The sequence below is a fragment of the Homo sapiens genome, chromosome 19 (genome assembly GCF_000001405.40).
Source record: "Homo sapiens chromosome 19, GRCh38.p14 Primary Assembly".
Lineage (NCBI taxonomy): Eukaryota > Metazoa > Chordata > Mammalia > Primates > Hominidae > Homo > Homo sapiens.
In genome coordinates, this window is record NC_000019.10 from 5,202,465 (window position 1) to 5,482,587 (window position 280,123).

The following is a 280,123-nucleotide window of genomic DNA, read 5'->3' on the forward strand; positions in this document are numbered from 1 at the left end:
GTTTTTTTTTCTATTTGAGTTTATTTTCTAGTGATTTGATTGAAAACTTGGTTCATGAACTTTTTAAAGTTGACTTATTTTCAAAATTTCTTTTCTTATAAGTGTGTTAAAGAGGCCAGGCACAGTGGCTGGTGCCGGTAATCCCAGCACTTTGGGAGGCTGAGGTAGTAAGATTGTTTAAAGCCAGGAGTTCAAGACCAGCCTAAGCAACAAAGTGAGACCCTCCTACCTCAAAATAAAAAAAGGGTAAATGTGTTCAAGGCTATGAATTTTTCTCTGAGCACACCATTGGCTGCATCCCGCAGGTTATGCATTTCATGATGTACTATTTGAATTGTTCAATTTGAAACACTTTGTAACTTTCACATTGATTTTTTTTTTTTCAGAGGCAGTGTTTCCCTATGTTCACCCCAAAGTGCTGGGATGATAGGCATGAGTCACTGCGCCCGGATTACATTGATTTAACACATACCTTATTTAGAAATGTGTTTTAAGGCTGGGCACGGTGGCTAACACCTGTAATTCCAACACTTCGGTGGGAGGCCGAGGTGGGCGAATTACTTGAGGTCAGGAGTCTGAGACCAGCCTGGCCAACATGGTGAAACCCTGTAACCCTGTCTCTACTAAAAATACAAAAAAAAAAAAAAATTAGCTGGGTGTGGTGGTGGGCGCCTGTAGTGCTACATACTCAGGAGGCTGAGGCAGGAGAATCGCTTGAACCTGGGAGATGGAGGTTGCAGTGAGCTGAGATTCAGCCACTCCAGCCTGGGCAACAGAGCGAGACTCTGTCCCCCACCCACCTCCCCGCCAAAAAAAGTATTTTAAAATTTCCCTCCCCCTTCCAGGGGAGGCTAATTACTCTTCAGAGCCAAGATCAGGATACCTCATCTAATATTTGTTTCTTGGAATTTGTGAAGATCTCTGTTAATATTTTTTGTTTGTTTTTTTGAGATGAAGTCTTGCTCTGTCACCTGGGCTGGGGTGTAGAGGCGCGATCTCAGCTCACCGCAACCTCCTTCCTCCTGGGTTCAAGCGATTCTCCTGCCTCAGCCCACTGAGTAGCTGGGATTACAAGCGTGTGCCACCATACCCAGCTAATGTTTTTTATTTTTAGTAGAGACGGGGGGTTTCACCATGTTGGCCAAGCTGGTCTTGAACTCCTGACTTCAGGTAATCCTCCTGCCTCGGCCTCCCAAAGTGCTAAGATTACAGGCGTGAGCCACTGCACCCAGCCGATCTCTGTTAATTTTCACAAATGTTCCATGTGCGTTTGAGAATGTTAGAGTAGGAGGGGATAATAGGGTTTGTTAAATATTTTTGGCCAAGCTTATTAATGATGTTAGTCACATCTGTATTTTTTTGACTACCTGATCTGTTGCTTCTTTTTTTTTTTTTTTTTTTTTTTTTTTGAGACGGAGTCTTGCTCTGTCACCCAGGCTGGAGTACAGTGGTATGGTCTTGGCTCACTGCAACCTCTGCCTCCCAGGTTCAAGGGATTCTCCTGCCTCAGCCTCCCAAGTAGCTGAGAATACAGGCTCCTGCCACCATGCCCGGCTAGTTTTTTGTACTTTTAGTAGAGACGGTGTTTCACCATGTTGGCCAGGATGGTCTCCATCTCCTGACCTCGTGATCTGCCCGCCTCAGCCTCCCAAAGTGCTGGGATTATAGGCGTGAGCCACTGCGCCCGGCCTTGATCTGTTGGTTTCTAAGAGACATAGTCCTATTCTTCCCTGAGCTGGGTCCCTGGTGTCACTAAGATCACCCCTTCTCATTCCTGGAACTTCCCTGAGGTCATAGGGGGCTCTTTCATCCTATCTCTGGCTCCTGTGGGTGGCTTCTATGCCCAAGCAAGAAGTGACTCAGGCAAGGGTATAGATACAAAATGGCTCACTCTCCATCCCCAGGGATGTGATTCTGGCTCAGTGCATGGATCTGCTCATTGAGTGGCCTAGGGGTGGAGCAGAGTGTCCCCAACCTGTTGCTTCCCTCCACGGACTCAGTTCTTCCCCAGGGCACTTCGAGAAGGCAGCACCGTGTGATGCTCAGGGCTGCGGGTGAGATGGGCTGGGGTACGAATCCCAGCTCCACCTCAAACTCATTGTGTGCCCCTCCCTGAGCCTCAGTTTCCTAATATGTAAATGGGGATTTTTTTTTTTTTTTTTTTTTTTTTGGAGATGGGAGTCTCATTCTGTCGCCCAGGCTGGAGTGCAATGGCATGATCTCAGCTCACTGCAACCTCCGCCTCCTGGGTTCAAGTGATTCTCCTGCTCCAGCCTCCTGAGTAGCTGAGATTACAGGCAGGTGCCACCATGCTTGGCTAATTTTTGTGTTTTTAGCAGAGACAGGGTTTTGCCATGTCGGCTAGGCTGGTCTCGAACTCCCGATCTCAGGTGATCCATCTGCCTCGGCCTCCCAACGTGTTGGGATTACAGGCGTGAGCCACCGCGCCTGGCCAAGGGGCTGGTAACTTCTATCTCAGAGTGTCTGGCCCATGGTGAATTCTCAGTCATGGTCACTTATTAGAATGAGAACACGAGGCAGCCCCTACAGGACCAGGGCTTGGGTTCAAATCTTGGCCTGGCCACTTCATCGGTGTTTTGAGTTTTTTTTTTTTTTTTTTTTTTGAGACAGTCTTACTCTGTCACCCAGGTTGGAGTGCAATGGCATGATCTCAGCTCACTGCAACCTCTAACTCCTGGGTTCAAGCGATTCTCCTGCCTCAGCCTCCTGAGTAACTGGGATTACAGGCGCCCGCCACTGCGCCTGGCTAATTTTTGTATTTTTAGTAGAGTTGAGTTTCACCATGTTGGCCAGGCTGGGTTTCACCATGTTGGCCAGGCTGGTCTCAAACTCCTGACCTTGTGATCCACCCGCCTCAGCGGTGTGTGGTCTTGGACAAGCACCACCACCTCTCTGGGCCAACTCCTCCTCTGACTGTTCACACAAGGAAACGAGATCAGCTCTCCAGGACCCCACCGACCTCCACCCCAGGGATGAAACTGGACAGGCAGGGGCGCAACAAAGACTCCACAATGGGCCGGGGTCAGACGATCTTCCTTTAATACAAAGTCGATATATCTACATACACGGGGGTGGGAAAACCACCCGGCTGCTTCCGCTGGAATAAACAGTGTTGAAAGTAACCGCAGACCTGCCCTTGTACAAAGAGGAACAACTCGCTTGCTCAGGGTAGGCGGGTAGAGGGGGGCCTGTCCTTCTGGTTTTGCTCCCAAACTGCCCCACAGTCCCAGGGGGAAAGGGTCCCTGATGTGGGGCAGCACAGCCATACAGCCACTGTCCCCGAAGAAGTAGGATCCTCTCTGTCTCCTTGGGGGCGGGAGACGGGGAGACAGCTCAGGCTCTCAGAGGAGGACCACTGTCATCTCTCTCCTCTTACAGCAGCGTCCCCCTCAACCGCACCCAACGCCACTGGGTCCGAGCTCCCCCATGACCTTACCCTCAGAACTGTATTTGATATGTCTGAAAATTTAATTTATAAAAATGAAACAAAAAGGGGGAAAAAAAAAGCCAAGAAAGAAAAAAGGACATCCCATTCTTCTGTGAGCAAAGCACACTTTCTGATGGTAGGAAAAATTAAAAAAAAAAAAAAAAAAAAAAAAGCCAAGGTACAGCCATGGGCCTGGCGTGCGCGTTTGCGAACGTAACTATCACACAAGGACGCTTTCTACAGTGAAAAAATAGACTGTCTTTGAACAGAATATGAATAAGCCAAAGTTAGTTCTCTTTGAAAGTCATTGACTGGCGAGTCTTTTGTTTGTTTCTCTTAAAAAAAAAAATGGAAAAAAAAATACACTATTTAAAAAAAATGAAATGTCACGGGATACAGTTACACTGAGAGTTTTAAAAGAAAGCTGGATTCTGGTCCCAGCCCAGTGTCCCCAGGCTGCAGAGCGGGGAGGAGCCCCCCGGGTCCCCCTACCACCGCTGGGGGAGGACGAGGGGTCCGTCTATGGTCTGTGCCCCACCCTCCTCTGGTTCTGGGGAGCACTCCTATTTGCTCACCATCCCCCCACCCCCCACCCCGGAATCTGGTTTTGGAATTGGAAGGAAAGGAGGAATGTGCCAAGTATTTGAAGGCGGCGGCCGGTGCCAGGGAGGTCGCTGGGGCGGCCGGGGCCGGTGGGGGGGCTCGAGGGGCTGCGTCGTCCTCGGAAATGGTGCAGAAACACAGCTGCTGCCGCTGCCACCTCCTGCCCTGCCCACTGGGGGTCCAGGCCTCAGGAGGTCCGCCCGGGAGGGGCAGAGGCATCCGGGGCCAGTGGTGTCGGGCCTGGGGGGAACCATGGCTTTAGGTTGCATAGTGGTCAAAGCTTCCGAGGTACTCCAGTGCCGCCTGGTAACAGAACTGGTACTCATCCTGGGGGAGCAGAGGTGACCTGTTAGTACCTCCGCTGCTCTAACGCCTCCCAGGGCTCCCTATCGCCCTCAGGAGCAGGCCAAGCTCCTCAGCCTTGTGCGTGTCTCTTGCAGAAGGTCTCTTTGGCCCCCACGGCCCTCCCACAATGAAGTGAGCTATGCCACACCTCTCTGCCTAACACAGCCAGGCTCTTCACCCGGAACGCCCTCTCCTCCCGTCTGCCTGGAGGCCCTATTCATCTTTTCTTTTTTATTTATTTTGAGACGGAGTCTCGCTGTGTTGCCCAGGCTGGAGTGCAGTGGCGCCATCTTGGCTCCCTGCAACCTCTGTCTCCTGGGTTCAAGTGATTCTCCTGCCTGAGCCTCCCAAGTAGCTGGGATGACAGGCGTGTACCACCATGCCCAGCTGATTTTTGTATTTTTAGTAGAGACAGGGTTTCGCCATGTTGGCCAGGCTGGTCTCAAACTCCTGACCTCGGGTGATCTGCCTGCCTTGGCCTCCCAAAGTGCTGGGATTACAGGCATAAGCCACCACACCCAGCCTCATTTCTATTTTTTTTGTAGAGATGGGGTCTTTCTGTGTTGCCCAGGATGGGCTCAAGCGATCCTCCCACCTCAGCCTCCCAAAGTGCTGGGATTACAGGTGTGAGCTGCCACGCCGGGTCCCCTCTACTCATCTTTTAAGACATGGCTGCTGTTCAGAACCCCCTCCACTGGAACATTCCCCTTGAAGCTAGGAGTCTGGGCCTCAGTTTCCCCATCTGTACATTGGTTGGACTTGGGGGTCAGTGGTTCTTGGCAGGGTCCAGGCTGAGCCACAGACTTGCTGTGACTTGGGGACTGCAATGAGCCCATCTCTGTCCACTCCAAGGGCCACTTCTCGCCTTTGACCTTCAGCTGACTGTTGTGTTAAAAGGGTTACTGGTCCCCTTCCAGTGCGGGAGGGGTCTGTGGACCGTCTACCCACAGTGACCCAGAGAGTCCCAGGTGGCTGTACCCATCTCACAGAGGAGGAAACTGGAGCTTAGGGGCAGTCGGGGCGTGAGGCCAGGCTGCCTCCCCTCCCTGTCCCATCTTTACCTCTGTCTGCACCATGGCCGGCCGCTGGGTTCGTAGCATCTTCACCGTCTGAAAGATGTCCACCACGCCTTCATACCGCATCCGCTCCAGCACGATGCTAAGCGTGATGAAGACGCCCGTCCTGCCCACGCCGGCACTGGTGGCAGTAAAGTGAGCACAGCCATTCAGGGGCAGGTGCTGGGGAGCCCTGATCTGACCACCCGATTCCCCGAGGACTCTAACAGCCCAGATGGGACAGCCTAAGCTTGGGGCTGTCCCCACCAGGCCTCAGTTTCCCCAGCAGGGCCAAAAGCTGGGACACTCGAGGGAGCTCACCTGCAGTGGACAGAGATGGGGCCGTCCTGGCCAAACTGCTCCTTAGTCTTATGCACTTGGCCAATGAAGTCGATGAAGCCCTCCCCCGACTTTGGCACACCCTGTTCCGGCCAGTCTGTGAACTGGAACTGCCGGACAGTCCGGGACTGGCCATCCTAGAGTGCAGAGAGCCCAATCTTGTTATCAGGTCAGCAGCGGCCATGGGGGTTTTTCTCCATCCTCCCTATCTTCACCCCCATTTTTTGTTTGTTTGTTTGTTTTTGAGATGGAGTTTCACTCTTGTCGCCCAGGTTGGAGTGCAATGGCGTGATCTCGGCTCACTGCAACCTCCACCTCCAGTGATTCAAGTAATTCTCCTGCCTCAGCCTCCCGATTAGCTGGGATTACAGGCATGAGCCACCAGGCCCGGCCCTCACCCCCATTTTGTACACTCTCTGCCATTCATTTACCCTGACAACTTACCGTCCTTCACAATCCAATGGTACTGCTTTCCATAAGAGATGCTCCAACCTCATCCTCACCACTTCTTGCCACCCAGCTGTTCCTCTCCCCACATTTCCTGTATGACATCCAGCACCTCCATCCTCCATCCTTTGCCATCCCATAGTGCAACCAGCTCTGCCCTTCCCAGCTCCTATTCACCATGATCCTCTGTCATCTTCCACTCTGTGCCATTTCGGGGCCCTACAGCACAACTCAACTCCATCACTGTCCATAGCTCATCAATGATGACTCATCTTCTACAACCCAATGGTGCCATCATCTTTCATCGTCCACCATCCAACACCATCATCTTCCACCATCCAATAACAGTGCCACTGCTACCACCCACTGCTGGTAACTCACTACCTTCTGCCGTCCCGAGTTCCACCCAACACCATCATCTTCCATCATCCACCACCATCCCCTCTTGGTAACTCATCCTTAACCATTCAGTGATGGCATCTTCCACTGACTGTCTTCATTCCCCACTACTCAACCATTCCTCTTTGCAGTCTCCTTTCCTACCACCCAGTGGTGCCATCCAACCACATCATTCTCTGCCATCTTCCATCCTTCACAACTCAATGGTGCCATTTTCCACCATCCATCACTAACAATTCATCACTCTCCACCATCCAAGGGTACCATCTTCCACTGACATTCTCCATTCCCCATCATCTGCCTTGTTCTAATCCCATCCTCCACCATCAAAATGGTGCCATCCAAAATTGTTATCCTCTGCCACCATTTGCCATCCAATGTACCATCTTTCCCTGATGTTTTACATTTTCTAAAATCTCCTTTCCCAACCCCATCTTCCTCAATCTTGTACCACCCATTGGTTTATACCATTGACTATTGTTTACTGTCCTTTCTTAGTCCTAGTATTTCCCATTGATTTTCTCCACCCCCTGCTGGCCAAACATTTGCCCTTCTCCAATTCTGTCTTCCTCCATCCATCACTGATAAAGCATCACCCTTCACTGACCCAAACTACCACATTCCACTGACATTCTCCATCCTGTTATGCGAATGTTCTTCTCTCCAATTCCAGATTCCACCCCTCCAAGGGCACCATCTTGCACTGCTCACAGCACAATGCCCGGTGATTGCTGTTCATTCAGCAGCCTTCACCATCCTTTGGCATCATCTTGGCCAACATTCCCCATCCTCTATCATCCCCTCACTGCGTTCTCTACCATCGTCGATCTTCCACCACTAACTTTGATCCTTTGTCACCCAACAGGGCCACCTTCCACTATGAGTCTTCATCTGTTGCCACCTAATACCTGGCCTTTCTCCCTCCACCTGACACTGCAGTCCTTCATTGAGCCAACACCATCCATACTCATCTCTCCTCACCCAACGGTGCCAGTCCCCACCATCTGACTCTCCTTGTCCACCGTCTACCACCCCTCACCCTCAATCCCTCAAGTCCCTTTCAGCCCTTTAACATCATCCTCCACAGGTGGCTGCTTCCAGAGGAAAGCCCCATTCACTTCCTTGAATATCATCCCCTGGGGCCATGTTCCCTAGTGAGTGGAGACACTGCAGGGTCAGCACAGAGATAAGACCCTCTCTTCCACCTATGTGGCAGTAGAAGCAAGTGGCCAACTGGTCAGCTGACACTTCTCCTGATTCCCAATGCTTATGCCTAACCCTTGGCCTTTGTATCCATCACCAACCAGGGCAGCCCTTTCCAGATCACTAAGGCTCCAGCCCCTCCCGCCAGTCTGTCTCTTCACTCACCCGGGCATCTGTGACCTTGAACTCTCGCAGGATATACTGAGGCATGTTGTATTCTGCCATCGGATCTACCACAAAGTACTGGTAGCGGGCAGAGCGCTCGGCCGGCCAGTACTGGTGACACTTCTCCTGTGGAGGAGATGGCGGCCGTGGTCAGCGCTGTCTGAGCCACAGTCTGGCCCTCGCCCTTCCCTGCTGTGGCCCCTAGCTCACCCGGCCCATCTCCCGCAGCTTGGTCAGCATCACCACGATCGTCGAATTGTTCTCCCACAGCATGCGCCAGAAGTCTTCCGTGGTCTCCGCCAGCGGCCCCTGTGTCGCGATGTAGGCCTTCTGCTGCCTGCAGGCGTTGGGGGTATGAGCCCAGGGCCGGCAGGGAGACCCGGCGTGGTACTCACCTGATGCTGCCCGGGAGGGTCAGGACCAAGCCAGTGACAGCTACACCTACCACCCCACTGCCTGCCAGGAATGGCTGCTGGGTGCACCACTTCCCCTCCTGGTGATCCCATTTTGCATGTGGGGAAACCACCAGTCTCATGACAAATTCAAATCCCTTGACAAAGCTGCGGGACTATCCACTAACCTCTCCTGATTTCTTCCCTCCATCTCCTTCAAGGGCCACTGCCCTACTTTCAGTTGCTTGCGTGGGCCAAGCTCTCAGCCCCGGGCCTTTGCACATGTGGCACCCTCTGCCAGGAACACCCTCCCCTCCTTTGCCAGGATTTCTCAATCTCAGTGCTATTGACATTTGGCGCTGGATTGTTCTCTGAGACAAGCTGTTCTGTGTACTGTAGGATGCTGAGCAGCATGCCTGGTCCCCACCCAGGCAGTACCAGTAGTACTCATGAAAATAAGAAATATCCTCAGGGTGTCAGAATTACCCCAATTGAGAACCACTGATAGAACAGATGGAATCACATTATGGACAGCAGCCATCAGTTAAACACACACCCAAAGATTCACGGACAGCAGCCATCAGTTAAATATACATCTAAAGATGTGTATTTAAACAGCTCAGGGCTACCAGTATCTCCCCAGCTCTGTCTCCCACAAGACTGGAGGCCTCTTGAGAGTAGAGATGGGCTCCTTCTGGGGCCCTGAGGTGGGAAAGGCATGGCACCTACCTGTAGCCATCAATGAAGCTGGCGTTGATGTAGTCAGAGCCCTCCACACCCCGGATGGGTTGCAGACAGACCCGTGTGCTCTCATAGGGCATGATGTTCACCAGGCGGTTCTTGAACTTGTTACAAGGCAGATTGGCACTGATGAAGCGTGACGTGTGGGCCTTGGAGTTAGCCAGCCGCTGTGGGGAGGAGGAAGCCAGAGGCCACCATCAGGATGAGGAAGGCTATGCTTTCAGCTGGAGCACCAATGGTGGATAGGTAGGTAGGGGCACCCTGCCACCACCTTCTAGTCCCCATTGCTCGAGGCGGGCCTGATTTTCGGCTCTTTGGGCCTCCTCCCCACCCCGCCCACAGCAGCCTCCACCCCGCTGGCACCTTGAACTCGAGTTCCATGCCAGTGACGTGTTCGCCAGGCTCCACCTGGGCCAGCTTCTGGATGTAGGCATAGAGGCTGCGTGCGGGCACTTCTGTGTTGCCACAGCCCACGGCCTCCAGCAGGGCCTCGTGGATGAAGCTGTACTGGTCCTCCGTCTGCACCATGTAGTTGCGCTGGGACCTCATGAGCGTCACGTGGCCATAGACATCGACTGTCTTCTCTGGCTTGATCCGCTCAAGCATGGCGTCGATGACGATAAAGCAGCCTGTGCGGCCCACACCGGCACTGCAGGGACAGCCACGTGGCGTTCAGGGGCTGCTGGGCTGCGGGGACCGGGGGGAAGCGGATGGGGCAGAGTGGGGTGGACGTACCTGCAGTGAACCACGATGGGGCCGGCATCTGGCGGGTTGCAGGTCTTGACTCTCCGCAGGAAAGCCAGGAAGGGCGTTGGGTATTCGGGCACGCCATGGTCCGGCCACGCCGTAAACTGGAACTGGCGGACCTCGCGTTTCTCACTGGAGCCATTCTGGGGACCACAAGGATGTCACCTGTCACTCCGGCTCAACCTGCCACCCATGTGCTGAAGATGCCCAAGTGGCCGGGTGTGGTGGCTCATGCCTGTTATCCCAGCACTTTGGGAGGCCGAGGTGGGCGGATCACCTGAGGTCAGGAGTTCGAGACCAGCCTGACCAACATGGAGAAACCTCGTCTCAACTAAAAATACAAAATTAGCTAGGCATGGTGGTGCATGCCTGTAATCTCAGCTACTTGGGAGGCTGAGGCAGGAGAATTGCTTGAACCTGGGAGGTGGAGATTGCAGTGAGCTGAGATGGCGCCACTGTACTCCAGCCTGGGTGACAGAGTGAAACTCCATCTCAAAAAAAAAAACACCCATGTCTGCGCCTCCCAGTCACCATGTCCCCAAGTGCCTGACTTGGGCTCTAGCTGGCCCTGGACGGTTTCCAAGTAGAGTCTTGCGGACGCCTCACACACAACGTGGCCAACTGTATCTGGCCTTCTCCCCAAACCTGCTCCCCCGTCTTAGCTGAAGGTGGCTCCAACCTTCTGGGCACTCTGGCCACAGCTTGGGAGTCACCCTTAACTCTTCCCCTCTCACATCCAACACCTCACCCGGGACTGTCGGCTCTGCCTTCAAAGTCTATCCCAATCCACCTGCTCCATGTTCTCCATGCAGGCCAATCTGGTCTAGACCTATCACCACCCTCTTTGCCGCAGACCTTGGCTCCCACCCAAGCCCCCCAGTCTGTCCTCCCTGCAGCAGCCAGAGGGCACCTGAGTCAGATCTGGTACCTCCTCTGCCCACAGCCCTCCATGGCTCCTGCCTCCCACAGGGTCAAAGCCAAAGTCTTCCCCAAGGCCCACAGGATCCTGCATGACCAGGCACGGTCCTGCCCCAGGGCCTCTGCCCAGGCTGCACCCTCTTACCTGAAATGCTGTCCCCCCAAATCTCCCCATCATACCCTCTTCCAGGTCCCTAACACTGTTTTTCTCCTCCACTTTATTTTTCTCCTTTGACATGTAAGCTTTCTTGACATTTCATAGTTGTGGTCTGTGTCTTGTCTACTAGACTGTTAAATCCCCCAAGGGCAGAACGTTTTGTCTGTTTAGGTCCCTGTTGTGTGCTTGTGTCCAGGTTAGGGAGTGAGATATAACATATGCTTAATGTATAACATATGCTTAATGTGTGTGATTGAACCAAGAATTCTCACTCTTGTCCATGTACTCAGTTTTCTGGCACTTAGGTCAAGCAGGTGCCTGACGGTGAGATGACCTGGCTGGGTGTTGGGGATACATCACGGTGCCAGTAGCACCTCCCCTCCCCATCATGACAATAACAAATGTCTCCTGGATGGCAGAATTGTCCTAATTCAGAACCACAGATGGAGAAAAACAGATGGAACCGCACTATGGACAGCAGCCATCAGTTAAATACATATCTAAAAGATCTTCTCCATCCCAGTCCTGACTTTGCAGGGCTGCCAATATCTGTCCATCTCTGTCTGGAGACTCCTTGAAGGCAGGGCTGGGGCCCTGCTGAGGCCCCCATCATAGGCTCAAGCTGGGTGAGGCCAGAGGACAAGTGGGCAAAGAGGACCTGGGGCATGAGTAAAGGCAAGAAGAAATCAGGCTCATTGCTGAGTTGGGCTCTGCCGGCTTTGTTCTCCTGCCGTGGGTGGAAACAAGCAGTGTCCTCTCTGAGCCTCAGTTTCCCCCTCCACGGAAGTGGGTTCCATGAGAATGTAGTCAGCCTGGGTAGACACGCTCCGCTTTCTCTCTGTCCCATGGGGAGCTCCCTGGGTAGAAGCTGGGGCCCTCTGCCTCCCTTCCAACACATTCCTCCACCCTCAGCCCCCAGCCCCAGCCTGGGCCCCACCTTGTGCAGAGAGAATGTCCTGACGCAGAATGTGGCCAGCTCGATGGTATCTAGCAACGTGACCTGGATGAAGCCGTAGGTCTCCGTGCCTCTGTTGGGCCAATACTGATCACACTTGATCTGTATCGGGCAAGAGAACAGGTGTCAGCAGGGACAGGCTGACTGGCAGGGGCTTGAGGGCCGTGGGGTCCAAGGCTCACCCGTGACTTCTCCTCCAGCCGCGTCATCATGACGATGGTCGCCGACCGCTGCTCCCACACCATACGCCAGAAGTCCCCAAAGGTCTCAGGCAGCGGCCCCTGCGTGGCAATGTACGCGTTCTGACACCGGTAGCCGTCCACGTAGTTGGCATTGATGTAATCACTGCCCATGATGCCTGCAGCCAGGGCGAGAGGCCAGGGATCTGTGGGGGCTGTCTTGCTAGTTTGGCTCTGTGTGGCCAACCACTTCCTGGAAGTTCACTCTGACCGCTCCCAGATTGTCCCCAAGGTGACCATGGGACGTGTACTTCACAGTTTCTCCCCCTCAGCGCCATCACCATTTGGGGCCAGATCGCCCTCTGTGGCGGGGCCATTCTGGGCACTGCAGGGTGCTGAGCAGCATCCCTGGCCTCCGCCCACTCCACGCCAGCAACATTTCTTCCCTTCAAGTTGTGACAACCAAAGATGTCCCTGGACATTGCCAGATGTCCCCTGGGCAGCAAAACTGCTCTGATTGGTCACAACTGATGCAGAAGGACAGATGAAGCCATGTTAGAGAGAGCAGCCATCAGTTAAATACATATCTAAAGATGCCCAGTGGCCTCCAGTTGGAGCTGGACCAGGTCTATGACCAGAATCAGGCCTCAGTGGCCCAAGGGGAGACATGGGATCTAGCACTTTCCATGCAGTGGGGAAGGGCAGGTTAAGACCCGGGATCTCCGAACTACCTTCAATGGGCTGGAGGATGACACGGGAGTGGTCATAGGCGATGACGTTGGCATAGCGGTTCTTCGGCTTGTTCACTTCCAGGTTGGAATGTTCCCATGTGAACTGCTGTCCAGGGTCGATGGACTACAGAGGAAGGGGAGAGCGCGGGTGTCAGGGTAGGTGCCTGTGAGGCCGAGGTGATGAGGGTGGGAGGCGGGGGTGGGCTCACCTCATACTCCTGGGAGAGCTTGAGGCTGTCGTTGGCCTTGAGCCGCTCCGTGTGCTCCGCCATGTCTGCGATGGGAATTGGCGGGTGGCTAAGCATGCCTACAGGGTGGAGCAGACCCCGCCGGGGTTGGTCACTTGGGGGGCCAGCCGGGGACTCGGGGGAGGGGGGTGATCTACGTGTGAGTCTGCGATGGGTGAGCTGTGGTTAGAAGGGCATGGCCGGGGTGGGGCTTGGCAGGAGGGGAAGACTCAGGGTGGCTCATGAAGGGGCTGGGACCCCAGGCCTAGGGGACTCTAAAGGCAGCAGGTTTGAGGCCCTCTGCTCCGTGCAGAGGCTGACACCCCTGGAGGGGCCTGGATCACAGCATTGGCCCATCCTGTTTCCTTCCAACCAAGCTGGGGGTGCAGGGGCTGGCAGAAGGGTCACCCCAGAGGATGTCAAGCTCCCAGTGCCTCGAGCCAAGAAGCAAGTGTGTGGCACAGAAATTAAATTGCAGACGCAGCCGGCTGTGCTTTGGAAATACTGTCCTTGGGTGGGCGACTGACACCCCTTTCTGTCCCTCTGGGATCAGAGGCACGAAATCCGCTTCCAGGTAGAGGCGACAGACTAGGGAGGGGAAACAGTATGTGTGTGTGTACGTGAGAGGAGTGAGGGGTCCCCATCTGTCCCTGCGCTTGCTTGGGGCAGGAGCAGGTGCAAGAAGGCCCTGGCCTGAGAGCTCTTATCCTTTCAAGCCCCCTAGGATGGCTGCCGAAGGTGCTGGGTGTGGGCTCGGTTCTCCCTTCCCGATATCTGGGTCTGCAGAACCCTGACCTCTCCTGGGACCTGTGTACCGGATGTTCAGCTCTCAGGTGGTTTCCAGACCAGCTGGTAACATTTAATGTTCTGAGACTTCCATGTGTCCCTAGCTGTCCTGGGTGCCCCCCAAGAGCTCACATCTAAGGGGCCTGCCTGTCCTGTGGGCACGTCCTGGGTACATACGTGCCTCACCCACATCCCTGACACACACATACACACCACACACACAGCAGTCACACACAGCCACCTGAGGGCCCAATGGACCAACCCCCTGCCCTCTTCCAGGAGCCAGCACAAGACAGGTGGGCAAAGGCCGGTGATGGGTGGGCGTGTGGACAGAGACAGGAGACACGATGGAGAAACCAAAGAGGAAATGAACGGGGGCGGGGGCGAAAGGAAGCCAAAAACAGACACAAGAACTAACTTTCAAAGTGAAACCCCGGCTCCCTGAGGGGGCTCCTGAGGCCTGAATCTGCAAACAGCAAACAATAAATAAATGAAAACATGCAGGGGGTAGGGGGGGGTCCCACCTCTGCCTCCCCCACCCCTCACTGGCTGGCGGATGCAAAGGGCAGAGCAACGCGGACAACGGGGGGTATGTACAGCCACCTGGGCCCCCACCTGAGGACTCACGATAGCTGCTAACTGTGTACCCCTCTGGCTGGACACCAGTCAATCCTGGTCTTGACCCGTCACTCTGGAAGGACTCCAAAGTGCTAGGTTCTTCTGTCTACAGATCCCCTCCCCCAGACCAGCCTGGCCTTGGGTCCCCTCTGTTGAGGTCAGCAGAGGGCATTCTGAGGAAGGAGGATGCAGGATGGTGAAGGAGAAGCTGGGGGAGCAGGGAAAGGACATATGGGCCCATGCCATGAGCTTCAAGGAGGACAGCAACCATCAGTTAAATGCACATGTTGAAAATCCTTATTTGGATGGAAACACAACAGACATCAGCTAGTCCAGAGACAGAAATGAGATGGGAGCACATTAGCGGTGAATTGTGAGACTCTGCATGATCCCTTCAGGAGACTGCAGCCGTCAGTTACATGCACATTTAAAATTCTCATTTGGCTGAAAAACCAAAGCAACACGAATCAGTACAGAGGAAAGAAAGGGAAGAGAATACACGAGGGGTGATACATGAGGCCCTGCATGATCCCTTTATGAGGACAGCAGCCATCAGTTAAATACTAATGGTCAAACTCCTCATTTGGATGAAAACAGAAGTGACACAAGCCAGTCCAGAGACAAAAAAAAAGAAAGTACATCAGGAATGGCATGTGAGGCTATGCATGAGGCTTTAAGGAGGACTAAAGACATCAGTGAAATACAAATGTTTAAAATCTTCATTTGGTTGGAAAATAGAGTTGATATGAACCAGTTCAGAGATACGAAGTGGAGACCGGGTACAGTTGGAAGGACAGATGTAACTTGGCTGTGAACCCATAAGGAGAATAGCAGCCATCAGTAAAATGAAAAATTCCTTATTTGGTTAGAAGCAGCTGGCATGAGCCCATGAAGAGGGAGGAGATGGTAGAGTTTGTGAATCATACATGAAAATGATCAAGGATAAGGCCTTGATTCAGTTCTCCTGGACTGTCAGGTGACTTTAATCTACAGGGAACTATAAAGAGGCATGAACCCTGGCAGCCATGGTGGGAAGAGGTACAGGGCATTGGGCAGGTATAATTTCTGTACCTTGCTAGGGATATATCCCAAGGGAGTGTGGAAAATGGCTGAGGGCAAACCTCAACTCCCACCACCGAGGAACATTAAAACCAGAGACATAAACAGAAGAATAGCTCTTTCTGCCCAAAGAAATGAGGGGTTTATTTGTGTTTTCTCCATTTTTTAAACATCGTCTTTAGGCTCCTGAAGAGGACAGCAGCCATTGGTTAAATGTTAACTTTAAAAAAAAAAAAGCCTCACTTGGTTGTAAGCAGAACCAACCTATGAGTTCCAAGCCCAGATCCATGTAGGGTTGGAGGTATTTGGGAATCCAGAATGTGGCTGCACCAAGCATAGTTCAGAGGGGGCCAATGAGGGGCCCCCAGGGTGGCAGCTACTGCTTCTCCCCAGCTATCTCCCCTGTTGGTGGCATCCCTGGTACCAGGGATAAGTACATACCTGGAGTCTGGAAGTTAATGCGTCTCATTTCCACAGGGTCCTTGGGGTGGTGAGGGGCGAGGTCGGCATTGTTCAGGAGGCATTTGGTGCGGGGTTCTGAGTCCTTGCGTTTACTTTAGGAGAAGCAAGCGGAACAGTCCAGTTAGTAGTGGCACATGTTCATGTGTGAACACAATTCAGGCCCCAGGAATGCATGGTAAGAAAAGGACCATGGACCCGTATGACTAGGGTTTCCAGGACCAAGTACAGCTACGTGTACAAGCTGTGGGGGCAGCCGGGCATCCCCTCTCCTGTGGGCACACTATCAGCCCATTCCCTGTCCTCTTCCTCTTGCCTGAAGCCTCCACGGGGGAGGGCTGGTTCTTACCTGTCGGGTTTGCTGTTCCCGAAAGCAGACACAGGTGAGAAGGGGGAAAAAAAGAAGAAAGGTGAGGGTGTGCCGGCCATCAAGGGCTTGTTCTGTGACTCTCAGTGCCTTCCTTAACCTCTGTGAGCTTTGGTCTCCTCTGGAAAATGGTGCTCATATTTCCTGTTTGTCCCCCTGCCTATCGACACCACAAGGAGGCTTATCTCAGCCCTGGGATGTGCCCCATGGGGCCACTACAATTGCTATCCTCATTGAACTGGACACAGGCAGCCTCTACCCCAAATCTTGCTGAGTTGAAGATAGGGGTTAAGAGGAGAAGCCAAGCCACTGGCCTGCTTTGAGCCCTAGCTCTGCCATTCCCATGCTGTGTGACCTTGATCAAGTGGCTTAACCTCTCTGAACTTCGGTTTCCCCATGTGTACAACAGAGACCTTTAGTGATGATTCTCTGAGACAACTCCTCCCTCCTTTTCCAGGAAGCCCTCCCTGCTGTCAAGTCAAGTCGGGGAGGACATGGGGCTTACTTCTTGTAGAGCAGGATAGCAATGACAATGCAGATTATGAAGACCACGGCCAGCACAGGCCCGATCACCCAGATAAGCCCCTCCTCGCCATCCACGATGGGCTGGGGGTCCGGGTTATCCAGCTGGAAGGGGTCTGAGAAGGGACTGGCTGCAAAGGTCTGCAGGGAAAGGAGGGGGGTCTCCATCAGTGTCCACCCTCCTTGTAGTGGCCAGATGGGTCTTTCTCAAACATGAACCTACGTTTCTCCCCCGCTCTAGATCCTCCTATATTCCTAGAACCTTGACCCTGGTGGCCTATGTGACCTGGTCCCTGCCAATCTTTGCTCTCCCCATTCCCTTCTCTGCTCCAGCCACTCTCCTTTCTGTACCTCCAGACCTTTGCACATGCAAATCCTGGGATGCTTTTTCTTTGTTGAACTCCTACTCACCCCTCAACGCCCCAGCTCCAAGGTCTCTTCCTCTAAGAAACCTTCGTTTCAGGATCCCTCCGCTCCCAAGTCTTCCCCTCTGCCCAGCTCTGACCACAGGGAGCTGCCTGTGACTGACCACAGAGGTCAGGGCCCTGGGGAATGGGGTCTGCCTCATTCAGAGGTGTGTCTGGATGTGGGCGGACACCATTCAGGACTTACAGGCTCGCTCTTCTGAAGCACGGCAAGCACGAAGAGGACATAGCGGTGGCCGGGCTCCAGGCCCCGGTTATCGAAGCCGCCATACTGCTTCTGGTCGCCGGGATGGAACGTGGGTGGCAGCACAGAGAAGCGAGCTGCAATATAGGGCCGGGGCACCTCCAGCTGACGCGAGTGCCGCAGGCTGCGCCTCTGTAGCCGTGAGATGTCCTGGATGAGCTGCGGGAACAGAGTCATGGGTGGCTCAGAGCTCAGCTGGGAGCAACAGAGCACGTGAAAACTGGAATGCATCTGGGCCCTGCGGGTTGGGCCCCAGGCCCTCACCTCTTCCAGATCCATGTCCTCTGGGCTACCCAGCGGGGTCAGGAATTGGCCTCCACGAGACTTGCGCAGTGGCACCATCACAATGAAATAGCTCCTGTAGGGAGATGGGAAAGAGTCAGAGGGGCTGTCGATAGGGATGACCAAGGGATGCTTCATGGGGGCAAACGGGGGAAGCCGTTTCTCTGAGTCTTCCCTTCTGTTCATACAATGAGCCTATTCCCCTATGCCCCATCCACAAACGCCACAGTTGCTGACTCAGGCCTCCAGGCCTTGGATGATGCTGTACTTTCTGCGTAGAAGGCTTACTTCATGTAATGCTCATTGTTAAACTCCTATACATCCTTCAAAGCTCCAGCTTCAATGCCCACATAACCTTGTAGCCCTTAAATCTTCTCTGCCTCTGAGGCAGAGTGCTCCTCTCCCCACTGGGGACTCTCAGCTTTGCCTCCCCACTAGTTGGGAAGCCCAGAACCAAATCCTTTCAGGGGCCCTAGTAATACCCAGTGGAGGGTCAGGCATATGGGGTATCAGGAAATGCTAGAAGAGCAGACACAGGACACATTTAGTGACAATGACCCATGAGAAGCATTGAATCTTGGATGACCCCATGAACTAGGGCTGATAGGGTCTGTGTTTCATAGGCAAGGAAATTGAGGCACAGAGAGGGCACGTGGCTTGCCCCAGCCATATAGTAGGCTGATGGGGGTGACAAGGAACCCGGAGCATGGGGGTGAGCATACTGGACAGGCACGGGGCTCTGGCCGTCAGGAAGATACACCATGATGAAGCCGTCAGCATCAGGCTTGGGGGCGACGCTGGGCTTGCCGTTGAGCAGGTTGAAGGCAGTCCAGGCGGTGACCGTCTGCTGGAGGCCGCCCAGGCTGCTGCCGCGATTGGTCAGCACAAAGTTGTAGAAGGTGTGGGGCTTGAGGTGCGTGATGAGCTTCTTGGTGGTACGGCCATCCACATCCAGTGTGAGCCCATTGTACTGGATCTGCGGACCAGGGCTAGCTCAGCAGGGCCTGGTGGGCTCATGCCCATGGACTGAGCCCCAGCTCCAGGATGAGTCCCCCACCCTGACTGAGCCCTGATCCCACTGAATCCTGCCCTAGGCAGAAATCTAACACTGACTGATCCCTGATCCCAGGCTGAGTCCCCAACTCTGACTGAGCCCCAACCTCACTGAACCCTGACCCCAGACTGTGCCTAAATTCCAGCTGAGTCCTGATCCTAGGTAGAAGCCCACTTTGACTGAGCCCTGATCCCATGCTGAATTCCCAGTCCCGACTGAGCCCCAATCCCACTGAACCCTGAACCCAGACTGATCCTGAATTCCAGCTGAGCGCTGACCCTAGGTGGAAACCCACCTCTGAGACCTGATCCTAGACTGATTCCTGATCTCAGACTGAACCTCAATCCCAGGCTGACCCCCGATCCCAGACTTGGCACCAACTCCAGACTAAACTCTGACCTCAGGCTAAGTACCAACTCTGAGTCCCAATCCTGATTATGCCTCAGTCCCAGCTAAGCCATGATCTAAGGCTGAGCCCCAACTCTGATTTCCAATATGGACTAAATCTTAATCCCAGACTGAACCTCAATCCCAGCTAAGCCACAATCCAAGGCTGAGCCCAACATTGATCCCCAATATTGACTGAACCTCAGTTCCAGCTGATCTCCAATCCTAGGCTGGGCCCCAAGTCTGATTCCCAGTATTGACTAAGCCTCAATCCTAGCTGAGACCCATCTCTGACTGAGCCCTGATCCCTCACTTCACACCAACTCCAAACTGAGCCTTAAGCCCTGCTGAACTACAACCCCTGACCCTGCCTGCCTGCCTGCCTGCTGGCTGGGCAGTCGCACCTTGTAGGGTGTGGGTGAGTTGTAGTTGTCAGGGAACTCCCAGCTGAGCAGAACTGATGTCTTCATGATCATTTTCACCTTGAAGTTCTTGGGCGAGACTGCCGGGGAGGCGGCCGAGCAGGGAGAGAGCAGAAGAGAGGCCCCATGAGTGCCTGGCACTGGGTGGCGTGAAGCGGGGTGGGGTGGGGCGGCCCAGGCGCTCCCTGTCGTCCGCTGTGCCCATGCCCACGGCCTTCCTGCCTGGCCCTGGCCCGGCCCTGCCCTGTCCTGTCCCAAGTCCCTGCTTCGGGAGACGGCACGGGTGCAGAGGCTGCAGAAAGAAGGTGGAGGAGGAGGAAGAGGGGGGAGGGGAGCAAGGGGAGGGGGCAGTGGTGGGGGGCGGTGGTGCCACCGAGGCACGTCCCACCTTTGCCAACGCCGGAGCCTCGGGGTCCGGACTTGCCTTGAGTGACCACGAGGAAGCAGAAAAGTGAGCACTTACCTGGGCAGGGGAGAGGGAGGGGGCTGGGGTGGGGGTGGGCGCAAGGCCCGGTCCGGCTCTGGTGCAGGGGTCGCCGCGCGCCTACCTTGGTCCCGCAGGAACGTCCGGTAGCGGACGGGGGGGCTGAAGGGGCCAGGGCCCCGGCGCGTGTGGGCTCGCACTTGGAGGTCATAGGCCGTGTCGGGCTTCAGGCCCTGCAGCGTGAGCGCGTTCTCCGCGCCCGGCTCAGCCGCTGCCGGCAGCTCAGTCTCTCGGGCAGGGCCCAGGGCACCGGCCTCCCGCACGGCCACCGTGTATTTGACGATGGCCCCGTTGCGCTCGGCGGGCACGGGTGGCAGCCAGCGGAGAAGGACGGTCCCGGCCGAGGCGTTGCCGGCCGCCTCCAGAATCTGCGGGTGGCCACGGGGCGTGTCCTCCGGGATGCTCAGGACCTCGGCTGCCTCCTCGCCCAGGCCGCCGCGGCTCCGGGCCGCAAGCCGGAACACATACGTGGCCCCCTTGTGCACGCCTGATGCCGTGTAGCGGTCCTCGGAGGGCGGGAACTCCAGGGTGGCCAGGGGCGTCGAGTCCTCACGGCCAAACTGCAGGCGGTAGCCCAGCACCTGGTCCTCCGCGGTGCCAGCCGGGGGCTCCCAGCGTGCCAGCAGGCTGCCCTCGGGGGTCTGCTGCACCGACAGGGTTGGGCGGCCCAGCACTGCGGGGATACGGGGCAGGTGTCAGGGTCCCAGCGCCATCCGCCAGCCCAGAGGCACAAGGTGGGGTTGTATTTTTAATTCTTTTCCTTCAATATAACATTTTTTTGAGTTGGGGGGGGTCTTACTCTGTTGCCCAGCCTGGAGTGCAATGGTGAGATCACGGCTCACTGCAGCCTCGAACTCCTGGGCTCAAGTGAGCTTCCTGCCTCGGCCTCCCAAAGTGCTAGGATTATAAGGCCACTGCACCCAGCTGCGGTTGTGATTTTTTTTTTTTTTTTTTTTGAGACAGAATCTTGCTCTGTTGCCCAGGCTGAAGTGCAGTAGCCCCATCTCGGCTCACTACAAGCTCTGCCTCCCGGGTTCAAGGGATTCTCCTGCCTCAGCCTCCCGAGCAGCTGGGATTACAGGTACACACCACCACGCCTGGGTAATTTTGTATTTTTAGTAGAGATGGGGTTTCGCCATATTGGCCAGGCTGGTCTTGAACTCCTGACCTCAGGTGATCCACCCGCCTCAGCCTCCCAAAGTGCTGGGATTACAGGTGTGAGCCACCGTGCCCAGCCTGGGGTTGTGATTTTTAAAAGTGGATCTCAAGGCTGGGTGTGGTGGCTCACATCTGTAAGTAATCCCAGCACTTTGGGAGGCTGAGATGGGCAGATCATTTCAGGTCAGGAGTTCGAGACCAGCCTGGCCAACATGGTGAAACCCTGTCTCTACTAAAAATACAAAAATGAGCCGGGGGTGGTGGTGCACGCCTGTAATCCCAGCTACTCAGGAGGCTGTGGCAGGAAAATCACTTGAACCCAGGAGGCAGAGGTTGCAGGGAGCCAAGATCGTGCCACTGCACTCCAGCCCGGGCAACAGAGCAAGACTCCGTCTTAAAAATAAAAGTAGGTCTCAAGAAAGCCTCACTTAAGAAGCAAAGACTTGAAAGAAGAAAGAGAGGGAACCACGAGAAGATCTGGGGGAATCGTGCTCCAGGAAGAGGGAACGGCCCATGCAAAGGTGTAGAGCCGGCACTGGGCTAGGGGCGCATAAAGCACAGCAAGGAAGTGAGGACTCAGAGAACCCCTCCTCCTTCCATTAATAAGGCAACCATCTCCTGCCTTGTTGATTTGGCCCTTGCTCAATGCAGGCACCTGACCAATACCCATGGGACATAAAGAAATCCAAAATCCGCCCCTGCTCTTTGTTTCGCACAGCCTGGGTAGTAATCAATGTGCCGAGAGAGGTTCTGGGATCAGGCAAAGAAGGGGGAAAGCTGGGCTGTATACATGAAAATGGACTTCTCTACTGCAGGACTTATCAGGGCCTTGAATGGACTGCTATGAATACCCAGGGTGGTGGGGAGAGCAGCGTATGCAGTGGTTTCTGCTTAGCAAACACAGCTCTAATACAATGTCCCTGAGAGAGGAGGGAAGTGCCCTGCTGGCTAGAAGAAGGGAGGGAGAGATCACAGGAGGCTGCTTGGAGGAGGTGGCGTTAGAGCTGGATGCTGGAGGACGCAGACAAGGTGCGTGAAGGGAATAGTGTGGACAAGGGCAGGGGCTGTGTCCAGCTGGGAGGCCTGAAAGGTGGGGTACACAGTGGTGTGGCTACAAGGGTCCCCGAGGAGAGGGTGGGTGTGGGGACTGGGATGAAGGCCACAGAAGTCAGTCGATTGTTCCTGAAACACCCGAGCTTGTTCCGCCCACCACCACCACCACCACGCCCCACCCCCCAAGTCTTTTTCTGGGCTGTGCCCTCCGCCCGGTGTACCCTCCCCTTACATCTTCACGGCAGCCTCTTTTTCTTAATTCAGCTCCATTTTGGCTGGAAAAAAAAGCCAGCCCCTTGGGGACGATGGAAGGGACAATGGAGGGGCTAGAAGGGGAAACTGAGGCAGGGCCACCAAGAGAAAGGTGGCTTCCTGGTGCAGTAGGGGAAGACAGGTGCACCACCCTGAAATAACAACCTAGCCGGGGCGACCAGAGCCTGGATGGGGGAAGCACAGGAGACTAGGGGGCCCAGAAGGATCAAGATTATGGGATGAGGCAATCAGGGAAGGCTTTCCAGGGCCAGGTGTACCTTGAGCTGAGACCTAAAGGCAGAAGAGGAGCCAGCCAGCAGGGGAAGGGGTATCCTGGCAGAGGGAACAGCCCAAGTAAAGGTTGAGAGGGCAAAGGGGTCAGAGGTGGCTGTTAACTGTTTCTGTCTGGTGGGAGCCGGGGGGACAGGAAGTGAGTGACAAAGGAGGAGGCAGGGGCGGGGGGGGCCAAGCTGGGCCCTGGACACCCACCTGAGCAGCCCTCACACCTTTGTCTCACTGTTCCAGCTGCCTGGTGCACCCTCTGCCTGCCCTTGTGAGCTCAAGGACTCTGGAGTCACGCTCTGGTGCCAGTGGGGGCAAAGGGGCTGTTGGTGGGTGGGAGGAGGGCGGGTTGCATACCTGCTCCCTTGGTCACAACCACCTTGGGTTTGCTGCGAGCGCCATCGCCCTTCATGGTGTAGGCGGCTACCGTGATGGAGTACGCGGTCTCAGGCTGCAAGTTTGTGATGACCATCTCCTGCAGGCACGGCTGGGGGTCAGCACGACGGCTGGGGCTGGGAGCAGCCCCACCCACCCCCACTCCCCGTGCTGAGAACAAGCAAGGAGGATGCAGGGCCCGGATCAGGGGTGGAGACGTGCACATGAGCTCATGCAGAGACCACGACACGTGGCATGGCCATGCTCAGAGGGTACATGCAACAACCCAGCCGGACGAGCCCATTGTCGCTTGCCAGGACCAACTCGGTCCTCTCTGCTCCGCTCCCCTCACTCCTTGCCATCACCCCCGACAGTCTGTCCTCCCCACAGCAGCCAGAGGGCGCCTGTGAGCACTGGAGTCAGGGTCCGTCCCCGCTCTCCCCACAGCCCTCCATGGCTCCCACCTCTCTTGGGGTCAAAGCCCAAGTCTTCCCTGTGGCTCACAAAGGGCTCTCCTTGCTGTTCCTCCAATGCACCAGGCACAGCCTGCCTCAGGCCCTTTGGCACTGGCCTTCCCCCCTGTCTACACCCACTGGTGTGCTGGAGGTGCCCGGTACCAACTCATGAGAGCCGCTGGTTAAATTTTCAGGAATTTTGTGAGCCACTTATGAAACAGAGCTGTTATTAAAAATTAAACTGTACGAGGCTGGGCGCAGTGGCTGACGCCTGTAATCCCAGCACTTTGGGAGGCCAAGGCAGGAGGATCACTTAAGGTCAGGAGTTCCAGACCAGCCTGGCCAACATGGTGAAACTTCGTCTCTACTAAAAATACCAAAAAAAAAAAAAAAAAGCAAAAAAGCCAGGCGTGGTGGCACATGCCTGTAGTCCCAGCTACTGGGGTGGCTGAGGCAGGAGGATCACTTGAACCCAGGAGGCGGAGGTTGCAGTGAGCCAACATCGTGGCACTGTACTCCAGCCTGGGTGACAGAGCAAGACTGTCTCAAAAATAAATAAATAAACTGTATAAACTTACAATCAACTAAGTTATATTGAAAGCAAAGGCAATAAATACAGCAAATCTAGTTATTTCACTAGGGTTACTGTTCTCTGTGGGTATCTGTATGGTTACTGCTTTGAGATCATCTTGTCTATTGCATCTGTAGAGTAGGAATACATGATTATGGGCTACTGGGCACCTCCCCGGTAGCTTGAAATTGACATGGTGGGAAGTATTTACACCATGGAAACGGTCCAATGCTACAAAACAGGACTGCCCCCTCCTGCCCACCCAGAGAGCTGATTTTTACTCTTTTATCTTATTGAGACAGGGTCTCACCCTGTCGCCCAGGCTGGAGTGCAGGGTGTAATCATAGCTCACTGCAGCCTTGACCTCCTGAGCTCAAGTGATCCTCCCGCCTTAGCCTCCCAAGTAGCTGGGAATACAGACGTGCACCACCACATGCCTGGCTAATGATGTTTATATTTTTTGTAGAGATGGGATCTTGCCATGTTGCCCAGGCTGGTCTTAAACTTTGGGCTCAAGTGATCCGCCTGCCTCTGCCTCCCAAAGTGCTGGGATTACAGGCGTGAGCCACTGTGCCTGGCTGAGAGCTGATTTTTAAATGTTTATTTCACTGTCTAAACCCCATCCCCACCACAGCTGTAACAATTTTTTTTTTTTTTTTTGGACATAGAGTTTCGCTCTTGTTGCCCAGGCTGGAGTGCAATGGCATGGTCTCAGCTCACTGCAACCTCTGCCTCCCTAGTTCAAGCAATTCTCCTGCCTCAGCCTCCCGAGTAGCTAGGATTACAGGCATGCGCCACCACGCCTGGTTTTGTATTTTTAGTAGAGACAGGGTTTCACCATGTTGGTCAGGTTGGTCTCGAACTCCTGACTTCAGCTGATCCACCCGTCTTGGCCTCCCAAAGTGCTGGGATTACAGGCGTGAGCCACCATGCCCTGCCGATGTGTGTTTTGTTCCGATTAACATCCCTCTCACTGAGTATGACTGTTAGGGAGGAGGGGCTCTTGTCACCACCACATCCTCAGCATCTAGCACATAGTAGGTGCTCAATAAGTGAGTGCTCGTCCAATGAATGACAGCACAGAACACTCCCGGGCACGCGGACTTGCACAACACCTGTGCACACGATCACAGCATCATGTGTGCCCATGTCTGCAAGCACACACGCACCCCCCCAAGCACAGGCCGGCATGCCTGGGAACTGTGGGGTAGACCCAGGCCAAGGGGATAAGGAGGGGTGACGGGGATGCACAAACAGGGTCTCCTACCCCTGAGCCTCACAGTCCATCCCTCCCAGGGTCTCTGCGAGAAGAGCAGAGTTGAAGCCCAGGTGGGAACATTCCCTCTAGATCCAGTGTGGGTGAGAGATGGGAGGCATCAGAGCATGTGGGACCAGTGCCTGTTTGTTTGTTTATTAGAGACAGGATCAGCCAGGACCAGTGGCTCATGCCTGTAATCCCAGCCACTCGGGAGGCTGAGACAGGAGAATTGTTTGAACCCAGGAGGTGGAGGTTGCAGTGAGCCGAGATGGCGCCACTGTACTCCAGCCCGGGCGATAGTGTGAGACTCCGTCTGGAGAAAAAAAAAAAAAAAAGAGACAGGGTCTCCCTCTGCTGACCAGGCTGGACCGCAGTGGTGCCATTTTGGCTCACTGCAACCTCTGCCTCCCAGGTTCAAACGATTCTCCTGCCTCAGCCTCCCGAGTAGCTGGAATTACAGGTGCCTGCCACCACACCAGGCTGTTTCGTATTATTAGTAGAGAAGGGGTTTTGCCCTGTTGGCCAGGCTGGTCTTGAACTCCTGACCTCAGGTGAGCCACCTGCCTCAACCTCCCAAAGTGCTGGGACTACAGGCATGAGCCACCACGCCCAGCCAAGGGACCAGTGCCAATTTAATGTCAGACCTGGGGTTCTCAGCAGAGACTGGTACTCCCGTTTTAGGGGCAGAGAGGTAGTCCAGAGAGAGGTAGCAACTTGCCCCAAGTCACACAGCAATTCCTCTCTGGTTTAAAGCATTGTGGGGTTGTAACCAGGCTATCACAGACATCCTTCCCCACTCTGGCCCCGCTGACACCTCTCATCACCCGGGGGCCAGAATGAAGACGACAGCATATCCAGAGAGAGGCATTTCTAGGCCAGACAGGGCTGAATTGAGTGACAGTAAAGGGTGGGGCTGGGTCAACAGGAGAGGAGACATACTCACAGGAGAAATGACTACGGGCAGGAGAAGGACCCAGGAGGCTTAAGCCCCACCAATGGCAGGAGCCATCAGGGTGAGAGGATTCAGGGACGACCCTCAGGTCCTGTTGCTCAAGCCACCCTCGGGTCTGCCCCCTGGGGCGCACAGTGGTCCGAGTATCCCATTTCCCTGGTGCAAACATCGAGGCTGGGCGCTCCAAGAGGTAATGGGAGAGCGAGGGGCGCATGGGAGGGCCCAGAGGAGGAGACCGTTTTACTACTGATGATAAGGGGCGTGCAGGAGTCACAGCACAGCACGGCCCGCGGGAAGCGCACAGCAGTAGGTGGGTGGCCAGGGGCGCTACTTACATATTCGGCCGTGTCATCCGTCTCCCACTGAGCGCGGGAGGAGGCGGCAGGGGAGAGAGGAGGAAGGTGAGCGGGGGAGGCCAGAGATGGAGAAAGAGAAGCAGAGGTGGGGGGAGCGCAAGGGCCCGTCCCCGCCCGGAGCCCGTCCCCGGCCCCGCCCCGGCCCCCCGCCCACCTGGGCATCGGCCAGCATGACGTCCTTGATGCGCGGCGGCCCGCGGGCCTCGGCGCCCTCCATGCGCACGTAGTGGACCTGGTAGCCGCGGATCTGGCCGTGCTGCCGGCCGGGCGCGGGCGAGCGCCACAGCACGCGGATGGCCGTGGCGTTGAGCGCCTCCGCCTCCACCTTCCGCGGCGGCGCGCTGGGCACTGGCGGGCGGGAGGGGAGGGGAGGGGCGGGCGGAGCCGTTACCAGGGCGCCCGGCCCTGCCCCGGGCAGTGCCACTGTCCGATTCCAGGATGCCGAGTGGCTGCCGGTGAATAACTGGGCGCTCTTAGCGCTCACCACCGGGCGGGAGGACATGGCCTCCTGCACACCCCCCACAGCCCTGGGAGGGGCCCCTGAAGGTGCGCCCCATGGATCCAGGCTGCCCCCCCCCGAGTCTAAACCACCTTCCCAGGGCCTCCAGACACCCTCTTCTTCACCCTACACTGCTTCCATCCTCATCATAACCCTGCAAGATAGGGTCTCCTGTCATTCTCATTTTACATTTGGGGAAATTGAATCCTAGAGAGTTGATTCTGTGATCACAGCCTTAGCAAGAGGCAAAGCCAGGATTTGCACCAGGCAGTCCAGCTGTATGTTCCTAAATACCCAAGCAGGCAGGTGGCCCACTTGGCACTCAGGATCTTTTTCACCCACCCCAGGGTTTGGCATAAAGAAGAGCTGCTTCATTTCTTCTCTGGGCTTAGGACATAATGGGGCTGTCCAACGAAACAAAGGCAAATGGCTCAGAAAACGAATCAGGTTCCCAGGACCAAGAGGCTGAAATATTTTTGAGACAGGTTCTCTTACTCTGTCACCTAGGCTGGCATGCAGTGGCAGGATCACGGCTCACTGCAGCTTTGAACTCCTGGGCTTAAGCGATCCTCCCACCTCAGCCTCCCAAGTAGCTGCAACTACAGGCCTGTGCCACCATGCTCAGCTAATACGTTTTTGTAGAGATGGGGTCTCACTCTGTCACCCAGGCTGGAGTGCAGGGGTATGATCACAGCTCATTGCAGCCTCAAACTGCTATGCCCAGCAATCCCCGCACCTCAGCGTCTTGAGTAGCTGAGACTACATGTGCATGCCACCATGCTTGGCTATGTTTTAAAAATGTTTTTGGAGGAATGGGGTCTCACTATGTTGCCTAGGCTGGTCTCAAACTCCGAGACTCATATGATCCTCCTGCCTTGGCCTCTCAGAGTGCTGGGATTACAGGCATGAGCCACTGTGCTTGGCCAAGAAGTTGCAATTTTATTGGGAAAGGTGTCTGTCATTTCTCTCCATGATCTAGGCTTCGACCACGTGACTCCAAGCTAGGACCACTGCCTTGCTTTCCAGCTTCAAACTTGCTGCTAACTTGAAATGGGTGAGGACGGGAACATTTACACCATGGAAATTGGCCAATGCTACACAAACTGGTCTCCATCCACCCGGGGAGCTGGTTAACCATGATCAGCACATTGTTGTTGCAGGTGCTATTTGCCACTTCCTCCACCCCATTTCCAAAGGTTTCCACTGTTCCACCAAAATAGAGGGCAGCCAGCGAAACTGTCCAGGCACGAGGCTCTGGGAGCAGATGCTGCAGAGCTAAGCCTGCCCATGTCTAGAATCGCCAATTCCAAAGTCAAGGAGCCCCGGATTTCTCGGGGAGGCTGCTTGCTTCCCGACTTCCTCCGAGTGAGGCTTCCGCCCTTTGACCACCAGCCCAGGTTTCCAGATGGAAGGCTTCGAGGCGGGGGCCGGGCTGGGGCCTGCGGGGGGTCCCGGGCCTGGGGCAGGTACTTACCATCCTCGTCGGTGCGGACGACCACGGGCGAGCTCTCGGGCCCTGGTCCCACCTCTGTGTGAGCGACAGTCGTGATGCGGTACTGGGTCCACTTCTCCAAGGCCTCCAGCAGGATCTGAGTGGTGGTCGGGGGGATGCCGTTCACCTCCTTGGGTTCCGGGTCCTCTGAGCCCAGCGGTCGGTAGCGGACGCTGTAGCCCACCAGGGCCCCGTTGTGCGTTTCCGGCGGCGGCGGGCGCCAACTTACCAAAATGGCCGTGGAGCGCACGCTGACACATTTAACGTCTTGAGGGGGGGCTGACGGTTCTATTGGAGGGGGGGAGAACGTGGGGGGGTGGGGAAGGGAGGTGGGATGGGTGGGGAGGGGGGCGGGGAAACAAAAGATGGGAAAGAGAAAATAAAAAAGAAGATGATAACAAACAAAACAGAACCAAACCAAAGAGAAGTCGAACCCAAAAGAAGTGGGTGTCAACCAAAGGTGGGATGGGCGGGTGGATGGGCGGGCAGGTGGGATGGGGCTGGGAGGGCTGGCCAAGAACCCTGTGCTCACCAGGCTGCACCTACGTGGTGCACAGTAGGTCTTAGGCATTGGACAGCTATGGTCCCCATGCCAGAAACTGGGTGGGGGAATAGCAAGGGAAGCCCTTCTTACTAGGCACCTACTATGTGCTTGGCATCGTGCCAAGGGGAATAGCAACAGGAGCTCCATTTATTAGGCACCTACTATGTGCCAGCACCAAGGGCTTCACAAAATAGTAAAAGCATCTATTTGTTGAACATCTACTATGTGCCAGGCACCATGCCAAAGGGAACGGCAACAGAAGCTCCACTTATTAGGTACCTACTATGTGCCAGCACCAAGGGCTTCACAAAATAATAGTAAAATATCTATTTACTGAACACCTACTATGTGCCAGGCACCATGCCAAGGGGAACAGCAATAGAAGCTCCATTTATTAAAGGCTTATTATGTGCCAGGTACTGTGCCAAGGGAAACAGCAACAGAAGCTCCATTTATTAGGCACCTATTATGTGCCAGGCACCATACCAAGGGGAATGGCAGCAGAAGCTCTGTTTATTAGGCACCTCCTATGTGCCAGCAACAAGGGCTTCACAAATAGTAAAGCATCTATTTACTCAACACCTACTATGTACCAGGCACCATGCCAAGGGGAACAGCAATAGAAGCTCCATTTATTAAGCACTTATTATGCGCCAGGTACCGTGCCAAGGGGAACAGCAACAGAAGCTCCATTTATTAGGCACCTACTATGTGCCACCATACCAAGGGGAATGGCAACAGAAGCTCCATTCATTAAGCACCTACTATGTGCCAGGCATCATGCCAAGGGGAATGGCAACAGAAGCCCCATTAGGCACCTACTGTGTGCCAGGCACCATGCCAAGGGGAATAGCCATAGAAGCTCCAATTATTAGGCACCTACTAATAATTGTGGTAAGGCATTGTGCTGAGGACTCCATAGAATGATAGCAAAATAATCTATATGTCAAACACTTACTATGTGCCAGGCACCGTGGCAAGGGGAACAGCAACAGAGCTCTATTAAGCACCTACGATGTGCCAGCGCCAAGGGCTTCACAAAATAACAGTAAAAGCATCCATTTATTGAACACCTAGTATGTGCCTGGCGCCATGCCAAGGGGAGCGGCAACAGAAGCTCCATTTATTAAGCACCTACTATATGCCAGGCACCACGCCAAGGGAAGCAGCAACAAAAGCTCCAATTATTGGGTACCTAGTATGTGCCAGGAACCATGCCAAGGGGAATGGCAACAGAAGCTCCAATTATCAGGCACCTACTACGTGTCAAGCATTGTGCTAAGGCTTCATAGAATGGTAACAAAATAATCTATGTCGAACACCTATGTGCCAGGCACCGTGGCAAGGGGAACAGCAACAGAGCTCTATTAGACACCTACTATGTGCCAGCGCCAAGCACTTCACGAAATAATAGTAAAAGCATCTATTTATTGAACACCTACTATGTGCCAGGTACCATGCCAAGGGGAATGGCAATAGAAGCTCCATTAAGCACCTACTACGTGCCAGGTACCATGCCAAAGGGAACAGCAACAGAAGCTCCATTTATTAACTACCTACTATGTGCCAGGCACTGTGCCAAGGGGAATGGCAACAGAAGCTCCATTAGGCACCTACTATGTGCCAGCACCAAGGGCTTCACAAAATAATAGAGCATCTATTTACTGAATATCTAGTATGTGCCACGCATCATGCTAAGGGGAACAGCAATAGAAGCTCCACTTATCAGGTACCTACTGTGTGTCAAGCATTGTGCCAAGGGCTTCATAGAATAATAGCATAAGAATCTCGGCCGGGCGCAGTGGCTCACTCCTGTAATCCCAGCACTTTGGGAGGCCGAGGTGGGTGGATCACGAGGTCAGGAGTTAGAGAGACCAGCCTAGCCAACATGGTGAAACTCCGTCTCTACTACAAGATACAAAAAACTAGCCGGGCATGGTGGCGGGAGCCTGTAATCCCAGCTACTCGGGAGGCTGAGGCAGGAGAATCACTTGAACCTGGGAGGCGGAAGTTGCAGTGAGCCAAGATCGTGCCACTGTACTCCAGCCTGGGCAACAGGGCAAGACTCCATCTCCAAAAAAAAAAAAAAAAAAAAAAAAAAAAAAATCTATATGTCACACACTATGTGCCAGGCAACAGCAATAGAAGCCCCAATTATTAGCTACCTACCATGTGCCAGGTGTCATGCCAAGGGCTTCATACAATAACAGCAAATGCACTTATTTACTGGCCACCTACTGTAGGTCAGGCATGGTGCCAAGGGCTTCATAATAATTTACGGAAAATATGGTAAAATTTTTCTTGTAGTAAAAGCATTTATTTACTGAACACTTGTGCTACCAGGGACCCAAAGCCCATCCCAAAAGCTTACTTCAACTAGGACCATCCAATTGGCCTCACTTGAAAATAATGCCCATGTCTTGAGCACCTACTGTGTGCCAGATAGAATGTCAAGGGCTTTATCAAGTAATAATAAAAGTGCCTGTTTATTGGACACCTACTGGTGTCAGGTACCAGGCTCAGGACTTCATAGCTCATATTGAGCACCTACTGTGTGCCAAAATCTTTAAAGATCACAGCACTTCTGTGTTCAGTCCCAACTATGCACCTGGCACCACACTACATCTACTACTAACCTATCAACAGCAAGTCTCATTTATTGAACATCTACTATGGACTGGGTACGGTAACAGGTCTCTGAAGAGAAAAACAGCAGTTGTCATTTAAGCAGCACCTACTATGTGCCAGGCACTGTGCCAAAGGCTCTCTCAGAAAACAGTAGTAGTCCCTGCATATTAAACCCCTACTGCGTGCCAGGCACTGTGCTAAGGGCTGTATCAGAAAAGTTAATAGTCCCCATGTATTAGGCCCCTACTGTGTGCCAGGCACTGTGTTAAAGGCTTCATCAGAAAACGATAGTAGTCACCACATATTAAGCACCTATTGTGTGCCAGGTGCTGTGCTGGGGCTTACTGAAAAACAGTAAGTTTCCACATATGAAGCACCTACTATGTGTCAGGCAACTCTACTAAGGGCCTTACGGAATGTTAATAGTTTTCATTTCTTTCTTTCTTTTTTTTTTTTTTTTTGAGACAGTCTTGCTCTGTCGCCCAGGCTGGAGTGCAGTGGCGCGATCTCGGCTCACTGCAAGCTCTGCTGCTCGGGTTCACGCCATTCTCCTGTCTCAGCCTCCCGAGTAGCTGGGACTACAGGCGCCCGCCACCACGCTCGGCTAATTTTTTGTATTTTTAGGGGAGACGGATTTTCACCATGTTGGCCAGGATGGTCTCGATCTCCTGACCTCGTGATCCGCCCACCTCGGCCTCCCAAAGTGCTGGGATTACAGGCATGAGCCGCCGCGCCCGGCCAATAGTTTTCATTTCTTAAGCACCTACTGTGTGCCAAGCATCGTGCTAAGGGCTTTATTGGATAACTGTAACAGCACCTGGCACCGTGTGCCAGGCATTGCACTCAATACCTTATATAAAAATAGTAATAGTTCTTATTGAGCACCTACTATTTGCACACACTGTGCCAAGGGCTTTGCAGATAATAAGTGAATGTTTTCAGTAAAAACTGTGTAACCAGCCCTATCCCACACCCTTTCAAACTGATAATGGTGCCCATCTGAGCATCTACTACGTGCCTCACACTTAGGCCACCTCTTTATAGCAAGTGCCACTTATTGAGCACTTACTGTATGTCAGCCATTGTGCCAAGAGGTTTGCAGAACAATAATTGTTGCCACCCATGTTTTGAGTACCTACTGTGCGCCTGGCACTAGGCTAAGCTTGTTATAAACTGCTAATAGCTTCCATTTACTGAGTGCCAACTAGGTGCCCAGCACTGTGCCAATCCATATGTAGATTTAAAACAGTGGCTGTATTAATGGGGCACCTACTGTGTGCCAGGCAGTATGTTAAGGTCTTTGCTGAATAACACTGAGAGTTCCCGCATATTAAAGGGAACTGTCTGTGTGTTAAAGGCTTATGAATCAGTAAGTCTCTATGTGTTGCGTGCCTACTATGGCCAGACGCTGTGCTGAGGGCATTAGTGATAATAAACTTCATTTTCTGCACGCCTACTGCAGGTGCAGCACCCTCAGCCCATGTTTCATGTATTATCTCATTTAACGCATGTATCATCTCATTTAATGCATGCATTATCTCATTTAATTCTCACAACCCCTCAGGTGGTCAGAACTGTCACTCCCCACCCGCCACCCCGCGTCAACGGTGGGGAAACCAGATTCCAAAGTCTGCCTGCTGGGCTTTCTACAGTCACTGGTTGTGTACCGACTGTGGCCAGACCCCACCCTGGAAGCTTTTCATTATTTTGTATAACACCTCTCAATCTTGCCGAAAAACCAGAAGTGCAGCCCATTTTACAGGTGAGCCCATTTTACAGGTGAGGAAACTGAGGCTCAGAAACAGCAAGCTACCTGTCCAGGGGCATGCAGTGATGAGGTGGCAGAGCCAGGATTGGAACCCAGACTTGGCCGTGATTCACAGGCTGGCTTGGTTTGAGGTTGGCAGCTCAGATCTCAGCCTTGTGCTGGTTGGGTATGGCGGAAGCCACTCTCCCAAGTGCCCACGATTTTAGAATCTACGTCCCCTGGAGGGAGGCCCAGAGAGATTACTGGCCTTGCTCGTGGCAAGAGCATTAGAAACCCTCACCATCAGAGCAGCTTGCTTGGTGGCTGAGCACATGTTTACTGAGTACTTACTATGGACACTATCCTGCTAGCATCTGAAACCCAGAGACGAATCCTGTCCTCAGAGACACTGGGCTACCAGAGACTGCAGAGGCCACCCCAACAGCTTACTTCAACTAGAGAGACCCTCCGGCCTCACTTAAAGCAAAACATTAGAGGCCCCTCCTCCAAAACTAGACAAAGGGAACCCTTCCCCATTTCTTGACCAGCCACACCAACCAAAGGTGCCCGGGGGGTGCGGGGAATCAGGCAGGGAGCAGGGGGAAAAAAAAAAAAAAAACAACAATCAAGGAATGTGTCGGAAGGAATGGATTTGCTGAGAAAGGGGGAGAAAAAATAAAACCGAAACCATAATAAAATAAGAAACAACAGTGATGGTGATGATGATGAGAAAAACTTAATAAAAGAAAGAAAGACTCCTTCCAGAAAACGCCCAGTCTGGTTACCTACCTTCCACTCTTCAACTGCTAACTTAAAAGACTTTCTTACGAGAGAGGGAACGGCCGAGCGCTGAGCTACAAGGCCAGACCGAACTCTTGGTGGGTCTCAGGATGCCAGTGGCCCCGCAGCCCTGCTCCAGCCCCCAGCGTGCGCACGCTGAGGTTCCAGGCTGGAGGCAGGAAGGTGGCACGGTGTCTGGGGAGACCCACGGCTGAGTGGTCTGACCTGCACCTACCCTGTGTTCAGCCTAAGGAGCCCGCAGTCCCCGGGGGGATGGATACGCCTGGCCCTGAGTCTTTGCTGTCGGTTCTCCTGGGCCCCACCCGTCTCGGGGCAAGAAGCGGGGAGTCCCTTCTCCCCAACTCCCTGTCCTGGGCCGCCCCGGAGGTTCGCGTGGCTGGGCCGAAGCCGCTTTCTAGGTGACCGTGTAGGTCACGTCCTTCACAATCCGGCCCAACCTGCATGACATCTCGGGAAGGGATGTGTGCAAAGACGTGGATGTGCGTGCGTGGGCAGCGTGGCATGGTGGTGGCACGTGGTTTGGGAGAGTTTCTGGGGCCGAATTCGGGCCGTGGACTGTCCGTTCAGCCCAGAGTGGCTGGGGCAGGCGGGGGGGCACGCGGGGTGGGCCGTTTTTGTGAACCTGCTTGAGACCAGCGTGTACTCACCTTCAGGACACCTCAGCCAGTCTCTCAGGTGGCTGCCCAAGCCACAGGCCACCCTCACTGACTCCACCTCACACAGACGCGCCCAGACGCCTTGGAGCCGCCAGGTGCTCAGCTCGGCTTGGTTTGTGGGGAGCAGGAAGGAGGGAAGGGGGCCGGCGGGGGCAGGGGGGTTGTGTCTCCGAGGCGCCCCACCCCCCCGATCCCAGCGGCTCAGATGCCCCGGCTGGAGTTGATGTTAACCCTTCGACTGATCCGAGATGCCCCTGTGTACACACACCCAGGGCGGGCCTTGAAGGTTTGACCATCATGACTGATTCTGGAAGAAAGCCTGGGGTGGCTACGCCGTGACTGACTGGGTGAAGGGAGGGAAGAGGGGGAAGCAGGGGGAGGCCACGACAGAGAGACCACGCCGGTGGAGGCCACACCAGGGAAGGCCACGCTGGGCTGAGCGGAGCCAGGGAGGCAGGTGAGGTGGGGAGACGGCAGAAGGGGCCTGTCCAGCTCCGAGTTTAGAGAAGTCAGGGAGAGAGGGTGGCGGTGACCCACAGCCAACTGCCAGGTGAAGGGTGACTCGCTCCAAACAGGGAGGCCGGGCCGGCACAGCAGAGAACTCCAGAGATTTGAGCCCCGAGTGGGGACCTGCATGCCCCCACGAAACCTGGCCTCGGCTCCGATTCCACCCCCTCCCCACCCTCGGGAACTGGGACCTCGTCCTGGGGTCTTGAGAGCCAAGGCTCCCTGCCCGGGGGAGGAAGACCGACGGGGAAGGTGGGTTCGTCTCTGTGTCCTTTGCTCTGAGAATGATGGGGTGCGAGCCGTGACCACAGCCTCACGGTACCCTCAAAATGCCTGGGAAATGGGCACAACGTGGCCCTTCAATCAGCCCCCACTCCAGGATGGAAAGAGGAGAAAGAAGGCGTGGTCCCAGAACCTCTCCTACACCAGGGCCAAGATCAGCCACTTCTCCTTGACCCCAAGTCTCAACCCGGGTCACCAGGCCCAGGGGCACAGACAACCCCATGCTGAGACCCTCGCTGTGCTGATGGGGATACTGAGGCACAGCGCGGGTAGATGGATCCGAGGTCGGGGAACAAAGCGGAGACAGGCCGGGAGGCGCCCCCCACCCACTGCAGCAGGCCCCGCCTGGGTCCGTCTGCCGAGGGGCTGTCTGCGGTCAGGCCGTGGTCCCTCCCGCAGAGAAGGGCGGCCCCGCGAGACACCTACTGGACTGCAGCGTGCGCTGCCGCACCACGGGGGTGAAGGCGCCCAGGCCCTGCGGCGAGCGGGCCGCCAGGCGGAAGGCGTACTCCGTGTTGGGCTTCAGGTCCTCCACCACGTAGGAAGTCGTCGGGTCGAAGGTCCTTCCCACCTGGGGGCAGGGCAGAGAAGGACAGAGAGGGATGGGGGAGAGAGAGAGAGAGACAGAAACAAAGGGGAGAGAGAGAGAGACAGAAACAGAGGGGGGAGGGGGAGAGAGAGAGAGAGAGAGAGAGACAGAGAAATAGAGACAGGGGTGCGGCAGAGAGGGACAGAGAGGGATGAGGGAGAGAGGTAGAGGGGAGAGAGAGGTAGAGACAGAGATACAGACAGAAAAAGAGGGTACGGAGAGAGACAGAGACGGAGAGAGACAGAGACAGAGAGAAACAGGGGAGAGAGTCAGAGACAGAGGGACACAGAGACAGAGATAGAGACAGAGGGACACAGTGACAGAGATAGAGACAGAGAAACAAAGGAGAGAGACAGACACAGAGACAGAGATAAATGGGAGAGACAGAGACAGAGAGAGATACAGAGACAGACAGAAACAGGAGAGAGATACAGAGACAGAGGAATAGAGAAATTGAGAAGGAGACAGATACAGAGATAGACACACAGAGACAGAGAAATAGAGACAGAGACAGAAACACAGAGAAACAGGGGAGAGAGACAGACAGAAACGGAGGAGAGAGAGATTGAGACAGGGACAGAGAAAGAGAGGAGAGAGAGACAGAAATAGAGATAGAGACAGAAATAGAGAGAGAGGAGAAAGAAACAGATACAGAGACAGAGACAGAGAGACAGAAAGAGAGGCAGAGGGATAGAAACACAGAGACAGATGGAGACAGAAAAAAAACACACAGAAAACAGAGACAGAAAGAGAAACAGAGACAGAGACATAAACAGACAGAAACAGACCCGGAGGGATGGAGAGTGAGCGTCAGAGGCACCGGTGAAGACAAGACACAGAGAGAAGCACAGATCAAGAGAGATGGGGACGCCGATACATACGGAACCAGAGAGAGGCCGCCAGCAGCAGAGGAGAAAGACAAAGGAGATGAGACAGAGGAGAAAAAAGTGGAGGAAAGGCACAAAGGGACAGAGACGCAGGAGAAGCAGAAGGGGTGAGGAAGAGCAGAATCCGCAGCACACATAGGGACAAAGAGGGGGAAGAGACAAGGCGGGCAGCGTCAGAGAGCGCCGGGGAGGAGCCCAGGGCAGGCCAGCCCGTCCCCGCGCTGCCTCACCTCCCGGCCATGGTCGCCTTCCCGGAAGAGGAGCTCGTACTTGATGATACTCTCCTGCCGCGGGGGGCTCCAGGACAGCGTGATGCTGGTCTCCGACCTGGCCTCGGCCCGCAGGTTCATGGGCTGGCCCGGCACTGTGGGGGTGCAGGGAGACAACTAGGAGTCGGGGAGCGTCCACCCCACAAAGGGGGCCCCACCTGCTGAGTGTCCCCACTAAAAGATGCCAGCTCTGGGTGCTTCTAGAATGTTCTTTTATTTTCCTGGGGACCTCGCCCCCATCCCATTGTCACCTGTCCACCTCTGTTCCTCCATCCTCTCTTCTTCCAAAGGAAAAGAACCCATTTAAAAATCCCCCTTTCGGCCGGGCACGGTGGCTCACGCCTGTAATCCCAGCACTTTAGGAGGCCGAGGCGGGCAGATCACGAGATCAGGAGATCGAGACCATCCTGGCTAACATGGTGAAACCTCGTCTCTACTAAAAATACAAAAAATTAGCCGGGCGCGGTGGCGGGCACCTGTAGTCCCAGCTACTCGGGAGGCTGAGGCAGGAGAATGGTGCGAACCCGGGAGGCGGAGCTTGCAGTCAGCGGAGATCGCGCCACTGCACTCCAGCCTGGGCAACAGAGTGAGACTCTGTCTCAAAAATAAATAAATAAATAAATAAAAATAAAAAAAATAAAAATCCCCTTCATTTTTTTTTTTTTTTTTTGAGATGGAGTCTCACTCTGTCACCCAGGCTGGAGTGCAATGGCACGATCTCGGCTCACTGCAACCTCCGCCTCCAGGGTTCAAGTGATTCACCTGCCTTAGCCTCCCAAGTAGCTGGGATTACAGGCACCCGCCACCACGCCCGGCTAACTTTTGTATTTTTAGTAGAGACGGGATTTCACCAATTGGCCAGGCTGGTCTCAAACTCCTGACCTCAACTGATCCTCCTGCCTCGGCCTCCCAAAGTGCTGGAATTACAGGCGCGAACCACCACACCTGGCCTAAAAATCTCCCTTTCAAATCACCCCAGTGCCCTCGCTGGCTGCGAATTAGATGACAGAGAAATTAGCAGGGAGATATGTGTGCCTATTTTATTTCATTTTATTTTAGTTTTTGAAACGGGGTCTCACTGTGTCACCTAGGCTGGAGTGTAGTGGCACGATCATAGCTCACTACAGCCTCCAACTTCTGGGCTCAGGTGATCCTCTCGCCTCACCCTCCTAAGTAGCTGGGACCACAGGCACACACCACCACACTCAGCTAATTTTAAAATTTTTTGTACACATGAGGTCTTGCTATGTTGCCCAGGCTGGTCTTGAACTCCTGGCTTCAGGCAAACCTCCTGCCTCAGCCTCCCAAAGTGTCAGGATTACAGGTGTGAGCCACAGTGCCTGGCAAAGGGTGCCTATTTTAACATTTGGATCTCCATTCTGTATCCGCTCACAGACATGGACAGAGTGCCAACCGTCCCGGCCCTTTGCTTCAGTGGGTGCCTGAGTCTGCCCAGACTTTAGGTTTTGAAAGCCTGAGCCCCAAAGGAAAGGGTCAAACACTCCCAGAGAGCTGGGGTCCCCCATGCCTAAATGCCTCTTCCAAGTCCTGCCACCTGAGCAGGGAGGGAGACTGGCCCACTGCCTTAGGGGTGAGGCAGTTTTCTTTTATTTTTGAGACAGAGTTTCGCTCTTGTTGCCCAGACTGGAGTGCAGTGGCACGATCTCAGCTCACCACAACCTCCGCTTCCTGGGTCCAAGTGATTCACCTGCCTCAGCCTCTTGAGTAGCTGGGATTACAGACACACGCTATCATGCCCGGCTAATTTTGTATTTTTGGTAGAGATGGGGTTTCACCATTATTGGCCAGGCTGGTCTTGAACTCCTGACCTCGTGATCCACCTGCCTCAGCCTCCCAACGTGCTGGGATTACAGGCGTGGGCCACCACGCTGAGCCAGCAGTTTTCATTATTTCAGAAGCAGTGGCGCTGGTCCCTCTAATGAGAACAGATGAGGGAGGTTCTTAAAACTCAAATGCCAACAGGGGTGAGGAGTTAACAGAGAAGAGGGAAGGAAGCACACACAGCCCCCCTTGTCTCCCACACAGCCACTGGGATCTACCCGGGTGTTTGATCTTAGCCCTATGGGCTTGTCAAATCAGATTTTTTAAAGGGAAGCCAAAAATTTGGCTAGGATAACTGTCCAATTTTATTTTTTTTGAGCAGGGTCTCGCTCTGTTGCCCAGGCTGGAGGGCAGTGGTGACATTTTGGCTCACCGCCTCCCGAGTTCAAGTGATTCTCCTGCCTCAGCCTCCTGAGTAGCTGGAACTACAGGCGTGTGCCACCACGACTGGCTAATTTTTGTATTTTTTTTTTTTTTTTAGTAGAGATGAGGTTTTGTCATGTTGGCCAGGCTGTTCTCAAACTCCTGACCTCAGGTGATCCACCCGCCTCAGCCTCCTGAAGTGCTGGGATCACAGGCATAAGCCACCACACCCAGCCCTCTCCGATTTTATTTTAATGTTTGTTTTTGTTTTAGAGACAAGGTCTTGCTTTGTTGCCCAGGCTGGAGTGTAGTGGTGCTATCATAGCTCACTGCAGCTTTGAACTCCTGGGCTCCAGTGATCCTCTCATCTCAGCCTTGAGTAGCTGGGACTACAGGTGTGCACCATCACGCCTAGCTAATTTTTAATTTTTTGTGTGTGTAGAGATGGGGTCTAGCTACATTGTCCAGGCTGGCCTCAATAAATCCTCCTATCTTGGCCTCCCAAAGTGCTGAGATTACAGACATGAGCCACTACACTGGGTCCTATATATGTTTCTTAAGAAATGGGGTATTGCTATATTGTCCAGGCTGGACTGAAACTCCTGGGCTTAAGCCATCCTCCTGCGTCTGCCTCTTGAGTAGCTGGGACTACAGGCACATGCCACCAAGCCTGGCTAGCTCTCTTTTTTTTTTTTTTTAATTTAATTTTTTTGAGATGGCGTTTCACTTGTCGCCCAGGCTGGATGCAATGGTGCGATCTTGGCTCATTGCAAACTCTGCCCAGGTTCAAGTGATTCTCCTGCCTCAGCCTCCAGAGTAGCTGGGATTACAGGCACCCGCCACCACGGCCGGCTATTTTTCTTTTGTATTATTAACAGAAATGGGGTTTCACGGTGTTGGCCAGGCTGGTCTCAAACTCCTGACCTCAGGTAATCCACTCGCCTCCGACTCCCAAAATGCTGGGGTTACAGGTGTGAGCCACCGCCTCCGGCCTAGCTCCCCGATTTTAAATGCTAGCATGAAAATATATACATATATTTTTTAATTGTTTTTTTGAGGTGGAGTCTCACTCTCTCGCCCAGGCTGGAGTGCAGTGGCATGATCTCAGCTCACTGCAACCTCCACCTCCTGGGTTCAAGTGATTCTCCTGCCTCAGCCTCCCGAGTAGCTAGGATTACAAGCACAGGCCACCACGCCCGGCTAATTTTTAGTAGAGATGGGGTTTCACCATGTTGGCCATGCTGGTCTCGAACTCCTGACCTCCGGTGACCCGCCCGCCTTGGCCTCCCAAAGTACTGAGATTACAGGCGTAAACCACCACACCCGGCCTAAATGCTAGCATGAAAATATCTTAAAGCACCGTGCATAACCCACAAACCGCTCTGCGGCTTCCAGGGAGCATGCAAAGAACCAAGCCGCACGGCCGGGGCCCCGAGTCCTGCCGACCCCACGCCTCACCTCCCTGCTGCGTCTTGACCTGGATGGGGTCCGAGAGGGGCCCGTCGCCGACGGAGGTGAAGGCGAGCACCCGCACGGTGTAGGTCTCGTCCTCCAGCAGGCTGCCCACGGTGGTCAGCAGGCTGTCGTCCACGTTGTGCTTCTGCCAGTTGCCCACGGGGTGCTCCGGTTCCATGGTGTAGTAGACGCGGTAGCCGCGGATCAGGCCGTTGGGCTCCACCGGCTCCTCCCACTGCACAATCATGGTGGTCGCGCTGAGCATCCGGGCTTGCACGTTCCGCGGCGCGCTGGCCGGGGCCTGCTCGCCTGTGCGGGTGACCACGGACTCGCTGGGGGGCCCCTGGCCGATGGAGTTGACGGCCGACACCCAGATCTCGTACTCCGAGTTGGGGCTCAGGCCGCCGATGCTGTAACGTGTGGTGGTGATGTCCTCTTTAATCTGATACGGCCCGTCTTGGCTCTTGGATTTATATTCGATGACGTAATAGGACACAGGATCTGGGTTGCCCGAGTCCCACGTGATGGTGATGCTGGTGGCTGTGTTCTCAGTCACCATGGGAGTCCCGGGAGCTTTGGGGAGAGCTGTGGGCAGGAGGCAGCTGTGTCACGCATTGGGCACATTGGTTGAGGACCCTGAAGGCTGTGTGACTTTTCACCATTCAGTCGCCTTCTCTGAGCCTTGATTTGCCCAGCAGTAATCATGGGCCTCATGACTCCTGTCATCGTCTACAGCAAGGGGTAACAAACTATGGCCCAGGGTCCACCCAGTACCCATTTTCTTTTTTTAATTTTTCTTTGAGATGGAGTCTCACTCTGTCACCCACAGTGGCACGATCTCGGCTCACTGCAAGCTCCGTCTCCCGGGTTCACACAATTCTCCTGCCTCAGCCTCCCGAGTAGCTGGGACGACAGGCGCCTGCCACCACACTCAGCTAATTTTTTGTATTTTCAGTTGAGACGGGTTTCACTGTGTTAGCCAGGATGGTCTCGATCTCCTGACCTCGTGATCCGCCCGCCTCGGCCTCCCGAAGTGCTGGGATTACAGGTGTGAGCCACCGCACCCGGCCTTTTTTTTCTTTTTTCTTTTTTTTTTTTTTTAGACGGAGCCTTGCTCTGTCACCCAGGCTGGAGTGCAATGGCTCGATCTTGGCTCACTGCAACCTCCACCTCCCGGGTTCAAGTGATTCTCCTGCCTCAGCCTCCCGAGTAGCTGGGATTACAGATGTGCGCCACCACGCCCAGCTAATTTTTTTTTTTTTTTGTATTTTCAGTAGAGACAGGGTTTCACCATGTTGGCCAGGCTGGTCTCAAACTCCTGACCTCAGGTGATCTGCCCGCCTAGGCCTCCCAAAGTGCTGGGATTACAGGCGTGAGCCACCGCGCCTGGCCCATTTTATTTATTTTTAAAGACAGGGTCCGGCTCTGTTGCCCAGGCTGGACTGCAGTAGTGCGATCATAGCTCACTGCAGCCTTGAACTCCTGGGCTCAAGCAGTCCTCCTGCCTCAGCCTCCTGAGTAGCTGGGACTAAAGGCATGCACCACTGCACTTGGCTAAATGTTTCATTTTTTTGTGGTAGAGAAGGGGCCTGGCTATGTTGCCCAGGCTGGTCTCAAAGTCCTGGGCTCAAGCAAACCTCCTGCCTTGGCCTCCCAAAGTGCTGGGATTACAGGCGTGAATCACTGCGCCCAGCCAGGATCATTTATAACCAATAAATAATACCTGTTCAAAGAACAACCGTCCCCTTCCTAGCCATGAATGACTGAAGCCAAGAGGGTAACTCGGAGGTGCTCCCACGCTGCCTCCCACCTGTGCCTGAAGTCGGGGATCGACTCCAGCCTGCCCCTCCACCTACGAGCCCCATGGGCCCTGCTCACATTTCACCGTGATCTGAGCAACCGCCTCAATGACGCCCAGGCTGGACATGGCCACGCAGGTGTAGTTGGCCGAGTCCTTGACATCTGTGAGTTCCAGCACGTTCCGACCCACGGGCATGTCATCCTCGGGGGTCAGGTCCTCGGCCCCCTGCATCCACTTCACGTATGGCATGGGCGAGCCCACGGCCACGCAGGTGATGTTCACGTTGCCCCCTGGCATGATCTCGTGGCTCATGGGCAGGATGGAGAAGCGCGGGGCCACGCGGCGGACTGGGGAGGGGGCGGCAGTGGCGGCGGGAGGGAGATGCGAGGGGTGAGGTGGGGTGAGGTTGGGAGGGGAAGACAGGATGCGGAGGAGAAAAAGAAAAGCAGGAAGGAAGAAAGAAAGAAGGAAAGAAAGAAAAAAAGAAAAAAAAAGGAAAACCATTTAAATATAAACAGGGCTGGTTCTTTTCCCTCTGTTGATTTTTTTCCCCCAAATGAAAAGAAAACAAAAGAACCAAATTAAAAAACCAAATTCCAACACAAAGAAACCAAAACTTCAAAGGAAGGTACTTCACAAACAATATATAGAGAGATATATCAATATATAATAGACATGAAGCATTATCTCATAGCAACAGGGTTTCATAGACCAGGGTGGCTGGTCACAGCACAGATACGAACACAAAAATTTATCAGCGGTTTCTCATCTTTGCAGACAGCAGTGGCTTCAGGGAGCAGGTGGCCTCCGATCACTCCCGAATGGGGGCATCCCCTTCGGGGAGCGCTGGAAGATTCTGGCTGCCAAGTTTCGGGATGTGAGTGGGTTAGGAGAGGGGGCAACTTCCAACCCTCCCTGGTTCTCTGGGGATGTGGCGGTCATAGGACACTTGTTGAGGCCAGGAGACAGAGGGAGCCTGAGATGTCAGTCCCCCACTCCCCAGTGACCTGGGGCCCTGCCCACTTACCCGCCCCCTCCGACCGGGCCCTCCAGGAAAAGATGAGAAACTCTAATGAAATTTTTGTGGTTTTTGGGTATAGAAACCCTTCTAAAAGCTTCTGTCAGATCTGACAAGTTTCCATCAATAGATGCAGCTCTGAGTCACAAACATCATGCAAAATAGATTGAGAGAGAGAGAGAGAGAGAAAGAGAGAGCGAGCGAGAGACAGAGAGAGAAAGGAGGGAGGAACTGCAGGGGGAAGATCTGGATTTTGGGGATCTCTAGTGCACACTTACGTGACACCAGAGAGAGGAGACGAATGAATGGGGAGAAAGAGAGAAGAATAGAAAATAGGGACAGAGAGCGGGAGGGGCAGAGAAAGAAAGAAAGAAGGGGGGGCCCACTTCAATGCTGCATATTAATTCTAGCAGATGTGATCCAATGTGACATGCCACATTGTCACATCACAGCCCTGGCAGAATAATAAATAGTATATTAATAATAATAATAATAATAATAATTAATAATAATAAACAAGGGAATGAACTTGAACGTTGAGAGAACAGGGACATGTTCTGTGCGTTTCTTAGCGGGGAAGTGGATGCAACCTTCTCTCAAAGACCATGAAGGCAGCAGGATGCATTTCGGGGGCTCCGTTTTCGGAAGTCAGATGGGTTCCAGGACAGGGGGAAGGGGAGGAGGCCAGTGGGCACCTGAACTTGCAAAGAGCACTGCTGGCCCACGGGGGCTGTTTAACTGCTGTGGGAAGGACTCGGGTGAACCTAATAAATCCTTCTAGCAGGAAAAGGGGTTGTCCCTGGGTGACAGTCTCAGGTCCTAAAGAAGACACATGGGTGCGTCCCCAGCTTTGGATGGGTGAAGGAGTCTTGTTTCAACTGCACAGATGACGGACTGGAGGCTCAGTTAGGATCCCCATCAACACCTGCCTCTGATTTTCATACGGGATTGGGAGGTGCAGCCTCAGGGGGTGGTCTCAGGGGGTCTGGTCTACGATGCTGAGGAGGAGGTTCAAGGGGATAAAGGGAGGTGGCCCCAACTCCCTCCCTTCCAGCCTCGGTTCCTAGCTGGAAATCCCAACCCCTGCCTTCCTGAATCCGGGCGGGAGGCAAAGAGAAGGGGGGACGTCGGCAGGCGTGGGAGTGGGGTCCGGAAGCTGGCAGCCCTTCGGAAAAAGAAGCCCCACGAAAAGTCCAGAAGTCGCACTGGAGACAGGATGGAGGGAGTGGAGGGTACTGCTCCAGGGGAGGAGTCGGGGCATGGGGAGACAGAAGGGCCATGCACACAGAGTGGAGGTGAGGGGCGAGGTGCCGTGAGATGGGGGGGGCGGGTGGCTTTCTGGTAGGGCTGGGTGGAGGGTGGGGGTGTGGGGGGAGAATGGGGTCCGGCCAGCCAGCGGACGCGGTCCAGGCCAGCCGCCGGCACCCACAGCGAGGCACAGGTAAGATGCCAAGGCTGAGTTGTCATGGAAACAGAACACAATGGGGAAATGAGCGTGGGGGGAGCTAATTATTCAAGGACAGAAAAACGGTATCGACGTCCAAAACAAAACCAGGAAGAACAAATGAAATAACAAAGCAAAAGCAATTTAAAAAAAGAAAGAGAGAATCTAAAAAACAAACAAACGAAAAAACTCCCTCCAAAACAAAACACAACACCCAAAAGCAAGAAGAAAAAAAAAAAAATCATGGAATGGGTGTGGGGCTGAAAATCGGGGTCTGAAAGGAGGAGGACTGTGGCTTCCCCAGGGAGACGCCCTCCCCCTGGCAGAACACAGGATCCGGCCTCCCCATCCAGCACCCAAGAGTCTTGGCCACGGGTTTGGGGCGGCCACAGGGGTGGGAGCCTCGTGGACAAAAATCCTTCGGAACAAACCAACCCAGCCCGACTCAAGTCTCTCTCTCTAAAGCCCCTCTCAGTCCACTTCTCGACACCCTGCCTCTCTTAGGGCTGAGCAAGTTGGAGGTCCCAAAGCTGAAATCACAAAGCAAGGTGAACTCCTCAAGGTCTCTGAATCCCATAGTAAACCTCTCCAGGCAGACGTGGAGGAGCTGATGTGGCTGAATGAGCCCAGTGGCCTTGGGAAGGTCCCCCATCCTCCTGGAGCCTCAGTTTCCTCATCTGTAAAATGGAGGGAATTGGGTATCCTGCCGAGAAAGGCATTAACCTGACTCGGGCAGTGCCTGGCACAGCAGGTGCTAAACTCAGGCATGGAGCTGGTGAAGTTACCTTTCAGCCTCCCAGGGGCTGGGACGATCAAACAGCTTCTCTACCTTAAGGGAGTTCAGGGATGAATTATAAAAAGGAAATGGAGGCAGGCGCAGTGGCTCATGCCTGTGATCCCAGCACTTTGGGAGGCTGTGGCAGGTGGATCACCTGAGATCAAGAGTTGGAGACCAGCCTGGCCAACATGGCAAAATCCCATCTCTACTAAAAATACAAAAATTAGCCAGGCGTGGCGGCGGGCGCCTGTAATCCCAGTTACTCTGGAGGCTGAGGCAGGAGAACTGCCGGAACCCGGGAGGCAGAGGTTGCAGTGAACTGAGATCGTGCCACCGCACTCCAGCCTGGGTGACAGAGCGAGACTCCATCTCCAAATAAATAAATAAATAAACAAACAAACAAACAAACGAAATGGAAACAGTAAGAATTTCTACTGAATTCCCATCTTATTTCTTCCTTCTAACAATTTTGAGAGGCAAACGTCCTTATGCTCATTTTGCAGATGAGGGAACAGAGACTCAGAGAGGTGACAAGACTAGATGGAACTCACAGAAAGGAAGTAGTGTAGCCAGAGCTCAAAGCCAGGCCAGCCTGGTTGCTGCCTCTCAGAGAAAACAAGGCTTTTCTCACCATAGTGAGTAACGAGGATTACGGCCAAGTATCAATCCTTGGCATCTAGCTCTTTCAAACTTGTGTGTCCTGACCCACTGGGGACACCAAAGAGGAAAAAAGTACCCATCACCTATACCAAACTCCATGTAATGGCCAGTTGCCACTGGTTGAATAATATCCAGTAGCCATCATAATAAATGTCCAGAAGCCATCAGTAAAAGGCTTATACTCAAAGGAATTGTTGGAACGTCAAAGGGAGTAAGATCTAGCTTTAGGATCTAAAGGTTAAGTGCCAGGCCAATTTATCTATTCTGTAAGGGTCAACATCTTATCCAAAAGACCCTGTTCCTGTTTGATCTTATCTTAAAATATCTCTCCATAGGGATGTCATAATTTGCAAGGTACCTTTAACTTTTTTTAGAAGTAGAGACAAGGGGATACCTGTTGAATATGTAAAAGACTTGCAGTACAGGGTTAACTATAAATCAGTTTAATGTGGGAGGGCATTTATCAACAGCAGTAATTTTAGGGTTCACAATCCCCAACATGGCCGGCAACCATCAGTTAAATGGACCTGCCAATAAATTATAATGGCTCCTCTGACACCTAAGAAACTTGCCCACTTGCTTTCTCACCCGCCTCATTTGTTTCAAAGGGTGTGCTCTAGGAAGAGGGCTGGTTTGCCACGAGTTTAAGGGAGGATCATGCCCATTGGCACTAGGTGGTTCAGATCTCCCCCTCCCTGGCGGCCTTGTAAGGCCTCTGGGCATCCTCCCAGCTGGCAAGGGCGGGTGACTGACGCTGTGTTCTGCCCGGTTTGGTGCTGGCACCCACCCATGTCATCTTTCCACCCCCGGCTGCAAGCTTGAGGTGCAGGTTAGAAAGTAAGGTGGGCACGGTGCCCACGGGACGGAGAGGCCCCGCGGGACCCCCGCCCCCAATTACCGACCTGAATGGAGGGTCCAGGCAGGTTATAAGGGGACCACACCAGCCTTGGTCCTCAGCACGCTCCAGCTGGCTCTGGTTTCCAGCTCTTCTCGTCACCGAGTAGCCGGGGGGTCCCAGCGGGGGGACCCGCTTGGGCGAGGGGGTCGGGAGGGTGGGCGGTGGGGTGGGGGGGTGGCAGGTTGTGGGGGGTGGTCGCTTCAAACCCCGATTCACATGGAAAAACAACTCAAAAACCGTCAAAGCAACCAGGAGACGACCCCTCCCCCAGGCAGGAAGAGGCAGAAACACAAAAACCAAAAAAGGGGGTTGGGAGTGGGGGCGAGGGTAAAGGGGAGGAAGGAAACTCAAAAGTGAGGTGATCTGGTTGAAGCACTAGGTAGGGAACCCCGACAGTGTCAGACATCTCAACGATTCAGCAAGCCGCAGCTCCAAGGGGTGCGGGGGCGGCGGGGGGGGGGGGGGGGGCTCTGCTGGGCATTTTGGGGTGGGAGAAGATTCTAGATACTTCTCCAAACTCCAAAATGAATATGCGGATGGAGAGGGCAGGGGAGAGATGCCAAGAAATTGTGCAGCCTCCGGGGGGTTTATTTAAGCTTAGATTACACCTGTCGGGGGGGAAGGGAGGGGTTGGAAACATTCCTAATTCCATAGCCCACTTCTTGTCCTCTCCTTTGAACTCCAGCCTGTAGCCCAAGGAGGGTGGGCACCGCCCCTCAGCCCACCTGCGTATTTTCTGCTACCCTTCTCCATCATTTTGCTGTGCCTCCTTCCCTCCCTCCCGCCTCTCCCCCCCACCGCCAGCTCCCTCCGCCACTGAGGTAGCGTGCAAGGCCCGGAGGGACCTGGCTGGCTCCCTGGCCCACGGGCTGACCAGCGGCCTTGGCAAGTCATTGGTATTTTGAGCTGGACCTTTGGATGCGCTCTAGATACTTTTTTTTTTTTTTTTGGTACCCGCTCTCTCTTTCTCTCATTTCTTTTTGTTTTTCCCCCAGTTCTGGCCAATCCATGGACTTCCCTCACCACCCCCCCAACCTCGCTGTGGCCGCCGGAGACACGGGGCTTTCCAAATGACAAGGTGTAATCTAATATTCCCCTCACAAACCCCCTCCCCCAACAGAGGAAACAGCGAATGCAGAGGGTGTGAGGCAGGCAGCAGGCGAGAGGTGTTCAGAGCTCAGTGTTCCTGCAGAGTGACCCCCTCCTCGCCGCCCACCCTGGCCAAATGGAGGGACGCCTGCCTTCCCGCCCCTGGAGTCCCCTCTCCCCGATGTGATGAGGGTGGGATGAGAAGGTCTGGGTCTGATCTAACACTGCCTGCCCCTAGGGTTAAGCCAGCGGCCTTAGGTAGGGAGGCGTGGCCAGGTATAGTAAGCACAAACTAGGGAGCTGGCCAACACACCTCAACGCGAGGCTTTCTGGGAATACAGGAGGTGAGGGGTGTTCCAGCCCACCATCTATGTCTGTCCCTGTTTTGGGGGGCCAAGAGGTAAGGGGAACACCTGGGGTCACATCCATCAATTTTAGGGCTTGGGTATTGGAAATTTAATTTAAAAAACAATTTTTCCCCATAAATTTGCATAGATGGATTGATCTGAAAAGGCCTGGGGACAGGTCACAAATACTGAAAAAGAAGACCTGGGAATCGGGCAATCTAGGCCTTGCTGGTGTCACGCAGCAGGTACTGGTTTCTTAGCTTAGCACTCAAGACTCTGCGTTAAATTATGCCAGTCCCATCGGCCTCTTCCAAAACCTTGAAGATATCCTCAGACCCTTCAAGGTAGAACATTGCTCAACCGGCAGGGCACGGTGGCTCACTCCTGCAATCCCAGCACTTTGGGAGGCTGAGGTGGGTGAATCACCTGAGGTCAGGAGTTTGAGACCAGCCTGGCCAACATGGTGAAACCCTGTCTCTACCAGAAATACAAAAATTATCTGAGCGTGGTGCCAGGTGCCTGTAATCCCAGCTACTCAGGGGACTGAGGCAGGAGAATCACTTGAACCCAGGAGGCGGAGGTTGCAGTGAGCCGAGATTGCGCCACTGTACTTCAGCCTGGGCAACACAGTGAGATTCTGTCAAAAAAAAAAAAAAAAAAAAAAAGGCCGAGTGTGGTGGCTCACACCTGTAATCCCAGCACTTTTGGAGGCCGAGGCAGGTAGATTACCTGAGGTCAGGAGACCAGCCTGGCCAACATGGCAAAACCCTGTCTCTAATAAAAATACAAAAATTAGCCAGGCGTGGTGGAGGGCAACTGTAATCCCAGCTACTTGGGAGGCTGAGACAGGAGAATCATTGAACCCAGGAGGAGGAGGTTGCAGTGAGCCGAGATCACGTCAATGCACTCCAGCCTGAGTGACAAGAGTGAAACTCCATCTCAAAAAAAAAAAAAAAAAAAAAAAGTAAAAGAAAAAGAAAATTCCTCCTGATGTCTCCAGCTTTTTCCAAGTTCCCCTGGCATCAGAGGGTGGCAAACCATTTACATGGGTCCTGTGCACTACGTTTCAATAATGCTATGTTGCAAGACCAGGCAGTAAAGACACTACCTTTAGCCACTAACTCATACTCTAAAGGCTTAGAGTTTTAAAGAACCAGAAAAGAACATTCATAGTCAGGGAGAATATAATCTGATCATCTTCCCACCTTGTCAAAAGTCGGAGGAGGGAGAATTCAACTACAGCTGGGAGTGGAGCTGCCAGCTGTATTTTTAAAAATGGACACATTTTGACTTAAGCCCTTTGGATCCCAGAGATAAATTTCAGGAGGAGAAGGGCAAGCCTGAATATTTTACCCCCTGTACCACCCAGAGTCAGCCAAAGCTGGAGATCTGTCAGTTTAGAAAATAAATAAGAGTGAGATTAGGGGTTGCATTTTTTCCCCTTTTTGCAATTAATTCCTGTGACTGGCTGCTCTGGCAACAATGTAAATACTTGTAGCTTTCAGAACATGCCAGGTAGCCCATCTCTTCTGGTGGGCTGGTACTTATCTGCAAGGGTAGCCTTGTACTTAATATGGGCCTTTGTTGTCCCTTTCTGTGGCCACAGAACTTCCTAGGAAATGACAGTGGGGAAAATGAGAGCTATGGCTCTGGGTAGTCCGCTGATCTCATGGGGATGGGGCTGGAGCCAGGAGAAAATGAGATCATGAGATGAGCTCAGGAAAGCACTAGCGAAAAATGAGGTCTGAGCAAATGAATTAGCTTCTGCCCTACAATTATTTTTAAAAGTTTCCCATATGCCATCTTATTCAAACAGTGGACATGTGAAGTACATAACAGGGAAACTAAGACCCACAAAGAAGGGAAGTGACTTGCCCAGATCATTTGCTTGAATCCTTTATTTACAACAATCCTACTGGGAATGCTTGTTACACAGAGCACTTAGTTCAATGAAATCCTTTCACCTACCCTGTGATCAAGGTTCATTTATGATCTCTACTGTTCAGATGAGGAAGTGGGGACTCCAAGTGGTCAAATGACTAGTTCAAGGTCACGTAGCCAGGGAGGGGCACAGACAAAACTGGAATCCAGGTCTGCCAGAGTCCAGAGCCTATGCTCTCATCACTTTCTGGGCTGTACTGCCCAGAAAGTCCAAGTGGTCTTCAGAGACCCTCTGTTCACTCAGTTCCAATGCACCAGCACCTAGCTTTGGTGGAGGGGCTGGGAGACCCCTTTCTGCCATCTTTTGGCACTGCTCTGAGGGTCAGCCTGGCAGCTCGCATGCTGGGTTAATAAGCAAATCTTACTGCATCTAAAGTCCTCTTGCCAACTTGGTCCAGGATTTAATAATTGGTAAGTTTGGAGAAGGTGAGTGAGGGACAAGAGGGGGAAAAGGTGATTCCAAAGTCTGGCTTCTGTCCTCAACATCGTCTAAACGGGGTAGTCAGCTGGGGTTGGTGGTTAAAAATCTACACGGATATTTTATTGGGGGGTGTTTTTTATTGGGGGTTGGAGTAAGACTCTCAAGGGCGTGCCTTTTCTTGGGGAGGGGAGCAGAAGATGGGGGTGTGCATCTCTGAAGATTTGCAAGAGTGAGAGACACACAGAGAGAAAGAGAGTTGAAAAAGAGAAAGAGAAGCAGAGGGAGAGTTGGGGAGGCAGAGAGAGCAGGGGAGAGGCTGTGTCCAAGGTTCCCCTGGGCTTTTTCCAGAATTCCACAGCTCTGATGCTCAGGTACTCAGAAAGTGACCATGCTGTGTTGCTGGACAAAAGACGCCTGTGACCGGGCTCAGAGTCTGAGAGGGGATGGGGGAAGCAGCCAGTGCTGCCTGGGAGGCAGAGGCATAGTGTTCCAGGTCAGATAATTGGCCAAGTCTTTCTTCCAAAGTCTGTCAGGCTACATTTCCTAATGGGCACTTCTGGATTGGTACCCAGCCAGAATGCATACAGTCATCACAGCAGCTGCCATTTTGAGTGCCAATTACACACCGAGTATGCATGGTCCTGTGAAAATGGTGCTGTTATTGTCCTCTCCCCTCATTTAAAACTGACCATAATCCATGTTTGGATATGTCACTAAAATGAATAAGAACTCAAAATGCTAGTGCACATTCAGCAGTACTTCAAATGCCTGGGTTTGGGCTTATTTGGGAGCGCAGGAGGCAGTCTCATTCTGAGGTAGAAGGATGGGAACATGCCTGCTTAAGCTTCCTTCCAACATGGCTGCCTGGAGGCAGGGAGCTGAGTTACTACCTCTGGGGAAAGAGGAGCTGGCCAGTGAGGTCAGGAAAATTGGGCTGCTCTCTCCACACACCCCACCCATGTTCTGACCTCCTGCCATCTGTCTGTGCCACCTCCCTTGTGCCCTTGTGCCTAAGTGGTCACTTTCTGCCCTGGCATCCCAGCTGTGGGACCCCTTCTGCCCTCCTGGATGATAGCTGGGACAGGAACACTGGCTTTTAAATCACAATGCGTTTGGAGAACAACCACAGAACAGCTCAACCCAAGAAACCAAAACCAAATAGCACAGACACAAGACAGAACCAAAGACGAGTCGCTTTGGGGGAGAAGAGGACCAGGTGAAGGGAATGGGAGGGGAAAAAAGAACCATTTGATTTTTTCCCCCCAAAACGAAACAAAACCAAAGAAAAAAAGAAAAAAGAAAAAAAAAAGAAAAAGGAAAAAAGAAAACCAAAAGAGAAAAACAGAACAGAAGACGAGAAACACTCCAACAGAAGGCGTTGGGAATTCACCAAACCAAACCGACAAGAGAGGCATGCAGAGAAATTTTTACATTCTCCCAGCATGCATCAGGCCCAAGTTACCATGACGACGAGGAGTGCAAAAAACTTAGCAACAACATTACCAACGGATGCAGAGGCGACCATAATGCAAGCATCGCATGTGTGCGGCCGGCCCTAGGCCGGGCTGGGCGCGGCTGAGATTTTCGTGTCTTTCTGGGTTTTGCGCTCGCTTGGCGGTTTTTTGTTTAGTTTGCTTTGTGCTTATGATTCATATTCCATCTTTTAAAATTGTTGTTCATTTTTCTATTTTTTTTCCGTGTGTGTGTCAGCGTGTGTCCGTGTGGTGTCTACATGTGTTTTGTGTGTGTGCGTGTCATTTTCAGAATGTAAAAATGTGGGTAAAGAAAGTAAAAAAGAAAAAAACACACCAACCTTCTCGAAGCTCTGAGGGATGTAAAGGGGGTTTGATGCAGAACACAATGACATGGGAAGAAGAGAAAAAATAGGGGAGATACAGAGAGTAAAAAGAGGACTTCCCAAGGCTAAAAGCTGCAATAGTTTGTTGTTTTTTTTTTCTTTAAACCAAAAAAAAAAATTAAAATTAAAAAATAAAAAGAACAGCAATGACCTTTTTGTCTTCTCTCCACTCTGCCCTCAACATACAAGATCTACTACATTTGCCTTTCTCCATTCTTTTCTAAGCTTGATTCTGGAGCATCTAAGACCCAGGCAAAGATGGGGAAACAGAACCTCACCCCCTCAACTGTCCCCAAGAGGATGGAGGCTCATGCTGGGGACCCCACCTCTGGGGGATGAGGACACAGAAGCCCCCCTCCCTTCTTGCACCCTCACTAAAGGCCCCACCCGGCTCCCTGCCCCACACCCGCTGTCCACACTCTTTTGAGCCCTGCTGGATTTACAAACCCCCATCCCAGGTGTTGGCAGAGAAATAAGCAGGTTAGGTGAAGACCAGTCAGTTGGAGTCACGAACGCATTACAACTCACCAGAGGTGCCGTGACAGTGGATCAGACGTGCCCCTACCCACCACCCGTCCATACACCCACATCCCCATCCCCTCCCCCTCCATGCGACCTCCTCCTCAGAGACAAAATGCAAAACCCCAGGTCCAGGACCAAGGAATCACTTCAGGGCCAGCGGGTGCTGTGGATGGTAGGGACGAAGGTGGTGAGTGAGGGTCTGTGGGTAAGGGATGAGCCACACGGCCTCCTGGATGGAGAACAACTAGGGCTTGGTACTTCGCATGGGGGAAACTGAGGCCCAGAGAAGGATGTGATTGAGTCAATTACACAGCGCTAACTGGGGCAGCCCTAGGGATTGAAGGGCGCCCTGGCATCCTGGCAGAAGCTGTTTCTACCACAAATCTGATCAGAAACAGCGACTAGGAGGTGAAAGGGAGGAGGAGGAGGAAGACTACAACTTCTGAAAAGACCCAAGAGCCAACACACGAGATAAGAGGAGGCCAACGGAGGCATCTGGGGGCAAGGGAGCCCCCTGGCACCTTTGAGGCAGCACCAAGGGACCCACAAGGAAGTAAGCTTCCTTGGGGCAGGGGAGCGGGGAGGTGCTGGGGCGAGGCCCCCACGCTGCTGGGCATGACTGAGTGGGAATTGGAAACTGAGAGTAACAAGCTTCGCTGGGTGCCGTGCCTGCCCCAGCTCGGTGCAACTACCGAGCCCCCCGGGTGCCTGTGCCCGCTGTGGCTCCAGCCTCCCATCGGCCTGGACTGCCCTTCTCGGAGAGTCATTAGGAAGAGGCAGAAGGCGCCGGGCTCCGGACCAGCTGGTGGGGGGTGGGAGGGGCAGCCTCGAAGACCCCTCCTCAACTTCTAGATTGAGGGCCCTGGATTAGGGGGGGCAGTGAAGCGGGGAGCTACGAGGCCACAAAGTTGGGAGAAGCAAAGCCAGCACACAGCACGGGAAGGCACGACACACCACAGAAGCCAACTCGGGTGGGCAGGCAGGTGGGGTGGGGCGGGGCAGAGGCCTGCAGGCTCCCCTGGCCCTGTAGGCCCAAGACTGACCCCCTCACCCTGCCCCACGCCTTCCTACCCCACCATCACTGCCTCCCCAGAGCCTGCTGCCCACGGGGCATCTCTCGCAAGGCACGAGGAAGGGAATTTAAGCTGCCCCCATTCTACAGGCAAGGAAACTAAGGCCCAGAGAGGGACGCCGCCTCGGCCAAGGTCCCACCGCGACCGGGGAGGGGCCTTCCTGCTTGGGTGTGCAGGGGACGGGGGAGCCCGGAGGCGGTGAGCCCGAGGAGGGAGGGGGATGGGACGGGGCGGGTCCCTGCCTTTGACCTGGACGCGGCGTTCCCTACCTCGCACGTAGAGGTTGGCAGGTGAGGAGTAGCGCACGCCGGCGCTGTTGGTGGCCACACACTCATATTTGCCCTGGTCGGTTTCCTCACTGCTTTCAATCTGCAGGGCTCCTGTGGGAAGATGGGAAAAAGCTTGGTCTGTTAGAGGGGGGCCCAGGAGTGAACAGGGAAAGCTCCCCCACCAGAGTGCTCTCTGGCCTGTCTCCTGTGCTGGCTGGGCCAGAGAGGCAGATAAGAGGTGAGAAAACCTGGAAGCCCTAGCTTGGCCAGGCCTTGTATAACCTCCACCCCCACATCTAGCCCCACCAGGGCCTGGACACACCAGATTCCCCAGCAAATTCTCCACTCACAGTGGAAAAGCAGCTGGTCATGAGACTGCTGCCTCATGACTGCCAAGTTGAATTACAAAGATGGAGAAAAGTGTGTTTGAGAAAGCACTAAGTGATGCTCTCCTGGCCAGAAGGAAAGAGTGGGTTGGCATTCACAACTCATAACCATCATTTGATAGATCCAGGGACCTGAGGGGGCCCACCACAAATCATGTGAAAATTCAGGGAGCTGGTGGTTGCTTTGTTTCATTAGGTGCCCGTGAGTAAATGAACATGGGTCTGGGTTCCTCAGTTGTGTTTGGAATCCTAGTCCTCAAAGTCCTCAACGCCCCTAAGTAAATGGAGACGGGGTTGTACTTCTTCAGGTGTGTTTGAAATTTCAGGATTAGGTTATACCCTGAGGCAGCTAAAGTAAAAAAACGTTGATGCTGGTGTGTATCAAGTATGTTTGAGATCAAAGCCATGGATCCAAGCCTTCTGGCCTGAAACTGATTGAAGAGAAGTCAGAATTTCCCCAAGTATTTTAAGTCATCTAAATAAAAGTCTGAATTTACCTGCTTGTATTTAAAACCACAAGCCTGAAGTCAACATCCTGGTGCTCACGAGTAACTGAATGGACTTCTTCAAGTGTGTTTGAAATTATGGTCCTAGACCCAATTCTATGATGCTCATAGGTACCCAGGATTAGATTAAATTTTCAAAAGTGTTTGAAATCAGGGGTCTGATTGAAAGCCTCTCATACTCACAAGTAAAGTTGAGGCTAAAATGCCCCAAGCCTGGATCAAAGAATTTGTTGGTCATGAGTAAATAAAGATACAAAGAAGAGGGCAATTTTTCAAGCATATTTAAAACCACAGGCCCAAATCCAAGGTCTTGGTGCTCATGAGTAGATGAAAATAGGACTGATTTCCCCTCAATACATTTGAAATCACAGACCCAAATCAAAGACTTCACTTTCCATGAACCTATAAAAATGAATGAACCTTCTCAAGAATATCTGAAATCACAGGCCTTGATCAAACACTACTGTGCCCATGAGAAAATGAAAACGAGGCCAAGATTTCCCCAAAGATATCTGAAACCACATGCCTGAAACAAGTCCCTCATTTTCACCAGTAAATGAAGCTGAGTATATCTGAAATTATAGGCCTTGATAAAAACTTGAGTGCCCACAAATAAAAAATAAGGCAAAAGTTTCCACACGTATGTTTGTAATCACAGGCCTGGATCAAAGTCCTTATTTTCATAAGTAAATAAAACTTAGTGTAACATATCTAAGTATGTTTGAATCACAGGCCTGGACCCAAGTGCCTGTCGACCATGAGTAAATGAAGATGAGTGAATATCCCCAAATGTGTTTGAATCACAGGCTTCAATCACAGCCTATGGCACCAGGGGTCCAAAAATCCAGACTGAGCTTTCCAGCCTTGTTTGTGACTATCCCACAGAAATGACATGGACCCACAGATTGGGGGATTCTCTCTGGAGGTCATGGATAAAGACTCCGTCCCCATAGAGCACTGCCTATTCTCCCTGGACCTCGAGGTTCTGGGAAGCAGGCAGTATCTCCATCACTAAGGAGGCCCAGAGAGGGTCAGGAGACTGCTCTAGGTCACACAGCATTTGTAGCAAAGGTAGGGCTGGACACTGATTCTTCCCCAGGTTCCCACTCAGGCCTTCTCTTGGCTCTTCTCTGAGGCAAAAGTTGGGTAGGGGGAAAGGGATGGAGCCGACCGACCTGAGAGTGCATGTCTCTATGTGTCCTTGGGTTAGAACCTCCAGATCAGAAAGAACTGTGGAGCTGGAAGGCCCACTTTGCATGTTCGTTTTGTTTCTTTTTTTTTTTTTTTTTGAGGAGTCTCATTCTGTCACCCAGGCTGGAGTGCAGTGGCATGATCTTAGTGGCTCACTGCAACCTCTGCCTCCCAGGTTCAAGTGATTCTCCTGCCTCAGCCTCCTGAGTAGCTGGGATTACAGGCGCCCACCACCATGCCCGGCTAATTTTTGTGTTTTTAGTAGAGATGGGGTTTGACCATGCTGCCCAGGCTGGTCTTGAACTCCTGACCTCAGGTGATTCACCTGCCTCGGCCTCCCACAGTGCTGGGATTACAGGCGTGAACCACCGCGCCCGGCCTGCATGCTCATTTTAGAGGTGGCTAAACCACATGGGGCTCCCAGCACTCTGGGGGTCTTGCCAGGTAGGGTCCTTCCCAGAGGGGGAGAGAGCGCCCCCGCCTTCCACAGCCAGGTGACCTGAGGAGTCACCTCGGCCACATTCAGCCCCCTGGCCACAGACACAGACACAGACGCAGAGACCGGACTAACACTGGGTGGAACAAAGGTGGTGGCAGGGTGGACACGCATGGAAGGGGGCCTGGGGGCAGGCCCTGTGGAGCCTGAGGGGCTGAGTGGGCAGCAAGAGCGAGCGTGAGTGGGTGGGTGAGTGAGGAGCCTCTTACCTCGAATCGGAGTGCTTTCTGTAAGGGAAGCAGAGAGAACCAGGTGAATGTCACAAGGCGGTTGTTGGGGGGCCGGGGGGCCCCAGGGAAGCTGGGCTGGGCCGTAAGCCAGGCCTCAGCACTCTGCCCCAGGGAGGGGATCGAGCCAGCCCTGGGCATACGGACCCTGCGGGCTTTGCTGAGGAAGCTAGGAGAGGCCTCCTAGGAGCAGGGTGAGGTCTGAGGGCTTGTCAAAGCAGGAGGGTTTCCTGTAGAAGGCGGGAATCTCTGGGGGTGGAGGGATGGAGTCTAGAAGCCTCTCTGGATGGGTGAGGGGCGTCTCTATGCCCAGGGAAGGTCTGTCAGCCTGGCCCTTTGGTGGCCTTCCCTCTGGGCTGAGGGAGGGAGGTTCATCACCCCCCCTTCCTTCTTTCCGTCTTAGGGAGCCCAGCAAGAGACTGCTTTCAAGTCCAGACTAGGAGGGGACAAGGAGCAACAGGAATTATCTTGTTAGAGACAGGGGAGGTGGGTGGGGTTAGTGCCCCAGTGCCGGGCATTAATACAGCCAAGGAAGGGTGTCACAGACAGGCCGAGTAGGAGGGACAGGGAGAGCCTGGCAGCCTTCTTACCAAGAGGAAAAGAGGAAAGACCTGTTTATCTGGGCCTTGGAGGCAGGGATGGTTAACTGCAAAGCAGGAAAAGGCGGCTCGGGGCTGGAACGTTACTCCCTCTGCTCATGATCCAGGGAGAAGTTTTGGGCCCCCTTCTCTCTGCTGCTGATGGCCGATAACTTGATAACTCGGCTGGCTGGGGCCAAGAAGATCCCAAGACCTCGATCTGCCAGGAGTGGCCAGACACGTGAAAAAGCAGCTCCTTCTGCGTGGCCCAAACCCATTTTGCAGACGGGCCAACTGAGGCTCAGAGGGGAATCTCTGAGGTCCCATCATGAGGCAGGGGTGGGCACTGAGCCTAGCTCTCCAGCCTCCTGGGATGAGGAGCTTCTGGCCTGAACTTTTCGGAGTCCCTGAATTATCTTTCGAGGTGTTCTCGTGAGGCCACTCTGCACCCTTTAGAGGGGAGCAAACAGAAGTTTGCCTAAAGTTACACCCTGGAGAACTGGAATCCGAGTCAGCGGAAATCCAGGCTGGCCTTTGCTAGGACACTGGGATGACGATGGTGGAAGTCAGGGTTAAAGAAAGTCTTTTCAGGCCGGGCGTGGTGGCTCACGCCTGTAATCCTAGCACTTTGGGAAGCCGAGGCAGGTGGATCACCTGAGGTCAGGAGTTTGGGGTACCAGCCTGGCCAACATGGTGAAACCCCGTCTCTACTAAAAATACAAAAATTAGCCGGGTGTGGTGGTGGGTGCCTGTAATCCCTGCTACTCAGGAGACTGAGGCAGGAGAATTGCTTGAATCGGGGACGTGGAGGCTTTAGTGAGCCGAGATGGTGCCACTGCACTCCAGCCTGGGTGACAGATTAAGACTGTCTCAAAAAAAAAGAAGTCTTTTCAAGTTGGCCAAATCACTCAGGGCTATTCTATCAAGTGGAAACAATGTATCCCTTAGCCATTAAAAGGTGTTCCGCCTCCCACCCTGAGAGAGATGAAGGGACTGATAGCATAGGCTGATATCAGTCACTCTCACTTTAGTATGAATTAGTCCCACAACTGATTTCAGGAGATTCAGGCTGAATGCTGAGAAAAGTGGATGAGAAGTGCCCAGTAGCAGCTAGGCTGGAAAAATCTCCACTCCACGCCCAGCCCCAGCCCCCAAACTTCTGTAATTAAATCCTTTTCCAGCAGGGCTAAGGCCAAGAAAAAAGTGCGGGAGGAAATGTTGTTAGGTGCGAAGTTCCATGAGCCCGAGGATGCCTCTGAACCCCCCTCAGCCTGCATTTTGAGGTCTGCCTGGCCTTGTCTCTTTTCCTCTTTTCCTTTGGGTGGACTTGTCTCTTTTCCTCTTTTCCTTTGGGTTTCTTTCTCTGCCGCACACTAGTGCCAGCTGGGGAGGGCTGAGGGGCCGGTCGCGGGGAGGAGGGAGAGGGCGTTAGTAAACATACCAGGCAGAGTGGGTCACAGTTACCATCACGGTGGCTGTTAGTTTGGTGAGGAGAAGGGGAGCAGAAGGGGCACAAAGGGGATGGGGCGTTAGTTGTTGACGTGGTGATGAAATCAGACTTACCAAAGGTTTCTGAACGTTTACAACAGGAGGATAAGAAAAGAGAACAGGAACGTTAACGGGTGGTTACAAAGAATCCTATGTCCTCAGCGAGGAGGGGAGGGCGGGGGAGGGGAGGGGGACGCTCAGAATAATAATAACAACATTTCTTATGATTCCTAAAGTGGCTTATGTTCACTGAGCACCTAGCAGGCGCTAGACATTCCATCCTGGAGAGGTCACCAGAACACAAGGAAAATAGGCATGTTTTATGGGGAAACTGAGGCCACCGCTCCCCCTGCTTGCAGAGGCCTATGAGCTGCAAACATCCTCAGCCAGGCTGGGAGATAGGAGGCGATTTGTCCCCCCAGTGTGAGGTCTGAGTCTCTCCAAGGAAGACATTCTGGGCTCCACGTCTGATCTTTTTGGGGCTTGGTTTTCACTAAGGAGGAGGAGCAGAAAGCGGAGAACAGGTAGGTAGGCTCTTTGGTGGGGGGCAACGATGGGCAGTGAGTGAGGGGCGCTGGGGATGATTCGGGGAGGTACTGCTGCAAAGGGGGCTCCGTGGCGGGATCCTCGGAGGAAGGGGAGAGAGAAAGCAAAAAGAGGGGTGTGTGGAGGTGCAGGGTGATCTCAACAGTGACCTGAACGAAGGCAGGGCGTCAAGCCCGGCACAACTGAAAACAGTAAATCCGTGACACAGACAAACACGCATGTGCAGCCACACGTGTGCTCCCAATGTATGGAGACACATCCCCACCACGTGTGTCCCCACGCACGAGCACTAGGGAGGTGCAGGCTGAGAGGCGCGTGCGCGGATCACTGCCCTGTGTGCACAGGCACGGGAGTGACTGCAATGTGGGTGCACGTGTGGCCGAGATGCAGGCGGACACTTTGCTCCGGGCGGGGGAAGGGAGGCCCGTGTGTGACAGCAGCCAGGCCTGCACACCTGTGCCCACAGGCGGGAGGCAGGCCAGGCCGGCACAGGGAGCCCAGACATGCACACGTGGACATGTCGTGAAGCGGGGGGACAACACACACGCAGACACAGCCCCCCAGACAGATGGACCCACAGATGGGCCATGTGGGTGCTTTGTGGAGACACAATGGTGGAACCACCCGTCTCCAAGGCTCTGTCCCAAGGTCTCCCTAGCCCAGCCAGGGCCTGAACAGACAGGCTGGACTGCCCGTCTGTGCCCCCTTACAGACCTGAAGCCCCGCCATCACCTCTTACTGCTCAGCCTTGGAGAGACTCTCTCCCTGTAGTTTTCTATGGCTCCCCATCACCTTACTTGTCACCTCTGGACACCTGCCATTGCCTTACACAGCTTCCACTACTCCTGCCTGTCTGGGCCCCACTGTATTCTCACTGGACGTGCCTAATGCTTCTGTAGAGGATGCTCTCTGCCACCTTCCATAGCTCCCTATTACATACCCATTGAAGCTGGTCTCCCCTTGTCACCCTCCATGGCTCACTGACACTTCTGCCTGTCTGTCTCCCATTGCTTGGGCACTGCCGATACCCACCATCCTTGGCGGCTTTCTTTCTTTTCAGAGATGAGCGTCTTGCTACATTGCCCATGCTGGTCTCAAACTCCTGGCCTCAAGCAAGCCTTCTGCCTTGGCCTCCCAAAGAGCTCGGATTACAGGCATAAGCCACTGCGCCCAGCCCCCTCAGTGGCTTCCTATCACCCACAACTGTCTGTGGGTGACAGCTGTGATCTCACTGCCTGAGCATGGGAGACACTCTCCCCGCCCATGGCCCTATATAACTCCCCATCCTTGTGCATGTCTGCATCCATTATATCTTCATTGGCCAGGTGTTGAAGCACTATTCTTCTACCACCCTCTATAGCTCTCCAGTACTCATGCCCATCTGTGCCCCCTAATATCCTCAGTGTGCGGCTTTGAAGACATTTGCCCCCACTCCCCCAGAGCCAACGCCTGCCACGGCCACACACTGTCTCTGTCTGTCCTCCAGTAGTCCCCAGAACTTGGGCCCTGGAGATGCTCCCCACCCCCTGCTGCCCTCCAAGGCTCCCACGTCCTGTCAGCCACCCTCACTCACCTGATCGCAGCTGTTTGATGCGTCCATTGCTGGCACTAGGATCCACAGGCAGGAAGTCCTTGAACCAGGTGATCTCAGGGTCAGGGTTGCCGCTGGCTGCACAGAGCATGGTGGCTGTCCGTGTCCGCTCCACCACCTTCAACTGTGGGCCCATGTCGATGTTGGGGAAGCCAGAGGGCAGCTGGTCCTCTGAGGGCAGAGACGTGAGAGAAATGGGCATGGTTCTGAGCACTGCACAGCCACTCCTGAGCCTGGGGCTCAGGGACTGCCTGGCCACGGGTCCAGCTCCTCCCTGGCTGCGTGACCTCAGCCATGGGTGCCATCCTTTACAGCCAGTTCTCTCTCTTTTTTTGAGACAGGGTCTTGCTCTGTTGCCCAGGCTGGAGTACAGTGGCTCGATCATAGCTCACCGCAGTCTCAACAACCTGGGCTCAAGTGATCCTCCTGCCTCAGCCTCCTGAGTAGCCGGGACTACAAGCATGCGCCACCACGCCTGGCTAATTTTTAAAATTTTTGTAGAGAGGGGGTCTCGCTGTGTTGTCCAGGCGGGTCTCAAACTCCTGGCCCCAAGCAATCCTCCCACTTCTGCCTCCCAAAGCACTGGGATTGCAGGCATGAGCCACTGCACCTGGTTGGGTCCCTCTTCTGTACAAGGGGGAGGCTGGTGTCAGGGAGCTGAGCCAGGTAGAATGATATTTCTCACTGGGGGGTGACTCTGCTGCCCTGGGAGACACTGGGCGATGTCTGGGGATATCTGAGGTTGTCACAACTTGGGGGTCAGGACTTGGGGGTGGGTGCTCCTGGAATGGACTGGGTGGGGCTGAGAGATGCTCTACACCCTACTACATATAAGCACAAACCTGGCCCCAAGGTCCACAGTGCTGAGTGGGTTCATTTACAGCAGCCTGAGGACGCCTTTCTTTTTATCTTTTAAAAAATTTTTAAACAGAGAGATATATACATATAAATCAGCTGGACGCGGTGGCTCATGCCTGTAATCCCAGCACTTTGGGAGGCCGAGACAGGTGGATCACTTAAGGCTAGGAGTTTAAGACCCAGCCTGGCCCACATGGTGAAACACTGTCTCCATTAAAAACAAAAACTAGCCGGGCATGATGGTGCATGCTTGTAATCCCAGCTACCCGGGAGACTGAGGCAGAAAAATCACTTGAACCCGGGAGACGGAGGTTGTGGTGAGCCAAGATCACGCCACTGCACTCTAGCCTGGGCGACAGAGTGAGACTCGGTCTCAAAAAAAATCAAACTAAAAATAAAAATAAAATAAATAAAATATAGAGATAGGGTCTCACCATGTTGCCCAGATTGGTCTCGACCTCCTGGGCTCAAGGAATCCTCCCACCTTGACCTCCCAAAGCATTGGGATTACAGGTATTTTACAGGTATGAGCCACTGTGCCTGGCCCAGAGGACACCGTTTTTATTTTTTATTTATTTATTTTTTTTGAGATGGAGTCTCACTCGTCGGCCAGGCTGGAAGGCAGTGGCATGCACTCCACGCCCGGCTAATTTTTGTACTTTTAGTAGAGAAGGGGTTTTGCCATGTTGGCCAGGCTGGTCTCGAACTCCTGACCTCATCATCCACCTGCCGTGGCCTCCCAAAGTGCCTGGATTACAGGTGTGAGCCACAGCCCCACCTGCCTTTCTAAACATAAACCACACTGCTCCCCCGCTGTACACCCTTCTGTGGTCCGGCCACCCTCAGAAGGAACCCTGCCTGCTTGCCCGCTGCTGGCCCCTGCCACCTTCCCTCCTCTTTTTCTCTCTGGCCCAGTCACCCTGGCCTCCACGGCTCTCAAAGTCATCAAGCCCCCTCCCTCGGGTCACCTGTTCTGTTCCCTCAGCCTGGAATCCCCGTTCCCACATCTGTCTACTGATCGGAACACCACCTGGGACTAGCTCCAACTCCCTTGCTCTAAATGCCCCCACACTCCTCACTCTCCTCTGCAGCAGGGAATTCTATCTGTAACGGTGCATCTGTGTCACCACAGCATCCGTAGCACCCAGCGCAGAACCGGGCATACAGTAGGAGCTCAATCAATGAACAAACAACTCAATCCTGGTTGAGCACTCAATCCTCCAGCACCAGGTGAGTGAGTGGCACCAGGTCTCCAGCGCTCGGTATCCCTCTTGGGTGGTGAGGTTCTGGCTCCCCTCCATGGTAAATGGAGACCGGTGGTGATGTGGGGGCGGGGGGGAGCGGGGACAAGGAGGAGAAACTCAGGTCCCTGGAATCTCCTGGTCCCAGAGCTCCCTGAGCGGTGGGAACATGCTTCTGGGCTGAGGTGATGAGGTGAGCCAGCTAAGTGACGGGCTGCCTTGCATCCAGGGTGCTCTACAAACCAAGATGGGCCGGCCGTGGGGGCTCACACCTGTAATCCCAGCACTTTGGGAGGACGAAGCAGGTGGATCACCTGAGGTCAGGAGTTCGAGACCAGCCTGGCCAACATGGTGAAACCCCGTCTCTACTAAAAATACAGAAATTAGCCAGGCATGGTGGCGGACGCCTGTAATCCCAGTTCCTTGGGAGGCTGAGGCAGAAGAATCGCTTAAACCCAGGAGGTGGAGGTTGCAGTGAGCTGAGATCATGCTACTGCACTCCAGCCTGGGCGACAGAGCAAGACTGTCTCAAAAAAAAAAAAAAAAGAGATTAGGAAACAGCCACGTAGGGCAGACTAATAACCGTGCCCCCCCGCCCCCCCAACTCCACTCCAACGGACAAGTGACAAAAAAGTGACAAATCGCAGTGCTGTTAAGACCAAGAAATAGGCAGCTCCTCTGCATCTGGTAGGAATGCTGGAGTGGAGGGGGTAAAGGGCCGCAAAAACAGCCCTGTAGCTGTATTTATTAATAAAGTTTTATCAGCCGGGCACAGTGGGTCACGCCTATAATCCCAGCACTTTGAGAGGCCGAGGCAGGTGGATCACGAGGTCAGGAGATCGAGACCATCCTGGTGAACATGGTGAAACCCCGTCTCTACTAAACTACAAAGAAGATTAGCCGGGCTTGGTGACGGGCACCTGTAGTCCCAGCTACTCGGGAGGCTGAGGCAGGAGAATGGCGTGAAGCCGGGAGGCGGACTTTGCAGTGAGCAGAGATCGCGCCACTGCACTCCAGCCTGGGCGACAGAGCAAGACTCCATCTCAAAATAAATAAATAAATAAATTAATTAATTAATTAAATAAAGTTTTATTGGCACACAGCCACGCCCATTCGTTTCTCAGCTTTTCCAACACAATGGCAGAGTTTTGGGTTGTTGCTGCGACAGAGACCGTCCAGCCTGTAGAGCCAAAAATATTTACTTCCTGGTGGTCTGGAGAAAAAGTGTGCTGCTTCCTGGCGTAGACAATGTTTCTGTTTGTTTAAAGAATACACATGTATTTGCTTACAAAGGCCCAGATGGGACATGGGGCTCAGGGGTGGGTGGCCGTGGACAGAGGTGGGCAGGAGGCCACCATCTTGGGAGGAAACTGAGCCCCAGGCAAGCAGCAGGAGGGCAGGAGGCCAAGATGGGGCAAGGGAGAGGTGGGCAGGATCCAGGGAGGGGAAGCCAGAATCAATCCCTGCCTCCCCAGGATTACGAGAGAGCGGCAGTTCCAGCTCGGGGGTCACTGCTTGGATGGGAAAAGCCCCAGTGGAAAGCCCTGAGCACTAACAGCATCCCAGGCGCAGCGCAGGCAACGGAACCTGTGATCTCCTCCAAGCCTTTTCCATAGAGGGGGAAACGGAGGCACAGGCAGTCACACACTTGTCCCAGGTCATACAGCCAGCATGTAGCAAGGATTTGAACCCAGGCCTGGCTGAGCTCAGAAGAAGCTGAGCAGGACCGGCTGCAAAAGCCCTCCACTCAACCAGGTCTGAACCCATCGGGGCCCTGAAGGGGGCATGGCTGGATGCCGTCTGAGGCAGTTCAGGCCTCTTGTCCATCCTTCCTGGGCCAGGGACCTGGACGACCTTGAAAGTGGCTCTGATTGGCTACTGATGACATCATCGGAGATGAGGGCCAAAATGACTGGGCCTCACTCAATTGGTCTTGGTGCCCACAGCTGGGTCTGTCGGCATCCCCCTGTGTGTCTATGCATGCTCGTGTGCCTACGAGGGAACCCTGTATTTCATTCATGCGTGGGTACATGTGTGCCGCATGTATGTGCTCACGCTTGCCCGTGCCCACGTGTCCACACGTGAGCAATTCCCGTGTGTATGTGGCCCCGCAGGGGTCCCCATAAGCGTGTGTGGACAGCAGCCAGCCAGGGTGCAGGGGGAGGTCTCGGCCGCCTGACGCTACCGAGAACACCTAATTAAACAAAAACGTACATCGCGAACCACACTCTGCCCAGTTCCTCGGAGTTTAATTAAAACAACAGTGCAGGAGGCGTGTGTGGGGTCCACAATCAGATGGCAGAGGAGGAGGAAGGCAGGGAGTGGCCCTGGCAGTCCAGATGGTCCCCCACCAACTGCCAGGGACTGGCCGGAGGTGCCCGGAGCTCAGGGCTGGTGGCAAGGTGGGTGGGATCGGGTCAGGGTATCCAAGGCCCCGGGCCCCAGCAGGAAGAATGAGCTCCCAGCCCAAGCAGGCCCTTCCAGGCAGCCGGAGAGGAGAGAGAAAAAGGGTGTGGGCTCGGCACGGTGGCTGACGCCTATAATCCCAGCACTTTGGGAGGCTGAGGAGGTGGATCACCTGAGGTCAGGAGTTCAAGACCAGTCTGACCAACATGGCGAAACACTGTGTCTACTAAAAATACAAAAATTAGCTGGGCGTGCTAGTGGGCGCCTATAGTCCCAGCTACTCAGGAGGCTGAGCCAGGAGAATTGCCTGAACCCAGGAGGCGGAGGTTGCAGTGAGCCAAGATCACGCCATTGCACTCCAGCCTGGGTAACAAGAGCAAAACTCCATCTCAAAAAAAAAAAAAAAAAAAAAGAGTGTGGATGGGCGCAGGGGGCATTTTTTTCCCAGACTCCGGGGGACCGGGCAGTTGATGGCTTCACAGCTTGTCCTTTTAATACCCTGAGTGCTCAGAGTGCAGGCTGGCTTGGGGCAAGAGAAGGCAGGTTGTTCTGTCCCAGCCTGGGAAAGGTCAGGGCAAAATTATCTGCTAGGAAGAGCAGGGCGGGCCACGGTGGGCCTGACTCCGCCCCCGCTCCTTCCTCCATCCCCCAGCAGGATGGGATCCAGGACCCACGCAAATGAAATTGTGGGGTCTCTTGTTAGAAAAGTATTAAGACTTTCCAGACCACAATAGCGAGCTTTTATCTTTTCTTCCCCCTCCCCCCCACCCCCCTTTTAGAGACAGGGTCTTGCTCTGTCACCCAGACTGGGGTGCAGTAGCATGATCATAGCCCACTGTAGCCTTGAACTCCGAGGCTCAGGCGATCCTCCTGCCTCAGCCTCCTAAGTACTTGGGACTATAGGCAGGCCCCATTACACCAGGCTAAGTTTTACATTTTTCTTTTTGTAGAGACTTGGACAGTGAGGCATGGGGTCTCTATGTTGCCCAGACTAGTCTCAAACTCCTGGGCTCAAGTGATCCTCTTGACTTGGCCTCCCGAAGTGTTGGCATTACAGGTGTGAGCCACGGCATGTGGCCAGCAGCAGAGCTTTAAAAAGCACGGGGCCTTTCTTTTTTTTCTTTTGAGATGGAGTCTCCCTGTGTCACCCAGGCTGGAGTACAGTGGCGCAATCTCAGCTCACTGCAGCCTCCGCCTCCCGGGTTCAAGCAATCCTCCTACCTCAGCCTCCCAAGAATCCGGGAGCTAGGATGACAGGTGCACACCACCATGCCTGGCTAATTTTTGTATTTTTAGTAGATTTGGGGTTTCACCATGTTGGCCAGGCTGGTCTCAAACTCCTGACCTCAAGTTGTCCACTTGCCTCGGCCTCCCAAACTGCTGGGATTACAGGCCAAAGCACAGGGCCTGAGGGAGGGATCCTGGATGACTGTACAGGTCACTCGCCTGTGATGCCAGTCCCAGTTTCATGGGACCAGAGTCTGAAATCGAGTACTACTAGGGCCGCTGTGATAACCCCTCCCAGGGCTCCAAGCTGGTCACAGCTGGGCTGCCGTGGAGGACATTGGAATAGCCTCATCTTGGGAAGCCACATGCAGGGGTCACCTCCCAGCTAATGGCTGGCAGTGGCTCATATACATGACTGGGATGTCTCTGCAGGTGACAGGTGGAACCCACTCACCTGAGGGCTGCAGAAGGATTGGTAACAAGCATCTTACTAAACCAGAATCCTAACAGTGATGAACACAGTAACGGGGAAGTAGAATTGACCAAATATGGCATTGTGCTAATCTTGCTCCCTGTATCACTCACTCATCTGGTTCACGGAATTACCCCTTGTGGTGAGAACCATTATTACCCGATTTTTTTTTTTTTTTTTTCCCTGAGACGGAGTCTTGCCCTGGTCGCCCAGACTGGAGTGCGATGGCGTGATCTCGGCTCACTGCAACCTCCACCTCCCAGGTTCAAACGATCCTCTCCTGCCTCAGCCTCCCGAATAGCTGGGATTACAGGTGCCCACCATCACGTTCAGCTAATTTTTGTATTTTTAGTACAGACAGGGTTTCACCATGTTGGCCAGGCTGGTCTCTAAGTCCTGACCTCGCGATCTGCCCGCCTTGGCCTCCCAAAGTGCTGGGATTACCGGCGTGAGCTACCGCGCCCAGCCATTTCATTTTTATTCATTCATTCATTCATTCATTCATTTATTTTGAGACAGAGTTTCGCTCTTGTCGCCCAGGCTGGAGTGCAATGGTGTGATCTCAGCTCACTGCAACCTCCGCCTCTTGGGTTCAAGCAACTCTCCTGCCTCAGCCTCCTGAGCAGCTGGGATTACAGGTGCACGTCACCTCACCCACCTAATTTTTGTATTTTTAGTAGAGACGGGCTTTTACCATGTTGGCCAGGCTGGTCTTGAACTCCTTGACCTCAGGTGATTCACCCGCCTCGGCCTCCCAAAGTGCTGGGATTACAGATGTTTGAGTCCCTGTACTCAGCCCGACTTTAGAGATGAGAAAATTGCAGCTCAGACAAGTTCATTAACCTGCCCTAGGTCACACAGCAACCAAGTGGCAGCCAGGACTTGAGCTCCACAGGCTGGGCCCAGTGCTAAGACCAAACTGCAGTGGAGAAGGCAGCACAGAGTGGTTGGGCAAGGGTTTGTAGGCGGCTGTTTGAAATGATGCTGAACAAAAATTTGTTCACAAAATTGCTTCCTCATTATAAAACAGCATCACTCAGACAGCCCCCTATAAACCCCTTGCGACTTGTTCAAGAAATGCATTTAGGCTGCATGCAGTGGCTTATGCCTGTAATCCCAGCACTTTGGGAGGCTGAGGCAGGCGGATCACTTGAGGTCAGGAGTTTGAGACCACCCTGGCCAACATGGTGAAACCCTGTCTCTACTAAAAATACAAAAATTAGCTGGGCGTGGTGGCATGTGCCTGTAATCCCAGCTACTTGGGAGGCTGAGGCAGGAGAATCGCTTGAACCTGGGAGGTGGAGGTTGCAGTGAGCTGAGATAATGCCACTGTACTCTGGCCAGCGCAACAAAGCAAGACTGTCTCAAAAAAAAAAAAAAAAAAAAAAAAAAAAAAAAAAAAAAAAAAGAATTGCACCTAAACAAGACCAGCAAGCAGCACTGCAGGCCCGTGTGAATGTCTGGGGAAGTGGGGCAGCAGTTTCTGCCTACCTAGCATCCGTTCATCCTTTATTTTTTGTAGAGATGGGGTCTCGCTATGTTGCCCAGTCTAGTCTCACGTGTGATCCTCCCACCTCAGCCTCCCAAAGTGCTGGGATTGCAGGTGTGAGCCACCATGCCCAACCCTGTTTATCTTTATTCCTTTGGGGGAACCACACTCACTCTTGGCTCCAGGTAGGAGTCTAGCCAATCAGAGTGTTTGTTCCTCCTGAGCCACAGTGATTAGTTCAGGGAAGGGAATGGGATCCAAGTTCATTGGCAGTGGGGGAAGTCTCACTAAGGATATCATCAATACAGAAGGAAACAAAGCCAAGAGACAGAGAGTGAGCTCTGAGAAAATTCAATGAGCCCCTGGATCCAGCTGAACCTGAAGCCAGCCACTCCATGGAATTTTAATTCTGCACATCAATTACCTTTCTCGCTTGAACCCATCTGAGTTGGATCAGCCTTTTGTCATCAGAAGCACATGATGAAGATTATAAATTAGGATGATTCTAGTCTCTCAATTCCTTTCTTTCTTGCAAAGGCACAATAAATCCCCACCAGTAGGCGCTGGGCCCTGAGACTGTTACTGGTTGGATAAGGGAGATCAAGGTCCTCCCAAAAAACACAAAGCAGGAGGGTTTGGGGTAACTTTCATGTATTCCTTTTGTGCTTGTCCCCAAAGCCCAGGGCCCAGTTTATCCTCCGCCCGCCCTGAGGAGCCCAATACCTCGGAGGACAGTAAGCTTGGCATGGACTGTGATCTCCCCAACCGAGTTCTGGGCCACACACTCGTACACGTTTTCATCCCGCGGTGTCCTCAGCGGCTGGATCCTCAGCACTGCCCCTGCACTCTCATCAAACTCAATCGTCTGCCATGGGCAGGGGAAAAAAGAACAGAGTGAGGCTGGGGTCCCAGGAAGGTTCCTGTCTAGGCTGGGCTAGGCTGGGCTGTAGGGGAATGGCAGTCAGCCCCATGATCCTGGGGGTGACTGGGAGAATTGCTGCAGGCTGAATGTGCACGTGTGTCGGTGTCCAGTATAAATGCGCCGCAGACAGGGACCAGATTTGGGTACATATAAGAACAGGGTGTTGTGTGCATGTGTGAGGGTGACAAATGTCTGCAAGCCCATGTGACAGGCATGCAAAGGCATGTGAAGACATGCGGAATGTGTCAATGTGCACGTGTGATCATGGGCGTGTATTGAGAGTTGTAAAGTTCCTTCTGTGTGCAGTGGTGCTGTGTACACTGCACTGTGAAGAAGACTCAGAGAGGGCAGGGCTTTGCTTGAGGCCACACAGCATGGAGCTGGTAGAGCAAGTAAGGCGGGCAGGGCCCTGGCTGGAGGCTGCGCAGCCATGCTTGCTTGGCCACAGATGATGCTCCACCTGGGGAACGTGTCCACGAAGTCCACTGTGGCTGAGGTGCTGTGGCCCTGCCTTGGGGGAGCATTGACCCCAGGCTGCCTCCCCCTACCCCAACTCACCTCAAAGCGCTGAGAGTTGACCTTCTTGCCCTTCTTGTTCCAGGTCACTCGTGGCTTGGGGTCACCCGTGGCCTGACACACGAAAGAGGCCACACCCCCCGACACGCCGATCTGGTCCTTGGGTTCTTTGATAAACCTGGGGGGCTCTGGGGATACAGTGGAAAGAAGGGGGGGCGCTGATGGGTCCAGGCATCTGGCTAGGATACCAAGGAGCCACGAAAACCTGCATTCCATGCCCTGCCCACGGAAGTGCCATGTGGCCAATGAAGAGAGGAGGAGGAAAGCAAGGATGACAACAAACACCCTCCCACCTCGCCCCCCACCACGGCACCCATGGGCACCCAGGTGCCCACATATCCCCACTTCCACCTGCAACAGCCACACCTGCTCACACACAGTGGATACAACCTCACCTGGGCACACCTGCTCAGACACAGTGGATACAACCTCACCTGGGCACACCTGCTCAGACACAGTGCCACTGGGAAAGATGGAAGGGGAAACCTGTGAGATGCTGGGGTCCCTAAATTCAGCACCTGAACCCCCCCTCCATGGTGACCAGCCAAACCCTGGAGGGCCCTGAAAGCACTTGCCAGAATAACTTGGTCTAATTTCCTGGTGAGACATGTGGGGAAACTGAGGCACCCAGCATGGGGGCGGGGGGTGACCATGGGACATGAGGTCAGAGCCAGTATTTGAACCCAGAGCTCCAGCTTCTTGGGAGGCATCCAGGAGGTGGCTGGACACGAGGGGTCAGTGCCCAGGAGAGTGCTCTGAGCTGGAGGCAGGAGCTCAGAAAGGGGAAGTAATATTTAATATTTAACCTCTCCAACAGCATGGAGAGGCAGTGCCATCCTGATCGTCATTTTCTTTTCTTTTTTTTTTTTTTCCAGACAGTGTCTCACTCTGTCGCCCAAGCTGGAGTACAGTGGTGTGATCTCGGCTCACTGCAACTTCTGCCTCTCAGGTTCAAGCGATTCTCCTGCCTCAGCCTCCCGAGTAGCTGGGACTACAGGTGCCCACCACCATGCCCGGCTAACTTTTTGTATTTTTAGTAGAGATGGGGCTTTACCATGTTAACCAGGATGGTCTCGGTCTCCTGACCTCATGATCTGCCTGCCTTCGCCTCCCAAAGTGCTGGGATTACAGGCATGAGCCGCTGCACCCAGCCTTCTTTTCTTTTTCTTTTCTTTTTTTTTTTCCTGAGAGATAGGGATTCACTCTGTCACCCAGGCTGGAGTGCAGTGGCACGGTCTTGGCTCACTGCAGCCTAGACCTCCCAGGCTCAAGCAATCCTCCCACCTTGGCCTCCCAAGTAGCTGGGACTACAGGTGAAGGCCATCACATCTGTAACCCCAGCACTTTGGGAGGCTGAGGCCGGAGGATCACCTGAGGTCAGCAGTTCGAGACCAGCCTGACCAACATGGTGAAACCCCGTCTCTACTAAGGAAACAAACATTAGCCAGACATAGTGGTGGGCACCTGTAATCCCAACTACTTGGCAGGCTGAGGCAGAAGAATTGCTTGAACCTGGGAGATGGAGGCTGCAGTGAGCCAAGATCATGGCACCACACTTCAACCTGGGCGACAGAGTGAGACTCCGTCTCAAAAAACAAAAACAAAAACAAAAACCAGCCTGGGGTCTCACTATGTTGCCCAGGCTGGTCTGGAACTCCTGGCCTCAAGTGATCCTCCCACCTTGGCCTCCCAAGTAGCTATGTTGTCCAGCCTGGTCTCAAACTCCTAGCCTCGAGCAATCCTCCCACTTCAGCCTCCCAAGCTGCTGGATTTATAGGCGTCAACCACCATACCCAGCTCTGCCATCCCCATTTTACATGTGAGGAAACTGAGACACAAACCAGGCAAGGGACTTGCTTTGGCTGGACATGCACAGCCAGGCGGTGGCTGAGCTGAACGTGCTCCTTTGAACCAGCCTGGCTTTCACATCCACATTCTTCACCCTCCATGACGATCTGATGTATTCATTCAGTCTCTGCAATAAAGCCTGGAGTAGGAGTGTTTTTGTTTTTGTTTTTGTTTTTTGAGATGAAGTGTTGCTCTGTCACCAGGCCAGAGTGCAGTGGTGCCATCTCGGCTCAATGCAACCTCCGCCTCCCAGGTTCAAGTGATTCTCCTACCTCTAACTCCTAAGTAGCTGGGATTACAGGCACGCACCACCACGCCTGGCTAATTTTTGTATTTTTAGTAGAGATGGGGTTTCACCATGTTGGCCAGGGTGGTCTTGAACTCCTGACCTCAAGTGATCCACCTACCTTGGCCTCCCAAAGTGCTGGGATTACAGGTGTGAGCCACTGCGCCTGGCCTGGAGTACGTGTTTTTTTTTTGTTTTTGTTTTTTTTGAGACAGAATCTCACTCTGTTGCCCAGGCTGGAGTGCAGTGGTGCGATCTCGGCTCACTTCAAGCTCCGCCTCCCAGGTTCACACCATTCTCCTTCCTCAGCCTCCCAAGGAGCTGGGACTACAGATGCCCGCCACCATGCCCAGCTAATTTTTTTGTATTTTTAGTAGAGATGGGGGTTTCACCGTGTTAGCCAGGATGGTCTCGATCTCCTGACCTCGTGATCCGCCCGCCTCAGTCTCCCAAAGTGCTGGGATTACAGGCGTGAGCCACCAGGCAGGTGAGTATGCCTATTTTAACATCCTAGAGCAACCTCATCAAGCTGCACCTGGGACAGGCTACAGTATCTGTGGAGAATTCATTAACATTGTTTCCTTTTTATCGACTATTTTTACAGTAACCTTTGCATCTCCCAGAGGGACACTAGATTTCCGGTCACAGTACACAGTAATGTTACAATGTATCCCCTAAGATGAATGGAGCTACTGCTGAGTTTTGTGTTTTTTTTTTTTTTTTTTAAGAGACTGAGTCTCGCTCTGTCGCCCAGGCTGGAGTGCAGTGGCGCGATCTTGGCTCACGGCAAGCTCTGCCTCCTGGGTTCATGCCATTCTCCTGCCTCAGCCTCCCAAGTAGCTGGGACTACAGGTACCCACAGCCACGCCTGGCTAATTTTTTTATTTTTTTTCCCCGAGGGCTGCAACATACTTACAAGAGCCCTTAGGAAGCAGCCTATATATCCAATAAAAAGGAACTGATCAAGTGAATGCCAGGCTATCTATGCAGCAGAATACTACATAAGTATAAAAAGGGGGAAAAAGCCGGGTGCGGTGGCTCATGCCTGTAATCCCAGCACTCTGGGAGACTGAGGTGGGTGGATCACGAGGTCAGGAGATCGAGACCATCCTGGCTAACATGGTGAAAACCCCATCTCTACTAAAAATACAAAAAATTAGCTGGGCGAGGTGGCAGGCACCTGTAGTCCCAGCTACTCGGGAGGCTGAGGCAGGAGAATGGAGTGAACCCAGGAGGCGAAGCTTGCAGTGAGCCGAGATCGCGCCACCGCACTCCAGCCTGGGCGACAGAGTGAGACTCCATCTCAAAAAAAAAAAAAAGGAGGAAAAGCCTCCCTTCCTCGGCGCTGCCTAAGGAGGTGGCAGCCGTCTCCTCCTCAGCATCATGGCCGCCCTCAGACTCCTCATGAAGCCCAAGATCGTCAAAAAGAGGATCAAGGCGTTCATCCGGCACCAGTCAGACCAATATGTCAAAATTAAGCGTTAACTGGGGGAAACCCAGAGGTATTGACAACAGGGTTCGCAGAACGTTCAAGGGCCAGATCTTGATGCCCAACAGTGGTTACGGGAGCAACAAAAAACAAAGCACATGCTGCCCAGTGGCTTCCGGAAGTTCCTGGTCCCCAGCGTCAAGGAGCTGGAAGTGCTGATGTGCAACAAATCTCCCTGTGCTGAGATCGCTCACAGTGTTTCCTCCAAGAAACGCAAAACCAACGTGGAAAGGGCCGCCCAGCTGCCGTCAGAGTCACCAACCCCAATGCCAGGCTGCGCAGTGAAGAAAATGAGTAGACGGCTCGTGTGCATGTTTTGTGTTTAAATAAATGTAGAAACTGCCAAAAAAAAAAAAAAAAGGGAGTGGGGGGTGGGGGAAAGGATGCTTTTTTGTTTCAGACAGGGACTCGCTCTTCTGCCCAGGCTGGAGTGCAATGGCACGAACATACCTCACTGCAGCCTCAATCTCCCAGGCTCAAGCGATCCTCCCAACTCAGCCTCCTGAGTAACTGGGACTACAGTCACATGCCATCACGCCCAGCTAATTTTTGTACTGAGTTTTGCCATGTTGCCCAGGCTGGTCTCAAACTCCTGTCCTCAAGCGATCCTCTCACCTCGAGATGCTTTTTGATTACTTATTTATTTATTTATTTCTGCGGCAGGGTCTCACTCCGTCACCCAGGCTCAAGTGCAGGGCGCGATCTTGGCTCACTGCAACCTCCGCCTCCTGGGTTCAAGTGGACTCTTCTGCCTCAGCCGCCCAAGTAGCTGGGATTACAGGCACACATCACGCCCGGCTAATTTTTGTATTTTTAGTAGAGACAGGGTTTCCCCATGTTGGCCAGGCTGGTCTCAAACTCTTGGCCTCAGGTGATCCAACCACCTCAGCCTCCCAAAGTGCTGGGATTACAGGCGTGAGCCACCCTGCCCAGCCAGGATGCTTTTTAAAATAAACTACTAGGGTAGGAACAATAAGATATATTATTAAATGGAGGAGGTGTGTATAAGCAAGAGGTAATAAAGTGTCGCAAATGGTACCGTTGTACGATTTTTTAAAATGAAAAAAGGGGTTGGGCATGGTGGCTCATACCTGTAATCCCAGCACTTTGAGAGGCTGGGGCAGGCTCACTAGATCAGGAGTTTGAGGCCCGCCTGACCAACATGGTGAAACCCCGTCTCTTCTAAAAATACAAAAATCAGCCAGGCGTGGTGGTGCATGCCTGTAATCCCCGCTACTCAGGAGGCTGAGGCAGGAGAATCGCTTGAACCCGGGAGGTGGAGGCTGCAGTGAGCTCAGACCGCACCACTGCACTCCAGCCGGGGCAACAGACCAAAACTCTGTCTCAAAAAAAAAAGAAAAAAGGAAAAAGGGAAAGATTGTATGTATGTGTAGAAACAGTGCTGCCTCCAGGGAGCTAAGTGGCTGGACACAGGGACAGAGATTTCCACTTTGGTACCTTTTTACATGTAGAACTAAAGACAAATTGAAGAAGTTATTTTTATTTTTATTTTTATTTTATTTTTTCTTCTTCTTCTTATTTTTTTTTACAGAGACAGGGTCTCACTCTCACCCAAGGCTGGAGTGCGGTGGTGCAATCATAGCTCACTGCAGCCTCAAACTCCTGGGCTCCAGGGATCCTCTGGCCTCAGTCTCCTGAGTAATTGGAACCACAGGCGCTTGCTACCACATGCGGCTAATTTTTAATCTTTTGCAGAGACAGGGTCTCGCTATGTTTCCCAGGCTGGTCTGGAACTCCTGGGCTCAAGTGAACCTCCCATCTCGGTCTCCCAAAGCTCTGGGATTAGCAGTGTGAGCCACCGTGCCCAGCTGAAGTTATCTATTTTTATTTTTATTTTTTTGAGACAGAGTCTCACTGTGTCACCCAGGCGGGAGTGCTGTGGCGTGATCTCGGCTCACTGCAAGCTTCACCTCCCGGATTCACGCCATTCTCCTGCCTCAGCCTCCCGAGTAGCTGGGACTATAGGCGCCCGCCACCATGCCTGGCTAATTTTTTTGCATTTTTAGTAGAGACGGGGTTTCACCGTGTTAGCCAGGATGGTCTCGATCTCCTGACCTCGTGATCCACCCACCTTGGCCTCCCAAAGTGCTGGGATTACAGGCGTGAGCCACCACGCCCAGCCTGAAGTTATTTTAAAACATAAAATTGCTTAAATAAAAAAGTGAGCTGATTAAAGAAAAAATGGAGCAAAACTTTGTTTTAAGTAAAAGTTTGGGGTCTGAGGAGAGGCTGAGGTCTAACAACTCAAACTTGAGCAACGCTAGGACTTTGAGCCTCTACGACCAGCTAGAAAAGGGTAGAGTGAGTCCAGGGGCCACACAGGTTGACCAGAAAAGTTCTGGAAAGTTCCAGCTATTCAGAAGCCCAGAGAGGCCTTAAGAAGGCCCGAGGTTCCAAGGGTAGGTCCCTGTGGGCCCCAACGCCTACCCATCCATGGCTCAGGCTGGGCTTTAAACAAAACAGAGTTCCTGCCCCAGTGGCCTGACCAGCCTAACCTCCCTCACTCAAGGCTCTGCTCCTGTTGATATGACCGTATGTGTGTGCTTTGAGCATCTGTCCCAAAAGTCACTAGACCTGGCCGGGCGTGGTGGCTCATGCCTGTAATCCCAGCACTTTGGGAGGCTGAGGCGGATGGATTACCTGAGGTCAGGAGTTCAGGACCAGCCTGGCCAACATGATGAAACCCCGTCTCTACTAAAAAAATACAAAAATCAGCCAGGCGTGGTGGCGGGTGCCTGTAATCCCAGCTACTTGGGAGGCTGAGGCAGGAGAATCGTTTGAACCCAGGAGGCAGAGGGTGCAGTGGGCTGACATCCTGCCATTGCATTCCAGCCTGGGTGACAAAAGCAAAACTCTGTCTCCAAAACAAAACAAAACAAAAAAATCACTAGACCCACCATGTACAGGAATGCACAGCCTCCCTTAACTTTTTTTTTTTGTTTGTTTTTTGAGATGGAGTCTCGCTCTGTTGCCCAGGCTGGAATGCAGTGGCGTAATCTTGGCTCATTGCAACCTCCGCCTCCCAGGTTCAAGTGGTTCTCCTAACTCAGCCTCCCAAGTAGCTGGGATTACAGGAACCCACCACAACACCCAGCTGATTTTAGTATTTTTAGTAGAGAGGGGGTTTCAGCATGTTGGCCAGGCTGGTCGCGAACTCCTGACCTCAAATGATCCACCCACCTCAGCCTCCCAAAGTGCTGGGATTACAGGTATGAGGCGCCGCGCCTGGCCCCTCAACTCTTATTTATCCCTCTGTTGCAGCAACAGCCAATCCCACTGTACTGATTCAGGAATGTTAATGGGTTCACAGAGCTCAGAAGCTGGGCATGGTAGCTCACGCCTGTAATCCCAGCACTTTGGGAGGCCAAAGCGGGAGGATCAACTGAGGTCAGGAGTTCGAGACCAGCTTGAACAACATGGTGAAACCCCATCTCTACTAAAAATACAAAAATTAGCCCGGCATGGTGGCGCATGCCTGTAATCCCAGCTACTCGGGAGGCTGAGGCAGGAGAATTGCTTGAATCCAGGAGGCAGAGGTTGCAGTGAGCTGAGATCACGCCATTGCACTCCAGCCTGGGGGACAGGGCAAGACTCTGTCTCAAAAAACAAACCACCACAAAAAAGATCACAGAGTTCAGAAATAACAGCACTGGAATTTGAACCCGGGTTTCTGCCTCCAAAGCCGACATCTTACTGTCCCTTCCACATCCAGAACTTGAGCCTGATTAGGGCAGATGTTTTGCTCCACATTGAGGCTGGGGCTGCCCCCTCCTTCTGGCCTCAGGAATGGTGACCCGGGGCCATGCGTCCTCAGCCAAGGACATGAGGAAAAGTCACTGTGGCCGGGTCAAGAATGTTACTTCTGGTAAAAATCCCTCCCTCTGGAGCTGCTGGAAGGAAGGGCAGAAGCTGGCTGAGGGTAGAGACGCATCCAGCTGCCTGTCTGACCTAGAGCCAGAACACACCCCTTGCCCCCTCCAATCCAGCAAGCAAGACCGGGCGGGTGGGTGCTACAATCAGCCACTGTCTGTGCTGTTCCTTCCTCCCAGGGTCCCGTCCTCCTCCTCTCATCTGGCAGCTTCAACCTCAGCTCGGCCAGCACCTCCCCTGGGGAGCCTTCTTGGATTACTGCAGGCCCGGTCAGGAGTCCCTTATGCCCCCACCGCAGCCTGGGCGTCCCCAGAACACTGGGCTGAGATACCTGCTTATGTGGCTCTCAGCACAGAGGTCAAGGGACAGCCTTGGTTCCCTGGGACCTCAGACTTCTTCTCGGTGTGTGGTGACCCTTGAGAAAACGGAGCTCCCAACATCACTGCCTGCTCTCGGATTTGGAGGGGTTCTACCTCTCGGAAGCACCCCCATCACTGCAGAGCAGATACCCTCTCGGTCTTCTCCAGGCAGCTTTGGGATCTGAGCCAGCCTGGAAGAGCTGTCCCTGCCCACTGAGTCCCCCGTTAGAAAATGTCTTGCAAATGCTTGCAATCTCTCCTTTGGACGAAGCTTCCCCACCTTTTTCTCAGCAAAGGGGCAGAGACACAGGAAGGACACCTCTGGGGCTTGAGGGCGCCGCGCCTGCAGCTCGAGAGGCACAAAGACACGCCATGTGCTAAGCTTTATGCCTGTGGCCAGGAGGAGCAAAACAGGCTCAGAAAGGTGAAGAGGCCTGGCGCAGAGGCTCACACCTATAATCCCAGCACTTTGGGAAGCTGAGGCAGGCAGATCACCTGAGGTCAAGAGTTCAAGACCAGCCTGGCCAACATGGCAAAACCCCATCTCTACCAAAAATACAAAAATTAGCCAGGCCTGGTGGTACACGCCTGTAATCCCAGCTACTTGGAGGCTGAGGCAGGAGAACTGCTTGAACCTGGGAGGCAGAGGCTGCAGTGGGAGCCGAGATCGAGCCTGGGCAACAGGACAACAGAACAAGACTTCATCTCAAAAAAAAAAAAAAAAGAAGGGACCTGCCTTTGGTCACACGGCGTGTGATGGGCAGAGACAGGATTCCAACCCAGGCCTACCTGGCTCCAGTGCCTTGAAAATCACGCAGGCTGGATAAATGGGGTTGGGGGTCTTTATTGACCACAAGTACCGTGGATGTCCCTGTCTCTTAGATGAAGAGACAGAAGTTCATGTGGTATTGCCAATATCAAAAAAGCTGGAAAGGGAACCCAGCCCTCTCTGGAGGCAACGCGCCTGAGCCTCCCGCTCCGTGGCCTGGCTTGGCCCCATCTCTGTTTTTCCATTTCAGATTCTGCAGACAAGAATCCAGTGCCAGAGCTGGTGACCCACCCACCCTGTCCCCTCCAACCCTGCCCGGGGCCAGCCCCACGGCATCCTGGGAAGGCCCCACTGGACCTGAAGTGGTTTCTAGAGCAGAAATTGTTCCCCTATGCCTGTAACCCCAGCACTTTCTCCTGTCACCCCAGCACTTTCGCCTGTCACACCAGCACTTTCGCCTGTAATCCCAGCACTCTGGGAGACCGAGGTGGGCAGACCACCTGAGGTCAGGAGTTCGAGACCAGCCTGGCCAATGTGGTGAAACCCCATCTCTACTAAAAATACAAAAATTAGCAGGGCATGGTGGCGGGTGCCAGTAATCCCAGCTACTCGGGAGGCTGAGGCACGAGAATCACTTGGACCTGGGAGGTGGAGGTTGCAGTGAGCCGAGATCGCACCACTGTACTCCAGCCCAGGAGACAGAAGGAGACTCCGTCTCAAAAAAAAAACAAAAGAAAAGAAGAACTGAAAGGGGTCAGTACTGAAGGCCAGACATCCCCAATGCAGGTGAGACAGGCCAGGAAGACTCAGGCCCTGGAGGCAGCCAGACAGATCACAGTGCAGCTATACCTGGCTTCTGGTCCCTGAGGGAGTGTGGTCATTGGGAACTTGGCCTGTGGGACCAGGCAGCTCAGGTTCAAATGGCCACTTCTGGTTGGGCACAGTGGCTCACTCTTGTAATCCCAGCACTTTGGGAGGCTGAGTTGGGAGGATCGCTTAAATCTAGGAGTTTGAGACCAGCCTGGGCAACATAGTAAAAACTCCATCTCTGTAAGAAATTTAAAAACTTAGCCAGGCCAGGCACTGGGACTCACGCCTGTAATCCCAGTACTTTGGGAGGCTGAGGTGGGAGGATTGCTTAAGCTCACGAGTTTGAGACCAGTCCGGGCAACACAGTAAGAACTCCATCTCTACAAGAAATTTAAAAAATTAGCCAGGCCAGCCGGGCTCAGTGGCTCATGCCTGTAATCCCAGCACTTTGGGAGGCCGAGGCAGGAGGATCATGAGGTCAGGAGATTGAGACCACCCTGGCTAACATGGTGAAACCCCGTCTCTACTAAAAATACAAAAAATTAGCCGGGTGTGGTGGCTGGCACCTGTAATCCCAGCTACTCGGGAGGCTGAGGCAGGAGGATCGCTTGAATCTGGGAGGCGGAGGTTGCAGTGAGCCGAGACTGCGCCACCGCACTCCAGCCTGGGCGACAGAGTGAGACTCTGTCACAAAAAATTAATTAATTAAAATAAATAAATAAATAAATAAATAAATAAATAAATAAATAAAAATTAGCCAGGTCAGGCACAGTGGCTCATGCCTGCAATCCCAGCACTTTGGGAGGCCAAGGCGCTTCAGCCCATCTTTCTTTTTTTTCTGAGACAAGGTCTGGCTCTGTTGCCCAGGCTGAGTGCAGCGGTGCAATCAGTTTCCATAGTTGTACGACGGGGATGCTGATAATCGCATTCACCTCATCAGGGTGCGGTGGCTGATCTGAATGTATAGGGGCATTTACTAAAAAACAGCATGAGGCTGGATGCCGTGGCTGGCTCACACCTGTAATTCTAGCACTTTGGGAGGCAGAGGCAGGTGGATTGCTTGAGCTCAGGAGTTCGAGACCAGCCTGGGCAACACAGTGAAACCCCATCTCTACAAAAAATTAAAAAAATTAGCCAGGCATGGTGGCCCACGCCTGTAGTCCCAGCTACCTGGGAGGCTGAGGTGGGAGGATTGCTTGAGCCTGAGAAGTAGAGGTTGCAGTGAGCTGAGATGCTGCCACTGCACTCCAGCCTGGGTGACAGAGTGAGACCCCATCTCAAAAGGAAAAAACGACAATAAAAAAAGCAGCATGAAAATAAGAAAAAGCGCAAATGAATGAGGCAGGGGTGTATGTCTCCAGTTTGTTAACCAGCAGTAATACCTACGTTTGTGGTAACACAGGATTGCCGGCCTGCTATGTCCCTAGCAGCAGGCAGGGGCTTATGAAATGTCCACATCACAAGAATGCTGGATGTGGATAATGATATGAGCTCTGTGACAGTGGGTAAGGGAGGCTGAGCCACTAGCCCGGGGTTGTGCAGCAGGTTGGCAGCAGAGCCAGGATTCAAACCCAGCCTGACTGCAGAACCCAGTCTCTTGCCCTACTGCCCTCATCCCCTATGTCCTCATGGGCCTGAGTGATGCCTTCTCCAGGTCCTTCATGGTGGGGTGAGTCTTGGCATTGGGCCCCAGATGGACCCTCATCCTCTTCACATTACAGCCAGAAATGCTTCCTTGCCCATCTCTAAACTATACCAACCTCTTTCATCTGCAGGCCTTCCCGGGTGCTGTCATCCTGACGAGGAATGGCTTTTCTATCGGCGAACTCCTATACACCCACAAAACCCCAGTCCCAATGCCCTTTTTCCCAAGAAGCCTCCCCTGGCTCCACCTGAGACAGTTTGTCTGCCTGTGTGTCTGCCACCAGGTGTAGGTACTGCCCACAGCAAGGGAAGGTGAACTCTGTGGCTCACTAAGCAGTGATCTCAAATAAGTCCTTGCCTCGTTTTCCCTCATTGGGAAACGTGGAAGGTAACAGAACTGGCACACTGGGTTTTGTCAGGCTCAAGGGAGAGGAAGCAGGTAAAATTAGTGCTTAGCATGGAGCCTGGGGCTGAGTTGATGCTGGGGAAACAGACGCCGTCATCATCATTACGGTTATTACTTTATGAATACCAGCATTATTATTTATCTCTGAATCTCTTAGGGCTCAGCACACAGTCCTCAGCATTCAGCCTCATTTGTGGAGCATAAAAGTTCCATTTGGCAAAATGGAGGGCCCCAGGGAGGAGGTGGGGAGTGTGCCCACACACACACAGCCATAAATGCACACAGGTAAACAAACACGCAGACCCCTGCACATCCCGTGCCGGCTTCTTACCTTCTGCTGCACAGCCTCCAACGAGCAGGACCACAAGGAGGCCCATGGGACCAACCACAGACACCATGCCAGGGCCCCAGGTGGGCGCCATGCTTGGCAGCGACCTCCGATCTCCGCCCTGGAGGGGGATGGCCCCCCGGTCCCTCACAGAGAGGCCTCGAGCCGAGCGTCAGATGGGGCAACGTCTGCAGAGACAATGGAGGGCTGTGAGAGGCGAGTGGGGAAATCCAGGAGACCTTCATGGAGGAGGCAGAGGGAGGGTCACATGGAGCAGGGGAGGGTCCTGCGGGGGCTGGTCATGGGACAATGGGGAAGGATCATGGGGTGATGGGATGGAATGAAAGTGCTGGGCCCTTGCTATAGAATTAAGGTGTCTCCCCCACAAAAAATCATATGTTGAAACCTAGTCCCCACTATGATGGTAACAGGAGATGGAGTGTTTGGGAAGTGACTAGGTCATGAGAGCAGAGACCTCATGAACGGGATTAGTGTCATAAAGGATCTCCCAGAAAGCTCCCTTGCCCTTTCTGCCACGTGAGGACACAGGGAGAAGATGCCTTCCACGAACCAGAAGATAGCCCTCACCAGACACCAAATCTGTGTTGCCTTGATCTTGGACTTCCCAGCCTCTAGAACTGTGAGGTACCAATTTCTGTCATTTATAAGCCACTTGGTCTGTGGTATTTGGCTACAGCAGCCCAAATGGACTAAGACAGCCTCCAACCACCAGCTAAACCCCAACCCCAGCATGAGTCCCCAACCCAGGCTGGGCCCCTGACTCAGACCAAGCCCCACACCAGGACTGAGGACCTGAGCCCCTGACTCAGACCAAGCCCCACACCAGGACTGAGGGGTGCTGAGCCCCAGTTTTCTCCAACTCACAGGCTGCTTCTCAGGAAGGAGGGGACTCCAGACTATGCTGCTGTCTGGCTCTAAAACCTGATCCCCCAGGTTATAAGACAAATCTCTTCCACACACCTGCCTGTCCCTGCCCTGCTCTAAGACCTCCCATGGCTCCCAGAGCCCCCAGGGGAAGCCACTCTTGCTGACTTCACTGTTTCCTCTCGCTTGGAGGTACAGCCAGGCCAGCCAAGCTCAGTCCCACCTCCAAGCCTTTGCTTCTGCTGTGCCCTCTGCCTGGAATGCTGTCCCCACCACATGACAGGTCTCAGCTTAGCTGTCACTTCCTCAGGAAACCCTTCTCTGCCCCTCAAAGGTCAATTCCCCCTACATTCTACATCCCGGAGCATCAGATATGACTAAGGTTATCCTCCGTGGTATTCACCCTGGTTCCCAAACTAAATGAAAAGATGTTAATCATTCAGCACGTTTCTCCCACAAGAACCTCAACTCCTCCAGGGCAGAAGGGTCCCTCGTCACATACCTTGAACCCTGGAATGGCCCCCTCCCCATCTCCCCAATCTCCACTCTGTCCAGAGCCAGGTCAGAGGGCCAGGGAGGGGAAGGGAGAGGCCCAAGGATAAGATCTTTGTTGCCTAGTCAGGCTGGCACCCATGCCAGCCCATGCCCTGGGCGGGTCCAGGCCGTGACCACAGGAACTGGTGGCGCATAATAACGGGGCAGCCCCTGTGATTCTGACTCCCAAAATACCCAGCTGCGGTCACCTCGCCCAGCCCTGGGGCGGTCCCAGGGGAAGGATGGGCGGGTAGTGGCCGGGTCACAGCCTAGGGTGACGAACGGGATTCGGGGGGCCTCAGTGTACATAGTTAGGCCACAGGCATACAGTCAGACCAGCCACAGAGAACGATGCCTGCTAAATCACGCCACAGACATACACAGATGCACACAGTCAAACCACCGATACACACCGACACACAGTCAGACTGCAAGCGGTTGCATATCTGCAAGAGACACAGAAACAAATGCATTCACACAGTCAGGCAGCAGAGACGGGCACACACACACACACACACACACACACACACACACACACACACACAATCAGGCAAATAAAACTTGCACATAGTCAGACCACAAACACAGACAGGCCCAAAATCAGACCACAGACATACACCAAGCCAGAAAAGATACACATAAGGGGTCATGGTGGGGCAGGCAGTACACATACACAGTTGGGTTACAGGGAACTGCAAACATGCAATTAGATCAGAGATACCTACAGGTGCACAAGCCGGTCAAAGTCACACGCAGACACAGGTGCCGGCACACTGTCAGACTATAGATAGGCCAGTCAGTCAGCAGACCACAGGTGCATGTGCCAGCCAGCCAAATAGAGATATGCAAAGTCAGATTCCCTTCCTACACACATATGTGCACACAGGCAGGCTACACAGACATGCACACACACAGTCAGACTCTAGGTACACCTTGCACACAACCAGTTGGGGACTGGGAAGATGAAGGAAATAAAGCCTAGAGCACAGTCCCTTACTCTGAGTCCCTGCCCTAGCCCTTTAAGAGCAAAAGTTGCCAACGAGGAAGGCGGTGGCCCCAGATGGAGAAAACAGCCTGTGGCCAGCTGGGGCTAGGGTGACCACAGCGGCTGGCCCTGCCCAGAAATGCACATCTGCTTGGCCACACTGAGGGGGCGAGGTCAGTCCCAGACCACTTTGAGCAGCTGGGCAGGCCTGCAGAGAGCCTCTGGGGAAACTGAGGCAGCATAGCAAACCTGAAGCTCAGAGGGCATGGGTAGGAGTCACTTGCACAGAGAGCCCAGGTGGGGCACATATATGGAGGGCCCCAGCCACAGCTGGCTCTCCCACATCCCACGAGGACCTCAGGGCAGCATCAGCCACCTTCTAAACCAGGCAGCCCTAATTACACCCTGGCTCCCACGGCAGAAGCCATGTTGGGCCCACACCTCCCTGATGTCTGCGCAGGATGGGGCTGAGTCAGGCACAGACAGGCAGGGCCTGGCCATGGACTCCCCCCAGATCCGCCACTCCAGCCTGTCAGGGGCAGGGACGAGGGGCTACAGTAACAGGAGCATTTGGGGCATTGGATGATGTATCAGGAATAGGGTGGTGGGAGGGGCCCAGGGAGTGGGGTTCAGACACTACCAAAGACAAAACATCCCGGGGTCCCTTAGGTGCCAATCCTCCCTAGGAGAACCTCCCATGATGGGGATAGGACCCTGCACACCCACAATCCTCCCACCGACTCCTGCTTCCACGAAAACCCCAGGCGTGAGGTCCTCTGCGAGGATTTGGGAGAGAAGATCCCTAGGTCCCATCAGCTCTGCCTTCAGAATCTGTCCCCAACCTGCCCACTTCTTACTCATTCTTCTGCCTCCACTTCTTCCAGCCCCATTGTCACCGACCTGGACAGATGTCGTCACCTCCATCGTGGTCTCCCAGCTCCCGCCCTTGTCCCTTGATCTGTTCCACTCACAGAAACCAGAAAGCATCTGCAAGCACCCGAGTCAGGGCTCGTCCTTCCTCTGCCCACAGCCCTCCATGGCTCCCACCTGCCTCGGGGTCAAAGCCCAAGTCCTTCCTGAGGCCCACCAGGTCCTGCACGACCTGCCCTGTCCCCTCCGTGCCCTCCCCTCCTCCCTTTCTCCCCCTCCTCCCTCTGCTCCAGCCGCATGGGCCTCCTTGCTATTTCTCCAACACCCCAAGTGCAGTCCAGTCCTGCCCCCGGGCCTTTGCGTGGGCCATTCCTGGATTTAATATTGGCTGAGGACCAAAAGGTGAATGGGAATTGGGGGCAAGGGTGTCTCTGCACTACAAACAGCATGAGGAAGAGCAAGGGGGCAGCACTGAGAGGTCCTAGGAGGGAGAGGGGGAGAGATGAGGACAGAGAGGTGCACATAGACTAGACCCACAGAGCAGCCAGGAGCCCTACGTGGCCCTGGGCAGGGAGGGAAATGGCCAGGTTGGTGCCAGGCCAACCCTCCACCATGTCCTCTTGCAAAAGGCAGCCTGGGCCACCAGCCTTGCCACTGCCAAGAAAGGGAAATTAAGTCAGGTGCAGTAATCTGCAAGCTCCCAGTAAATGACACGGCTGTTAGGAAAAGCATGGCAGCCCATGGTGGCCAGCGAGGCTGAGCCAGGGCTAGGGAGAAGGAGAGGGAGTGACCGCTGGACGCTGAACCCATGTGGGGCTCAGGGAGGGTCTCTGCCCGCCCCACCTGGCTCTCAGGGGCTGCACTGCCCACCACTAGCTCACGGCAGCTGGTCAGAGGCAGGCGCTTGACTTTTACAGATGAGGAAACTGAGGCTCACAGAAAAACAGGGACTCAGCCAAGGCCCCCAGCTGGGGTGGGACTTGGGTCTAGAGCCCACGTTTAATCTTGTGACTGTGTCTTTCTCTGGCCACTGCGAGATCTCTGGACAACTCTCTCTGGGACTGGTAGAGCCCGCTGGCCGCCTCTGGGGGCTCCCCCGCGGTGCTAATGGGGGGCGAGTGGGCACTCATTCCAACCAGGCGCCGGGGCATGGGTCACGCGATCTGGGAGCCGGCTTTGTGTGCCCACGCGGTCCAGGAAGCATAAAGGGGTGATTATGACCCAGGCCGGGCAGCAAACAGGCTGTGTCACCCGCACGAGGCGGGGGCTCCTCGGGCCAGAGGAGGCTCCCGGTGCCTCTCCCAGCCCAGGCTCCAGCTGTAGAGTCCATGCTGCCCTGTCCTGGGGCGGGAGTCTGGGGGCCTAGTCCTAACCCTCAGGGGCCATCCCATGGCCCCAGGGCAGGAGAAGCTGAGGCTGATTATGCCAGCAGTGGGACTCAGGGGAAAGACCCCTGACCCTGCACAATCTCTCCACCTTCACATCCACCCCCCACCCACAGCTCTCCCGTGCCACCGCCTGGAACGTCATTTCCAGGACTGGACCCTGGCCTCCAGCCTCCCTGGACACCTGGGTCACTCCCACATCCACTCAAGCAGGGACAGGCAGCGAGGGCCCCCCTGGGCAGCAAGCACAGGCTCTGTGGCCACTGGTGGGCTCAAGTCAGCTCTGGCCAAGCCACTGTCCCTCCCAGGGCGCCATTATCTCCCTATCAGGAAATGGGCTCAGGGAGGGGCTGGGTGGGGCTGGCCCTTCCCGGAACTGAAGTCCGGGGACCTGGCTTTAATTGACTATTGATTTGTATTGGGACGACGTGAAGGCTCAGGGCACTGTCCCCAGGGGTCCTGGTGGCCAGGAGTGGATGGGTGGGGCAGACAGGGAACCAGGCCCAGCCCTGGAGAGGGAAATCATTAAAGTCCACTGGGTGCCTCTGGGGTGCTGAGCCCCATTAAATGTTCTCTGTGTTTTCTGCTGTTTAACGGATTAGGAAACCGAGGCTCACCAAGGGTCCTGCATGGAGGAGGGGGCTGGGCTGGGTTAGGATTTGAGGCCAGAGCCCGGCTCTCAGTCGAGCCCAGAGTCCACATCCTCTGGGCGCCCAGGCTGCCAAAATTGCCCGTCAGTGTGTCCCCCATGCTGGCTTCATGGAACAACTTGAGACGCCAAGATCTGGGGGTACCCCTGCTTCTGCTCACACACCCACGGGGGCTCCCAGCTCCTGTGCTCGCTGCTCTGGGCCCTTCTTGATGTGACTGCATCCATCGTCTTCCCTACCCCCTCTTCCCGAAAGGTCCTGCAGTTCTCAGAATACACTGCCTCAGGTCTCTGAGCCTCTTCGCATGCAGGTCCCCCACCTGGCACACCCTTCCCCAGCTGGCCCATGGTCAGTTCATCCTGTAAGCTGCAGCCACGAGATGCCTCCACTCCAAGCTGAGCCCCGTTCCTCCTCTGCTCTAAAACCCTCCATGGCTCCCATCAACACGTATTAAAACTCAGACTGCTACCTCAGCCTCCAGAGCTGCCAGCCCGGCCTCTGCTGACCTCATCACGCCACAACCCCCCATGCCAGGCTTCCCTTGACACCTTGATCCCCCCCACTTGTGGCCCCTGGCTCCCACAGGGGTATTTACACACACTGTTCCTTCCACCCAGCATACCCTTTCACATCCTCATCAAATCTCAGCCCTCATACTTGTCCTCAGGGCTCAGCTGAGCTGTCACCTCTTCCAAGAAGCCCTCCTGGATGCCCCAGGGTGGATCAAGACCCATTCTGAGCTACCCCATCACAGCTGTGCTCCCACTGTGGGTCTGTCAACCCCCTGGATGGAAGCCCTTTTCCCACCCCAGGAACGTGGCAAAGCCCCTGCATGCACTGGATGCCTGCTGCATAACCAGCTCCACCTGGCACTTTATCCACAGCATCCCTGGCGTCACCTGGGTTTCAGAGGTAGAAACTGAGACCATAGACAGAGACCACCCCAGGCAATGGAGACCGAGACGGGGACAGCCTCGCATCCACCCTAGGGGGTCTGGCAGAGACTTAAAGGGTGGGGGTGAGGCTCTGGAAGGAACAGACAGCTGAGGCCAGCCTGGGTTCTGCAGGAAGCCCCTTGGGGAGGGTCACCAAACTCTGTCAGCTCAGTACTTGGGTCCTGGAACGGCTTAGAGCCCAGGGACGGGAATGGGTAAAAGAAAGGTACGAGCTGCCCTGACCGTCTCAGAAGACAACACCACAGGCCCCTCCCTGAGGCCAAGCCCCCCAGTTTCTTAAAGCCCCCCAACAAAGCACAGAGGCAACGTGGGGTCCACAGGCCCGAGAGGAGCGGAAACAAATGGATGGAGGTAAACTTCCTGCGATTTTCGGGGGTGGCTAAGAGCAGGGATTCCTGCCATGCACCCCCCACCGCTACCTGCCCCCTCTGCGGTCCTGTTGCCTCCTCCGCCTTCTGCGAAGTCCCCAGTCACAGCTCCCCCGGGCTGGCAGCGAAGGCTGCCCCGCGCCTGGCTCCGCCCCCGGGAGGTGGGGGAGGAGAGGGGGTGGGGGGAGGAGGTCGGGCTGGGGGCCAGGCGGGGGAGGGGACCCTGCGGAGCATAACGGTCTGGAGTTTTCCAAAGTGCAAGCGACGGGCCTGAATGGGGGGGCGCCAGGCAGCAGCAGGCCCAAGCTGGCCCTGGAGGGCGGCCGGCACGGTCAGGCCCGCGCTGGGCTGTGGGGACCCCCGTGGTCCCCAGCCTCGGAGCCTGGAGGGGGCGCGACAAGAGAGACAAAGCCCGGGGCGGCCCGGGCCTCGGGGTGGAAGGGGGTCCCGGGCGCACTCACCCCGCGGCTCGGAGATCGGGCCCAGGCCCCGCGAGGCCTCCACAGGGCCCGCCGCAGCCGCTCCCCGCGTCCCTCGGTCCGCCCGGAGCGCGGCGCGCAGCGAAGACTCGGGAGAGGCCTCGGCCTGGGGAGCTCGGCCTGGGGGCGGGGCAAGGGGCGGGGCTGTAGGGGGCGGGGTTGCAGTGGGCGGGGCTGCAGGGGACGGGCCCCGAGGAGGGGGATTGGGGGGCAGGGCGGGGCCCCGGCCGGAAGTGGGGCGGGGGGACCAGAGGGGAGCCCCATCTGGAGGCGCGGAGAGCCTCCGCAGGAGTCCATGAAACACTGAGCGAAGGGGCGCCCCAGGGAGGGCACGACCCAAGACCCCTCCCTCCCGAAGACGTCTCACGGGGAGCCTCTACACTGCTCCTCGCTTCCCCAGCTCTGATCGTAGCCATGGCAACGCATGAGGAGGCTGGATGCCGGACAGGGCGGCGGAGGGCTCCCCAAACACACCCAACTACAGGAGGTCGGAGAAGGGGCAGAGTTCCCCTCCCAGTCTGGGTGGGACCGGAGGCACGGTGATGGGGGCGGGGGGCGTCCCCTCTTCCCCCTCTTAGACCAGAGGGTAGGGGAGAGGTGCGGGCGCAGAGGCTTCCCTCCCGCTGGGGGTCCAGGGGAATGAATGGGGGGACACCGTGGCAGAGGCCCCCACCCTCGCCACAAGCCTGAGGAGGGGGCGGAGAGCACAGGGCCAGATTGGAAACAGATGGGGCCGCCGTGCCAGGCCCGCGACACCGGAGCAGAGGGAGAGGAGGAGGGAGAGGGAGGGGCAGACCTGTCCGGGCGGCCAATCCGAGCCAGCGTTGCGCCCGGGGTGCGGGTTTGAAAACTCCACCGGAGGGGCCCGGAATGTAGAAGCCCAGCGGGACCTGGGGGTCTGGGGACGGGACAGGGGCAGAGGCCGGGATGGAGACCCAAGGGCTCCCGCGTCTGCTCCCATCCCTGGAAAAAACGCCTCTCTTCCCAGCATTCGCGCTGAGGACGAAGCCCGAACGCCAACGCCAACGGGATGTCCTGGGCGCTCAGCTGCCATCAGCTGTGCTTCCTCAGGCCACCGGCCACGGCTCTAGGAGGCAGACCCCACCATCACCCCCATTCTGCAAAGAACGGAGCCGAGAAAGAGAGAGAAACGGCTGCCCACGGCCGGGAAGAGCAGGAATTGGAACCAGGGTTTGGGTCCAGAGGAGGAGCTCTCACCACAGCGCTGCTGGAGGCCTGGGGCCCCCGGAACTGAGGATATATCATGAATAATTTCAAGCCCCTTGGGTTTATCTAGGTACAGGGCCATCCTGAAGACAGACGCCCCACTCTCTAGAAGCCATTACTCAGTGGGGCAAAGGACGTGGGCTTTGATGGGAGACACACAGGCGGCTGTGAGAGCCCAGCAGAAACAATTCCGCTCCCACGGCTCCCGTCCATGCCCTCCCACTGCTACCTCAGTGGCTGGCTCCCATCTCCTTCAAACATCGAATAAATGCCTCCCTCACTGGGGGATACCACACTGCCCCCTTCCCTTACCATGCCTCAGTTTCCCTCCTCTGCAAAATGGAGCATGGAATCGCCCCGCCCCATCTCCAACAATAGGTGGCCTAGTCCACAAAGCACCATGCACAGTAGGTGGTCTGTGAGTGTCTGCACACAGGCTCCCTGCCTGCCCCTTTGACACAGAGCACACAGGAGGTGCTAAACACAGGATGCCGTGACGTCCCCCGTCCCACGCAGCCCCATCCTCGACGAGGTACACAGTAGGTGCTTCATGGAGGAGGCTGCCTGGTGCCCCAGCATCACCAAAGGCACACAGGAGGTTCCCTGTGTCAATGTAGGCGTAGGAGCAACCAGCGTGACCTCCCCAACTTGGCTGGGCACACAGTGGGCCCTCAGGAGCAGAGTAGGCACCTTGCTTGTATCTGTGGCAAGGCACGGGGCTCATACAGACTCGAGTTTGAATCCAGGGATGCCCCGTGTGTCAAGAAAGCACCCGTACCTCTCGGGCCGACAGTTTCCCCATCTGCCACATAAGCCAAGCACTGAACAGGTGCTCAATGAATCCACACTGTCAGGAGGCTTGGGGCTGCATGACCTGCAGCATACAGGCCTGGCTCTGGGCTGCCCAGGACTCGGGACGGCAGACAAGGGCTTGCCAGCCGCTTCCCAGCCAGTCCTGCCCTCTCTGGGCCTCTTGTCCATGTCTCTGTGGAGGCAGACTCTTGCCCCTATTCCACAGTGGTGACTGCAGTTGGCAGGGGACACAGCCACCCCCGAGGGGCTGGGGGAGGTGGGCCAGGTGCCCTCCCCCTTGGCTGGGTGGCCCCATCAGCACAGAGCCCTACATGCGCCTAGTCCCCGGGTCTGCCTCTCCCACCAGACTGTGACCTCAGGAGGCAGAGCAGGATTTGTCTCGGTCACCCAGTGTCCCCAGCACCTAGCACAGGTCCACAGTACAAAGGAGGTTCTCAGCAAACATTTGCACAATCAGGCCCAGCCTCACCCAGGAGAGCCCCTCCGACCTTATTCTCCTCCAAAGGCCACACTGTGTGTGCCCTTGTCATAAAGCAGGCATCTTCACCTACCCTTTTTTCAAGACAGGGTCTCGCTCTGTTGCTCAGGCTGGAGTGCAGTGGCACCATCATGGCTCACTCTAGCCTCAACCTCCTGGGCTCAACCTCCTGGGCTCAAGTGATCCTCCCACCTCAGCCTCCTGAGTAGCTTGGACTACAGGCACATGCCACCACGTCTGGCTAATTTTTGGATTTTTTTGTAGACATGGGATCTCCCCATGTTGCCCCGACTGGTCTCGAACTCCTAGACTCAAGTGAACCTCCTGCCTCAGCCTCCCAAAGTGCTGGGATCACAGACATGAGCCCGTAATAAGGTTAAGCCCAGCCTACCCTTTTCTAAACAAACATTTCCAAGCCCCGATGCCAGGCACAATCCTAGACACACAGTGACCAAGACTGACAAAGATCCCTGCCCTCAGGGTGTGGATGCTCTAAAGAGGGTGACACATGAGAAACAAAAGAAATCAAATCCACTGTGGGTCAGATGGTGGTAAGGGCCCTGAGGATGATTGGGTTCAGGGTTGTAGGATGAGGAGGGAGGATCGCCTGAGGCCAGGAGTTTGAGACCAGCCTGGGCAATATAGCCCATCATCTCTACAAAAACTTTTAAAAATTAGCTGGGCCTGGTGGCGCATGACTGTGGTTCCAGCTACTTGGGAGGCTGAGGGCGGAAGCATCGCTTGAGGCCAGGAAGTTGAGGCTGCAGTGAGCTAGGATGGTGCCACTGCAGTCCAGCCTGGGCGACAGAGCGAGACTCTATCTCTAAAAAAATGTAAAATAAAATAAACACAGGATAGGAGAGAGGGGAGGTGACATGCGAACAAAGACCAGGAGAAGGTGAGAGAAAGTGAAAGAGGATTCCAGGCAGAGAGCTCAGTCCATGCAAAGGCCCCGGGGCAGCACTGCACCTGGCGTGTTGGAGGAATGGCGAGGAGGCCAGTGTTGCTGGAGCAGAGTGAGGAAGGGGAGACAAAGAGGAGGGGAGGGGAGGGAGGGGAGGGAAGGAATGGGGACAAGATGCGCACGGCCTCAGAGGCCTCCAGGAGGAATTGGGCTTTGACCCTGAGGAAGGTGGGAGCCATGGAGGGCTGTGGGTAGAGGAAGGCCCTGACTCAGGTACTCACAGACATGCTCAGCTGCTGTGGGGAGGGCAGACTGTGGGGGATGACTAGGCTGGGGCTGGACTGGGTAGAGGATGAGGGAGAAAGGCACATTCTAGGCAGACCCAATAGAATTTTCTAAACGGCTCATTTGGGGATGTACAGAAAAGAGGGGACTCAAGGATGACTTCTGGGTTTTTGGCCTGAGCACCCTAAAGGTTAAGGGTGGCCACCTCCAGGAAGCCCTCCCTGATTGCCCCGCCTACTCCGTGCCCTTGGGGGCTGACCCCTGGACCCCTCCAAAAACGTTCCATTGATATGTCCTCTGTATACACCCAGGAGGCGGCTGCCCTTGGGGAGGAACACGGGGCTGGATCACGTCAGCTCCCACAGCTGGGACGTTGGGGGGTAATTTTTTTCAAAATAACTTTTCTTCTAATTATAAAATAGGCGCGTGCAGCAGAAAATTAGGTAAAATCAGCATAAAGAAGAAAATAAAAGTTACCCACAATCCATCCCTCGCCTAGAGAGAAACTGTTTCATGCGGCCGTTCTCATTCATTCTTTCCCTGTACATGTGCTGAGCACCTACTGTGTGCTGTGCTGAGGACACAGTGGTAAGCATGATGGAACCAGCACTCCTGCCCCTGTTGGGGGGCACAGACTAGTTGCAGGGGGGATGGACACCCACAGAAAAACAAACACTGTCAATAACATAAGGCCGGGCAGTGCTAAGAGATGCCAAAAATAATTAAATAAACCACACTGCAAGGCTGCAAAAACTGGGGGGTCCCTGGGGGAGCCTCTTAGAAGTGGTGATAATTGCATTTACACCTGGAGGAAGAGAGCAAATCAGACATACAAACACCTATGACAACAGAGTTGCAGGCAGGAGGAACAGCAAATACGATGGCCCTGAGGCTAACCATTTCCTTCCAGTCTTTCTTTTCTTTTCTTTTTTTTTTTTTTTTTTTGAGACAGAGTCTCGTTCCATCGCCCAGGCTGGAGTGCAGTGGCACGATCTCGGCTCACTGCAACCTCTGCCTCCCGGGTTCACACAATTCTCCTGCCTCAGCCTCCTGAGTAGCTGGGATTACAGGCGCACACCACCACGCCCGGCTAATTTTTTGGGTATTTTTAGTAGAGACAGGGTTTCACTATGTTGGCCAGACTGGTCTCAAACTCCTGACCTCATGATCCGCCCGCCTCGGCCTCCCAAAGTGTTGGGATTACAGGCGTGAGCCACAGCGCCCGGCCTCCTTCCAGTCTTTCTTCTATGCATACGAATGGGTGCTTTTCTTTCGTTCGATGGGGATCACCATTAGCAGACCATGTTCCAGTGTCCGGGTCACAGAATTTAATCAATTCCCACTTGTTTATCCCATTATGTCCCTTATAAACAACACTGTGAGGGACATTCTTAGACACAGCTGTGTCCCTTCGTCTCCTGAAGAAACTTCCAAAGCAGGGGTGACTGCATTGGGATGTTCTCAAGCCTTTAAACCTTCCCTGATGGGGAACCCTCAGATAAAACCATACCCTTGACCGGGGCAGGACCCCCTCCCCCAGCCTGTCTGTCCCACCTCCTTCATATTTGGCACCAAAACCCCCAGACATTTCATTTAGGTACAAACTCTGTACTCTTGGCTGTGAGAGCCAGAGAGAAACTGGTTGGGCAGCTTCCTCTCAGCTTCCCTGCCCTGGTCTTGCCCATGCCCAAGGCTCCCGCCTCCTACCTAGCACAGCATTCATGACCCGGGGCATGGGCGGGTGCCAACCAGCCAGGAGCCCGCCTCACCCATGTTCACATCACAGCCCTGGCGCCGGGTCTACCCGCCAGCCGCACCGCAGCGGGCATGATGCCCACCACAGGCACGCCCCAGCTCCATGTCTGCCTTTTTCACCTGTCCGCCCCCGCAGGCCAGGCTACCTTCCCCTTCCTGGAAAATGTGTGACACCTTCAGGCATGGCTGGATCCAGCAAAGCCATTCCTCCCATGTCTTCCCCAACTCTGCTGATAGCAGCTCTGTCCTTCCAGGGGCTCAGGCTAGAACCTGGAAGCTGGCCCTCACTGCTTTTCCTCCCTCACCCCATATGGTGTTGGTCTGGAAATACTCTCACGTTTGTCTCCTAAATTTCTACTCACTTTGTCCATCTTTCTCCATATTCCCTTCCCAACCCATCCAGCCTGATCATTGCCTGCTCGGACCAGCACAGTCACCTCTGCCCTGGTCCCCAGCCTCCCACCCTCGCCCTCCAGTCTGTCCTCCCCACAGCACCCACTACATGGTGCCGGTGTGCACCTGAGTCAGGTCCCGTCCCTCCTCTGCCCACAGCCCTCCATGGCTCCCACCTCCCTCAGGGTCAAAGCCCAAGTCCTCCTGGTGGCCCACAAGGCCCTGCATGACCTGCTCCATCTCCTCCCTGCCCTCCATTCCTCCCTCTCTCCCCCTCACTCTGCTCCAGCTACATGGGCCTCCTCGCTGTTCCTCCAGCACCCCAAGTGCAGTCCTGCCTCAGGGCCTTTGCACAGGCTATGCCTCTGCCTGGAACACTGTTCCTCTACATTTTCTTGTCACTTTTCTTCTCACCCTTCCATTCTCCCTCAAGGATCACCTCCTCAGAAATGCCCTGGCTGACCACCTGGCTCAAGCAGCACCCATCACCCATTACCCATTATTTTACTGTCACCTGAAATTCTCTGTCTTTACTCACTGTCTGGGTCTGAGTTATCAAATACAAGAACCACTAGTGGCTGGGTGTGGTGGCTCACGCCTGTAATCCTAGCACTTTGGGAGGCCAAGATGGGTGGATCTTCTGAGGTCAGGAGTTTGAGACCAACCTGGCCAACACGGTGAAACCCCATCTCTACTAAAAATACAAAAATTAGCCGGGCATGGTGGTGCGCACCTGTAATCCCAGCTACTCGGGGCTGAGGCAGGAGAATCGCTTGAACCTGGGAGGCGGAGGTTGCAGTGAGCTGAGATCGCGCCATTGCACTCCAGCCTGGGCAACAAGAGTGAAACTCTGCTTCGAAATAAAATAAAATAAAGGAAAAGAAAAAGAAAAAGGACCACTAGCCACATGTGACTCATTAAACTTAAATGAAGAAAAATTAAATAGGCCGGGTGCCATGGCTCCCACCTGTAATCCCAGCATTTTGGGAGGCCAAAGTGGGTGGATTGCTTGATGCCAGGAGTTTGAGACCAGCCTGGACAACATGGCAAAACCCCATCTCTACTAAAAACACAAAAATTAGCTGAGTGTGGTGGTGCACACCTGTAGCCTTAGCTACATGGGAGGCTGAGGCATGAGAATTGCTAGAACCCAGGAGGTGGACACTGCAGTGACGTGAGATCATGCCACAGCACTACAGCCTGGGCAACGGGGCGAGACTCCATCTCAAAAAAAAAAAAAAGAAAAGAAAAAGAAAAATTAAATAAAATTTAAAATTCTGCTCCTCAAGTCACACCGGCCACATTTCCAGTGTGGCTCATGGTCAGAGTACTGAAACCCACATAGCACACTTCCATCACTGCAGAAAGTTCTGTGGCCAGCTCTCCCAGCAACAAAGGGGCCAGGTCAGTCTTGGTCACTGCCAGGGTCGAGTACACAGTATATGCTCAATAAATGCTTTCTAAATGAAGAAGTGGGGCGGGTGTGGTGGCTTACACCTGTAATCCCAACACTTTGGGAGGCCGAGGTGGACAGATGACTTGAGCCTGGGTTTTTGAGACCAGCCTGGGCAATATAGTGAGACCCCATCTCACCAAAAAATACCAAAATTAGCCGGGCATGGTGGTGCATGCCTGTAATCCCAGCTACTTGGGAGGCTGAGGCAGGATTGCTTGAGCCCAAGAGGCAGAGGTTGCAGTAAGCTGAAATTGTGCCACTGCACTCCAGCCTGGGTGATAGAACAAGACTCCGTCTCAAAAAAAAAAAAAAAAAAGAAAAGAAAAGAAAGAAAAAGCGGTAAAATATATATAACAAAAAAATTTCCATAAAAAATATAGACATGAAAGAGTGAAGACATCAATGGCTCAGAGGCCTTGCAGAGACTAGAGGTGCTGGCCAATAGCACAGAGGTCAGCAGGTGCCATCTGCAGCCACAGTACCCTGGCCACTCTCACTCCCTGGGCAGCCACGTTAGGGTATCCAAACTCTACATTTCCAACATAGTGACATGGAAAGCCAGAAAGCAAAAGCCACATTGCTGGGCTTTGAACCTGGATCTCCCTGGCTGGCCAGCAAAGCATCCTCTGGGAGCTCTTGCTCCAGCCCCAAGGGCAGAAACTTGGAAAAGGCTTCCAGGCCACAGCCGGAGTCAGCTCTGCAGCGCCAACATGCTGACTCAGCCAAAAGTGGAGGACGGGGGAGGGACAGAATGGCCGGTCCCCCCGCCAGGCCCCATTGCCAGCCTGGGCCCCTGCCAGGCCGTCTCCCACCTTGAGCCAGCGTCAAGTGTATTAAAGTTGTTGCTGTTTTTTTTTTTTTTTTGAGACAGAGTCTCGCTCTGTCACCCAGGCTGGAGTACAGTGGCACCATCTCGGCTCCCTGCACCCTCTGCCTCCCAGGTTCAATCGATTCTCCTGCCTCAGCCTCCCGATTAGCTGGGATTACAGGTGCCCACCACCATGCTTGGCTATTTTTTGTATTTTTAGTAGAGACAGGGTTTCACCATATTGGTCAGGCTGGTCTTGAACTCCTGACCTCAGGTGATCCACTCGCCTCAGCCTCCCAAAGTGCCAGGATTACATGCATGAGCCTCCACACCTGGCTGTAAATGCATTTAATGGATCTGGCCACATCCTCTCTGCAAGATGCCTGCTGGTCTCTCCTTCAAGCGCATCCTCCCCCTCTACACCCACCAGTCCCCAGGAAGGGTGATCACAGTCTCCCCCCAATCCTCCCCTCCTTGCTCATGACTCTGCCATGTCCCAATACCCCCCATTGATTGGATGATGGATGGAGTCTCACTCTGTCGCTCAGGCTGGAGTGTAGCGCGGCAATCTCAGCTCACTGCAACCTCCGCTTCCTGGGTTCAAGTGATTCTCCCACTTCAGCCTCCTGAGTAGCTGGGGTTACAGGTACATGCCACCACACCCAGCTAATTTCTGTATTTTTAGTAGAGACGGGGTTTCACCATGTTGGCAAGGCTGGTCTTGAACTCCTGACCTCAAATGATCCGCCTTGCCTTGGCCCTCCGAAGTGCTAGGATTACAGGTGTGAGCCACCACACTTGGCCCCCCGATTTAATCATTCATGTAGGCTGGGCACGGCCAGCCTTGGGAGGCCAAGGCAGGAGGATCGTTTGAGCCAGAACTTAAGATCAACCTGGGCAACAAAGAGAGACCCCCGTCTCTAAAAAAAATTAAAAATTAGCTGGGCATGGCAGTACATGTCTGTACTCCCAACTACTTGGGAGGCTGAGGCAGGAGGATTGCTTGTGACCAGGAGTTTGAGGTTGCAGGTGAGCTAAGATCCCGCCACTAAACACCAGCTTGGGTGACAGAGGGAGGCCCTGTCTAGAAACAACAACTTTCATGCCACTGTCTCCCGTCTTTTCCTTAAACCAATTTACTTAAGAAACTAATTCAACAGTATCGCATATCTCTAAGGAAGACCCAAAAGATTCTGCCCTGCCTTGAAAGTCACCAGAAACATTGTTACAATGAAAATAGTACCCAGTTATCCCATGGTCGCTGGATACTGTTGCGAACACCAGCAGCCGGATGGGATTTTGTTACAAAGAGATTGGCAGGTGTTAGTGTCTGAGATCACCCTGAATCTCCCTGGGCTTTCTTCCCTGACGTGTTAGGAGCTGAAAGGGAGTCATTGCTGGTGTGTGCAGCTCTGGGCTGCCGGATGCCTCCTCCAGAGGCCACCCCCAAACAGCCCCATGCCTAGGGGTACGTTCCTGACTTCAAAAACCATGGCTCGGCCAGGCGTGGTGGCTCACGCCTGTAATCCCAGCACTTTGGGAGGTTGAGGCGGGCGGATCACGAGGTCAGGAGATCGAGACGATCCTGGCTAACACAGTGAAACCCCATCTCTACTAAAAATACAAAAAAAAAAAAAAAAAAATTAGCCAGGTGTGGTGGCGGGCGCCTGTAGTCCCAGCTACTCGGGAGGCTGAGGCAGGAGAATGGTGTGAACCCAGGAGGCAGAGCTTGCAGTGAGCCGAGATGGCACCACTGCACTCCAGCCTGGGCGACAGAGAGAGACCCCGTCTCAAAAACAAAAACAAAAACAAAAAAAGACAACAACAACAAAAAACCGTGGCTCACAGGAGGCAGGAAGCCCAAGTTCTCTTCCCAAGGGAGCTGTGTGGGCCTGAACCAGTCCTCACCACTCTCTGGGACTCAGTTTCCCCATCTAAGCACCAGGGAAAATGGGCTCTTGGTGCCCGGGGCTGATTTTTGTGGGTCTGAAGTCTGTAAAGATCAAGGAAACCGAGGCACAAACCAGGGAGGTCTCCAAGGCAGGGCTTGGTGTAGCTCCTAATTCCTCCTGGTCCCCGTGCACAAGGGTGGGATCTGGTTTTGGTCACAGCTGAAACTCCAGCACCTACTGTGTGCTAGAGCTGTCTTGAGTGCTGGGGACACAGTACAGATCAAGGCAGATAACCTCTCAGGGCTTCTGTTCTGGGGAGACAGCGACAGATGGGGATAGAGGACAGGGGCAGAGGACACAGCACGTGTAAAGGCCCCGAGGTGGGAACGAACACACTAAGTTCTGGAAAAAGAGAGGGGGACTGGTGCAGAGAGGGGGGCTGGTCCAGAGAGCGGGCAGAGTGAGTGAGCAGGGGCAGGATTTGAGGGGTAATAGGAGTGAGGACCACGGTGGCTCACACCTGGAATCCCAGCACTTTGGGAGACCAAGGCAGGTGGATCACTTGAGGTCAGTAGTTCAAGACCAGCCTGGCCAACATGGTGAAACCCTGTCTCTACTAAAAATACAAAAAATTAGCTGGGTGTGGTGGTATGCGCCTGTAATCCCAGCTACTCAGGAGGCTGAGACAGGAGAATCGCTTGAACCCGGGATACGGAGGTTACTGTGAGCCAAGATCACACCACTGCACTCCAGCCTGGGTGACACAGCGAGACTCTGTCTCAAAAAATAATAATAACAATAAAATAAACAGAAGCGCGGAGGGCTATGGCCCTCCATGCCATGTCAGCATTTGAGGAATGAAAAACTGTCACACCCCAGTAATGATTCGTCTCTCAGCATCCCTCTAGCATTTATAAGGCACCTACTGTATACCAGGCTCTGGGCTGAGCACTAAGGACACAAGATGACTGTGGGAGGCAGACAGGGGGCCCTGGAAGTTAAAGGCCAGGTCTTGGCCAGGCGTGGTAGCTCACACTTGTAATCCTAACACATTGGGAGGCCGAGGCAGGCAGATCACAAGGTCAGGAGTTTGAGACCAGCCTGGCCAACATGGTGAAACCTCCATCTCTACTAAAAAAAATAAGAAATAAAAAAATAAAAATAGCCAGGCGTGGTGGCATATGCCTGTAATCCCAGCTACTTGGGAAGCTGAGGCAGGAGGATCGCTTGAATCCAGGAGGTAGAGGTTGCGAGCTGAGATCACACCATTGCACTCCAGCCTGGGCGAAAAGAAACTCTGTCTCAAAAAAATAAAATAAAAATACAAAAATTAGCCAGGCATGGTGGTGCACGCCTGTAGTCCCAGCTACTCAGGAAGCTAAGGTGAGAGAATCACTTGAACCCGGGAGGTGGAGGTTGCAGTGAGCTGCGATCATGCCACTGCTCTCCTGTCTGGGTGATAGGGGGAGACTCCGTTTCTAAAAACAAAAAGCAAACAAAAAGAGATCAGGGCTGTAATGGGGGATGTCGCAAGGCTTCCAGGAAGAGGTGATGTCTAAGATGAGAAGGATGGGAGAAATTGCGCTGGGCTGGGGCAGGGAGGTTGGGGAGTGGGAAGGGTGTCCCAGGTAGAAGGAACAGCATATGCCAAGGTCTGGAGGCAAGAGAGGTGTGGAAGAGGAAACCTAACTAGCCCTGAACAAAACAGAAAAGGAGAGGGTGGGGACCCTGGGCCAGGTCCCATCCCATGGGAGAGGCAACTGAGGGACATGGGGGGCTGGTGAGGGGGGGTGGGGTGGCAGAACTTCCCACTACCCCCCCAGAGCTCAGGTGGGGGCATGACCTCTCTAGGTGGCTCCCCAAGCTCTCAGGTCCTGGGTAGGAGAAGGTGGTCTCTCTGAACAGGTGTTAGGATCTACACCCAACCCCATCTCCCCAAGACATAAAAACCCCTATCAAGCACTTAGCAGGAGCAAAACACTCAGAACTGAGCTGGGCATACAGCAGGTGCTCAGTGAGCACATCAGCTATTATTCCAGGCTTTTCCCACCATCCAGGCACACTTACTAAATTCTCCTCAGAACAGCTATTATTTGCCGAGCATGGTGGCTCATGCCTGTGATCCCTGCACTTTGGGAGGCTGAGAAAGGAGGACCACTTGAGGCCAGGAGTTGAAGACCAACTTGGGCAACACAGCGAGACCCTGTCTCTACAAAAAAATACAAAAATTAGCCAGGCAGGGTGAGGCATGCCTGTGGTTGTAGCTACTCAGGAGGCTGAAGCAGGAGGATCACTTGAGCCTTGGAGGTCGAGGCTGCAGTGAGCTATAATAGTGCCACTGCACTCCAGCCTGGGTGACAGAGAATGAGACCCTATCTCAGACAAACAAACAAAAAAATCCTTGTGCCTAGAAGCTGGACACGGTGGCTCATGCCTCTAATCCCGGCACTTTGGGAGGCTGAAGTGGTAGGACAGCTTGAGCCCAGGAGTTTGAGGCTGCAGTGAGTGATGATCCTGCCACTGCACTCCAGCCTGGGTGACAGAGGGAGACCCCGTCTCTGAAAAATAAATAAATAAATATATATATATATATATATTTTTTTTTTAAAGGCAAATTCCAATTAGCCGGGCGTGGTGGCAGGCACCTGTGGTCCCAGCTACTTGGGAGGCTGAGGCAGGAGAATGGCGTGAACCCGGAAGGCGGAGGTTGCAGTAAGCCGAGATCGCGCCACTGCACTCCAGCCTGGGCGACAGAGCAAGACTCCGTCTCAAAAAAAAAAAAAAAAAAAAAAAAAAAAAAAGGGCGAATTCCTCATGCCTGGAACAGAGAGAACCAGCAGCACAATAGGTACAAATACTTGAGGAAGGGAGGGAGTCCCTCTAATGCTCCCCTGGAAGCAACCTCTGCCATTACCATCTATCTTTGTGTCTTTTTCTCATGAAGTTATTGATCAAAGGTAACTCTAGAATACAGGGTGATTTTTTTTTTTTTTGAGACGGAGTCTCACTCTGTCACCCAGGCTGGAGTACAGCGGCACAATCTCAGCTCACTGCAACCTCCGCTTCCTGGGTTCCAGTCATTCTCCTGCCTCAGCCTCCCGAGTAGCTGGGATCACAGGCGTGCGCCACCACGCCTGGCTAATTTTTGTATTTTTAGTAGAGACGGGGTTTCACCATGTTGGCCAGGCTGGTCTCATGCTCCTGACCTCAAGTGATACGCTGGCCTCGGCCTCCCAAAGTGCTGGGATTACAGGCATGAACTACCACACCTGGCCCAGGGTGATTTTTTTTTTGTATGTGAAAATGATATTCTGTTCGAATCATGGCTGTTCCTCACATGACTTGTAACTACTGAGCACACGCAGCCCAGGCCTCTTCTCGCCTGTGGTAGGATCTTCCGTGGCAAGGCTGTGCCTTGGGCGTTTATCACCCAATTCCCTGTGGACACTTCGGTTGCCTCCATTTTTTCCCAACCTCACCCAATGCCATGGTGAATCTCCATGCTGACATCTCCCAGGTCCCCTTGGGGAAGCATTTTTGTCTCTCACTGGTGTCCAGTGAAGGGCAGCTGGGGTGGAAGGTCGGGTTACAGCTTGTTCTAAACAAGCAGGTTCCCCTCCTACACAGTCGGAAATGAGTAGGTCCTAATAGTCCCCGAGGAGACAATTGGCTATTATCTTCCGAAGTTAAGTTTATACATTCCCTTTAGGCCTGATAACACCACCTCTAGAAATCTACCCGGCAGACACTTTCCCGTGAAATGACACGTGGAGAAAGTACTCACGGCAAAAGGCTTGAAGCAACCTGAATGTCTATCGATAGGAGATTGGTTAAGTAAAGAACAGTACAAGGGGGCCAGGCACAGTGGCTCACGCCTGCAATCCCAGCACTTTGGGAGGCTGAGGCAGGAAGATCACCTGAGGTCAAGAATTCGAGACCAGCCTGGCCAACATGGCAAAACTCTGTCTCTACTAAAAATACAAAAAAAATTAGCCAGGTGTGGTGGCCGGCACCTGTAATCCCAGCAACTCGGGATGCTGAGGCAGGAGAATTGCTTGAACTCAGGAGGCAGAGGCTATAGTGAGCTGAGATCATGCCATTGCACTCTAGCCTGGCCAATAAAAGCGAAACTCCATTTCAAAAATATAAATACATAAATGAATGAATGAATAAATAAATAAAAATAACAGTACAAGAGGTCAAATAATGATCGAAGAGATTAGTATCTTAGTGTTATGAGATCAGTATCTCTTAGTGTTATGAGATCAGTATCACAGCTGTGAAAAGGAATGAGAATACCAGATGTACAATTATAAAATTACTTTTAAGATACTATATTTTTAAGTGGGGGGGAAGAAAACAAGGTACAGAACAGCATGTAGAAGATGCTGCCATTTGGTTAAACAAGGGAATATAAATCCAGCCGCCTACTAAATGTTCACAGAAGATTTCTAGATAAACTGCGCTCTTCAAAACCGTAGCCACGAGCCGTATGTGGCTGTTTAAATTTAAACGGAATAAAATGGAATAAAATTTAAAATTCAGTTCCTCGGTTGCACTGGACACATTTCAAACGCTCAATAGCCACATTCGGCTCAGGGCGACTGTACCACGGTGCGTAGACGGAGACCATTTTTATCATCGCCATATCGGGGGCCAAATCCGGCCCACCGTTTGTTTTTATAAATAAAGCTTTATTGGCACATAGCCACGCCCACCAGTTTACGTGTTTGTCTATGGCTGCTTTCACGCTCCAATGGCGGGGTTGAGTAGTAGACAGAGATCATCCGGCCGGCAAAGCTGGAAAGATTTACAAGGTGGTCCTTTATGGAAAAACTCTACTGACCCTGTTCTGGGAAGAGACTGCTACTGGGGAAAGAGAGAGGGGAGAGGATCTGGAGATTCTCCACCATGCATTTTTCTCTGCATCCTCAATTGTATCCCATGTGTACGCATTCTCTGGCCAGAACAACATATTAAAAATAAAAGACGTGGTGTCACAGAGATGCCGATTTCTTCTCCTGCCAGCCACGCCCGGAGGGCCTGGTTCCCCTCGACGCTGCCACCCTGGATAATACCACACTTCAAACAGTTTTGCTAAATGGATGGGTGAGAAATGATATCTTGTTTTAATTTGCATCTCCTGGGCAGGAGATGGGAACTCTTTAACTATAGATAAATGCCCGTCTAATCATCCATCGTCCCCCCAGACTCCTTAAGGGCAAGGATTGTCTGCATCAGTCACTATAGTGTCCCCAGTCCCAGCATGGGGCCAAGCAAACAGCTGAAGCCCAGTACATCCACACGGAAGAGAGGGAATCAGGCCCAGGGCAGCAGCCACAGTGCAAGGCCTGGGCTAGTTGTGGCTGGTGGTGAGCATCGAGTGCCAAGCCAAGCTTCACCGACGCAGTCACAGGGGCAGACTCCATGCGGCAGAGGTGGCTGCCAGCCCCTCGGGGAACCTGCAGACTCACGTTCAGCAGTGGGGGAAGAGAGCAGGGTGGGCAGGGACCTGGCAGCCTTGGGGGTAGGGGAACTGTGGGCTCCAGGCGGGGAGAGAGATTATATATTCATCAGAATCTTAAACAAAAGCCCCGCAGCCGCCTGTCAGCCAGGCTATGGCTTTTATGGTAATCAGCAATGAATTACCCACAATGCCTGGCCAAGCGCAAGTGGTTCTTGGCCCGGATCCTAAACTAATTTTTGTATGTTCGTGTGTATATAATTTTGCTCGCTCCCTCCCGTTCCTCTCCCTTCATTACCAGGAGCACGGGTGGGGTACGGGGCAGGGAGGCAAAAGGAACCCTGGGTGTAGAAGTGGAGGATGCTCACCAAGACCCCCTGGCCCTACAGCCTGCCTGGCACTAGGCCCTGGGCTCAGAGTGTGTGGAGGTGGGAGGTGAGTGCCAAGTGGGAACTGAGGGGAGCCTGGAAACCACCAAAAACTGGAGCTGGCAGCTCCGGGGGTGGAGAGAGAAGGGAGGAAGGGGGGGTTGGCTGGCTCTGGTGGTGAGCAGAGTGTGCAGGCCCCTTAGTGGGGTTGAGCCTGTGCCACGTGCTGTGTGGCCTTGGGCAAGTGCCTTAACCTCTCTGGGCTTCAGCCCCCTGGTCTGCAAATTAGACCTCCCTTCCTGTCCTAACCTCTAGCCCCATCCAGCCCCAAGTGTGTAGCCCACAGCCCCTCCCAGGGCCCTGTCTATGCAGGCCACTCTCTAAGTGCTTGACGCATATTAACTCGTTTTGTTGTGCCAGTTATTTATCTCAGATGGGGAAACTGAGGCTGAGGATAGGATGTGCCTTGTCCAGAGCCAATGGCTTGCTTGTAGCACCTGAAAACCCGCTATGGGCTAAGTCAGGAGCTGCCAACTCCATGTCTCCAGGGAGAACCAGCCCACCACTTCCTGGGAACCTCCGCAGGCGTCCTGCTAATGGGGGCGTTTCCATGCCTGCCTCTCTCACCATCTTCGCCACCTCAGCTCATCTTCTCCGTCTTTACCGATGTTCAGGACAGAGGCCTGGGAGTCGTTCTTGACTCATCTCAACCCTACCCTGCAGCCAACCACTTGGAGAAGCCAGCCAACCCTTCTGCAAAATCCTTCTAGAATACAACCCCTCCTCTGCCCCTGCCTGGTCCACCCCCATCATCCCTGGCCTGGATCTGTGCCGTCCCCTCTGCTCTGGTCCCCCAGCGTCTGCACTCATCCCCCACAGTCTGTCCTTTCTGCAACAGCCAGGGGTCGCCTGTGAACACGTCGGTCAGGGCTGGTTCCTCCTTTGCCCATAGCCCTCCCTGGCTCCCACCTCCCTCAGAGTAAACGCCCAAGTCCTCCTGGTGCCCCACAAGGGCCTGCACAACCTGCTCTGTCCTCTCCCTGCTCTCCCCTCCCCTCCTCCCCCTCCTCACTCTGCTCCAGCCACACAGGCCTCCTCGCTGTTCCTCCAACATGCCAGGTGCGGTCCTGCCTCAGGGCCTTTGCACGGGCTGTGCCCTCTGCCTGGAACACCCTCCCCTCAGATGTCAGCAAACATCATTCTCTTATTCCTGTTGGTCTTACTGAAATGTCACCTCTTCTGTGAGGCCTGTCTTGATTCTGTAGCTAAAACAGCCCCTCCCTGCCACCAACCAATTCCTCTAGCTTTTTTCTTTTCTTTTTTTTTTTTTTTTTGAGATGGAGTCTTACTCTATCACCCAGGCTGGACTGCAGTGGCGCAATCTCGGCTCACTACAACCTCCGCTTCCCCCGTTCAAGCAATTCTCCTGCCTCAGCCTACCGAGTAGCTGGGATTACAGGCGCCCACCACCATACCCAGCTAATTTTTGTATTTTTAGTAGAGACAGGGTTTCACCATGTTGGCCAGGCTGGTTTCAAACTCCTGACCTCAAGTGATCTGCCCACCTCGGCCTCCCAAAGTGCTAAAATTGCAGGCATGAGCCACTGCGCCTGGCCAACTTTATTTTTCTTAAAGGCATGGCATACAGTCAATCCTTAACACATATTTAATCTATTGGCTTTATGGCTTTTGTTTTTTGGGTGTTTCTTGTTTTTGTTTTTTGAGGCAGGGTCTCACTCTGTCACCCAGGCTGGAGTGCAGTGACGCAATCTCAGCTCACTGCAGCCTTGAACTCCTCAGCTCAAGTGATCCTCCCACCTCAGCCTCCTGAGTAGCTGGGACTATAGGCTTGTACCACCACACCCGGCTAATTTTTGTATTTTTATTTATTATTATTATTATGAAACCAAGTCTCACTTTGTCTCCAGACTGGCGTGCAGTGGCGTGATCTCACTGCAACCTCTGCCTCCCTGGTTCAAGCGATTCCCCTGCCTCAGCCTCCCGAGTAGCTGGGACTATAGGTGCATGCCACCACGCCCAGCTAATTTTTTTTATTTAAGTAGAGACGGGGTTTTACCCTGTTGGCCAGGATGGTCTCGATCTCCTGACCTCGTGATCCACCTGACTCGGCCTCCCGAAGTGCTGGGATTACAGGCATGAGCCACTGTGCCCAGCCTTTTGTATTTTTAGTAGAGATGAGATTTCACCATGTTGGCCAGGCTGGTCTCGAACTCCTGACCTCAGGCGATCTGCCCGTCTTGGCCTCCTAAAGTGCTGGGATTATAGGCTGAGCCACTGCGCCCGGCCCCTATTTGTTCATTGTCCTTCTGATGCATTCCACGAGGGAAGGGTTTTTCCCTCTGTCTTCTCCGTCACTCTGTTCCCAACACCTGACCCTGTGAGGATCAGGGCCTGGTATATAGGAGGTGCTCAATAAGTATCCAGTGATGGAGCTCTAGGCCCCCAGCAGGGTCCTGGGCCCAGAAAGGACACGACGGTTGTTTTCTGAACACACAGAAGCTTTCCTTGGGGTCTGAAGGAAAATTTTAGACCTGAAACCATCCCCTGGGTGGAGGCTGGGGGTGGGGATATAAGTATCTTGGGAGCAGCCAAGGAAAGAAAAAGAACATTCCTGTCTCATCAAAGCTGTTCAGGGGAGACCCGAGCTCCCTGGCTGGCGGCTGGGGTGGAGATGGCAGATGCTCTCTGCAGGGTAACTGGGCGAGAGGGAGTGAATATTGAAATGTGCATCCCTTGGGCCGGGTGCGGTGGCTCACGCCTGTAATCCCAGCACTTTGGGAGGCTGAGGTGGGTGGATCACGAGGTCAGGAGATCGAGACCATCCTGGCTAACATGGTGAAACCCCGTCTCTACTAAAAATACAAAAAATTAGCCGGGCGGGGTGGCAGGCACCTGTAGTCCCAGCTACTGGGGAGGCTGAGGCAGGAGAATGGCGTGAACCCGGGAGGCGGAGCTTGCAGTGAGCCGAGATCGTGCGCCACTGCATTCCAGCCTGGGAGACACAGCGAGACTCCGTCTCAAAAAAAAAAAAAAGAAAGAAATACGCATCCCACATGACATCTCCTGGTTGTGCGTGAGGCCTGTGTGTGAACGAGCCCTGCAACACATCTCATAGGAAAGCAAAAGAGAGAGACAAATGGGCATGTCCGTCAGGAGGGGCTGGGCATGTAGATGGCATACTACACAGCCCTGAAAAAGAATGCATAGTACGCAGCCCTGAAAAAGACATCCCTGGCTGTGTGCGTCCTGGTACTGTCAGTGAAAGAGCATGGCAGGGACAGCGGGCATAGGATGTGTGGGACGAGAAGGTGAGCACAATATGCCAATATTTGCAAATGCTATAATAATAGCAGCAGGGCCAGGCATGGTGGCTCACACCTGTACCCTAGTGCTTTGGGAGGTTGAGGCAGGAGGATTGCTTGAGCCCAGGAGTTCGAGACCAGCCTGGCCAACATAATGAGACCTTACCTCTACAAAAAAATACAAAAATTAGCCAGGCGTGGTGGCGCATGCCTGTAGTCCCAGCCACTTGAGAGGCCAAGGCAGGAGGACTGCTTGAGCCTAGGAGATGGAGGCGGCAGTGAGCTATGATCACACCACTGCACTTCAGTCTGGGCGACAGAGCAAGACCCTGTCTCTAAAAAAATTAAAAATAAAAATAAAATAATAGCAATAGTAACAATAACTGCTAATATTTATAGGTCACATACTGCGTGCCAGGCATGGTTCAAAGTCTTTTACACATAATATCTCATTGAATTCGAATTGTCTCCATTTTACAGATGAGGCAACTGAGCATCGGAGAGGTCAAGACACTTGTCCAAGGTCACACAGCATGGCGGCAGCAGAGGGGGGACATGAGTCCAGGCTGCTGAGCCCCAAAACCTGGCCTAGGATTTATTTATTTATTTAGACAGAGTCTCACTCTGTCGCCCAGGCTGGAGTGCAGAGGCACGATCTCGGCTGACTGCAACCTCCACCTCCTGGGTTCAAGCGATTCTCCTGCCTCAGCCTCCCAAGTAGCTGGAATAACAGGCGCACGCCACCAACTCCAGCTAATTTTTTTGTATTTTTAGCAGAGACAGGGTTTCACCATGTTGGCCAGGCTGGTCTCAAACTCCTGGCCTCAGGTGATCCGCCCGACTCAGCCTCCCAAAGTGCTGGGATGACAGGCATGAGCCACCGTGCCCGGTCCTGGCCTGGGATTTGGTGACAACGCTCGCTGACAGCCTACGCCTGATCCCTGGTAAAAACAGCAGACGCCTAATAAGTGCCCTGGAGATGCTCAAGGGCAAAGTGAGCAGAGACAGGGGTGTACCCAGGAGGAGATGGTGAGACTTAAGAGAGTGGTCCATTGCACAGGGATGGGTTGGACAATGCTCTCTGGGGAATCCACGCAGTCAGCACACACGCATAGGAAACCGGGTGCTGGGGAGCGAGGCGGCTGGCTCGTCGGAAAACAAATCGCTGCCAGTCTCATTTCCTCCTGTGACAGAGATGGGCAGGCCTGGCCGGGGCCGACGGCTGGCACTGAGCCAGAGTCAACGGGGACCTCCCTACCTGTCTCCGTGTGATGTGTTTATCAAGAGGACGGGAAATGTCACGACCATCAAGGGCAGGCGGCAGGAGGGGCTGGTGTGGGCGCTTCTTAGATGGAGTGGGGAGGGCCTGGCCCAAGGTCAAGGTGGCCCCTGGAGAGCCTTTTCTCCTTCCTGCCTCAGCGGAACCAACCCACCGTTCAATCCATGCTTAAGAAGAAACCCTGCAACGTGGTTCTAAGACCACAGGTTTGCTGGGCACGCAGTGGCTCACACCTGTAATCCCAGCATTTTGGGAGCCTGAGGCAGGCGGACTGCTTGAGCCCAGCAGTTCAAGACCAGCCTGGGCAACACAGCAAGACTCTCTCTCTCTCTCCACAAATAATAATAATAATAATAATAATAATAATAAATAAAAGTAAAAAAATTAGCCAGGCATGGTGGCGTGTGTCTGTAGTCCCAGCTACTCAGTGGGCTAAGGTGGAAGGATCGCTTGAGCCCAGGAGGTCGAGGCTGCAGTGAGCTACAATCACAGCCACTGCATTCCAGCCTGGGCAACAGAGCAAGATCCTGTCTCTATCAATCAATCGAGACCACAGCTTCAGCTGAGTTCAGTGCCAGTCTCTGCTCCTTGAACACTGTGTGACCTTAAGCATGTCATTTCCCTTCCATGAACCTCAGTAAGATAGAGTCGTGACCTCCCTGACTTGGATCAACCTTCTGAGTCATGCTGAGCAGCACGAACTTTGGATTCAAAGCAACCCAGAGTCTGCATCATGATTTGGCCTCCTCTTAGCTGTGCAGCCTCAGGTATAAATGGCTCAATCTCTCTGGATCTGCTTATCTTGTTTGAGCCCCTGGATCCAACTATGCCTGAAGGTGGTCCATTCTAACATCAGCCTTTTTGGTTCAAGAGCCAATCAACTCCCCAGCTTTTCACTAATGTCAGTTTGATGTGGGTTTCTCCACCTTTCTTATTTATTTATTTATTTAAAAAAAAATTTTTTTTTTTTGAAACAGCATTTCACTATGTTGCCCAGGCTGGTCTTGAACTCCTAGGCTCATGTGATCCTCCTGCCTTGGCCTCCCAAAGTGCCTGGGATTACAGGCATGAATCACCACACCCAGCTGTTTCTCCACATTTCAAGTTGTTTCTCCACCTTTCAAGTCCACTTTGTGCCTGAGGACAGAGCCTTGTTAGTAGCCAGGGCAGAGAGCTGAAGATTCGAGACATCACAGGTTATCCCTGCTCAACAGGGGCTTCAGATCAGGGGCTTAGATCAGGGGCTTCAGATGAACCTCAAACCTCTGACCCTTGGATCATTCAGAACGTGGTTGCTGGAAAGCAACACCCACATGGCGTCATTCAGATTTGGGACTGAGGACAGTTCCCACCAACTGAATATCTACCATGATGCATTTAGCGAGCACCTACTATGCACTAGGCCCAGTGCAGGCCACAAAGTGAAACAACTGATGCTTCACAAAGACCTTGTGTGGGAAGCTTTTGCCCATGCTGTTCCATCTGCCTAGAACACACTTCCCTCCCCTCACTGCCCAGTTAACTCCTTCTCTACCTTCACTTCTTAGATCAGCCACCGCCACCTCCTCCAGGAAGCCTTCCCTGACTTTTCCTCCCATCACTCACGCCCAGAGCCTCCCATTCTCTATTCCCCTCCCTTATCAATCTCCAGCAATTTCCATATTTTATTGCAAAAGTAGAAATAAAAAACCCTGCCACTTAAATTGGTCTGAATTTTCTTTTCATGGAGAATTTTTATTTGAAAAGGGTTTTTTTTTTTTTTTTTTTTTTTTTTTTTTGAGACAGAGTCTCACTCCATCACCCAGGCTGGAATGCAGTGACACAATCATGGCTCACCACAGCCTTGACCTCCTGGCCTCAAGCAATTCTCTTGCCTCAGCCTCCCGAGTAGCTGTGGCCACAGGTGTACACCATCATACTTGGCTAATTTTTAAAATTTTTTTCAGAGATGGGGTCTTGCTATGTTGCCCTGCCTGATCTGGAACTCCAGGCCCCAAGCGATCCTCCCACCTCAGCCTCCTGAGTAGCTGGGACAATAGGCAAATGCCATCACACCTGGCTAGTTTTTTGCAGAGATGGCGTCTTGCTATGTTGCCCCACCTGATCTGGAACTCCTGGACCCAAGCAATCCTCCCATTTCAGCCTTCTGAGGAGCTCGGAACACAGGCACACGCCATCACACCTAGCTAATTTTTTTTTTAACTTTTTGCAGAGATGGGGTCTTGCTATGCTGCCCTGCCTGATCTGGAACTCCTGGCCCCAAGCGATCCTCCCACCTCAGCCTCCTGCGTAGCTGGGACCACAGCTGTACGCCATTACACCTAGTTAATTTTTTAAAAAATTTGCACAGATCTGGGGCCGGGGTGGGGGGTGGTCCTATCTTATCCTGCCTAGTCTAGAGCTCCTGGCCTCAAGCGATCCCTCCCACCTCAGCCTCCTCAGTAGCTGGGGCCACAGGCACACACCATCACACCTGGCTAATTTTTAAAATTTTCTGTAGAGACAGGGTCTTGCTATACTACCCCACCTGATGTGGAACTCCTGGCCCCAAGCAATCCTCCAGCCTCGGCCTCCCAAAGTGCTGGGATTACAGATTAGCCACTGTGAGAAAGGGCTTTTTAATACTCTTTTGGACACAGGTTTTGAACACTTTTCTTTCCTGAACTACATACGTAAATGGAAAATGTAAGTCAAATAAATGGTTCATGTTTCCTGAAAAGTCCTGTGTCCCGAGTCCAGCTCTCCTGAATGCCTCTTGCCCCAGATTTGCTGATTGGGTTTTTTTTTCTTTCTTTCTTTTTTCTTTTGAGACGGAGTCTCGCTCTGTCACCGAGGCTGGAGTGTGGTGCTGTGATCTTGGCTCACCGCAACCTCGGCCTCCCGGGTTCAAGCAATTCTCCTGCCTGAGCCTTCCAAGTAGTTGGGACCACAGACTCACGCCACCACGCCCGGCTAATTTTTTTATTTTTAGTAGAGAAGAGTTTTCACCATGTTGGCCAGGCCGGTCTCCAACTCCTGACCTCAACTGATCCACCCGCCTTGGCCTCCCAAAGTGCTGGGATTACAGGCATGAGCCACCGCGCCTGGCCTAATTTTCGTATTTTTAATGGAGGCGGGGTTTCACCAGGTTGGCCAGGCTGGTCTCGAACTCCTGAGCTCAGGTGATCCACCTGCCTCAGTCTCCCAAAGTGCTGGGATTACAGGCATGAGCCACCACACCCGGCTGTGATTTGGGGTTCTGGCACCCGGCTGTGATTTGGGGTTCTGCACACATAGCACTGTTGCTTGCACTCCCAGGCACCGGGGACCTGGCTTCTCCCACGGGCGGCTGCCCCACTGCCCCGGGATTTTCCTCCTAGCCACGCTGAGACGTCTGTTCTGAGGGATCCACGAAGGATACCAACTATAGCTGGGGCTCCTGCTCACCCTCCCATGGCCCAAACATCAGGGTTTGTCAACTCACACTTTGAGGGCTGGAGTGGCCATGGCGGGACATTAGGAAGAACCACTCTACCCAAAACAATGCCTCATGCATAGCAGGCACTGAGAAAATATTACTTGGGTAAACAAATAAATAGCTGAGCCTGGCCAGGCGCAGTGGCTCATGCCTATAATCTCGGCACTTTGGGAGGGAGAGGTGGGTGGATTACTTGAGGTCAAGAGTTCGAGACCAGCCCGGCCAACATGGGGAAACCCCATCTCTAGTAAAAATACAAAAATTAGCCAGGCGTGGTGGCACGCGCCTGTAATCCCAACTACTCGGGAGGCTGAGGCAGGAGAATCACTTGAACCTGGGAGGTGGAGGTTGCAGTGAGTCGAGATTGTGCCACTGCACCCCAGACTGGGAGACAGAGCAAGACTGTCTCAAAAACAAAAAACACAAAACATTGCACAGGAAATGAGCAATCAGAGAGGTTGGGCAATGGCCGCAAAATCACACAGCTAGGAAAGAGGTGACGGCAGGATTTGAATCCAGGACTAACAGAATCCTAGATTTTCCACTGGTCCAGGTGGCTACTGACAGCACAAATTTTCCTAAAATAGGACAGGGCAGGGCAGGGCCCAAGCAAACATCTCAAATAAGAGAACCCAAACTCACATAGATCTTTAAAGTAAGAGGGTGGGGTGTGTGGCCCACCTAGAAATTAGTAAGGGGCCAGGTGCAGTGGTTCATGCCTGTAATCCCAGCACTGAGGCTGAGACAGGTGGATCACCTGCACTCAGGAGTTCGGGACCACCCTGGCCAACATGGTGAAACCCCGTCTCCATTAAAAATATGAAAATTAGGCCAGGCGCAGTGGCTCACGCCTGCAATCCCAGCACGTTGGGATGCCGAGGCGGGCGGACCATGAGGTCAGGAGATCGAGACCATCCTGCTTCACACGGTGAAACCCCGTCTCTACTAAAAATACAAAAAATTAGCTGGGCATGGTGGCAGGTGCCTGTAGTCCCAGCTACTCAGGAGGCTGAGGCAGGAGAGTGACGTGAACCTAGGAGGTGGAGGTTGCAGTGAGCCGAGATCACGCCACTGCACTCCAGCCTAGGCAACAGAGCGAGACTCCGTCTCCAAAAAAAAAAAAAATGAAAATTAGCCAAGTGTGGTGGCGCTTGCCTGTAGTCCCAGCTACTCTAGAGGCTGAGGCAGGAAAATCGCTTGAACCCAGGAGGCGGAGGTTGCAGTGAGCAAGATTGTGCCACTGCATTCCAGCCTGGGCAACAAGGTGAGACTGTCTCAAAAAAAAAAAAAAGAAGAAGAAGAAATGATGGAATGATGACCGTGAAATGCTGCGAGACGGAATGAGGACAGGACAGAACAGGCTGCACCCCAGCTAGGTCCAACAGCAAGGCAGTCTGGCCATGCTGTGTGACCCTGGGCAGGTGACTCGACTCTCTAGGCCTCAGTTTCCTCATCTGTAAAATGGGTATAAAAGTCTCTTCCTCCCCTCACATGGCTGCTGTGAAGACTGAATCGAAAGGCACACAGAGCTGTTCACACCACCTGAGAAGCAGCTGATAGACTGCAGATATTATCTTGGTGGTGGTTGTTATTATTTGTTTTTATTTTGAAAGACAGGGTCTCGCTCTGTCACCCAGACTGGAGTACAATGGTGAGATCACAGCTCACTGCAGCCTCAAACTCCTGGGCTCAAGTGATCCTCCCGTCTCAACCTCCCAAAGTGCTGGGATTACAGGCATGAGCCATTGGGCCCAGCTGATGTTATTTTTAAAAAAGTTTTTCCTGGCCTAGGCTGTCAGGGTGTCTAGCACCCTATTCCCCTTGAATTGCTAAGTGAGAGGCCCACACTGCAATCTCTTGATCTGTTTGTATTCTCCATTTAACAGACAGTGAGTCCCTGGAGGGCAAGGGCCTGGCCTGCCCTCCCCTCCATATTTGTCCCTGAAATTCTGAGTTCTGGAAACTTCTAATGGAAGGATCGAAGAGAAAGCATCAGCTCAGCCTGGCCACTAACCCCAGACATGGAAAGAAAAAAAGGAGGGATACTCTACCTTCAAAAGCCATCCCAAGGCCGGGCGCAGTGGCTCACATCTGGGATCCCAGCACTTTGGGAAGCCAAGGTGGGCAGATCACCCGAGGTCAGGAGCTCGAGACCAGCCTGACCAACATGGCAAAACCCATCACTACTAAAAATTAAAAAATTAGCCATGCGTGGTGGTGTGCGCCTGTAGTTCCAGCTACTTGGGAGGCTGAGGTAGAAGGATCACTTGAGCCCAGGAGGTGGAGGTTGCAGTGAGCTAAGATTGCACTGCACCACTGCAGTCCAGCCTGGACGACAGAGCCAGACCTTGTCTTTTTTTTTTTTTTTTTTTTAAAAAGCTATCCCAAATCCACTTGCTTCTTCTCCCCACCACCCACCTTTGCCTTCACCTGGTCCATCCCTGGCATCAACCATGAGTATCTGAGTCAGGTCCTGTCCCTCCTCTGCCCACAGCCCTCCATAGCTCCCACCTCTCTAGGGCTCAAAGCCCAGGGTTCTCCCTGCAGCCCACAAGACCCTACATGACCTATTGCCTCCTCTCCCCTCCCCATCACTCACTGGGCTCCAGCCACACAGGCCTCCTCGCTGTTCCTCCAACACGCCAGGCGTGGTCCTGCCCCGGGGCCTTGGCACACGCTGTGCCGTCTGCCTGGAATGCTCTTCCCCCACGTTATCTGCTTGGTTCCTCCTCACCTCCATCAGGGCTTTGCTCAAACATCACCTCCTCAATGAAGCCGTCCCTACAGCCCCATTAAAAATGACAACCCTCATGCCTCCCTCCCGAGTCCCCTTTGTTCCTTTACTGCTTTCTCTGATCACCCCTGACGTGCTATATATCGTATTTTGCCTATCATCTCTCTCCCTGATCCACAAAGCCATCCCCTTTATTGCTTCAGGGTCCCGGCACAGAGCCTGGTGGACAGGAGGCATCTGAGAAATCCCCCCAGATGATGGAAAGCGCAAAATCGGAGGCAGTGGCTGCGGCCAAAGCAGCCGCTGAGACCCCGGAGGCTGACGGCGGAAGCCTCCACGCCTACTCCAGCCGGGGCCTTCCTGTCCCTGTTGGCAAGCCAGGCCCCTGCCCTCTGCCATCCGGCGGCTCAACACCTGTTGTGACACAGCAGGAAGCAGGGGCGGCAGCCAGTGCCCGTGGCCTTGGCTGGACAGGTCCCTCCGGCAGGTTTAATCCCTGCCCCAGTGGGAGAGGGGGTACACGGACCTTGAAGCCAAACACACAGGCTGACACAAGCACCATCCACTTGGCTTATCCGGCTCCCGGGAAGTGGCCAGTGTAGGGACAAGCCTGATAAACATCTAGCAAATAAATGGATTTTTTCTTTTTTAATTGAGACGGAGTTCGCTCTGTCCCCCAGGCTGGAGTGCAGTGGTGTGATCTTGGCTCACTGCAAACTCTGCCTCAAACGATTCTCCTGCCTCAGCCTCCCAAGTAGCTGGGATTACAGGTGCACGCCACCATGCTGGGCTCTCATTTTTGTATCTTTTTAGTAAAGATGGGGTTTCGCCATGTTGATCAGGCTGGTCTTGAACTCCTGACCTCAGGCGATCTGCTCACCTCAGCCTCCCAAAGTGCTGGGATTACAGGCGTGAGCCACCACGTCCGGCCTGGATTTCTTTACAATCGTCACACTGTCCTCATGCTGAGCCCAGCCCTGATTTGAGGGCTTCACCCTATGAACTCACTAGATCCTCCCAAGGGAGCCTGGATGGTTGAGGTTATCATTATCCTCATTTTCCAGATGAGGAAACTGAGGCCCAGAGAGGTGGAGTCATTGCTACTAAGGGACAGAGCCATCTGGCCCTAGAATCTGGTTTTGGCCACTAATCAACACAGTCTCAACGAATGAGAAGAATAAAACAAGGGCCCGGTGCTGGCTCATGCCTGTAATCCCAGCACTGTGGGAGGCTGAGGCAGGAGGACCACTTCAGCCCAGGAGTTCGAGACCAGCCTGGACAACATAACAAGACCTTGTCTCTACAAAAAATTAAACAACAACAAAAAAATTAGCCAGGCATGGTGGTGTGCACCTATAGTCCCAGCTGCTCAGGGGGCTGAGGCAGGAGGGTCAACTGAGCCTGGGAGGTTGAGGCTGCAGTGAGCTATGATCATGCCACTGTACTCCAGCCTGGGCAACAGAGCAAGACCCTGTCTCAACAAAGAAAAATAAAAAGAATAAATCAAGGTAACAGGGAAATGTGAGTCACGTCTACGGAGCATTCCGACCTGGGGAAAAGGGCAGCTATGCTTCATCTCCCTGATGTCTCCCGACCCAGTGACATGGGCCCATTTTAGGGATGAGGAAAACTGAGTCCCTCAAGGGGGAAGCGATTTCCTGAAGGATCTACCGCCTAGAAGTGGCAGGCTCAGAGCTAATGCTAAATTCACTAAACCCTGACCCAGATCGACTACAGGGTCATTTTGTAGAGGCCTCAGTGCTGTAAGGAGTTTGGCTCGTGCCTCGTGAGTACCCACTGTGTGCCAGGCCCAGAGTGGAGAAGCCTCAGATGTCTCATTTCCAGACAGGTAAACTGAGACTGAGAAGTTCAGCTATTTGCCCAAGCCCTGAGATGTCCCCATTTTACAAACAGGTAAACTGAGGCTCAGAGAAAGAACCATTTATCCAAGCGCCAAAATTGTCTCCATTTCCAGATGGGTAAACTGAGGCTGGGAAGTTCAGCTATTTGCCCAAGCCCTGAGATGTCCTCATTTTACAAACAGGTAAACCGAGGCTTGGAGAAATAGAACCATTTATCCAAGCCCCAAAACTGTCTTCATTTCCACATAGGTAAGCTGAGGCTGAGTTCAGCTATTTGCCCAAACCCTGAGATGTCCCCATTTCACAAATAAACTGAGGCTCAGAGAAATTTAACCATTTATCCAAACCCTGAAATTGTCCCCATTTCCATTTGGGTAAACTGAGGCTCAGAGAGGTTTCAACAGTTGCCAGAGGTCACACAGCCGGCAAGAGGCAGCACTGAGCCTCAAATCTGAGGTTTCCTGACCTGACAGGGAACTGCAGGCCCCACGGTCCCCGCCTGAGCTGGCGTGAGCCTTTAGCGGAAGCCCTCCCCAGCTCTGCACAGCAGACACCCTCGCGGCCGTGCCTTGCTGGAGTATCCACAGTGACACACAGCCCTGTTGGTGGCTGGGCTTTTTCAGGCTTAAAAGGGAGGTAATATCACCTAACACCAGCTATATTTTTAAAAACCCCACAGCACTCAGGAGGCTGGCCCGTCAGCGCAGCACCACGTCCGTGGGCAGGCAGAGGCCCCGGAACTCGAGGACGTGGCTATTTTAAAGGGGCTATTTCTGGAGGCTGAGGTGAGAATGCGGGGGTGGGAGGAAGAAGCAGCCGCGGGGACCGACTCGAGCCCGCCCCGACTGGCCGACTCCCGGGTTGGGGGTGGTTAAAAGCAAGAACGTGGAAGCCACCTGCTCCCCGCAAGCACTGCCTCCAGCCCGCAGAAAGACCTCAGGCGGCCGGGCGCGGTGCTCATGCCTGTCATCCCAGCACTTTAGGAGGCTGAGGCGGGCGGATCACCTGAGGCAGGGAGTTCGAGACCAGCCTGACCAACATGGTGAAACCCTGCCTCTACTAAAAATACAAAATTAGCCGGGCATGGTGGCGCACGCCTATAATCCCAGCTATTCGAGAGGCTGAGGCAGGAGAATCGCTTGAACCCGGGAGGTGGAGGTTGCAGTGAGCCAAGATCGTACCATTGCACTCAAGCCTGGGCAACAAGAGCAAAACTCCGTCTCAAAAAAAAAAAAAAAAAAAAAGAAGAAGAAGAAGAAGAAAAAGAAAAAACAGACCTCATGCATTTCAGAGCCTCATTTCTTCCCCTGGGAAGAGCTGCTTAGGCAAAATGTATGCCTGGAGCCCTACTGTGTGCAGATGCTGCCATGGACATGGTAGAGGAGGAGAGAAGCAGATAATGAGTATGAAGCATTCGAGGCTGGGAGAGGTGGCTCACGCCTCTAATCCTGGCACTTTGGGAGGCCGAGGAGGGCAGATCATTTGAGGTCAGGAGTTTGAGACCAGCCTGACCAACATGGCAAAACCCCATTTCTACTAAAAATACAGAAAAATTAGCTGGGCATGGTGGCACATGCCTGTAATCCCAGCTACTCAGGAGGCTGAGGCAGGAGAATTGCTTCAATCCGGGAGGCAGAGGTTGCATGAACCAAGATCACACCACTGCACTCCCGCCTGGGTGACAGAGTGAAACTCCGTCTCAAAAAAACAAACAAAAAAGCATTCAACAGAGAAATGGTGGCAAGGGCTTTGAGTCAAAGAGAGCAGAAGGGGGAAGACAGGAAACTAGGTGGTGGGGCAGGCTGCAAGTTTAAATAGGGTGATCGGGGAGGCCTCATTTAAAAGTGACCTGAGACGTGAAGGAAGTCAGGGAGGTTGCTGTTTGGGGAAAAGCATTCCAGGCAGAGGGCACAGACTGTGCAAAGGCCCTGGGGCGGGACCATGCCTGGTGTATTGGAGGAACAGCGAGGAGGCCCGTGTGGCTGGAACAGAGTGAGGACGGGGAGAGAGGAAGGAGGGGACGGCAGGGAAGGGATGGAGCAGGTTGTGCAAGGCCTGGTGGGCTACAGGGAGGACTTGGGGTTTTCCCCCAAGAGGTGAGAGCCATAGAGGGCTATAGGCAGAGGAGGGATGGGACCTGACTCAAGAACTGAAAGATGTCATTGTGGGAAGACAGACTGTGGGAATGAGGGCTGGGGTCACACCAGAGCAGAGGTGACCGTGTTGGTCCAGGTGATGATGGGAGCTGGACCAGGTGGAGGCAGAGGATAGAACAAAAATGAAAAAATGAAGGCCACGTGCAGTGGCTCATGCCTGTAATACCAGCACTTTGGGAGGCCAAGGTGGGTGGAATGCTTAAGCTCAGAAGTTCAAAACCAGCCTGGCCAACATGGTGAAACCCCATCTCTACAAAAAATACAAAAATCAGCCAGCATGGTGGCACGTGCCTGTCATTCCAGCTACTCGGGAGGCTGAGGCAGGAGAATCGCTTGAACCTGAGACAGAGGCTGTGGTGAGCCAAGATTATGCCACTGCACTCCAGCCTGGGAGACAGAGCGAAACCCTGCCTCAAAAAAAAAAAAAAAAAAAAAAAAAGAAAGAAAAAAAGGGAAAGCAAGCTGGCCTGTGTACAGTACTCAGCGCACAGTCCGGCACACAGCAAGTGCTCAGCATACATTGGCTTGTATTATTTTTAGGGTCTTAGGCTCTGTACTCTGAACCTGAAACCCGCTTCCCCTGGCAGGACCCAGGAGAAGACAGTGACCCCTGTGCCTGGGAGCATTTTGTGTATGGAAGGGGACACAGTTTTCACTCTCATGTCCCTATTGGCCTGTCCCAGGCTGGCGGCAGCTGATCAGACCAGGGCCAGATCTGATGGTTGCAATGGAGGAGGAGAGGAGAAGGAGGTAGTGACCCATGGGTTAAAGGGGGGAGGCCCCCAGGTGTGTCAGGATGCAGCCCTGCCACAAAGCGTGGGGTCAGCCCAATCCTAACTCAACTCTACTTGCTGTGTGACCCTGCACAAGTCACATCCCCTCTCTGAGCCTCGGTTTCCTTATCTGCGAAAGTGGGGCAGTGGTTGCAGGCTTCTCACAGGGCTGTGCAGATTCAACAGGACCACGAGGCACTCAGCTAGAGGTGGGATCCGTGTCAGCACCCATCATGCTTGGTCGTTCACCATCATCCCCATCCTCACACTGTTTGCAAAACTTCGAGTCTGGGGTCTCTGGAGCACAGGGGCAAGAAGAGCCACATCCCCAGGAGAGCCACATCCCCAGAAGGTGTCCCAAGGTTCATGTTCTGCCACCGTTTGGATCCAGTTGAATTGCAAATGCCAGAAAAAGCACAAATAAGGAATGATTTCTCTTTTCACCTAAGGGAAGCTGCCAGGTTGGCCATTCAGGGTTATTTTCCCCTCCCCGACAATCACTGGGGCCCAGGCCCCTTCCACCTCTTTGATCCCCCATTCTTATCTATGACACCTGCCTCATGGTCCAAAATGGCTGCCTGAGCACCTGCCATCATCTCCATATTCCAGCTGACAGGTAGAGAGGAGCATGTGCCACTTCTCTTGAAAGGCATTTCCAGAAAATCCTGCTTATTTACGCCATGGGTCAGCATTGAATCATATGGCACAGACAGCTGCAAGGTGCACTGAGAAATGTTTTCTTTCCCCCAGGTGGCCATGTGCCCAGATAAAAATTGTAAAGTTCAACTGCTACGGAGTCGGGGGATATGATGGGATATTGGGAGATCCCGCCACAATATCTCATGTGGGCCATGGGGCCAGGTCTTGGGTCTCAAACCAGCGCATCTGAGACATTTTAACCTGGAAAGAGAAGAGAGACGTCATCGGGGCCGGCCCCCTGCCTCCACACCACGACGGTTTCACTCATTCCAACATCCACCTCCCAAAAGACTCCAAGGTCAGAAGCAGTGGCCACGACCCAAGCACAGGCTCTGCCCAAGGCGTCCCCAAGGACAGGCCCCCACCGGCAATCTGTGCTCCCCAAGCACTGGGGCTGAGCCACCAAGCACCCCCATTCAGCCTCCTTCCTGCCTGCCGAGGACACCGGCCAATTCATCTCCTTCTCCTCAGTAAACAACTGTCAGGGAAAATAAATAGTTTTTAATAGGCTCATTAATTGAATTCAGGAAGAAATCACCTTCTCCCCAGGCCATGGGGAAGCAACGCTCAGTTCAAGAAATTCAGGCCGAAGGCAGAAGGGGCTCAGCCTCCCAGAAAGTCCAGGAGATGCCCCAAACAGTTGTAGTCACATTCAATAACACTGGGACAGGCATGGTGGCTCATGCCTGTAATCCCAGCACCTGGGGAGGCTGGGGCAGGCAGATCACTTGAGGTCAGGAGTTCGAAACCAGCCTGGCCAACATGGTGAAACGCTGTCACTACCAAAAATACAAAAATTAGCCGTATGTGGTGACACACGCCTGTAATCCCAGCATCTCGGGAGGCTGAGGCAGGAGAATCGCTTGAACCCGGGAGGTGGGGGTTGCAGTGAGCCGAGATCGGGCCATTGCACTCCAGCCTGGGCGACAGAGTGAGACTCCATCTCAAGAAAACAAAACAAAATACTGACTCAACCAGCAAGGGGGTCATTCTGTGCTGGGCTTAAGGCTAAAAGCCTCAGGTGGGTGCTAGGATGTCTTAAACACCTCAGGGGTGCTCAGGCTTCAGCTTTCAGCCTGGAACAGACAGAGGCAAAAGCAGCAAGAATTTAATGCCCTTGTTTTGCTCTCACCACATTTATTTTTAAGGTTGTACCTTCAAGGACATACCAGGTTTCCGTTCACAAGAGCAAGACAAAGTTTTCTCTTTTACGTTTTAAAAGAGAATGGGTTTAAACAAAACGTGTCAAGTACTGGCTGGGCACGGTGGCTCGTGCCTGTAATCCCAGCGCTTTGCGAGGCTGAGGCGGGAGGATCGCCTGAGCCCAGGAGCTTGGGGCTGCAGTGAGCTATGATCGTGCCACTGCACTCCAGCCTGGGTGACAGAGTGAGATGCTGTCAAAAGAAAAAGAAAGAAAAAAAAAAGAAACGAAGAAAAGAAAGGAAGAGAAGAGAAAGAGAAAATGAGGGAGAAGGAAGGAGAAAGAAGGGAAGAGAAGGAAGGAAGGAGGGAGGGAGGGAGGGAGGATAGAAGTAAAGAAAGAACAAGAGAGAAAGAAAGAAAAAGGAAGGAAGGAAGGAAAGAAGGAATGAAGCAAGCAAGCTAGCTAGTCCTTAGGCGATGGGGCAGCAAAACACCAGATATAGAGTCCAAAGACCCTGCAGAGTGACCTCGGCACAGACCTAGAGAGTCACAACTGACCCTCCACACCTGCTGAGGGTTCTGTCCACATTGACGTGACTCAGTTTCCCCACTGAGGCTGAGGTGGTCCAAGGGTAGCCCCGCTCGCACTCCCAGCCCAGCTCCTGCCAGCGTGGCAGCCTGCCCTGCGACTCGGTCTGCGCAGGGCTTGCCGTAGGTGCCCGCCAATCTGCTCTCCGCACTGCAGTGGGCACACTCCAAGCGCAACTCAATACCCCGGACACAGCGACTCCCCAGCGCCCCCAAGCCCCATATGCAGGTCCTGCGACCTTGCTTCCAGAGGGCACTGATCATCAAGCTGTATTTTATGATATCTTAGCCAGTTTGGGGCTTACTCCAAGCGTGTTTAGCATAGATCCTTCCAATACCAAGACCCTTCTACCCAAGAGACAGCCTCACCCCCATTTTGCAGACGAGAAAACTGAGGCCCTGGAGGGTGAAACCACTGCCCCAGGGTCACACTGAACAAGCAGCTCAGACATGATTCAAACTTGCACCATTCAAATGCTAAACCCGATCCCCCAAAGATCCCCTGGCCCATTCCTGGTGAGCTCCTCAGTAACTTCTCCACCTGTCTGGCCAGACACACAGGGTGCCCAACATCCATCAGGCCTGGCTCAGTTCTTTTTGTTTTTAGAGACAGGGTCTCGCTCTGTTACCCAGAGTGCAATGGGGCATGATCATAGCTCACTGCAGCCTCAAACTCCTGGGCTCAAGCAATCCTCCCACCTCAGCCTCCTGAGTAGCTGGGATTACAGGTGCACACCACCACACCCGGCTAATTTTTTTACTTTTTATAGAGATGGGGTCTTCCTATGTTGCCCAGGTTGGACTCGATCTCCTAGCCTCAAGCAATCCTCCCATCTCAGCCTCCCAAAGTATTGGGATTACAGCCATGAGTCACCATGCCCGGGTACTGGTTGACTCTTAAAATCATCTGGCCCAACCACTGTACACTTTCTGGGGGTCCCCAGACCCTTTGGGCCTCTCACCTTCTCCTCAGGAGACAAGAAATCTCACAGACTGTTTTAGAGTTCCCTGACCTCCTGACACTGGTCCTCAGACCCCTGGCTTGAAGCCAATTACTCAGAGACATCACCCTCAAAGCCATTCCTTACCACTTCTTTTGTTTTTTTTTGTTTTTGTTTTGAGACAGAGTCTCACTCTATTGCCCAGGCTGGAGTGCAATGGCACAATCTTGGCTCACTGCAACCTCTGCCTCCCGGGTTCAAGCGATTCTCCTGACTTAACCTCCTGAGTAGCTGGGATTACTGGCACACACCACCACGGCCAGCTGTATTTTTAGTAGAGACTGGGTTTCACCATGTTGGCCAGGTTGGTCTCAAACTCCTGACCTCAGGTGATCCACCAGTCTCGGCCTCCCAAAGCGCTGGGATTACAGGCGTGCACCACCACAGCTGGCTGTATTTTTAGTAGAAAAGGGGTTTCACCATGTTGCTCAGGCTGGTCTCGAACTCCTGACCTCAGGTGATCCACCTGCCTCAGCCTCCCAAAGTGTTGGGATTATAGGCGTGAACCACCGCGCCCGGCCCTTACCACTTCTTGCCAGACACTACGGATATTCATCAGCTCAGAGAGGGTGAGCAAGTAGCTGAGAGCACACAGCATTTCCGCTGGGAACCCAGTCTCCTGGCCTCCCTGCCCAAGGGCAGAGTGAGCTGAGCTTTAATCCCAGCACTTTGGGAGGCTGAGACAGGTGGATCACCTGAGGACAGGAGTTCAAGACCAGCCTGGCCAACATGGTGAAACCCAGTCTCTACTAAAAATACAGCCAGCCATGGTGGTGCGTGCCAGTAATCCCAGCTACTCAGGAGGTTGAGGTCACTGTGGCTGCCTCTCCCTGCAACATCACCCACTCCGAGTACTCTCAGAGCAGGACCAGGGGGCTCTTGCTGTGAGCTGCCGAGGCAGGGCTTTCCCCATCATTACCTGCCTGATCAAGGTCATTAGACGTGGCAATGCTGGTACACGCAGGCCAGGCGGTAGCTCCCAGGAGCCAGACGGGCTGATCTGGAGGGGCGGGTGAGGTGTGGCGGAGCTTAGGTCCTAAAGGGGTTGCAGACAGAGCGATATCGTGAGGGAAAACAAAACGGGGTGCGGGAGGCAATGGCGGGGTAGGGGTGGCCTGGCCAGAAACAGAGCTCCCGGCAGAGCAAGGACAAAGGCCTGGAGGTGGAAACAGGAGAAGGATAGGTCTACATGGAGTGGAACGGACAAAGGGGAGGGGAAGAGGAGGAGAGATGAGGCCAGCGGCCCACAGAGAGGAGTCTGAGGGTGCCATCCAGAGAGGGAAAGTGACTTCCCCGAAGTCACACAGCTCGTAAGGGGCAAAAACACATCCTGGCCGATAACATCTTTGCTCCCAGCCACTGTGGGAAGTGGCCTCTGGCTACATCGTAGCTAACAATCCAGCTACAGAATTGCAGCCCCCAGTGCAAAATGAAACCGTGGGGTTTTCCTTGTTTAAAAATTATTAAGGCCGGGCACAGTGGCTCACGCCTGGAATCCTAGCACTTTGGGAGGCTGAGGCGGGCAGATCACGAGGTCAGGAGATCAAGACCATCCTGGCTAACACAGTGAAACTCTGTCTCTACTAAAAATACAAAAAATTAGCCGGGTGTAATAGTGGGCGCCTGTAGTCCCAGCTATTGGGGAAGCTGAGGCAGGAGAATGGCGTGAACCCGGGAGGTGGAGCTGGCAGTGAGCTGAGATCATGCCACTGCACTCCAGCCTGGGCAACAGAGCAACACTCCATCTCCTAAAAAAAAAAAAAAATTAAGAATTTCCAGGTCGGGCATGGTGGCTCACGCCTGGGATCCCAGCACTTTGAGAGGCCGAGGTGTGTGGATCACCTGATCTCAGGAGTTCAACACCAGTCTGGCCAACATGCTGAAACTCTGTCTCTACCAAAAATACAAAAACTAGCCGCCGAGCATGGTGGCACATGCCTATAATCCCAGCTACCTGGAAGGCTGAGGCAGAATCTCTTGACCCCAGGAGGTGGAAGTTGCCGTGAGCCGAGATCACGCCATTGCACTCCAGCCTGGGTGACAGAGCAAGACTCTGTCTCAAAAAAAAAAAAAAAAAAAATTATTAAGAATTTCCAGACGGCATCAACAGAGCATCCATCTAAATGCAGCCCCTTCTGATCGTGGGCCCCCGAGTGACTGCAGGGCCCCCGTGAAGCTGGGCCTGGGTGCAGCCTCCAGGAGTGTAGAAACGACATCCTGTCCAGAAACAACGCCTCTGTAAACCTGAGAAAGGGCTTGTCATTCCCAGTTCTCACCCTTCCTTTGTGCCTCAGTTTCCCCATCCGCAAGACAAGGGGACACCTGCCACCTCTCAGGGCAGTTCTGAGGAGGAAATGAGAAAACACAGGGCCAGGCACACTGGTACTGGTGGCGGAGCATTAGCGGCCCCCACCACGGGGGACTTTCCGCCCGCTTGGGTTAGTTCTCCTCTGTTGCAGCTGTTTGGAGAATGTGGGTTTGAGGTTCCAACCTCATCACCCCTAACGGTTCACGAAGCTGTGGGGAGAGAGGGTAGACTCATCCAGCTCCTCCTGTGCACCTTGGGCTCCTGGCCCCGTTATCAATGTGACACCACTGAATTCCCAGTGATGCAGCAGGCAAGACTCGTCCCCATTTCACAGATGAGAAAACTGAGGCTCAGGGGAAGGAAATAATGAGGTCATCTCACACAGCCAGGGAGGGTCTTTGTCAGGATCCGAACCTGGGGCGTTCAGACCCCTAATGCCCTTCCCCAGCAGGGCCGGAGTCTGGGCTCCCAGGGCCAGATGGGGCCAAGAGAAAAAGTCCTGGGACCTGGCAGCCTCTCTGCACCCTGCTGATATCTGGGAGTTGAAGCCAGCACTGTTGCCGGAAACCCCGGCAGTTCACACTCTCTAGAATTCATCCGACAGGGGCAATTACCCACTTCCAATAATCAATGGGGCAGTGGAACCAGGACAGATGTGCAGAGGGAACCCATTAGCAATCTAAGCGTTCTGGCCCCGCGAGACGTCAGGGAGCGTGTTGGGTGGACGCTCAGGGACAAAGGCACCATCTGCCTGATTTCTCTCGCTGTCTTGGGTCTTCAGCATAAGTCAGGGCTTCTTTTTTTAAAAAAAAAAAAAAAAAAAAAAGAGAAGGCCTTGCTCTGTTGCCCAGGCTGGAGTGGAGTGATGCAATCATAGCTCACTGCAGCCTCAAACTCTTAGGCTCAAGCAATCCTCCCACCTCAGCCTCCCCAGTAGCTGGGACCGTACGTGTGCACCCCAACCCTCGGCTGATTTTTTTTTGTTTTTTGTAGAGATGAGGTCTCACTGTGTTGCCCAGTCTGATCTTGAACTCCTAGGCTCAAGCAATCCTCCCGCTTTAACCTCCCAAAGTGTTGGGATTATGGACGTGAGCCACCATGCCTGGCAAAATCAGGGTTTCTAAACCTCAGCACAGTGTACATGAGGGTGGGGTCATTATCTGGGATGGGGTCATCCTGGCCATTACACAGAGTTGAGCAGCATCTCTGGCTTCCACCTACTCCATACCAGCAGCACCCCCCTGGACATGACACCCAAAAATGTCCCCAGACGTTGCCAAGTGTGCCCAGGGGAGCAAAAGTGACCCCGGCTGAGAACCACAGCAGTACACTCAACGAGTAATACTGGTAACCCGGGTGCTCCAGCCCCAAGAGCAAACGACTGCGCTACAGAAAGAACGAGGGATGGAGAAGCAGGTCCTGCCGCCAGTAGATAATTCGCAGCCCTGCCCCGCGGGACAGCCGGCTTCCTTCTACGCAGTATTTAATTTAAGTCAAGTTTATCATTATGACCAATATTAATATAATCAGAGCCAACGTTTATCGAGCGCGGACGCTGGCCCAGGCCCTGTTCTCAGCACTCTCTGTAAGCTATCACACTGGTGCCTCTAAAGAACCGCAGAGGTGGCTGGGAGTCTTAAACCCATTTCACAGGCCTGGAAACTGAGGCCCGCGGACGGCAATGGAGGTGTCAGAAGTCACGCAACTTTTAATTGTTGGGGAAGGGGTCAAAGTCCACGGTGGCCCTGGATTTCTGTACTGTGCCATGTTAAGATGTTTCAACCCAAGGATGTTAAAATAGGGCAATTTTTTTTTTTTTTTAGACAGAGTCTCACTCTATCGCCCAGGCTGGAGTGCAAGTGGCATGATCTCAGCTCACTGCAACCTCCGCCTCCCAGGTTCAAGCGATTCTCCTGTCTCAGCCTCCCAAGTAGCTGCGATTACAGGTATGCACCACCATGCCCAGATTATTTTTGTATTTTTAGTAGAGGCGGGGTTTCACCATGTTGGCCAGGCTGGTCTCAAACTTCTGACCTTAGGTGATCTGCCTGCCTTGGTCTCCCAAAGTGCTGGGATTACAGGCGTGAGCCATCATGCCCAGCCAAAATTGGGCAATTTTACTTAAAATCTAGATTTCTGCTTTTCCTTGGAAAAACCAACAGATCTGGCCCTGGAGCCATTCAGGGCTTCCTTGGAGGTTGAAGAAGCCTTTTTGGCCCATACGACCCGCTGGAGTGGAGACTCCAGCCCTGACAGGCGTTATGGCTTGAGAATCACACACCCGCCATGGCTTCCTGCCTCGGTTTCTCCCTTTGGACTGGTGAAAGGGGTCCCTGTCCATCCTCCTGCGCAAGGCCCAGCAGCAGGCAGGCAGGCATGGCTGTGTGGTCTTGGGCAAGTTGCTCTCCCTCTCTGGGCCTTGGCCTGACAGATGTTCCAAGAAGCATTCCCAACATTCCAGGTTTTCTGTTGATCCTGATGTTGGCAGCCCAGCTCTGGGGGCTTTCAGAGAACTCTGACCGCACATCTAAAAAATGCAATTTGTTAGACGCGGTGGCTCACGCCTGTAATCCCGGCACTTTGGGAGGCCAAGGCAGGCGGATCACTTGATGTCAGGAGTTTGAGACCAGCCTGGCCAATGGGGTAAAACCCCATCTCTACCAAAAATACAGAAATTAGCCAGATGTGGTGGCGGGTGCCTGTAATCCCAGCTACTCGGGAGGCTGAGGCAGGAGAACCACTTGAACCCGGGAGGCGGAGATTGCAGTGAGCTGAGATCACGCCGTTGCACTCCAGCCTGGCGACAGAGCAAGACTGTCTCAAATAAATAAAATAAAATAAAAAATAAATAAAAAATGCCAATTCGCCAGGTGTGGTGGCTCACACCTGGAATCCCAGCATTTTCCGAGGCCAAGGCAGGCAGATAGCTTGAACCCAGGAGTTTGAGACCAGCCTGAGCAATATGGTGAAACCCATCTCTACAAAAAAAAAATAAATAAATAATAATAATAATAATAATAATAATACAAAAGTCAGCTGGGCGTGCTGGTGGATGCCTATAGTCCCCAGCTACTTGGGAGGCTGAGGTGGGAGGATTGCTTGAGCCCAGGAGTTAAGACACTGCAGTGAGCCATTATGGCATCACTGCACTCCAGCCTGAGCAACAGTGTGAGTCCTGTCACACACACACACACACACACACAATGCGATTCGAACTCCTTGGGGTGGGGGGTCCTGTGTGGTCTTCCCCAGCTAAAGTCAACTCTTCTCTTCTTGTTTCCGCCCCCCTCACCTCCAGCCACAAAGCAGCAGGTGCCACTCTCAGTCTCTGTCCTTGGTGCCCCCCACACCAGTTCATCTGTCTCCACTTATGATAGAGGCAATGTCAAAGCACCCATTTTACAGATCAGGAAACTGAGGCACAGAACAGCTTTATTACTAGCCCAAGCCCCACAGCTGCTTAGATTCTGGCTTCCAAGTTCCTTAGCAGCAGGTTTCCAGCAATCCTGATGGAATGAATGAATTAATGAACTGGTGAATATTCGAATGAATGCATGCATGCTCGCTCGCACACCATGCTTGTCAACCGATCACTTTCCTGAGTGCCCATCAAATGACTGCTGTTAAACCCCCAAATCCCCCCCAAACTCCCCCCTTTGGTGATCACTCGGGCCCACCAGGGGCTCTGGAAGTTGGGAGCCACATGTGGAGTCCCTGGAGTGCCTGGAGCTCCCAAGGCAGCCACGTGTCCTCCCTGTCCACCATCCAGGCCCCCTGTGGTTCAGCTCCCGCCAGTCGCCCAGTCCTGCCGCAGAAGTGGGGCGGCCTTGATTAAGCAGCCAGTGAAGGGGAACGCCCCAGTTTGCAGTGGCTGAGTCATCCTGACATCTCCCTGGTGCTGGACCCCATCGGGGGGCTGAGGGCGGGGTAGCGGGGCGCGGGTGGACACTGGAGAGCCCCTCTTGGGCAGGTCCTTCAACATATCAGTGTAGCTCCCATGTTGTCAAAAATAATAACAAAAACAGAATAGAGGTGGCAGCTACATTCTAGGTGCCGTTCTGAATCTGTGCTTACACACGTTAACTCATTTCTTCCTCCTAACAATCCCTCAAGGTGGGCACTGTTACTCTTCTCCATAGACAGATGAGGAAGACGGAAGCACAGAGAGGTTGAGCAACTTGCCCCAGGTCACACAGCCAACAAGTCGGCAGAGCCGGGATTTGAACCCCATGCAGCCTCAGTCCAGCATCCTTGCTCTTAACCTCTGAGAAAAGGCAGTCAAGAGCCCTGGGGTGTGTGTGTGCGGGGGGTGTCTCTGTAGCGATTCAGGTGGCCCCCGCAGCAGATGGACTGCTGTCCAAACAAACATCCCTGACAATCGGGCAGAGCTCCTTCCAGGCGTTAGGAATCCAGGTTGTGGCAGCCAACAGCTTGTGGGCTGTGTGAAGTGACCTCAGGCCAGTGAAGGCCCCTCCCTGTGCCTCAGTTTCCCTCTCTGCAAAATAGGGCTCAGATCACAGCAACTCCGCTGACAGGGGACGGCAGGTTGGAGGAGACAAGGATGCTACTGACTTGCTTACTTAGCAGAGGGCCTGGCACGGGGCGCCAACTCTAAATAGTCGGAGCAGCTGTTATTATCCCCCCGACATCCCCTCATTTGCTGATCACGGGGGTTAATTATAAGCGGCATTAAATTATACACACACAGACGCGCCAACCTCGCTTCCCCAGAACCCCTGAATTTCCGCAAACTCTCAATTACCCACGTGACAGCGCGACGATGGGCCATCCTCCCAGCCTCTCTCCCCACAGCCTGCCTCATCCGAGGGTCCCAGGCTTCCAGAGCCATGGCTTCTCCGCCCGCCGGATACCCCTCTGGGTGTCCAGGAGCGGAAGGAAGGATGCATGCGACTGACTGCGGACGCGTTGAGAGCCAGGGGAGGCATGTTTACCCACAGCATCTCATGTCAAGGCTCGCCGCGACGCAGACTGCGACTGTACTGATCTTAGAGATGAGAGAACACAGAGAGGTCAGGCAACCCGCCCTAGTTTGCACAGCTCAAGTGAGGAGGGTGGCTCAAGTCAGGGCTCTGACCTGGAACCCAGAGGGGTAACCTCATTCTGTAAGTGAGGAAGCTCCTGCACGGAGAACTGAAAGGGAAGAGGGGAAGTCATCCAGGAAGGAAGGAAGGCAGGCAGGCAGGTGAGATCTGGGAGAAAAAGGGGAATTTTCAGTTCTCCAGGTAGGGGGAACAGGAGACAGCTGGCCCTTCCTATAAGGGGCTTATGGCAAAGATCAAAAACAACTTAAAAGGAGCAAGGCCACCCAGATAACATAAAGAGTACGAGATGAAATCTGTCCCCATGAAACGGGACATTTGTGATCCAGCCCCAGTTACGGCGATGGGGACCGGAGGAGGGAGTCCCCATGATCCAAAAATCCAGGCTCTGAACCCCCAACCAGGGTGGGATCCGCGGGAATCAGAAGGAAACAGGAAGCCGCACAGAAACCTGGGTTTATTTTCAGATGTGGAATATCCCCTCGGCCTCTGCGGGGCGCAGAGGGTGCCTTGATTCCGGGGAACAGAAGAGGGGATTCCACGGCTAGCCCAGAATAGCACCAGCCCCAAGGTCCAGTCTGGCCAGGCCACGATGTTGGGGGACCGGCAGCTCCATGGAGGAGGAGGAGGAGGAAAAAAAAAAAAGAGAGAGACAAAAATAAAGCGATGTGAAAGTGGAGGGCCTGTCCGTGAATCACTCCTACCCGTTAATTTTCGCCTTTGGAGAAGTGTAAGCCAATTGATTTTTCAAATTCCCCACACACAACCCCCTCCCCAGCGCTTCTCAAATATCAGCCAGAGACAAGACAGAAATGGTACGTCGGGTTTTTTTTTTTCTTCCCTTTTTGGTTGAGAGTCTTTTCTTTCCTTAAAGGAAAAGGGGGGGGGGCGGGGGGGAAACCACACACTCCACACTCTTGAACCTCAGGGTTAGAGAGACCCAGGTGTCACCTGTTTCCTAGACATTTTGGGGCTGCCACTCTCTGCGTGAGACAACAGCCACCCTTTCCCTCGATCACATCCCCTACACTTCACTTCCTCTCTCCGTGTCCCCCTTCCTCAATTCAGAATGTCACCTGGTGATAAGATGACATGCATTTGAGCCTCAATCCCCTTCCAGCATCCCCTCTCCTCTGCCCCGCAAGCCACAAGCTGGCAGCTTTCCGATTCCAGAGCAAGGTAAGGTGTGAAAATGACAAAATTCACAGTTTAAAAAGCCCTTGAAACCTTCAAGCCCCGGATACGTGCCTTGGTCCGTGAATCCATGGTGAATTTTTGGTTTTTTTGTTTTGTTTTGTATCAGCTTGCCACACGAATCCTGCGAGGAACAGCAGTTATGTCTTAATCTCCTCTCCTCCTGTCCCCACCGGAGGCTGAGCCACTCTGCCTGGTGAGCGGTTGGAGGGTGGGGCGGCGGCGGGTGGTGGGGGGGAGGGTCTCTCTTCAAATTCCCCTCCCTGGGCATCTTTTGCCGCAGGGAAGGACGGAGGAAGGGCAACCTGCACAGGCTTTGCCCGAGAAGGGTTCTCATCCTCCTTGCAAATTCTAAGAGGACACCCACCCATTGGAAGGTGAGCCAGGAGCCTACCCTGGATGCAGAGGAGAGCTGGGGAGTGCCCCTTTCTGGGACCCCTGTCTCCTTCCAGAAAGTACGAGACCCTCCCAGAAGGGGGCTACAGCGGTCAGCACTGCGCCCGCCAAACCTAAAGCTCATCTCAAGATCTTCCCGTGGCTCCGACCGACTCTGCAAATGGAGCTTAATGGGTAGCAGGGGGAAGGAATTGCTCTCAGCCGAAAAACATTAAGCTTTGTCAATTATCCCCCAAACCCGCTGGGTTTATAAATATCCCTTTTTATTTTTAGGGTTTTCCCTCCCGCTCGCCCCCATCCCGAACTCTCTCCACGCCCCGCTTCTTCCCCCACGCACACGGCGGCTGCACCGTCACAGAAAGCAGGTGAACGCGGGGCCACGGGGCGCTCGGGTAGAAATGCCACGTCGCACCACCAAGTCACACCGTCCCTGCCCGTCCCTCTCCGGCCATCCCACTAACTATTGTATTGGGGCCATGCAGCCGCTGGAATAATCAGCGAAGCCACAGGTCTCCCCATCTTGGCAAGTGGAGGTGTGCGCTGCCCTCAGACATCTGTGAACCGCTGTTCAACGCCAACCCCGAAGGCAGAAGGGGAAACCAAGTCACCTCCCAGAAAGACGTTTGATGAGCAGAGATAGATTTGCCTCCAGACTGGTACCAGGTCTGGGGAAACCCAGGCAGAGCCCCAGGCTCTATGCGACCCAAAGAAGAAAAAAATGGGTGCACAGTGATGGCTCCAGGTCTCCCCACCCAGATGCTACCACGAAATCCCTGGCATCCACGAAGCTTCCCCCTGTTCCATGGTGGAAATTGGGGGAAAATGGACTTGTGTCTCCAAGCAGGGTCCATGGACACTGGACGATGCCTGAAATCCCCTGGGAGGCAGGGAAAAAAGGCGCACTGAACGCTCAACCGGGGTATAAGGAGTGATTTTTTTTTCTCTGCTGGCAGCAGGCAGGAACCTGGGGTTTGAATGTCCCCTTCTCTGTCGCCACCTCACGCAGACTTCAGAGGCTCTCAAGGTTTCCTGGAGAGGGGGAAATCGTCCCCGGAGCTGACCTGCCAACCAGTAGCACCCTCCAGCGCCTCAGCCGGGCCACGCCAAAATGACCTGTCACCCATCTCCCGCGGGGAGTGGGGAGCGGGCCAGTCCACCGCCTCTTGGGACGGCATCTCTGGACGGCCACTGACAGTACCAGTCTCTGTCACCCCCTGGGGGGTTAGGGGCAATGTCATCGGCCAGGGTGGCAGAAATAGAAAAGTGCGTGAGCTCACCAGGCAGCCTGGGTCTCCTGCGACGTTTTGTTTGCCTGAGCCCAATTAGAACAACTCTCAGGATGATGGAGTATGGCGGGCGGTGGCCCCCAGGGGGCTGGGAGGCCTAGCCCCCATGCAGAAGTGCACCGTCATGATGAGGGTGTCCCCCGGGCCTGGGGAACAGGGCAGGACCCTGCTTCCCGGAGGGAAATAATGAAGACTCCGCCAGCCTGCCAGCCAGAAAGAGATGCCCCACGGAAGGCTTTGTGGAGGGCAGCGGGGGGGTAGGGGAGGGATGCCCAGGTGGGGACTCAGTCAGGCCCAAGCTGGGGGGCTGTGGGATTTGAGGGCGGGAAGCAGCCGCCCCCAGCCCCAGCTGCCTGCCTTCCACCGCCAAAATATCAGCTGGCAAAGAAAGAAGAGCAGAGGGACAGAAGGCAGGCGCGATTGGCAGGGGGAGGGGGGCACAAAGGAAGGGACCCTGGGAGGGGGAGGGGACTTATGCAAATGGCAGATTCGACCAAGTCCCTGGGCCATTAATAAACGCTCCAGCAGCTGCCGCTGGTATCGCAGGAGCAGAGGAGCGGGATGGCTTCCTTCTCCCGGGCGAAAGGCGGCAGAAAGAGGGAAGAAGGGCGCCCCAGACAAAGAGGCGCCGTCACCCTCTGCACCCCAAGGACAGCAGCGATAGGGGGCCACCCAGAGGAGGCCAGAATCCCAGCAGCCAAAGTCCGGGTGGTGGCGGACGGGAGCCCGGAGCGTGTGGGTCCCTGTCCTTGGGACCCTAGGGGTCTCTTCCTGCCTCCTCCGGCTTCTAGGTATCATCCCTGCTGCTCAGCCGGGACTCCGACACCTCGGACACCCGCTTCACTAGCCGCGGCTGCCGGGATGTGTTTTTAGGGTCTCGGCCAGAGGCAGGAGGACCCCATGCTCAGAAGGGGGCTCCCCTAGATTGTGACGGGGGGGGACAGGGGAATCCCAGCTGAGCCCAGAAGGGGGAGGCAAGGCACCCCCAATGAGGCTCTGGGAGGTTTGTTAATTTGGGGGAATGAGGTCCCAGGAGGTGGCTGGATTTGAGGAAGGGTTGCAGAGGAAGGGGCGTTCTTGGAAGCTGCATATTTAGGGAGACGAGAAGACGATTTGAGACTGGGGAAAGAGGGTCAACCGAAGAAGGAGGTCCCAGATTTGGGGCGGGGGGTGTGGCTGAAAAAAAGATTCCCAGTTTGTGGGAAAGGTTCCCTGATTTGAGGATTCTGGAGAGAAAGCGGCCGAAGGGGAGTTCCCCAATTTGGGAAGGGGGGGAATTGGTGGGAAATGTCCAGGATTTGTAGGGGGAGGTCCGAAGGGGAGGATCTTAATTTTAGGAGAGATTCCCATAAAGAGAGGTGAACTTGGCCGCAACCTGGCCGAACCCTCGCACCCACGGCGCGGGCACTCTAACCTGGGGGGCTCCCCTCAGGGCACGCCCCGCGCCCCCTTTAACCCAGTGCCGACGGCCCCGCCCCCGGTATGACGTCACCTCCCCTCCCCCCGCAGCCCCCGGGGGCTCCCGGGGCGTGCGGAACCCGCGGGGCTGGCGGTTCCAGGGGCGGCTTCCCCACTCTCGGGATCCCCACGGGGCCCCCAGCGCGGAGGGGAGACTGGGGTGCTGGGCGTGCGCGTCTGCCTGCCAGAGCCCCTGGGGCTGGGGGCTGAGGCTCGCCCCTGGGTGGGGAGGCTGGAAGGGGGCGCCGAGGCCGCAGAAGGGTGGGGCAATGCCCGAGTGCCGGAGGGGCGACCTCCCATAAGGCAACGACAGGGCCCGGAGTGTTCCAGGGGAGACGGCGTAGACTAGGGGGTCTCCAGGGGAGGGAGACCCGGAGAGGGAAGGCGGCGGGCGCAGCAGCCCTGGAGCCACCCCGCCTGGAGCCACCCGTCCCGGCTCCTCTCCGCTCCGGGGCGCCCGCATGCCCCCCATCCCCCGGCACAGCGCCCCCTGCCTCCAGGACCCGCCCGGGGACCCGGGCCGGGCGCCGCCGGGGCCGGCACCGGCTCCGCACACACGCGCGCCCCCCTCCGCGCCTCTGCCCCGCCCGCAGCCCGGGGTGGTGCAGCCGGCGGCGCTGGGCAGCTTCCAATGCCGCGCTCTGGGCGCTTCCAGCCCAGCCCCCTCCCACGCCGCGGACGAAGCCCCCCCAGCACCCCCTGCCGAGCGCCCCCAGCGCGGCCCCGGCCCTGTCCCTCGGGGCATTGTCCGGGCGCAGCTACCGGGGCGCAGCGGCTGGGCGTGCAACTGGCTGCAGCCGAGCATCCTCCGAGCACAATGGCCGTGCAGGCTTCCCCGGCACAAAGCCGGCGCGCTGCCCACTCGGCTGCCTCCGAGACCCCCCTTGGAGCGCCTGCATTTTTTTTTCCTCTAATCCATGATTTTATTTTTTTTTTTGGCTTTACCTGGAGGCTGGCTGGGCTGGGCTCCCCCGGCTCTGCCCCGCTTCACATCGTGGCTGTTGCATGGGATCCGAGCGGAGCCCGAGCGCCAGCGGCTCGCGGCGTGCGCGCGCCGGCCGGGCTGCCGGGCGGGCGGCGCGAGGACACTCACTGCGGCTCGCGCTCCCCTAGCTCCCGCTCGCGCGCCCCCCCAGCCGGTGACGTCATCCCTTCCGCCAGCGCCGCCGCCGCCGCCGCCGGGTCGGGGGCAGGGCCGGCCCGTGCGCGTCACTGCGCAGCCGCGCGGCCGCCACGCCCCCCGGCCAATGGGACGGCGCAGCGCGGTCACGTGGCTCCGGGGTGTTTAAAGGGCCGCGGGAGCACGTGGGGCGCGGGGCTTCGCGGGACACGTGGGCGGCTGGGGTGGTGGTGGTGGTGGCGGCTGCGGCGGCGGCGGGAAGGGCCCCTGGGGCTACTGTCCGTGCGGGAGCCCCAGCGTCCTGGGTGCAAAGGGCATGGCACTTTCTGTGCGCTGCCCTAAACTGTGCCACGGCTCCCCAGTACCCTTGGAATAAAATCCCGCCTCCTCTCTGCAGCTCGCCGTTTCACATTAGCGCCCACTACCCTGTCCCCTCCCCCCCACCATGTCAATGATCCAGAAAAACCAGCTGCTCCTTCTTTGCTTTTTCAGAGATGGGGTCTGCCACCTGGGCCTCAGTACAGTGGTATGATCATAGCTCACTGCAGCTTCAAACTCCTGGGCTCAGGTGATCCTCCCGCCTCAGCCTCCTGAGTAGTTGGGCTCGGGTGATCCTCCCGCCTCAGCCAGCTTCTTACAGTTCCTCTAACTTGAGCATCCAAGAACTTCCCCTTCTCATCTTTCCAATTTCTGCTCAAATAAGCAGCGCCTGGGAGAAGCCCTCCCTGACAACAGCTACCAGCCACGCCCCACTCCACTCTATCCCATTATCCCGGTTTGTTGTTGTTGTTGTTGTTTGTTTGGTTTTGAGTCGGAGTCTCACTCTGTCGCCCAGGCTGGAATGCAGTGGCGTGATCGCGGCTCACTGTAACCTCCGCCTCCTGGATTCAAGCTATTCTCCTGTCTCAGCCTCCGGAGTAGCTGGAATTACAGGCGTGCTGTCACCACGCCTGGCTAATTTTTGTATTTTTGTTAGAGACAGTGTTTCACCATGTTGGCCAGGCTGGTCTTGAACTCCTGACCTCAGTGATCCGTCCACCTCGGCCTCCCAAAGTGCTGGGATTACAGGCGTGAGCCACCGCGCCTGGTCCCATTATCCCGTTTTTATTCTAGTTACACTACAGTGTGGCTCCAGAGATCCCTATTGTAGGTTGAACACATGAATGAATGGATGATGGAGCACTTCTTATAGAGTAAGCACTTTACACAGGTCTCACCTAATTACCATCCCCTGCTTCCCTGGAGTCAGGACGAGCCACAGTTGGAACCCAGCTAAAACACTGATTTGCTGTGTGAGGCCCGGAGCCTCACTTTCCCCATCTGTAGAATGGATTTGCCTCTGGATCTCAGCTCTCATCTGTAAAATGGGGCAAGGTAGCCCCTGCTCCTAAGGAGGGTGTGATGATGAATTGCTATAATGTGGCAGCCTGGCTGCCATTGGTGCCTGAAGATGGAATAATAAGAGAAAAGAGGCCGGGCCCGGTGACTCATGCCTGTAATCCCAGCACTTTGGGAAGCCAAGGTGGGCAGATCACTTGTCAGGAGTTCGAGACCAGGCTGGCCGACATGGCGAAACCCCATCTCTACTAAAAATACAAAAATTAGCCGAGCGTGGTGGCAGGTGCCTGTAGTCTCAGCTAGTTGGGAGGCTGAGGCAGGAGAAACTCTTGAACCCGGGAGGCGGAGGTTGCAGTGAACCAATATCACACCACTGCACACTCTAGCCTGGGCGACAGAGTGAGACTCTCAAAAATAAGGAAAAAAAACAGAGCGGAAGTAAATAAAAGGGGGATATTGACAAAGGTAAGGGGGTTGGAGGGCTCACAGCCACCAAGCAAGATTGCACATCAGTCCTTGTGTTTTGATCATGTCGAAAGCATTTATTTCCTCAAGGCACATATTTGGAGAAGGCCTGGTGCCCAACAGAGGAACTCAACTTTAGAATTGGTTTTTTTTTTCCTCCAAAATTGTTGATTCATTCATTCCAGGCCACAGATGCAGATAAACAAAAAGCATTAACCCGGGGAACAAAACGATAAGGCGGAAGTCATAAACAGGAGAAAAGAGAGGAGATAATGAATAATTTAACAAGGAACCTAATTTAAGCTTGGAGTTTCCCAGCGGCCAGTGCAGCAGCCACGTTTGCAGAGCCTACTTTGTTTTTCTTCCTGGTGGGGTGACCCTGATCTGACCGTTTACAATCTGGCCTCAGTTTTCTCATCCAAGCAATGGGAACACGATCCCATCTTGAAGGATCAAATGGGGTGGTCTGTGCACAAATGCTTAGCGTGGTTTCTCACGCACAGTGGGTGCTGAAGCCTTGGAGAATTGGTGGAGACACAGTAAAATGAGATGGCTGATCGTGGAGGGGCTGATCATGGCACGAACCCCAGCCCAGTGACCTGTTTGGGAGGTGACCTCAAACAAGTGGCCGCAACACTGTAAGCCTAGCTGTCCCCATCTAGAAAAGGGGGACAACCACTAGTACCTCTGAGGGATTTTGTGAGCAGTCAAAGAAAACAGATTAAATACATCAAAAACAGAATTAAAATACATTGTAGCAGCTGGGCGCGGTGGCTCATGCCAGTAATCCCAGCACTTTGAGAGGCCAGGGCGGGTGGATCACCTGAGGTCAGGAGTTCGAGACCAGCCTGGCCAACATGGCAAAACCCTGTCTCTGCTAAAAATACAAAAATTAGCCAGGTGTGATGGTGCATGCCTGTAGTCCCAGCTACTCATGAGGCTGAGGCAGGAGAATTGCTTGAACCTGGGAGGCAGAGGTTGCAGTGAGCTGAGATCACACCACTGCACTCCAGCTGGGCAACAGAGTGAGACTCCCTCTCAAACAAAAAATACGTTGGCCAGGTGCGGTGGCTCACGCCTGTAATCCCAGCACTTTGGGAAGCCAAGGCAGGTGGATTGCCTGAGCTCAGGAGTTTGAGACCAGCCTGGCTAACATGGTGAAACCCCATCTCTACTAAAAATACAGAAATTAGCTGGGCGTGGTGGCGCGTGCCTGTAGTCCCAGTTACTCAGAAGGCAGGAGAATCGCTTCTACCCGGGAGGCAGATGTTGTAAGTGAGCTGAGCGCCACTGCACTCCAGCCTGGCAACAGAGTGAGACTTTGTCTCAAAAAAAAAAAAAAATACATTCCAGCATGTGCTTGGGAAACCCATCTGTTCAGGCCATGCATCCGGCCCCGCTCCCAGGTTGTTTGAAGTGCTGTGGACAACAGAAGTAAACAAAACAGTCTTTAAAATCCCTGGAGTTGGCCAGGCACTTTGGCCCAGCACTTTAGGAGGCTGAGGCGGGAGGATGGCTTGAGCCCAGGTATTTGGGACTAGCCTGGGCAACATAGGGAGACCCCGTCTTTACAAAAAGTTTTAGAAGTTAGCTGGGCATGGTGGTACACATCTGTGATCCCAGCTACCTGGGAGGTTGAGGTAGGAGGATCGCTTGGATGTGAGAGTTTGAGGCTGCAGTGAACTCTAAGCACGCCACTGCACTCCAGCCTGGGCAACAGAGCAAAAATTCCTGGAGTCAACAGTGCTGGGAGGAGATAGGAAATATCTTATTTAGAGTAAAAGCTTAAGCTCTTCCCACAGCTCACCAAGCTCTGCATAACCTACCCCCTTCCCCGCCCTCTGTCACCCTCGCTCACTCTGCTCCCGCCACTCGGGCCTCCTTGCTGTGCCTCCAACACACCAGGTAAGGTCCTGCCACAGAGCCTTTGCACTGTCTGTTCCCTCTGACCAGGATGCTGTTCCTCCTGCTTTTCTCAAGGCCAATTGTTCCTCCTTGCTCTTCGAGTCTCTGGGAGACCCTCCCAGACCATCTCACTGAGGTGACCACATGATCATCTTTACTTCAGTATCAGATTATTTATCATGATTTGGAATGATTTTATATTTTGGCCGGTTTGTGTGTTTCCTGCGTGTCTCCCTACTCTAGCTGTGCCTCAGTTTGCCTGTCTGTAAATGGGGATAATAATAATCGTGGTCCCTGCCGGGCGTGGTGGCTCACGCCTATAATCCCAGCACTTTGGGAGGCCGAGGCGGGCGGATCAGGAGGTCAGGAGATCGAGACCATCCTAGCTAACATGGTGAAACCCCATCTCTACTAAAAATACAAAAAATTAGCGGGCGAGGTGGCAGGTGCCTGTAGTCCCAGCTACTCGGGAGGCTGAGGCAGGAGAATGGCGTGAACCCGGGAGGTGGAGCTTGCAGTGAACTGAGATCACACCACTGCACTCCTGCCTGGGCGACAGAGCAAGAGTCCGTCTCAAAAAAATAAAAAATAAAAAATAAATAATATTGGTCCCTTAGGGCTGTCTGGAGGGTGAAATGAATCACACTATGTCAACCACCTGCCACCAGGTGCAGACTCACAAAAGGATTTCTGGTAAGTGTGGTCACTGTAGGCTGGGCGCGGTGGCCCACGTCTGTCATCCTAGCACTTTGGGAGGCCGAGGTGGGCAGATCACCTGAGGCCAGGACTTCGAGACCAGCCTGGCCAACATGGCGAAACCCTGTGTCTACTAAAAATACAAAAAAATTAGCCAGGCGTGGTGGCGGGTGCCTATAATCCCAGCTACTTGGGAGGCTGGGGCAGAAGAATCGCTTGAAACTGGTGGGCAGAGGTTGCAGTAAGCCGAGATCGCGCCATTGCACTCCAGCCTGGGCAATAAGAAACAAAGTCCGTCTAAAGAAAAAAAAAAAAATGCGGTCACTGTAAATGAGAAAACTATGGTTGCCTAGCCAGAAACAAAAGATGATCCTACAAGTCGATACAACAAGAACAGAAAATTATAAAATTCTTTTTTTTTTTTTTCCAAGACAGGGCCTCACTCTGTTACCCAGGCTGGAGTGCAATGGCACAATCACAGCTCACTGCAGTCTCAACCTCTTGGGGCTCAAGTGATCCTCCCAGCTCAGCTACCCAGGTAGCTGGGACGAAAGGCACAGACCACTACACCTGGCTAATTTTTAAATTTTTTGTAGAGACAGGCTCTCCCTGTGTTACCCAGCCTGGTCTCGAACTCCTGGGCTTAAATGACCCTCCCACCTCCCCCTCCCAAAGTGCTGGGATTATAGGTGTGAGCCACTGTGTGCAGCCAAGCCAAGAACAGAACATTCTAGTCTGATGCTGTTGCAGCCTCTGGACAGCTCCAGGAAATTGACACGTGTTACAAAGGTGTTAAAGACGCAATAGCACCAAGCTAAGCCTTCCTGCAGGCCAAGGCTTGAAGAGAACAAAGGAGAGAATGTTGTCCCCAGGGGCATGCCTCAACCCTCCAAGTTCCACACTGTGAAAAACACTCAGACTGGGAGGTAGGACATGGTGGGTTCTGGGTCTCTTTCCTGTCTGCTGATCGTGGTGAGCTGGCACGCACACTGAGGGTGTGAGTCATTGTTGGGTGAAAAGTTCAGTCAATGAACATTCGCTGCTTCTTCAGGAGCGTTGTGGGGGAGGGGGCTCTTCCCACTCTCCCACCCTCCTCTTCCTTTTCTGCCAGACCAACCTCTGCCTAGGAGCCTCCCAGAACCTGGTAATTAGCTCCATTGTGGTTTTGTTGAGATAACTCCAGGGGAACCATCAGCCGCCCATCACTGTGTACAAACAGGACCCTTCATACCAAGTTCAGGATTGTCTGCAAAGAACTCAGCCTTAAATTCCTGCCAGACAGGTCCAAAACATCTCCCCTAAACTTTCCCTGTGCCAGAGATTCCACTATCGTTGCACGTTACTTCAAATTAAATGTTGTTCTCTCTGCTCCTCTCTCTGTCTCTTTCTCCTCACAAATTCGCTTCAAACGCCAAAGGGAAGAGGAGCAGATAGGAACATCCTATTTGCTGCACACCTGCTCTGTGCTGGGCTCCATGTGGGGTTCACTTGGGGGTCCCCTGATTTAGCTGATTTGGTAAGCGTTGGAGGATTTGGGGAGGCATGGGTTAGGAAAACACTCAACAACTAGGCACAGAATGAAGCTTTCTCAACCTAGTAAAAGGCATCTACAGTCAGTATCATACTTTATGGTGAAAGACTGGATGTTTTCCCCGTAAGATTAGGAACAAGATGAGAATGCTCCCTCCCACCACTTCTATTCAACATTGTACTGAAGCCTATAACCAGGCAACTAGGTGAGAAAATAACATAAAAGGCATTCATATTGGAAAGGAAGAAATTAAACTATCTCTATTTGCACATGACATCATTTTGCATGTAGAAAATCCTAAGGGATCCACTAAAGACCTATAAAACTAGTAAATGAATTCATCAAGGCGGCAAGATATGAAATCAATACACAAAAATCCATTGTATTTCCTATGCAGTGGCAATGAACAAACGAAATGAAATTAAGAAACCAATTCCATTTACAATTGATGAAAAAGAATAAAATACTTAGGAATATATTTCCAAAAGAAGTGCAAAGCTTATACTATAAAAAATAACAAAAGGTTGAAAGATTAAATTAAAGAAGACTTAACTAAATGGAAAGACATCCCATGCTCATGGATTGGAAGAATAATATTGTTAAGATGTCTATACTCCCCAAATTGATCTAAAGATTAAACCCAATCCCTATCAAAATTTCAGTTAGCTTCTTTGCAGAAATTGGCAAGCTGATCCTAAAATTCATGTGAAAATGTTCGAGGAACTTAGAACAGCCAAAACAATCTTGAAAAAGAACAAAGTTGGAGGACTCAGACTTCCCAATTTCAAAACTTATTACAACCTACTGTAACCAGGACAATGATGTACTGGCATAAGAATAGACATTCAGATCAATGGGGTAGAATTGAAAGTGCAGAAAAAACCCTCATATCTATGGTCAATTGATTTCCATCAAGTTGTCAATTCAGTGGGGAAAGAATAGTCTTTTCAACAAGTGGGGCCAGGACAATTCCATATTCACATGCTAAAGAATGAAGTTGAATCCCCACCTCACACCATATACAAAAATCAACTCAACATGGATGATAGACCTAAATGGAAGAGCTTAAACTATAAAACTCTTAGGAAAAAATGCAGAGGAATAAATCTTAATGATCTTGAATTAGGCAATGGATTCTTTTGAGGTTCCTTTCCAGGTGATTAAAATATTCTAAAATTAAAATGTTAAAAATGTTCTAAAATAAAATAAAAATGTTTAAAAATGTTCTAAAATGTGGATGATTGGTGATGATGATGTCCCTTATACAAAGGGGAAATTTGGACACAGAGACAGACCCATATAGAGGGGAGATGATGTGAAGAAGAGACACAGGGAGAAGGCGGCCGTCTGCAAGCCAAGGAGCGAGACCTCGGAAGTAACACATCCTGGCTGGGTGTGGTGGCTCATGCCTGTAATCCCAGCCCTTTGGGAGACCGAGGCGGGTGGATCACCTGAGGTAAGGAGTTTGAAACCAGCTTGGCCAACATGGAGAAACCCCATCTCTACTAAAAAAAAATACAAAAAATTAGCCAGGTGTGGGTAGTGGCAGGCACCTGTAATCCCAGCTACTCAGGAGGCTGAGGCAGGAGAATCGCTTGATCCTGGGAGGCGGAGGTCGCAGTGAGCGGAGATCATGTTATTGCACTCCAGCCTGGGCAGCAACAGTGAAACTCCATCTCCAAAAAAAAATTGTTTTTGCCATGTTGGCCAGGCTGGTCTTGAACTTCTGACCTCAGGTGATCCACCCACCTGGGCCTCTCAAAGTGCTGGGATTATAGGCATGAGCCACCACGCCTGCCCAGGATTGGTTACTTCTGAGACCTCACTCCTTGGCTTGCAGATGGGCCGCCTTCTCCTTGTATCTCTTCTTCACATCATTTCCCCTATATGTGGGTCTGTCTCTGTGTCCAGATTTCCCCTTTTTATAAGGACACCCATCATAAGGTGGATCATAGGGTGGATCGGGACCCACCCTAATGCCCTCATTTTAACTTTACTTCTGTGAAGACCCTATTTCCAAATAAGGTCACATTCTGAGGTCCTAGGGGTTAGGACTTCAACATCTCTTTTGGGGGAACGCAGTTCAACCCCATAAAAGACCCTTTCCCTGACAGTGGCTTCACTGATACCCCTCAAGGACTTTACCTACTCCTGGACAAGGAGCTTGACATCCCCATGACATATGACAAGAGATGCTAGACCCTAGCCCATAAATCATGAGCACCCTTTGTTGATTGCAATAAGATCCAGGTTTTGGGAGAGGCAAGGGGATGCCATGCAGCCAGCCTCCCAGCTCTAGGGCCTGGCTGGCACATGTAAAGATCAAGGGCTTTATTCTCCCACTCTCCCTGGGGGACGCAATGACAAATTCAGATCAGGCCTCCGTTGTCTCCTGCCAGCTGGCGGTGCAGACAGGGCCTCTTGGTTCATCCCTTCTCAAGGAGAAAGGCTTGGATTCTCCACCAGGTGGGGTCTGTGCTGGGTATTGTGTGTAGAGTCAGAGGGACATGCCTGGCAGTGTCATCTGGACCCCTGCCACAAGCCTCACCAAGCCAAGGGCCTTCCAGTGCCATCAGTGTGGGCCCTGAGTGTGGTACTTGAAACTTTGAGAGGCTACAACTTATTTATTATTGTTTTTTAAGACAGTCTCACTCTGTCACTCAGGCTGGAGTGTAGTTGCATGATCATAGCTCACTGCAGCCTCAAACTCCTATACTCAAACAATCCTCCCACCTCAGTCTCCAAGTAGCTGGGATTACAGGTGTGCACCAGCCCACCCGTCTCATTTCTGCTTTTTTTTTTTTTTTTTTTTTTGAGATGGAGTCTCGTTCTGTCAACAGGCTGGAGTGCAGTGGCACGATCTCGGCTCACTGCAACCTCTGCCTCCCGAGTTCAAGTGATTCTCCTGCCTTGGCCTCCCAAGTAGCTGGGACTACAGGTGCATGCCACCACGCCCAGCTAATTTTTGTATTTTTAGTAGAGACGAGGTTTCACCCTGTTGGCCAGAACGGTGTCAATCTCTTGACCTAATGATCCGCTCACTTCGGGCTCCCAAAATGCATTTTTGTATTTTTTTGTAGCAATGGGGGTTTCACCATGTTGCCCAGATTGGTCTGGAACTCCTGGGCTCAAGCGATCCTGACACCTCAGCCTCCTGAGTCGCTGGGACTATAGACATGTGCCACTATGCCCAGATAATTTAAAAAAAAATTTTTTTTTTTTGTAAACATGGGGTCTCATTGTGTTGCCCAGGCTGGTCTTGAACTCCTGGTCTCAAGTGGTCCTCCCTCCTCAGCCTCCTGGAGCCCTGGGATTATGGATGTGAGCCACCACACTGGCCTCACAAAGTGATTTTAAGTTCTACGCACTGAGCATGAAACACTATGGTATGGTCGCCTGCCAAAATTACTCACGTCTAAGAACAGATGATTCCCCTTGAGCTTGTTAATGTCCCTAGGATTTGTTAATATCATGGTTGGGTCTTTATTGTTTTTCTTTGTAACTTTTTTGTCTTCCTTATTCATTTGACTTGTTACATTGTTACTTGCGCTCGTGTTTTAATTCCACTGATACTTGCATCCAGCGCTGGACACATGACCTGAAGTTTCTTTAAACTGGGCGCGGTGGCTCACGCCTGTAATCCCAGCAATTTGGGAGGCCAAGGTGGGTGGATTGCCTGAACTCAGGAGTTCAAGACCAGCCTGGCTAACATGGTGAAATCCCATCTCTACTAAAAATACAAAAATTAGCCGGGTGTGGTGGCACATGCCTGTAATCCCAGCTAATTGGGAGGCTGAGGCAGGAGAATCACATGAACCTGGGAGGTGGAGGTTGCAGTGAGCTGAGATCATGCCACTGCACTCCAGCCTTCGACACTTCGACAGAGGAGACTCCATCTTAAAAAAAAAAAAAAGAGAGAGAGAGAGAGAAAAGAAGAAGAAAAAGAGACATTTAGGCCAGGTGTGGTGGCTCATACCTATAATCCCAGCACTTTGGGAGGCCGAGGCAGGCAGATCACCTGAGGTCAGGAGTTTGAGACCAGCCTGGCCAACACAGTGAAACCTCATCTCTACTAAAAATACAAAAATTAGCCGGGCGTGGCAATGCCCACCTTTAATCCCAGCTACTCCGGAAGCTGAGGCAGGAGAATCGCTTGAGCCCAGGAGGCGGAGATTGCAGTGAGCTGAGATTGCACCACTGCACTCCAGCCTGGGCGAAAGAGTGAGACCCTGTCTCAATAAATAAATAAAAAATAAAATGAGACATTTAGTTACTGTGTTAGTCCATTCTCACATTGCTATAAGGAAATACCGAAGGCTGGGTAATTTATAAATAAAAGAGCTTTAATTGACTCACAGTTCCACACGGCTGGGAAGGCCTCAGGAAACTTACAATCACGGTGGAAGGCACCTCTTCATAGGGTGGCAGAAGAGAGACTGAGAGAGGGAGAAACTTGCCAAACATTTATAAAACCATCAGATCTCGTGAGAACTCACTCACTATCAGGAGAACAGCGTGGGGAAACCATCCCCGTGATCCAATCACTTCCCACCAGGTGCCTCCCAGACAAATTGGGATTGTGGGGATTACAATTCAAGATGAGGTCAGGTAATGGCTCACACCTGTCATCCCAGCACTTTGGGAGGCTAAGGCAGATGGATCACCTGAGGTCAGGAGTTCAAGACCAGCCTGGCCAATATGGTGAAACCCTGTCTCTACCAAAACAAACAAACAAAAATTAGCTGGGCATGCTGGCGTGCACCTGTGGTCCCAGCTACTGGAGAGGCTGAGGTGGGAGAATTGCTTGAATCCAGGAGGTAGAGGTTGCAGTGAGCCGTGATCATGCCACTGAACTCCAGCCTGAGCGATGAAGTGAGACCCTGTATCAACACACACACACACACACACACACACATACACACACATATACACAATTCAAGATGAGATTTGAGTGGGGATATGGCCAAACCATATTAGTTACCTAAAAGCAAACAAGTGGATGTAAATAAAATATTAAGTAACTGATGGTATGCACAGCACAGGAGGAAGTTTTTTGAGGAGGACTAAAGTGAGGACAGGTTGAATCACCTCCTTGAAATGTGCTGACACCCAGGCAGCATGGGCTTTCATAGACCCATTTTACAGTGGAAGAAACTGAGGCTTGGGGTGGTGGAGTCACTGGCCCAGGGACATGTTTGGAACACAGGTCAGCCCTACTACAGAAGCTGTGCTCTTTCCTTCCCTGGCGGTCCTGCCTCTGGATGTTTTCTCGAACTGTTCCAACCAGCTGGCTTTTCCTCTGCCCATCTCTGCCACTTTTTGCCCCTGCCACCTCCAGGAAGCCCTCCTGACTCTTCCAGCCCATTGCCCCTGGGTCTTTCATCACTATGACAGCTGGGCTGGGGTCTGGCACAGGAAGGGGCTTATCTACCTGTCCCACAGAAGAGAGCACACCATGGAGCTGGCCGGATACCTGTTGAGTTTGTGAGACCTTGCATTGGTGTGAAAAGGGTTAACTCACTTCATTTGCATACTGTGCCCAGATTCGTCTTGGGAATACACTGCAGCATAATTGAAGAGAGGAAGGGGAGTTGCAGATACCCTGGAGGGGTGGATGAAGGGGAAAGGGCTTATTCTGAGCAAAACGAGAGGATCCTGAGCTGGGGGAGGGGAAAGGATGTAGGGCACAGATCACCCTAACTGTTGTGGGGCCACTGAGAATGATATTCTTCTTCCCAGGGCACACCAACTTCTTTTTTCCTGCATGTTTTCCATATTTTTCCCTCAGACTATAATAAGGTTAATCTTGGTTTACATAGTTCGGACACATAGCACATCCTTCTGAAAGTTGAGCAAACAGCAATCTTAATGGGCAATTCAACCCACTCCGTGTTAACCACTATGCAGACCAGCGTGTAAGTCAATCAATAAATATCCATGAGCGGCTTCTAGTTGAGTTTAATCACATGCAGTTCTTAGAGTAGCACACGGCACATAGCAGGCACTTAATAGATGTCACCATTTTTTTGGTTTGTTTTTAAGACGGAGTCTCGCTATTTCACCCAGGCTGGAGTGCAGTGGCGCGATCTTGGCTCCCTGCAACCTCCGCCTCCCGGGTTCAAGCGACTGTCCTGCCTCAGCCTCCCAAGTAGTTGGGACTACAGGGCCGCACCACCATGCCTGGCTAATTTTTGTATTTTTAGTAGAGATGAGGTTTTGCCATGTTGGCCAGGCTGGTCTCGAAGTCCTGACCTCAGGTGATCTGCCGGCCTTGGCCTCCTAAAGTGTTGGGATTACAAGCGTGAGCCACCGTGCCCGGCCGATATTGTTATTTCACACCTTCAGAGGAGACAGCAGGCGTGGATGTGAACTTAACCCTCCCGCTGCCACCCTTGCTGGCTCCCACCCACCCTGGCCCACAGGGAATGGCTTGGACCAGGAGGCTGAGACCATGAGACGGCGAGTGGGATCGTCCTGGCAGCGGAGATGTTGCTCAGGATAAAACGGGAAGGGCTAAATAAATCTGCTTGAGATGTGTCCCAATTACCCGCTCAAACTCCTCTGCCTGTGCCTGGCACTCTGGGGCCCTGGAGAGGGGAGTTTTTCTGATGCCCTAGAGGCTCGGGGCTGCTGCAGCATTTCAGATGCAGCACACCAGTCCCCCAGCCTGTGGTCCCTGTCCTTGTCCCCCAATATTGTCATAACTTTTTTTGGGGAGCGGAGGAACAGAAAGAAACCCAAATATTGGGATGTTTCTGAGCTGGGAAGGCCCCGACATAGAACAACAGAACCTTCCATTGGATGACCACTTGTTATGTGCTGTGGGCCAAGACCTTCCCAGGCAGCTGGGCAGCAAAAATCCACGCTATGAGATCAGACTGATTATTTTTGTTCCCTTTTTGCAGCTGAGCAAACTGAGGCTCAGAGAGGAAAGGGTGGTACTGACCCTCCAATAGCTTGGGAGAGGCAGGGCTGGGCTTCCGGCCTTAGGTCTGACTCCGGCTCATTCCTTAATTCATGAATGCAGCCAACGGATATTTATTGAGCAACTCCCAAGTGCCAGGTACTGTTCTAGGCACCAGGAAAAAGCAGGGAACAAAACAGGCCAATATCTCCAGCCCTCACGTGCTGACTTTTTTAATGGGGGAGATGAACCAGATTTAAAAAAAAAAAAATGTACCACGGGTCAGATGGGACATACCAGGGAGGAACATGGAACAGGAAACAGGAAGGGTTGGGGGTGTCATTATACATAGGTGGTCACAGAAGGCCTCACTGTGATGGGTTTTTTGTTTATTATTATTATTATTTCGAGACAGCATCTCACTCTGTCACCCAGGCTGGAGTGCAGTGGCACAATCTCAGCTCACTACAACCTTCACCTCCCGGGTTCAAGCAATTCTCCTGCCTCAGCCTCCTGAGTAGCTGGGATTCCAGGCATGCACCACCACACTGGCTAATTTTTGTATTTTTAGTAGAGACGGGGTTTCACCATGTTGGCCAGGCTGATCTTGAACTCATCGCCTCAAGCGATCTGCCCGCCTTGCCTCCCAAAGTGCTGGGATTACAGGCATGAGCCACTGCACCCGGCCCATCACTGTGATGTTTGAACAGAGGCCAGGATGAAGTGGGAGAAGAGCTTTCCAGGCAGATGGCACAGCCCATGCAAAGGCCCTGGGGCAGGACCGTGCCTGGCGTGTTGGAGGATCAGCAAGGAGGCCCATGTAGCTGGAGCAGAGTGAGGAGTGGGAAAGAGGGAGTAGAAAAGGCAGGAACAGGGCAGGGTGTGCAGGGCCTTCTTGGCCACAGGAAGACTTGGGCTTTTCCCCTGAGGGAGGCGGGAGCCATGGAGGGTCATAGGCAGAGGAGGGGCAGGACCTGATTCAGATGCTCACAGGTGCCCTCTGGCTGCTGTTGCGGGGAGGACAGACTGTGAGGAGGCAGGGTGGGACTCAAGGGACCAGGGTGGAGATGACTACACTGGCCCAGGTGGGCAATGCTGGGGCTGGATCCAGGGAGAGGCTGAGGGAGTGGGAGAAGTAGCCAGTCTGGGGACAGACAGAGACAGAGTGACCCTCAGCCAAGCTTCTGACCCGCTTGCAGGCTTTCTGGGGCCTGGACAACCTGCAGGCACCAATGAGGGCCACATGCTCATCATTAACCCAGATGATGGGGGTTCAGGGGGCTGCTGCCTGATCAGGATTTGACCCACGGGTGTGCACCAATCAGAGTTAGTACACAGAACTCCCAAGTCTCCTGGCCTCTCCAGCTGCTACCCCCAGGCCCTGTGCAGCAAGGTCGAGGAGGACACACCCCCACCCCCAGACCGGGCCGCCTGTGCCCCCAGTGACTCTGTGTATTGGCTCCTGTTCTACCCTTTTGCATAGCTGTGCATTCCCCTGAGCACTTTAGCAGGAGCCCCCAGAGGGCGGAGCAGGAGGCACCGGTGACATCATTCTCAGGGCCAGCCACTCCCAGTGTGCACCAGACCTGATCAAGATCCAAAGACGACCAGAGTTCCCAGATGACACTGGGGCTGCAGGCGGTGCCTGAAATAGCATTTCACAAGTGCAGCCTCTGTTCCAGGCACTGTTCCTGGGGCTTTGCAATGACCCCTGCCCTCGCAGTCCTAGGTCTGTGCTGTTACTGCCATATTTTATGGGCGAGACGCAGAAAGCCTGAGCACCAGCCCATGCCTGCACAACACAGCCAGGACTGGAAACTGTCTCTGGGCAAAGGCTGTCCCTAGGTCTCTGGTGGGAGCCCGCTCTGCCCTCAAATCAAGGGAAAGGTGAGGGGCCTGAGAGGTCAGTAATCAGTGGATTTCTCAGAGCAGAGATCCCTTCCCAATACGAACTAGACTTGCATACTTCCAGGGATGGGACCCTCACTCCCTGTACAGGAGAGGTGCCTTGGTTTTGGACAATGCTGAGAGTTAGACAATGTTTCCTTTCAGCCACTTGGGCTCCCTCTCCTTCTTTTAATCTCCCTCCTTTGACTCTGCTCCTCCTCTTCGGAAACTGCGCAGAAAAAAAATCGCCCTCTCCCCTCCTTTCCTCTCTTCTCCATCCTTCCTCTTTCTTTCCTCTCCCTCCACATCTTTCTCTACTTCCTCCCCCCCATCTCCCTTTCTCCTTCCTGTCCCTTTTTCCTCTCTCTTCTCCTCTCCATTCTCCCACCCCTTCCTCCCCTCCTCTCCTCTCCTCTTCCTCCATGAAATATTTTCAGCTGTTCCTCTGAGTATCAGAACTTGATAGAAAAGATGATTCCCCGAATTTGGAGTCAGACACTTCACTGCCTCAAAACTGTGTCGCCCTGGGCAAGTCATATCATCTCTTTGAGCCTCCATTTCCTCATCTGTTAAAAAAAAAAAAAAAAGTGATATTCCCTGTTTTGGTTTCCCCTGTAGCCTCAGTGACTAGCTCAGGGCCTGGGACACAGTAGTTGCTCAATAAGTGTTTGCCAAATGAATGAATGTTGGCACCCTTTCTTTTTCCTTTCACTTCTGGGCCCATTGATTATTCCTTGTGTGCCCCAAATCCAACCCTGCTCAAGAGAGGGCTTGGCTGGACCTTGTGACCAGTGTGGAACTGAAAAATTAGACAAAGTCTGCCTCCTGGCTTTCTTCCTCGTTGAACAATTTGCATTTAAATCATGAACTGTAATAGTTAGTTATGTCATTAGCTGCTTAACATGTCTTCCCACGCATTCTGTGTGCCAAGAGGGCAGGGCGGGGAGTTTTATTCACATTGTTCATGCTTGTAGTTCCAGCACCTCGGACAGCACCTGTCACACATTAGGTGCTCAATAAATGCCTGTGTGGTGGCTGAGGGGTGGGGTGGGAGGATGAACATAGCATGCTATAACCTTTTCTGCTTCCTTTTTCCTTATGCTCCAATCTATGAAGTTTTCTGAATCAAACACACTCCTCTTAGTGAGGTTCCAGGCAGAGAACGTGGCATGATCACCTCCCTTTTTTTGCGCTCCATACTCCTGTTAATGCAATCAGCACTTTTCTCCCTTTTTCTGCTTTTCTTCTTCAGGAGAGGAAAATGTTAAAAATGTGATGATGCAGTCGGAAGTGTTTTAAGCCTTCAGACAATTCAGACTTGAGAATCAAGTGATGGAGGAAGAGCTAAAAAAAAAATACATTCTCGTTTATTAGGAGGAGAAAGAAAGTGCCATCTCAAAAAGATCGAGGCTCGTTAATGCTGGAATATAAAGATAGACACTTCCTGTCCTCGACAGGCAAACTTCACCCACAGCTGTGGGCGCCAGGCCCTCAAGAGTGGCTGGGGCAGGACGGCTACAAAGAGAATTTGATTGCTCCGGAGTTGAAGCCCAACGTGTTCGAGGAGTCATGCCAAGATTCAGTGAAGGTCACACAGGATGCGAGCTGCTGTGGGGAGGGGTTGTCCTTGGGACTCTCCTAGGACACGGGAAGGCTCCACCTCCATGAGAAGAGGATTCATCTTCCTAGTCTGTTACATGCAAAGGTCTCGTCTGAGCCAAGTCTTGCACAGATGTCCCTTTTCCCGGGGAAGGAAGTTTCTAGCAAACACCCAGGTACTGACTGCATGACCTTGGGCACATGTCACCCTCTCGCTGGGCCTCAGTTTCCCCATCTGCCAAATGTAGAGAATATTTTAATACTTAACACGCTAATAGTAGCTATGATGGGTTGCTGTTATTATTAGCTGTTCTTACTCTTCTTATTGTTGCTTCCATAATACCCCTGCCAGGGTGTTTGTCCAGCCAGCGAGGATTTTCTTGACCCTCTGTCCCTTTGACACATCACTAGCTACCTCACTCACTGTGTGACCCCACCCTCTGGTCTCAACAGATTGGACCTGGGTGGCTATCACCACCCAGGTTATACAAACAGGCTGAGCCAATATGATTCTTTCTTTCTTTTCCTTCCTTTTTTTTTTTTCTTTCTTTCTTTCTTTCCTTCTTTCTTCTTCTTTCTTTCTCTCTCTTCTCTTTCTCTCCTTCCTTCCTTTCTTCCTTCCTCCCTCCCTCCCTTCCTTCCTTCTGTCTTTGTTTTTTGCTTTTTGTTGTTGTTGTTGTTTGTTTGTTTTTGAGACGGAATTTCGCTCTTCTCATCCAGGCTGGAGTGCAATGGCACAATCTCGGCTCATTGCAATCTCTGCCTCCTGGGTTCAAGCGATTCTCCTGCCTCAGCCTCCCCAGTAGCTGGGATTTCAGGCATCTGCCACCACGCCAGGTAAATTTTTTGTATTTTTAGTAGAGATGGGGTTTCACCATGTTGGCCAGGCTGGTCTGAACTCCTGACCTCGGGTGATGCACCTGCCTCAGCCTCCCAAAGTGCTGGGATTACAGGCATGAGCAACCACACCCGGCCCCAGAGGAATTTTTTAACAGGGAAGGGATTCCATGTCTGGCTTTAAAAGGTCGATCTAGCACATGAAGGAGCAACGTTTCCTGAAAAGTGAAAAGTCAGCCTATATTTATCCAATGACCCCGATGGCACAACCAGCTCATTGATGAGAAATATTTAATAGCTGTTTGGGGCTGCGTTGAGAAGGATTCTGAGCCTGTGGCTCAGTTCTGCAGGGAAAGGAGTGCTGCAATTTATTAGTGATGCCTGGGCCTTGACTCCCTGGGAAAGAGTTCTGTTATTGATTAGTGATGCCTGCCATGGACCATTGCATGGACCCTGGTGTTCTGTTTGTTATACATTTGCCTTCCCCGGGTTAAGTAGCTGCTGCTTCTCAGAGAAAATCCTCCACACCCTCCTACAGAGGACAGTAGGATGGCTCCAGACTCAGACAGTCAGGGGTTCCAGTCTTGGCTGGACTGCTTTCTCGCTGTGTGACTTTAGACATGTGGCTTCTCATCTCTGTGCTTCATGTTTTCTCCTCTGCAAAGCGGGAACAGAAATCTCACCCACACAGAGTTCTTTTGCAAATAGTTTTAAGTATCCGGCATGCCGTAGGGTTCTGCTGAGGTTGATATTGGCCTCTCCAGGGCCCCCTCACTGCAGCCCAAGGTCTGAAGGTAAATCAGTTTTATTTCCAGCTCCAGCTCCAAGGTGGGTTCCAACTCTGCCCTTGAGACCTGGCAGACACCCTCAGCTGCATCTTGCACCTGGGGTTTGTTCCCAGTGCTGCCACAGACATGCTCCCACTTGGTGGTGGCGTGCATGAAACAAGATGGACGCAGGGACCGTTTGGCTTGGAACTCTCCTGGGGAGGAGGTCCCCACACCTGGCGTCCACTCACCTCCCGGCAAGGGTGATTCTTGCCAGCCTGAGTGGGGACTGTTCCGTGCCTGGCTGCTTCCAGCACTTGGCCTGATGTCCCGCCATCAACATTTATGTCTGCAGGTGGCTGGGACCACTCTGCCTTCTCTGTGAATTGGCATGGACTGGAGGGACTTTGGGGAGCTGAGGGAGAAGTGGACGGCTCAGCAGCATCTTGCTGGTGCCTGACCGAGAGATGACTTTGGAGACTTTTCTCCAGAGACTTTTCTCTTTGGAGAACAATAAAAATACAGAGTGGCCTGGACGCGGTGGCTCACGCCTGTAATCCCAGCACTTTGGGGTATCGAGGTGGGTGGATCACAAGGTCAGGAGTTTAAGACCAACCTGGCCAATGTGGTGAAACCCCGTCTCTACTAAAAATACAAAAATTAGCCGGGCATGGTGGTGCACACCTGTAATCGTAGCTACTCAGGAGGCTGAGGCAGGAGAATTACTTGAACCCAGGAGGTGGAGGTTGCAGTGAGTCAAGATCGCGCCACTGCACTCCAGCCTCGGCGGCAGAGCAAGACTGTCTCAGAAAAAAAAAAAAAAGTACAGAGTGAGGCAGGGTTCACTCAGCCTCAGGACCAGGGGGGAGATGTACTCCTCCCAGACACCCCGGCCCCTTCCTGGCCCCCTGACTTTACTCCCACACCCCACTCGGACTTTGTACCCTCCACTCAGCAGCCAGAAGAAGATTTAAAAACACGAACGTGGCTGGACGCGGTGGCTCACGCCTGTAATCCCAGCACTCTGGGAGGCCGAGGTGGGCAGATCACCTGAGGTCAGGAGTTCAAGACCAGCCTGGCCAACATGGTGAAACCCCGTCTCTACTAAAAATACAAAAAATTAGCTGGGCGTGGTGGTGGGTGTCTGTAATTCCAGCTACTCGGGAGGCTGGAGCAGGAGAATCGCTTGAACCCAGGAGGTGGAGGTTGCGGTAAGCCGAGATTGCGCGACTGCAACCCAGCCTGGGTGACAGAGTGAGATTCTGTCTCAAAAACAAACAAACAAACAAACAACAACAACAACAACAAAACTGGAATCAGGTCAGGCCACCCCTTCTCCAGACCCTTCCACGGGCCTCCTCCAGTGCTCTCCCCATAAAGTTCATATTCCTCCCCAGACCCCCTGCCCATCTCTGAGCCTCAGTTTGTTCACCTGTCAAATGGGTCTATGAGCCATCAGACTGTGAGCCCACAATTGGCCATCTTGTTCCTTGCTGTATCCCCAGCACCTAGAACAGCACCAGACACACAGCAGGTGCCTAATAAATGAATGGAGGAATAAGCAAGCAAACCAATCAGCAAATTCATTCACACTTACAGGCTCAGCTCTGTCCTTCTGTGGCCTCAGTGACTCCTGCCTGGTCCACCTCTGGCTGCCTCTCTGAGCTCCGTCTTTCTGGGATTGATGAGTTGGGTCTAAGCAGAGGCCCAGGGTACAGATGTCACTGTGGCCTCTGTGTCCCCCACCTGTGTCCCCGCAGCTCCCGGGCTGCAGCCTGTGAGGGAAGACAGATGGGCTCATAATGTCCAATGAATCATAGCCACTGCATCCCAGCCTGGACACATGCCCAGCCCACTCATCCGCGGGTCTGTGACATGTAAGAGTTGGCGCTACTCTTCCCCTGTGTGTGCCAGACCCTGTGTGGCCACCTGGGTTGGTGTCATCCAGGGGAAATAACAGGCTTTGTTCTCCCCGCCCCATCTGACCGGTTTTCTCCTCTCTGCCACAAAAGTCAACATTCTGGACAAGGGTGGGAGGAAGTAGTGCTTCCACATTTCGCAGGAGGACTAACATTAATTAAGCACTTAATATGTAATGGGCACCATTTGGAGCCCTTTATTACAATTTCCACATTTAATCCTCCAACAATCCTATTACCAGCCCCATTTTACAGATGGGGAAACTGAGGCACAAGTGACTTGCCCAAGGCGCAGAGCCACCAAGAGTGCTTATGGCAGTATTGTCTCCAATAGCAAAAATGGAAGCAACCTAGATGTCCACCCATGGGGAATGATTAAAATACTCTGTTTTTTTGTTTTGTTTTGTTTTGTTTTGTTTTTTGAGATGGAGTCTAGCTCTGTCCCCCAGGCTGGAGCGCAGTGGTGCGATCTCGGCTCACTGCAAGCTCCACCTCCCGGGTTCTCGCCATTCTCCTGCCTCAGCCTCCCAAGTAGCTGGAACTACAGGCCCCCACCACCACGCCCGGCTAATTTTTGTGTTTTTGTAGAGACGGGGTTTCACCGTGTTAGCCAGGATGGTCTCCATCTCCTGACCTCATGATTCGCCTGTCTCAGCCTCCCAAAGTGCTGGGATTACAGGCGTGAGCCACCATGCCCAGCCAATACGCTGATTTTAATTAAAACATTAACCAGGTGTAGTGGCACACACCTGTAGTCCTGGTGACTCGAGAGGCTGAGGCATGAGGATCACTTGAGCCCAGGAGTTGGAGGGTACAGTGAGCTATGGTCACACCACTGCACTCCAGCCTGGGCAACAGAGCCAGATCCTGTCTCTAAACAAGAAAACAACAACAACAAAAAAATTAGACCAGGTGTGGTGGCTCACACCTGTTATCCTACCACTTTGGGAAGCTGAGGTGGGGGGGTTGTTTGAGGCCAGGAATTTGAGACCAGCCTGGGCAACATAGCAAGACCCCATCTTTAAAACAAATTAAAAGAAAATTAGCCAAGCACTGTGGCACACACCTGTGGTCCCAGCTACTCGGGAGGCTGAGGCGGGGGGATCACTTGAGCCTGGCGAGTGGAGGTTGTAGTGAGCAGAGAGTGACAAAGAAAGACCCTGTCTCAAAGCAAAAAGACAGAGAGAGGAAGAAAAAATTTAAAACCCAGTCTGGTTCCATAGAATACCAAAAAGAATTGCAAACAAGTGTTCAAACAAAAACTAGTACACACATATTCATAACAGCTTGATTCGCAATTTTCAGAAGCTGGAAACAACCTAACAGTCCGTCAACGGATGGATGAATAAGCAAAAGCGGTCCATGCATGCCGTGGAATATATTCAGCCATAAAAAGGAATGAAGTTCTGGCCGGGTGTGGTGGCTCACGCCTATAATCCCAGCACTTTGGGAGGCCGAGGCAGGCAGATGACTTGAGGTCAGGAGTTTGAGACCAGCCTGGCCAACATGGCGAAACCCTGTCTCTACTAAAAATACTAAAATTAGCCAGGCACGGTGGTGCATGCCTGTAATCCCAGCTACTTGGGAGGCTGAGGCAGGAGAATCGCTTGAACCCGGGAGGCAGAGGTTGCAATGAACCGAAATGGTGCCACTGCACTCCAGCCTGGGTGGAAGAGTGAGACTCTGTCTCAAAAAAAAAAAAAAAAAAAAGAAGAAGTTCTGATCCACACTGCAGTGTGGGTGAACCTTGGGAAGGTTATGCTCAGTGAGAGGAGCCAGACACAAAAGAACAGAGACTATATGATTCCAGTTATTGAAAATGTCTAGAATAGGCAAATTAATCAAGACAGACAGCAGTGTAGAGGCTCAGGAGAGGAAAGCGGGAAGGTATTGCTTCATGGGTACAGAGTTTGGATTGATAAAAATGTTTTGGAAGTAGATGGTGGTGATATTGAACAATATTGTGAATGCACTTTAATGCCATTGAACATTTTTATTTTTATTTTATTTTATTTTATTTTATTTTATTTTATTTATTTATTTATTACTTTTTGGGATAGAGTCTCACTCTGCTGCCCAGGCTGGAGGGCAGTGGCGTGATCTCAGCTCACTGCAACCTCTGTCTCCCGGATTCAAGCGATTCTCCTGCTTCAGCCTCCTGAGTAGCTGGGATTACAGGTGCTCACCACCACGCCTGGCTAATTTTTTTGTATTTTTGGTGGAGGCGGGGCTTCACCATGTTGGCCACCATACCCGGCCCCACTGAATATTTTTAAATGAATAAAGTAATAAAGTTTCTATTATGTGTGTAATTTACCACCATAAAAAATTAATAGTCTGGGCCAGACGCGGTGGCTCAAGCCTGTAATCCCAGCACTTTGGGAAGCCGAGGCGGGCGGATCACCTGAGGTCAGGAGTTCGAGAGCAGCCCAGCCAACATGGTGAAATCCTGTCTCTACTAATAATACAAAAGTTAGCCAGACATGGTGGTGGGCGCCTGTAATCCCAGCTACTCGGGAGGCTGAGGCAGGAGAATCACTTGAATCCGGGAGGCAGAGGTTGCAGTGAGCAGAGATCGCACAATTGGACTCCAGCCTGGGCAACAAGAGCTAAACTGTCTCAAAAAATAAGAAATAAATAAATAATAGTCTGCTTTATTCCCTCAGTGGAATACTATGCAGCTGTATAAGAATTGGGAGTCATTTTGTTGTGTTTTGAGAGAGGATCTCACTCTGTCGCCCAGGCTGGAATGCAGTGGCACAATCGTGGCTCCCTGCAGCCTTGACTTCCTGGGCTCAAGCGCTCCTCTCACCTCCACCTCCTGAGTAGCTGGGACTACAGGTGCACCACCATGCCTGGCTAATTTTTTATTTTTATTTTTAGTAGAGATGGGGGGGTCTCGCTATGTTGTCCAGAGTGGCCTCGAACCCCTGGCCTCAAGTGATCCTCCAGCCTCGGCCTCCCAACGTTCTGGGATGACAGGTGTGAGCCAGTGTGCTCAGCAGAAGTGAGAATCTTCGTGTACTGAAAAGAAATGATCTCGAAGGTGTCTTGTTAAGTCAGGAAGGTGCAGAACAGCTTGTGGGTACACATGCGTGTGTGTGAAAAAAGCAAGTAGGCAAGAAAAATATACACACAAGTGCTTGTGTGTACATACCCTGTCCCTGGAAGGGAGACAGGGGACATGGGATAACAACGGCTACCTCTGGGGATGGTTACTGGGTGATCAGGGCCAGGACAGGGAGGGGAATTTTGCCCCCCATACCTTGAAAGGCAAAAAAAAATGATAGTAAAATCCAGCTCTGGGCCAGTCGTGGTGGCCCACGCCTGTAATCCCAGTACTTTGGGAGGCCAAGGTGGGAGGATCCCCTGAGGTCAGGAGTTCACTACCAGCCTGGCCAACATGATAAAACCCTATCTCGACCAAAAATATAAACAAATTAGCTGGGTGTGGTGGCGCATGCCTGTGATCCCAGCTACTTGGGAGGCTGAGGCAGGAGAATCGCTTGAACCTGGGAGGCAGAGGTTGCAGTGAGCCGAGATCGCACCAATGCACTCCAGCCTGGGTGACAGAGTGAGACTCTGTCTCAAAATAAATAAATAAATAAATAAAATTAAAAAGCCAGCTCTGCCTTGAACAAGCTGTGTGACCTCAGGCAGGTCACTTCACCTCTCTGTGCCTTAGTGTCCTTATCTACAAAGCAAGCATGATGAATACCAGCTCAGAAGGATGAGGATGAGGCTGTACTGCATTAATACTAATAGGGTGCTGGAAGTAGGGTTTGGCATAACACAGGTGCCATCTAAGCATTTCTCTTGAGTTGGGTACTCTTTTCTGCCTTTATCTATCCAAACAAAGAAATGTCTAAAACTCAAGTTTTTGAATGCGGAACGAAGGGTGTATGGAGAGTGTTTAGCTCCTGGTGCCCAGCCCATGTTTGGCATCTGCAGCCTCTGGGCTGGTGAGCTCACCCCTTCTCTTCTCCACTCCTTCCCCGGACCATCCCCAGTAACCCAGCCTCAGAGCAAGTGATGCAACCTGGGGAAACCGAGTCCCTCTGGCCACGGGTGCTCCCACCACACCTTGCCTGCATGGAAGATGGAGGGCCTCCTAGCATTTTGTTCTCAGGGGATGTGGAACGAGGATGGGAAGTGCCTCCCAGTCACCTTAATTAGCATCTCAGAGGAGCTGGTTGCCATGACATCGGGAGGAAGTTGCTGGCCGGGGCGGAGCCTGGCCCAGGTTGCCCCAGGAGGGACCCCATTTCTCTCCACCCACCAGTGGCTGGCCTGGCCAAGTCCCTCAGCTCTGGACTCAGGCTAAGTTGGGTTTCCATCCAAGCTTTACTTCTCACCATCTGAGACTTTTCCTCTTCTGGGAAGTAGAAACTAATTTTAAAAAGTCTTCCTAGGAATATTGGGAGAATTTAATGGGATATAAAATGCCCAGTGCTGGGTTCGGAGACTTAACTATTGTTATTATTTCCTTTGGAGAAAGTGGTTTTAAATATGACCCCCAAACTTTTCTTCTTTCTCTTTCTCTCTCTTTCTTTCTTTCTTTTTTTTTTTTTTGAGACGGAGTCTCGCTCTTTCGCCCAGGCCGGAGTGCAGTGGCGCTATCTCGGCTCACTGCAAGCTCCGCCTCCCGGGTTCACTCCATTCTCCTGCCTCAGCCTCCCAAGTAGCTGGAACTACAGGCGCCCGCCACCACGCCCAGCTAATTTTTTGTATTTTTAGTGGAGACTGAGTTTCACCGTGTTAGCCAGGATGGTCTCGATCTCCTGACCTCGTGATCCGCCCGCCTCCGCCTCCCCAAGTGCTGGGATTACAGGCGTGAGCCACCGCGCCCGGCCTCTTTCTTTCTTTCTTTCCTTCTTTCTTCCTTCCTTTTTTCTTTCTCTTTCTTTCTTTCTTTCTCTCTCTTTCTTTCTTTTCTTTCTTTCTCGCTCTCTCTTTCTTCTTTCTTTATTTCTTCTTTTTTTTCTTGCTCCATCATGCAAGCTGGTGTGCAGTGGTGCGATCTCTGCTCACTGCAACCTCCGCCTCCTGGGTTCAAGTGATTCTCCTGCCTCAGCCTCCTGAGTAACTGGGATTACAGGAGGGCACTACCACGCCCGGCTAATTTTTTTTGTATTTTTTTTAGTAGAGTCGGGGTTTCACCATGTTGGCCAGGCTGGTCTTGAGCTCCTGACCTCAGGTGATCCACCCACCTCGGCCTCCCAAAGTGCTGGGATTACAGGTGTGAGCCACTGCGCCTGGCCCCCAAACCTTTTCTATGCGTAGAAAGATATCCCAAGAACACACTTCACAACGTTAGTAGTGGTTACGTCTAGGGGCTGGCGATATTAATAATAACTGACACATTTCATCCCCCCAATGACTCTGAGATGGGAGTGGTTGTGCCCATTGTATAGATAGGGAAACTGAGGCTCAGAGAGGGGATGCAGCCTGTCGACAGTAACTGGGATTTGAAGCCAGGTGGCCAACTCCCTGACACTCCAGACCACCACAGGACTGTGAATTACTCCTTTCTTTTCTTTTCTTTTTCTTTTTTGTTAATAGAGATGGGGTTTCACTATACTGCCCAGGCTGGGGTGTAGTGGTGCAATCATAGCTCACTGCAGACGCAAACTCCTGGGTTCAAGCGATCTTCTCTCCTCAGCCTCCTGAGTAGCTGAGACTATAGGTGCACAGAACCATGCCTGGAGAATTTTTAAAGTTTTTGTAGATATGAGGTCTCACTACATTGCTCAGGCTGGTCTCAAACTCCTGGCTGCAAGGGATCCTCTCGCCTCGGCATCTCAACAAACTGATATTACAGGCATGAGCCACTATGACTGGTCTGAATGACTCATTTCTAAGTTCATTGGTTGGTGGGGGGGTGGGTCTGGTCCACAAACACTTCCCAACCTGAGGATAAGGAGGCCACCCTCTAAGCAGTATCTGGGGGCCAGCCTATGAAGCAAGCACGTCTATATAACCTCCCCTCTCCACCCCTCCTCTCAAGGGAGGAAGCTGGGGGTGCTGAGGCCCAGAGAGAGGCTCTGCCTTAGGTTATGCAGCAAACCTCTGCAGTGGTCTCTACCTCTCCATCTATCTATCTCTGTCCAGGTCTCCAGGGAGGGTATGAGAAGTAGAAATAAGATGTAGTGATTTAAAAAAAATAAAAGCAAGATTGATGCTGCTGCTAAAGGATCTTCTGATTCAGGAGACATCAGAGAGCAGCATTTTGGGTGCAAGTGGAGGTTGGGTCCTCCAACCTTGCTCCAGGGCCAGATAAGCCCCCCCCGGAGGGACTTTTTTCAGCTGGTGTGAATGTTGTGGGCCCTGAGACTTGGACCCCATAAGAGTCCCTCAGAGAAAGGCTGTGTGGGCAGGAGCTCTGCCCCATTCAAGTACAACCACAGCCTGGGAGAGCAAGGGACAGCCTGACAGGCTCTGGTCCGTTCAACCAACTCAAGTTAGTGATGATGCTGGCGAGGCCATGTGTTGGCAGTAGGGGGAAGGAGGCTCAGGAAGAAACCAAGGAGGCAAACTGGGTAGTACCTTGAGGATCTCAAGGGAATGGCCAGAGGGGCAGGTGGATGTGGCAGCACAAACCTGGAGATAGAACAGAGCATAGGGTGTAGAATGTGTAGACACTGAAGGGATGGGGGGGAGAATGGATGTGTTAGAATTATTGGATGGGTGGATGGATGGAGACATAAATGGTTGGGTGGATGGGTTACAGATGGGTGATGAGTGCTGCCTCCTGGCTTCAGCTGCTATGGGTGGATGATAGATGATAGACGGGAGAACGGATGATGGATGGATGGATGAATGATTGATCAATGAATGGGTAAGTAGGTAGATACATGGATCAGCCAGTGGGTGGATGGGTTATAGATGGATGATAGATCATGGGTGAGCAATGGATGGATGAATGAGTAAGTGGATGAGTGACTGGTGGATGGATTATGGATGGATAATAGATCATGGATGGGTGATGGATGGATGACGGATGGATGGATAGGTAGGTGGATGAGTGGTTGGGTGGGTGGGTTATGGATGGATGATAGATGATAGATGGATGAATGGATGGATGAATGAGGGATAGATGGTTGGATAGATGGGTAGGTGGGTGAATGGTTGGATGGATGGGTTATGGAAGGATGATTGGCGATGTATGGATGAATGAGTAGATAAATGAATGAATGGATGGATGGGTTACGGATGAGTATAGATCATGGATGAGTGATAGATGAATATATGGATGAATGGATGGATTGATTCGTGGTTGGGTGGATGGGTTATGGTTGGATGATAGATGGTGGATAGACGGATGGATGAATGAATGATGGATCAATGAATGGGTAGGTAGGTATACAGATGGATGAAAGCATGGGTGAATGGATGAATGGATTGTTGGATAGATAAATGGGTAGCACTACTAACTGTAATGGCAACAGCCCAGTGATACCAGTTCTGCCTTACCAAGAAGAATATGTACTGAGCACATGACTTCACTAAATCCTCAGACTGACTGAGTGTGGGGTTGGCTGTGGCCCTGATGCTTTCACTCTACACTCGGGGTATCCGAGCTCTGATAACTGAATCCCTTCCTTAAAATCTTGGCGTTGTGGCCAGACACGGTGGCTCACGCCTGTAATCCCAGCACTTTGGGAGGCCGAGGCGGGCGGATCACGAGGTCAGGAGATCGAGACCATCCTGGCTAACACGGTGAAACCCCATCTCTACTAAAAATATGAAAACATTAGCTGGGCGTGGTGGCGGGCGCCTGTAGTCCCAGCTACCTGGGAGGCTGAGGCAGGAGAATGGCGTGAACCTGGGAGGCAGAGCTTGCAGTGAGCCGAGATCGTGCCACTGCACTCCAGCCTGGACAACAGAGCTAGACTCCGTCTCAAAAAAAAAAAAAAATCTCAGTGGTGGGCTCTTCCCAGTACTATTCTAAGATTTCCCTTGTCCAGGTGGCTTCCCAGTGTCCAAATCCAGTGATCACTTCTCAGCACCCATCCTCCTCATGCTCCTAGCAACATCTACCCTGGGTGGTCCCTCCTCCTGGGAGCATCATCTTCACGTGGCCCCCAGCGTCCCCACATTTGCCTGCATTCACCCTCCTCTCTGTTGGACTCTTCTCAGTCTCTCTGCAAGCTTCTCTCTGCAAGCTTCTCTCTTCTGCTCAGCTGCTAAACACAGGGTAGTCCTTGAGCATAGTCTCTGTCTCCTCTTCTCATTCATCCCCATGGACATGAATACATTCTAACACCATGGACTAACACCATGGACACGAATACATTCTAACACCATGGCTAGTAAAAGCTAGCTCTGGGCCAGGCGCGGTGGCCCACGCCTGTAATCCCAGTACCACGGACTGTCAGATTTATGCCTTCAGAAGGCATCTCTTCTGGGAACATCAGAATCTTATATCCAAATGGCCCGTCTGCATCTACATGTAGGTGCCCAAAAGGCAGCTCAAACTTAACAGGCCAAAGCCAAACCTTGGTCATCACCCCTCCCCATCCTGTGGCTCCTACCCCATCCTCTATCATCCATCCATAATATATCTACCCAACCATTCATTCACCCACTCATTCAACCATCCATTCATCCACTCATCCATCCCTCCATACACCCATCCATCCCTCCATACACCCATCCATCATCCATCTATTCATCCACCCATCCCCATCCATCCATTTATCCATCCATTATCTATTATCCATCCATGACCCATTAACCCAACCACTCACCCACCCACCTACCTATATATTCATCCATCCATCCATCCATCCATCCGTCACCCATTTATTCATCTATCCATCCATTCACTCATCCATCCATCACTTATTATCCATAACCGATCCACCCAACCACTCACTCATCCATCCATCCACCCATCCATCCATAATTTATTCATTCATTCATCATCTATATCCATCTATAACACATCAACCCGCTCACTTATCCATCCATCCATAATTCATTCATTCATCATCTATTATCCATCCGTAACACGTCCACCCACCCACTCTTCCATCCATCCATCCATCCATCCATCCATCCATCCTTATTCATCCATTTTCATCCTCCCCAAACTCATACTAATAGGTTGCACCTCTAACATCCAAGGGGCTCAAGTCAGAAACCCTGGAATCAATCTCAAGTCAACTCTTTTCCTCACATTTCACCATCAGTCCTTTAGAAAATCTTGTTGGCTCTGCCTTCAAATCTATTCACAACCTGCCTACTTCTCGCCCCTCTTTTACATCCCCAGGTCCAGCCCCATCATTGCCTGCCTGGACCAGTACAGTTGCTTCTGCCCTGGTCCTCACCTCCCCTGCTCACTAACCCATCAGACCGTTCCCCCCTCAGCAGCCAGAGGGCGCCTGTGAGCACCTGAGTCAGGTCCTGTCCCTCTTCTGCCCACAGCCCTCCATGGCTGTCACCTCCCTCAGAGTCAAAAAGCAAGTCCTCTCTGCGGCCCACAAGGCTCTGTGTGACCTGCCTTGACACCTCCTCCTCCGTCTCTTTCCCTTGCTCACTGTGCTCCAGCCACAGGGTTTTCCTCAATGTTTCTCCAACGCACCAGGTGGGGTCCTGCCTCAGGGCTTCCGCGTGGGCTGTGCCTTCTATCTCCCTCCCCCACCTCCACCTCCTTTGGTCTCTATTGAAATGGCGCTTCTCACAGAGACCTCCCCTGGCCACTTCCCCACATTTATCTCCGTCAGAGTCTGTTCTCCTTTACTGCTTGTTTCCAGCCCACCCCACCCCCCGCCCCTCACCCTTAGCTCTTACCACCATCTGACCCCCTGTATATTTTACTTGTGTGTGTGGTTTTCTTGTTTTTGTTTTTGTTTTTGAGACGGAGTCTCGCTCTGTCGCCCAGGCTGGAGTGCAGTGGCGCCATCTCGGCTCACTGCAAGCTCCGCCTCCCGGGTTCACGCCATTCTCCTGCCTCAGCCTCCCCAGTAGCTGGGACTACAGGCGCCCACCACCACGCCCGGCTAATTGTTCGCATTTTTAGTAGAGACGGGGTTTCACCGCGTTGGCCAGGTTGGTTTCAGTCTCCAGACCCCGTGATCCACCCGCCTCAGCCTCCCCAAGTGCTGGGATTACAAGTGTGAGCCACAGTGCCCGGCCACTTGTGTATTTTTGTCTTTTAGACAGAGTCTCCTCCTGTTGCCCAGGCTGAAGTGCAGTGGTGTCATCATAGCTCACTGCAGCCTCATACTCCTGGGCTCCAGCGATCCTCCCTCCTCAGCCTCCTAAGTACCTGGAACTATAGGCACACCACCATGCCCTGCTAATTTTTTTTTCAGAGATGGGATCTTGCTATGTTGCCCAGGCTGGTCTCAAACTCCTGGGCTCAAGTGATGCTCCTGCATCAGCCTCCCAAAGCATTGAGATCACATGAGTGAGCAGCTGTGCCCCACCTACTTGTGTGGGGGGGTTTTCTTTGTTAACATGTAACATCAGCTCTTCAAAACAGAGATCTTCATTCTGTCAAATTTGCTATTTCCTCTCAGTACCTAGAACAGTGTCTGACTCAGTTAATAGGTGTTGAATAATTAAATATCTAAAGTAAGCCCCAACCCATTCGTTGAGCACCCACTATTGCCAGATGCTGAAAAGCTTGTCCAGAAAAAGAGAAAGTGGCTAAACCCATGCAGAGACCACACCCCAAACCAGTTCAGAAAGGCGGATCACCTCCAAAATGTGGCAACAAGAAAGGAAGTCTGCCGGTTGCAGTGGCTCATGCCTGTAATCCCTGCGCTTTGGGAGGATGACACAGGAGGATCACTTGAGTCCAGGAGTTTGAGACCAGCCTGACCAACATAGCAAGACCCCATCTCTAAAAAAATTTTTAAAAATTAGCTGGGCATGGTGGTGCATACCTGTAATCCCAGCTGCTCGGGAGGCTGAGGTTGGAGGATCACTTGGGCCCAGGAGGTTGAGGCTGGAATGAGCTATGATCATACCACTACACTCCAGCCTAGGTGACAGAGTTAGACTCTGTTTCCAAAAAAAAAATCCCAAAAAACAAAAAAAGGAAGTCCTTTCCGTCTGGGCTTTCCTTGCCTCCTACTCTGAGCCACTAGTTTCTTCAGGCATCCTGAAGCGTGGACTTGCCTCCCGTTTGCTGCACACGGGCCCCCATCCCTGGCTCTGCTCCTTCTCTCACACCCTCAGTTCCCTAGTTTGAGGAAGTTTTTCTTCCGAGAACGTTCACGCAAGCCTTTCGCACCCTGGGCCAGCGACACGTGAGCCTAGAAAAAAGCTTAAAGGTCAATGTCTATAACTGAATTTTCCTCTATATAAAAATAGCATCTTTGTAATCGTTTAAATGGCTCTGAGGGAGGGAGAGAGGGAGCGAGAGAGAGAATGAGGGAGAGGACGAGAGGCACCGAGGGATGCTGTGTCTCCCAGCCAGCAGGTGCATGTGCGAGGGCATTTGTATGGATACGCGTGTGTGTACATGTGTCTATGTTTGTGTGTGCATGCACCTGTGCACATGAGCTCACGTTTGTGTGAATTGTGAGTATGCATATGTGCATTTCATGTGCATGTGCATGCATGTTCAAGTTTTGTGTGTGCATGTGTGCCTGTGTGCATGTGTGCCTGTCATTGTTCACGTGCATCTATGTGCACACATGTCTCTCTGTGTGTATGTCTGCCTACAGGCATGAGTATGTGAGCGTGCATCTGTGTGTGCAGGCATGTTCAATGCATGTGTGCACACATGTCTCTGTGTACACATGTGCCTAAGTGCGAGTGTGTGTATGTATACACATATGAGTCCATGTGTCCATGTTTGGGTGTGCATGTATATTTATGTTTGTGTGAATTGTGTGTGTGCATGCGTTCGTGAATATGCATGTGCGCACATGTGCTTATGTGCATCTGTGTGCATGTGTGGGTTTGCATGTATGTACATGTTTATGTGCTTGTGTGTCTCTTGTGTGTGCAGGTCTGCCTACATGCATGAGTGTGTGAGTGTGTATCTGTGTGTGCAGGCATGTTCAATGCATTGTGCACACATGTCTGTGAGCACATGTGCCTAAGTGCAAGCATATGCATGTATACACATGTGTGTCCATGTGTCCGTGCTTGTGTGTGCATGTATGTTCATGTTTGTGTGAATTGTGTGTGCATGCATTTGTGAATATGCATATGTGTGCATGTGTGCACATGTGCTTGTGTGCATGTGTGTGCCAGTTTGCATGTATGTGCATGTTCCTGTGCACATGCGTTCACATGTAATGATGTGCACATATGTCTCATGCGTGCATGTGTGTGCATGTATGTTCATATGAATGTGTGCACTCATGAGCATGTGCCACATGTCTCTGTGTGCATGTGTGCATGTATGCCTACCTGCATGTAGGCACCCGTGTTTGTGCATGAGTGTGTGCACAGGTTTGTTTTGTACACACTGTCTGGGACCTGCCTTAAGCTTCAGGTGTCCATTCCCCATTCCACCAGAGTGGCTGCCTACACTTGGAAAATGAACAGGATCTGGTCTCAAGCCTTCCTGAGCTCCAACCAGCCCTGCCTGAGCGACCTTGGGTGTATCATCTGTCCTGCTGAGCCTCACATTTTCCCCACGTAAACTGGCGTGTGGGGTGAGCACAGCCACAGAGAGCTCCTCTGGCTGAGTGCCGAGTCTGTGAGGAACCGGAGCTGGGGGTTCAGCTGCAGTTGGAGCTCGACCTGGATGAATGGATGGCACATGGAGGATGCTGGTGAGTGACCCAAGGAGGGGTGAGTGAGGTGGGTGTGGGCTTCTTCTCTGGGCCTCGGTTTCCCCTCCTTACCCTGGAGAGTTGGACTCAAGCCTCTCTTGATCCTTCTAGTGAAAAGATCCCACACTTGGCTGTATCGGGGTTCCTCCTTCTGTCCCGCATTCTCAAATCCCCCCACCTCATTCTTGAGTGTGGCCTGGGAGTGAATTGGAAAGGCTCTCTCTGGGCCTCAGTTTCCCCAGCCATAATAGAGAAAAGTCACTTAGATGGGTCCAGAGGACCATACCCCTCTAACATTCAGGAATGTCCTCATGGAAATACATTTCCTCCCTACTAACTTTCAACAGAGGAAAGTTTATCGTCATCTGACCTTGCCTTTTTGTTTCTGTTTTTGTTTTTTTGAGACAGGGTGTCACTCTGTTGCCCAGGCTGGAGTGCAGTGATGAGATCTGAGCCCATTGCAACCTCTGCCTCCTGGGTTAAGCGATCCTCCCACCTTTGCCTCCCAAGCAGCTGGATTACAGGCATGCACCACTACACTCATCTAATATTTGTATTTTTAGTACAGATGGGATTTCAGCATGTTGGTCAGGCAGGTCTTGAACTCCTGACCTCAAAGTGATCCACCCCCCTTTGCCTCCCAAAGTGCTGGGATTACAGGTGTGAGCCACTGTGCCTGACTGGAGTGCTTTTCTCCCAAGAGATCCACTTGAGTCCTCCCTTCTCCTCTTCAAATCTTTGCTCAAATGTCACCTCCTCAGAGAAGCCCTCCCTGACTACCCCAGCTAAAGAAACCATGTCTCCACCACTGTCTACACCCTCACCCTACATTATTTTTCTTCATAGCCCTTTCAAAACCATTCATTATCTTGTACCTCGATGAGTGACCATGCCTCATCAACTCGAAGGCAGCCATTTTTGCCTGTCTTTCTGTTGCAAATTCCAAAGCCTAGAACAGAACTTGGCACACAGTAGGTGCTCAAGAATACTTGTTGAATGAATGAATGAATGAACGAATAATGGAAGGTAGGAGGCTATGACTGCCCATTCACAGATATGGACACAGTGGTTCAGGAAACGAACGTCACTCAGTCCAAGTCCCACAATGGTCAGTGGCAAAAGTAGGGTTCAAGCCCAGCTGGCTCGTCCCTCCTGTTCTTCCTCCCACTCATGCCCCAGGTCTGAGGGGCTGCCCAGCTGCTGCTAGCAACCTGGCTTCGACCTCCAACCATTGATCCACCAGAGGCTGCTCTGTGGGATGCACTTCCTGATTTAGCTAAAACACCCTGCGCTGGCTACAGCGGGGTGATCGATGGCCCTACAGTCAGCTCAGGCACCCCCAACGCAGACACATACATTTGAGGCCTCTCTCTAGCCCTTGCCCCTGCAATCCCAGGCTGAGGTGGTCCTGCTGGCGGGAAGTGGATGGAGCACATGTCGTGTGGTTCTAGATGGCGGTGGCCACATCTCCTGGGCACCTGTATTCTACCAAGAGGAAGGGGAAAAGTTACTGCGGTCAAGGAAATGGAAAATCAAAACCAGAACAAGATCTTGCTTCACATTGATCAGATTGGGTAAATGAGGGGGAAAATGGATGAGATTAACTATTGATGAGGGTGAGGGAGATGGGACTCATGGACAGCTAGTGAGCCAAGGAATGGTGGGCAGCTTCGCAGCATCAAATAAAACTGCGTTGCAGCAACTCTACCCAGATCTCTAACCCAGAGAAGATCTACATGCGTGTGCAAAGACGCCTGTTTGCTAATGTGCTCTACGGAGTCATGGTGGATAAACTATAGAAGGTGCATCTTATGGAAACATATGCAGCTGTTAAAAAGAAAGAGGGCCCTTGCGTGGAGGCTCATGCCTTGTAATCCCAGTGCTTCAGGAGGCTGAGGTGAGAGGAAGGGTTAAGGCCAGGAGTTTGAGACCAGCCTAGGCAACATAGTGAGACTCCATCTCTGCTGGAAAAAAAAACAAAAAACAAAACTTTAAAAATTAGCCAGGCATGGTGGTGTGCACCTGTAGTCCCAGCTACTTGGGAGGCTGATGCATGAGGATTGCTTGAGCCTAGGAGTTGAAAGTTACAGTGAGCTATGATTGCACCACTGTACTCCAGCCTGAGTGACAGAGTGGGACCCTGTCTGAAAACAGAAGAACAAGAGGAAGAGGAAGAAAAAGAAGAAAGAGAAGGAGAAGGAGAGGGAGAGGGAGAGGGAGAAGGAGAGGAAGAGGAAGAAGAAGGAGAAGGAGAGGGAGAGGGAAAAGGAGAAGGAGAGGAAGAGGAAGGAGAAGGAGAAGAAGAAGGAGAGGGAGGAGGAGGAGCAGAGAAGAAGGAGAGGAAGAAGAAGAAGAAGAAGGAGGAGGAGGAGGAGGAGGAAGAAGAAGAAGGCTGATCCATGTATCCTGTCCTGGCAAGGGCTTTTTAGAGACAAGTACCAGAGGTCACCTAGGCTGGAATGCATTGGCGTGATCTTGGCTCACGACAGCCTCAAACTCCTGGACTCAAGTGATCCTCCCACCTCAGCCTCATAAGTAGCTGGAACTACCAGTGAACACCACCAGGCCTGGCTAATTTTTTTTTTTTTTTTTTTTTGACAGAGTCTTGCTCTGTCGCCCAGGTTGGAGTGCAGTGGTAGTAGCTGGGACTACAGGTGCGTGCCACCATGCCCGGCTAATTTTTTGCATTTTTAGTAGAAATAGGGTTTCACCATGTTAGCCAGGATGGTCTCAATCTCCTGACCTCGTGATATGCCTGCCTCGGCCTCCCAAAGTGCTGGGATTACAGGCGTGAGCCACCACGCCCAGCTCGGGCCTGGCTAATTTTTTATAGGGACAAGGTCTTACTATGTTGCCCAGGCTGATCTCGAACTCCTGGGCCCAAGCAATCCTCCCACCTCGGCCTCCCAAAATGTTGGGATGTCAGGCAAGAGTCACTGCACCTGGGCAGAATCACCAGTTCTTTGATGCCCATGTCTGCACTCCTACTCTCTCTGTCCTCATTTGTTCATTTATTCACTCAACAACCGTTGTGTGCATGGCCCCGTTCTAGACACTGAAGACTCAGCAGAGATCAAGAGAGACAATATTTCCTGTACTTCTGGAACTCATGGAAGCTGGAGAGAGACAGAATTTGCAAGTAAGCAAAATAAATCGATCATTTCATTGTTGTTGTTGTTGTTGAGATGGAATCTCACTCTGTCGCCCAGGCTAGAGGGCAGTGGCGCAGTCTTGGTTCACTGCAACCTCCACCTTCCAGGTTCAAGCGATTCTCCTGCCTCAGCCTCCTGAGTAGCTGGGACTACAGGCGTGCACAACTACGCCCAGCTAATTTTTGTGTTTTTAGTAGAGATGGGGTTTCACCACATTGGCCAGGCTGGTCTTGAACTCCTGATCTCAAGTGATTCGCCCACCTTGGCCTCCCAAAGTACTGGGATTACAGGCATGAGCCACTGCACCCCGCCAAAAATGATCATTTCAGACAGTGATAACTGATGAACAGAAGTGAAACTGGGTGAGGTGGAAAAAAGTGATAGGTTGGAGGGATGCAGTTTTAGCTGGGGTGGTCCGGGAGGGCCTGTCTGAGGAGGTGACATTTGAGATGAGACCTGAATGATCAGAAGGAGCCAGCTGTGAGAACATGTGGAGGAAGGGTGTTCCAAGTAGAGGGAACAGTCTGTGCAAAGGCCCTGAGGCAGGACAGTGCCTGGGGCATTGGAGGAACAGTGAAGAGGCCTGTGTGGCTGGAGCAGAGTGAGGAAGGGGAGAGAGGGAGAAGGGGAGGGCAGGGAAGGGGCAGGAGGACAGGTCATGCAGGGCCTTGTGGGTTGCAAAAAGGACTTGGGGCCGGGCACGGTGGTTCACGCCTGTAATTCTAGTACCTTGGGAGGCCAAGGTGGGTGGATCTCTTGAGATCAGGAGTTCAAGATCAGCCTGACCAACATGGTGAAACTCTGTCTCTACTAAAAATACAAAAATGAGCCAGGTGTGGTGGCAGGCACCTATAGTCCCAGCTACTCCTGAGGCTGAGGCAGGAGAATCGCTTGAACCCAGGAGGCGGAGGTTGCAGTGAGCCGAGACTGTACCACTGCACTCCAGCCTGGGTGACAGAGCGAGACTCCATGTCAAAAAAAAAAAAAAAGGGACTTGGGCTTTGACCCTGAGGAAGGTGGGAACCATGGGGGGCTGCGGGCAGAGGAGGGACAGGCCCTGACTCAGGTGCTCACAGGCACCCTCTGGTGGCTGCAATGGGGAGGACAGACTGCGGCAGGTAAGGGTAGGAGCCGGGGAATCAGGACTGAGGCAACTGCACGAGTCCAGGTGGGCAGTGATGGGGGCTGGACCTGGTGGAGACCACAGAAGGAGGAAGAGGATGAGGTTATACACATTCCACCTCACCTCCCTCCACCATGAGTGGCTCACCTGCAGGGCAGTGGCATGTCCCCAGCACCACCAGCACCACAAGCTCATGAATCCCCAGAGTCACTGCAGCTGCAAAACTCTTAGCTAGGAGTGCCCTCAGAGGCCCAGAGATGTCCAGTGTCACCCGCAGGTCGCCCGATGAACTGGATGCAGAGCCAGAACTTGTGCCCTTGGTGCCACCTCCCCTCTGGCTCAGCTGTGCTCTGCCATCTCTTCCAGGGACAAAGATTAGGAGTTTGTTTACTGATACTATTTTTATTGATCTTTTTTTAAAACAAGTGCTCAGCAAAAAAGATGCACTTAGCCAAACTGCTCCTATGATATCTGTGGGAATTCCTCTAAGCTGTCCCAGGCGTGGGGACTATTGGGTGGCAAAAGCACAGAACTTGATCTCTTCAGATTTCTTTTTAATTTATTATTATTATTATTATTATTATTATTTTTGAGACGGAGTTTTGCTCTTGTTGCCCAGGCTGGAGTGCGGTGGTGCCATCTCAGCTCACTGCAACCTCCAGCTCCTGGGTTCAAGCGATTCTCCTGCCTCAGCCTCCCGAGTAGCTGGGGTTACAGGAGCCCATCACCACTCCCAGGTAATTTTTTGTATTTTTAGTAGTGATGGGGTTTCATCATGTTGGCCAGACTGGTCTCTAACTCCTGACCTCAGGTGATCCACCCGCCTCGGCCTCCCAAAGTGCTGGGATTATAGGCGTGAACCACTGTGCGTGGCCCAGGTATTTTTTAAATTTTATTTTAAGTTCCAGGATATATGTGCAGGTTTGTTACATAGGTAAATGTGTGCCATGGTGGTTTGCTGCACCTATCAACCCATCATCTAGGTATTAAGCCCTGCATGCATTAACTATTTATCCTGATGCTCTCCCTCCCCCGATTCCCCCAACAGGCCTCAGGGTGTGTTGCTCCCCTCCCTGTGTCCATGTGTTCTCATTTTTCAGCTTCCACTTATAAGTGAGAACATGCAGTGTTTGGTTTTCTGTTCCGGTGTTAGTTTGCTGAGGATGATGGCTTCCAGCTCCATCTATGTCCCTGCAAAGGACATGATCTCGTTCCTTTTTATGGCTGCATAGTATTCCATGGTGTATGTGTACCACATTTTCTTTATCCAGTCTATCATTGATGGGCATTTGGGTTGATTCCATGTCTTTGCTATTGTGAATAGTGCTGCAAAGAATGTACACATGCATGTATCCTTATAATAGAATGATTTATATTCCTTTGGGTATATACCCAGTAATAGGATTGCTTGGTCAAATAGTATTTCCGATTCCAGATCCTTGAGGAATTGCCACACTGTCTTCCTCAATGGTTGAACGAATTTACATTCCTGCCAACAATGTGAAAGCGTTCCTATTTCTCCACAGCATCACCAGCATCTGTTGTTTCTTGACTTTTTAATAATCACTATTCTGACTGGCGTGAGATGGTATCTCATTGTGTGTGTGTTTTTTTGTTTGTTTGTTTTAGACGGAGTCTCACTCTGTCACCAGGCCAGAGTGCAGTGGTACGATCTCGGCTCACTGCAACCTCCAACTGGTTTTGATCTCCTGACCTCGTGATCCACCCGCCTCGGCCTCCCAAAGTGCTGGGATTACAGGCGTGAGCCACCGCACCTGGCCTCGCATTGTGGTTTTGATTAGATCTCTCCAGATTTTGTTTCCAGCTGTCATATAGGGTGATCAGCTCATCCAGGTTTGCCCAGGACTTTCCTGTTTTTAGCACCAAAATTCCCTCATCCTAGAGAACTCAGCTGCAAACCGATGGTTGGTTATGTTACGATCACAAGGAAACCATGTGAGATACTGAGTAGGTGGGATGGGGGTTCCTCAGATAGAGTTGGTAACAGTTTGTCCCTCATCCGGTTATGCAAAGAGTCATCGTGATAATGCATGTCCTGGTATATAGTAAGCAATTAATAAATGCTGGCTTTTGGAGGTTGAGGCTGCAGTGAGCTATGATTTTGTCACTGTGCTCCAGCCTGGGTGACACAGGGAGACCCCATCTCTTAAAAAGATTTTTTTTATTTAAAAAAATGGTGGCTCTTGCAAGGCAGGTGAGATGTTGAGGGCTTGTCATAAGGGCACCTATTTGTCGGAGGGAGTGTTTCAAGCCCCTTCTAAAAAGCAAAAAGTAGGCTGGGTGCAGTGGCTCATGCCTGTAATCCCAGTACTTTGGGAGGCCAAGGGGCAGAACATTTGAGCCCAGGAGTTCGACTCCAGCCTAAGCAACATGGTGAAACCCTGTCTCTACCAAAAATACAAAAATTAGTCAGGCATGGTGGCGCATGCCTGTAATCCCAGCTACTTGGGAGGCTGAGGCAGGAGGATTGCTTGGACCCAGAAGGCGGAGGTTGCAGCGAGCCGAGATCGCACCAGTGGGCTGCAGCCTGGGTGACAGAGCGAGACCCGGTCTAAAAAATAAAAATAAAAAATAAAAGCAAAAAGTGACCTTGGACAGTCCAGCTCAGGATAGAGGAATGACACTCACGCTAAGACCCAGTGTGTTTTCCTAATGTAATATGCAAGTCCTCTCTCGCTCTATAACATTCCATAGCTCCCACTGCCCTCTAGAGTAAATCCACCCCTCTCCCTTACAGACCCCAATAACCTGTGTGACTTTGTCCTACAACTCCTGAATTACCCTTAGCACCCACCCATATTCCCACCTCCAGACCTTTGAATGCAGTTTTCTCTACTGAGATACCCTTCCCTGCTTACCTGGAGGACTCATACAGAGCCCAAAAGCAGCCCTTTCCCTCCAGAAGTTGCTCCCACCAATAAACAACTATTCCTGGAGCACCTACTTCAGGGATCAGCAAACAACGGCCCTGTGGGCCAAATCTGTCCCCCTACTTGTTTTTGTAAATAAAGTTTTATTGGCACACAGCCATGTCCATTCATTAACCTGTTGTCTATGGCTGCTTTCTTGCTAATATGGCAGAGTTGAATAGTTGGGATGGAAACCATATGGCCTGCAAAATAAAAAATATTTACAGCCAGGTGCAGTAGCTCACACCTGTAATCCCAACAGTTTGGGAGGTTCGGGTGGGGGGATTGCTTGAGCCCGAGTTCAAGACCAACCTGGGCAACATAAAAAGACCCCATCTCTACAAATAATAGTAATAATAATAATAATAAATTAGCCCAGCATGTTGGCATGCATCTGTAGTCCAGCTACCCTGGAGGCTGACGTGGGGGGATAGCTTCAGCCTGAGAGGTTGAGATGACAGTGAGTCATGATCACTCCACTCCACCCCAGCCTGGGCGACAGTGAGATCCTGTCTCAAAAAAAAATTTTTTTTAAACAATCTGGCCCTTTTCAGAAAAAATTTACTGACCTCTGACCTACTAGGTACCTGGCCCTGTGCTCAGGACATCCAGGACACAATGGTGAAGGAGACAGACACAGCTCTGTATTCACAGGACTCATGGTTTAGTGGGGAAGACAGATGAAAAATAAAATTCATAGCTAGCCCACGAAATCAGATGAACGTGAAGTATGGCTACTTTATTTTATTTATTTATTTATTTATTTATTTATTTATTTATTTTTTGAGACAGACTATTGCTCTTGTTGCCTAGGCTGGAGTACAATGGCACGATCTCAGCTCACTGCAACCTCTGCCTCCTGGGTTCAAGCAATTCTTCTGCCTCAGCCTCCAAGTAGCTGGGATTACAGGCACCCGCCACCACTCCCGGCCAATTTTTTTTTGTATTTTAATAGAGACGGGGTTTCACCATGCTGGCCAGGCTGGTCTCGAACTCCTGACCTCAGGTGATCCACCTGCCTCAGCCTCCCAAAGTGATGGGATTACAGGCATGAGCCACCGCACCCAGCCAGCCACTTTATTTTCTATAATTTAACTTAATTTCAGATTCCGAGACCTTCATCCTTCCAGTATCTGTTTCTCTCAGGAGTTCACTAACTGAGACAGAGAGTAGAACATTGGTGACTGGAGACTGGGGGAGGGGGCGGAGAGTGTTTCATGGGGACAGAGTTTCAGTTTGGGAATATGAGAAAGTTTAGGAGATGGGTGGTGGTGATGGTTACACGACAATCTGAATGTGCTTAACACCACTGGGTGGCATGCTGAAAGATGGGTAAAGTGGCAAATCTCATTTTATGTATATTTTACCACAATAAAAGAAAAAAGACCTGGGGGGAAGAAACAAGTGACCAACTGAGAGATTATTGCCAAAACCATAACAAAGGATGTGAATATATAAAGAGCTCTTACAAATCAACAAGAAAAAATTAAAAATGGGCAAAGCACATGAACAGGCAATTCTTTTTTTTTTTTTTTTTTTTTGAGACGGAGTCTCGCTCTGTCACCCAGGCTGGAGTGCAGTGGTGTGATCTTGGCTTACTGCAACCTCTGCCTCCCAGGTTCACGCCATTCTCCTGCCTCAGCCTCCCGAGTAGCTGGGACTACAGGCGCCCGCCACCACACTCAGCTATTTTTTTGTATTTTTAGCACAGACGAGGTTTCACTGTGTTAGCCAGAATGGTCTTGATCTCCTGACCTCGTGATCCACCCACCTCGGCCTCCCAAAGTGCTGGGATGACAGGCGTGAGCCACCACACCCGGCCACAGTGAGATACTTTTAAAATGCATTAGACTGGGAAAAAAATCAGTTTGCCCATAGGCAGTGTTGAGAAGTCATGAGATGTGGATTCAATGTGGATGCTGAACAAACATCTTGCCTGTATTGATTCCCAAACTGAACATCTTCCCTAGGCTTCTCTGTTTGAGTAAATGGCACCCATTGTCTAAGCTCAAAACCTGGAGTTGTCTGTGCATCCTTCCTCTGCCTCCACTGCCAAAATATATTCTAGCCCCCTTCCTCTCTCTTTCCTCACTGCTACTGCACAGGTCCAAGCCTTCATCATTTGTCATCCATCCTAGTCTCCTATTCCACTTCTGCCCACTATGATCTATTTTCCCCATGGCCATCCTCAGTTCAAACCCTGCAATAGCTCCTGCTGTTAGCACAAAAGTATCCATTTCTTGCCACAGGCAAGATCCTTCAGGATCTACTTCATTCCCTCCATGTTAGCCTCCCGCTTCCCACTTTCCCCACCTGTCCTCTCCTCTCCAGCACTCAGATTTCCTCACTGCACTCTTATTATAATTATTATTAAGGTTTGTTTATTTAGTTATTATACTGGTAAAATGTACATAACATAAAATTTACCATTTTCACCACTTTTAACTATATCATTCAATGGAGTTAAGTACACTCACAATGTTGTGTAGCCATCACCACTATTTCCAGAACTTATCATCATTCCAAGCAGAAACTCTGTACCTGTTTAGCAATAACTCTCCATTCTCTTTTCCCCTCAACCTCGAGTAACTTCTCTTCTATTTTCTGTTTCTATGACTTTCTGTTGCTATGACTTTTTTTTTTTGAAGCAGAGTCTTGCTCTGTCACCCAGGCTGGAGTGCAGTGGCACGATCTCAGCTCACTGCAAGCTCTGCCTCCTGGGTTAACGCCATTTTTCTGCCTCAGCCTCCTGAGTAGCTGGGACTACAGGCGCCGCCACCACACCCGGCTATTTTTTTGTATTTTTAGTAGAGACGGGATTTCACCATGTTAGCCAGGATGGTCTCGATCTCCTGACCTTGTGATCTGCCCACCTCAGGCTCCCAAAGTGCTGGGATTACAGGCGTGAGCCACCGCTAATTACTCCAGGTACATCTTATAAATAGAATCATACAATATTTGTCCTTTTGTGTCTAGTTTCTCTCCCTTCCTTTCCTTCCTTCCTTCCTTCTTTCCCTCCCTCCTCCTCCTCCTTCTTCTTTTTCCTCCTCCTCCTTCTTCTTCCCCTCCTCCTCTTCTTCTTCTTCCTCTGTTTCTGTCTCTTTCTCTCTTTCTTCGTTTCCTTTCCTTTGTTTCTCTCTCTCTCTCTTTTCCTTCTTTTTTACTTGAGATGGGGTCTCACTCTGTCACCCAGGCTAGAGTGCAGTGGCATGATCATAGCTCACTGCAGCCAGCCTCCCAAGTAGCTGGGACTACAGGTGTGCACCACCACACCCAGCTAATGTTTTAATTTTTTGTAGAGATGGGGTTTTGCCATGTTGCCCAGGCTGGTGTTGAACTCCTGCGCTTAAATGATCCTCCCACCTTGGCTTCCCAAAGTGCTGGGATTACAGGCAGTAGCCACTGTGCCAGGCTAGCTTATTTTACTTAGCATGATATCCTCGAGGTTTGCCCATGTGTGGCATGTGTCAGAATCCCCTTCTATTTTAAGGCTGAATAATATCCCATTGTATGGATGGACCACATTGTGTTTATTCATTCACCCATCCATGAACATGGGCTGCTTCCACCTTTTGGCTGTTGGGAATCATGTTCGTATGAACATGGGTGTGCGAGTGTCTGTTAGAGTCTCTCTTTTTAGCCGGGTGCGGTGGCTCATGCCTGTAATCCCAGCACTCTGGGAGGCCAAGGCAGGCAGATCACGAGGTCAAGAGATCGAGACCATCCTGGCCAACATGGTGAAACCCCTTCTCTACTAAAAATACAAAAAATTAGTTGGGAGTGGTGGCAGGTGCCTGTAGTCCCAGCTACTCGGGAGGCTGAGGCAGGAGGATCGATTGAACCCAGGAGGCAGAGATTGCAGTGAGCCAAGATCAAGATCATGCCACTGCACGCCAGCCTGGCGACAAAGCAAGGCTCTGTCTCAAAAAAAAAAAAAAAAAACAGTCTCTCTTTTCATTGCTTTAGGGCACAAATCCTCAGGGTTTTTTTGTTGTTTGTTTGTTTTTTGAGATGAAGTTCCACTCTGTTGGCCAGGCTGGAGTGCAATGGCGTGATCTCTACCCACTGCAACCTCCACCTCTTCGGTTCAAGCAACTCTCCTTTCTCAGCCTCCTGTGTAGCTGGGACTACAGGCGCACACCACCACACCTGGCTAGTTTTTTTTTTTTTGTAATTTCAGTAGAGATGAGGTTTCACCATATTGGCCAGGCTGGTCTCGAACTCCTGACCTCAGATGATCTACCCACCTCGGCCTCCCAAAGTGCTGGAATTACAGACGTGAGTCTCCACACCTGGCCCCTCACTGTCCTTTGAACATACCAGGCATGGCCCCTGCCGCAGGGCCTTTGCTCTGGCTGTGCCCTCTGTCTGGAATGCTCTCTTCCAGATCTTTCCATAGATGGCTCCTTCTTATCTAACCGTGGTACCATCATGCTGACCCAGCCATCGCTCTCCACCAAGATACTGGACTCCTGCCACCGTGGACAGGACACATCATCACCTCCCTACCCAGAGAAATTTCACACTAGCCTGGCTGGGACAACCTCTATCATTCCAAGCCCCTCTGCATGCCCTTGAATCCTGCCTTTGGACCTGCTTCAGATGCCAGACACAGCCAAGGGGAAATCATAAGGAACACATCAATCAGGGTGGATGACAATTGACAATAACAAAAACAATAATTACACTAATGTCAACAGCAGTTATAAAACAAGGCGGTGGGACGGGCGTGGTGGCTCACGCCTGTAATCCCAGCATTATGAGAGGCTGAGGCGGGCGGATCACAAGGTCAGGAGTTTGACCTTGTGTCAGGCCTGGCCAACATGGTGAGATCCCGTCTCTACTAAAAATACAAAAAATTACCTGGGCATGGTGGCGGGCACCTGTAATCCCAGCTACTTGGGAGGCTGAGGCAAGAGAATCACTTGAACCCAGGAGAAGGAGGTTGCAGAGAGCTGAGATTGTGCCACCGCACTCCAGCGTGATAGACAGAGCCAGACTCCGTTTCAAAAAAAAAAAAAAAAAACACAAAACACAAGGCCGTGCACAGTGGCTCATGCTATAATCCCAGCACTTTGGGAGGCCAAGGTGGAGAGATCCCTTGAGCTCAAGAGTTCAAGACCAGCCTGGGCAACATGGTGAAACCCTATCTCCACAAAAAACAGAAAAAGTAGCTGAGTATGGCGGTGCACTCCTGTAATCCCAGATACTCAGGACGCTGAGGCGGGAGGATTGCTTGAGTCTGGAGGCAGAGGTTGCAGTGAGCGAAGATCATGCCATTGCACTCTAACCTGGGTGTCAGACCAAGACTCCATCAAAAAAAAGAAGAAAGAAAGAGAGAGAAAGAAAGGCAGGCAGGAAGGAAGGAAGGAAGGAAGGAAACAGACCAGGCGCGGTGGCTCATGCCTGTAATCCCAGCACTCTGGGAGGCCAAGGTGGGTTGATCACCTGAGGCCAGGAGTTCGAGACCAGCCTGACCAATGTGGAGAAACCCCATCTCTACTAAAAATACAAAACTAGCCGGGCGTGGTGGCACATGCCTGTAATCCCAGCTACTAGGGAGGCTGAGGCAGGAGAATCGCTTGAACCTGGGAGGCGGAGGTTGTGGTGAGCCAAGATCGCACCATTGCACTCCAACCTAGGCAGCAAGAGTGAAACTCCATCTCAAAAAAAAAGAAAGAAAAAAAAAAACAATTATAAAATAGCCACCGTGCATCACCTTTCTACCTTGTGCTGAGCATGGTGCTAGGTGCCTTATGTGTGACATCTTATTGAATCTGGAGAGATGAGGATTATCGGTGCACCATTTACAAATGAGGAAACTGAGGCTCAGCCAGAGGAAAGCACCTGCCTAAACTGGCAATACCAGGACTCGAACCCAGGTCAGTCTGCTGCATACCTACCAGGCAAGTGCTCCTAGCTCAAGTCCCCAGGGAATACAATTAAGCACAAATCCACATAGGGTGGGTTGTAAAGGCTGGAATGGGGCAGGTGCGTCCCACTGGCTTCCTGTGATTTGTCCACAGCAGCAAGTAATTAGTTTTTTTTGTTTTTCTTTTTACTTTTTTTTGAGACTGGGTCACCCAGGCTGGAGTGCAATGGTGTGATCTTGGCTCACTGCAACCTCCGCCTCCCAGGTTCAAGCGATTCTCCTGCCTCAGCCTCCCAAGTAGCTGAGACTACAGGCGCCCACCACCACGCCCAGCTAATTTTTGTATTTTTTAGTAGAGATGAGGTTTCACCGTGTTGGCCAGGCTGGTCTTGAACTCCTGACCTCAGGTGATCAGCCCGCTCAGCCTCCCAAATGCTGGGATTACAGGCGTGAGCCACTGAGCCCGGCCTAATTAGCTTCTTATTCCATCTCCTCCTTGGTTTCCATATCCGCCATGCAGGCGCCACACACATCCCCATTTTACAGATGAGAAGAATGAGGTTCAGCACGGAGAAATCTCTCGTTTGAGGTCTCCTAGGAGGATTCATGTCCGGACAGCCAAACTCTAGTCCCCAAGGCGGCACCACCTGGCCCTGTGCCTGGCTGCTCGGTGGCATTTTGCTTTATTATTTCCCAGGCGCCCTGTTAATCGTCCGCACCAAGCGATTAGCACGTCATTTATATATGGCCTGGTGTCTAATTGTCCAGACCGTGGAGCTGGTGGCTCAAAACCTCCCTTCCTAATTGTCTTCCCTGCACAATTAGTACCTTGTTATATACAGCTCTGTGGTCGTCTGCACTTCTGCAGTCTACCGGCCTCGCTTCTAATTGTCCAGGCTCTGTAATTAATGCCTCAGGATAGGGCTTCCTTTCTTCTCTATGCAGTTACAGCCATACTTATTCCTGCAGTAGGGCTGGGGAAGTGTCCAAGGGAGGAAAATGCAGCCCCTGACTCCAGGGAGGTCATTGTCAAGTGCGGAAGATGACAGGCCAAAAACACATGATGCCTGGGAGCTACAAATCCTGGTTGTAGAGTGGGGCACTGACCAAAGGTGCCCTCTGCTGGGAGAGAGGTAATGGAAGCTGGGCTTTGCAGGATGTATAGGAGTTTGTGAGGTGGAAAAGCATTCCAAGAAAAGGGAACAGCATATGCAAAGGTTCAGATGTTGGAAAGAGCTAAGTGTTTGAGTGGGTAAAACACAGTAATAAAGTCTGGCTGGAGTGTAGAACTGTAACAGGGGTAAATTTAGGGAGAAAGAAGGCATAGAAAGGGCTTTGAACACTACATTGAGGGGCTCTGATCTTATCTTCTGGGAATCTATGATGGGATTTAAGCAGGAAGAGAGACTTGATCATGGAAAATTTTTTTAAAAAGAAACAATCAGGCCGGGCACAGGGGCTCAAGCCTGTAATCCCAGTACTTTGGGAGGCTGAGATGGGCAGATTGCTTGAGCCCAGGAGTTTTGACACCAGCCTGAACAACATGGTGAAATCTTGTCTCTACAAAAAATAGAAAAATTAGCCAGGTGTGGTGGTGTACGTACACCTGTGGTCCCACCTACTCAGGAGGCTGAGGTGGGAGGATCGCTTGAGCCTGGGAGGCGGAGGTTACAGTGACCTGTGATCTTGCCACTTTTTGAAACCCTGTCTCAAAAAAGAAAGAAAAAGAAAGAAAGAAGGAAAGGAAAGGAAAGGAAGAAGGAAGGAAGGAAGGAAGGAAAGAAGGAAAGAAGGAAAAGAAAAGAAAGAAGAAAGAAAGAAAGAAGGAAGGAAGAAAGAAAGAAGAAAGAAAGAAAGAAGGAAGGAAGAAAAAAAGAAGAAAGAAAGAAAGAGAAAAGAAAAGAAAGAAAGAAAAATTAGCTAGGCGTGGTGGCACACACCTGTAGCCCCAGCTACTCTGGAGGCTGAGGTGGGTGGATCACCTGAGCCTGGGGTGGTTGAGACTGAAGTGAGCCGTGATTGCACCACTGCACTACAGCCTAGGTGACAGAGTGAGACCCTGTCTTGGAAAAGGAAGGGAAGGGGAGGGGAGGCGAGGGGAGGGGAGGGGAAGCGAGGGGAGGGGAGGGGAGGCGAGGGGAGGGGAGGGGAGGGGAGATGGGGAGGGGAGGGGAGTCGGGGAGGGGAGGGGAATCGGGCAGGGGAGGGGAGGCAAGGGGAGGGGAGGGGAAGGGAGGGGAAGGGAGGGAAGGGAAGGGAAAAGAGAAAGGACAAGGGCTCACCCTGGTTGCTGTAGGAAGGGTAAATTGGAAGAGGAGAGAACAGAGGCCATGAGACCAGGGAGGAGGTGATCCCTGTTGTCTAGAGCTGAATGTAAAGTGGACTGAAGGGATCAGAGGCCATGAAAATGGAAAGGAGCGGATGGATGATAGGAATGGGCAGAATGTGGGTACTGACCATTGATGGGTGACAATGAGGGAGGAGAGGCAGCTCACGCCCAGGTCTTTGAGCAAATGAGCCTCATTCTAGCAAATGTTGTCTTCTGATTTGGAGCACAGAAACCAGCTCAGGTTTAGGGTCACAGGTGTGAGAGCCATCCCTAAAACTGCAGGAATAAATGCGTCTGCCTAGAGAAAGATACAACAGGGACCTGTGAGCAAGAAACCAACATTTGGGCCAGCATGATGGCTCACACCTATAATCCCAGCACTTTGGGGGAGGCCGAGGTGGGTGGATCACCTGAGGTCAGGAGTTCGAGACCAGCCTGGCCAACAGGGCAGAACCCCATCTCTGCTAAAAATATTAAAAATTAGCCGGATGTGGTGGCACGCACCTGTAATCCCAGCTACTCAGGAGGCTGAGAATCACTTGAACCCAGGAAGTGGAGGTTGCGGTGAGCTGAAATTGCGCCACTGCACTCCAGCCTGGGTGACAGAGTCAGACTCTGTCTCAAAATAAAAAAAAAGAAAAAAAAAAAGAAACCAACATTTGTTGTGACAAGCCAATAAGATTCAGAATGATTTGTTATGTGGCATTAACACAGCGCTCGCTGACTGCTACAAGTCTCCATCAACTGATGGAGAGTTCCCCAAGGCCAGGCTCCTTTTGACAGATGAGAAAATGGAGGCCAGGGACATACTCAACACTTTTCATCCCGTCTGGACCAGACCCATCTACACATCTCTGAAATCTCCAGCTAGGCAGGAATCCGGACTCCCATAGCTGCTCTGTGAATTAAGAAACTCAAGGGGTTCCAATAGGTTCTGTGGTAAATTGCCCATGAAAGTACCAGAGAAAACCTTGCTCGGAGGGGAGAAGATCTGTGATGATATATCTACAGGAAGGAAAAAAAAAAAAAAAGATTTGGGAGCTCAGCAGCGGAATGTTCTATAAGAACCTTTTAAAAGCAAACACAGGAGACACGAGCAGTTTTTAAAATGACAGACAATACGAAGGAAGATAATATATTTAAAACCTATATCAGTTGTTAACAGACCATAAAAATACAGCTACATTAATCTGAGCTGTCTGTCATGGGCTCTCAGAGCAGCTGTGTGATTTTATAGTTTCGCTCCTACCAGTTTTCTTGACAGTTTCACAAATACATCTCAATTTATTTGGATAAGGACAATAGAAAAATATTGCTCCTGTTTTTTCATTCATTCTTTCTTTCTTCTCCCTCTTCTTCCTCTGCCACGCTCCAAACAGCTGGGAGATCTTACGGGGCTGGCCGTAAGGGCTGGTGGGGAGGGGGTCTCTTTTATTTTTATTTTCATTGTTTTATCCCATTGGGAGAAAAGTTTCTGTGGGGGTTTACCTTCCCCACTGAGTCTCAGGCTTGTGGGGAAATAGCCGGATTGGCAGCAATTGCTGCTGTGTGTCTGTGGCCCAGTGTCTCACCTTCTCTGAGGTTTGTTAGCAAAGAGTCTACACACACCTGCTCCTGATTTCAGTTTCTTTTTTTTTTTTTTTTTTCTTTGAGATGGAGTTTTGCTCTTGTTGCCCAGGCTGGAGTGCAATGGTGTGATCTCGGCTCACTGCAACCTCCACCTCCTGGGTTCAAGCGATTCCCCTGCCTCAGCCTCCCGAGTAGCCAGGATTACAGGCACCCACCACCATGCCTGGCTAATTTTTTTGTATTTTTAGTAGAGACGGGGTTTCACATGTTGGCCAGGCTGGGCTTGAACTCCTGACCTCAGGTGATCTGCCCGCCTCGGCCTCCCAAAGTGCTGGGATTACAGGTGTGAGCCACTGTGCCCAGCCCTGATCTGAGTTTCTATCTTCACAGAGAGGCCTCATCGCCAAGTTCTGCCCTCCTTAGTCATGGCAAAATCCATACCCTTTAGAATCCTCCATGTCCCCCCTACCCCACCCTGTCTTCCCTGCCCTCCCCCCTCTCCATCTCCCCATTACTCACTCTGCTGCAGCCACACAGACCTCCCTGCTGTTCCTCCAGCACTCCAGGTACGGTCCTGCCCAAGGGCTTTGGCACGTGTGGTGCCCTCCATCTGAAAGTCCTCCAGCCATCTCCAGGGCTGCTTTCTTTTCTGTTTCTTTCTTCCTTTTTTTTTTTTTTTTTGAGATGGAGTCTCCCTCTGTTGCTCAGGCTGGAGTGCAGTGGTACGATCTCTGCTCACAGCAACCTCCGCCTCCTGGGTTCAAGCGATTCTCCTGCCTCAGCCTCCTGAGTCGCTGGGATTACAGGTGCCCATCACCACGCCTGACTAATTTTGTGTTTGTATTTTTAGTAGAGATGGGGTTTCACCATGTTGGTCAGGCTGCTCTCAAACTCCTGACCTCATGATCCGCCCACCGCGGCCTCCCAAAGTGCTGGGATTACAGGCATGAGCCACCGCACCTGGCCCTCCTTTCTGTTTCATCTGTCAGCTCAAAAGACCACCACCTCCTCAAAGAGCCACCCTGCTGCAACCACCCTGGGCTAACGAAGCCTCCTGGGTCCCTCCATTCATATCACATCATCTTCTGTTGTCTGTCCCAGCACTTCACTAGTTAAAAATAGCTTAGGCCAGGCGTGGGGGCTCACGCTTATAATCTCAGCGCTTTGGAAGGCTGGGGTAGGAGGATTGCTTGAGCCCAGGAGTTCAAGACCAGCCTGGGCAACATATTGAGACTTCATCTCCACAAAAAATTAAAAAATTAGCCAGGTGTAGTGGTACACACCTGTAGTCCCAGCTACTGAGGAGGCTGAGGTGGGAGGATCCCTTGAGCCCAGGAGGCTGAGGCTGCAGTGAGCCGTGATTGCACCACTGCACTACAGCCTGGGCGACAGAGCATGACTCTGTCTCAAAAACAGAAAAGAAAAGAGGCCAGGTGTGGTGGCTCACGCCTGTAATCTCAGCACTTTGGGAGGCCAAGGTGGGTGGATCACTTGAGATGAGGAGTTTGAGACGAGCCTGGCCAACAGGTGAAACCTCATCTCTACTAAAAATACAAAAATTAGCCGGGTGTGGTGGCGGGCGCCTGTAATCCCAATTACTCAGGACGCTGAGGCAGGAGACTAGCTTGAATCTGGGAGGCGGAAGTTGCAGTGAGCTGAGATCACACCACTACACTTCAGCTCTGGGCAATAGAGCAAGACTCTGTTCCAAAAAAAGGAAAAAGAAAATAAATTAGCTTATTCATTTGTCTGACCCTCACACCAGACTGAGCCCTATAAACTCAGAGGTTTTTTTTTTTTTTCTTGGCTTCTTGTGTTTACTGGTACACAGCAGGTGCTCAATACATGCTTGTGAAGGGAAGAATTCAAGGGGAAGTGAAAGTGAACAGGACTCTCCTAGCGAGGGGCATGGCTGGGGTAAGGGCTTGGAGGTGGGGACTTGTGATGGGAACTTGTGAACTCCAAGCGTCTGAAGTGGGAGCCCAGCCTTCTCCCGTTCCATGGTAAGTTTTGAGTTTCCACGTCTCACCACTCAAGCATCACAGATCCCATCTCCAGCACCGTGTTGGCCACTCTGGGAACTGCTGCCTGTCCCCATGTGGCCCCCTCCCCGTGACAGCCTTCTGGCCAGAGACCACGGGTGCCTCCTTTGCTCCAGCCCTGCCTTCCTGCCTCTCCAGCGGAGGCATCCCAGACGATGCTGCTGCCACAGATGAAACTCACTTGATGCTGGGGAAGGCCCGGCACAGATGTCCCCAGAATGGAACATCTGGGCTGCATGTTGCTGGCAGCTGGTGGGAACCAGGACGCTGTGAAGTGCACCCACATCTCTGGGAGGCTGGGTGGCCCTGAGCCGCCTCCTGGTCCTGCCATCTGTCTGCGGCCAAAGATTCCCTGATGGTTTCTCTGGGTTAAGGACCCAGAGAAAGGACCCAGAACTGACTGTCATTTCTAATTTCTCCATCTCCCTCCCTCCCCACTTCCTTCCATCATCGAGACCTGGGGCTGTCACTCTTAATTATACCCTGGATCCAAGCATATTGCTCCAGCTCACTCCCACTGCCCTGCCCGAGCCAGACCAGCACCATCATTTGCCTGAACTAGTGCAATAGCACCTATTGGTTAGGTCTCAGCTACTTCCCTGACCTGGCCTCCTCTTGCTCTTCCTGCCTCACTAACTCTGTTCCAGCCACGCTGGTCTCTCTGCTGTTGTTTGAACATGCCAGGTATGCGGAAGCCTCAGAGGCTTCGCACTGGCTGTTCCCTCTGCCTAGAATGATCTGCTCCCCAGATCTCCCCATGGCTTGCTCCTCCTCATCCTCCAAATCTCTGTTCAAATATCACCTCCTCCAAGAAGCCCGCCTGATTTCCCTTGCACATTCAATCTCCATGGCCTCTCTGACCCCAACTTCTCCCTCTCTGCTCCAGCTGCACGGGCCTCCTTGCTGTTCCTTCGACACACCAGACACAGTCCTGTCCCAGGGCCTTTGCCTGGGCTGTGCCCTCTGCCCAGAACCCTCCTCTCTTTTGCCTGGGAAATTTCTGCTTATCTTCTTAGCCCCAGCTGCAATGTCCATCCCCCAGCTCCTCTCCCCAGACTCCCCCAGATCCCAAGGACCTGGGTGTGTCTGTGTCTGGCTGTGTCTCCACAGCAGCCTGGAACCCCCTAGGGGCCCCTTTGTACACAGCTGGTCACACAATGGCCATCTTAAACCATTTCCTGACCTGAATTCACTTTTCCTTTTCAGATGTCTCTCAGCCTGAGTTTCCTTCCAGAATTTCCATGAACCAGGGGGTTGGCTGCAGTGTCTGTTTGAAAGATGTGGCTGGGGGTATGAAGGGACTGCCTTGAAGCTGAGTTGACATGGCAGGCTCACCTTTTCAACTTGGATGGTCAGTTTCCTTGGTGTGGCTTTGGGGTTCCTGATGAAGGTTTTAAAGGGGTCAAAAGCCCCCCAAACCATCCCCTTGGCAGTGCCCATCTCCCCCTCTGGCTACCCAGGGTCTCATCCCTCTCTGGGTATCTCCTTCGTGGTCCCTGTTTCCTGCTCCCATCCCCCAGTGCAGACGTCACTTAAGGGGGTATTGAACTACATGGTCAGAGGCAAAGACAAGCCTGGTGGCTAACACTGATCCTGGAACCACGTGGCCTGGGTTCAGGTCCCAGGCTGCTGCTTTTGTTCATAGTTCACGATCTTGATCTCTCTGGGTCTCAGTTTCCCTATCTCTAAAATTGAGATAATGGAGGCCAGACACGCTGGCTCACACCCATGATCCCAGCACTTCGGGAGGCTGAGGCAGGAGGGTCACTTGAGCCCAGGAGTTCAAGACTAGCCTGGGCAATATAGTGAGATCCCTATCTCTATGAAAAAAAACATTTTTTTTTAAATTAGCTGGGTGCGGTGATACATGCCTGTGGTCCCAGCTACTCGGGAGGCTGAGGTGAGAGGATCGCTGAGTCTAGGGGGAAGAGGTTGAGGCAGCAGTGAGCTATGATTGAAGGACTGCACTCCAGCCTGGGCAACAGAGTGATACCTTGTCTCTAAAATAAATAAATACATAAATAAAATGGGCATAATGGTACCTTCCTGTTCACTTTATGTTAAAGGATTAAATGAGTTCATACGTGTGTGTACCTAAAACAGGGGGTTGCAAACCACTGAATTATCAGCTGCTGCTATTCTTACTATTTTTAATTTTTCCAATCTCCCAGGGCTCAACCCCAGCCACGCTGTCCTCTGCTCCTGAGTACAGGGTCTCGGCCCCTCAGCTCCTACTCTGAAGCAGCCACGGCTGCTGGAAGAAGGTTCTGGAAGAAAGGGGAGGGGCTGCCTGGCGGCTGCTCTCCGTGCCACATTTGCAGAGTGAGCCGAATGTATTTACTTAGAACAGAGGTTTTTGTTGTGGACTTTGGGGAGTTTGGCGGGGCGGGGGTGGGGGTGGGGAGAGGCTGAAGGTCCTCCCACCAAGAGAGCCCCTCTGACGGACTAGAGCCGCTCCAGCATCGCCAGGGACGAAGGAATTAAAAATCAAGACCCCATTCCAGACATGCCACTTCGCGTTGGGTGGCGGGGACCTTGAAGAAACCCCTAGAAGTGACCCCGGGGGTGACCTTTGCCTGTAGCCTCGCTCAGCCAATGAGGAAGCCCACTGTGGGTGCTTGGAAACCGTTTCCATGACACCCAGGAGCCGCCGGTCCCTGGAAGGGCCTGGTCTGAGGGTGAGGGGCTCGGATCGGGGGCGGGGGGCGAGATGCTTGCTCAGTAACCATGGCAACGCCAGCAGCTGCGGGAGGCAGGCCCAGCTGGCACGGAGGCGCCTGCCCCTCTTCCCTCCCCACCGTCCCGGCTCTCCTTCTGGCACAAACAGGAAGGCTGAGACCCAGGGACACCTGTCATCCGCTCCAGGTTGCCCTCCCGGAATGAGAACTGCACCCTATAGAGTGTTAACACTGGGGGCTCCGGTGGAGCCCGGTGGGGGCCGGGTCTTAGGAAGCAAAGCAATGGGGCCGGGCGCGTGGCGGCTCACACCTGTAATCCCAGCGCTTTTGGAGACCAAGGCGGGAGGATCGCTTGAGGCCCGGAGTTCAAGACCAGCCTGGGTAACATAGTGAGATCCCATCTCTACTAAAAATACAAAAAAAAAAAAAAAAAAAAAAAAAAAATTTAGCCAGTCGTGGTATCAGGCGCCTGTAATCCCAGCTTCTTGAGAGGCTGAGGCATAAGAATCACTTGAACCCGGGAGGCGGAGGTTGCGGTGAGCTGAGATTGTGCCACTGCATTCCAGCCTGGGACACAGAGCGAGACTCTGTCTCAAAAGAAAAAAAGAAAGCAATGGGGCCAGGCCTGGTGCGTCACGCCTGTCATCAGAGAGGAGGGCGGGGGGAGGAAGGGAGGAAGGAGAAAATAAAAAAGACAAGACGAGACAAGAAGAGGTCTGGAAGTCTTGACAGGGAAAATCTGGAGGGCTTCCTGATGGAGGTGAGCGTGTCCCAAGCTTCCTCAGCCAGCACCAGGGTGAGGGTGGCCACCACATCAGTGCCCCACCTGTTCCAAGATTTATTTAACATTTTCTTCCCAACTGAATCATGTCCTCGCTAGTGAGTGTATTTAAAAACAGCAGCTCTGCTTCCCTGAAAATGGAGAGCCGGTTGCACCTGCCACAAACAGAAGGTGGGTGGTAAAACTCACATGACAGAAACAAAACGCAGTTATTTCATTCTAGTGAGGTGTCGCTGCCTGCCCGAGGCTGGGAGCCTGCAGCCTGTGATTGCTTTGCCTAAAAAGAGGATTCGCGAGGGCTAGGAAAGGGTTAAACTCCCCTGATTACCCAGCAGAGACCCTGTCCTTTAAATCATCAGAAGGAAGGAAAGAGGACTGGAAAGGGGCTGGCTGTCTCACCCTGCCAGCTAATGCTATTTAGAAACTTGTTGGGGGACGATGTGAAATCACTCTGGGCCCTACTAGTGAGGGGAATCCTGACCTACAGAATAAGGATTTGGTTAGGAGGAGAGGAAAGGGGTTCCAGGAGTACAGTATAAGCAAAGGCTAGGAGGAAGGACTGAAGAGAAGACGTGCTGCTGGGAGAGATTTTCTCTGATGTTTTCCAACAAGGGAGGTGTTAGGGGGAAAGCCGATGAACAATGAGGTCTGAGTGAGCGGGGACCTGAGGCACCATCTGGGGCTGTCTGGGAGGAGGAAGTATTATCTGGGAGGTAGAGGAAGAAGGGGAGGGAAAGAGCAGCAAGAGAAGGAGCCAGTATGGGGGACATTGGTGAGCAGGTGACTGGCATGGGCACCCGGAACTTGATCCTGCTGGGTACTACTGTATGAGGCGTGATTCAGAGGTGTCCCAGCAGAGGGGCGAGGGAGCTGGGGTATTTATCCTCCAACACCAGCCAATCCTTGTCTGAGGGCTGCTCCTAGGGGCCAGTCCCTGGCACACATGGGTCCAGTGCAGTCCTGAGGACAGAGAATGCCAGTGGGTAGAGGGAAGCAGGTGCTGGCAGCTGGGACCCATCTGGGGACATGGGCAGGGTACCTGTGGCATCTGCCTCATCCCCTTTTACAGACGCATCCCCAAGGTCACTCAGCAATGTGAGGATTTGAACCCAGGCCTGTGACATCAAGTTCCCTGCTGTTTCCACATCACCACAGTGGCTGAATCTACTCCCTTGAGAAGTGTCTGAAAACGAAGGATTCCAGGCTCAGATAAGTTTAGGAAGGTACCTCCTTCCTCCCCAACCTTGGAGACTCAGATTTGTATAGTAAAGGCTCTGACAAGTCCTGCAGATAAAGGACACCTGTTGAACAGTTTCCCAGGTGAGCAGAAACATAGGCTCTTTTTTTTTCCTTCTTTTTTGAGACAGGGTCTGGCTCTGTCATCCAGGCTGGAGTACAGTGGTGTGATCATGGCTCGCTGCAGCCTCCACCTTCTGGGCTCAAGTGATCCTCCCATCTCAGCCTCCCAAGTAACTGGGATTACAGGGACGCACCACCATGACCGGCTAATTTTTGTATTTTTTAGTAGAGATGGGGTTTCACTCTGTTGGCCTGGCTGGTCTCAAACTCCTGACCTCAAGTGATCGGCCTGCCTCGGCCTCCCTCCCAAAGTGCTGGGATTACAGGCATGAGCCACCATGCCCAGCCTGGGCCCAGTGTCTTTTCTACCCTCTTCACAGCTAGAATATAGTGCCTGGCATGTGACAGATGTCCTGTGAGCTCAATTTCCTCAATGGATAAATGAATGAATGAGTGAGTGCAGATCCTCATACCCACCTTCTGGATAAGGAAGCTGAGGCACGGAGAGGTTAAGTTGCCTGGATGAAGAGCTGGGCTTTAGCCACCTGACACCCCAGAACGAAGGTTTTTAATCCTGATACTGAGCTCCCCAAGAGAGCCAGAGCGTAGGGAGTGAGAAGGGGAGTAGCAGTGAAGGAGTTAACTGCTCCCCCACTGGATTCATCAGGCCTTGGGTCACTTTGTGCCCGAATTCAAGAATTCACGTAGAGTTTCCCTCTCCCCTGGCTCACCCCGCCTCCAGGGGGAAGCATATTCGTTTCCATGGCAACCATGTTGTCGGCTGTCCGACTAGGTCTGAGTGACAGCTACTGGGGCCAGATGAAGTCACTCGCCACCCACACTGGAGACAGAGGAGCCGGCCCAGAAGTGCCAACACCAGAGACAGGCTTGAGGGGTTTACCTCGTTTGCCAGCAAGGCGGGGAGCTGGTCAGGGCGGGGGAAAATCTCCCTGCTGGCCGACATCCCACCATGATAACTCCGTGCCTTGGTGTCTTAAAGACTCTGCTGGCTCCAGGGCTTCCGAGAGAGCTTAGATCTTAGCTGTGTCTGCCTGAGTACCCTGAAGGAGAGATTGCATCTGATCTATTTTATAACACCCACTCCCAGCACTGAACCTGGTACACAGTAGGTGCCTAATAAATGCTTAGGACGCAAGGGAGGGAGGAATGGAGGGAGGGAGGAAGAGATGATCAGCCAAAGCACTTTAATTCTTACCTAACACTCAAGTTATCTTCCAACATTCCACTTATCAGGCAGGCTTCTCTTATCAGTTAACCTTTTAGTTATCAGCCTACACTTTAGTTGTCAGCTAACACCTAAGTTATCAGCTAACACTTTACTTATCAGCTAACACCTCAGCTAGCATCTTTGTCAGAAAATTTCAGGACAAGCTGAAAAATGGAGAACTGAGCCTCAGAAAGCAGGATTCTTGCTTTCAAATCCCTCCTCTTCTTCCCGCCTCCACCCCACTGACCCCCACGAGGCAGAAGGAACTGATTATGGCCAACACGGAAGGATTGGAGGCAGGGAAGGGCAGGTTCTGGGATCAGAGAGAATTCCAAAGTGAAAAATGCATGCTCAATTCTTAAGGAAGGATTTTTCAACACCTGTGGAACTGTCCAAAGCCTGAATGGATTGCCCTAAGTGGTAGTGAGGTCCCCATCACAGGAGGTAACCAAGACAATCTGTAAAACCATGCCAGGAAAATGATGCAGGAATTGGAGTAGGGGGATCCTGAGACTCCTTTCTTTCTGACTCTATGATTGGGTGGCAGTTCTAAGACTCTACACCTGGGATTCAGCAGCCATTCACAAGCTTCCACGATGCCACAGGTCTACGCCCTCATTCTAAGATCTCTCGATTAGTCCTAGGACTGACCAGTTTTGAAAACATTTATTGCCCACATGCTGTGAGCCAGGCCCTCTTCTAGGAGCTGGGCACCAAAACATAAAATGGGCCAGGCACAGTGGCTCATACCTGTAATTCCAGCACTTTGGGAGGCCAAGGTGGGTGGATCACTTGAGGTCAGGAGTTCGAGACCAGCCTGACCAACATGGTGAAACCCCGTCCCTACTAAAAAATAAAAATTAAAAAATGCAAAAATTAGCCAGGCGTGGTGGCATGCATCTGTTATCCCAGCTACTCGGGAGGCTGAGGCAGGAAAATCGCTTGAACCTGGGAGGCAGAGGCTACAGTGAGCCAAGATGGCACCATTGCACTCCAGCCTGGGTGACAGACCAAGACTCCATCTCAAAATAAAAGAAACAGTTACAATGATGGGTTATTCCATCCAGTGCCATGGGCAGAGAGCAAGCAGAGGAGGAGGGGCTCTGGGAGTGACTACAGGAGAAGGATTCTTTTTGTTTTTTTTTTTTTTTTTGAGATGGAGTCTCGCTCTGTCACCCAGGCTAGAGTGCAGCGGCGCAATCTCAGCTCACTGCCAGCTCTGCCTCCCCAGTTCATGCCATTCTCCTGCCTCAGCCTCCCGAGTAGCTGGGACTACAGGCACCCGCCACCACGCCCGGCTAATTTTTTGTATTTTTAGTAGAGACGGGGTTTCACCGTGTTAGCCAGGATGATCTCGATCCTCTGACCTCATGATCTACCTGCCTCGGCCTCCCAAAGTGCAGGGATTACAGGCATGAGCCACCGCTCCTGGCCAGGAGACTCTATAGGTGATCCAGACACTTGTGCTGAGACCTGAAGATGATGGAGCCATGTAACCAAAGGGTGTTCCTGGCTGAGGGGAAATCGCCAGGGCAAAAACCCCCGAGGCAGGAACATGCTGGGCATGCTTACAAAACAGCAAAGAGGCCAGGCCTGGTGGTTTATGCCTGTAATCCCAGCACTTTGGGAGGCCAAGGCAGGAGGATCACTTGAGGCCAGGAGTTTGAGACCAGCATGGTCAACATAGTGAGACTCTGTCTCAACAACAACAACAAAAAAATTTAGGCCAGGCGTGATGGCTCATGCCTATAATCCCAGCACTTTGAGAGGCTGAGGTGCATGGATCCCCTGAGGTCAGGAGTTCAGGACCAGCCTGGCCAACATGGTGAAACCCAATCTCTACTAAAAATACAAAAAAAAAAAAAAAAAATTGGCAGGGCGTGGTGGCGGGTACCTGTAATGCCAGCTACTTGGGAGGTGGAGGCATGAAAATCGTTTGAACCCGGGAGGCGGAGGTTGCAGTGAGCCAAAATCACACCACTGCACTCCAGCCTGGGGAACAGAGTGAGACTCTATCTCAAATAAATAAATAAATAGATAGATACTTTTTTTTTTTAAATTAGCCAGACCTGGTAGTGCACTCCAAGGCTGATGTGGGAGGATCACTTGAGCCCAGGAAGTCGAGGCTGCAGTGAGCTATGATCACGCCACTGTACTCCAGCCTGGGTGACAGAGCGAGACCCTGTCTCAAAAAACAAGACAAAAACAAAAACAGCAAGGAGACAGTAGAGGGGGATTGGAGGGTGTGACTGAGGAGGGGCCATCTGAGTTGAGAAGGAGCCAGAAGTGCAAAGCGCCAGGAGTTTCCAAGCAGAGAGGACAGCACGTACCAAGGACCAGTGGTGGGAATGAGCTTGGAGACACGGACACACAGAATCAGAGACAGACCGAAACAAAGAGACAGAGACAGGCGCTCAGGGACACCCTAACAGAGACAGACAGACAAAGAGACAAGGGTCTCTCATTGGCCGGCATTATGGGTTACATCGTCTCTCCCCCAAAAAACCTATATGCTGAAGTCCTCACCCCTCAGAACCTCCGAATGTACTGGAGGTGGTACAGATGTAACTGGAGTAGGGTGGGCTCTAATCTAATACGACTGATGACCTTATAAAAGGGGACAATGTGGTTCATGCCTGTAATCCCAGCACTTTGGGAGGCTGAGGCGGGGGGGATCACTTGAGGTCAGGAGTTCGAGACCAGCCTGGCCAACATGGCAAAACCCTGTCTCTACTAAAAATAGAAAAATTAGCTGGGTGTGGTCGTGGGCGCCTGTAATCCAAGCTACTCCAGAGGCTGAGGCAGGAGAATCCCTTGAACCTGGGAGGCGGAGGTTGCAGTGAGCTGAAATCGTGCCATTGCTCTCCAGCCTGGGCAACAGAGTGAGAAGATTCCTTCTCAAAACAAACAAAAAAACGAAGGGGCAGGGGGACAATGTGGGCACAGGTATGCGTGCAGGGAGAATGCTGTGTGAATATGAAGTTGCCATCTACAAACCAAGGAGAAAGGCCTGGGACAGACCCCTCCCTTACATCCCTCAAGAAGCAGCAGCCGGCCAGGCATGGTGGCTCCTGCCTGTGATCCCAGTGCTTTTCAGAGGCTGAGATGGGAGGATGCTTGAGGCCACGAGCTCAAGACCAGCCTGGGCAACAGAATGAGACCTCGTCTCTATTAAAAGTAAAAAAAAAAAAAAAAAAAAAAAATACCCAAGTGTGGTGGCACAGGCTTGTGGTCCCAGCTACTCAGGAAGGTGAGGTGGAGGATCACTTGAGCCCACGAGGTCGAGGCTGCAGTGAGCTGTGATTGCATCATTGCACTCCAGCCTGGGTGACAGAGCAAGACCTTGTCTCAGAAAACTGAAAGAAAGGGAAGGAAGGAAGGAAGGAAGGGAGGGACGAAGGGAAGGAGGGAGGGAGGGAAGGAGGAAGGAAGGAGGAAGAGAGGCAGGGAGGAAGGGAAGGAAGGAGGGCAGGAAGAAGGAAGAGAGGGTTGGGAGGAGGGAAGAAGGAAGAGGGGGGAGGGAGGCAGGGGGGAAGGAGGGAAGGAAGGAAGGAAAGAAGGAAGGAAGGAAAGAAGGGAGGGAGGAAAGGAAGGAGGAAGAGAAGGGAGGGAGGAAAGAAGGAAGGAAGGAAGGAAAAAAGAACCAGCCCTGCTGGCAACTTGGTTTCAGACTTCTAGCCTCCAGGACTGTGACATATTTCTGTTTTTTGTTGGTTTTTTTGTTGTTGTTGTTTGTTTTTTTGAGATGGAGTCTCGCTCTGTGGCCCAGGCTGGAGTGCAGTGGCGTGATCTCGGCTCACTGCAAGCTCCGCCTCCCGGGTTCACACCATTCTCCTGCCTCAGCCTCCCGAGTAGCTGGGACTACAGACGCCCGCCACCACGCCCGGCTAATTTTTTTGTATTTTTAGTAGAGACGGAGTTTCACCGCGTTAGCCAGGATGGTCTTGATCTCCTGACCTCATGATCCACCCGCCTCAGCCTCCCAAAGTTCTGGGATTACAGGCGTGAGCCACCGTGCCCAGCCGACACATTTCTGTTATTTAAGCCACCAGTTCGTGGTCACAGGAAACTCACACATCAGGTAAGCCAGTGAATTAACAAATGACTGCACTGTGGGAGTCAGAACAGTTTTGCAAAGCTCCATGTCAACTCAGGCCAACCTCACCTCTAAATGGGGGAACAGAATGCAGGGAATCCCCCAGTTCAGAGGCCCAAACCTTGCACTTGTTTCTCCAGAAGGAGAAAGAGCTGGAGATTGCTCACTAAGCTGAGAACTTTTCTATGTCCCATTGCACAGCATCCTCCCCACGACCGTGCAAAGTAGGAACTCACTATCCCTTTTACAGTTGAAGAGACTGAGGCTCAGAGTGGGCACTGTATTGGGCAGCTTACGAAGATGTCCTCATTTGATCCCACTTCTGGTACTCCTGCCCTTGTGGAATCTCTTCTCCTTCTTATAAAGGATAAAATACAGTTGGGCGTGGTGGCTTGCACCTGTAATTATGGCTTATTGGGAGGCTGAGGTAGGAGGATCTCATGAGCCCATGAATTTGAGGCTGCAGTGAGCTATGATACCATCATTGCACTCCAGCCTGGGTGACAGAGCAAAATCACATCTCTTTTTTTTTTTTTTTTTTTTTGAGACAGGGTCTCACTTTGTCACCCATGCTAGAGTGCAGTGGCATGATCACGGCTCACTGCAGCCTCAGTTCCCAGGCTCAGGTGATCCTCCTACCTCAGCCTCCTGAGTAGCTAGGACTATATGCATGTGTCACTATGCTCAGCTAATTTGTTTAAAAAATTTTTTTTGTAGAGATGGTGGAGGGAGGGTCTCACCCTATTTCCCAGGCTGGTCTCAAACTCCCGGCCTCAAGTGATCCTCCTGCCTTGGCCTCCCAAGGTGCTGGTATTACAGGCATGAGCCACTGTGCCCAGCCTCTTGCTAGCTTTGATGAAGCAGGCTGATGTGGTCAGGAGGCCCACATGGCGAGAACCTGGGTAGCCTCCGCCATCAAGGAACTAAGTATTGCTGACAACCATGTGAATGTGGAAGCAAATCCTACCCCGTTGAGCCTTCAGATGAGACTCTATTGCTGGCCAACACCTCGTGACAGCCTGAAGTACAGGACCCAGTCAAGCTATACCCAGATTCCTGATCTGCAGAAACTGAGATCATAAGTGAGTGTTGTTTTAAGCCACTAAGTTTTGGGGTAGTTTTTTACACAGCAATAGCTAACCAATACAAACAATCAGTTGCCTGAGGTCACGCAACAAAAATTAACAGAGTCAGGCTGGTTGCCGTGGCTCAGGCCTGTAATCCCAGCACTTTGGGAGGCCAAGGTAGGCAGATCACCTGAAGTCAGGAGTTTGAGACCAGCCTGGCCAACATGGGAAAACCCTGTCTCTACTAAAAATACAAAAATTAGCCAGGCTTGGTGGCACATGCCTGTAGTGCCAGCTACTCAGGAGGCTGAGGCAGGAGAATCACTTGAACCTAGGAGGTGGAGGTTGCAGGGAGCCAAGATCACATCACTGCACTCCAACCTGGATGACAGAGTAAGACTCTGTCTCAAAAAAGAAAGAAAGAAAGAAAGAACGAAAAAGAGAAAGAAAAGAAAGAAAGAGGAAAAGAAAAGGAAGAAGGGAGGGAGGGAGAGAGAGAGAGAGAAGAGCGCAACCAAGAGAGAGCGCAACCATTCTCCCTCACAGGGAAGACTGCTGGCTGCGGCAAAGGATGAGTGAGAAGGCCAAACCCTGGGGTTTCCTTTCCTCTCCTGGCACCAGGGCTGTGTCGCTGTCCGTGGTACTGAACGGTGCTGGTAGGAGCGGCTTAAGGGAGGGTGGAGCATCTCCTGTTCCCTGCTAGCAGCTCCTTGGTAGGGAGCCTGCACTGTCCACATGCAGGGCTGCGAAATTCGGGGCTTTCAGGAACTTGCATGGTTCTTTCACAGAACCACCTCCCTGGCTCCGAGCTTGGTGACTTCTGCTAGCTTGAGCCTCTCCTTCTGGGGAGGCTGGCCTCCCAAATCCCACCTGGCCCCAAACCCTACCTACCCACGTGAGAATTCAGGGGATCCTGGGTTGTTGGGGTAACAGACCCAATCAGTTCTCTGTCTCTCTGTCTCCTTGTCTCTGTCTTTGCAACTGTCTTTGTCTCTGCCTCTCTCTCTATTCTCTTTCTGATTTTTTATTTTTCTCTGTGGCTTTCTTTCTCTGCCCATCTCTGTGTCTTCCTATCTCTGTGTGTATCTGTCTCCCTGTCTCTATCTCTGTCTTGTCTCTCTGTCTTTATTCCTGTCTTTGTCTCTCTGTCTCTGTGTCTCTTTGTTTCTGCCTGTCTCTCTATTCTTTCTTTTTGTCTCTGTGTCTCTGCCCACCTCTGTCTCTCTGTCTCTATCTCTGTCTTTGTCTCTGCCCATCTCTCTATTCTCTTTCTATTTGTCTCTGTCTGTGTCTCTCTCCACCTCTGTACCTCTCTGTCTCTGTCCGCCTGTCTTTCTATGTCTCTTTCCGTCTCTCTGTGTGTGTCTCTGTCTCTTCCTCTCTTTCTGGCTTTGTGTCTCTGCATTTCTTTCCAGTTCTCTCTCTTGCTCTCCACCACTCTAAAAGCCACAAACCCTTCTGGCTGACCTGCAATGGGCCCAACTTTCTCCAGCCACCTGAGGAGAGGGAAAATGAAGCAAAGACCCCAGCCACTCACCCAGCCTGCATTCACCACTTATAAGCGACAGGGTTTTGGGGCATAAACGGCCCTTGAGGCTAACTCCTGCCCCAGTCCGCCTCTGCCTCCCATCATCCCTTGTCACCATCTACACAGTGACATGATTGATAGGAGATCTTTCACTGCCTCTGATTCCCAAGGGCCGCTCCCCGCTCCACACCTAAAAACAAACCTCATTAGCCCCCAAACACCTGGAAGCAGGGAACATGAGGGGTGTGAATAATTTATTTTGTGAGTCATTTTAATATTTTATAATAATTGCGAGGAGTCATTTGGTATTGTGTAGCTGTTTGAGTGTCATTAAGACAGAGCCAAGGCTGGGCGCGGTGGCTCATGCCTGTAATCCCAACACTTTGGGAGGCCGAGGTGGGTGCATCACTTGAGGTTAGGAGATCCAGACCAGCCTGGCTAACATGGTGAAATCTTGTCTCTACTAAAAACACAAAAAATTAGCCGGGTGTGGTGGCATGTGCCTGTAGTCCCAGCTATTCGGGAGACTGAGGCAAGAGAATCGCTTGAACCCGGGAGGCGGAGGTTGCAGTGACCTGAGATCATGCCACTGCACTCCAGCCTGGGTGACAGAGCAAGACTCCATCTCAAAAAAAAAAAAAAAAAAAAAAAGAGGAAGGGATGGGCCCTGCCACCAGGGTATCTTGGAATCTATCGAGGTGAGCCATCTCCAAGGGGGCATGTGGCTGGGGGCCAGGCTGAAGGAAGAAGGCAGCCTCAAAGCATATTGAGGGTGGCCGGATGCCACTTAGTAATCGGTGAGCAGTGAATGGGCCAAGACTGCAGCTCTGTCTTAGTCCTGTTTCATTCACTCATTCATTCATTCATGCACTCATTCAAACTCTCCCCCGGGGTCCTTTATTACACTTGAATCAAGCTCAAACCCTCCACCGTGGCCTAAAAGACCCCCCCAGGCTGGGTGCAGTGACTCATGCCTGTAATCCCAACACTTTGGAAGGCTGAGATGGGAGGATCGCTTGAGCCCAGGAATTCGAGACCAGCCTGAGAAACATAGCAAGACCCCTGTCTCTACAAAAACTACAAAAATTAGCTGGGCGTGGTGGTGCATGCCTGAAGTTTCAGCTACCTGGGAGGCTGAGGTGAAAGGATCACTTGAGCCTGGGAGATCAAGGCTGCAGTGAGCCATGATTTGCACCACTGTACTCCAGCCTGGGCGACACAGCAAGACCTCATCTCTAAAAATAAATAAATAAATAAATAAATAAATAAATAAATAAATAAATAAATAAATAAAATTATAAAAAGAATAAAAGGGCCGAGCGTGTTGGTTGATGCCTGTAATCCCAGAACTCTGGGAGACCAAGGCAGGTGGATCACTTGAGCCCAGGAGTTCAAGACCAGCTAAGCAACATGGTGAACCCCACCTCTATCTAAAATACAAGAAATTAGCCAGGCGTGGTGGCACGTGCCTGTCATTCCAGCTACTCGGGAGGCTGAGGTGGGAGGATCGCTTGAGACTGGGAGATGGAGGCTGCAGTGAGCTATGATCACACTGCTGCACTCCAGCCTGGGTGGCAGAGCAAGACCCCATCTCTAAAAACAAATAAAATTATAAAAAATAAAAGACCCCCTTTCCCTTCAAAATCCAGCCCCTTAAGCCTTCATCTCCTCTCCTGCGCCCCATTCTGCTCCAGCCACACTGGCCTCCTTGCCACTCCTCCAATGCACAAGCAACTTCCCACCCCTGAGCCTTTGCATTTGCAGCCCCCTCCTCCTAGCATGCCCTGCCCTGGACTCCTCCCGTGATGAGCTCCTTCTCATCCTTCAAGCCTCAGCTCACACATCGCCTCCCGGATCTCACAGTGGTAGGATTTAGAGAGGGGGCGTGGGGTAGGAGGGTGTGCTTGGCAGGGAGCTCCGTGTGGGCAAGGACTTGGTGCCAAGACGGTTGAGACTGAATCAGCTGAATATGAAGATGGGCAGGTGGAGAGGTGGGTGGGGCTGGGAAAACCGGGTTGAGGGAAAAGATGCCTGGAAGAAGAAGGAGAAAAAAAAAAAAAAAAAGGCTAGGGGCTGGGTTCCAGAGAGCCTCAAAGATGAGGATGAATAATCTGGGCTCCATCCCGGAAGAAAGGACTTGAGAACTATTCCTTATTTCTTCATGGAGCTGGGTCACGCTCCACCTTCACTGCTCATTCCTCCGCATGGTGGATTCCGCATTGTCTCAAGTCCCTCCATGCTCATGAGCCCAATTCTAGCCAGTCACTTGGGCCATTTCTTCCCTCTAGAGAACCTCATTATGACCCACACTGATGTGGCAGAAAACGTCTGGCATCCATTAAAAAAATCCATGCCTCACTTCCCACAACGTAGAGTTACCCTGGGAAGTGGCTGCCCACCCATGGACTACATTTCCCAGATGCCCTTGCATTAGGTATGATCATGTGACATGTTCTGACCAATGGGATGTGGGTGGAAAGGATAAGTATTATTCCCAAGTCAAATACGTCTTAGTTCCCCACAAATTACCATAAATGTAGTGACTTAAAACAACGCAAAATTATTATCCTAGAGTTCTGGAGATCAGAATTCTAAAATGTGGAAGGTTGTGTTTGCTCTGAAGACTCTAGGGGAGAAGCTGTTCCCTGGTCTTTTCCAGGTTCTAGGGGCTGACCACATTTCTAGGTTCACAGTCTCACATCCCTCTGACCTCTGCTTCTGGCTTTGCTCTTTGATGCTCCTGCTTTCCTCTTATAAGGGCCCCTGTGATGACGTTGGATTCACCTGGAATCTCCAAGAAAATCTCCCCATCTCAAGGTCTATAATTTAATCACACCTGCAAAATCTCTTTTGCCATATAAGGTAATAAATTCACAGTTGTGAGAGTTCTTTATGTATTCTAGGTACCTGTTCCTTATTAGATGTATGATTTACAAATATTTTCTTCCATCCTCTGGGTTGTCTATTCACTGTCTGGATGGTGTCCTTTGAAACACAGCATTTTAAAATTTTGATGAAGTCCTATTTATCTGGTATTTCTTTGGTTGTTTGCGCTCTTAGTGTCATGTCTAAGAAACTATTGCCAGTCCCAAGATCATGAAACCCCTTTGTTTTTTTTTCCAAGAGTTTTATTGTTTTAACTCTTACATTTAAGTCTATGATGTATTTTGAGTTAAGTTTTGTGCTTGGTGTGAGGTAGGGATTCAACTTTACCCTTTTGCATGTGGATATCCAGTTGTCCTGAAATCATTTGTTGAAAAGATTATTTGTTTCTCCATTGGATTGTCTTGGCCCTTGTTGAAAAGCAATTGACCATAAATGTCAGAGTTTATTTCTGGATTTTCAATTTTCTACCGTGGATCTAAAAGTCTATCATTGCGCCAGTACCCCATTGTTCTGCCTCCCAGGTTCACGCCATTCTCCTGCCTCACCCTCCCAAGTAGCTGGGACTACAGGCGCCCACCACCACACCCAGCTAATTTTTTGTATTTTTAGTAAAGACGGGGTTTCACCATGTTAGCCAGGATGGTCTGGATCTCCTGACCTCGTGATCCACCCACCTCAGCCTCCCAAAGTGCTGGGATTATAGGCGTGAGCCACTGTGCCTGGTTGATATAAGGTTTCTAATCAGAAAGTGTAAGTCCTTCAACTTCATTATTTCATTTCAAGATGATTTTGGATACTCTAAGTGCCTTGAATTTCCATATAAATTTTAGAATGATCAATTTCTAAAAAAAAAGCTGAGATTTTAATAGGGATTGTTTTGAATCTACAGATCGGTTAAGGAGTATTAACAATATTACATTTTCTAATCCATGAATATGAGAGGTTTTTATTTAGGTCTTAAATTTCTTTCAACAATATTTTATAGTGCTCAGAGTATAAATTTTGCACTTTTCTGTTAAATTTACTCCTAAGTATTTTGTTCTTTTTGATGCTATCATAAAGATAATGATTTTCCTAATTTCACTTTCAGATTGTTCATTTCTAATATATACAAATGCAATTAACTTTGTTTTCTCCTTTTTTTTAATTTTATTTTTCCAAATTTTTACACTTAAAAAAAAAATTGATTCTTGGCCTGGGAAGTCGAGGCTGCAGTGAGCTATGATCACATGATTGCACTCCAGCCTGGGCAACAGATAGAGACTCTGTCTCCAAAAAATAACATAACATAACATAACATAACATAACATAACATAACATAACATAACATAACATAACATAAAATAGTTCAGCAAAGTTGAAGGATACAAGACCACGACACAAAATTTGTTGCATTTGCTTGCTCAGATGATCTACAAAGGTAATTTTTTTAATTTTTAAGAATCAAGGCCAGGTGTGGTGGCTCACGCCTGTAATCCCAGCACTTTGGGAGGCCGAGGTGGGCAGATCATGAGGTCCAGAGGTCGAGATCATCCTGGTCAACATGGCGAAACCCCATCTCTACTAAAAATACAAAAATTTGCTTCCTGGGTTCAAGTGATTCTCCTGCCTCAGCCTCCCAAGTAGCTGGTACTACAGGTGGGCACCATCATGCCCGGCTAATTTTTGTATTTTGAGTAGAGACGGGGTTTCGTCATGTTAGCCAGGCTGTTCTTGACCTCCTAACCTCAAGTGATCCACCCATCTCGGCCTCCCAAAGCGCTGGGAGGAGTCACCGTGCCCGGCCTCTTTTTTTTTTTTTTTCTCTTTCTGAGACGGAGTCTCGCTCTGTCGCCCAGGCTGGAGTGCAGTGGCGCGATCTCACTGCAAGCTCTGCCTCCTGGGGTTCAGGCCATTTTCCTGCCTCAGCCTCCCGAGTAGCTGGGAATACAGGCGCCTGCCAACACGCCCGGCTAATTTTTTGTATTTTTAGTAGAGAGCGGGTTTCACTGTGTTAGCCAGGACGATCTCGATCCCCTGACCTCGTGATCCACCCACCTCGGCCTCCCAAAGTGCTGGAATTACAGGCGTGAGCCACCGCGCCCGGCCGTGCCTGGCCTTTTTTATGTTTTTATTTGAAATCCGTATATCCTCTTTGGCGAAGTGTTGTTCAAGTCATCTGCCTGTTTTTTGGTGTTTTTTTTTTTTTTTCCTCTTCTGTTTCGAGACAGAGTCTCACTCTGTCACCCCTGGAGTGCAGTGGTGTGAGGACAGCTCACTGTAACCTCAACGTCTTGCGCTCAAGCAATTCTCCCACCTCAGCTTCCCCAGTAGCTGGAACGGCAGACACGCCCCACTACGCCCAGCTAATTTTTTTTTTAAGAGGTCAGGTTTCACTATTTTGCCCTGGTTTGTCTTGAACTCCTGACCTCAAGCGATCCTCCCATCTCGGCCTCCCAAGTAGCTGGGACTTGAGGCGTTCACCACCACACCCAGCTAATTGATTAATTTTTTGTAGAGATGGAGTCTTCCTAGGTTCCCCTAGATGGTCTTGAACTCCTGGCCTCAAGCAATCCTCCCATCTCGGCCTTACAAAATGTTGAGATCACAGCTGTGAGCCACTGCACCAGATCACTTTTTAACTTTTTATTTATAGAAAAATGTACAATATGCAGTTGTAAAAATAATACAGAAAAACATGGCAGTAAATCGGGGTTTTTCTGTTTTTTGTTTGTTTGTTTGTTTGTTTGTTTGTTTTGAGATGGAGTTTCGCTCTTGTTGCCCAGGCTGGAGTATAATGGCACGATCTCGGCTCACTGCAACCTCTGCCTCCCGGATTCAAGCGATTCTCCTGCCTCAGCCTCCTGAGTAGCTGGGATTACAGGTGCTTGCCACCACGCCTGGCTAATTTTGTATTTTTAGTAGAGACGGGTGTTTCTCCATGTTGGTCAGGCTGGTCTCGAACTCCCGACCTCAGGTGATCCGCCTGTCTCGGCCTCCCAAAGTGCTGGAATTATAGGCATGAGCCACCATGCCCAGCTGGCAGTAAATCTTAATGACTTTGAATTAGGCAATTATATGATACCAAAAGCAGTAATAAAAGAAAAAACAGATTGATTGGATGACATCAAAATTAAAAACGTTTGTGTTGCCAACTGATACCATCGAAAAAGTAAAAGTACAATCTATAAATTGGGGAAAATAAACTTGTATGCAAATGTGAAAAGAACTCTCAAAACTCAAAAATAAAAAGATTAATAACCCAATTTTTTTTTTTAACGGATTCTCACTCTGTCGCCTAGGCTGGAAGGCTGGAGGGCAGTGGTGCGATCTTAGCTCACTGCAACCTCCCTCTCCTAGGTTCAAGCGATTCTCCTGCCCCAGCCTCCCGAGTAACTGGGACTACAGGTGCCTGCCACCACACCCAGCTAACTTTTGTATTTCTAGTAGAGACGGGGTTTCACCATTTTGGCCAGGCTGGTGTCAAACTTCCGGCCTCAAGTGATCTGCCCACCTCAGCCTCCCAAAATGCTGGAATTACAGACGTGAGCCACCACGCCAAGCCTAATAACCCAATTTTTGAAATGGGCAAGTGATCTCAGTAAACGTTTCTCCAAAGACAATATACAAATGGCCAATGGTCACATGAAAAGATGCTCAACTTCATTAGTCACTAGGAAAATGCAAATCAAAACCACAATGAGATACCACTTTACACCCACTAGGTTTGCTAAAATTAAAAAGACAGACAATAGGCCTGGTGGGGTGGCTCACGCCTGTAATCCCAGCACTTTGGGAGGCCAAGATGGGCAGATGACTTGAGGTCAGGAGTTCGAGACCAGCCTGGCCAACATGGCGAAACCCTGTCTCCACCAAAAACACAGAAATTAGCCGGGCATGGTGGTGCACACCTGTAATCCCAACTACTCGGGAGGCTGAGGCAGGAGAATCACTTGAACCCAGGAGGCGGAGGTTGCAGTGAGCCGAGATTGTGCCACTTCACTCCAGCCTGGGCAACAGAGTGAGACTCCGTCTCAAAAAAAAAAGTTAAAATAAAAAAATATGTGTATGCAAATCTTTTTTTCTTTTCTTTTTGAGACAGAGTCTTGCTCTGTCACCCAGGCTAGAGTGGAGTGATGTGATATCAGTTCCACCATGACCAGCTAATTTTTTGTATTTTTAGTAGAGGCAGGGTTTCACTGTGTTGGCCAGGTTGGTTTTGAACTCCAGACCTCAAGTGATCCTCCTGCTTCTGCCTCCCAAAGTGCTGTGATTATAGGCGTCAGCCACCACGCCTGACCCCATGCAAAATCTTAAGGATAAATGTTGATAGCAGTATTATTGATAACAATTCAAAAAGTGAAAACAATCTGACTCTCCATCAACTGATGAACAGAAAAGCCAAACGTGGTCCGTCCACACAATGGAATGTGTTTGGCCATGAAAAGGAATGAAGCCCTGGTATAGGTTACAACGTGGGTGAACCTTAAACACATCATGCTCTGTGAAAGAAACCAGACACAGGCCAGGCACGGTGGCTCACGCCTGGAATCCCAGCACTTTGGAAGGCCGAGGTGGGTGGATCAAGAGGTCAGGAGTTCAAGACCAGCCTGGCCAAGATGGTGAAACCCCCATCTCTACTAAAAATACAAAAATTAGCCGGGCGTGGTGGCAGGTGCCTGTAATCCCAGCTACTCGGGAGGCTGAGGCAGGAAAATCGCTTGAACCCGGGGGGTGGAGGCTGCAGTGAGCCGAGATCGTGCCACTGCACTCCAGCCTGGGCAGAGCAAGACTCTGTCTTAAAAAAAAAAAGAAAAGAAAAAGAAAGAAAAGAAAGAAAGAAACCAGACACAAAGGCCACATATTGTATGATCTTGCTCATATGGAATTTCCAGAACGGGCAAATCCAGACACAGAAAGTGGACTTGTGAGTCGTGGTGGCCAGGGGCTGGGGAAGAGATTGGGAGTGATTACTAATTTGGTTTCTTTTTTGTTTGTTTGTTTTGTTTTGTTTGTTTGTTTTGAGACAGAATCTCACTGTGTCGCCCAGGCTAGAGTGCTGTGACATGATCTCTGCTCACTGTAACCTCCGCTTCCTGGGTTCAAGCAATTGTCCTGCCTCAGCCTCCAAAGTAGCTGGGATTAAAGAACCCGCCACCATGCCTGGCTAATTTTGTATTTTTAGTAGACACGGGGTTTTGCCAATGTTGGCCAGGCTGGTCTTGAACTCCTGACCTCAGGTGATCTACCTGCCTCGTCCTCCTAAAGTGCTGTGATTACAGGCGTGAGCCACCGCGTCCAGCCTAATTGGTTTATTTCTTTCCCTTCCTTCCTTCCTTCCTTCCTTCCTTCCTTCCTTCCTTCCTTCCTTCCTTTCTTTCCTTTCTTTTCCTTCTTTCTTTCTTCTTTCTTTTTTACAGAGTCTCGCTCTGTCATCCAGGCTGGAGTGCAGTGACGCGATCTCGGCTCACGGCAACATCCGCCTCCCAGGTTCAAGTGATTCTCCTGCCTCAGCCTCCCGAATAGCTGGGACTTCAGGTGCGTGCCACCACACCCAGCTAATTTTTATATTTTTACTAAAGACAGGGTTTCACCATGTTGGCCAGGATGGTCTCGATCTCTTGACCTCATGATCTGCCCACCTTGGCCTCCCAAACTGCTGGGATTACAGGCGTGAGCCACTGTGCCCGGCCCTAATTGGTTTCTTTTAGGGTGACTAAAATATTCTAGGTCGGGCATGATAGCTCATGCCTGTAATTCCAGCACTTTGGGCGGCCAACGTGGGAAGATCACTTGGGGTCAAGAGTTCGAGACTAGACTAGCCAACATGGTGAAACCCTGTTTCACTAAAAATACAAAAATTAGCCGGGCGTGGTGGCGCGCGCCTGTAGTTACAGCCACTCGGGAGGCTGAATCGAGAGAATCACTTGAACCCGGGAGGCAGAGGTTGCAGTGAGCCAAGATCATGCCACTGCACTCCAGCCTGGGTGACAAGAGTGAGGCTCTGTCTCAATAAAGTATAACATAGAACATTCTAAGATTATATTGTAAAGATGGTTGCACATCATCTCAGCTCTGTGAATTTACTAAAAACCACTGAATTATATACTTCAAATGGGTGACTTGTATGATATGGGAATTATTTCAATAAAGATGTTTTTAAAAAAAGTAAAAAATGAGTACAGAGAGATCTCTTGTGCCTTTAACCAGCTTCCCCCAATGGTGACATCTTACAATATCATAAACGGGAAATGAACATTAACATAATCCATCAACCTTATTCAGACTTTGCTGGTTTATGTGCACTCATTTGTGTGTGTGTGTGTGTGTGTGTGTGTGTGTGTGTGTGTGTCCATGCAACATTTAGATGTGTAGTTTCACAATCAGGACACACAACACATTCCATTATGAGGATGTTCTGTGCTGCACTTTTTTTTACGTCACAACCATCTCTCTCTTCCTCCTACCTGAAAACCCTTACCATTCTTCATCTTATAATTCTGTCATTTCAGGAAGCCTGTATCAGTGGAACCGCATGCTCTGTAACCTTCAGCTTTTGTTGTTGTTGTTATGTATTTCTTTTTAATTACGTGGGTACATCGTGGTGTATATATATTTATGGGGTACATGAGCTATTTTGGTGCAGGCATGCAACGTGTAATAATCACATCATGAAAAACTGGGCATTCATCCCCTGAAGCATTTATCTTTCATGTTAGGAGCAATCCAATTATACCTTTATAGTTATTTTATTTTGTTTTATTTAATTTTATTTTGAGATGGAGTCTCACTCTGTTGTCCAGGCTGGAGTGCAGTGGCACAATCTGGGGTCACTGAAACCTCCTCCTTCCAGCTTCACACAATTCTCCTGCCTCAGCCTCCCAAGTAGCTGGGATTACAGGCACCTGCCACCACGTCCAGCTTATTTTTGTATTTTTAGAAGAGACAGGGTTTCGCCATGTCATCCATGCTGCTCTTGAGCTCCTGGGCTCAAGCGATCCTCCCACCTCTGCGTCCCAAAGTGCTGGGATTACAGGTGGGAGCCACCCCGCCTGGCCTCTTTTTGTCATTTTAAAATGTACAATTAAGTTATTATTGACTGGCTGGGCACGGTGGCTCAAGCGTGTAATCCCAACACTTTGGGAAGCTGAGGTGGGAGGATCACTTGAGCCCAGGAGTTCAAGACCAGCCTGGATGACATGGCAAAACCCCTTCTCTACCAAAATAACTACAAAAATTAGCCAGGTTTGGTGGTGCATGCCTGTAGTCTCAGCTACTCGGGAGGCTGAGGTGGAAGGATCACTTGAGCCTGGGAGACAGAGGTTGCAATGAATGGAGATCACGCCACTGCATTCCAGCCTGGACAACAGAGTGAGATCCTGTCTCAAAAAAATACATATATTATTGACTATAGTCCCCGCGTTGTGCTATCTTACTAGGTCTCTTACTCATTCATCCTTTTTTTCTTTTTTGGACCTATGAACCATCCGTTGGACCTCACCACTCCACTCCTCTATAACCTTTGAAGACTGGCTCTTGTCATTTCAGCACAGCTCCCGTGAGAGCCAACCTAAGTTGCTGCGTTTCTCAATAGTTCCTTCCTGTTCATTGCTAAGTAGAATTCCACGGTCTGGATGGAGCACAATTTGTTTAACCGTTCACCTGTTGAGGGCCATTTAGGTTGCTTCCAGCATTTGGCCATTTTAGAAGGAAGCTGCTCTGAACATTCACTTCTGGGTTTTTTTGTTTGTTTTTTGTTTTTTGAGACAGAGTCTCCCTCTGTCACCCAGGCTGGAGTGCAGTGATGTGATCTCAGCTCACTGCAACCTCCGCCTCCCAGGTTCAAGCAATCCTCTGCCTCAGAGTCTGGAGTAGCTAGGACTACAGGTGCCCGCCACCACGCCCAGCTAATTTTTGTATTTTTAGTAGAGACGGGGTTTCATCATGTTGGCCAGGCTGGTCTCGAACTCCTGACCTCAAGTGATCTGTCCGCCTCGGCTTCCCAAAGTGCTGGGATTACAGGCGTGAGCCACTGCTCCTGGCCCCACTTCTGGGTTTTTATATGAACATAAGTTTTCATTTCCCTGGGATATAAATGCCCAAGAATGTAATTCCAGGGTCATATGGTAAGTGCATGGTTTGTTTTGTACAACAAAACAAAACACAGTACAGCAAACAGAACAAAACGAAATCCTGCCACACTCTTTTTCCACAGTGGCTATACCATTTCACATCTCTGCCAGCAACATAGGACTGAGTGATCTATTTGGTCTTCATCCTTGCCAGCATTTGATGTGATCAACTTTTTTTTTTTTAATTTAGCCATTTTGATGGGTATGTAGTGATACCTCATTGTGGTTTGGATTTGCAGGTCCCTGGTGGCTAATAACTTTGAACATTCTTTCATGTACCCATTTGCCATCTGTATCTCCTCTTCAGTGAAATGTCAGTTTCCGTCTATGTCCATATTTTAATTGGGTTGTTTGTTGGTTTTTGTTTTTTTTTTCTGGAGATGGAGTCTCGCTCTGTTGCCCAGACTGGAGTGCAGTGGTGCTATCTCAGCTCACTGCAACCTCTGCCTCCCAGGTTCAAGCAATTCTCCTGACCTTAAGTGATCCGCCTGCCTCAGGCTCCCAAAGTGCTGGGATTACAGGCGTGAGCCACTGTGCCCAGCCTAGACCTCTTTATATATTCTAGATACAAATTCTGTGTTGGCTATGTGATTTGCAAGTAGACTCTTCCAAACCATAGCTTGTCTTTTCACCCTCTCTAACGGTATAGTCTTTTGCATAGAGCAGAAATCATTAATTTGGATGAAGTCCAATTCATCAGTTTCTTCCTTTATGGCTCATTCTTGGGTGTCATCCCTAAGAACTCTTTGCTTAACCTCATGTCTTAAAGATTTTATTTTGTTTTGTTTTAAGGAGCAGAGAGTTCAATAGGCAAGAAGGAAGAGGAAAGAAGGAAGCAGCTCCCTATAGAGACACAGCAGGAGGGGAGGCTCCAAAGCCAAGAGAGGAGACCCTATTGAAGATTTTTTTCTCATGTTTTCTTCTACATTTTACATGTAGACCTGTGTGATCCCTTTTTTTTTTTTTTTTTTTTTTTTTTTTTGAGACCGAGTCTCGCTCTGTCTCCCAGGCTGGAGTGCGGTGGTGTGATCTCAGCTCACTGCAACCTCCGCCTCCCGGGTTCAAGCGATTTTCCTGCCTCAGCCTCCTGAGTAGCTGGGATTACAGGCATGCATCACCACGCCTGGCTAATTTTTGTACTTTTAGTAGAGATGGGTTTTCACCATGCTGGCCAGGCTGGTCTTGAATTCCTGACCTCAAGTGATTCACCCACCTCGGCCTCCCGAAGTGCTGGGATTACAGGCCTGAGCCACCGTGCCTGGCCCCTGTGATCCGTTTTGAATTCCATTCTGAATGTAAAAAATAGCAGAAGCGGGTTTGATTCGGGGGACCCTAGGGAGCCAATGAGGGTTCTTGAGTGAGAGAAGATACAGTTGGCAAGAAGAATCAGGTGAGTAGACTCAAGTAGCCCATGACAGCCTCGCTCTCAGCCTCAGTCTCCCCCCACCGGCAAACTAACGAGACCAGAAGATCTCTAAAGTCCGCTGTCATCAAATGAGGCCACCTCCCTGGACGTTTGTCCCCATATTCCCTGCGCCTCTGGAGCAGACTCAGGTCAAACCCCAGCGCCTGCACAACGTGTGTGAGCCTCTGTGTCCCAGTGCTTTGATCTTAAGAGTGACTCAGTGGGACAGCGCCGAGAGCTCACTCGACCCCAAAAAACTGTGGCTCTTTTTTCTCTCAGACGGCAAAATCAGGTCATATTTCAATTCCAGTCATTCTCCTTCATATATAAAATGTGCCAAGAACCACTTTCCCGAAAATCTAAATTGAAAGTAAATAGCACGGGGGACAATTCTCGGTGATAAAACTGCGGATTCTGGAGCTTCTTGGGATAATATTTATTCTCCCTTCTTGCTAATGGCTCCAGCTGCCTCCCCAGGTTATTAAAGTAATGCGTTTGCTTAACCTGACTGGGGCCGCATCCCACCCTGGGCTGATTGGGCCCCGCGTGAAGCCCCCCGCCACCCCCCTCCACCGGACAATTATATTAACGGCTGCTGGTTTGCAATTACTATAAATCAGAAAGCGCGTCGGCCTGGGTTTGTTTTTCTTTATTGAAAATGTTTAAACCTCATGCATTGCAAATATCACCGCCTCAGACCGGGATTTAACTCTTTCCTTGAGACTTGGAGGTACAGCTCTGGAGGGCTTTGCTGGGGATAGTGCTAGGATAATCCCTGCTTTCTGAGATGAGGAAATTGAGGCTCAGAGAAGGAATGCCATTTGCCTGGGGTCACACAGCTGGTGGGTCACTGCACTGAAACGGCACTGAGTTTTTTGTTTGTTTTTTTCATGCCTGATGAAGTTACATTCTTTGTGGCAAATATTTAAAAATGTTGAGATCTGTTATCTCAGCAAAAACCACCCCCAGTTCTGCGGGGGTGGGTGGGTGTGTGGGTGGGATATATCCTTCCAGAGATTTTTTTTTCTATGCATATATATTCTGGCATGCACCAAATGAATGCAGGTTTAATGAATTATGCCTTCCATAAGCACCGAGGTGTTTATTGAGCACCTACTGTGTGCTGGGTGCTGTTTTATGTGCTGGGGATACAGGAAGCAAAACAGGCTTATCTGCCGGTAGTTTCAAGCATAGGGGACAGCCAGGGCAAGGACCCTGAGGCTGGCTCTTGCCTGGCACACAAAGGGGCGAATAAGCACAGGCGTGGAGAGTGCAAGGGGCAAAGGCAGGGAGGGTGAAAAGAGCATTCCGTGTGGAATCAGAGGGAGAGGAGAGGGCTTCATGGAGCTCTCCAAGGTAGAGTGCTGAGGTTTGCTGAGGATGTGGGTGGGAGGAAGAGGAGGCAGGGAGACCCCAAGATTCCCTCTGAGCAGCTACAAGGGCTGACCTCAGCTGAGATGGGGAGATGCAAGAAGAGCAGTTTAGGGGGTCCGGTGCAGCCCGACATGGCTGTGTTGAGTGTGAAATGCCCATCAAGGCCAAGTTTGGAGCTGGCGGAGGCCCAGACTGGAGACAGGACTGTGGGTATCAGTGGGTGTAGATGGGTTTAGAGCCCCGAGAGTTAATGAGGCCGACCTGGAAGGGTGTGGATAGAGGAGCAAAGAGGCCTGAGAACCCAGCCCTTGACCAGCAATGGACAGAGAGAGGGACAGAAGAGGGACCCAGAGAGGTAGAAGGAAAGGCCAGTGTTTCCAGGAGGGGCGGGGCACCAGCCGGTCAGACGCCGTCCAGAGGGACGAGGAATAGGATGGGGCGGGTCAACGCTGACTTCTGTCAGAGGCGTTTGAACCAGGACAACTCCATCTTGGATAGGGACTGGGTAAAATAAGGCTGAGACCTACTGGGCTGCATTCCCAGACAGTTAGGCATTCTAAGTCACAGGACGAGATAGCAGGTCGGCACAAGGTACAGGTCATAAAGACCTTGCTGATAAAACAGCTTGCAGTAAAGAAGCCGGCTAAAACCCACCAAAACCAAGATGGCGACAAGAGTGACCTCTGGTCTTCCTCACTGCTACACTCCCATCAGCACCATGACAGTTTACAGATGCCACGGCAACGCCAGAAATTTACCCTCTATGGTCTAAAAAGGCGAGGCATGAATAATCCACCCCTTGTTTAGCATATCATCAAGAAAGAACCATAAAAATGGGCAACCAGCAGCCCTCAGGGCTGCTCTGACTATGGAGTAGCCATTCTTTTATTCCTTTACTTTCTTAATAAACTTGCTTTCACTTTATGGATTCACCTTGAATTCTTTCTTGTGCGAGATCCAAGAACCCTCCCTTGGGACCTGGATCAGGACCCCTTCGGGTAACACTTTGACAAGGGCAGCTTCAGTGGCGGAAGGTGTGAGAGGCCAGGCTGATGGGTGGAGAAGGCTCAGGAGAAAGAAAGAGAACAGAAGTGCAGACAGTGAGTGTAGACAACTCAATCTCCAGGAGTTTGGCCATAAAAAGAGGCAAGGAGGTCGGGCGTGGTGGCTCACACCTGTAATCTCAGCACTTTGGGAGGCCAAGGTGGGTGGATCACCTGAGGTCAGGAGTTCAAGACCAGCCTGACCAACATGGTGAAACCCCGCCTCTACTTAAAAATACAAAAATTAGCTGGGCATGGTGGTGTGCGCCTGTAAGCCCAGCTACTCGGGAGGCTGAGGCAGGGGAATTGCTTGAACCAGGAGGCAGAGTTTGCAGTGACCCAAGATCACGCCACTGCACTCCAACCTGGACAACAGAGCAAGACTCCATCTCAAAAAACAAACAAAGAGGCAAGGATATGGTTGGTCACCGGAGGGGGATGTGGAAGTTTACTTTTTCCCTATAAGATGGGACCTGCCCAGCAGAGCCAGAAGATGTTACCGAAGAGAAAGGGCCAAGTGCTGAAGCCAAATCCTTGGGTGGGGACACAGAGCCTGTGTTTATCCTGCCTCTATTGCCTACTCTGTAAAACAGGCATAAGAACAGTATCCAGGCCGAGTGTGGTGGCTCACACCGGTAATCTCAGCGCTTTGGGAGGCTGAGGCGGGCAGATCGCCTGAGGTCAGGAGTTCGAGACCAGCCTGGCCAACATGGCGAAAACCCGTCTCTACTAAAAATACAAAAACTAGCTGGGTGTGGTGGTGGGCACCTGTAATCCCAGCTACTTGGGAGGCTGAGATAGGAGAATCACTTGAACCCGGGAGGTGGAGGTTGCAGTGAGCCGAGACCGTGCCTTTGTACTCCAGCCTGGGTAAAAAGACCGAAACTCCATCTCAAAAAAAAAAAAAAGAACAGTATCCATCACCCAGGCATGATCTAGGCACCCAGCAAAAGTCCAGGCTGATGACATGTCTCTCTCCCCTGTGGTGTGTCTATGAAGGGGTCACCCCCTGCTCCAGTTTGTGGCAGAATGCAGTTTCCCTCCTGACACCCACCCCCAAGGGAGATAGACAGTCTCCAGGAAAAACTCAGTGAGTTCCCCCTTTGAGAAAGGGCCCCACAAGTCAAAGTGCTTTTTCAAAAATAAATAGCCTGATTAGCATAAGGTATGCAAATGTATGCTAATGTGACAACTATTAAAAGATTTCAAATGTCATCGAGGGAAAACACACCGGGCCTGGCTGGAGGGGTGGGGGACGGGAGGAGAGGATGCAGCCAGGACTCTTGAGAAAGGTCGAGGGGCTCAACCGCAAGATCACCAGGATACACACTCGTACAGACACACACAAACTCACACTCACACCCGGGTCATTCCAGGGTGGCCTTAAGTCCTCTCCTGGGCAGAATCCCCAAAGCTCTGTCTCCAGGTGTGAGTATTAAGCTCCTGGAAACCCTCCTCCAAATCTTTCCCCCAACACACTCTAAGTGCCTGAAAAACTGTCCAGGGTGACAATGCGTCTCATTCCACCAAGAGCACACAGATTTGTTCTGCAAATAATCTCTGGGAAAAGCAGTAACAGCATGGGTGACAGACCCCAGAGCCTTTCCTGAGAATAGGTTAAAACGGTAGTCTCATCCATGACAAAAAAAAAAAAAAAAAAACTCCTAAGAACTGGTAAGAGATGGCTCCTATCCATAATAAATCCTCCCTCACTTCAGGGGAAAATTTTCATCCATATCCACTTTGTTTTCTGAGGCTGACAGACAAAAATCAGACCCAGAATGGGGAGAGACTTTTCCCAGGGTCACACAGCTGTGTGTGTGACCAAAACTATCACCAAACTAATCACCAAAACTATTTGGTGTGTTGTTGTTGTTTAGAGACAGGGTCTTGCTCCATTGCCCAGGCTGCAGTGCGATGCTGCTATCACAACTCACTGCGGCCTGAAACTTCTTGGCTCAAGCAATCTTCTTTGCGAGGATCTGGCCTGCAGACCCCAGCTTGCACGATGGATGAATAATGTACCCAGACACTGATATTCAGTGAAAGAGCAGCTACGGGTCGAGCCACTCACAGACACCACGGAAGGTGCTGTAAAGAGTCAGCAGCCACAGTCCCGACTAGCTGGCCCTGAGGGCATTTATTTAGCACAGTTTTGTTTGTTTGTTTGTTTGTTTGTTTGTTTGAGACGGAGTCTCGCTCTGTCGCTCAGGCTGGAGTGCAGTGGTGTGATCTCGGCTCACTGCAAGCTCCACCTCCCAGGTTCACGCCATTCTCCTGCCTCAGCCTCCCGAGTAGCTGGGACTACAGGCGCCCGCCACCACGCCTGGCTAATTTTTTTATTTTTGTATTTTTAATAGAGACGGGGTTTCACCATGTTAGCCAGGATGGTCTTGATCTCCTGACCTCATGATCCATCCGCCTCGGCCTCCCAAAGTGCTGAGATTACAGGTGTAAGCCACCACGCCCCCGGCCTGAGCACAGTTTTAACGACAAAGGCTTTGAGTCAACACACCTGTGGGTAATTAATCTGGTTGCTCCCACCCCGGGAGAGCCATCTTACCCATGAGTGATCAGTTAGTTTTAGGACTGAGTAAACAAGCGCGTTAGACAAACTCCTCTACATTCCTACGCATCTACGCCCTGAGCTTTTAAGAGAACTCAGCTGCCTTCAGCCAAGACTTTTGCTAAAGCTATGCAAACCTCTCGGCCTTCCAAGAAGGTCTGTGTTTATTTCCTCTAAAATCTTTTCCTCCACCCTGACTGAACCCCCACACCTCTTGCCTCAGCCTCCCGAGTAGCTGAGACTTACAGACATGTGCCACCACACCCAGGCTCATTATTTTTATTTTTGGAGAGATGGGGTCTTGCTATGCTCCACAGGCTAGTTTCCAACTCTTGGCCTCAAGTGATCCTCCCACCTTAGCGTCCCAAAGCACTGGGATTACAGACATGAGACACCATGCCTGGCCACCAAAACTCTTTGGTGAGACCAGAATTATTGAAATCATTTTCAGATGAGAAAACTGAAGATCAGAGATGTGAAATGATTTGCCCCAGCTCACACAGCAACTGTGAGGCAGGTCAGGTCAGCTGCTCAAACTTCAGCTGCCCAAATTTCAATCCATCTTACATCACCTTTCTACTACTTCTACTATTATTTCCTGAATATTTTTCTTCTAATGGACCCACTTCTTAAAACCTTAAATGTATTTAGAAGGAAATTGTTTATCATGACTGTAAATGAAAAGCCAGAATCACTGACCATAAGTAGAAACTAACTTAATGAGAATAAAATCATATTATTAATTTCTGACGAAAGATAGTTGCCTCTGAGCTCTGAGCTGGAGCCTGATCTCTCTCTTTGTCCAAAAAGGATATTTCACGTGTCCAAGAAGGTGTTAAAGACTGATTCACACCCAGTTAAGACTTTCTTCTTGCAAAAGACATGCAAAGGAAGAGCTCTCTCCCTATAAGAGTCCGTGGTGTTAAGACTGTTTCATGCATCACCTAAAACCGTCTCATGGCCACCAGGCTGGGCTCTATCTACCTGAAGGGCAGGAAGACTGTCCCAATACCTTAGAGTTCTAGAATTATGGCCAGGGATCTATTTGGGGGCTCATACTATCAGTGCCCACGGCCATTTCAGTGCAGCCCAAAGATGGAGAAGAGATGGCTTCACTGATAAACAGACTCACCTGTCCATCCACCTATCCATTCATCCACCTACCATCCATCCATTGACCCATCAATCCACCCACACATCCATCCATCCACCCACACATCCATCCATCCACCCACTCACCACCCCTCCACCCACTCCACCCACACATCCATCCATCCACTCATCCATCCATCTGCCCATCCATCCATCCATCCATCCATCCATCCACCATTCACCCATAACCCATCCACCATTCATCCACCCACCATCTGCCCAAACATCCATCCAACCATCCATCCATCCATCCACCCATCCACCACCCAATCATCCATCCATGCATCTACTATCCACCCACCACCCATCCATCTACCCATCCATTCACCCAAACATCCATCCATTCACCCAAACATCCATCCACCCACCCATCCATCTTCCCACTCAGCCATCCACTCACCTATTCAGTAAATATATATCCAGCAACTACTCTATGCCAGGCATTGTTCTAGAATATGGATACATAGTGGTGACCAAGACATACGTGGTCACCAACCCCTTGAGGCTTCTGAACCAGTGAGGACACTCTCCATCCCTCGAGCAACAACATGAGGCGGATTAGAGAATTTTTCTCCATTTTTTTTTGTGACAAGGGTCGTCTTGGTAGATATTTGTGGGTATTCCCTGACCTTCATTCTTCCCTCCACCTGTAGGACGCAGAAGCAACCTGGTTTCGCCGCTGCCTGGCTGCTCTCCAAACCCATTTCCTCCTTCTTCAGGGCACATAGCAAGGTGTTTCCCAGCATTCCTTGCAGTTGGGGCAGCCATGTGACTTAATTGAGCCAGTGGAAGGTGGGCAGAAGTGATGTGGCCATGACTTACGTTCTGGCCCAGGCTCTTTCTGCAACCTACACTTTAAAGATGGAGGAGGTACAAGACAGCGGGGCCTGATCCCTGAGTTACTAGGTGGAAACAAAGGAACACCTGTTTGCTCTTTATATGAGCAACAAACTTCTGTTGGGTCATTGAGGCTTGCCAGTTTATAATGGCAGGGAGTGTTACCTTAACCAATGCACACGTTTCCTCTTTTCCAACCCTGAGAGGGAATTGGTTCCACCTCTGGCTCCAGCCAATCACTGAAGCCTATTCCTGCTGACTTCCTGATTAGCTCAGCCTGGTCATGTGACTGAAGGACGCAGATGGCAATATTGGATGGGTTTCTAGGCATCATAGCTTGGAGGGCCACTGGGGTTGCTGGAACCAGGACACAGAACTCGAGAACTGGGCTTCTAACATTCGCCACTGGGAAAGAAAAAAAGAAATGTATTATTTATTGTTACTATTATTTTAATATCCTGCAATTGAAACTGGCCTATTTCCTGGATGATCCAAATTTAGGAACTTTTTCCTGCAGCTTTAATCATCCTGAAGATGCCCTGACTTCTGTCTCCACCCAGACTTGGCCCCAGATCTCTCTCCAGTTCCTCCTGGATGCCTCCTCTTGGAGGTCCAGCAGGTACATCCTACCCAACTCCCAATGCATCCTTTTTATCCCCCTCCAGCACCTCCTCCTGTAACCCCCTCCCTGATGGCCCCACTCTTTTTCTGGAAAGTTGTGAACAAGCCTCTCTATCTCCCTTTCTTATCAACAGCCGGCCCTGCCAATTTCACACTCACCAAGTCCTATTGATTTCAACATTACTGTCTCCATGGCAGCCCCACTCTGTACCCCTATCTGTGTTTTTCAATAGACACCATCAGCTCCTACAATAGCCTTCTTGATGGGCTCCTAGCATCCACACAGCAGCCAGGAGGATCGATCTTAAGTGTAAGTCTGACCCTTCCCCTCTCCCCTCTGTAACTCTCCATGGCTCCCCAGTGCCCTCAAGAGAAAGTCTAAACTTTATTTTCAAAATTCTTCATAGTCTAGCTACTTCATTCTTCCTTGCTCCACCCCTGCTTCTCCTTGTTCACCTAGCACCTGCTCATCTTTAAATGTCATCCCTCAGGGAAGCTTCACCTGACCCTGCTCTACAATGCTGAGAAAGGAGTCTTCCTGAGCTACCCCAGCTGCCTGAGCTTCCCTCATCACAGGCTGTAAATGCCTGGTTATGTGTCTTTGAATTCCTAGAGGGCAAGGGCTGGATCTATTTCACCACTGTCTCCAGCCCCCCAGCACAGCATCCAGTGTGAGCTTAATAAATATTTCTGAATGAATGAATGGTGATAAGAAATCGAGGCTTTGCGAATGCTACTGTGTGTAGCAGACGCTGTGGGCATCCCTACTGCACCCACATTTCAGCACCTGCCAACAGCATCCTTCTGCAGTCACCTGGGTGAGGGCCAGGCTGGAAGTGACAGAGAATTGATGTCTCAGGAAGCAGCCCTTCACCAGTGATGGACAGGCGCTGGTGGATAAATATCCCACCTCTCTCATTCTCTTGGGAAGAACAAGTGCATGCTATACACCATCTCCCAAGGGTATCCAGTGGGACTGAGCCCAGTTGCTCAGGGCAGTCACCTGCTCATAAGTGTTGGTTCTTTCCTTCCTTGTCTCACTTCCCCACTCTCCTGGGGCTTCCTGGATCACTTCCCACATAAACAACTTACCCCCAAATCCTTGTTTCAGGAGCTACTTCTGGGGTATCCAACTTAAGACACTGTAGTGAAAATGAGTCTATAATTTACTGGCTGCCGCTTCCAGGGAGAACTTTGATGTGTTTGGGAAAAAAAGAAAAACAATTGCCTCTTTCTCCCTGTCAGCTGTAGTCCTCACAGCCTCCAAGCAAAGACTGCCACATTTGCAGTTATGTATTAATTGCTTTTATTTTTTTTTTTCCCCGAGAACGGGATGCTCTCCTGCAATATGTGTGTGAGAGAGAGAGTGTGTGTGTTTAATAACTTTCTCATTTGAGATCTGGCCGGATAGCTTTTTGAAGAAAGTCTACCCAGAGCCTGGAACGTATAGAAAATTCTCCCGGCTTAATAGCACTCCCACCCGCCCATCCATCACAGACGCACTGTGGAATGAAAAACGAGCACATTGATTGGATCTATTTCTAATCGACAGCCTGAGATACTGTTTGAGGTCTGCCATTAGACGGAAGAAGTTGGTGTGGAAGTGGCTGTGTCTCTATTTCTCAAGGGCACGGGGTCTGGCGTGGGGGTTGAGGGGGACAGAAATAATCATGGTAGCATTTAGCAAGCATTTATTGAGTACCTACTGTGTGCCAGATCCTGCAATGGGTGCTGGTCATTGAGATAGACCCAGCTCCACCCTCCCAGTGGGGGAGATGTACAGGTCACTTGTGGCCCACAATCAGAACCATGATGGGGGAGATTCAGGCAGCTCTGGGGGCCCAGAGAAGGTGTCTGACCCAGCCTGGGAGATCAGGGAGGGCTTCCTGGAGGCAGGGACAGCTGAGCTGAAAGCTGAGGAGTCAACCAAATAAGAAATAGGGAAGAAGTTGGCTACCGTGGCTGATGCCTGTAATCCCAACACTTTGGGAGGCCGAGGCAGGATGATCCCTCAAGCTCAGGAGTTTGAGACCAGCCTGGGCAACATAGCAAGACCCCATCTCTATTTAAAAAAGAAATAGGTGTAGTGGTGCACACCTGTGGTCCCAGCTACTTGGGAGGCTGAGGTGGGAGAATTGCTTGAGGCCAGGAAGTCGAGGCTGTAGTAAGCTATGATTGCACCACTGCACTCCAGCCTGGGTGACAGAGCAGGTCCCTGTCTCTAAAACAAACCAACAGGGTGGGCGCGGTGGCTCACGCCTGTCATCCCAGCAATTTGGGAGGCCAAGGTGGGAGGATCACCTGAGGTCAGGAGTTTGAGACCAGCCTGGCCAACATGGTGAAACCCTGTCTCTATTAAAAATACAAAAATTAGCTAGGCATGATGGCGGGTGCCTATAATCCCAGGTACTCGGGAGGCTGAGGCATGAGAAGTGCTTGAACCTGGGAAGCAGAGGTTGCAGTGAGCTGAGATTGCACCATTGCACTGCAGCCCTGGGCAACAGAGCGAGACTCTGCTTCTAAATAAATAAATAAATAAATAAAACAAAACAAAACAAAACAAAACAAATGGGGAAGAGTGTTTTCAGGGAGGAAGAACAGCATGTGCGAAGGCCTGGGAGCAAGTGAAGGTTACTTAGTGTGGCTGCAGTATGCAGTGGGTGGGGAAGAGGAGGCGTAGGGGAGATGTGGAGGGAGAAGTTGGCAGTGCTTTGAGGCCCATGGGACAGGGTTTCCACTTTTCTGGGGACAATATGGAGCCACAGAAGGATTTAGAGCAGGAGAGTGAATGGCATTTGCTAAAAAAAAATCATTTTGACATAGAATGATCGTATGATTCAACAATTCCAAGCAGGGACTCACGTAGATCCTTGTACATGCATGTTCACAGAGCACGATTCACAACAGCCAAAGGCGGAAACAACCTAGAGTCCACGGATGGATGAATGGATGAACACAGTGTGGTCCATCCAAACAGTGGAATATTGCTCAGCCTTAAAAAGAAAAGAAGTTATGGCTGGGTGCGGTGACACACACCTGTGATCCGAACACTTTGGGAGGCCAAGGTGGGAGGATCTCTTGAGCACGGAAATTTGAGACCAGCCTGGGCAACATAGTGAGGCCCTGTCTCTATAAAAAAATAAAATAATAAAAATAAAAATAAAATAAAAATAAAAATAAAAATAAAAAATTTATCCGGGCATGGTGGCGTGCACCTGTAGTCCTAGTTACTTAGGAGGTGGAGACTGGAGGATCGCTTGAGCCTGGGAGGTTGAGGCTGCAGTGAGCTATGATAGCGCCACTGCAATCCAGTCTGGGTGACAGAGTGAGACACTGTTTCAAAAAAAGAAAAAAGAAAGAAATGGGCTTGGCATTGTGGTTCATGCCTGTAATCCCACCATTTGGGGGGCCGAGGTGGGCAGATCACCTGAGGTCAGGAGTTCGAGACCAGCCTGGTCAAAATGATGTCTCTACTAAAAATAAAAAAAATTAGCTGGGCATGGTGGTGTGTGCCTGTAATCTCAGCTACTCGGGAGGCTGAGGCAGGAGAATCCCTTGAACCTGGGAGGCGGCGGTGTCGGTGAGCCGAGATCATGCCACTGCACTCCAGCCTGGGTGATAGAGTGAGACTCTGTCTCAAAAAAGAAAAGAGGCTGGGCGTGGTGGCTCACGCCTGTAATCCCAGCACTTTGGGAGGCTGAGGCAGGCAGATCACAAGGTCAGGAGATCGAGATGATCCTGGCTAACATGGTGAAACCCCGTCTCTACTAAAAATACAAAAAATTAGCCGGGCGGGACGGCGTGCACCTGTAGTCTCAGCTACTCGGGAAGCTGAGGCAGGAGAATGGCGTGAACCCGGGAGGCGGAGCTTGCAGTGAGCCGAGATTGCGCCACTGCACTCCAGCCTGGGTGACAGAGCGAGACTCCGTCTCAAAAAAAAGAAAAAAAAGAAAAGAAAAGGAGTTCTGACATATGCTACAAGGTGGATGAACCTTGAAAACATTATGCTCAATGAAAGAAGCCTACTGTCTACAGAAGGACAAATACTGTATGATTCCACTTATATGAGATCCCTAGAGGAGGCAAATTCCTGGAGACAGGATGTAGAATCAAGGTTGCCGAGGGCAATGGGGAGTTATCGCTTAATGCTTACAGGGTTTCCTTTTGGGCTAATGAAAAATTTTTGGAAATAGTGGTGATGGTCGCACAACATTGTGAATGTACTTACTGCCACTGAATTGTACACTTCAAAATGGTTAAAATGGCTAGCCTGGGCAACATAACCAGAACCTGTCTCTACAAAAAAAAAAAAAAATTAAAATTTGGGCTGGGCACGGTTGCTCACACCTGTAATCCCATCACCTTGAAGGCTAAGGCAAGTGGATCAATTTGAGGCCGGAAGTTTGAGACCAGCCTGGCCAACATGGCGAAACCCCATTTCTGCTAAAAATACAAAAGATTTGCTGGGTGTGGCAGCGTATGCCTGTAATCCCAGCTACTTGGGAAGCTGAGGCACGAGAATCACTTGAGCCCCTGAGGCGGAGGTTGCAGCAAGCCTAGATCGTGCTACTGCACTCCAGCCTATGCAACACAGCAAGACTCTGTCTCAAAAACAAAACAAAACAAAAAAATAGCTGGGAGTGGTGACACACACCTGTAATCCCAGCTACTCGGGAGGCTGAGGTGGGAGGATCACTTGAGTCCAGGAGTTCAAGGGTGCAGTGAGCTATGATTGTACCACTGCACTCCAGCCTGGGTGACAGAGCAAGACTGTCTCTGAGAAAAATAAACATAAAAGTGGTTAAGATGGTGAATTTTATATTATGCATATTTTACCACAATTTTTTTTTAAAAGAGAGAGAGAAAAAAAAATGAATAGGCCGGGTGTGGTGGCTCAGGCCTGTAATCCCAGCACTTTGGGAGGCTGAGGTGGGTGGATCGCTCAAGGTCAGGAGTTCGAAACCAGCCTGGCCAACATAGTAAAACCCCGTCTCTACTAAAAATACAAAAATTAGCCATGCATGGTGGCAGGTGCCTGTAATCCCAGCTACTCAGGAGGCTGAGACAGGAGAATTGCTTGAACTTGGGAGGCAGAGGTTGCAGTGAGCTGAGATGACACCACTGCACTCCAGCCTGCGAGACAGAGCAAGACTCCATCTCAAGAAAAAAAAAAAAAAAAGGATGCAATCACTTTGGCTGCTGTAGGAGATCCAGGATAGAGTAAGTCCAGGAGGTGCTGGGGGTTCAGATCAGGATAAGGGCAAAGGCGAGGGTGAGAGGTGGGAGGTTGGGGGCGTGGTTGGGGTGTGGCTTGGGCATGGCTTGGAGGCGAGGCTAACAGGGCGCCAGGGAGAGATGAGAGTGAAATGGAAGATGAAAGATAAAGCAGGCAGCTGAGTTCCTGCACCCATTCTCTCGACGCCTAAGCACTCCAATTCACCTGCAAGTCTTCGTGGCCTGACGTCTCCAAACCCGCCACCCTTTATGGCTCAGCCTGGGGTGGCCCCTAACAAGGAGTCCCAAATGGGGATTGATGCCACTTCTTCAGTACAAAGAAAGATTAAAGCGACACTGGGTAAAAACACTCCATCCCGGCCGGGCGCGGTGGCTCACGCCTGTAATCCCAGCATTTTGGGAGGCCGAGGCCGGTGGATCACCTGAGGTCAGGAGTTCAAGCCCAGCCTGGCTAACATGGTGAAACCCCATCTCTACTAAAAAATACAAAAAATTAGCTGGGCATGGTGGCGGCTACTCCAGAGGGTGAGGCAGGAGAATCGCTTGAATACAGGAGGCGGAGGTTGCAGTGAGCCGAGATCGTGCCACTGCACTCCAGTCTGGGCAACAGAGCGAGACTCTGTCTCAAAAAAATAAAAAATAAAAAACAACACTCCATCCCGGCAGCCGTTCCTCCACGTGCATTCGCTTACAAGGTGCAGATGTAATACCTGCTTTTAAATTCAATTAAGTCAGAATCAGTTCTGCTCCTAGAATACATTACCCAGTTGGAGACAGCCGGGGGAAGAGGGAAAAAAAAAAAAAAAGATGGCAAACAAACAAACAAAAAAAAAACCCCACACACAAAACACAACGCAGACCTATTTAGAGATTTCCCTCTAAATGGATTTTAATTCTCTCGATTTATCAGAGGCCAGAGGAGCTGCTGACAGCCTGCATTTGGTGTCTGCAAACCCAGTTTCAGCCACAGGGAGGGGAGAGGAGGGATCGAGTTTATGTTGTCATTTTCCTCCAGTGCTGGAGGTCTGGGGTCGCCCAGAGATGGGTTCAAATCCCAGCTTTGCCATTTACTGGCTGCATGACCTTCAGCCAAGCACCGCATCCTCTCAGAGCTTTGACCTACTCATCTGGAAAATGGAGATAATGACAGGGTTTATTTCAGAAGAGCCTTGTGAATGATGGCCTGGATTATCCAAGAGGATTCAGGTTAAATCCTCAGCACAAGGCTTGGCACATAGTGAACGCTCAGTAACGCAGGGATGATGGTGATGGTGATGAAGGTCGTCGTTGTTGGTTTTTTTGTTTGTTCGTTTTTTGAGACGGAGTCTCACTCCGTCACCTAGGCTGGAGTGCAGAGGCGCCATCTTGGCTCACTGCAACTTCGGCCTCCCAGGTTCAAGAGATTCTTGTGCCTCAGCCTCCCAAGCAGCTGGGATTACAGGGGTGCACCACCACACCTGGCTAATTTTTGTATTTTTGGTACAGATGGGGGTTTCACCATGTTGGCTAGGCTGGTCACAAACTCCTGACCTCAAGTGATCCACCTGCCTAGGCCTCCCAAAGTGCTGGGATTACAGGCAGGAACCGCCACACCCAGCCCACTGTTGGTATTTTTTTCCAACCAGAGACCCAGCCCTGTGCTAGGTTACTGTAGGGAAAGAAAAAAGATGCATGAGGCTCAAGTCCTGCCTTTGGAGGCTGGGAGGCTTTGGGTAAGCAGGGAAGAAAGGGGTAGGATGGACACAGGCTCAGGACAGAGAAGGAGCCATCCTGAGGCTACACAGCTCAGAGCTGTCCCTTTGCAGGCCTGGATCCTACTCGTACTGGGTTCAGACTCTACCGTCTGACGTTGGGCGAGCACCCCACACTGGGCCTCAGTTGTACCATCTGTAGATGGGGAAGGAAAAGCGAAGTTTCCTGAGCCAAAAGGCTCATCTGTAGGGTCAGATCAGGGGGCGCTGGGACCCCCAGGAGGGTGTTTGTCTTCATAAGAGTCTAGCGAGGCCGGGCACGGTGGCTCACGCCTGTAGTCCCAGCACTTTGGGAGGCTGAGGCAGGCAGAGGCCGAGGCAGGCGGAGGCCAAGGCAGACGGATCCCAAGGTCAGGAGATCAAGATCATCCTGGCCATCATGGTGAAACCCCGTCTCTACTAAAAATACAAAAAAAAATTAGCTAGGCATGGTGGCAGGCGCCTGTAGTCCCAGCTACTCAGGAGGCTGAGGCAGGAGAATCGCTTGAACCCAGGAGGCAAAGGTTGCAGTAAGCCGAGATCACACCACTGCACTCCAGCCTGGCGACAGAGCGGGACACTCCGTCTCAAAAAAAAAAAAAAAAAAAAAAAAAAAAAAAAAATGCCTAGTGAGGGGGATTTTCACACCAGAATCAGAATCAGAAAGGGTTTTAGGACAAAAAGGGTCCTGGCCTGTAATGTCCCCTGGGGAGCTCAGGGGGGCCATAGTTGGCTCTCCTAAAGGGTTGCTTCATCCACAGAAGGCCTCCCTTCATCCCGGGCCCACGGCCCTCATCTGTGCCTGCCCTGAAAGGGCAACTGGGGAGGGTGGGAGGTGTCGAGGACACTCTAGTCCCAGAATCAGGGTTGGGGGGCAGAGGTCTGACACCACGGTTGGGAAGGCTAAAGAGAGGCGCAGTGGCTTATTCCTATAATCCCAGCACTTTGGGAGGCTGAGGCAGGTGGATCAATTGAGGTCAGGAGTTTGAGACCAGCCTGGGCAACATGGTGAAACCCAGTCTCTACTAAAAATACAAAAAATTAGCCAGCCGTGGTAGAGCTTGCCTGTCATCCCAGCTACTCAGGAGTCTGAGGCAGGAGAATCACTTGAAACCGGGAGGCGGAGGTTGCAATGAGCTGAGATCGCACCACTGCACTCCAGCCTGGGCATCAGAGCGAGACTCTGTCTCAAAAAAAGAAAAAAGTACAGTTATCCTTGAGAGGATCTAATTGCGAGGAGGCACCAAGGGAGCTTCTGAGGGTTGGAATGTTCTACGTCTTGCTGTGGTGGTAGCCAAGGGGGTCTATGTCCATGTCACGATTCCTCAAGCTACACACAAGATTTGAGCACTTTATAAGTTATACATCATTAAAAAAGAGGGAAGACTCAGAGAGGGGCAGAGACAGAGAGAAAGAGAGATGGAAACAGAGAAAAGAGGCCGGGTACGGTGGCTCACGCCTGTAATCCCAGCACTTTGGGAGGCCGATGCGGGCAGATCACGAGGTCAGGAGATCGAGACCATCCAGGCTAACACGGTGAAACTCCGTCTCTACTAAAAATACAAAAAAAAATTAGCCGGGTGTGGTGGCGGGCGCCTGCAGTCCCAGCTACTCAGGAGGCTGAGGCAGGAGAATGGCGTGAACCTGGGAGGCAGAGCTTGCAGTGAGCCGAGATCACATCACTGCACTCCAGCCTGGGCAAGACTCCGTCTCAAAAAAAAAAAAAAAAAAAAAGAAACAGAGAAAAGAGAGACAAAGAGATAAACAGAAACTGAGAGACATAGAGGAAACTGAAATATAGGAAGAGAGAGAGAGACAGAGGCAGAGAGACAGGAAGAGACAGAGAGAAGAAAAGAAGGAAAAGAAGGAGTTTCAAAGCAGAAAGGTGGGGAGAAATGAGGAAATTGGGAAGAAGAACTGAGGACTGGAGAAGAGAAAGCCAAAGAAGAGGGGGGGAAAGGAGGAGAAAATAGCAAATGGCCCAAGAAGTGGCGGGAGAGAGTGGCTGGGGAGGCCAGGAAGCCAGGAGCTGTCACAGGCGAACATGTCCTTAATTGTAATTACATGGGAACATTTAGTTTGTAGATGCAGCAGAAATGAAAACGCTGTGCTTTGCCCATTCATCTAATGGCTGTTAGTCAACCACTCTTCAAAAAGAACCCCCCACTTCTCCGCCCCGGGGCTGTGGTTGCATGGGGGGCAGCCTGCGGGGAGCTGATCAGAGGAGATGGTTTTAAACTAATGATGTCCTCAGGGATACCGAGAGGGACAGTTCTGGGAAGAATAGAATTTCCCCACCAAAAACCCATGGCTGGTGAATTTCTGAGCCCTGCAAACAGTTACCAGCCCGGAAGTCAGCAGCTGGCGAGTGGGAGTTCTAATCTGCAAGGCTAGATTAGGGGAGATACAATGTATCCAAGAGAGATCAAGGTTCTTTAACTCACCCTAGCGGGTGGGGGAAGCCTTCCTAGAAGGGCTGACATCTAAACTGTGCTTAAATGTATACTTTGAGGCAGGCAAGCAAAAAAGGAAGGAAGAAAGGCCTTCCAAAGAGAGAGAACAGCTTGTGCAAAGGTTGAGAAGGAATTACGCTTACAACCATGAGCGTGACTGGGTGGGAAGTGGGGCAGGGATGGGGATGGGGGTGTAGCTGGGGAAGTCAGCAGAGCCCAGACCACTTATAAGACATGCTGAGGAGATGGGACTTTGTCCTGAGGGCGATAGGGAGTCATGGAGGGTTCACAACAGGTGAACACAGTCCAGGATAATATTTTTTAAAAATTGGGGGCCATTCATATGATATTTCACTTACTCAAAAAGAGAGAGCTTCCTGGTCCTGGAGGCATGCAAAATAAGGTCACACTAACCACCCGGGGTACCCTGGGGGATTTCAATATCAGGTGGGGCTGAGGCTGGGACTGCAGAATTGGGGTTCTCAGGCAGGAGGGCGAGGTGCTGAGAGAGGTTTGATGTGTTACTAATCTCGCTTGGGGGGTACACTTGGCCCTCTGGCTTTGAGACAGTGAGGAGCAGGGGGTGTGGATGACTCAGGAGTACAGACGCCAGAGTGGGAGGTTTGAGTCAGCGCCTAGTGTATACCTCTCCCAGCCACTCTCAGCTGGAGGTGACTCACTCATTCATTTGGCCTTGAATGTAGAGGACTGGAGTAGGCAGTGGGGGAAGGAAAAGACCACCCAACTATCCCACTACTGTTTACCCCTCCTGCCACTGTGGGTCCAGTCCTGTGCAGGAACGACCGATCCACCTCCCCCACAACCCAATACTTCTAGAATGAAATCTGTTGGCTCCAAATAGACCTTGGTCTTGTCCTCTCCTCACTCCTCCTGTGGTTCCAGCCTTGACCTGGCACCATCGCTGCTTATCTGGATGAGCAGGGTCACCTCCATTCTGGTACCTGGCTCCCACCCCGCAGTCTCTCCTCCCCACAGCAAGCAGCCAGAGAGCTCCTATGAACCTCCTATGAGTCAGCGTCCATCCCTCCTCTACCCACAGCCCTCCATGGCTTCCATCTCCCTTGGGGTCAAAGCCCAAGTCCTTACGAAGTGCTTTTTAGCCCTGCACTACCTGCCCCATCCCTTCCCCACCCTCTGCTCCCCTCCTCCCTCTCTCCCCCTCCTCACTCTGCTCCAGCCACACAGGCCTCCTCGCTGTTCTGTCAGACTTAGCGCTGCCTCGGGACCTTTGCACGGGCTGGTTCCCTCCACCTGGAACTCTTCTCCCAGTTTTCCCCACAGCTTCTTTTTATTCTCCTTAAACATCACCTCCTCAGGAAAGCCCTCCTTGATTGCTGGTCTAAAGTAACATCCAACTCACTCTCCACCTCATGCCCTTGTTTTTATTTTCGTCATTTTTTTTTAGTTTGCTTGTATGGTCTTTTGAAATGACCCGCTGTATCTGTTTTTCCCCACCAGACCTCACCGTGGAGCCTGGGCCCAACTCGGTGGTGCCGTATCCCCAGCACCCCGTATGGGCAAGTGATTGTGCTTGTTCCTCGATTGAATGGATCTTCACAGCAGTCCTGGGATGTGGAGGCTTTTATCTACCCCATTTCACACAGGGAAAACTGAGGCTCAAAGACATGGAGCCCTCCCCCCCACCACTTGTGGGTGCTTCGAGGATGTCCGTGGACCATGCGCGCTCCCTGGAATTCTGTGGGAGGAATGCTGCGGTCTCGGGCAGCTCCACAAACGGAGGTGTGTTCTGAGTGGGGGTGGGTGCGTCTGTCCATGCTGCCTGGGGGACAATGTGTGTGTGTGTGCGCGCGCGCGCGTGCGGGGAGGGGAGGGGGAGGGAAGGGGGGGAAGGGGTGATAAAAGAGCCCTTGGGAGGGGAGCTGCTAATTTCGCTGGGGGAAGGGGACCCTCTCATTCCCCTTCTGCTCTTCCCACCCCTCCCCCTCCCCCACCAAGATGCCCAGGCGAGGGGACCTTCCTGGGAGGGGGACGACACGGAGTAGGGGGCAGCGTGGAGTTGGGAGACAGGGAGTAGGGGCGACACTCTTCCAAAGACCCCCTCACAGCCCCGCAGATATTGCAAATTCCCCATTTCCTGCACTCCCCCCTCGCTTCCCCTCCCCTCTCCTCCCCTTCCCCCCTTCCACAGGATCCTCCGGGGCTGGACCCTGCAACCCCTCCCGGGTCCCGGGAGCTCGCGCCCTGCTCCCGCCCACTGGACGCCCGCAGCCAATGGCCGCGCCGCTTGATGAGGTAATGCGCCCCCTCTGCGTCCCCATTGGCCAGCCTGGAGCCCATTCCCTTGTCCCCTGCAAGCAGTGGAGACCCAGCGGGGCGCGGGCGGGGTGTTCCCAGGGTGGCACCTGGGTACCTGCGTTCCCCCCATGCCCCTCTCTGTGAAACCCCCCACTTGCCCCTCCCCCTCTTCGGGCCCAGTAGGGTCCAGGGGCTGGACTTGGGGGACTCCTGCCCCCAGCGACGCCCAGTTCCTCCCATAGGAGCAAAAAGGACAAAAGACTCCCCCATGCCTCCAGTAGTCAAAGACCCCCGAGCTGCCCATCCCAGACACTCGCGCAGGTATGGAGCGCCTACTGTATGCCAGCCCCGAGACTCATTGGGGATGCAGCGGTGGCGACATCAGCCCCGGGTCCCTGTCCCCACGGGGCTCCCAGGATAATGGGGAAGAGAGGCAGGCCACCAGCCACGTCCTCCCCCTCCTAGTCGGTGCTGCGGATGAAGGGTGAGGAGGGTAGGCAGAGGCAGGAGGGGACAGCCCCCTCTTTTTTTTTTTTTTGAGACGGAGTCTCGCTCTGTCCCCCAGGCTGGAGTGCAGTGGAGCAATCTCAGCTCACCACAACCTCCGCCTCCCAGGTTCACACCATTCTCCTGCCTCAGCCTCCCGAGTAGCTGGGACTACAGGCACCTGCCACCACGCCCGGCTAATTTTTTGTAATTTTTAGAGACGGGGTTTCACCGTGTTAGCCAGGATGGTCTCGATCTCCTGACCTCGTGATCTGCCCGCCTCGGCCTCCCAAAGTGCTGGGATTACAGGCGTGAGCCACCGCGCCTGGCCAGGGACAGCCCCTCATAATGATCTTGTTCCCTTGTTTATTTACTGTGGCCTCCAGGAGACTTTGGGGGCCATATCTCCTCATCCACTGCTGTATTCATTCAGCAAATATGTCCTTAGTACCCCCTCCCCAGTCCACTGCCTCTTGTTTTGTATATTTCTTCTTTTTTCTCCCCCTTCTGTCCCCATAACCACTGGAATTGGCTTTTTTTTTTTTTTTTTTGACAGGGTCTGTCACCCAGGCTGGGGTGCAGTTGTGTGATCTCAGCTCACTGCAGCCTCAACCTTCTAGGCTCAGGTGATCCTGCCACCTCAGCTTCCCAAGTAGCTGGGACTACAGGTGAATGCCACCACAGCCGGCTAATTTTTAAATTTTTTCTAGAAATAAGGTCTCGCTATGTTTCCCAGGCTGGTCTCGAACTCCTGGCTTCAAACAATCCTCCTGCCTCGGCCTCCCAAAGTTCAGAATGGGCTTTAAAACAAAAAGCCTGTGTGTGTTCTTGAAACTGGTAAGGTTGTTTTGTCTGCCTGCGTTTGTTTTTTCTTTTCTTTTTTTTTCTTTTTAGACGGAGTTTTGCTCTTGTTGCCCAGGCTGGAGTGCAATGGCACGATCTCGGCTCACCGCAACCTCTGCCTCCCGGGTTCAAATGATTCTCCTGCCTCAGCCTCCCGAGTATCTGGGATTACAGGCATGCACCACCACGCCTGGCTAATTTTGTATTTTTAGTAGAGATCGGGTTTCTCCATGTTGGTCAGGCTGGTCTCAAACTCCCAACCTCAGGTGATCTGCACACCTTGGCCCTCCAAAGTGCTGGGATTACAAATGTGAGAAAGAAACGTGCCCAGCTGCGTTTCTTTTCTCTTAACTTTCTTATTGAGGTGAAACTTGGAAACCCCAAATGCAGAAATCTCAAGTGTACAAGCCAGGTGAATTTTGACCTAAACACACAGGGGTGCTTGTCACCAGCAGCCAGATGGAGATAAAGATTTAGGGCCCCCAACTAGTGGGAGGGGAGTAAGGTGAGTCTTGTAGCAGAACAAGGAATTCTCTTTTGTTTGTTTGTTTTTGATACAGAGTCTCATTCTGTTGTTCAGGCTGGAGTACAGTGGCATGATCTCAGTTCACTGTAACCTCCACCTCCCAGGCTTAAGCGATTCTCCTGCCTCAGCCTCCCGAATAGCTGGGATTATGGGCACCCGCCACCATGCCCGGCTAATTTTTGTATTTTTAGTAGAAACAGGATTTCACCATGTTGGCCAGGCTAATCTCAAACTCCTGACCTCAGGTGATCTGCCCGCCTTGGCCTCCCAAAATGCTGGGATTACAGGCGTGAGCCACTGCACCTGGCCGGAATTCTCTCTTTGTTAGCAAGATTGATGTTGTGTTCATCCTGGATTTTTTTTTTTTTTTTTTTTTTTTTGACAGGGTCTTACTCTGTCTCCCAAGCTGGAGTGCAGTGGCATGAGCTCAGCTCACTGCAACCTCCACCTCCAGGGTTCAAACGATTCTCCTGCATCAGCTTCCCAAGTAGCTGGGATTACAGGCATCCACCACCACGCCTGGCTAATTTTTGCATTTTTAGTAGAGACAGTGTTTCATCATGTTGGCCAGGCTGGTCTCGAACTCCTGACCTCAGGTCAGGATCTGCCCACCTCAGCCTCCCAAAGTGCTGGGATTACAGGCGTGAGCCACCGTGCCCGGCTCATCCCAGACTTTTTTCTTTTCTGCAACTTTTAAGTTCAGGGATACAGGTGCAGGTTTGCAACATAGGTAAGCATGTGCCGTGGTAGTTTGCTGCTAGGTATTAAACCCAGCATCCATTAGCTACTCTTCCTAATGCTCTCCCTCCCTCCCTCTTCCAACAGGCCCCAGTGTGTGTTGTTCCCCTCCCTGTATCCATGTATTCTCATCATTATTCAGCTCCCACTGTTAAGTGAGAATGTGCAGTGTTTGGTTTTTTGTTCCTGTGTTAGTTTGCTGAGGATAATGGCCTCCAACACCATCCATGACCATGCAAAGGACATGATCTCATTCCTTTTTATGGCTGCATAGTATTCCATGGTGTGTGTATATGTACCACATTTTCTTAATCCAGTCTATCATTGATGGGCCATCTGGATATTTTATTTGCATTAATTTTGATTTTTTTAAAAAAATATTGCAGTCAGCTGTGCACAGTGGCTCATGCCTATAATCCTATCATTTTGGGAGGCTGAGGCAGGAGGATCGCTTGAGCCCACAAGTTAGAGGCCAACCTGAACAACATAGCAAGACCCCATCTCTACAAAAAATGAAATAAATTAACCAGGCATGGTGGCGCATGCCTGTGATCTCAGCTATTCAGGAAGCTGAGGTGGGAGGATCACTTGAGCCCAGGAGATGCAGCCTGCAGTGAGCCGTGGTTGTGCCACTGCACTCCAGCCTGGGCAACAGAACAAGACCCGATCTGTTTAAAAAAAAAAAAAAAAAGAGCGAGGCGGGTGGATCGTTTGGGGTCAGGAGTTCGAAACCAGCCTGGCCAACATGGTGAAACTCCATCTCTACTAAAAATACAAAAATTAGCCAGTCATGGTGGCACACACCAGTAATCCCAGCTACTTGGGAAGCTGAGGCAGGAGAATTGCTTGAACCCGGGAGGCCGAGGTTGCGGTTAGCCAAGATCGTGCCACTGCACTCCAGCCTGGGTGACAGAGCAAGACTCCACCAAAAAATAAATTAATTTAAAAAAATAAAGAAGAGAGAGAGAGAGAAGGAGGGAAGGAAGGGAGGGAGGGAAAAAGGAAGAAAGAAAGAAAGGAATGAAAGGAAAGAAAGAAAGAGAAGGAAGGAAGAGAAAGGAAGAAAGAGAAAAAGAAAGAACAAAAGAAAAGGAAAGAAAGAAAAGAAAGAGAAAAAGAAAAAAGAAAGGAAAGAAAGAGAAAGAAAGAAAGGAAGAAAGAAAAGAAAGCAAGCAAGCAGAAAAAAAAGAAAAAAGAAAAGAAAAGAAAAGAAAAAGGTCGGGCACAGTAGCTCAGGCCTGTAATCCCAGCACTTTGGGAGGCCAAGGCAGTGGATCACCTGAGGTCAGGAGTTTGAGACCAGCCAGAACAATATGACAAAACTCCGTCTCTACTAAAAATGCAAAAATTAGCTGAGCATGGTGGCGTGTGCCTGTAATCCCAGCTACTCAGGAGGCTGAGGCAGGAAAATTGCTTGAACTCAGGAGGTGAAGGTTGCAGTGAGCTGAGATCACACCACTGTACTCCAGCCTGGGTGACAGAGCGAGACTCCATCTCAAAAAGAAAAGAGGAGAGAAGAGAATTGAAGAAAAGAGAATTGAAGAGACAAAAATTGAAGAGATGAGAATTAAGAGAAGAGAAAGAGAGAGAAGAGAAGAAGAGAAGATGCAGTCAGATGCTATTTAGCTTGATTGCTGAGTTTTTGTTGCTGTTGTTGAGTTTTTTGGTCCTCCCTTAAAGTTTGCTCCTGAGGAGAATCCCTCCACCACCTCACCCTAGCCCTGCCCTGGGGAAGAGCATTCTAGCACCCAAAAGATCTCTCAGACCCCTGTCATGAACTGCCCCTCTCCTCCCAGGTGCATCTTCCTACTCTCCATCACCACTGTTTCCTTTGCCTATTTTTAAAACTGATGTTTTGAATCTGGCATCTTCCACTCAGCATAGTTGCATTGGAGATTCATCCAAGCTGGTGCGTCTCTCCATAGTCCAACCCTTTTTATTGCTGAGTCGTATTCCAGCGCCTGGGTGGACCGCAGTCTGTTTACCGAGCCCCGAGCCACCAGCGGATAGGCATTTGGGTTTGTATCCTGTGTTTGGCTGTCACGAAGAAAGCTGCTACGAACATCCTCGCACATGTCTCCGGGTGGACATATGCTTCTGTTTCTCTCGGGGAAACACCTAGCAGTGGGTGCCTGGGTCGTATGGTAGGTGTCTGTTTAACTTTTTAAGGAACTGCCAAACCGTTTCCTAGAGTGGCTGTACCATTTTGCATTCCCTCCAGCAGTGGAGGAGCGCACCCGTGAGTGCGTATTTTTGGCATTCTTTTTTTTTTTTTTTTTTTTTTAGACGGAGTCTTGCTCTGTCGCCCAGGCTGGAGTACAGTGGCACGATCTCGGCTCACTGCAAGCTCCGCCTCCCGGGTTCACACCATTCTCCTGCCTCAGCCTCCCGAGTAGCTGAGACTACAGGCACCCGCCACCACGCCTGGCTAATTTTTTGTATTTTTTAGTACACATGGGGTTTCACCGTGTTAACCAGGATGGTCTCGATCTCCTGACTTCGTGATCCACCCTCCTTGGCCTCCCAAAGTGCTGGGATTACAGGCATGAGCCACCGCGCCCGGCCTTTCTTGGCATTCTTGTATCTTCCCTTTGGATCAGCTTTATGGAGGTGTAATTTAAGGATACAGTTCGATGAACTTTGACAAATGTATACACCTGTGTAGCCACTACCTCCTTCCAGATGTACAACATTTTTATCACCCCAGGAAGCTCCCTCAGGACATGTGTTGTTATTTTATTTATTTGTTTATTTATTTATTTATTTTGGGGATGGAGTCTTGCTCTGTCGCCCAGGCTGGAGGACAGTGGCGCAGTCTCGGCTCACTGCAACCTCCACCTCCTGGGTTCAAGCGATTCTCCTGCCTCAGCCCTCTGAGTAGCTGGGATTACAGGCATGTGCCACCACATCCGGCTAACTTTTTTTGTATTTTTAATAGAGACTCTGTCTGGGAGACAGAGTGAAACTCCATCTGTTGGCCAGGCTGGTTTCAAACTTCTGACCTCAAGTGATCCACCCCGCTCAGCCTCCCAAAGTGCTGGGATTACAGGCGTGAGCCACCACGCCTGGCCTGACCTTTGGATATTAATGCCTTTTATTTATGCCATTAACTATGAATATTCCCATTCTTTTTTTCTTTTCTTTTTTTTTCTTTTCTTTTTTTTTTTGAGACGGAGTCTTACTCTGGCGCCCAGGCTGGAGTGCAGTGGCGCCATCTCGGCTCACTGCAAGCTCCGCCTCCCGGATTCACACCATTCTCCTGCCTCAGCATCCCGAGTAGCTGGGACTACAGGCGCCCACCACCACGCCTGGCTAATTTTTTGTATTTTTTAGTAGAGACGGGGTTTCACCATGTTAGTCAGGATGGTCTCGATCTCCTGACCTCGTGATCTGCCTGCCTCGGCCTCCCAAAGTGCTGGGATTACAGGCGTGAGCCACCGTGCCCAGCCGAATATTCCCATCCTTGACAGCGTTTGATGGGGATGGGGATGAGTTACCCCGGGCCCTGCTGGGAGTGTTAAATAATCTATGCTGAGTGCATCTTATCAGCATCCTAAAATCTGGAACATTCTAGAGTTCTGAAATGCATCTGGCCCAAGGGTTTCAGGTGAGCTCAATTATTATTTATGGGGCCTACTGTGTGCATAAATTCTTTTTTTTTTTTTTGAGACAGGGTCACTCTGTTGCCCAGGCTGGAGTGCAGTGGTGCAATCTCGGCTCACTGCAATCTCCACCTCCCAGGCTCAAGCAATTCTCATCCCTCAGCCTCCCAAGTAGCTGGAATTATAGACTTGTGCCACCATGCCCAGCTAACTTTTGTATTTTTTTTTTTAGTAGAGACGGGGTTTCACCATGTTGCCCAGGCTGGGCTTGAACTTCTGGCCTCAAGTGATCTGCCCTCTTCAGATTCCCGAAGTGCTGAGATTACAGGCATGAGCCACCACGCCCAGCCAAATTCTTCTAAGCACTGGTGATTAGAACAGACCTGGCCCTTACGGGTTCACAGTCCAGCGAGGGAAGAAGGACACAGGGCATCATGTTTACAGCACTGGGTGTTTACAGCATCAGGGCCATGATGGGGGAGTCACAGGCACGGTGGGGCCCAGAGGGAGCACCTGACTCAGGCTGGGGCATCAGGGAGGCTTCCTGGAGGAAGTGATGCCTGAGCAAAGACCTGAAGGATAAGAAAGGGGTAGCGATGAGGTCAGGAGTTTGAGACCAGCCTGATCCACAAGGTGAAACCCTGTCTCTACTAAAAATACAAAAATTAGCTGGGTGTGGTGGCAGGCACCTGTAATCTCAGCTACTCAGGAGGCTGAGGAGGGAGGATCACTTGAACCCGGGAGGCAGAGGTTGTAGTGAGCTGAGATCATGCCACTGCACTCCAGCCTGGGTGACAAAGTGAGACTCCATCAGAAAGAAGGAAAAGGAGGGGAAGGGAGAGGAGAGAAGGGGAGAGGAGGGGAGGGGAGGGGAGGGGCTCCAGGCAGCAAGTATAGCTTGTGCAAAGGCCCTGAGGTGCTTGGAGGGCCTGACATCTGCCCCTCGGGGCTTCAAGTTATCCTGGTAGGTGGAAGAACACAGATGTCCACATTGGCTTTGTAACCTACCTGGTGAGGCCCAGAGCCCTCCTCTGACCCCAGGGCTCGATTGAGTCTTTGCAGCCAGCGGGTATCCAGGGGGCAATCACTGATCTCGTCTCCCCTGAGGTTTGCTGGGGGCTTGACCCTGCAGCCATCAGGATCCCCTCCCTCAAACTTCACCCTCATCCTTGATGCTGGGGTGGGGGCAGGGGAGACAGGTCGGGGAGGTCTCACTCCAGACAGACACACTCCCTGGGCCTTGGCAGCTGGCTCATCTGAGGCTGAAGAATTTGCTCTTTGAAAAAGGCTTCGCTCTGTGGAAATCTGACATCTTTGTGGATCAATTGTCCCTTTCTTCTGCTTCCCAGGCTTGAAACTCTGTTCTTTCCCTCCCCCAGTCCCCTCCATATAATCTATCAGCCATTCCAACACCTCTGCCTGCAGAGTCTATCCCAGATCCACCCACTTCTCCCCGCTCCTGTGTCTCCCTCTTGGTCCAGCCCCATCACTGCCCTCCCGGAGCAGGTGAGGCACCTCCACCCTGGCCCCTGCCACCCCCATCCCCACAGTCCTCTCTGAAGCAGCAAGAGGGCGCAGGTGAGAACCTGAATCAGGTCCCGTCCCTCCTCTGCCTATAGCCCTCCATGGCTCCCATCTTCCTCTGGGTCAAAGCCCAAGTCCTCACTGAAGCCCACAAGGCCCTGCATGACCTACCCTGTCCCTGCCCTGCCCTCCCCCTCCTCCCTGTCTCCCCCTTGCTCCCTCTGCTGCAGCCACATGGGCCTCCCGGCTGTTCCTCCAATACACCAAGTGCAGTCCTACCTCAGGGCCTTTACATGGGCTGAAATGCTCTTCCCCCAGCTGCAATAACTTCGTTTACTTCTTTTTCTTCTAAAACATGTTGGCCAGGTATGGTGGCTCATGCCTGTAATCCCAGCACTTTGGGAGGCCGAGGCAGGTGGATCACTTGAGACCAGGAGTTTGAGACCAGCCTGGCCAACATGGCAAAACCCCCGTCTCTACTAAAAACACAAAAAATTAGACGGGCGTGGTGGCATGGGCCTGTAATCCCAACTAGTCAGGAGGCTGAGGCAGGAGAACTGCTTGAACTCAGGAGGCAGGGGTTGCAGTGAGCTGAGTTTATGCCACTGTGCTCCAGCCTGGGCAACAGAGCGAGACTCCATCAAAAAAAAAAAAAAAAAGAAAAGAAAGGAAGGAAGGAAGGAAGGAAGGAAGGAAGGAAGGAAGGAAAACATTATGTCAAGGATGTGAGTTTCAAGAAGGCAGTGACTCCAGCACCATGCCTGGCACATAGTAGGTGCTCAATAAAGATTCCTTCTACAATGGAAGGATTAGTCATGAACCCTCAGGAAAAAAAAAAATAGCTTTGTGTTCCCAAGTCCTGCCTGGAAGCATCTGGCTGTGGACGCCAATAGAGATATTAGGGGGAGAAAAAAAAAAGGGTCCAAATTTTGGTTGCCTCCTCCTGCCTTTAATTATTTTGTCGACAAGGCTCACAATTCAGTAAGTCAAGGTGGCATTTGAGAGGGACGGTTCCCTTTAGCGTAGCTGACAGCTAATTTGTGGGAAGTTTAATTACAGGCAGCGTTAATTAACTGGCAGAGTACTGGGCAAGGAAGGCAGCCATCTGTTCCTAAAAACGTCCTCCCCTCCTGGGCCTGGCTGGGAGGCTGTGAGGGGTGGGCTAGAAAGAAGACAGGGTGAAGAGGCGGGGACAGAGGAGGAGGGAGGAGGGAGGACCAGGTGATGAATCACGGCCTTCTTCACACTGTCAGGGCTGAGATCTTTGGCAGCCAGCCTCCTCCAGTGGCCTCTGGGAGTGGCAGTAACAGTTTCTGGGAATCTGTCTCTCATTGGTTGTATCACGAGGAGCAGAGGGTGTGGGACAGAGGAGGTGAAGAGCCCACTATTCTTAGCCCATATTAGAGAGGGTTGGCACCTACCAAAGGAGGTTGGGAGAAGGAACTGGGACAGAGCCAGGGGTGAAGGACACACTCAGCAGTCTTGGCCTAAGAGGGACAGATCACTCTGTCCCTGTTCCACAATGAGCTCCTTCATTCTGACCATTCTTCATGGGGATGGTACAGAAATAGCAACAGCCTCTGGAGGTGGGTGCTTTTTTTTTTTCTTTTATAAAGACAGAGTCTCGCTCTGTCACCCAGGCTGGAGTGCAATGGTGCAATCATAGCTCACTACAGCCTCAACTCCCCGGGCTCAAGCAACAATCCTCTGGCCTCAGCCTCCCAAGTAGCTGGGACTACAGGTGCACGTCACCACACCCGGCTAATTGTTAAATTATTCGTAGAGATGAGGGTCTCTCTGTGTTGCCCAGGCTGGTCTCAAACTCCCGGGTTCAAGTGTTTCTCCCACCTCAGCGTCCCAAAACCAAGATTACGAAGCCGAGTTTGGGATTACAGGCACGACCCCCTGACTTACAGAGATGGGCTTTTGAAATTGAATCTTAGCTTTGTCCCTGCTGTTTGCCCTGGGGCAAGTCACTTAACCTCTCTGGGTTCAGTTTCCTCATCTGGAAAATGGGTTTGATTAGAACAGAACCTATTGCTATTTGTCTGTCTTTTTTTTTTTTTTTTTTTTTTTTTTTTGACACAGAACTTCACTTTGTTGCCCAGGCTGGAGTGCAGTGGCACAATCTCAGCTCACTGCAACCTCCGCCTCCCAGGTTCATGCAAGTCTCATGTCTCAGCCTCCTAAGTAACTGGGATTACAGGCGCCTGCTGCCACACCCTGCTGATTTTTTGTATTTTAGTAGAGACGGGGTTTCACCATGTTGCCCAGGCTGATCTCGTACTCCTGAGCTCAGGCAGTCTGCCCATCTCAGCCTCCCAAAGTGCTAGGATTACAGGCGTGAGCCACCATGCCCGGCCTGTCATTTATCTTTCTAGACTAATTAAGCCCAAGTATTTTCAGGCTACTGAAGAGATCTCTGTTATTACGAGAACTGTGTATGTGTATTCAAAGGTGCAAAGTGTTCAATAAGGTTGAGAACTCCTGTGCCTTCTGCAACTCTGGGCCCTCGCATATGCTGTTCCTTCCACCTGGAACACCCTTCCCACCCCTGCCCAGTGGCTTCGGTTTTACTTATGAGCCTTGACGTGGAAGCCTCCTCCCTGGGAAGCCTTCCCGGGCCCGCCAGGCTGGGGCAAGTGCCTCTCTGGTTGCCCGCAGGATCTGCGTGTCCTCCATCACAGCCCTAATCACCCTGTCCCCGCCTGGTCACACTCCGACTTCCCCACTGGACTGGAAGCCCCAGGCAGGCAGGGACTGGGTGCCCAGCACAGGCCTGAAGAAGTAGGTAGTCAGTGCTTGTGTGGACAAACAGCGAGAGCTATGACCCATACATTGCAAGGTAGAGGCCAGTGGAATTCAAAGTCAGAGCCGTTTAAAAATGGGCCAGGCCAGGTGCAGTGGCTCACACCTGTAATTCCAGCACTTTGGGAGGCCGAGGCAGGAGGAACACTTGAGGTTAGGAGTTCAAGAGCAGCCTGGCCAAGATGGTGAAACCCTGTCTCTACTAAATACACAAAAAATTAGCCGGGCAAGATGGCGGGTGCCTGTAATCCCAGCTACTTGGGAGGCTGAGGCAAGAGAATCACTTGAACCTGGGAGGTGGAGGTTGTAGTGAGCCGAGATGGCGCCACTGCACTCCAGCCTGGGTGACAGAGCGAGACTCTGTGTCAAAAAAGAAAAAAAAAAGATGGAACTGCTGTTCTTGAACATTTCAAGCCAAGCCACTAGGAGGGACCCCTCAGAGCTCTGATATCCTCACACAGTCAGGGCAGTCCTGGGGTCGGGGAGTCCTCAGAAATAAGTTCAAATCCTGGCTCTACCACTGCTCTGCTGTGCAACCTTGGCAAGTCGCTTTCCCTCTCTGGGCTCGGTTTTCTCAGCTGTCATTCGGATGTGCCTCGTTTCTGGCCCCTCCACATCTCAGCCGAGGGCTCTGCCTCCAGAACTGGCCCACTTTCACTCGTCCACGCCCACCCATCGGCTCCTGCCTGGATCAAGACCGTCACTTCCTCCCTCTCCACACCTCTCCACCCGTCACTCTCCGCATCAAACGAAGCCTTTAAAAGCATTAATCAGCTCCCTGTGGCAAAAGGCTTGAACTGCCACTTCACCAAAGAAGACACACAGATGGCAAAAAAAAAAAAAAAAAAGCACGTGCAAAGATGCTCAATGCCATTAGTCATTGGAGAAATGCAAATCCAAACCACAGTGAGATATCACTTCACACTTGCTAAAATGGCTAAAATTCTTTCAGCTGACAATACCAAGAGCGGGTGAGGATGGCGAGCATCCGAAGCTCTCCTACGCTGCCCATGGGAAGGCAAAACGGTGCAACCCCTTAACTCCTTATGAAGTTAGACATACATGCACCAAACCCCCCACAGCAATCCCACTCCAGGGAACTCCCCCAAGAGAGATGGAAACACACGTCCGTGCAAAAACCCGTACCTGGCAGTTTCTAACAGCTCTATTCCTAATCTCCCCAAACTGGAAGCGATCCAGCAGGTGTGTTTGCATAAACACACCGGGTCACCTCCACGCAGCGGAGTGCTATTCGGCAGTCATAAGGAAACAGCACCCGAGACACGCAACAATGTGGGTGATATTCAAATGCATTCTGCAGAGCGAAAGACGCCAGACACAAAAGGCCGCCCGCTGTATGCTCCCATTTATAATGATGTTCTGGAAATTGCTCTGGGAACCCCCGGGTGTGTCTTCTCCTCCAGGAAAAGGCTAGGGGCAGAGACTAGGGTGTGTGTGTGTTTGTTGGGGGGGGCGGGGGGAGGTGGAGGTGGGAGTTGGTTGGGACGGAGTCTTGCTCTGTTGCCCAGGCTTGAGTGCAGTGGCGTGATCTCGGCTCACTGCAACCTCCGTCTCCTGGGTTCAAGCGATTCTCCTGCCTCAGCCTCCCGAGTAGCTGGGATTACAGGCACCTGCCACCACGCCCAGCTAATTTTTGTGTTTTTAGTAGAGTGGGGTTTCACCATATTGGCCAGGCTGGTCTTGAACTCCTGACCTCAGGTGATCCACCTGCCTTGACCTCCCAGAGTGCTGGGAGTACAGGCATGAGCCACCGCGCCCAGCCTGTTTTTTGTTTGTTGAGACAGGGTCTTGCTCTGTTGCCCAGGCTGGAGTGCAATGGTGTGATCGTGGCTCACTGCAGCCTCAACCTTCTGGGCTCAAGCAGTCCTCCTGCCTCAGCCTCTCAAGTAGCTATGACCACAGGTGCACACCACCATGCCTGGTTTGTTTTTGTTTTTGTTTTTGTTTTGTTTTTTGTTTTTATTTTTGTTTTGTTTTTGTAGAGACGGGTCTCACCATGTTGCCCAAGCTGGTTTCAAACTCCTGGACTCAAGCGATCCTCCCACCTCAGCCTCTCAAAGTGCTGGGGTTACAGGCGTGAGCCACCATGCCTGGCCAAGACAGGTTTTGTCCACTGAAGCATTCCTGGTAGAGGACAAAGGGACATAAGGAAACATTTTAGGGAGATGGGACTGTTCTGTATCTTGATAGTGGTGGGGTTACGTGATTGTGCATTTGTCAAAATTCATAGACCTGTAGACTAAACATTAATGACCACTTCTCCTCTGCTCCCAGACGCAGTCTCCTCTGGCTACACTGCCCATTTTGACGTTTCCTGCCTGAGGACCTCTGCATTTGCTGTTCCCTCTGCCTGGAATGCTGTTCCCCATATCTCCCTTCATGTCTTTCTGTGGTTGAATCTTTCCAATCTATTTTTTTTTTTTTTTTTTTTGAGTTGGAGTTTTGCTCTGTCGCCAGGCTGGAGTGCAATGGAGCAATCTCAGCTTACTGCAACCTCCACCCACCTCCCAGGTTCAAGCGATTCTTCTGCCTCAGCCCCCCAAGTAGCTGAGACCACAGGTACATGCCACCATGTCCGGCTAATTTTTTGTATGTTTAGTAGAGACGGGGTTTCACCATATTAGCCAGGCAGGTCTCGAACTCCTGACCTCATGATCCACCCACCTCGGCCTCCCAAAGTGCTGGGATTACAGGCGTGAGCCACCACGCCTGGCCAAATCGTTCCCATCTTTTAGGTCTCTGCACATATGTCACCTCCTCAGGGAGGCCCTCCCTGATCACTCCTAACTAAATTCACCACCCCCCTCCATAACCCGCTATTCCATCACCATGTTGCACTAAAAAACAAAAACAAAAACAAAAAAACTGCAATTCATTAGATAATAAATTCCCTGAGAGTGGGGTCTCTCTTGGTCACAGCAGTGTCCCCAGCACAGCACTAGCGGATAGCAGGTGCTCATTAAATATGGATCAAGAGGCAGGAGTTTGAGATCAGCCTGCGCAACATGAAAAAACCCACTACAAAAATTAGCCAGGCATAGTGGCGCATGCCTGTAATCCCAGCTGATTAGGAGGCTGAGGTAGGAGAATCGCTTGAACCCGGGAGGTGGAGATTGTGGTGAGCCGAGACTGCACCACTGCACTCCAGCCTGGGCAACAGAGCAAGACTATGTCTCAAAAAAAAAAAAAAAAAGAGAGAGAGAGAGAGACAGTCGAGTGAAAGAGCAAAGCACACAGGGCTCTGTGAACCCGGGTTTGAATTCAGGCTTGGCCCCTGGTATGCTGTGTGGCTTCAGGTAAATCGAATCACCTCTCTGTTCCTCATCTGGAAGGTGGAATTAACATGCCTCTCTTGCAGGAGTGTGGGGAGGTTTAATCCAGCAGGCACCAGCCCTGAGCTCCCTGAGTCCTCCTGTGGGCAAAAGCCCCAGTCCTCATTTGCAGATGCCCTGGAACCTACCTAGCCTCGCCCAGCCAGGGTGCAGCCTCAGGGAATGCTTGCTGAATGGCAGAATAGACAAATCAGTGACAACACAAGCAAATGCCTTTTCCTGGTAATTAAGTTCACTTGGTAATTAAGTCCTCAAACATCCCAGCCCTCCCTCATCTTAGCCCTAAGGACTTATTTTGCAATTCTCCAAAATGCTCAGAATCAACTGCACCGCCCGTCCCTTCACACGGACTGTGAACCAGGCATCGCCTGGTGTGCTCTTTCCCCCAACTTCCACTTTTCTTGCCAAGTTCCTACTTGTCCTTCAAGTCCACTTGAAATCTCCCCTCCTCCAGGAAGCCTGCCCTGAACCCCATTATCTGGGCTCCCTCAGCCCTGGCTGTCTGGGTCCATCTCTTACCCAAGCCTGGGGCTCCTTGAGGGCTGGGCAGGGGCTGGAGAACTCTTGGAGTCCGCTGTGTTTCCCAGCGCAGATGTGGGCACCCAGTGGGGAACCCTAAATACTCAGTGAGTGCATTCATGGGGCCAGGGTTCAAATCCCAGCTCAGTCACTTTGCGGCTTTGTAGTCCTAGTGAGTCTGGTCCCCTGTCACAGACTCAGTTTCCCCCCTCTAGAAGATGGGGTGTCCACAGGAACCTGGCCCTGGATGCAGGGGGTCAGCGGAGTTTCCCGCAAGGCACGGTCACAGGCTGCAGGCTGCATTGCTCAGTGGCAGTGCTGGTGGCTCCTGCCATCCCCGAGTGCCCCCCTCCTCTGGGGCTCAGTTTCCCCATTTGGCCACACTCCCCCTTAGACAAACACAGACGGGGCGCCACCTGGCTGGGCAGGAGGGGGCCTCGGCAGCTTCTCACGAAGAACAGCAGCCAAGGTGGGGGCTGGCGGGGCTGGCACAGGCCGGCCTCGTTAAGCTGCCAGTCCTTGGCACCACTCTGCTTTCGTGGAGGCGTCTGGAGAAGGGCCCAGGCCTGGCTGTTGGGGGACTGAGGAAGCTGGGATGAAGCTGAGACCCTTTTTCAGAGGGGGCAGGCCCTGAGTGATGGCAAGGAGTTCTATGTTCACTTATTAAGCATCTACTGGATGCCAGACCAGGCTACTCAGGCAGGGCGTTTGCCCGTGCTGTTCTAGCTGCCAGGATCGCGTTTCCTGTTCATAGCACTATCCACTGCTCATTCTGATCTCAGTCTAGAAGACACCACCTCCAGGAAGCCTTCTAGATTCTCTAGAATAAGCCAGGTGCGGCCGGGCGCGGTGGCTCATGCCTGTAATCCCAGCACTTTGGGAGGCCGATGCGGGCGGATCACGAGGTCAGGAGATCGAGACCATCCTGGCTAATGCAGTGAAACCCCGTCTCTACTAAAAATACAAAAAATTAGCCGGGCATGGTGGTGGGCGCCTGTAGTCCCAGCTACTCGGGAGGCTGAGGCAGGAGAATGCCGTGAACCTGGGAGGCAGAGCTTGCAGGGAGCTGAGATGGTGCCACTGCACTCCAGCCTGGGCGACACAGCGAGACTCCGTCTCAAAAAAAAAAAAAAAAAAAAGAATAAGCCAGGTGCCTCCCTTTGGGTTGGCACGGTGCCTGAGTTTTCCCCATCACAGTTTGATCACTCAATATTTTATTTTTAGAGGTGGGGTCTTGCTCTGTGGCCCGCTGCTGGAGTGCCACAGCATGATCAGAGCTCACTGCAGCCTCAAACTCCCAGGCTCAAGCGATGTTCCCGCTTCAGCCTCCCGAGTAGCTGTGATCACCCAATATTATAACTGGGCTGTGGGCAGGTCACTTAGGCCATCAACAAATGCAAACAGAGCACTTCGTACGTGGTAGGCACTATGCTTAGCACCGTCCATGCTCAGCGAACCCCGCAGTGCAGGTGCTGATGCTGCCTCCTCTTTACAGAAGGGGCAACTGAGGCTCACAGTGGCTGAATGGTGGAGTGAAGCCACATGGCCTGGAGTCTGGTGCACAGAAGGGCCCGGGAAAAGCTCATTTCCATCCCCAGGGACAGTGAGCTCACTCACCACTGAAGGAGGCCTAAGCTGGAGGTGTGGGGATTCATTCATTCAACAAATATGTATTGGGCAGCCATTGAAGGCCAGGTTACTCAAGTGTGTCCGAGTGACAGGTGGTGTTGGACGCCTCCAACATCTGTTGTCTTGTCCTCCATAGTAATAGAAGCCCTGGTTTTCAGCTGCACAGTTGGCCATTCAGAATAAATACTACATTTCCCAGCAAGCTTTCTGCCAGGCATGGCCACGTGACTAATTCTGGCCAATGCAGTGTGAGCAGAAGTGGTGCCTGGGATTTCCAAGAAGTGTCCTTAAAGGGACAGGGTGAGCTCTTCCTCACTCTTTCCTCCTCATTGCCTGGGAGGCAGATGTGATGGCTGGAGCTCACGCACCTGCCTTGTCCCACGAGGAGGAGGCCATTTACTGAGGATATGGTGGATGGAAGGAGTCTGGGCTGCAGACACCCCAGCATCTCCATGCCATCCCAGGAATGACTACTCACATTCCACATTCAGAAGCAAATCAGCCCTGTACGCCTACACCGCTGTGGTTGGGTCTTGCTTACCACAGCCAACCCGAGCCTGACCGCTACATTTGTCCCTCTCTGCTTCTGTTTTTCCACTCTTGCCTCCTCTCATGCCTGCTGGACTGAAAAACCTGCCTCTGCTTGGTAGCACTGGGCTGCAAGGGCCATCCACAGTGGCCAAGGCAGTGGCCTCTAGATAGTGTGGCCTCCGTCTGTGGCAGTAGACAGAGCAGGGGCAGGAGTGCCACCAGGGGCCGGGCATGGTGGCTCACAAATGTAACCCCAGCACTTTGGGAGGCTGAGACTGGCAGATCACTTGAGGTCAGGAGTTCGAGACAAGCCTGGGCAACCTAGCAAAACCCCCGTTTCTATTAAGATACAAAAATTAGCCGGGCATGGCAGCATGTGCTCGTGGCCTCAACTGATCTGCCCGCCTCGGGCTCCTAAAGTGCTAGGATTACGGACATGAGCCACCATGCCCGGCCTTTTCTCCCTTTCTTAGAAGGAAAACCTCTGCAAAGATCTTATTTCCAAATAAGGTCCATTCACAGGGGTTGGTCAGAACCAGGGGTTAGGGGTTCAACATCTCTATTTGGGGCCCACCCACTACATGGTACAAGAGATTTGTGTGGGAGGTGATCTCAGAAGCTGTGGGAGGGGAGAGAAGTGGGTGGGGAAGGGAAGGAGACAGTAGCGGGCTCATTGACAAGACAGTACTGGGTTCGTTGACTTATGGAGCTCATTCGACTGGGGACCTCTAGGAGATATGGTAGAACATACTTCGATTTGTCCCATAAGAGGGACGAGGGAGTGGGGGCATTTATCTACCACCTCCCATCTGTCACTGGCTGAGGGCTGCTCTGAGAGGTATTAGGCCAACACAGAAAATCTAAAGACTAAGTAGTCAGCCTGGCAAAGTGAAGTTGAGGAGCAAGAATTCTGTTCCAGGCAGAGGGAACAGCATTTGCAAAATTCTAGAGGTGAACAAAGCAAGATGCCTCTGGGACATTGCAAATCATCCAGGCTTCAGAGATTGGCAGGCGCCCAACCACAGGGGTGCATGTAGGCCACAGAGAAGAGTGTGGGCTTTATCTGGAGGGCAATGGGGAGCCATGGGAGAGTTTAGAGCATGGGAAAGACTATGTTACAGGTCTGGAAGCTGAGGCCCAGAGAGGCTAAGGAATTTAGCTGATGTCATACAGCTTATGAATGGCAGAGACAGAAATCCGACTTGAGTGGGCTGCAGACAGATTGAGGGTGTGAAATTTGGGGGATGGGGACTGGGGAGGAGGTGAGGCTGATGCCCAGGGCTGAAGCTCAGGCAGGGGGCACAGTTGGAGACCCAGCTGGAGAGGCAATGCTATAGGGAGAGAGAATGAAGCTGGTGCAAGCCTGGAGGCCAACCTGGCGGTGCGGACTTGGGACCACTGACCCCCACCAGCCCCACCCTGACCCTGGCACTTGACTCTCCCTCCAAATCAAGTCCAGGAGGGCTCTGAGGATATATGGACTCAGACCTGAGTCCGGATAAAAGAGCCAGCTACGGAGAGAAAGGGCTTTCCAGGCAGGAGGCCCAGCCCATGCAAAGGCCCTGGGGCAGGATCCTGCCTGGTGTGTTGGAGGAACAGCAAGGAGATCTGTGTGGCTGGAGCAGAGTGAGGGATGGTGACAGGGGGTCAGGAATTTGGGTTTTAAGCACTGATCTCATTGTAGGGGGGCGTGGCTTGAACAAGTCTGGGTCACTCTTGGAGTCTCAGACAAGGGTAACATTGAACCTTCTACAGTGTGTTGCTAGGAACCTCCAGAAGCTGATGCTGGTAGCGTCTTCGCACAGTGAGGGCTGAATCTGCACTGCTGGGGGCCGGCAGCCCTTTTGAAGCATCCCTGGGCCTCCTTGGGTCCAAAGATACCCTGAGCCTTCAAGAAGTTATCTCAAAGCTTGCCCGGGTACCGGCAAATCACAGACCTAGGAATGATCCATTGGCCACAGGCCCAGGCAGCTGGCAGCTCCTGGGACAGAATGTAGCAGGGCGATGTCACAGAAGCTGGGGGCATCTAGAACCCTGGTGACTCCTGGTCTCCATGTCATCTGCCAGAAAGGCCACCTGCGCCAGCACCTCCTGAGACCGGCCTTCAAAGACACGACGCATGCCGCTCTGCCGTCCGGAGCACTTAATGCCTAGAGCCAGCAGGGTCCCAGTGGCCGCGTCACTGCCTCTGAGCCACGCGGTCATTCCAACTCAACTGCCCTCGCGTCCTGGCCACAGGCCCCCTGGGAGACCCCGGAGATGCCCAAAGGCCTCATGCCTGCCGCCTCCAGTGGGACCTAGCAGCACACAGACAGCGAAGCGGGTGACCATGGGGTGGCCACGGCCGGGCCGAGCCCTCGTGGCAGTCAAAGCCTTGCTGGTCTTGTCGCTGCTCCAGGTGCCCGCGCAGGCAGTGGTACGGGCCGTGCTGGAAGACAACTCGAGCTCGGTGGACTTTGCGGATCTGCCGGCGCTGTTCGGCGTCCCCCTGGCCCCCGAGGGCATACGGGGCTACCTGATGGAGGTCAAGCCAGCCAACGCGTGCCATCCCATCGAGGCCCCGCGACTGGGCAACCGCTCTCTGGGCGCCATCGTGCTGATCCGCCGCTACGACTGCACCTTCGACCTCAAGGTGCTGAACGCCCAGCGCGCCGGCTTCGAGGCGGCCATCGTGCACAACGTCCACTCCGACGACCTCGTGAGCATGACCCACGTCTACGAGGACTTGAGGGGCCAGATCGCCATCCCCTCAGTGTTCGTGAGCGAGGCCGCCTCGCAGGACCTGCGGGTCATCCTGGGCTGCAACAAGTCGGCCCACGCGCTGCTCCTGCCCGACGACCCACCGTGCCACGACCTGGGCTGTCACCCCGTGCTGACCGTGTCCTGGGTGCTGGGCTGTACCCTGGCCCTGGTCGTATCAGCCTTCTTTGTCCTGAACCACCTGTGGCTCTGGGCCCAGGCCTGCTGCAGCCACAGACGGCCGGTGAAGACGTCTACCTGCCAGAAGGCCCAGGTCCGCACCTTCACGTGGCACAACGACCTGTGTGCCATCTGCCTGGATGAGTATGAGGAGGGCGACCAACTCAAGATCCTGCCCTGCTCCCACACCTACCACTGCAAATGCATTGACCCCTGGTTCTCCCAAGCCCCCCGGCGCTCCTGCCCCGTGTGCAAACAGTCGGTGGCCGCCACAGAAGACAGCTTTGACTCCACCACCTACAGCTTCAGGGACGAGGACCCCTCCCTACCGGGCCACCGGCCCCCCATCTGGGCCATTCAAGTCCAGCTACGCTCCCGGAGGCTGGAGCTGCTGGGCCGCGCCAGTCCCCACTGCCACTGCAGCACCACGTCCCTGGAGGCAGAGTATACCACTGTCTCCTCAGCCCCTCCTGAGGCCCCTGGTCAGTAAAGATCTAGGGCAGGGAGGGGGGTGCAATGAGGAATGTTTCTGGTCTGAAAAGAATAAAGTGGGTTTGAAAGCGGATTCTCAGCCTCGCTGCTGTTGGGCCACCCGCCTCTGACTGGGGTTGGGGGACACCCATCCCCATCAAGCCTAAGGCCAATCCCCGTTTCTGCGGGCGGGAGAGCGAGGGGTGGTGAGGGCTGGGGGGCCTTTTTGGGGCGGCTGTGACCGTGGTGCCGGAGTGGCTTTGAGACGGGTCGTCTGTGCTTTGGTTCCAGTCCCGGGCACACGGGTCACTCATCCTGGATGGCCTTATTCTTCATTCACATTTTTTCTTTTAAAATAAACGTTTTATTTTGGAACTGGTTTAGATTTCCAGAAAAGTTGCAAAGGTGCCATAGAGTTCTCCAACCCCTTTTACTCCGTTTCCTCTTATGTCTCATGGGATCCCAGGTGTGATGGGATGGGAGGCCGAGGTGGGAGGTTCGCTCAAGGTTAGAGGTTTGAGACCAGCCTGGGCAACATAACAAGACCCCACCTCTACAAAAAAATTTTCTTAGGCCGGGCGTAGTGGCTTACGCCTGTAATCCCAGCACTTTAAGAAGCCAAGGCGGGCGGATCATGAGGTCAGGAGATCAAGACCATCCTGGCCAACATGGTGAAACCCTGTCTCTACTAAAAACTACAAAAATGAGCTGGGCGTGGTGGTGCGTGCCTGTAGTCCCAGCTGCTCGCTACTCAGGAGGCTGAGGCAGGAGAATTGCTTGAACCCAGGAGGTGGAGGTTGCAGTGAGTTGAGATCACGCCACTGCACTCCAGCCTAGCGACAGTGAGGCTCCGTCTCAAAAAAGAAAAAAAAATTCATTAGCCAAGTGTGGTGATACATGCCTGTAGTTCCAGCTACTTGGGAGGCTGAGGTGGGAGGATTGCTGGAGCCTGGGAGGTGAGCTATGATCACACCACTGCACTTCAGCTCGGGCAACAGAGTGAGACCCTGTCTCAAAAAAAAAAAAAAAAAATGCAAGGAGGCAAGGGAGTTTTCTGGGCAGTGAGGGGGCTGTTTGACCATGCTCCGACGAGAAATAGCTACTAGGTGAGGTCATAGGAGCAAAAGGGTCAAGGTCGCCTCTGAGACATTCCCTGGAACAGTGTGAATGTGAGAGTCACGTGCAAGATTCCGACTGAAGCCCAAGCAACCTCCAGAGAGCGCCCACTCTGTGCCAGACGCGGTTCCAGGCACACAGACACAGCAGTGAACAAAACAGGGGAAAGTCCCTGCTCTCCAGGGACTGCTATTCCAGGGTGGGGGATAGATACAAAGTATATAATTAAATAAATGAGCAGGGAGATGTCAGCACGAGATAAATCCTGGGGCTAAAACACAAGGGGGTCATGAGATGGAGAGAGCTTGGCGGATGATCAGGGAGATCACGGAGGAAACATGAGAACCGAGACTCAGGGCCGGGCACAGTGGCTCACGCCTGCACTCCCAGCACTTCGGGAGTCTGAGGTTAGCAAATCGCTTGAGTCTAGGAGTTCGAGACCAGCCTGGGCAACATAGTGAAACTCCATCTCTCCAAAAAAATACAAAAATTAGCGGGGTATGGTGGTGCACACCTATAGTCCCAGCTACTCAGGAGGCTGAGACGGGAGGATCACCTGAGCCCAGGAGCTCAAAGCTGCAGTGAGCTATGATTGCACCACTGCACTCCAACCTGGGTGACAGAGTGAGACCCTGTCTCAACAAAAACAAAAACAAAAAACACAAACTGAGACTGAAAGGGGAGGAAGGAGGCGTTAGTGCAGGAAGGATATTCCAGGCAGAGTGTACAGCCCATGCAAAGGCCCTGCGACAGGACTGCACCTGACATGTTGGAGGAACAGCCAGAAGCCCATATGGCAGCAGCAGAGTGAGTCAGAGGGGAGAGGGAGGAGCGTGGGAAGGGGATAGGGCAGGTCGTGCAGGCCCTCGTAGAGCTTAGTAAGGAACAGATTTTGGGCCAGGTGTGGTGGCTCACGCCTGTAATCCCAGTACTTTGGGAGGCCGAGGCGGGCAGATCACGAGGTCAGGAGATCAGGATTATCCTGGCCAACACGGTGAAACCCCATCTGTATTAAAAATACAAAAAATTAGCCAGGCGTGGTAGCGTGCACCTGTAACCCCGGGTACTCGGGAGGCTGAGGCAGGAGAATCGCTTGAACCTGGGAGGCGGAGGTTGCAGTGAGCTGAGATCGCGCCACTGCACTCCAGCCTGGGGACACAGAGACACTCCGTCTCAAAAAAAAAAAAAGAAAAAAGAAACGGATTTGTTCTGGGGTGCTGACTAAAACCACTGGAGGGTCTGGGATCAGTGGCTCACGCCTGTAATCCCAGCACTTTGGGAGGCCGAGGTGGGTGGATCACCTGAGGTCAGGAGTTCGAGACCAGCCTGGTCAACATGGCGACACCCCATTTCTACTAAAAATACAAACATTAGCTAGGCATGGTAGTGCGTGCCTGTAATCCCAGCTACTCGGGAGGCTGAGGCAGAGAATCACTTGAATCTGGGAAGCAGAAGTTACAGTGAGCCAAGATCACGCCACTGCACTCCAGCCTGGGTGACCGAGGGAGACTCTGTCTCAGTAAAACAAAGGAAAGAAAAGAAAAGAAAAGAAGAGACACAGAGACAAAGACACAGGGAAGACAGCCACGTGACAACGAAGGTAGAGATTGGAATGATGCAGCCACAAACTTGTTACCTCCTCTTTTTATGAAGACACCAGTCATACTGGATTAGGGTCCATCTTAATGACCTCATCTTAACTTGATTACGTCTGCAAAGATCCTATTTCCAAATACGGTCGCATTCCCAGATATCAGAGGTCAGGACTTCAGCATATTTTTTGAGAGGATGCAATTCAACCCATAACATAGGGGTGAGAGGGAAGGAGGCCCAGCTTTGGGGAATTGCCAGACCTGGATTTGAAGCTGGCTTTGCTGTTTCTGGCTTTCTTTGAGATGATGGGCATGGCCATTTCTCTCTCTGATCTCTACTTTATGGATATGGAAAATGGACATCCTAACAGCACGTACCTCATATTGTTCCTGGGAGATTTTAAAGAGGTACTTCATGCAAATACAATTTTTTTTTTTTTTTTGAGACTGAGCCTCGTCGCCCAGGGTGGAGTGCAGTGGCATGATCTTGGCTCACTGCAACCTCCACCTCCCAAGTTCAAGTGATTCTTCTGCCTCAGCCTCCCAAGTAGCTGGGATTACAGGCATGTACCACCACACCTGGTTAATTTTTGTGTTTTTGGTAGAGACGTGGTTTCACCATATTCGCTAGGCTGGTCTCGAACTCCTGACCTCAAGTGATCCTCCCGCCATGGCCTCCAAAAATGCGAGGATTACAGGTGTGAGCCACTGCGCCCAGCCGGCAAATACAAAATTTAATGTGCTTCCTCCACCTCTTTGATTGCCACAGTGCTGGGTCTCACTTCCACACCTTTGCACAGGCAGTTTTCTCTGCCCAGAGTGCCCTCCACATGCCTCGCTCAGCCTAGCTCAACATTACCATTCCTTCAGTCCCTTGCACACATCTACAAAAAGGATCCCAAATACGAGAGTCAAGAGTCCTGGGTTTAGGCCAGGCACGGTGGCTCACACCTGTAATCCTAGCACTTTGGGAAGCCACGGCAGGAAGATTTCTTGAGCCCAGGAGTTCAAGACCAGCCTGGGCAACATAGCGAGATCCCATCTCTACAAATAAATTTTTAAAAATTAGCCAGGCCTGGTAGTGCCTGACTGTAGTCCCAGCCACTTGGGAGGCTGAGGCAGGAGGATCACCTGAGCCCAGGAGGTCAAGGCTGCAGTGAGCTATGATCACACCACTGCATTCCAGCTTAGCTTGGGTGACACAGACAATCTCAAAAAAAAAAAAAAAAAGTCCTAGGTTCAAATTCCCAGCCCTGCTACTTACTGTGAAGCCCCCTGAGAATGCCACTACCCCCTCAGAGTCTTGACTTGCTCCTCTGTAAATGAGGATAACAGTGCTAGCTACCTATGGCAGACATGTATTTGGGGCCAGCAGCACGGTGCAGCTGTGGGAAACTACCTGTCTTCCATTCTGAGTACACGTGGCTGCAAGGAGTGGGGAGAAGAGACCTTCTTCCAGATTCTGGGTAGTCACATGACCCAGGCCTAGCCAATGAAAGGATTGCACCCTCTAAGCCACAGTGATTGGTTCAGGATGGGACATGTGATCCAAGCTGGGCCAATGAGAGCCAGCCCTGGGATTTGTCCAAGAAGGATCAAAAAGAAGACTCTTCTGGAGAGGCACTGGTGCACGTCTGTAATCCCAGCACTTTGGGAGGCCTAGGTGGCTGGAACACTTGACATCAGGAGTCCAAGACCAGCCTGGGCAACATGGTGAAACCCTCATCTCTACTAAAAATACAAAAATTAGCTGGGCGTGGTGGTGGACGCCTGTAATCCCAGCTACCTAGGAGGCTAAGGCAAGATAATCACTTCAACCCAGGAGGTGGAGGTTGCAGTGAGCCGAGGTGCCCATCACTTACTTCTCCTCTGTATTAGTTCATTCTCACGCTGCTATGAAGAAATACCTGAGACTGGGTAATTTATAAAGGAAAGAGGTTTAATTGACTCACAGTTCTGCATGGCTGGGGAGGCCTCAGGAAACTTATAATCATGGCAGAAGGGGAAGCAAACGCGTCCTTCTTCACATGGTGGCAGGAGAGAGAAGTGAAGAGGAGGAAGCTCTTTATAAAACCAGCTGATCTCATGAGAACTCACTCACTCTCACAAGAACAGCATGGGGGAAATGCCCCCATGATCTAATCACATCCTATGGGGTCCCTTGCCCAACATGTGGGGATTACAATTCAGATTACAATTCAAGATGAGATTTGGGTGGGGACACAGAGCCATCCAGACCATATCACCCCCTCAGCATCTCAGCTTCCTCAGCTGTCAAATGACAGTGACTCAAGGCAGAGACCACATACGTTTTCTGCACATAGTTGCCCATGAGCCCTCCTATCACCATTTGAGCTTGGGGGATGTGATGTTCCCCGTTTCTCCCAGGAGGAAGCTGGCATACAGACAGGGGACCACCCCTGCCCAAGTGCCACAGCTAAGGAGAAGCTGCACCAGGCCTCAGCATCCGCCCTTCCCCACGCCTGGCTCCCCAAACCTCCTGCCTCACTGGCTGTGTCCCAGCTTGGCCCCTGCCAGGCCAGATGTCCGGCTGCAAATTAAACAGATTTGCTGTCCGAAATCAGACTGCTTCTTTTGTCTTTTCTCCCGTCCTGCTCCAAGGTCTCAGGTTTTATGCCAGGATAGCTAAACTCTCAGAGACAGAAAACATTGCTGGGATGGAAGATCTGTCTGTACAGGGTGATATGTCTTGGGTTGGCACATGCTACACTGCCTTGTCCAGCAGCCCACATTCTGCCTGGGGCTCCTGGTGACTAGGGGTTGGAAGAAGAGAGAGAAACCCATGGGTGGAACACATTGGTGGGGATCAGACATTATTGCACTGTACCTTTTCATGGACAGGCAGAGAAATGTAGCCCAGAGAGAGGCGGGCCCAGCACATGCTCATCCAGTGTGTTGGGGACAAAGACAAGATTCAAATTCATGTCACCTGACTCCGGTGGGCTGGCACTTCCCTAAGTCTTGTCTGGGTAGCTCATGAGTCAACAAATAATTGGCGCGGCCAGGCCAATTGAGTGAGACCCAGCATGGTGTCTCACTCCTGTAATCCCAGAACTTTGGGAGGCTGAGGCAAGAGGATCACTTGAGCCCAGAAGTTTGAGACCAGCCTGGGCAACATATCTAGACCGTGTCTCTAGCAAAAAAAAACGAACAAAAAAATTAACCAGGTGTGGTGGTGCATGCCTGTAGTACCAGCTACTTGGGAGGCTGAGATGGGAGGGTCACTTGAGCCCAGGAGTTCGAGGCTGCAGTGAGCTGAGATTGTGCCACTGCACTCCAGCCTGAGCAACAGAGTGAGAACCTATCTCAAAAACAACACCACCAAAAAAAACCCCAAAAAACAAAAATAAAAACCAGACACACAGCCTTGGGGACCTGTCCTCGCACACCACTCCACTCCCACTACTCCCACACTCTGCGCTGGGTTTAGATTTTCTTCACTGGGGTGTTTTGCTGATCAGCTTTTAATTTTACTATAGTGAAATCGGCCAATTCGTTTTCTTTTAGGATTCTTGCTCCCTGTGTCCAAAGAAACCTTTGCCTACCCTGAAGCCACAAAAATATTGTTTTTATTCTCCTCTAAAATTTTTGTAATTCAAGCTTTCATGTTTCATCTATGATGCATCTTGAATTGATTTTTGTGTATGGTGTGAGGTAAGGGTTAGGGTTCTTTATTTCCCCACACAGGTAGCCAGTTGTTCCAGAGGCTTTTGTTGAAAATACTTGCCTTTTGTCACTGGATCATCTAAAAGCAAATGACCATGTATGTATATGTTGGGGGGGGGGGATGTCTTTTTCTGTGTTCTCTATTCTGTTTCATGGATCTATTTGTCAATCCTTATGCCAATACCCTTGCCTTGTTTACTGTAGCTTTATTAGACATAGACTTCCTTTCTTCTTTTCCTTCTCCTTCTTTCTTCTTCTTCTTCTTCTTCTTCTTCTTCTTCTTCTTCCTCTTCCTCTTCTTCTTCTTCCTCTTCTTCTTCCTCTTCTTTAGACAGAGTCTTGCTCTGTTGCCCAGGCCAGAGTGCAATGACACAATCACAGCTCACTGCAACCTTGACCTCCTGGGCTCAAGTGATCCTCCCACCTCAGCCTCCCAAGTAGCTGGGACTACAAGCATGTGCCAGAACGACTGGATAATTTATTTATTTTTTGTAGTGATGGGATCTTGCTATGTTGCCCAGACTGGTCTCAAACTCCTGGCCTCAAGCAATCCTCCTGCCTCGACCTCCCAAATTGCTGGGATTGCAGGCATGAGCCACTGTGCCCAGCCTGGACATAGATTTCAAAGAGCAAGATCCATGTGGTATCAGCTCCATATACAGACTTCCAGCAGGACCAAGGGAGCTGTTGGGAGATGGAAGCACTGGTGTTTTCTCCAGGGATTCATCCATGGATGAGCATTCCTCTAAAGTAGCATCTCATAGCATCTTTGCTCCTAGAACACACTTCATTCTTGAGCTGACACCCAATCATACTTCCTGAGCACCTGGGATTTGTTGATTGGTGTCATCTCATTTGTTTATTCATCACAAATTTGCTAAGCACCTTCTACGTGCCAGAGCCTGTGTTGGGCACTGGGACACAAAACTGACCACAACAAACCCAGCCCCCACCTTCGCAAATTCTGTCCAGTGGAGGAGGCAAATATTGAACTATGTTTGAACAACTGAACAAGAATGTTTCAAACAGTGGTGAGTCCCAGGAGAGAAATAAGGAGATAAGATAAAGCGTGTGAGAGGCAGGATCAATCAAAGAATGCTAGAATTACTGGGTGAAAGTTGAGGGAGAAAGAGGATATTTGCCCAGTCTCAAAGTAACTCTCTCATGATATTTATTCACTGGAAAAGAATAAAGATAACTTTCTGGGGGGAAATCTAGCTGGTACCACCTTAGCCAAGGGATCAAAATTAATGCCCCCAGCAACAAGACACATTGACAGTGTGTGCCTCCTGATCTGCTGTTCTGAGGGGACCACAGCACCATCTCAGTGGGATCTGGACAGAAATGCAGAATCCCCATCTAATCATGATTAGACACTAGAAAAGCCTGAATTGAGTGACCTTCTGTAAAACACCTGGCCAGTGCTCTTCAAAAGAGTCAAGGTTGACTGGGCATGGTGGCTCATGCCTGTAATCCTAGCACTTTTGGAGGCCAAGGCAGGAGGATTGCTTGAGACCAAGAGTTGGAGACCAGCCTGGACAACATAGTGAGACACCATCTCTACAAAGAAAAAATTAAAATTAGCTGGGTGTGGCCAGGCGCGGTGGCTCACACTTGTAATCCCAGCACTTTGGGAGGCCGAGGCAGGTGGATCACGAGGTCAGGAGATCGAGACCATCCTGGCTAACATGGTGAAACCCTGTCTCTACTAAAAAAACACAAAAAAGTTAGCCGGGCGTGGTGGCATGCACCTGTAGCCCCAGCTGCTCTGGAGGCTGAGGCAGGAGAATGGCTTGAACCTGGGAGGCGGAGGTTGCAGTGAGCTGAGATTGCGCCACTGCACTCCAGGCCGGGTGACAGAGCGAAACTCTGTCTCAACAAAAAATTAATTAATTAATTAATTAATTAAATAAAATTAGCTGGGTGTGGTGGTCCATGCTTGTAGACCCAGCTACTCGGGAGGCTGAGGCCGGAGGATCACTTGAAGCCAGAAGTTGCAGCCTGCAGTCAGCTATGATTACACCACTGCACTCCAGCCTGGGCAACAGAGCGAGACCCTATCTCTAACAAAAAGAGAGAGAGAAGGAGTCAGTGGCCGGCAGACAGGGTGGTTGGGAACGTCCTGTGTGAGTAGGAGGAATTTAAACTGAAGCGTGGAGAGTAAGGAGACAGGATGGGAGAAGATCGGAGTTGCAGGGGGTGGGAACAACATGAGCACATGTCCCATGGCAGGAGGGGTTGGTGTGTCAGAAGAGGAGAAGAGAGTGTGGCTGGTGTGGACGGCAGGAGTGAAGAGGTAATGGGGCTGATGATGAAGGGCCTTGTCAGCCACGATGAACAGTTTGCATTTTCTTGCCTGTGCAATTCAGAGCCTGTTCTATTTGAGTTCCCCCAAAGCAGCCCCCCAGACAAGGATTTCAGGACAAGTGGTGTATGTGGGAGATAAACCCAGGAAGCCCTAGGAAGCGTGTGGGAAGGTCCAAGAGGGAAGAGAAGCAGCAAACAGGGGTGCTTTTGTGAGCCAGGGGCAGGTGGAGTTCAGTCCCACTGGGGACCTTGGGGAGCCTGTGTTGACTGTGAAACTCAGAATTGCCCCACCTGGCCAGGTGCGGTGGCTCACACCTGTAATTCCAGCACTTTGGGAGGCCAGGGAAGGCAGATCCCTTGAGGTCAGGAGTTCGAAACCAGCCTGGCCAACATGGTAAAACTCCATCTCTACTAAAAATACAAAAATTAGCCAGGAGTGGTGGCGGGTGCCTGTAATCCCAGCTACTCAGGAGGCTGAAGCAGGAGAATCGCTTGAACCTGGGAGGCAGAGGTTGCAGTGGGCCGAGATAGCACCATTGCACTCTAGCCTGGGCGACAGAGTGAGACTCCGTCTCAAAAAAACAAAAACAAAAACAAAAAACAAACAAACAAAAAGAATTGCCCCACCCCAAGGACAAGGGATTTATGCAAAAGCCAGTGCACCATCGGTTGGGGGTTGCTGGGAGGAGTAGTGTGAATTCTGTGATACTTCCAGCCCACCACGGGCAATGTCAGAGCAGGCTTGGACAGACAGACCGAGTTGGAATCCCAGCCTGCACTTCCAGGAAACAGGGAGGACCCCAGGGATCTGAGCAGGAGGCCAATGGCGTCATGTCCAGAGTCCACAGAGCTTCACTGACCAATACGGGAGCTGCCGGCTACATGTGAATATTTAAAGTCATTCAAATGAAATAAAATTTAAAATGCAGGTCCTCACTCACACTGGCCACATTGCAAGCACCCTATAGCTGCATGGGGGTGGCTGTGTTGGCTGGCGTGGGTCTAGAACATTCCACGCATCCCAGAAAGTACTAATAAACAGCCCTGTGCTAGACAATGTTGATCAAGAGAGTGATACAATCCTATTTTGACTCTAAGAAGATCTCTCTCTTAAGAGAAAACAGCTAGTTGGGAGTGCAGGTGGAAGTTAGAAACCCGGAAAAGTGTCTGGGGCAGGTGTCCAGGCTGGAGGTGATAAAAGCTCAGACCAGTGCAGTAGTAGTAGGGGTGGGGCAAAGCCATTTGGAAGAAGCATCAACAGAAAGTCCTGCCCATTCAGACGTGAGGGGTAAGGGGAGAGGAGAAAGAGAAGGGGAAACCTGGACTCTGATGTGAGTGACAGGTGGAGATGGTCACCCAAGAGGAGAAGCAGATTTGGGGCAGATACTGAGCTGCTTCTGGGCCTTGCTGGGTCTGAGGGGTCAGAGGGAACTCCAGGAGGACGTGCAGTTGGCAGCTGGACTCTGATGGCGGAGACCTGGGCAGACATGAGAATCTGGGCCCACGGGGTATTTTGGCCACAGGCCCAGCTGGCAACCGCTGGGCTGTGATGTAACTTGTCAGGCGGAAGCCGAGCCCCGTCCCCAGGCTCAGAGGCACAGCTTGCCTAAATGCTAACAAGTTTTGCCTCCAAATGGTGGTGGGGTGTGCGTGTGTGTATGTGTGTGTTTAATTCTGGAATGAATTTAATTCTAATTCCGCCGACTTTGGGGATGGGAAACAGCTGTCTTAATGAGTTAACAGTGGGTTTAAAATAGCAAGCATCTGTTCGCTGTCTGAGCCAGCACCCGCTGAGGCCACTCCCAGGCTGCAGGGCTCAGTTTTGGGGGGGCCCTGGTTGCAGCTCTGGAGATAGTAGGGAACAGAGGGCTGGCAGTCCTGAGACCCCAGTGCCAGGCGAGTGTCCTGCCCCCTCCTGGGATTTCTGGTGCCTCGTTTGTGAAAACCGGGCCTGTTGAACCACCGTGCTTGAGCCAGAACCTGCGCAGGGGGCTATGAGCACCATGAGTGGGCCAGGCTGCTGCTGCGGGGGTGGCAGGTGGTAAGCCCGTCCCCACCCTCCTCAGATGCTTCCTGGCTGAGTGGCCAGAAATGCCTGTGCCTCAGTTTTCCCATCTGTGAATGGAGATGGTGTTAAGAAGTTTAGAGACATTAAGACATGTAAAGTGTGTGCTTATGACCGTGCCAGGCAGACAGTCAACACTGTGGGAATATGTAAAGAGTGTCTAAAAAGCAAATACAGGCTGGGTGCGGTGGCTCACGCCTGTAATCCTAGCACTTTGGGAACTGAGACGGGAGGATTGCCTGAGCCCGGGAATTCAAGGCCAGCCTGGGCAACACAGTAAGACCCTGTCTCTAAAAAAAATTAAAAATTTAGCCAATTGTGGCAGCACACACCTGTAGTCCCAGCTACTTGGGAGGCTGAGCTGGGAGGACATCTTGAGCCCGGGAGTTTGAGGCTGCAGTGAGCCGTGATCATGCCACTGCACTCCAGCCCAGGTGACAGAGCAAGACCCTGTTTCAAAACAAACAAACAAACAAACAAACAAACAAGACTGGGCACAGTGACGCATGCCTGTAATCCCAACACTTTGGGAGGCCGAGGCAGGAGGATCACTTGAGCTCAGGAGTTCAAGAACAGCCTGGGCAACATAGCAAGATCCCATCTCTACAAAAAAATTTAAAATTAGCTGGGCAGGCCGGGCACGGTGGCTCATGCCTGTAATCCCAGCACTTTGGGAGGCCAAGACGGGTGGGTCACCTGAGGTTAGGAGTTCAACACCAGCCTGACCAACATGGCAAAACCCCATCTCTACTAAAAATACAAAAAGTAGCCAGGCGTGGTGGCACATGCCTGTAGTCCCAGCTACTCAGGAGGCTGAGTCAGGAGAATCGTTTGAACCCCAGAGGCAGAGGTTGCAGTGAGCCAAGATGGCACCACTGTACTCCAGCCTGGGAACAGAGCAAGACAGTGTCTCAAAAAAAAAAAAAACAAAAAAAACTAGCTGGGCATGGTGGCACACGCCTGTGGTCCCAGCTACTTGAACCACACAAGGCTGAGGTGGGAGGATTGCTTGAGCCCAGGAGCTCAAGGCTGCAGTGAGCTATGATTGTGCCACTGCACTTCAGCCTGGGCAACCAAGTGAGACCCTTTCTCAAAAAAAAAAAAAAAAAAAACAGGCCGGGCGCGGTTGCTCACTCCTGTAATCTCAGCACTTTGGGAGGCCAAGGCGGGTGGACCAGGAGGTCAGGAGATTGAGACCAGCATGGCTAACACGGTGAAACCCCGTCTCTACTAAAAATACAAAAAATTAGCTGGGCGTGGTGGCGGGCACCTGTAGTCCCAGCTACTTGGGAGGCTGAGGCAGGAGAACGGCTTGAACCCGGGAGGCAGAGGTTGCAGTGAGCCGAGATAGCACCACTGCACTCCAGCCCGGGCAACACAGCGAGACTCCGTCTCAAAAAAAAAAAAAAAACAAAAAAAAACCAGAAAGTAAACGCAGCATCCGTCGCTTAATGATGGGGATACTCTCTGAGGAATGGGTGATCAGGTGATTTTGTCCTGTGTGAACATCACAGAATGTGCTTACACACTTCTAGATGGTAGAGCCTTCTGCACACCTACGCCATACGGTATGCTTGAGAGCCTAGTGCTCTCAAGCTATAAACCTGCAGAGCATGAGACTGCATTGAACACAGCAGGCAACTGTAACACAATGGTAAGTACTGTGTCTCTAAACATATCTAAGGGCCGCGCATGGTGGCTCACATCTATAATTCCAGCACTTTGGGAGGCCTAGGTGGGCGGATCACCTGAGATTGGGAGTTCGAGACCAGCCTAGCCAACACAGTGAAACTGTCTCTACTAAAAATACGAAAATTAGTCGGGTGTGGTGGTGCACGCCTGTAATCCCAGCTATTTGAGAGGCTGAGGCAGGAGAATCGCTTGAATCCGGGAGGCGGAGTTTGTAGAGAGCTGAGATGGTGCCACTGCACTCCAGCCTGGGTGACAGCACGAGACTCTGTCTCAAAAAAAAAAAAAAGAGAGAGAGAGAGAGAAGCTGAAGGTGTCCAGGTGCCCACAAATGCATCCAGCCTAGTGCTCACCTGCCTGAGGGGGTCTGGGGAAGGGGGGAGCCTTTGCCCCAGCAGAAGGAAGGAGTTGGTGTCCACGGCTGCACCTTCGCAAGGGGGCTGGCTGTGTAGGGGGAAAGTTGTCGGTGATAGGGGGTCTGAGTCCACGACTCAGCTCTTGGAGAATCCTGGAGACCCCCATATCATTAGAGAAAGTGGCCAGCACCCTCTCCTTTCTCAAAAGATTAACAGACACTCAGCTGTTCATTTGATAGTGTGGGGATTTACAGCCCAGTCTTGGGATCAGAGAGACCCGGGTCCAGTTCAGCCTCTGAAACTTCTTGACTGTGTGACCTTGGGTGAGTGTGTTTACCTCTCTGGACTTGGACAGTCCTGGGTTCAAGTCCCTGCTCATCAGCCACATGATCTGTCCTCAGTTTCCCCTTCTGAAAAGTGAAATGCCCATAGTCACTGAGCTGTCTAAAGCATAAAACAAGATAGCCCACCCCAGCCCTCCAGATGTGCTGTCATTGTGTTTATTATTTATTTATTCATTGATTGAGATGGAGTCTCGCTCTGTTGCCCAGGCTGGAGTGCAGTGACGCCATCTTGGCTCACTGCAACCTCCACCTCCCAGGTTCAAGCGATTCTCCTGCCTCAGCCTCCAGAGTAGCTGGGATTACAGGTGCCCGCCACTGCACCCAGAGAATTTTTGTATTTTTAGTAGAGGCGGGGTTTCACCATGTTGGCCAGGCTGATCTCAAACTCCTGACCTCAGGTGATCCGTCCACCTCCGCCTCCCGGAGTGCTGGGATTACAGGCCTGGACCATCGCGCCCGGCCTATCATTGTGTTTAAAGTCCACAGCTCCTAATTGCTGAAAAAGTCAAACACACGCTTCCCCTATGACCCAGCCACGCCTCTCCTAGGTATTTATTTACCCAAGAGAAACGATGCCTACATCCACACCAAGACTCGTACAGACTTGTTCAGAGCAGCTTTATGCATACCAGCCCCAAACTGGAAATAATCCAAATGTTTACCCACAGGTAAACAGATAAGCAAACAGTGGTCCATTCAGACCACAGTATTCTGTTCGGCCATAAAAAGGAAAAGGGCACTGATTGACCCAACAGCAGGGCTGAGCCTGGAAATCAGTAATGCTGAGGAATAAAAGTCAGACGTAAAAAGAGTACGCACTGGTGACATCCAGAAAATGCAGACTCATTTATAGGAACCCTAAGCAGACCAGTGGGTGCCTGGAAAGGGTTGGGGACAGGAAGGAGGGGAAGGAGGGGGAGGGGTTACAAAGGGAGTAATGTATTCATTTTGTTGGTGATGGACATGTTCACTGTTTCCATTATGCAGATGGCTTTATGGATATATGTGTCTAGATAATCCACTCCCCGCAAATGACTCCTGGCTGCCTGGCCACAACCGTCCTGTGCCTCATTTTCCTCATCTGTAAGCAGAGATGTTGTTAAAAAGTTTAGAGGCTGCCAGGCGCGGTGGCTCACACCTGTAATCTCAGCACTTTGGGAGGCTGAGGCGGGCAGATCACCAGAGGTCAGAAGTTCGAGACCAACCTGGCCAACATGGCGAAATCCCATCTCTACGAAAAGTACAAAAATTAGGCATGGTGGCGGGCACCTGTAATCCCAGCTACTCGGGAGGCTGAGGCTGGAGAATCGCTTGAACCTGGGAGGCAGAGGTTGCAGTGAGCCGAGATCCTGCCACTGCACTCCAGCCTGGGTGACAAGAGGGAGACTCCATCTCAAAAAAAAAAAAAATGTTTAGAGGCCACGCCTGTAATCCCAGCACTTTGGGAGGCTGAGGTGAGAGGATCACTTGAGGTCAGAAGTTCCACACCAGCCTGGGCAACGCAACAAAAAACAGTATCGCTACAAAAAACACAAAAATTTAATTAGCCAGGCATGGTGATGTGCACCTGTGGGCCTAGCTACTCAAGAGGCTGAGGTACGAGGATCACTTAAGCCCAGGAAGTCTAGGCTGCAGCGAGCCGTGATCGCGCCACAGCACTCCAGCCTGGACAACAGACTAACACCCTGTCTCAAAAAAAAAATTTTTTTAAAACCTCACTTTACCTCAGTAAAACTATAAACACACAATACAAGCTCTTCCTCCAAAAATACCTAGCCTGGCACCCATCATGCATGGGGTACCCACTGGATTGGGGACTTCATGACCTTAATGGAGACAGGGACCAGTGTGGGGTGGAGGAGAACTTAGGAGAAGCTCCCACTTCCTTTTTTTTTTTTTTTTTTTAAATTGAGACAGAGTCTCACTCTGTCACCCAGGCTGGAGTGCAGCGGCGCGATCTTGGCTCATGGCAACATCCGCCTCCCAAGTTCAAGCAATTCTCCCGCCTCAGCCTCCCAAGTAGCTGGGATTACAGGCACACACTGCCACGCCCGGCTTTTTTTTTTTTTTTTTTTTGAGACGGAGTCTTGCTCTGTCACCCATGCTGGAGTGCAGTGGTGTGATCTTGGCTCACTGCAACCTCTGCCTCCCAGGTTCAAGCGATTCTCTTGCCGCAGCCTCCCGAGTAGCTAGGATTATAGGCGCACACCACCACGCCCGGCCAATTTTTTGTATTTTTAGTAGGGACAGGGTTTCACCATGTTGGCCAAGGTGGTCTTGAACTCCTGACCTCAAGTGATCTGCCTGCCTTGGGCTCCCAAAGTGCTGGGATTACAGGTGTGAGCCACTGCACCCAGGCAGCTCCCACTTCTCGAATCACCCTCCCCCACATCTATACCCCACTACCCCGATCCCTGGGAAAAGGAATCTGGGCCCCGTCAGCCTTCGCCTCTCCCAGGCCACAACAAGTAATTTCTGAACGTTGTTCACTCTGCCAACAAGAGACAAGATTAATTATGGCCATAACACACCAGGCGCCGCCTAAATCTTTCATAGATCCATGCGCGCACTCACACACGCCTGCACACGCTCACACACAGCCTGCGGCTGGCTCTCTCATTCCTCTGGATTTTGCATTTCTTTGAAAGATGCTGCAGGTGGACACGAGGGGAGATGCCTCCTCTCCCTCCTTGTCTCTTTCACCTGCCTGAGCGGATCTTGGGGAGGAAGGGAGCTTTCGCCCCAGCGAGAGGAAGGAGTCAGTGTCCACGGGGGCATCTTTGCAAGGGGGTTGGCTGTGTAGGGAGGAAGTTATCAGTGATAGGGGGTCTGGGACCATGACCCGGCTCTTGGGGTAAACCTGGAGATCCCTGTGTCATTAGGGAAAGTGGCCAGCACCCTCTCCTTTCCCAAAAGATGAACAGACACTCATCTATTCATTTGACAGTGTGAGGGTTTACAGACCAGTCTTGGGACCAGAGAGACCAGGTCCCATTCAGCCTCTGAAACTTCTTGACTATGTTGTGTGATCTTGGGTGAATGTTTTTAACCTCTCTGGGCCTCAATTTTCTCATCTGCAAAATGGGGGTAATAATATTAATAGTATCCTATGTCGTGGGGTTGCTGTGAGGCCTAAAGCAGATCTAAATTCCTTAGAAAGTTCTCAGTGTAGGGCCAGGTATACAGTAGGAGTTCAATCAATTAGCTATCATGAGAGTTTTTTGTTTGTTTTTGACACGTAGTTTTGCTCTTGTCGCCCAGGCTGGAGTGCAGTGGCATGATCTCGGCTCACTGCAACCTCCACCTCCTGGGTTCAAGCAATTCTCCTGCCTCAGCCTCCTGAGTGGCTGGGATTACAGGCATGTGCCACCACGCCCAGCTAATTTTTGTATTTTTAGTAGAGACAGGGTTTTGCCATGTTGTCCAGGCTGGTCTTGAATTCCTGACCTCAGGTGATCCACTGCCTTGGCCTCCCAAAGTGCTGGGATTACAGGCGTGAGCCACCATGCCCAGCCAGGTTGGGGTTTAAGCATCGGGCCCTGAGCTCAGGAAAGGTCACCTCCTGTGCTCAGATCTTATTTCTTATTTTTTCATCCTTGCATTTTATATATGGAGGCTCAAAGCCATGAAAGGGCTTAGTGAGGGACTCATACACCAGGATGTGGCCAAAGGAATTCCGAGATGCCTCAGTGATCTTGAGACCTCTTCTGTTTGCCAGTGAGGAAACTGAGGCCCAGAGAGGGGCAGAGTTGACTCTCAGGCCTCTACTTCCCGGCTCAGTCCTGGGTCTCTTGAACTCCAGATATTCCCAGTCACATCCCTGCCTGTCCTTGGTACTGCAGCCGCAGAAGCTGCCTGCCTGCAATTTACCAAATGTGACAGCATCTTGGCCCCAGTAGTGCAACCCAAGCCAGTGGCATCTGCGGGGCTGTCACCTCCCATGCCAGGTCTGAGTGATGGTTGGAGGGGGTGAGAGACAAACACTTACTGTGTGCCCGAGCCCAGCTGGCTAGGTGCTTCTGCAGACTTGGCGGATGACTGAAGACACTCAGTGACCCCAAGGACAAGTGGCACATGACCCCATTAGGCAGATGTGGAAACTGAGGCTCCAGGATGGATGGAAACACTGCAGGATTCCTTCCCGCTGGTGGGCCCTGGACCGGGGGTTGCAGACTTAGCTGTGAGCAAAACAGACCTGGCCCCTACCCTCCTGGGCTCTCATGGCATGGGGAAGATGAGCCCTGAGCATTAACATTATAAATAGTTATTAGTGGCTCACCCCTGCAATCCCAGCACTTTGGGAGGCCGAGGTGGGCAGATCACCTGAGGTCAGGAGCTCAAGACCAGCCTGGCCAACATGGCGAAACCTCGTCTCTACTAAAAATACAAAAATTAGCCGGGCGTGGTGGTGCGCGCCTGTAATCCCAGCTACTCGGGAGGGTGAGGCAGAAGAATCACTTGAACTCGGGAGGCAGATGTTGCAGTGAGCCGATATTGTGCCACTGCACTCCAGCCTGGGTGACAGAGCAAGATTCTGTCTCAAAAAAAAAAGCTATGCAGTCTGCTGGGTAATGAATCCTATGAAAATTAAAGCAAGAAGGGGCATGGGGTGCCAGAGATTCCATGGAAGAAAGTGAAAGTTAGAAACTAAGGTGGGCAATGTGTCAGGGAGGCCTCACTGAGCAGGTGACATCTCAGCAGATACTTGAAAGAGGCAGGGAGGGAGCCGTGTGGTGACTGGAGAAGAGTGTTGGAAACAGAGGGCACAGCCCGTGCAAAGACCCTATGGCAGAACCTCGCCTGGCATGTTGGAGGAACAGCGAGGAGGCCCATGTGGCTGGAGCAGAGTGAGGAAGGGGAGACACGGAGGGAGGGAGGGGAGGGGAGGGAGGGGACGGGCCAAGTCATGCAGGGCTTTGCGGGCTGCAGAGAGGACTTGGGCTTTGACTCTGAGGGAGGCGGGAGCCATGGAGGGCTGTAGGCAGAGGAGGGACGGAACCTGATTCAGGTGTCCACAGAGTGAAGGTGGAGGAGGGTGGGCCACTTTAGCCCAGGTAGTCTGGGACGGCTACTCTAAAGAGGTGACCTTGGAGTTCCAGTTGAGTGGGGAGCAGCCTTGAGATGCTCTAGGGCAAGAAAGGGCATTCCAGGCTGGATTGCTTCTAAAAAGCTTGGCCTATTTGAAGAATGCCAGACAGACAGTGTGGCTGGAGTGAGCTGGGAGGAAAGCAGAGGAGAAGGACCTGATTGGGGGTTCTGGACCCCCCAGAACACTGAAGACAACAGTGACAGCTTTCATTATTATTTCTATTATTATTATTTTGTAGAAATGGGGTCTTGCTATGTTGCCCAGGCTGGTCTCGATCTCCTGGCCTCAAGCGATCCTCCCACCTCAGCCTCCTGAGTAGCTGGGACCTCAGGCACATGCCATCACACCCAGCTAATTTTTTTTTAATTTTTTGCAGAGATCGGATCTCGCTATGTTGCCCAGGCTGGTCTTGAACTCCTGGCCTCAAGCAATTCTCCTGCCTCAGCCTCCTGAAGTGCAGGGATTACAGGTGTGAACCACTGTGCCCTGCCAGAGCCCTAGAGTTTTAATCTTGATCTAAGGAAATAGCAAGTCATGGCAGGGCTTTCAGCAGGGGAGGGACAAAATCAGATGGACAGGGTGGTGCAGCAGACAGAACAATGCCGCCCAAAGATGTCCACATCCTAATTCTTAGAACAGAATCCTTAGACTGTATTATGTTACATGATGTAGTGGGTTGAAAAGCACACTCCTAGGCCGGGCATGGTGGCTCAGCCTGTAATCCCAGCACTTTAGGAAGCTGAGGTGGGGGCGGATCATGAGGTCAGGAGTTCGAGACCAGCCTGGCCAACGTGGCGAAACCCCGTCTCTACTAGAAATACAAAAATTAGCTGGGCATGGTGGCATGTGCCTGTAATCCCAGCTACTCAGGAGGCTGAGGCAGGAGAATTGGTTGAACCTCGGAGGCGGAGGTTGCAGTGAGCTGAGATCATGCCACTGCACTCCAGCCTGGGCAATGGAGCAAGATTCCGTCAAAAAAAGAAGGAAGGAAGGAAGGAAAGGAGGGAGGGAGGGAGGGAGGGAGAAGCACGCTCGTCTGCCCCATCAAATTCACGTCCATCCAAAATCTCAGAATGGCATTGTATTTAGAGATAGCATCTTTGCCAGCCTGGACAACACGGTGAAACCCTGTCTCTCCAAAAACTACAAAAATTAGCCGGGCATGGTGGCTCGCACCTTGTAGTCCCAGCTTACTCGGGAGGCTAAGGTGGGAGGTTTGCTTGAGCCTGGGAGTTTGAGGCTGCAGTGAGCTATGATTGCACCACTGCACTCCAGCCTGGGCGACAGAGCAAGACCCTGTCTCCAAAAAGAAAAAGAAAAAAAAAGAAATAGGGTCTTTGCAGATGAAATTATCCTGGATGTAGAGTGGCCCAAAATCTAACAACTGGTGCACTTATATAAGAAGAAGCGGGGCCAGGCACAGTGGCTCACACCTGTAATCCCAGCACTTTGGGAGGCCGAGGCGGGCAGATCGCTAGGTCAGGAGATCGAGACCATCCTAGCTAACACGGTGCAACCCCATCTCTACTAAAAATACAAAAAATTACCCGGATGTTATGGCGGGCGCCTGTAGTCCCAGCTACTCGGGAGGCTGAGGCAGGAGAATGGTGTGAACCCGGGAGGAGGAGCTTGCAGTGAACCAAGATTGCACCACTGCACTCCAGCCTGGGCGACAGAGCGAGACTCTGTCTCAAAAAAAAAAAGGAGAGGCGGCCGGGTGCGGTGGCTCACACCTGTAATCCCAGCACTTTGGGAGGCTGAGGGGAGAGGATCATTTGAGGCCAGGAGTTCAAGACCAGCCTGGACAACATAGCAAGACCTCCATCTCTAAAAATACATTTTTTAAAAGAATAAAATGAAGCAAAATAAACCCCCTGCCACAATCCTGTTCCCTGGGGTGACCCCCCTTGACGTTCTGGTGTGGATGCTTCTGGAATGTTCTCCGGTGTCATTCTGCTCTGTCCTCCGGCCCCCACCCACGTGTCCAGGATGTGAGTCCTCGTCCGCTACCACACCAGACCTCACCCTTCATCACGGCTGCATAGCCTTCCTTTTCAGGGATGATAGAGGTCACCTGCCCCCCAGTGACGGGTTTCTGGTCATTTCTGGTTATTTGTCTGTCAACGCTGAAGTGAAGGCTGCTGGACGCATCTCTCTGTTGCTCTAAAACCCTAACTTACAGAGGCCCAGTCTGGTTTATTTTTAATCTTTTCTTTTTTTCTTTTTCTTTTTCTTTTTCTTTCTTTTCTTTCTTTTTTTTTTTTTTTTTTTGAGACGGAGTCTCATTCTGTAGCCCAGGCTGGAGTGCAATGGCGTGATTTCAGCTCAATGCAACCTCCACCTCCCAGGTTCAAGCCATTCTCCTGCCTCAGCTCCCCCAAGTAGCTGGGACTACAAGCGCACGCCACCACACCTGGCTAATTTTTTTTTTTTTTTTTTTTTTTTAGTAGAGACATGTTTTTGCCATGTTGACCAGGCTGGTTTCAAACTCCTGACCTCAAGAGATCCACCCACCTTGGCCTCCCAAAGTGCTGGCATTACAGGCATGAGCCACTGCACCTGGCCTGCTTTCTTTGGAATGGTCTGCTTTATTTTGAATTTCAAGCGATTCTGCTGACACGAGGCGCAGACAGAGTTGGTTCTGAGTCCCCTGGCCCTTCGCCAGTGCCCTGAGCCAAGGGAGGGTACAGGGCTCTCTTCCTCCACCTCCAGGCCACCACTCTGCCCCCCTCCAACCCATTCCCCCAACACAGACAGTGGGATCTGTTTATTCATAAAGTAGATCACGTCCCTCTCCTACTCAAATCCCTCCCAGGGATCCCTAGTACCACTTGAATAAAACCCGAAGTCCTCCCCACAGCCCGTAAAGCCCTGCACACCTTGCCCTGTCCCTTCCCTACTTTGCCCTGTCCCCTCCCTGCCCTCTCCTCCTCCTCACCCCCTCCTCTCCCCCTCCTCACTCTGCTGCAGCCACACGAGCCCCCTCGCTGTTCCTCCAACACGCCAGGGTCTGTCCTGCCCCAGGGCCTTGGCACTGATGGTGCCTCCTGCTCACCCCCTTGTCCAGGCAAACGCCTCATTTTGCAAATCACAGCTCCAATATCATTTACTCATTCCATACTTACGGAGGAGAGAAAGAAAGAGAGAGAGGCTGGGGTGTCTGAGAGAGGATGTCGGAGGGGAAAAGCTAGGCAGGGGGCTGGAGGGGAGGGGCGGGGTGTGGACAGGCTTGCAGGGGGGCGTCTCGGAGGCTGATGAGGCAGCTGGGACAGAGGTGGGGGCGGCGGCCCCCGGATGTGTGCAGCCCCCTGCCGCCCACCCCCCCAGCAGCGCGCTGGCTGCTGCCCGTCAACACTCGCCAGAGATGCGGGAAATATTTTCTCTCCGGCTGACACTTTTGGCAAAATACAATTCCTCCAGCTTTTTTCCGTGCAAAAAACATGTCCATCAAACCCGTCCCTGCGGCGCCTGTGGAAGAGGGAGGCCGCTGGATTGGGTCCGGGAATTGCGGGAATGGCTCCGGGGAGAGATGGCAGCCTCCCCGCCCCGCTCTCTCTCGCTCTCTCTGCAGTCAGAAGGCGACATAAAAACAGTAAGAAAAATAGTTAAAAGCCCACCGCGTGTTCAGTCAGCGCTGGACTTTCTCCTATCTATGCCTGCTCCATGTGCCTGCACAACCCTACTGCTATTAGCCCCGGGTTTCCGATAAGAATGCTGAGCCCAGAGAGGGGAAGACGCTTCCCCAAGGTCACACAGCACAGTTGGGATTTGAATTCAGATCCTACATGACCTCCCCAGGGGTGCCTCGAAGAGCCTCTACTGAGGAGGGAGAGGAAAGGAAAAGCAACGGACACCAGAGGGATCAGCAGATGTAAGAGTTTCAAGCAGGCTTCATGCAATAGCTCCTGAAGCCCTCAGTTAAATCCTCTGTAGCCAGCAGCCCTCAGTTAAATCAAGATGTGACTGTGGCTTTCCCAACTGCCTGTATCATCCTTTCACATGCTAGTCCCCACAAACCCCTAAGCCAGGGACAACTGTGGCAACCACAGCAACTGGCTCAGAAGAAAAGAAATAAGAATAAAGTTTGGAAGCTGGCGACACCCAGATGTCCCCTCCTTTCTTACCCAGAGTAGGAAAAGAGGAGGCCTTCAGTAACAACGGTCTTAGACATGAGAGAGAACATCCACCACCATGGAGATTCAAATCCAAACTGCACCCCTCACCTCCTGGTACACTCAGCCCAACCATCTCAACTCTGGGAGCCTTGAGGGGTTGCAATGTAGATACCAGACATATAAAAGCTGCAGTGGGCCGTGCTTAAGTGGTCGAGAATGTCAAATGTGAGCCTAACAGCCCGGGGTTCGAATCCCAGCTCTGCTGCTTTCTCGCTGTGCAACCTTCAGCAAGTTGCTTGACCTCTCTGTGTCACTGTTTCCCTGTTGGTAAAAGGGACATAAAAATTCCTGCCTCCCAATTTTAAATATGTTGATGTTCCAAAAACACATGGGACGGAGCCTAGCCTACAACAGGTGCTTATACATGTGGGATATAATATTATTATTATTATTATTTTTGAGACAGTCTTGCTCTGTCACCCAGGCTGGAGGGCAGTGGCACAATCTCAACTTACTGCAACTTCTGCCTCCCAGGTTCAAGCGATTCTCCTGCCTCAGCCTCCCCAGTAGCTGGGATTACAGGCACCTGCCACCACGCCTGGCTAACATTTTGTATTTTTAGTAGAGACGTGGTTTCACCATGTTGCCCAAGCTGGTCTTGAACTCCTGGCCTCAAGTGATCCGCCTGCCTCGGCCTCCCAAAGTGCTGGGATTACAGGCGTGAGCCACCGTGCCCGGCCCACATGTGAGATATAATTAGATATGTGATTCCCAACCAGAGACAGGGAGAGCCGGGACGATGTCCTCCCTCCCCGCCCACCCAACCCAGGGAAGGGCAGCAGGGAGATGGCTCTGGTCCCAGAGCCCCAGCCACCGGCGGCTCCCTGGGCGAGGGATTGACTTTTCTAGAATGTTTTGCCCCTCCTCCCAGTTTCCATCAGGAGCCAGCGCGGCCGCATAAATCCCGCTTTACGGCTGTTATTGACGGGGGAGCAGAGAGAGCAGCCCCAGGAAGGCCCAATTAATTTTCCCACCTGGCATCTGTGCGCCAGACGAATTTCTGAACTGCTGCAGGGAGGGGCAGAGCGAGCTGGGGAAAGGCCAGGCTGAGGACAAGGTCGTGGGCAGGCCGGGATATCCTAGGCTCTTAGCTTCAGAGCACTGTTGAGGGAGTCCCAGGCTCTCTTGTCTGAAGGGTAGAAGTGGAGGGGGCTGTCAATTCTGAGTAGGGCTTGAAGCTTTCAGTTAGGATGCAGATGAGGGTTTCACTGAGGAGACACTGAAGCAAAGACACAAAGGAGGCTAGGGAGGCTGCCACATGGCTTTTGGAAGGAACAGCTTGCCAGCAGAGGGCACAGCCTGTGCAAAGGCCCTGAGGCAGGACCTCACCTGGGGTGTTGGAGGAACAACGAGGAGGCCCATGTGGCTGGAGCAGAGTGAGTGAGGGGGAGACAAGGAGGAGGAGAGGGCAGGGAGGGGCTGGGGCAGGTCGTGCAGGGCCTGGTAGGCCTCGGGGAGGACTTGGGCTTTGACCCTGAGGGAGGTGGGAGCCATTGAGGGCTGTGGGCAGAGGAGAGACGAGATCTGACTTAGGTGCTCACGGGCGCCCTCTGGCTGCTGTTCAGAGAACAGTTGTGGGATTCACAGGGAAAACAAAACCCAGTTACTAAATTCTCCCAGGTCCAGGTATTGGCTGGGATCTGTAAACCAGAGACCCCCTGGCACTTTAAAAGGAAAATCAAGGCTGGGCGCAGAGGTTCACGCCCATAATCCCAGCACTTTGGGAGGCCGAGGCGGGTAGATCACCTGAGGTCAAGAGTTCGAGACCAGCCTGGCCAACATGGAGAAACTCCATCACTATTTCCAAAACTTTCTCATCTTCCCAAATTGAAACTCCATCTCCATGAAACACTCACTCCCCACCCCCCTCCCCAGCCCCTGGCACTCCCCATCCTACGTTCTGTCTCTGTGAATCTGATGACTCTAGGGATCTCCTAGGAGTGGAGTCACACAAGATTTGTTCTTTTGTGTCTGGCTTCTCTCACTGAGTGTGATGTCCTCAAGGTTCATCAATGTCATCGCCTGTATCAGAATTTCCTTCCTTTTTAAGGCTGAGTAATATTCCATTTTATGCATAGATCACATTTTGCTCATCCATTCGTCTGATGAAACACTTGTGTTGTTTTTGGCTTTTGCCTATCGTGAATCATGCTGCTATGAATGTGAGTGTACAAGTATCTCTTTGAGACTCTGCTTTCTATCAAATTTTGTTTGATTTTAATTAATTTAATGTAAACAGCCACCCATGGCTAGTGACTGCCATATTGGACAGAGTGGCTCTGCAGAATGGAAAGAGAATAGAAGAGAATGAATTTTTTTCTTTCTTCAGTGTGATTGAATTCTCTGTCTGGGCCAACGAATGGCAGGCATCTCATGAGTCAATGACAGTTATAAGTGTCCCACACTAGAACCAATTGTCCAGGGCAGACACATCCCAAGAGCCAGGGCGACCATGGAAAAGCCCCTGCCTAGGATGAGGTCCCATGGTCCTGCTGCTTTCTTCTGCCCAAGGGCAGGTGGTCTGGATCCAACAGGCTTGGGGACAAGAGCCACCATGTCCTTAGCCACCCCTTTCTGGCTGTTGCTGCACAGCCCTGCTTACAAGAGACCCAAGGCAGCCACACCTCACCCCATGGCCATGGGCCTCATGAAGGTGGTGCCCAGGGAGATCGGGTGGGAGATCTGGGACTCCTTGGATTGCACCTGTGCTGTAGAAGAGCCTTGAAGGAAATGTTTAAATGGAGGTGTATCCATTAGCTATTGCTGTGTAACAAAGTACCCACAAACCTAGCAGCTTCAAGCAACACATTTATTATCTCACAGTTCCCATGGATTGGGAATCTGAGCATGGCTTAGCTGGGGCCCCTGCATTAGGGTTTCTTACAAGGTTACAGTTTTGGTGTCAACCAGGACTATGGTCTCATCAGAGGCTCGACTGGGGAAGGATCCATTTCTAAGCCTTCTCGGGTTGCTAGCAGGATTCATTTCCTTGTGGCTGCAGGATTGAGGTGCCTGGCTTCTTGCCATTGGCTGAATTCTGCTCTCAGCTTCAAGAGGCTGCCCACAGTTCCTTGCAATGTGGTCCCCACCCTGGGCTGTTCACAATGTGACCATGTGCCAGTAAGAGAGAAAAAGAGTAGTGAGATTGCTAGCCAGATAGAGTCTTATGTAAGGTAATATAATCATGGAAGCAACATTCTGTCACCTGTGCTATATACTGTTGATGAGAAACAAGTCACAGGTCATGCCCACACTCAAGAGTAGGGAATTATGCACAGGATGTGAACACCAGAAGGCAGGAATCATGGGAGCCACTTTAGGATCTGTCTGCCACAGGAGATAAAGAGAGCAAGAGTTTTCAATGGCTCTGGGCCCCAAGGGGTTTCTGGGAGACAGGGAAGGAAG

General features: G+C 52.1%; 2 protein-coding genes, 3 long non-coding RNA genes and 1 pseudogene across 40 annotated transcripts in view, besides 24 other annotated features; 4 read left to right on the forward strand and 2 right to left on the reverse strand.

Annotated features, from left to right (window-relative positions):
- PTPRS (protein tyrosine phosphatase receptor type S) lies at positions 3,044-138,348 on the reverse strand. Of its 35 annotated transcripts, NM_002850.4 has the most exons (38): positions 138,200-138,348; positions 83,586-83,770; positions 71,735-71,880; positions 70,978-71,119; positions 62,544-62,732; positions 60,500-60,508; positions 58,341-58,358; positions 55,553-55,663; positions 53,644-53,655; positions 43,312-43,581; positions 41,437-42,018; positions 37,735-37,868; positions 36,455-36,599; positions 28,846-29,151; positions 27,027-27,220; positions 26,852-26,878; positions 23,263-23,380; positions 20,225-20,833; positions 19,659-19,756; positions 18,536-18,789; positions 17,796-17,889; positions 17,475-17,690; positions 16,846-17,003; positions 16,323-16,334; positions 15,956-16,068; positions 14,256-14,303; positions 13,034-13,131; positions 12,825-12,948; positions 12,097-12,272; positions 11,897-12,016; positions 9,873-10,027; positions 9,501-9,786; positions 9,126-9,304; positions 8,215-8,341; positions 8,005-8,130; positions 5,773-5,927; positions 5,458-5,593; positions 3,044-4,378 (listed from the first exon to the last, which is right to left on the reverse strand). In NM_002850.4, the coding sequence occupies exons 2-38, from the start codon at positions 83,674-83,676 to the stop codon at positions 4,310-4,312; spliced, it is 5,847 nt and encodes a 1,948-aa protein (NP_002841.3). In that variant the 5' UTR covers positions 83,677-83,770; positions 138,200-138,348; the 3' UTR covers positions 3,044-4,309. The 35 variants fall into 35 exon arrangements, with proteins under 35 accessions (NP_002841.3, XP_016882555.1, XP_016882554.1 ...); XM_017027066.2 differs by lacking the exons at positions 58,341-58,358; positions 60,500-60,508; XM_017027065.2 differs by lacking the exons at positions 58,341-58,358; positions 60,500-60,508; positions 138,200-138,348 and adding an exon at positions 90,677-90,781.
- Positions 22,848-23,467: an enhancer, noted in NCBI's record as "H3K4me1 hESC enhancer chr19:5225323-5225942 (GRCh37/hg19 assembly coordinates)". NCBI's record gives its function as "activates a minimal SCP1, AML or CMV promoter by ChIP-STARR-seq in naive H9 embryonic stem cells {active_cell/tissue: H9 hESC(naive)}" and the evidence as "EXISTENCE:reporter gene assay evidence [ECO:0000049][PMID:30033119]".
- Positions 23,468-24,086: an enhancer, noted in NCBI's record as "H3K4me1 hESC enhancer chr19:5225943-5226561 (GRCh37/hg19 assembly coordinates)". NCBI's record gives its function as "activates a minimal SCP1, AML or CMV promoter by ChIP-STARR-seq in naive H9 embryonic stem cells {active_cell/tissue: H9 hESC(naive)}" and the evidence as "EXISTENCE:reporter gene assay evidence [ECO:0000049][PMID:30033119]".
- Positions 45,258-45,449: a silencer, noted in NCBI's record as "fragment chr19:5247733-5247924 (GRCh37/hg19 assembly coordinates)". NCBI's record gives its function as "represses an EF-1alpha promoter that drives an FKBP-Casp9 reporter gene in an ReSE screen in K562 erythroleukemia cells {active_cell/tissue: K562}" and the evidence as "EXISTENCE:reporter gene assay evidence [ECO:0000049][PMID:32094911]".
- Positions 66,448-66,948: an enhancer, noted in NCBI's record as "H3K4me1 hESC enhancer chr19:5268923-5269423 (GRCh37/hg19 assembly coordinates)". NCBI's record gives its function as "activates a minimal SCP1, AML or CMV promoter by ChIP-STARR-seq in primed H9 embryonic stem cells {active_cell/tissue: H9 hESC(primed)}" and the evidence as "EXISTENCE:reporter gene assay evidence [ECO:0000049][PMID:30033119]".
- On the forward strand, positions 75,217-75,720 carry RPL32P34 (ribosomal protein L32 pseudogene 34; annotated as a pseudogene).
- Positions 77,853-78,022: an enhancer, noted in NCBI's record as "experimental_51629 CRE fragment used in MPRA reporter constructs". NCBI's record gives its function as "activates a minimal promoter by MPRAs in K562 erythroleukemia cells, with activity observed for both the introgressed and non-introgressed 19:5280413 variant alleles {active_cell/tissue: K562}" and the evidence as "EXISTENCE:reporter gene assay evidence [ECO:0000049][PMID:34662402]".
- Positions 90,530-90,629: a silencer, noted in NCBI's record as "silent region_9920". NCBI's record gives its function as "represses an Ori minimal core promoter by ATAC-STARR-seq in GM12878 lymphoblastoid cells {active_cell/tissue: GM12878}" and the evidence as "EXISTENCE:reporter gene assay evidence [ECO:0000049][PMID:35858748]".
- Positions 90,670-90,779: a silencer, noted in NCBI's record as "silent region_9921". NCBI's record gives its function as "represses an Ori minimal core promoter by ATAC-STARR-seq in GM12878 lymphoblastoid cells {active_cell/tissue: GM12878}" and the evidence as "EXISTENCE:reporter gene assay evidence [ECO:0000049][PMID:35858748]".
- Positions 90,810-91,189: a silencer, noted in NCBI's record as "silent region_9922". NCBI's record gives its function as "represses an Ori minimal core promoter by ATAC-STARR-seq in GM12878 lymphoblastoid cells {active_cell/tissue: GM12878}" and the evidence as "EXISTENCE:reporter gene assay evidence [ECO:0000049][PMID:35858748]".
- LOC105372253 (uncharacterized) lies at positions 90,954-92,219 on the forward strand. Its single transcript, NR_187754.1, has 2 exons — positions 90,954-91,181; positions 91,683-92,219. It is a non-coding gene; the product is annotated as an uncharacterized LOC105372253 (long non-coding RNA).
- Positions 92,088-92,705: an enhancer, noted in NCBI's record as "H3K4me1 hESC enhancer chr19:5294563-5295180 (GRCh37/hg19 assembly coordinates)". NCBI's record gives its function as "activates a minimal SCP1, AML or CMV promoter by ChIP-STARR-seq in primed H9 embryonic stem cells {active_cell/tissue: H9 hESC(primed)}" and the evidence as "EXISTENCE:reporter gene assay evidence [ECO:0000049][PMID:30033119]".
- Positions 92,706-93,322: an enhancer, noted in NCBI's record as "H3K4me1 hESC enhancer chr19:5295181-5295797 (GRCh37/hg19 assembly coordinates)". NCBI's record gives its function as "activates a minimal SCP1, AML or CMV promoter by ChIP-STARR-seq in primed H9 embryonic stem cells {active_cell/tissue: H9 hESC(primed)}" and the evidence as "EXISTENCE:reporter gene assay evidence [ECO:0000049][PMID:30033119]".
- Positions 95,735-96,235: an enhancer, noted in NCBI's record as "H3K4me1 hESC enhancer chr19:5298210-5298710 (GRCh37/hg19 assembly coordinates)". NCBI's record gives its function as "activates a minimal SCP1, AML or CMV promoter by ChIP-STARR-seq in primed H9 embryonic stem cells {active_cell/tissue: H9 hESC(primed)}" and the evidence as "EXISTENCE:reporter gene assay evidence [ECO:0000049][PMID:30033119]".
- Positions 98,756-99,256: an enhancer, noted in NCBI's record as "H3K4me1 hESC enhancer chr19:5301231-5301731 (GRCh37/hg19 assembly coordinates)". NCBI's record gives its function as "activates a minimal SCP1, AML or CMV promoter by ChIP-STARR-seq in naive and primed H9 embryonic stem cells {active_cell/tissue: H9 hESC(naive and primed)}" and the evidence as "EXISTENCE:reporter gene assay evidence [ECO:0000049][PMID:30033119]".
- Positions 117,226-117,727: an enhancer, noted in NCBI's record as "H3K4me1 hESC enhancer chr19:5319701-5320202 (GRCh37/hg19 assembly coordinates)". NCBI's record gives its function as "activates a minimal SCP1, AML or CMV promoter by ChIP-STARR-seq in primed H9 embryonic stem cells {active_cell/tissue: H9 hESC(primed)}" and the evidence as "EXISTENCE:reporter gene assay evidence [ECO:0000049][PMID:30033119]".
- Positions 117,728-118,227: an enhancer, noted in NCBI's record as "H3K4me1 hESC enhancer chr19:5320203-5320702 (GRCh37/hg19 assembly coordinates)". NCBI's record gives its function as "activates a minimal SCP1, AML or CMV promoter by ChIP-STARR-seq in primed H9 embryonic stem cells {active_cell/tissue: H9 hESC(primed)}" and the evidence as "EXISTENCE:reporter gene assay evidence [ECO:0000049][PMID:30033119]".
- Positions 119,751-120,020: an enhancer, noted in NCBI's record as "active region_13800". NCBI's record gives its function as "activates an Ori minimal core promoter by ATAC-STARR-seq in GM12878 lymphoblastoid cells {active_cell/tissue: GM12878}" and the evidence as "EXISTENCE:reporter gene assay evidence [ECO:0000049][PMID:35858748]".
- Positions 127,690-127,799: an enhancer, noted in NCBI's record as "active region_13801". NCBI's record gives its function as "activates an Ori minimal core promoter by ATAC-STARR-seq in GM12878 lymphoblastoid cells {active_cell/tissue: GM12878}" and the evidence as "EXISTENCE:reporter gene assay evidence [ECO:0000049][PMID:35858748]".
- Positions 127,900-127,979: an enhancer, noted in NCBI's record as "active region_13802". NCBI's record gives its function as "activates an Ori minimal core promoter by ATAC-STARR-seq in GM12878 lymphoblastoid cells {active_cell/tissue: GM12878}" and the evidence as "EXISTENCE:reporter gene assay evidence [ECO:0000049][PMID:35858748]".
- LOC105372252 (uncharacterized) lies at positions 134,031-135,602 on the forward strand. Of its 2 annotated transcripts, XR_936279.3 has the most exons (5): positions 134,031-134,099; positions 134,224-134,310; positions 134,398-134,491; positions 134,784-134,875; positions 134,993-135,602. It is a non-coding gene; the product is annotated as an uncharacterized LOC105372252 (long non-coding RNA). The 2 variants fall into 2 exon arrangements; XR_007067105.1 differs by lacking the exon at positions 134,398-134,491.
- Positions 135,736-136,409: an enhancer, noted in NCBI's record as "H3K4me1 hESC enhancer chr19:5338211-5338884 (GRCh37/hg19 assembly coordinates)". NCBI's record gives its function as "activates a minimal SCP1, AML or CMV promoter by ChIP-STARR-seq in primed H9 embryonic stem cells {active_cell/tissue: H9 hESC(primed)}" and the evidence as "EXISTENCE:reporter gene assay evidence [ECO:0000049][PMID:30033119]".
- Positions 138,276-138,555: a silencer, noted in NCBI's record as "silent region_9923". NCBI's record gives its function as "represses an Ori minimal core promoter by ATAC-STARR-seq in GM12878 lymphoblastoid cells {active_cell/tissue: GM12878}" and the evidence as "EXISTENCE:reporter gene assay evidence [ECO:0000049][PMID:35858748]".
- Positions 162,418-162,917: an enhancer, noted in NCBI's record as "H3K4me1 hESC enhancer chr19:5364893-5365392 (GRCh37/hg19 assembly coordinates)". NCBI's record gives its function as "activates a minimal SCP1, AML or CMV promoter by ChIP-STARR-seq in primed H9 embryonic stem cells {active_cell/tissue: H9 hESC(primed)}" and the evidence as "EXISTENCE:reporter gene assay evidence [ECO:0000049][PMID:30033119]".
- Positions 192,782-193,328: an enhancer, noted in NCBI's record as "H3K4me1 hESC enhancer chr19:5395257-5395803 (GRCh37/hg19 assembly coordinates)". NCBI's record gives its function as "activates a minimal SCP1, AML or CMV promoter by ChIP-STARR-seq in naive H9 embryonic stem cells {active_cell/tissue: H9 hESC(naive)}" and the evidence as "EXISTENCE:reporter gene assay evidence [ECO:0000049][PMID:30033119]".
- Positions 201,614-201,908: a silencer, noted in NCBI's record as "tiled region #11104; HepG2 Repressive DNase matched - State 9:DNaseU, and K562 Repressive DNase unmatched - State 20:ReprD". NCBI's record gives its function as "represses a minimal TATA promoter and a strong SV40 promoter by Sharpr-MPRA in HepG2 and K562 cells {active_cell/tissue: HepG2 | K562}" and the evidence as "EXISTENCE:reporter gene assay evidence [ECO:0000049][PMID:27701403]".
- On the forward strand, positions 252,953-254,392 carry ZNRF4 (zinc and ring finger 4). The gene has a single exon (NM_181710.4). It carries the CDS (start codon positions 253,028-253,030, stop codon positions 254,315-254,317), a length of 1,290 nt encoding a protein of 429 aa, NP_859061.3. The 5' UTR covers positions 252,953-253,027; the 3' UTR covers positions 254,318-254,392.
- Positions 273,817-273,986: an enhancer, noted in NCBI's record as "experimental_51701 CRE fragment used in MPRA reporter constructs". NCBI's record gives its function as "activates a minimal promoter by MPRAs in K562 erythroleukemia cells, with activity observed for both the introgressed and non-introgressed 19:5476377 variant alleles {active_cell/tissue: K562}" and the evidence as "EXISTENCE:reporter gene assay evidence [ECO:0000049][PMID:34662402]".
- Positions 274,582-274,799: a silencer, noted in NCBI's record as "fragment chr19:5477057-5477274 (GRCh37/hg19 assembly coordinates)". NCBI's record gives its function as "represses an EF-1alpha promoter that drives an FKBP-Casp9 reporter gene in an ReSE screen in K562 erythroleukemia cells {active_cell/tissue: K562}" and the evidence as "EXISTENCE:reporter gene assay evidence [ECO:0000049][PMID:32094911]".
- Positions 279,514-280,123, reverse strand: part of LOC124904622 (uncharacterized) — a 5,666-nt gene continuing 5,056 nt past the window's right edge. Inside the window, exon 2 of the long non-coding RNA XR_007067106.1 lies at positions 279,514-279,813. This is a non-coding gene — a long non-coding RNA (uncharacterized LOC124904622). The remainder of the gene's footprint in view (positions 279,814-280,123) is intronic.

Excerpts from the sequence above, each read along its gene's own strand:
- PTPRS (NM_002850.4), bottom strand. The coding sequence starts at position 83,676 with ATGGCGCCCACCTGGGGCCCTGGCATGGTGTCTGTGGTTGGTCCCATG. Across the intron at positions 14,304-15,955 it reads CATTAACTTCCAGACTCCAG|ATTCAGGCCTCAGGAGCCCC; the intron begins GTATGTACTTAT and ends TGCTGTTTGCAG. Across the intron at positions 9,787-9,872 it reads CCCATCGTGGTTCACTGCAG|TGCCGGTGTGGGCCGCACAG; the intron begins GTACGTCCACCC and ends CTGTCCCTGCAG.
- ZNRF4 (NM_181710.4), top strand. The coding sequence starts at position 253,028 with ATGCCGCTCTGCCGTCCGGAGCACTTAATGCCTAGAGCCAGCAGGGTC.